The following is a 277,268-nucleotide window of genomic DNA, read 5'->3' as shown; positions in this document are numbered from 1 at the left end:
ACCCACCAGGGTGAGTTCAAGCTGTCCATCGAACGCAACAGGCCCAGGCCCCGGAGGCTTTTAGAGGCCCACGAAAATGTCTGTCTGCCTTCCTCTCTCCCTCCCTCTCTCCCTCTCTCCCTCCCCTCCTCCCTTCTTCCCTTCCTTCCTTTCTTTCTCTTTCTCTCTTTCTTCTCTTCTTTCCCTTCCCTCCCTTCCCTCCCTCCCCTCCCTCCCTCTCTCTCTCTCTTTCTTTCTTTCTTCCTTTGTTAGAGTCTTGCTCTGTTACCCGGGTTGCAGTGCGATGGCACAATCTCGGCTCACTGCAACCTCTGCCTCCCAGGTTCAAGCAATTCTTCTGCCTCAGCCTCCCAAGTAGCTGAGATTACAGGTGCCCACCACCATGCCTGGCTAATTTTTTTCTTTTTTTTGAGACGGAGTCTTGCTCTGTCGCCCAGGCTGGAGTGCAGTGGCGCAATGTCGGCTCACTGCAAACTCCGCCTCCCGGGTTCACGCCATTCTCCTGCCTCAGCCTCTCCCATTAGCTGGGACTACAGGCGCCCACCACCACGCCCAGCTAATTTTTTTTGTATTTTTAGTAGAGACGGGGTTTCACCGTGGTCTCGATCTCCTGACCTCGTGATCCGCCCGCCTCGGCCTCCCAAAGTGCTGGGATTACAAGCGTGAGCCACCGCGCCCGGCCGAATGCCTGGCTAATTTTTGTATTTTTTGCTGGAGATGGGGTTTCACCATGTTGGTCAGGCTGGTCTCAAACCCCTGACCTCAGATGATCCACCTGCTTCGGCCTCTCAAAGTGCTGGTATGACAGGCGTGAACCACTATACCTGGCCGAAAATGATTTTATTTCTTTTAAAATCAGGGCCAGGGCACGGTGTGGCTCACACCTGTAACCCTAACACTTTGGGAGGCCGAGGGGGAAAGATCACTTGAGCCCAGGAGTTTGAGACCAGCCTGGGCAATACAGCGAGACCTCGTCTCAAAAACAAAACAAAACAAAAACAAAAACAAAAAAAACAAAGAGCCAGGCATGGTGGCAGACACCTGTATTCCAGCTACTGGAGAGGCTCAGACAGGAGGATGGTTTGAGCCCAAGAGGTTGAGGCTGCAGTGAGCCAAGTTGCAACACTGCGCTGCAGGATGGGAGACAGAGTGAGACCCTGTCTCAGGAAGAAAAAAAAAATTAAATCAGAAGAAAAACGATGAATAATAATTGTTTTCCAATGAACAATAATAATAATGAATTAAGGCCGGGCACAGTGGCTCACACCTGTAATCCCAGCACTTTGGGAGGCTGGGGGGGCGGATCATGAGGTCAGGAGTTCAAGACCAGCCTGGCCAACATGGTGAAACCCCATCTCTACTAAAAATACAAAAATTAGCCGGGTGTAATGGTGGGCGCCTGTAAATCCCAGCTACTAGGGAGGTTGAGGCAGGAGAATCGCTTGAACCCGGGAGGCGGAAGTTGCAGTGAGCCGAGATCGCACCACTGCACTCCAGCCTGGGTGACAGCAAGACTCTGTCTCAAATAATAATAATAATAAATTAATAATAACAATTCTAGCCTCAATTATACTTTTTTTTTTTAATAGAGGGAAGGACTCAGGATGGCAAAAGTGCCTTGGTCCCAGAAAGCCCTACAGGGCAGTCCTGCCAGGGAAGGAGCGGGTGCTCTCTGCTGAAGCCCCTAGCAGAGGCTGGGCCTCTGGGTCTCCCAGCAGGTGGCAGGGGCGTGAGAAGGGGAGGCCCCTTTCCAGAGGCCAGGGACGGCCCCAAGGGCTGCCTGGGAGGAACCGGGTCATGTGACCCCCTGGAGCCACCCCTTGAAGCTTGGTCTCAGGTTTTCTATTTGCTTCAGACTCTTGTTAGTCCCCCCAGCTCCTGCTCTGTCAGGCCTGGCCTCCTTATCACCCTGGCTGTCTGGGTGGGGGCATGGCCCCCTCGTAACCTCAGCTACCCGCAGGGCACGGCAGAACACCAGGTCCCCGGCCGGTCTGTGGCCTCTCTGTAATCACGCATAAGGTCTGCATACTGGGCAGAGACAGACAAGAAATTCACCAGCCACTCCTCACTCCTGTCCTGACCCTGAACCTGACCCTGTCAGGGAGACCTGGGCTGAGAGGGGATACAGAAGTGGGCACAGGTGCCTGCAGCTAGGGCTGAGTCAGGGCAGGCCCAGGAGCACAGGAGGAATCCAGGGGACAGAGCAAACTGGAGAAGGGGCGAGAAGCATGTGCCCTGCACCTGGCCAGGCCCGGCGGCGGCAGGAGCTGCTTCTCCCTTCCTTCCTTCTCTTCCTCCTCCTCCTTTTTTTTTTTTTTGAGATGGAGTTTCACTCTTGTTGCCCAGGCTGGAGTGCAATGGCATGATTTCAGCTCACCGCAGCCTCTGCCTCCCAGGTTCAAGCAAATCTCCTGCCTCAGTCTCCTGAGCAGCTGGGATTACAGGCATGTGCCACCATGACCGGCTAATTTTGTATTTTTAGTAGAGACACGGTTTCTCCATGTTGGTCAGGCTGGTCTCGAAGTCCTGACCTCAGGTGATCCACCTGCCTCGGCCTCCCAAAGTGCTGGGATTACAGGCATGAGCCACCACGCCCGGCCTCTCCTCCTCCTCCTTCTCCTTCTTCTCCTTATTCGTTATTATTATTTTGAGACAAGGTCTTGCTCTGTGCCCCAGGATGGAGTGCAGCAGCACAGTCATTACTCACTGCAGCCTCCACATTCTGGGCTCAGGAGATCCTCCCACCTCAGCCTCCCAAGTAGCTGGGACTACAGGCGCCTGCCACCACGCCAGGCTAATTTTTTTTATTTTTATTTTGAGACGGAGTCTCGCTCTGTTGCCCAGGCTGGAGTGCAGTGGTGCCATCTCAGCTCACTGCAAGCTCCGCCTCGTGGGTTCACGCCATTCTCCTGCCTCAGCCTCCCGAGTAGCTGGGACTACAGGCGCCCGCCACCACGCCCGGCTAATTTTTTTGTATTTTTAATAGAGATGGGGGGTGTTTCACCGTGTTCGCCAGGATGGTCTCGATCTCCTGACCTCGTGATCTGCCCGCCTCAGCCTCCCAAAGTGCTGGGATTACAGGCGTGAGCCACCGTGCCCGGCCGACCCTGAGCTTTATTTTCTCTGGGAAGGCTCCATTGCCCTCCATGTCTGGCCTCCCGAGCCCCCTCTGCCCACCTCCCTCCAGCTGCACTGGCCACCTCCTCGCTGCTGCTTGGACACCGTTTTCTCCCTGTGACCTCAGGGCCTGTGCCCGGGATGTCCCTCAGCCAGGAGCCATTCCTCCCACTCTCAGGCCCCTGTTTCTCCCCCTTGCGCCGGTGGGGCTTGCCTGGCTCTGGGAGGGGAGCCCCAGGCCCAGCCTGGCCACCCCACACCTCCAGCATCCAACTGGGGCCTGGCACACAGTAGGTGCTCCATAAATGCACAGGCTGAGTTGGGGGGTTCCCCATCTTACAGGTGAGGAAACTGAGGCTCCGAAGAGGGCGGCCTGACAGGCGTCTGGGAGCCCGACCCAGGCGAAGGTATTTCCTCCTGGCCCAGGGCGCCGTGGGGTCCTGGGGCAGCTGGTGGGGCCGCCAAAGGGTGGCCGTGTGTGTGGCGGTGGCAGCTGGGGCTCTGGCCGTGGGGGAGGGTGGGCGGGAGGCAGCAGCTGGTGGCTGGCCCTGGGCCAGCTGGAGCCTGTGCAGAGGGAGGGCGCTGGGTCAGCTCACGTCGCCTCTGGGTCCCCTTCTGAGTCCCCCTTAGCCTCTCTCGGTTGGTCTCCATCTCTGTCTTTGTCTCTCTGTCTCTGTCTCTTTGTGACTGTTTCTCTGTCTTCTTTCTCTGTTTCTCTGTGTCAGCCTCCCTGTCTCTGTCTCTTTCTCTTCTCCCGTCTCTGTCTCTCTTTTTGTCTCTGTCTCTGTTTCTTTCTGTCTCTGTGTATCTCTTTCTGTCCCTCTGTCTCTGTCAGTCTCTCTGTGTCTGTGTGTGTCTGTCTCTTTCTGTCTCTCTCTCTGTCTCCGTCTCTCTCGTTGTCTCTCCCTGTTTCTGTCTCTTTGTCTCTTTCTGTCTCTCTCTGCCTGTCTCTCTGCCTCTCTGTCTCTTTGTTTCTCTGCTTGTCTCTGTCTCGGTCTCTCTCTGCCTCTCTGTATCTCTATCTGTCTATCTCTTTGTCTCTGTTTCTGTTCCTCTCTGTCTCTTTCTCTGCTTCTCTGTCTCTCTCTCTTTCTGTTCCTATCTCTTGTCTTTCTCTCTGTCTCTCTCTTTCTCTCTGTCTCGCTGTCTCCCTCTGTCTCTGTCTGTCTCTCCTTCCCCTTCACACTGGGGCCTCCCCTGACTGGCCCGGACAGGGGCTGGTCACATTTCTGCACCCTCTCTTCCAGACCTCCCGCTCCACCCCACTCCCTGCTGCCTGCACCCCTGAGTCAGCCAGCGCCTCTGTGCTGGCATGAAGGTCTCTACCCACCAGAAGGCGCCCGGGACCCTCTCACGGGCTGGGGACCCTGTGCGAATCGCTTCCCTGTGACCCTCCGTTTCCCCACATGCAGGGTGTTTGCAGAGCCCTCTCAGAGTGGAGCTCTGGGGAACCACAGGGCAGACATCTCAGCTCCTTGGGGCGCCCAACCAGATGGGGAAGGAGAATTTCGAAGGAATCGCCTTACAGGCATTTGAAACTGCAGGCAGAGGCCAGAGGAATCCCGGGTGGAGAAGCAGGAAGGGTAAGGGTCCTGAGAGTCCCTCCCTGGGCCACCCCCAGCCACATTCCCAGGTCACACAGGGAACCTGGCCCAGTTGCCCGCACCCACTGGTCCTGGGGAGGGCAGCTGGGAGGGGCTGTGTGTGCACTAGGGGGGTGGAGCTGGGACACCCCCAAGGACTCTGCCTTCCGGGATCCACACCCCTGATCCCCCCGCCAGCACATCCACCCCACCAACCCTGGCAGACAACAGAATTCATCACTGTAGAAACATCCTCTGGGGCTGGGGCTTAATCAGTTCCTGATTTGCATTTTTGCATATTAATGACAGCAGAGCTGCTAATTTTGGCACATGATTTTAAAGATGCAGTAGCTCTGAAACTACGGAGGCGGTGAGGGGGTGAGGACCTGGGCCTTCCTCACCTGGCCTGGGGGGTGCTGGCCGTCAGGTTACTGGTTACAGGGTCTCTGCCCTGGGAGCTGCCCCTGCTTCTGGGAGCTGCAGGGACCCTTGGGGATTATGGGGTCCCTGCCTCTGGGGCTCACAGGAATCACGGAGTCTCTGCCACTCTCTTTCTTTCCTTCCCTTCCTTCCCTCCCTTCCCTCCCTTCTCTCTCTCTCTTTCTTTCTTTCACTCTTGTTGCCCAAGCTGGAGTGCAATGGCCCAATCTCAGCTCACTGCAACCTCCGCCTCCAGGGTTCAAGTGATTCTTCTGCCTCAGCCTCCCAAGTATCTGCGATTACAGGTGTGCGCCACCACGCCCAGCTAATTTTTGTTTGTTTGTTTGTTTTTTGAGACGGAGTTTTGCTCAGTTGCCCAGGCTGGAGTGCAATGGCACGATCTCGGCTCACTGCAAGCTCCGCCTCCCGGGTTCACGCCATTCTCCTGCCTCAGCCTCCCGAGTAGCTGGGACTACAGGCGCCCGCCACCACGCCCGGCCAATTTTTTGTATTTTTAGTAGAGACTGGGTTTCACCATGTTGGCCAGGCTGGTATCGAACTCCCAACCTCAGAGATCCGCCCACCTCGGCCTCCCAAAGTGCTGTGATTACAGGCATGAGCCACCGCGCCTGGCCCACTCTTTTCTTTTGAGGCAGGATCTTGCTCTGTTGCCCAAGCTGGAGTGCAGTGGTGCAATCACAGCTCACTGCAGCCTCCACCTCCTGGCTCAAGTGATCCTCCCACCTCCCACGTGGCTCGGACCACAGGCGTGTACCACCACACTTGCCTAATTATTTAAAATTTTGAGTTTGGGTGCCGTGGCTCACGCCTGTAATCCCAACACTTTGAGAGGCAGAGGCTGGTGGATCACTTGAGGTCAGGAGTTGGAGACCAGCCTGACCAACATAGGGGAACCCCCTCTCTACTAAAAATACAAAAATTAGCTGGGCATGGTGGCACGTGCCTATAATCCCAGCTACTCGGGAGGCTGAGGCAGGGAGAATTGCTTGAACCCAGGAAGCAGAGGTTGCAATGGGCCAAGATTGCTACTGCACTCCAGTCTGGGCAACAGAGTGAAACTCCATCTCAAAAATAAATAAATAAATACATTTTTGCAGGACAGGGGTCTTGCTATGTTTCTCAGGCTGGTCTCGAACTCCTGGGCTTAAATGAGCCTCCTGCCTCAGCCACCTAAAATGCTGGGATTACAGGGTGAGCCATCATGCCCTGTCTTTGCCACTCTTGCATTTGGGCATCAACGCTGGCATTGGCCAGGGGAACTGGGATTCTGGAATTTTCTCCAATTGGCTCCATCCTGAGAATCCAATATTTGGAAAGCTGTGAATTCAAGTTCGGAGTATCTTAAAACCTTTGGATTTTACCCATCGAGGTTGAGGATAGTAAGAATATTTACCGGTGAAGAATATCATTTTTAAAAAAATCAAAACAAACCTTTGTGTTCTCTGTCCTAGGTAGACCCTAAATCCTGCCCTTGTCCTCACCTCCTGCGCTCAGATGGGCAACCTGGGACCTTCGCCTCCAAACCCCACCCCACAATCCCGCCCAGGCTCAGGACGCAGTTCCCTTCGCCCCCACCGCGCCCTCCCCGGGCCCTCTGCACCTGCCGCGTCTCGTACCCGGCCTGCTCTTCTTCACCATTGGTGCCTTTTCCTTCAACCCCACCTCCCCAGGGAAGCCCTCCTGGTTACTTCACCACACCTGTGTCTTCAGTTACTCTCCCTCTCCCTGGGAGGTGGGGAAACCGAGGCGCAGAGCGGCGAGGCTGGTGCTCACGGCCCCCCGGGGTCCTCCCCAGACCCCTCCCTTCCCTGTGGTCTGGGGGTGCATGGGGTGGGGCGCGGGGGCCTCGCTGGTCCTGGGGTTCAGTCGGGCGCGCGTGCTGCCACCTGGTGGCCACTGGGGCAAGGCCGCGGGTCCCCCCCTCCCGGGCGTCGGGGCCCCCATCGCACGGAGCCCACCCTGCGCTGGCGGAGGTGGCTCAGGAAAGCCGCGGCCCCCGCTCGGGACGCCAGGGGTGGGAGACACGGAGCTTCGCCAGACTCCCGCAAACTGGGGCGCGTCATGGGAAGAATGGAGGGAGCTGGATGATGAGGAAGTGGGGGTCCTGCGGGCTGCCTTCCCTGGGACTTCTGGTGTTGGCCCGGTCCCGTCCCCTTCTTACCCCTGCGTGACGCCCAGACCGAGGGAGGTGGAACTGGGACCCCCTTCCAGGGACAGAGCTGCAGCGGGGCTGGCGTCCACCAGGGCGCGCCCGCAGCCCAGAAACCCGCGGGCGCTCCCCACGTGCGCGCTCACACGTGCATCCGCGGCTCCCCCAGTGCCTCGCGGCTCGGGCTTTTTTTTTTTTTTTTTTTGAGACGGAGTCTCGCTCTGTCGCCAGGCTGGAGTGCAGTGGCGCGATCTCAGCTCACGGCAACCTCCGCCTCCCTGGTTCAAACGATTCTCCTGCCTCAGCCTCCAGAGTAGCTGGGACTACAGGCACGTGCCACCACGCCCAGCTAATTGTTGTATTTTTAGTAGAGATGGGGTTTCACCATGTTGGTCAGGCTGGTCTCAAACTCCTGGCCTTGTGATTCGCCCACCTCGGCCTCCCAAGGAGCTGGGATGACAGGCATGAGCCACTGCGCCCTGCGGGCTCAGGCATTTTGACCCGATGCACACGTGCTCCTGTGTGGTTGGTGTGTTTCTGCATGAACAGTGTTCACGTAGATTCAGGTGTGCCACACGTGATGTATACGGGGCATGTTTATGCGCGTTCTCGCATGCTCATGTGCATTCTAGCATGTGCGCTCACTCCTATACACAGGTTTGCACGCGTGTGCTGGCATGTCCGTGTGGGTGCACACAGAGGCTGTGACGTTTGCTCATTGCTACTAGCTCAGGTGTGTTTGCACTTGATCAGTCATGTTTATACATGTGCACGCATGGGCACGTATGTGCCAGGAATGTTCGTTCACACATACACCTTCTCATGTGCAGCCTGCTGTATCTGCACATGTGTGTCCTGGTAAACGCGTGTGTTTGCGTGTTCTGGTGTGCTTGCGCATGTTCGCATATGTACATTTGTGTGTGTGCATGTGGGTGCACTCACAGCCACAGCCCATGCTCGGGTCCCTGAGTGCGATGGACCCTTATGGACTGGGTCCCGCAGGACACCCCTGAGTCAGGCCCCACACACCCCAGGGCCCTCCCGCAGCTCCGCTGCCCCAAACCCCCTGACCCTGTGAGCCGATCCCTGCAGCCAAAGGGTCCAGGTCGCCGCCAGTCGGCCTCTCCCTGGTCTGCCCCAACCGCAGCTCTCCACTCTATCTCCCCCACTTCAGTGGCTGCAGCCTCCTGCACCCGCACCCTCTTCCTGCTGTGGTGGCTTCTGGGTCCGGTCCCCAGTCAGCCCCAGCTGCTGCCTGTGCCCGCAAGAGATGCAGAGCTCTTAGGAGGCAGGGCCGTGTCTGGGGACCATGGCTGCACCCTGATCTCTGGTATCCAGCCGGCACGCAGTAACCAGGTCAGCAGCCTAACCGTCCTTCAGCCGTACCCAGCAGCTCCCGTCACTATGGGAAATCCATGCTCAGCTCCCACAAACCCAGCCGTCACCAGCTGGCCTCAGCCGGAGGTTCCCCCGTCACAGAGCCTGCCAAGCAGAGACCCTCCTGACACTCACTCACCCCTTCCTCTCCACTGGGGGGCTGGATGAGCGGGCCGCCTCCCTCCTCTTTACCATTCCGTCTCCACCTGGCAAACTCCTATTCATCCTGCGGGGCCCTGGAACACGGGCCCCACTTCTAGGATACCTACCCCAGTCCTGGGGGGGTGAATGGACCAGAGGCTACCTTGGAGAGCAGACCAGGTGCCAGCTCCCAGGCTCCCAGCTCTCCTGGGTGAACTTGGGTGGTGGCAGCTGCGTCTCACTTCCAAGCCAAGCCTGTAGACAGGAGCCCAATGGCGGTTCGTCAATGGCAGACCGCCAGGGAGGGGTGAATGCTGGTTCCCAGTCTTCACCAGGCTGTGTCACCATAGCCGACCAGCTGCCCAGGAGGCCCTGATGTGAGGACTGTACCCACTGCTGGTGCCTCCCTCTCTCCCTCCCTCCCTCCCTCTCTGTCTCTCCCTCCCCTCTGTCCCTCCCTCCTTTCCTTCATCCCTCCCTCCCTCTGTCCCTCTGTCACTCCCTGGCCCTGGCCACCCCCACAGCCCCCAGGGGCCATCTCCTTGGCAACAGTGGCCACAAGGTCGTCTGCTGGATCAATCTCCTCTCACCCCTGCAGCCCTGACCCCGGACCCGGAAGGTGACAAGGAAGTGGGGTCAGGCCTGGCCTCCCATGAAGGACCCAGTGTGTGTAGGACAGAGGGGTCCCTCGGGCTGGAGCAGGGGTGGTGGGACTCAGATAGGGTGAGCCGGTCCTCGTTGGGAGGGTCAGCAGGGCCAAAGGTCCGGCGAGCCCTGGGCCACACACTGACTGTGACCCTCCCTGGGCCTCAGTTTCCCTTGAGGCACAGCCTCTCTGATGTCCGGACTCTGGGTCCAGTCCAGGCCAGTCCATTGAAGAACCCAGTGCATGGGAGACACAGTCCCTGGGCTGACGGTGAGGAAGGACAATGCTGCCCTCATCCCAATTTACACGCCCAGAAGACACTGGCCTCAGGCCACTGGGCCAGGCAGTGGTCAGGGCTGGGACCAACCAGAAAAGAAGTCACCATTACCAGCCGGGCGCGGTGGCTCACGCTTGTAATCCCAGCACTTTGGGAGGCCGAGGCAGGCGGATCACGAGGTCAGGAGATCGAGACCACGGTGAAACCCCGTCTCTACTAAAAATACAAAAAATTAGCCGGGCGTGGTGGCGGGCACCTGTAGTCCCAGCTACTAGGGAGGCTGAGGCAGGAGAATGGCGTGAACCCGGGAGGCGGAGCTTGCAGTGAGCTGAGATCGCGCCACTGCACTCCAGCCTGGGCGACAGAGTGAGACTCCGTCTCTAAATAAATAAATAAATAAATAAATAATAAAGAAGTCACCACTATAGCTCCTGGGCAGTCCACCACTGCTGCTTCTAGAAGATTCCACCATTGCCATTTCTGGAAGCTTCCATCTTTGCCTCTCTGAGCAGCTCCGCATTCCAGCCACCAGGGCAGAAGGAAGAAGGTGCCCTGGCCTTAGGTTTTTCCCTTTGGGGAACAGGTGGGCAGGCTAGGCAGGGAGAGTACCCTCCAAGCACACAGTAGAAGCTGGCTCCCCCTCCTCGGTGGGGCGCTGGGGACACCTCCTCAGGGCGGCACAGCCAGGGTGGGGCCACCAGGGGCCCCGCTGCAGGTCGGGGTGAGCCGGCCCGGGAGGACTTGCATGCTAAAGGCGTTTGTATGGATTCTGGGACAGGAGGGGAGGCAGGGCCTTGGGGGGCCAGAGGCGGGAGAGGTGGGATCGCCTGCAGAACCTGGCTCAGGCTGCTCTTCGTGTCCCAAGCCTCAGTTTCCCCATCCAGGCAATGGGGGAAGACGCAGATAGGGAATAGGTTTACCCTCGGCCTCCGAGGACCCCGTTTTCCGGCTGCGGCACAGCAGCGCAGAGGGGTCAGGCTGCCTGCCTAGGGCCACACAGCCTGGAGGTGAGGGCCGGCCGGGGGGCGCAGACGCGCAAAGCCTGTCCCAACCTCATGGCCCCCTCCCCGCCGGCCCTGGCGGGGCTGCTGGCCCTTTAAGAGCCTCGTTTTGGCGCCGCCTCGGGGTAATCGATCGCAGCCTTGGAAACGCGATTAGATTATCCCGGCTGGGAACGGCAGCCTGGCGGGGGCCGCGCGGGGGAAGCGCGCCGCTTCTTGTAAACGGCTCCCCGAAGGGCGCTGAGCCAGGGGCCTGGGGGGTTGGGGGCTCGTTCCCGGTGGGGGGGCGTCCCCGTGCGGAGCGGCCCAGCGCTCCCTGGGACGGGGGATGGGTAACTGGGGCCCCCATTTTGTGTTTTGGGTTTGGAAATTGAGGCGCAGAGGGGTGCGCCTTTCTGCGAGGCCGCATACCCAGGAAGACCGGTTTATTTGTTCAGCTGCATTTATTGAGCGCCTAGTGTGTGCCGCGCATGCGCGGGGCCCATTAATCCTATTAGCGTTTCACATAAAAATAGAGTCACGGATGATGATGATGGTGCTAATGAATATCTGCGCTCCTGACTCGCTCCTGCTGTGCCTCCAAGCCTTTATGCGCGTTGTCTCTGATCCTCACCCCAACACTTAGAGTGGCAGAGGCCTTGGTCTCATTATACAGATGGGGAAACTGAGGCCGGAGCTCAAACAAGCCAGAGGGGCCGAACCGGGACAGGCGGGCCCCCGGCTCGCTCCTGGGGAGCCTCCCTAGTAGGGTCACTGTAGAAGGAAGGGAAGGGATGGGTTGTGGGGGGAGTTGGGGACCAGCCCCTCCATCCACTGTGACCCCTTCTGCACCTGCCAAGGCCTCTGGTAGGTGCCTGAGCTGAAGCAGATGTACCCTTGAGTGTGGGAGGAAAGGATGGGCCAGCGGATGGGTGGGGGCAGGAGGAGGCCCCTCCACCACCAACTTTTTTTTTTTTTGAGACGGAGTCTCGCTCTGTCGCCCAGGCTGGAGTGCAGTGGCGCAATCTCGGCTCACGGCAAGCTCCGCCTCCCGGGTTCACGCCATTCTCCTGCCTCAGCCTCTCCCAGTAGCTGGGACTACAGGCGCCCACCACCACGCCCGGCTAATTTTTTGTATTTTTTTAGTAGAGACGGGGTTTCATCGTGGTCTCGATCTCCTGACCTCGTGATCCACCTGCCTCGGCCTCCCAAAGTGCTGGGATTACAAGCGTGAGCCACCGCGCCTGGCCCACCACCAACTTCTGAAGCCTCAGCAGAAAGGCCCCTGGCCCATGAGCACGAGTTGGGGGGCTGGTGGGCAGTGGACAGGACCAGCTTCCCTTCCACTCCGCGGCCGTTTGCTCCCACATGTGACCCCGTGCCCACGGGGGGCTGGAGGGTGGGCAAGCATGCATTCATTGAACACCTACTGTGTGCCAGGCCCTGAACCGTCCCCCTGCCAATTGTAGCATAGTAGGAGCTGGTTCCAGTGCCCACCCACATTCACCCCGATGCACCCCCAGAGACTCAGTTGAACGGTCCCATAGTCAACGTTTGTTGATTGACCAAATGACAGTATTTTGCAATAGCAGTAGATTAAATACAAACCACTTAGACTGGACTTCATTTGGGTCTCAATGACCCTCCCTGCCCCATCGTCCCTGAAAACCTCTATCCTTCCATCGTCCCTAACATTATGGAGCACCGACTGTATGCCCCAGCTACCTTCTTCATCCTCTCAGCAGCCTGAGGCAGGAAATATGACTGGCCTAGTCTACAGAGGGGGAAACTGAGGATCTGGGCGGTGGAGGACCTTGTCTGAGGCTGCAGAGCCCAGAAGATGAGATTGTAAACCCAGACCCAACTGTGTCTTCTTTTTTTTCTCAGAGTCTTGGTGTGTTGCCCAGGCTGGAGTGGGCCTGGGCATGATCTCAGCTCTCTGCAACCTCCATCTCCTTGGTTCAAGCAGTTCTCCTGCCTCAGCCTCCTGAGTAGCTGGGACTACAGGCACCCGCCTCCACACCTGGCTAGTTTTTGTATTTTTAGTAGAGAGGGGGGGTTTCACCATGTTGGCCAGGCTTGTCTCGAACTCCTGACCTCAGGTGATCCGCCCGCCTCAGCCTCCCAAAGTGCTGGGATGACAGGCGTGAGCCACCGCTCCCAGCCAGGCCCATCTGTGTCTGAACCTCAGGTTGCCTCCTAGGAGAGGGGCCTGGGCTTGTATTTCTGACGCTCTAAATGGGAGGAAACTGAGGCACAGAGCTTTCATGAGGAGACAGGAGGCCAAGACTCACCCTCCACGTTGCAGGCAGGAGAGGATGTGGCTGGCTTGGGCTACAACCACACAGTACCGCCTGGGACCACTTCAGCAGGGACGAGCTGGGTGAGGACCCCGCCATGGCGGGGAGGACAGGAGAGGAGGGAGCTCAGAGAGGAATGTCAGGGAGGTCACACTTAGTGGTCGAGGCAGGTGATTCCTTCTGCTGGAGAGGGTTGCCAGGGTGTCTCAGCCTCTGGGAAGGGCCAGAGCAGGGATGGGGGGCCCACTATGTCCCCCCAGAGTCTCCCCTGTAGCCCCCCAATGCCGGACATCCAGAAGGGCGAGCCTGTGTCTCTCTCCTCTGTCTCTTTATCTCTCTTTCCATCTCCGCCACTGTCTCCCTCTCTCTCTTTCCTTCTCTCCATCTCCATCTCTTTCTGTCTCTCTCCATGTCTCTGTCTCTTACTCTTTCTTCATATTTGCCTCTCTCTCCATCCCTGTCTCCATCTCTGTCTCTCTCTGTGTCTCTATTCCATCTCTGCCACTGTCTCTCCCTCTCTCCCTTTGTGTCTCTCTCCATCTTCATCTCTCTCCATCTCTGTCTCTCTGTGTCTCTCTCTTCCATCTCTACCACTGTCTCTGTCTCTCTCTCCCTTTGTGTCTCTCTCCATCTTCATCTCTCTCCATCTCTGTCTCTCTGTGTCTCCTCTTCCATCTCTGCCACTGTCTCTGTCTCTCTCTCCCTTTGTGTCTCTCTCCATCTTCATCTCTCTCCATCTCTGTCTCTCTGTGTCTTTCTTCCATTCTACCTGTTCTGTTCTTCTCCTTTGTGTCTCTTCATCTTCATCTCTCTCATCTCTGTCTCTCTGTGTCTCTCTCTTCCATCTCTGCCACTGTCTCTGTCTCTCTCTCCCTTTGTGTCTCTCTCCATCTTCATCTTTTTCCATCTCTTCCGTCTCCCTATCTCCATGTCTCTGTCTCTTACTCTTTCTTCATCTCTATCTCTTTGACCCTCTCTCCTCGTCCCCTAGTCCCTCTCTCGGTCTCTGTCTCTCCCTTTGTCTCTCCATCTCTCTCCGTGCTCCCATCTCTGTCTCTGGCCCTCTCCTCCCTCTGACTCTGGAGCCACATCTCTCCCCTTCCCAGCTCCCTGGCCCCGTCCCCACCCGCCCCAGGAGCCCTCAGCCATGGTCTCTCCAAGTGCCCCCTCTCCTGCCGGGAAGGGCCTCATGGGGCCCCGGTGGGCCTTGGTGCTGGAGAGATAGAGACTTGAGAAGCTCCTGGGTGCCCCAACTCCACCCTGTCCCCTGACCAGAGCCGGCCGCTGCCCTCTCTGAGCCCTGCCCTGCCCTTGAAATCTGAGAGGGTCGGTGTCTGGCTCGGTGCCCCCATCCTAGGACCCCGTAAGAGCCAAGTACCCATGGCGGGTGGACACCCTAGAGCTGGGAGAAGAGAATAAATGAGCCAATCAGGACCAGCCCCTCAGGCCTCACCTCACTTCTGCCAGATCCCCACAGAGACCTCCCCATCTTCTGGGGAAACTGAGGCACAGGCAGGGTGCAGGTGCCGGAGGAGGGCTAAAGGCGGCTAAAGGCTCCCGCGCCCGGGCGTCCCTCTCGTTGTCTGCAGGGTGTGGCGATGCCTCAGGCCAGGGGCTGGGGCTGGGATCACCTCCCCCATGGCTCCCCCCGCCCCCCACCGGTGCTCCCATGCTGGTTCCTGGTCCTTTTTCCAGCCCTGATGAAGGCAGGGGCAGGAAGGGGCTCGGCCTGCACGTCTGGGCCAGGAGCATCGTCATGAGCATGAAGGGGGCAGGCGCCTGGTCAGGGTCACTTCCTGCTGGACAGACGGGGAAACTGAGGCCAGGGTCTGTAGGGGGCTTTGGTCCTATCCACTCCTCAACGAACTTCCCTAAAGCCAACTCCATGCCCGACCGAGCCGTGATCCCGCCAGGCCCTGCCCTGCCCTCCCAGGCTTCAGGGCAAAGAAGGAGGTTCATTCTGGCCGGGCGCGGTGGCTCACGCCTGTAATCCCAGCACTTTGGGAGGCCGAAGCGGGCGGATCACGAGGTCACGAGATAGAGACCATCCTGGCGAACACGGTGAAACCCCGTCTCTACTGAAAATAGAAAAAAGTAGCCGGGCGAGGTGGCGGGCGCCTGTAGTCCCAGCTACTCGGGAGGCTGAGGCAGGAGAATGGCATGAACCCGGGAAGTGGAGCTTGCAGTGAGCTGGGATCGCGCCACTGCACTCAAAAAAAAAAAAAAAAAAAGCAAAGAAGGTGCATTCAACAAAAGGGTCCCTAAATACAGCAGCATAGCCCAGGGTGGGGCCAGTGGGCAGAGAAGCGACCCCCCCAGGGCAGCTGCCAAGGGCCCAGCACAGGCTGGGGTCAGGGAGGGCTTCCTGGAGGAGGTGACACTTGAGCTGCGGCCTGAGGTGAGCAGGACCTCAGACAGTGGACAGCACTCCTGGTACAGGGAGGAGGAGGACAGCACCCTGAGGCCGGAACCAGACTGTGGAGAAGCAGGACCGGACACTGGAGCTGGAGGCTGGGCCACGCAGGGTCCCGTGGGCTGCATTGAGGACGTGGGTCTTTTTCTGGGGAACACTGGGGAGCCACAGGAGGCTGTTGTGAACAGAGTCATGTTTCCTTGCTTCTTTTTCCCTTTTTTTTTTTTTTTTTTTTTTTTTTAGAGAGATAGGGTCTTGCAAATTAGCCGGGCGTAGTGGCGCGGGCCTGTAATCCCACCTACTAAGGAAGCTGAGGCAGGAGAATCACTTCAACCTGGGAAGTGGAGGTTGCAGTGAGCTGAGATCACGCCATTGCACTCCAGCCTGGGCAACAGAGAAAGACTCAGTCTAAAAAAACATTAAAAAAAGAGAGAGAGAGAGAGATGGGGTCTTGCTATGTTGCCCAGACTGGTCTTGAACTCCTGGACTCAAGTGATCGTCCTGTCTTGGCCTCCCAAAGCTCTGGGCACTCTTGTCACCCAGGCTGGAGTGCAATGGTGCAGTCTTGGCTCACTACATCCTCTGCCTCCCAGGTTCAAGCAATTCTCCTGCCTCAGCCTCTTGAGTAGCTGGGATTACAGGCATGCACCACCACGCCTGGCTAATTTTTGTATTTTTAGTAGAGATGGGGTTTCACTATGTTGGTCAGGCTGGTCTTGAACTCCTGACCTCAGGTGATCCTCCTACCTCAGCCTCCCAAAGTGCTGGGAATACAGGCGTGAACCACTGCACCCGGGCCTAAAGTCATGTTTTTTAAGCCACCAGCGCTGGTGGCTTCCAGGGAAGGGCTGTTGGAGGCAGATGGGGAGGCTGGAAGGCTGAGTTGAGGCTGAGTCAAGGCCACGCAGATGATCTCTGCTGGGAGATTGTGTCAGCGATAGAGAGACAGGGAGAGACAGGCAACGTTTGCCTTCCTGCCCAGTTCTGTGACCCAGGGGGCAGCCGGACAGCTGGGCAGGGGTCTGGGGACCAAAGGGTGCAGGGCAGTGGCCGTGGCCCTGCTGGCCCCACCGCAGCAGTAATTAAGGGCTCCCGGCGTCCCCGCGGCGTGATGTATGTGCACCTTAACTAATCATTTATTAGGTCACTGATGGTTCGTCAATATTAATTCATTTATTTAAACAACTCAGCTCCGTAATGAAGATGTAGTCTAAGAGGGGAGGCCAGTTGGTGGCGGGGCCAGGAATGCAGAAAGGGGGCTCAGATTTGGGTCTTAGGGTAGTGTCAAGAAGCGTCAGCTGGGCACGGTGGCACATGCCTGTAATCCCAGCACTTTGGGAGGTTGAGGCGGGAGCAGGACTTGAGCCCAGGAGTTTGAGAACAGTCTGTGCAACATTGAGACCCCATCTCTACAAAAAAATTAAATACAGGCCAGGCGCGGTGACTTACTCCTATAATCCCAGCACTTTGGGAGGCCCGGGTGGGTGGATCACATGAAGCCAGGAGTTCGAGACCAGCCTGGTCAGCATGGTGAAACCCCATTTCTACTAAAAATACAAAAATTAGCCGGGTGTGGTTGGCATGCACCTGTAATCCCAGCTACTCAGGAGGCTGAGGCAGGAGAATCACTTGAACCCAGGAGGCGGAGGTTGCAGTGAGCCGAGATCACACCACTGCACTCCAGCCTGGGTGATAGAGCGAGACTCTGTCTCAAAAATTAAAAAATAAAATAAAATAAATTAAAAATACAAAATTTTTTTTTAGCTGGGTGCAGTAGTGTGTGCCTGTAGCCCCAGCTACTGGGGAGGCTGAGGTGGGAGGATCACTTGAGCCTAGGAGGTTGAGGCTGCAGTGAGCTATGATTGCACCACTGCACTCCAGCCTGAGCCACACAGCAAGACCCTGTCTCAAAAAAACAAATAAAAATCATGCTTGTCATCTCAGCACTTTGGGAGGCCGAGGTGGGCAGATCACCTGAGGTTAGGAGTTTGAGACCAGCCTGGCCACCATGGTGAAACCCTGTCTCTACTAAAACTACAAAAAGTTAGCTGGGCATGGAGGTGGGCTACTCGGGAGGCTGAGGCAGGAGAATCGCTTGAACCCGGGAGGCGGAGGTTGCAGTGAGCCGAGATCGTGCCACTGCACTCCAGTCTGGGCAACAGAGTGGGACTCTGTCTCAAAAAAATAAAAAATAAAAATAAAAATAATAAATACATAATCAGATGACACCCCTACCCTGCTCAAGAACTGTCCATGGCTCCCCAGTACCCTGAAGAGAAAACTCACACTCATCCGACCCTGGGTGACCTCTGCGGCTCCGTCTTCACTCACTCTCCCCTCACTCTCCACTCGCTGTCTCCCTTTGCCCATTGCTACTGCTGGAACCTTCCCAGCTCCTTCCTGCCACAGGGACTCTGCCCTTGCTGTGCCCTCACCTGGGAGCTGCCGTCCTGCGTCTCCTCCTGGCTCCTTCACTTCCTGTGGTCTCAGCATCAGTGTCATCTCCCGGAAGCACCTTCTCCCATCTCCCCGGTCCCAGGGCCCCCACACCTCCCTGTCACTCATGATCCTGTTGGATTTCCCTCCGAGATCTTCTTGGTGATTTACGGGTTTAGCTGTTTATCATCTGTTTTTCCTCCAGCTTCACCTTGGTCTGTCCCAGAGAGTAGATGGCACTCAGCAGCCGCTGCCCCTCCACAGCAGACATTTCTGGGGCCCCGTATTTTGGCTCCTCGGCCCCCGTTGCAGGTTCCCTGCAGGCACTGGGTGCCACCTCCGGGTCTCCGGGTTTTTTGTTTCGTGTTTGTTTTGAGACAGAGTCTCGCTCTGTCACCCAGGCTGGAGTGTAGTGGTGCAATCATGGCTCACTACAACCTCAACCTCCCTGCCTCAAGCGATCCCCCTGCCTCAACCTCCCGAGTAGCTGGGACCACAGGCGCCCTCCTCCGCGCCTGGCTAATTCTTTGTATTTTTAGTAGAGACGGGGTTTCACCGTGTTAGCCAGGATGGTCTTGATCTCCTGATCTCGTGATCCACCCTCCTCGGTCTCCCAAAGTGCTGGGATTACAGGTGTGAGCCACCGCGCCCGGCCAATTTATTTTATTTTTAATAGAGGTGGGGTTCCACCACGTTGGCCAGGCTGGTCTCAGATTCCTGACCTCAGGTGATCTGCCTGCCTTGGCCTCCCGAAGTGCTGGGAGCCACCGCGCCCAGCCACTGCCCATTTTATAGATGAGGAAACGGAGGGGCAGCAGTTAGCAGGCTTGCCCAGCAGGCACTAATAATAATAATAATAATGATAATAATATTAGGCGGGGTGTGGTGGCCCACGCCTGTAATCCCAGCACTTTGAGAGGCTGAGTTGGGTGGATCACTTGAGGTCAGGAGTTTGAGACCAGCCTGGTCAACATGGTGAAACCCTGTCTCTACTAAAAATACAAAAATTAGCCAGGAGGGATGGTGCACACCTGTAATCCCAGCTACTCGGGAGGCTGAGGCAGGAGAATCACTTGAACCTGGGAGGCAGAGGTTGCAGTGAGCTGAGATCGCACCACTGCACTCCAGCCTGGGTGACAGAGGGAGACTCCGTCTCAATAATAATAGTAATATTAAGAATGAGGCTGGGTGTGAGGGCTCACGCCTGTAATCCCAGCACTTTGGGGGGCTGAGGCAGGAGGATCGCCTGAGCCCAGGAGTTCGAGACCAGCCTGGACAACACAGGGAAACCCCTTGTCTCTACGAACAATACAATAAATTAGCCGGGCGCGCACCTGAACTCCCAGCTACTCTGAGGTGGGAGGATCGCCTGAGCCTAGGAGGTTGAGGCTGCGGTGAGCTATGACTGCACCACTGCACTCCAGCCTGGGCCACCGGAGTGAGACCCTGTCTCAAAATAATAATAATGATAACGGTAAAACCCGTTCTACATGGTTGTCATGAGAACTGTGTCAGCTGTTCGTTCATTCGTTCATTCGGACACCCAAGTGTCTGAACCTCTTTGTGCTCAGACTCCACCCGGGAGGATTTGGGACCTGAGTGGGTGCGTCCCGGGCATGGTCTGGACAGAGCTGGACACCGGCATTTCCGGCTCTGTGTGGTCAGGGTGGGATCAGAGGGAGAGACCTGAGATTGGGGAATAGGGGCAGAGGGGCTGAGGGCTGGGCCTGTGGGGACGGGAGGGCTGCAGGGACTGGGGCTTGGAGGATGAGTTGGGGACATTGGCTAAGGGAAGCAGGAAGGGACCCCTGGCAGAGACCAGCACGTGCAAAGGCTCGGAGATGTGAAGGGGCAGCCCTGGAGACTCCTCCGGGCTGGAGTGCAGCGGCGCCGTCTCAGCTCACCGCAGCCTCCACCTCCCGGACTCAGCCTCCCGAGTAGCTGGAACTACAGGTGCCACCATAGCAGGGTAATATCTCCATTTTTTTTGTAGAGATGGGGTCTCACTATGTTGCCCAGGCTGGTCTTGAGCTCCCGGCCTCAAGTGATAGTCCCCCCTCAGTCTCCCAAAGTGCCAGTTAGGGATGCTGAGCTCGGGAGGGCACTGGGGAGCCATACAGGGTCTCAAGCAGGGGGAGGGATGTGCCCCAACTGGCCTTCAAGAGTGATCGCTGCACTCTGAGTACAAGCGGGAGCATTCGAAGTTCCATTAGCAAGCCCCGGTTTGGCAAGCACGGATTGAGCACCTACTGTGTGCCAGTCTTTGGCCTCGGCCTTAGAGGCGAGATCACACGAAGGCTCGTGGGCACGCAGTTGGGGGTCAGCCCCACAGGCCAGTCCAGGCTTTCAAATCAGGGACCCCCCCTGCCCTGTCTGCACTGGTGGAAACTGCTGAAGCCATCAGGAGCTGGGAGCCGGCTCTCAGTGGCCTGATCATGTGCGATGGGCCAGTGCGGGTTCCATCCCAGGCTGGACACCGGTCAGTCCCCGGAGGACGTATCGCCGAGTCTGGGGGTGGCCCTGGCGCACGTGCAGAACCTCTCAGCCACTCTGATGGTGCTTAAGGCGGGCGGTCAGGGCATTAAAGTTAACTTCCTCTTAAACAGACTTAATTAGTGTTCTCCAGTCCCACATAAATTAATCGTGGCCGGCCACGGAGGCTGAAACGCCCGATCGATGGGGCGGCTCGGCGACGGCCAGGAATTCTCCGTCTCATCCGTCACGACAGCACCAGCTGATAACGGCTCACGGCTTTATCTTCTCCAACCCGGCATGGCCAGCCGGGGGAAGGCGGCCAGAGGGGTCTGGGTGGGTGCTGGCTGCTCTCCGAGCCTCAGTTTCCACTTCTACAGGATGGGATCATGCTCCCACAATAGCAGATTGGCAAAGGGGCTGGAAAACAGCTAATAATAACAGCTTGGCCAGGCGCAGTGGTTCACACCTGTAATTCCAGCACTGTGGGAGGCTGAGGTGGGAGGATCTCTTGAGCCCCGGAGTTGGAGACCAGCCTGGGCAACAGAGCAAAACCCTGCTGCACAAAAAGATTAAAAAATATTGGCCGGACGTGGTGGCTTACACCTGTAATCCCGGCACTTTGGGAGGTCAAGGCAGGCAGATTACAAGGTCAGAAGTTTGAGACCAGACTGACCAACATGGTGAAACCCTACCTCTACTAAAAATACAAAAATTAGCTGGGTGTGGTGGCGCGTGCCTGTAATCTCAGCTACTCAGGAGGCTGACGCAGGAGAATCGCTTGAACCCAGGAGGCGGAGGTTGCAGCGAACCAAGATCATGCCATTGCACTTCAGCCTGGGTGACAGAGTGAGACTCCATCTAAAAGTAAATAAATAAATAAAAACCAAAAAATATTTACCCAAACGTGGTGGTACATGCCTGTAGTCCCAGCTACTCAGGAGGCTAAGGTGGGAGGATCACCTGAGGCCAGGAGTTTGAGAACAGCCTGGACAACATAGCAAGATCCCACCTCTACAAAAAAATTAAAAAATAATTAGCAGAATATGGTGGTGCATGCCTGTAGTCCTAGCTACTCTGGAGGCTGAGGTGGGAGGACTGCTTGAGCCCAGGAGATAGTGACTGCAGTGAGCCGTGATCACAACACTGCACTCTGGCCTGGGCGACAGAGTGAGACTGTGTCTCAAAAATGAAACAAACAAACAACGAAAATAGTGCAGCAACCACCGCATTGGGTCATGTGGCTGACCCCAGTGCTAAGCATCATCTAATTTATTTTAATTAATTCATTAATGATTTATTTATTTGAGACGAGTTTCACTCTTGTTGCCCAGGCTGGAGTGCAATGGTGCGATCTCAGCTCACCACAACCTCCGCCTCCCGGGTTCAAGCAATGCTCCTGCCTGAGCCTCCTGAGTAGCTGCAACTACAGGCGTGAGCCACCGTGCCCAGCTAATTTTTATATTTTTTGGTAGAGACGAGGTTTCACCATGTTGTCCAGGCTGGTCTCCAACTCTCTTGACCTTAAGTGATCCGTCCACCTCGGCCTCCCAAAGTACTGGGATTCCAGGCGGGAGCCACCGCGCCTGGCCAGTGTCATCTCCTTTAATCCCCACAAGAGGCCTGCAGAGCCCTCCATTCTTCTCCCCTTGTCCAGCATTGAGCGACCCCTGTGAGGTCCCACCACCGGCAAATGGCTTTGTCTGGATTTGAATCCAGTAAGGAGCCCCAGAACCTCAGCCTCAAGGGTCTGGCATTTTGTGGATAAGGACTGCAGTGGTAGAGACTGCATAGCTGCTGTATCTCACCCGGGACGCAGGAGAGGCTGAGGCCCCCCTGGAAGGCTCTGCACCCCAGTCTTCAGGCATCCATGGGCTTGAAGGTGGGGCTAGAGGGGATTCCAGGAGGTGCCAGGTGCAGGCAGTTCACGGGGGACCCCTCCGGATGAGCCCAGCCAGGCTGATGTTCATGCCCCCGGGATCTGGAGGTCCTCACTCTGAGTGGGACCGAAACCTACATTCGCGACTGTCTACACAAAGGTATTGCGAATCCCTGCTGCCCACCAACCCCTGGGGTGGGGGCTGCGGGGGCTGTGGGCATGGTGGTCATCACAGTGGACGTGACCTCTTTTCGTGGAAGAGAAAAATGAATGTCTAATGAGAAAACCACAGAGGGGGCCGGGTGTGGTGGCTTATGCCTGCAATCCCAGCACTTTGGAAGGCCGAGGTGGGTGGATCACCTGAGGTCAGGAATTCGAGACCAGCCTGCCCAACGTGGCAAAACTCTGTCTCTACTAAAAATACAAAAAATTAGCTGGGCGTGGTGGTGGGCACCAGTAATCCCAGCTACTTGGGAGGCTGAGGCAGGAGAACCACTTGAACCTGGGAGGCGGAGGTTGGTTGCAGTGAGCTGAGATTGTACCACTGCACTCCAGCCTGGGTGACATGGTGAAACCCCGTCTCTACTAAAAATACAAAAATTAGCCGGTCGTGGTGGTAGGCGTCTGTAATCCCAGGTACTTGGGAGGCTGAGGCAGGAGAATCGCTTGAACCCGGGAGGCTGAGGTTGCAGTGACCTGAGATTGTGCCACGGCACTCCAGCCTGGGTGACAGAGCCAGACTCTGTCTCAAAAAACACAAACAAAACAAAAGAAAACGTGATCAGAAAAGCCCCCAAACCTGGAACCACTCCGGAGCTGGGAGAGCCGAACGGGTGGGATGGGTAGGGCGTGGCCGCATCTGAGCGCAACTGACGAGGGGGCGTGGCCAAATGAGTGAGGCTTTTGTGGAGGGGCGGGGCCAAACGCTCTAACTGCGTGTGGGCGTCGTCTATAGGGGCAGGCTTTCCCAGGGGGCGTGGCCTGCGTGCGACAGGGCCAAGGTGGGGCACAGGCAGGGTCTGCCCTCTTTGAGGACCAGGCCTAAAGCAGCAAAGAGCCATCCACCCAAGGAGTCGTTGAGACCCCGTAGACCTTTGCTAGGCATGATGACCTCCAGCCCTGTGGGACCAGAATGGGTTGGGAGAGGGAGACCTGGGGCTGAGGAGGCCCCCGAGGGTACCTCGGAAGCTCTGCCTGAGGGTCGGGGAGGGCTCCTGAAGGAGGTGGCTTTGAGGATAGACAGAGGACAGCTAGGTGACAAGACAGAGGGGGTGCATGTGCAAAGGCCTTGAGACACCAGCAGAATAAAAGCCAGTTTGCCTGGAGCAGGGTGCATGGTGCGTGGAAGAGCCTGGGAGACCAGGTGGAGACGGGGACAGGGTGGGGATTTGTGCTTTCCTGAGAAGTGGAGGAGCCATGGGGGCTTCTGGCAGGTGGAGATGAGCAACGATGCAGTTCGTATAAAAATATAAAAATTAGGGCAGGGCTCAGTGGCTCACACCTATAATTCCAGCACTTTGGGAGGCCGAGGCAGGTGGATCACCTGAGGTTAGGGGTTTGAGACCCGCCTGGCCAACATGGCGAAACCCTGTCTCTACTAAAAATACAAAAAATAAGCCAGGCGTGGTGGCAGGTGGCTGTAATCCCACCTGCTCGGGAGGCTGAGGCAGGAGAATCGCTTGAACCTGGGAGGCAGATGTTGCAGTGAGCCAAGATCACACCATTGTACTCCAGCCTGGGCGACAGAGCCAGACTCTGTCTCAAAAAAAAAAAAAAAAAAAAAGTCATTGCTTGGACTACCTGGAGGGCAGGAGGGGAGACAAGAGGAGGCCTGGAAGCGACATCCAGGCTGGAGGCAAGGGGTGCTGAAGACTGCGGAGGGCTGCAGAGGTGGGGAGAAGTCGCTAGATTAGGAACAGATTTTTTTTTGTTGTTGTTGTTTGTTTTTGAGATAGGGTCTCACTCTGTCTCCCAGGCTGGAGTGCAGTGGCACAAACGCAGCTCACTGTGCCAGCCTCAACCTCCTGGGCCCAAGCGATCCTCCCACCTCAGCCTCCAGAGGAGGTGGGACCACAGGTACACGCCGCCAGGTCTGATTTTTTTTTTTTTTTTTTTTTTGAGACAGAGCCTCATTCTATTGCCCAGGCTGGACTGCAATGGCACGATCTTGGCTCACTGCAACCTCTGCCTCCCAAGTTCAAGTGATTCTCCTGCCTCAGCCTCCTCAGTAGCTGGGATTACAGGCATGCGCCACCATGCCCGGCTATTTTTTTTTTTTTTTTAGACGGAGTCTGGCTCTGTCACCAGGCTGGAGTGCAATGGCATGATCTCAGCTAACTGAGACCTCTGTTTCCAGGGTTCAAGCGATTCTCCTGCCTCAGCCTCCCAAGTAGCTGGGACTACAGGCGTACACCACCACGCCCAGCTAATTTTTTGTATCTTTAGTAGAGACGGGGTTTCACCATGTTGGCCAGGCTGGTCTGGAACTCCTGACCTTGTGATCCACCTGCCTCAGCCTCCCAAAGTGTTGGTACTACAGGCGTGAGCCACCATGCCCAGCCTAATTTTTGTGTTTTTAGTAGAGACTAGGTTTCACCATGTTTGCCAGGATGGTCTCGAACTTCTGACCTCATGATCAGCCTGACTCGGCCTCCTAAAGTGTTGGGATTACAGGTGTGAGCCACCGCGCCCGACCTAATTTTTTATTTTTTGTTAGAGACGGGGGTCTCTCTGTGTTGCCCAGGCTGATCTCAATCCCCTGGCCTCAAGCGATCCTCCCACCTCAGCCTCCCAACGTGCTGGGATTACAGGCGTGAGCCACTGCGCCCGACAGACAGTTGGCATTTCTTTCTGGAGCTGCCTGGTAGGAAGGAGGAGGTTGGCAGTTTGAGGACAGTTTTGCATGAGTTTGGAAATTGGTGGTCTGGGGTAGGCTGAGGCCGGATTCTCTGTAAGCCTTCTAGAGGCAGCCGGACCAGAGTTCAGACCCTCTGTGGGCCTTGGGCAAGCTGCTTGGCTTCTCAGAGCCTCAGTTTCCCCATCTGTGAGACAGGTGATTTGCAGCGAGGGTGAAATGGGGTGGAGTTCCAAAGCAGCAAGTCAGGGGCTGGGTGGCAAGAACGAAATATACTCCGTGTCAAAGGAACCACTGCCGCAGTCCACACCCCCGCCCTGCTAGACCCTCAGCTCCTGCAGGGAGAGGCCGGCTGACTTCGTTGTGTCGCTTCTCCAGAGCCTGGATGTGGAAGGGAGGGAGGGAGGTCGCAAATGTCACCTTCCCTCTAGGGGACCCGGGGCCACGCCCCCTGAGAAAGCCGGCCACACGCAGACCACGCCCAAACGCAGGCCACGCCCATACATGCCACGCCCCCAACTAAAAGCCACGCCCACGTGTCCCGCCCCTCGTCAGTTGCCCCCACGTGAGGCCACGCCGCACCCACTGGGTTCCCCTCCCTGAACTCACGCGAATGACCCGAGCAGGTCTTCTTGTCTTTGCGCCTCAGTTTCTCCAACACTGAAGTGGCCACAGCTGATTTTCGTGCCCCTGTCTGAGCTGGGAACAGACCCTCACCAGCTAGGAGGAAGTCTTGGTCCCCAGCCCGGCCCCCATCTCCGCGCCGCCTTGCACTCCCCAGGGACGGGGAGCTGACCCCCTCCCAGAGCCCTGGAGTGGAGGTTTGATGCCTGTCAGGCTGGGGCCCGGGGATGGGTCTGGGGGAGGCACTTCTGAGAAAAGGTGGAAACGGTTCTCAGAAACCCCGAGACCCTGAGGGACTCTTTTCCTTCTCAGAAATGCTCCCCCCGCCCCAGACTCGGGAAGACGTCTGTTAGAGAAAGCTGGGCTGGCTGTGGGCAAGGGGCTTGGACTGGTGCCTGTGGAGTCCCTGCCCCAGGCTGCTGGGAATGTCCCCCTTCTCCAGCTGTGACCTCCACCCCAGGCCAGTGTTTCCTGCCACCTGCCTGTCCCCAAGGGGTCCCCATGTTCCCCGCCTGCTGCCGTCCACCTGCCGTGTCCTCTGTCCCTCCCCACACGGGGCAGGGGGGCCACTGTGACCTGAAGCCCGTCCTTCCCACCAGCTTGGCCATGCTGGACACAGGGGCCTCCCCAGAGTGGATCATCCCCGAAACAGACTCAGCTGCCCTCAGCCCAGGAACACACCCCACCCCACTCCCGAATTTGCAGCCCTGGGGCAGGCTATGGACTCACCAGCTGATGGCGGCCCCTGATGGGGGTCTCAGCCAGGGCCCTGCCGGGAAGAGAGAGACTCGTCCTCAGTCAGTTGTTAACCCACCTGTGCCCCTCACTTGTCCCAGGTGCCCATGAGAAGGAAGGGGGCATGGGCAGCTGATGGCCAAAATGCAGGTGAGCCCCAGAGTCAGGGAGGGACACAAACCATGATCTGCACCTGCCCCGAAAATCCAGGCAGTCCTTCCGGAAGGAGCCGGAGCCTCTGCGTGTGGAGACGGGTGGGAGGTCCCCAGCCTGGTGCCCGGCTGCCCCTGTGCCTAGGGTGTCCCAGTTCAGAGGTCCCCGCTGTCCCCCCTTTGGAGGCTCCCATAGGGTAACCCCCCCATGAATGCCCTGCAACTGTCTCCCCTCCCCTCGTGTCCCCCCTCCTTTTGAAATCACTAATGGGTTACCTCCTCTAGCCTGCAAATTTCCCAGGTTCCAAACTGATTCTTCCAATATAGCATTCTGACCAGGCGCAGTGGCTCATGCCTGTAATCCCAGCACTTTGGGAGGCCGAGACGGGCGGATCATGTGAAGTCAGGAGTTTGAGACTAGCCTGGCCTTTATGCTGAAACCCCATCTCTGCTAAAAATACAAAATTTTGAGACAAGGTCTCACTCTGTTGCCCAGGCTGGAGTGCAATGTCACGATCTTGGCTCGCTGCAACCTCCGCGTACCAGGTTCAAGAGATTCTCCTGCCTCAGCCTCCCAAGTAGCTGAGATTACAGGCATGAGCCACCACACCCGGCTAATTTGGCATTTTTAGCAGAGATGGGGTTTCAGCATGTTGTCCAGGCGAGTCTCAAACTCCTGACTTTGGACGATCCGCCCGCCTCGGCCTCCCAAAGTGCTGGTATTACAGGCGTGAGCCACCGCACCTGGTCAGAATGCCTTATTGGAAGAATCTTTCTTTCTTTCTTTCTTTCTTTCTTTCTTTCTTTCTTTCTTTCTTTCTTTCTTTCTTCCTTTCTTTCTCTCTCTTTCTTTCTTTCTTTCTTTCTTTCTTTCTTTCTTTCTTTCTTTCTTTCTTTCTTCTTTCTTTCTTTCCTTTTTTTTTTTTGAGTTGGAGTCTCGCTCTTGTCGCCCAGGCTGGAGTGCAGTGGCGCGATCTCAGCTCACTGCAACCTCTGCATCCCAGGTTCAAGCGATTCTCCTGCCTCAGCCTCCTGAGTAGCTGGGATTACAGGAGCCCACAACCACACCCGGCTAATTTTTGTATTTTTAGTAGAGACGGGGTTTTACCATGTTGGCCAGGCTGGTCTGGAACTCCTGACTTCAAATGATCCGCCCACCTTGGCCTTCCAAAATGCTGGGATTACAGGTGTGAGACACCGGGCCGGGCGAGAAGAATCAATTTTCAGAAGGTGGGTGTGTCAGACAGACGCAAGCAGAGTCCTGTTCTCCAGGTGGGGGTGCAGGCTGGGTGCCTGCCCTGCAGCTGCTGTAATCAATGACCTCAAATTTATTGGCTCGAAACTTCGCAGATTTATGCTCTCGTGGTTCAGGAGATCAGAAATCCTAAAATCAAGGCATGGGCAGAGCTGGTCCCTCCTGGAGGCTCCAGGGGAGAACCCATTTCCTGCCTTTCCCAGGGTCTAGAGGTGCCCGCATCCCTCATCTTAGGGCCCTTTCTCCCCCTTCACAGCCACAGCACCGCCTTTTCCAGTCTCTCTCTGACTCCCCAGGCGGGGGTGCAGTGGCACGATCTCAGCTCACTGCAACCTCTGCCTCCCACCCAGAGGACACTTCCCTACACAACCCCCCCATTCCTGACCCTACCTTGGAGCTGGGAGATGTTTACAGCCTCTGAGGCTGCCAGGAACACTGCAAACCCCCAGAGATTAGATGATCTCCTACATACTCCAATGACTTACTCATTCAGCAAGCATTTGTGAAGTGCCTGCTGTCTACCAGGCTGATCTGGCTGGTCCAGCTTCATGGATTTGCAGTGCAGTGGTTCAGGGTTTCATGTTTGGCTTAATGCTCTGCTGTCTGTCACCATCTTGATGCTTTTGCTAATTTGATCTTTAAACTTGTGTGTTTTTTTGTTTGTTTGTTTTTTTGACAGAGTCTCACTCTGTCACCCAGGCTGGAGTGCAGTGGTGCAGTGGTGTGATCTCGGCTTACTGCAATCTCTGCCTCCCAGGTTCAAGTGATTCTCCTGCCTCAGCCTCCTAAGTAGCTGGGATTACAGGTGTGCGCCACCACACCGGGCTAATTTTTTTTGTATTTTTAGTAGAGATGGGGTTTCACCATGTTGGCCAGGCTGGCCTCAAACTCCTGACCTCGTGATCTACCCACCTTGGCCACGCCCGGCCTGAACTTGTGTTTTATAAGTGAAGTCCAGTGGAACAGTGGAGTGTGCCTGTGAGCAGGGGGAGATCCTCAAAATGTGTGTGCTTAGCTATTCCACGTTGGTCTGTTTACACCTAGCGGTCACTATGCCCAGGGGCACAGAGTTCCAGGGTCCCACAGCTCATGAGAGTTCAGCGAGACCCAAAACGAGTACCAGGTGAGTGTGTGAGAGAGTTGGTAGAATAGGCATGCACGAAGAGGTAAAATAAAAGCTGGGCATGGTGGCTCATACCTATAATCCCAGCACTTTGGGAGGCCAAGGTGGGAGGATTGCTTGAGCCCAGGAGCTCAAGGCTAGCCTGGAAAACATAGCAAGACCCCATCTCTAAAAAATAAGAAAATGAACAAACAATAAGCCGAGCATGGTGGCACATGCCTGCAGTCCCAGCGACTCTGAAGACTGATGCTGGAGGGTTGCTTGAGCCCAGGAGGTTGAGGTGGCTGTGAGCGATGATTGCACCACTGCATTCCCACCTTGGCAACAGAGTGAGACCCCATCTCTAAAAAAAAGAAAAGAAAAGAAAAAGTGAAATAAAAACAGGTTAGTTTTGTTCAGTGTTTCAGTTGTTCTGGTCAGAACCAAACACATATGCTCATGCAATCTACAAAACACAAATGGCCTAATTTAGGTCATTCTGTAGACAAGTCACATGCTCTTAAAGAACCATAGCCAATATTTTCAGACCAAATGATGAAACTGTTTCAATAGTTGTATTTAAACCTGGCATTACGTAGCATAAAGATGAATGGTCAAATCCACAATAATAAATTAAATTTTAAAAATTTTAGGCTTAAAAATATTTAAAAATTTTTTAAAATTTAAAAATTTGGCTGGCATCCCAGTACTTTGGGAGGCTGAGGCAGGCAGATCACGAGGTCAGGAGATCCAGACCATCCTGGCTATCATGGTGAAACCCTGGCTCTACTAAAAATACAAAAAAAATTAGCTGGGCGTGGTGGCGGGTTCCTGTAGTCCCAGCTACTTGGGAGGCTGAGGCAGAAGAATGGCGTGAAGCCTGGGGGGTGGAGCCTGCAGTGAGCCAAGATCGCGCCACTGCACTCCAGCCTGGGCGACAGCAAGACTCTGTCTCAAAAATAAATAAATAAATAAATAAATAAATAAATAAATAAAAATTTAAAAAATTTTAGGTGGCTCGTGCCTTTGGGATCCCACCACTTTGGGAGTTCGACGTGAAAGGATCATGTGAGCCCAGGAGTATGAGACCATCCTGGCTAACATAGTGAGACCCCATCTCTACAAAACAATGAAAAGATTAGTCAAGTGTGGTGGATATGGCTTGGCTGTGTCCCCACCCAAATCTTATCTTGCATTGTAGCTCCCACAATTCCCACATGTCATGGGAGGATCCCTGTGGGAGGTGATTGGATTATGGGGGCGGGTCTTTCCTGTGCTGTTCTTGTGATAGTGAATGAGTCTCACGAGATCTGATGGTTTAAAAATGGGTGTTTCCCTGCACAAGCTCTCTCTTTGCCTGCTGCCATCCATGTAAGGCATGACTTGCTCCTCCTTGCCTTCTGTCACGATTGTGAGGCCTCCTTAGCCATGTGGAAGTGTGAGTCCATTAAACCTCTTTTTCTTTTTCTTTTTTTTTTTTTGAGACAGAGTCTCTCTCTGTTGCCAAGGGTGGAGTGCAGTGGCGCAACCTCGGCTCACTGCAAGCTCTGCCTCCTGGGTTCACCCCATTCTCCTGCCTCAGTCTCCCGAGTAGCTGGGACTACAGGTGCCCACCACCACACCCAGCTAATTTTTTTGTATTTTTAGTACAGACGGGGTTTCACCGTGTTACCCAGGATGGTCTCGATCTCCTGACCTTGTGATCTGCCTGCCTTGGCCTCCCAAAGTGCTGGGATTAGTGAAGACAGGCTAATACAGTGGTGGTGCATGCCTGTGGTGCCAGTTACTTGGGAGGATCACTTAAGCCCAGGAAGTCAAGGCTTCATCAAGCTGTGATTGCACCACTGCACTCCAGTCTGGGCGATAGTGAGACCCTGTCTAAAAAATATATAAAATAAAATGTAGAATGATGTGGAATAGCAAATTGAAGAAAATTATGACAAGTTGAGAGAGACTGTAGAAGAAAGAAAAAAATTTTATGTGTTAGCACCTTGAATGATTTTTTTTCTTGCTTTTTTTTTTTCTTTCTTTCTTTTTCTGAGACAGAGTCTCACTCTGTCACTTAGGCTGGAGTGCAGTGGTGCAATCTCAGCTCACTGCAACCTCCGCCTCCTGGGTTCAAGTGATTCTCCTGCCTCAGCCTCCCAAGTAGCTGGGACTACAGGTGTGGGCAACCATGCCCCGCTAATTTTTGTAATTTTAGTAGAGATGGGGTTTCACCATATTAGTCAGGCTGGATGGTCTTGAACTCCTAACCTCGGGTGATCTACCAGCCGTGGCCTCCCAAATTACAGGCATGAGCCACCATACCTGGCCAGCCTGTTTTTATAAATAAAGCTTTATTGACACACAGCCACAGCCACTCACTTATATATTGTCTGTGGTGGTTTCACTGCCACCGCAGAGCTGAGCAGTCCTGACAGAATGTCCAATTCAAAAAGCCAAAAACATTGGCTACCTGGTCCTTTATAGAAAGTTAGCAGAGGGCCGGGTGCTGTGGCTCACGCCTGTAATCCCAGCACTTTGGGAGGCCGAGGCAGGCGGATCATGGGGTCAGGAGATCGAGACCATCCTGGCTAACACAGTAAAACCCGTCTCTACTAAAAATGCAAAAAAATTAGCCGGGCGCACTGGTGGGCGCCTGCAGTCTGAGCTACTCGGGAGGCTGAGGCAGGAGAATGGCGTGAACCCGGGAGGCGGAGCTTGCGGTGAACCGAGATAGCACCACTGCACTCCAGCCTTGACGAAAGAGCTAGACTCCGTCTCAAAAAAAAAAAAAAAAGAAAGAAAGAAAAAAGAAAGTTTGCAGAGCCTGGTCTTGAGGGTAGAGTCCAGAGGTGAGGCTGGGAGAAGGTGAGGGCTGCGGGAACATGGCAGAGCGGGCGTATTCCAGGGAGACTCAGGGGTGAGACTCGAGGATGCTGGAGAAAGTAGCCATTGGGGCGGGGTGGGAAGGAGAGCGGCAACTCTCCTGGGAGATGGGATGGATGGTGGGGCCGTGGGTGAGATGAGGTCATGGAGAGAGGGCAGACCAAGGCCCCAGTGTACCCTGGGGGAGCCTATGGCTGTCTTCAGAGCAGCCCCCGAAGTATCAGTGCTCACAGCAACTTGAGGGTACAGCCTAGAAGGCCCCATGCCTCAAAATTCTTAGAGTCTGAGGAGTTCAAGAGGCTCACATCAGGTTCGGGAAGCTCTCTAGGGCGGCCACCAAGCTGGGCTGAGGGATGGGCAAAGGCGGCTAAGGCCTAAGTCGGTGGAGGTTGGTCAGACACAGTGGCTCACACCTGTAATCCCAGCACTTTGGGAGGCTGAGGCAGGAGGATTGCTTGAACTCAGGAGTTCGAGATCAGCCTGGGCAACATAGTGAGACCCCCCTACAACTTATACAAAAAATTCAAAAATTAGGGCCGGGCACGGTGCTCATGCCAGTAATCCCAGCACTTTGGGAGGTCAAGGTTGGTGGATCACCTGAGGTCAGGAGTTCAAGACCAGCCTGACCAACATGGTGAAACCTTGTCTCTACTAAAAATACAAAATTATCCAGGCCTGATGGCTCATGCCTGTAATCTCAGCTGCTTGGGAGGCTGAAGCAAGAGAATCCCTTGAACCCAGGAGGTGGAGATTGCAGTGAGCCGAGATCATGTCATTGCACTCCAGCCTGGGCAACAAGAGTGAAACTCCATCTCAAAAAACAAAACAAAGCAAACAAAAAAAATTCAAAAATTAACTGGGTGTAGAGACACACACCTGTAGTCCCAGCTACTTTGGAGGCTGAGGTGGGAGGATTGTTTGAGCCCAGGAGGTTGAGGCTGCAGTCAGCTATGATGGTGCCACTTCACTCCAGCCTGGGTGACAGAGCAAGACCCTGTCTCAAGAAATAAAAGAGAAGGAAATTGGTGGAGGACGTTCCATGCCAAGGAGCCCATGAGCCACGGCTGGTGGTGCATGTGGAGCATTTGAAGTCACCACCAGGTGCCCCTGCAGTGGGAGGGGAGGCCGGCTTCGGTCCAGCTCAGACAGAGCTTCAGATGCCTGTCAAGGGATGGGGGGCTTTGTTGGGAACCCCATGGGGCCCCCTGGGCCTGCACGTGTCACCCCAGTCCCAAATATGCTCCCACCTCTGGGGCCAGGCCACTGAACGCCCTTCAGGACACTGTCCAGGGGCCAGAGTCACTGTCTGCTGACCCGGCACCCAAGTCTTCCACCTCAGACCCTCCCGGCCCTCCGGTTCTCCCTCTGGCTGGCCCTGGGTCCTCCCTGGCACGGACCTGGTCTTCTGAGGATGCCCCGGAAGATGCACCACGGATAAGGCCATGCGATCAATAGGTCCATTGGCCGCCGGGGGGGGTCGGAAGCGTGGCTCATCCGGGCGCCTGCTGTCCCCTCCCCACCCTCCAGGAAGGCGGATAAGGCCCGGGGACCCTCTTAAGGGACGCCAGGCACCCGCCTGCCGCCCGGCACTCCTATCTCCCATAGAAGGACCCAGTTCCTGAATTGCCCCATGGGCCGCGCCGCAGGCCTGCACCGAAGCTCTTAATAGCCTGGGCCTAATGTTTTATTGTTGGTTTTAAAAGTGTAATTAGTTCAAGTGTAAACAGAAAAAACCTGCTTAATTAAGAATTTTTAAACAGGGGCATAAAGCGGGAGCGGGAGCATTGACGAACCCCAAGCTGCTTCATAAAATCGATCGGAAGAGGCTCCGAGTGGAGGGCCGGGCGGGGCGGGCGCCGCCGGGGCCTGGGAGCCTCCCCTGGATGCCATTTGCCGCCCGGGTGAGGGCCCCGGGGACCTGCTGGTTTACGATCGGGGTCTCGGGACCGGTGCCTAATGATTTTTATGCATTAATGGAGATGACAGTTGGCCAAGCAGGCTGTTTAAGAAGCCTTTATGGGTGGCTGGCAGCCCGGTCCTGTGACCCTGGGCTGTCTCGGGGGTGAGAAACCCCGCCGGGATGGAGGCCTTGGCACTCCCACCCTCCTGGGGTCGGCTCACTGGGCGGGCTCTGGGTGTTGCCCCCTCTCCACGTGGCACCCGCCAAGGGAGTCTCGGTGTCACAATGTCACCTCCCGGCCGATCCGGCCTGTCTCGGAGTCAGGACTTGAATTTCCTTCGAACTGCAAGGGGCTCTGCCTTCTACTCGGGCCGGGGCGGCCCTGACAGTGGGGCTGGGGGCGTGGGCTGTGCCATGTGCCTGGCACGGGGCCTCGTGCCGGAATGAACCAGAGCCCAGGGTATGCTCAGCCTGGCCCCAGCTGCTGGGGAGGGGAGGGTGGGGCCCTGACCCTTCACCAGGAGGTGGGGAAGGCCCCAGGCGGGGCTTAGGGGCACCCTGGGTTTGGAGATTTGGCTGCTCTAAACGTCGAGAGCCTAGTGGCCCTTGGCACCCATGCCCCTGGAGGGCAAGGGCTGGGGGTCTTGGGAGGCCACAGGCGAGCCCAGGTAGGGGCTCTGCTCCGGCCTCAGTACCCTGGTCTGTGACAGGTCTGGGGGTTCCTGCCCTTGTGACCCCCCAAGGATGCAAACACGGAAGGGGTCTCAGAAGGCACCAGCATGCGGAAGCTGGTGGGGTCCTGCTCTCCGCCCGAGCCTCACAGAGCTGTGGCTTGCTGATCCCAGTCACTTCCCACCCCCATGCCGACCCCTGTATGGAGATGGGGGACAGGAGCTGGCCTGGACTTTGGTCCTTGCCTGCCAGGAGGAGCCCAGGCTCTCTTGTGGCTGAAACTCGGCCCCATTTGACAGGCGTGGCCACTGAGGCCGGCCCAGGCCCCACAGGGGCCCAGGTGTCGGATCCGACTGTGCCCGGCTTCAAGGCTCCAGCCTGGACCTGCCAGGGAGCCAGGGAGGGCCCAGGCTTGAGGCCCCAGATGGATGCTCCGTTTCCGGAACAAAGAGGTGTCAAGACCCACTGTGTGCTGGGGGTCCCAGCCCCCTGGCCCTGGAACCTGGGGCAGGAAGGATGCTCCATGCACCCCTTTCAGGGGGTCAGAGGCTGAGATGGTGCCTGGGGCAGACCCGTGGGTTGGGGTGGGGGCGCCCAGATCTTGACCCCCATCCGTATTCCCAAGGGGCAGAGACGGGACTCCTCCTGGCCCCCGCTGCCGGCCCGCAGGTGTTGGGGTCTCTGGGCTGGGTCTCCTGTCATTGTGGCTGCTGCGGGGGGAGAGGAGGCCACCCCGATCCCCACCTGCTCCAGCCGCAGCAACCAAGGCTGATCAATAGCCCAGGCGGCCGCTGGGGCTTCTCTCCTCTCGCTGTGGGGTGGGGGCTGGGTGCGGGGCCAGCCAGAGCTGGGGCCAGAGGTGCAGACCGGCCGGCGCGTCTGCAGCCCACGGGGTCTCCTCTCCCACCTCTCTTCTGTAGGTGTCTCTCCCCGGTGTCCCTGGCTCCTGCACGCTGTCCGTCTCTATCTGTCCGTCTCTCTCTATCTGTCCGTGTCTCTCTATGTCTCTGTGGGTCTCTGTCTCTCCCTCTTTGTTTCCATTTCTTCTGTCTCTGTCTCTGTGTCTTTTTGTCTCTCTGTTTCTGCCTCTCTCTGATTGTGTCTCTTTCTGTCTCTCTATCTCTGTCTTTGTCTGTCTGTCTCTCTCTGCCTCTATCTTTCTCTCTGTCTCTCTGTCTCTGCCTCTCTCTGACTGTGTCTCTCTGTCTCTCTGTCTCTATCTCTTCTCTGTCTCTCTCTGCCTCTATCTATCTCTGTTTGTGTCTCCCTGTCTCTATCTCTCCCTGTCTCTATCTTTCTCTCTGTCTCTCTGTCTCTATCTCATTCTCTGTCTCTCTGTCTCCCTCTCTCCTCCTCCCTCTCCCTCTTTGCTCCCCCATCTCCATCACAGAACCCAAAGCAGGACCTGAGATCTCCCCCAGAAGGTGCCCTAGGGAGCCCCCATCCCAGCTGAGGACGGGCAGAGTCAGGATCACCCCGGTGGCTCCCGGCCCCCGCCCGGCCCTGGCTGAGTCTGTGGACAACCGAGGGTTTGTTCAAGTTTGAACCTTCCCAACACATCAGAGGCCTCAGATTTCCCTGGAGAATCCGATTTGGGCCACTCCGACGCTGCAGCCGCGTCTGTATTCCGGGCGGGTCCCGGCCCCACAGACTTCCCGCCATGGCCCACTTCCTGGCACGGGTTGGTTGGCCCCTCAGCGGCTGTGAGGTGGGGTCCCTCGCCAGTGGGCAGATGAAAGCAGTCTCCCCTCCTTTCCCCAGCCCCCCGGCCGGAATCCACAGCCTCAGGTGGTGGAAAGGGCACTGCGCAGGGTGGGGAGGGGGGGGTCACACCTTCCCAGGTTGGAGTCTCCCTCACAGCGGGACCCTGGAGCCTCAGGGCTCTCGTCTGCAATACGGGGGGTGAGTTTTAGGAAACACCATTTCCTGGAGACAGGCAAGGGCCCCTTAACAGCCAGGACACTTGTGGTACAAGAACTAGGAAACTGCGCTGGGCACGGTCGCTCACACCTGTCATCCCAGCGCTTTGGGAGGCCTAGGTGGGTGGATCACCTGAGGTCAGCAGTTCGAGACCAGCCTGTTCAAGACCAACCTGGCCAACACGGTGAAACCCCGTCTCTACTAAAAATACAAAAATTAGCTGGGCGTGGTGGTGTGCGCCTGTAATTCCAGCTACTCAGGAGGCTGAGGCAGGAGAATCGCTTGAACCTGGGAGACGGAGTTTGCAGTGAGCCGAGACCGCACCACTGCACCCCAGCCTGGGCAACAGAGCAAGACTTCATCTCAAAAAAAAAAACAAACAAACAGAAAACAAACAAAATAACCAGGAAACTGTACTTAAATGGCAAGAACAATTGAGTGAACGTGGGGTGGAAGTTCAAATCCAGCTATAGTATCAGTATTTTCCAAAATGTCTACAATTTTAACACGTTACCTTGGGCCAGGCACAGTGGCCGTCATCTATAATCCCAGCGACTCAGGAGGTTGAAGCAGGAGGATGGCTTGAGTCTGGAGGTTGAGGCTGCAGTGAGTTGAGATCACGCCACTGCATTCCAGCCTGGGTGACAGACGGAGACCCTGACTCTAAAGAAAAGAAAAGAAAAAAGACACCACAGGCCAGGCACGGTGGCTCACGCCTATAATCACAGCACTTTGGGAAGCCAAGGTGGGAGAATTGCTTAAGCTCAGTAGTTCGAGACCACCCTGGCCAACACAGCAAGGCCCCATCTCTAGAAGTTTTTTTTTTTTTGAGATGGAGTCTCATTCTGTCACCCAGGCTGGAGCGCATTGGCACGATCTCGGCTCACTGCAACCTCCGCCTCCCAGGTTCAAGCAATTCTCCTGCCTCAGCCTCCCGAGTAGCTGGGATTAAAGGTGCTCGCCACCACGCCCGGCTAATTTCTGTATTTTTAGTAGAGACGGGGTTTCACCATATTGGCCAGGCTGGTCTCAAACTCCTGACCTCCGCCTCCCAAAGTGCTGGGATTACAGGCATGAGCCACTGCACCCGGCCGAAAATTTTTTTTTAAAAAGAAAAGGCACAACAATGATCATCCTTGGACATGAATCTCTTACACTCTGCAGTTTTTCTTCAGGACAAATTAATCCTGGAGTTGCTTGTCAAGAGACCATAAAACAAATAGTTAGGCTTTTGATATTTTATCAAATTATCTCTGAAACTTCATAAAATACATATCCTTCCATTGTACATCAGCCTGTTCATTTACTCTCATCCATGCCAATAATGGGAGTTGTTATATATATATAATATTATATATAATTATGTATATTATATTTATAGATATTTATATTACATATAATTATGTATATTATTATATATATTATATTATATATAAAATTATTATTATATAATACATATTATATAATAATATATATTATTTTATATATTATTATATAATACATATAATATTATATATTATACATATTATATAATAATATATAATATTATATACAATTAATATAATATATAATATATAATTTATATAAAAATATAATACATATATTTAAAATTATATAGTTTATATATATTATAATATATGACATATATATTTAAATATAAATATATATATATTTAAATATATTTAAATATATTTTAAATATATTTAAATATATTTTAAATATATTTAAATATTTATATATAAATATATATATTTAAATATATATAAATATATATAAATTTAAATATATATATATCTATATTTTGAGATGGAGTCTCACTCTGTCACCCAGGCTGGAGTGCAGTGGCGCGATCTCGGCTCACTGCAAGCTCCGCCTCCCAGGTCCACACCATTCTCCTGCCTCAGCCTCCCGAGTAGCTGGGACTACAGGCGCCCGCCACCATGCCCGGCTAATTGTTTGTATTTTTAATAGAGATGGGGTTTCACCGTGTTAGCCAGGATGGTCTTGATCTCCTGACCTCGTGATCCACTCGCCTCGGCCTTCCACCCTCCTCAGTCTCTCAAAGTGCTGGGATTACAGGCGTGAGCCACCGTGCCCGGCCCCAGGAGTTGTTATATTTTAAAAATCAAGGTATATCATCTGGCAAGTCTACTTCTAGATATGTGTCCAAAATAGTTGAAAAGAGGTGTTTAAACAAACACATGGCTGGGCACGGTGGCTCACACCTGTAATCCCAGCACTTTGGGAGGCTGAGGTGGGCGGATCACAAGGTCAGGAGATTGAGACCATCCAGGCTAACATGGTGAAACCCCATCTGTACTAAAAATACAAAAATTAGCCAGGCATGGTGGCGGGTGCCTGTAGTCCCAGCTACTCGGGAGGCTGAGGCAGAATGGCATGAACCTGGGAGGTGGAGCTTGCAGTGAGCCAAGATCATGCCACTGCACTCCAGCCTGGGCGACAGAGCGAGACTCCATCTCAAATTAAATAAATATACATAAATATATTTGTTTGTAAATATCAATGTATTAATAAATAATATCAATATATCAATAAATGGTTGGTGGATGAGTGGATAGGTGGATGGATGGAAGAGATAGATTGGTGGAACAGTGGGTAGGGAGTGTATGGATGAATGGTTGGATGGGTGTATGGATGAATGATCACAGGAATAGATGGATGAATGGGTGTACAGATGAATGGAAGGATGGATGGACAGATGAATGGATGGATGAATTTATGGAAGGTGTATTATAATAGATGATGGATGTATAGATGGACAAATTGATGATAGGTGGATAGATGAATGAATGGATGGATAGGTGAATGGATGAGTCTACAGATGGATGATGAATGTAAGGTGGAAGTACGGACGGACAGATCAATGGACAGATGGATGGATAGTGAATGTATGGTGGAAGTATGGATGGACAGATCAATGGACAGATGGATGGGTAGACAGTTGGGTAATAGTGGATGGATGGATGGTGTGTTAGTCTGTTTGTGTTGCTACAAAGGTATGTCTAAGTCTGGGTAATTAATTTTTTTAAAAAGAGGCTAGTTTTTTTAAAAAGAGGCTTATTTGGCTCATAGTTCTGTTTTTTTCTTTAAGATGGAGTCTCGCTATGTCCCCCAGGCCGGAGTGCACTGGTGCAATCTCAGCTCACTGCAAGCTCCACCTCCCGGGTTCATGCCATTCTCCTGCCTCAGCCTCTCCAGCAGCTGGGACTACAGGCACCCGCCACCGCACCCAGCTAATTTTTTTGTATTTTTAGTAGAGATGGGGTTTCACTGTGTTAGCCAGGATGGTCTCGACCTCCTGACCTCATGATCCGCCCGCCTCAGCCTCCAAAGTGCTGGGATTACAGGCGTGAGCCACCAAGCCTGGCCTTGGCTCATAGTTCTGCATGCTGTACAAGAAGGATGGCACCAATATCTTCTTCTGATGAGGGTTTCAGGAAGCTTCCACTCAAGGCAGGAAGCCTCCCTGTGCAGATCACACGGTGAGAGAGAGAAGGAAGATGCCAGGCGCTTTTCAACAATGAGTTCTTGCAGGAAATGGGAGTGAGAACTCAATCCTGTGAGAATGGCACAAAGCCATTAATGATGAATCCACCCCCACCATGCAAACACCTCCCACCAGACCCCACCTTCAATGTTGGGGATCAAATTTCAACATGAGACTTGGGACCAAAAAATAATATCCAAACCATAGCAGATGGATGAGTGGGTGGGTGGATAAATGGAGGGAGGGAGGGAGGAAGGGATGAATGGGTGGATGGACGACGGAATGGATGGATGGATAGGTGGATGGATGGATGGATGGATGAATGGGTGGGTAGGTAGATAGGTGGATGGGTGGATGGGTAGATGGGTGGATGGGTAGATAAGTGGATGGATGGGTGGGTAGATGAGTGGGTGGGTGGATGGATGGATGGATGGATGGATGAGTCAATAGGTGGATGGGTGGATGGATGGATGGATGGATGGATGGATGGATGGATGGATGGATGGTTGGGTCAATAAATGGGTGGATGGATGAATAGAGAAATGGATGGGTCAATGGATGGATGGGCAGGTGCATGTGTAGATGGATGGATGGGTGGGTGGATGGATGGATAGATGGGTGGATGGATGGATGGATAGATGGATGGATGGATGGATGGATGGATGGATGATGCATGGATGGATGGATGAATGGATGTGTGAATGGATGGATGAATGGATGGATGAGTGGGTGGGTGGGTGGATAGATGGATGGATGGGCAGGTGCATGTGTGGTTGGATGGATGGATGGATGAATGGGTGGATGAATGGGTGGATGGATGGATGAGTGGATGGGTGCATGGATAAGGATACACATGGATGGGTGAGGAGATGAATAGACAGGTAGGTGGGCAATTGTCCCTATGAGTCCCGCATCAATGGGGATGCATGCCATCCCTTCCAAGGGCCTCTTGGCTCACAGGTGTTGCACTTACAGGATTGAATGCAGCCATCTGCCACTCCCTGGGTCCCAGTCTCCCTGCACAGACTCACCCTGGGGGACAGGACACAGAGTCCGAGTTGCTGCCCCCTCCCATGCTAGACTGCAAGCCTCCTCCCCAGCAAGAGCAGATCCAGGAGCCACAAATACGGTGGAGGATGCAAAACGGTAATTAATCTGTGGCGGGAGGGGCGGTGTTAATACCTTAAAGACACGGGGACACTGGCAGCTCCTACCAATTAGTGACCTAACCCTGCCAGTGTGCTCTCCGCGGTGTGGCCGAGTTGATTACTCTAATTAATTTTGCATCGACCCACACGGATCTGCTGGGAGAGGGCTGATCGGCATGGGAGACAGACGCTGCCAACCCACAGCATCCCCCTCACTGCCCAGTCCACAAGGTCAAACGCCATCCCACCTGGCCTCCCAGGCCCTGGGAAGGTGGGGTCGCTCCCAACTCGCCAGGACACACACCAAGACCTGCCTCCCTCCCATCCTCGAGAAGCAGAGGGGGGCTGGCTGTGGTGGCTCATGCCTGTAATCCAGCACTTTGGGAGGCCGAGGTGGATGGATCACCTGAGGTCAGGAGTTCAAGACCAGCCTGGCCAACATGGTGAAACTCCGTCTCTACTAAAAAATACAAAAAATTAGCTGGGCGTGGTGACAGGCACCTGTCATCCCAGCTACTTGGGAGGCTGAGGCAGGAGAATCACTTGAACCTGGGAGGCGGAGGTTGCAGTGAGCCGAGATTGCGCCATTGCACTCCATTGCAATCCATCCAGGTGACAGAGCGAGACTCTGGAAAAAAAAAAAGAAAAAAGAAAAGCAGAGGCGGGTACAGTTGGATAACCCACGCTCACTCCCGCCTCGGTGTCCTTGTCCAGCAGTGGCAGGGAAGGCCGGCAGCAGAGCGTCTTCCAGGGCCAACAGACACCCCTGAATTGGTCTTGATGTCATTCCAACTTGAGAATGAACAGCAGTGATGGACCAGGTGTGGTGGTTCATACCTGTGATCCCAGCACTTTGGGAAGTCCAAGGTGGGAGGATCGCTGGAGCCCAGAAGTCGAGGCTGCAGTGAGCCGTGATTGCATCACTGCACTGCAGCCTGGACAATAGAGCAAGACCCTGTCTCAAAAAAAAAAAAAAAAAAAAAAGACAATAGCAGCGATGGAGGCGCCAGATGGGAGAGAATGGAGGCGGCATGAAATAGATGCGTACAGTTCTTGAGGCTTCCCTGTCTTGGCTTCTACCGCAGCCCAGGCTCACCGTACCCCATGCACGGGGGAGCTGCCCTACATCCCAAGGTGTATTAATTTCCTATTCCTGCCATAACAAATTACCACAAACGTAGTGGCACTAAGACAACACAAATGGCCCAGGCGCGGTGGCTCATGCCTGTAATCCCAGCACTTTGGGAGGCTGAGATGGGTGGATCACTTGAGGTCAGGAGTTCAAGACCAGCCTGGCCAACACAGTGAAACCTCTTCTACTAAAAATACAAAAAAAAAAAAATTAGCCAGGTGTAGTGGTGGGTGCCTGTAATCCCAGCTACTCAGGAGGCTGAGGCAGGAGAATCGCTTGAACCCAGGAAGCACAGGTTGCAGTGAGCCAGGATCACACCACTACATTCCAGCCTGGGCGACAGAGCGAGACTCTGTCTCAAACAAACACAAACAAACAAACAAACAAACAAAACGAATATATTATCTTACAATTCTGGAAGTCAGAATTCTGCAGTAGGCCTTACTGAGCTAAAATCAAGGTGTGGGCAGCACTGGGTCCTCCCAGAGATTCCGGGGAGAACCCGTTTCCCACACGCCTCAGCTGGGGCCCCTTCCTCCACCTCCACAGCCAGCAGCACAGCCTCCTCCAGTCTCTGACTGTCATCTTCCTGCCTCCTTTCAGGAGGACCCTGTGATGACATTGGGGCCCCAGATAACCCAGGATCATCTCCCATTCCAAGTTCCTTAACCCAATCCCACCTGCAAAGTCCCTTTGGCCATTCGAGGTGACAGGTGACATATCCGCAGGTCCTGGAGGTTAGGACGTAGACTTTGGGGAGGGGAGTTACTAGTCTGCTGACCACACAGGAGTACTTCCTGAGGCAAGTGATCCCCAACTCATGTTCAGAGCTGGATACAGCCGCACCTGAATGCAATGTTAATTTTATTATTATTTTAGTTTAGTTTTTTATTTTATTTTATTTTATTTTATTTTACTTTACTTTATTTTATTTTATGTTTGAGACAGGCTCTCACTCTGTTGCCCAGGCTGGAGTGCAGTGGTGTGATCTCGGCTCACTACAACTTCTGCCTCCTGGGTTCAAGTGATTCTCCTGCCTCAGCCTCCTGAGTAGCTGGGATTACAGGCACCCGCCAACATGCCCAGCTAATTTTTGTATTTTTAGTAGAGACAGGGTTTCACCATGTTGGTCAAGCTGGTCTTGAACTCCTGACCTCAGGTGATCCGCCTGCCTAGGCCTCCCAAAGTGCTGGCGTTACAGGCATGAGCCACTGCGCCTGGCCCTGAATGCACTGTTTAACTTGAACTAACCCATCCAGAGACAACAGCCTGGGGACCAAGAGTCTCTCCCGGCTTTTCCCAACACCCCAGTTCCCCGCCCTGTTTTCTCCATTAGCAGATGAATGATGAGGACTACAGTGTTAAGTTTAGATCAGCAGACAAGATTTTGTTGTTTACAGCTAGATGCATGTTTATATATACATACACTTTTGCAATCCCCATCCAAAACCAAGATCTGAAACATTTTCTTTACCCCAGAAGGCCCCCTTTTTCCCCCCTACCAGTCTCCACCCCCTGGGGTAATCATGTCCGGACTTCCATCGTTAGAACTGGTCGGCCAGGCGTGGTGACTCACGCTTGTGATCCCAGTACTAGGGAGGCCCAGACGGGCAGATCACCTGAGGTCATAAGTTCTAGATAAGCCTGGCCGACATGGTGAAACCCCGTCTCCACTAAAAATACAAATATTAGCTGGGTGTGGTGGTGCACGCCTGTAATCCCAGCTACTTGGGAGGCTGAGGCAGGAGAATCGCTTGAACCCAGGAGGCAGAGGTTGCAGTGAGCCGAGATCACACCACTGCACTCCAGCCTGGGCAACAGAGCGAGACTCCATCTCAAAAAAAAAAAAAAAAAAAAAGAACTGGTTGTAACATCTGCTCTGGAAATTCATCGGAATGGAATTTACGCGTGTTCAGTTGTGTCTGCTCCTTTCATTTAAGAATACGTCTGAGAGATTCGTCCGTGATGCTGGATGTTTCCATGCTCATAGTTATTTATTGTTCTGTGCATTCTGTTACATGAATATACTACCGCTGGGCCTACCTTGAGCAAATCTGCTATGAACAATCTTTTTTTTTTTTGAGACAACATCTCACTCTGTTGCCCAGGCTGGAGCGCAGTGGCACAATCCTGACTCACTGCAGCCTCGACCTTCTGGGCTCAAGCCATCCTCCTGCCTCAGTCTCCCAAGTAGTTGGGTCTACAGGGATGCACCACCATGCTTGGCTAATTTAAAAAAATTTTTTTGTAGAGACAGGATCTCGCTCTGTTGTCCAGGTTGGTCTGGATCTCCTGAGCACACATGATCTCCTGAGGAGATCTCGCTGCAAAAAATTGTATCTGCAAAAAATTATAACAATTAGCTGGGTAGCCAGGCGCCATGGCTCACGCCTGTAATCCCAGCACTTTGGGAGGCCAAGGCGGGTGGATCTCGAGGTCAGGAGATCAAGACCATCCTGGCTAACACGCTGAAACCCTGTCTCTACTGAAAATACAAAAAAAAATTAGCCGGGCGTGGTGGCGGGCGCCTGCAGTCCCAGCTACTCTGGAGGCTGAGGCAGGAGAATGGCATGAACCCGGGAGGTGCAGCTCGCAGTGAGCTGAGATCGCGCCACTGCACCCCAGCCTGGGCGACAGAGCGAGACTCTGTCTCAAAAAAAAAAAAAAAATTGTCAATTATATTTCAATAAAACTGAGGTCGGGGGAAGAAAAATACAAAACAATTGAAGGACAAAAAGGAACGTGGAAGAAATAGACAGACATCCCAACTGCCGGGTGAAATGGCCAAATAATGTTAAAATGTCAATTTCCTCTATGTGAATCCATACATCTTTATTTCAATACCAATCAAAATTCCAATCTGACTTTTATTCAGAGCGAAGGAGAACCGAACACAATTATTTTAAAATTCATATGAAAGAATATACATTTCAGACTTACCAGGAATTTTTTTTTAAGAAAAGAGTAGAGGAAGGGCATTTGTTATTGTTAAGAAGCTGAAACGTATTGTAAAATGACAATAATTATAAAGTTACAATATCATTTACCTAAAAACTAATCAAAGTGTATATTAATTTAGAGTGGAATTGAAGCGTCTTTCCCTTTTTGGCGGGGAAGGCTGTGGTTGGCATAACTGGGTACCATTAAGAATATAATAGGCTAGGTGCAGTGGCTCACTCCTGTAATCCCAGCACTTTAGGAGGCTGAGGCAGGTGGATCACTTGAGGTCAGGAGTTCAAGACCAGCCAGACCAACATGGTGAAACCCTATCTCTATTAAAAAATTAGCCAGGCATGGTGGCGGGTGCCTGTAATCCTAGCTACTCGGGAGGCTGAGGCAGGAGAATTGCTTGAACACGGGAGGCAGAGGTTGCAGTGAGCTGAGATCGCGCCATTGCACTCCAGCCTGGGCAACAGAGCAAGACTGTCTCAAAAAAACAAAAAACAAAAAAAGAGTATAATAAAGAAGCTGGGGACAGTGGTGCACACCTGTAACTCCAGCTACTCAGGAGGCTGAGACAAGAGGATCCATAGAGCCAGGGAGTTCAAGGCTGCAGTGAGCTGAGATCGCACCATTGTACTCCAGCCTGGGCAACAGAGCAAGACCCTGTCTTCACAAAAAAGTAGAGACTCTGTCTCAAAAAAAAAAAAAAGAAAAAAAAATATATAAAATAATGTGGCTTGTGTATTCCATTATGTCAAAGAAAATCTATTTCTCAGAATCTAAAATCTCTCTCACAACTGTAAAAAGATATTTATATAATGGTCATTGCAGTATTCTTTGACTAGTTTTTTTTAAAAAATTGGCAATAATCTAAATGTCTGTATTAATCAGGGTCCCTGCTATGGTAAATTGATTGCAAAACTTGTCTCAATTCTTCATGCTGTCTGGGCACAGTGGCTCAAGCCTGTAATCCCAGCACTTTGGGAGGCCAAGGCAGGTGGATAACTTGAGGCCAGGAGTTCGAGACCAGCCTGGTGAACAAGGCAAAACCCTGCCCGTACTAAAAATGCAAAAATTAGCCAGGCATGGTGGCATGTGGCTATAGTTAGTTCCAGCTACTCAGGAGGCTGAGGCAGGAGAATGGCATGAACCTGGGAGGCAGAGGTTGCAGTGAGCCAAGATCGAGCCATTGTACTCCAGCCTGGGCAACAGAGCAAGACTCCGTCTCAAAAAAAAAAAAAGTTTAATAAAGAGGGTTCTTTTTTTTTTTTTTTAGACTGAGTTTTGCTCTTGTCGCCCAGGCTGGAGTGCAATGGTGAGATCTTGGCCCACTGCAACCTCCACCTCCCAGGTTCAAGCGATTCTCCTGCCTCAGCCTCCCAAGTATCTGGGATTACAGGTGCCCACCACCATACCCGGCTAATTTTTTTGTATTTTTAGTGGGGACGGGGTTTCACCATGTTAGCCAGGCTGGTCTTGAACTCCTGACCTCAGATGATCGGCCCACCTCGGCCTCCCAAAGTGCAGGGATTACAGGCGTGAGTCACCGCGCCTGGCTGAAGGCTGCATTTTTAAAAAGAGGTGGGTTCTTGCTGTGTTGCCCAGGCTGGAGTGCAGTGGCACCATCATAGCTTACTTTAGCTTCGACCTCCTGGGCTCAAGTGATCCTCCTGCCTCAGCCTCCTGAGTAGCTGGGACTACAGGAGCCACCACCACACCCAGCTCGTGTTTTTATTTTTTTAATTTAATTTTATTTATATATTTATTTTTGAGATGGAGCCTGGCTCTGTCACCCAGGCTGGGGTGCAATGGCAGGATCTCAGCTCACTACAAACTCCTCCTCCCTGGTTCAAGCGATTCTCCTGCCCCAGCCTCCCCAGTAGCTGGGATTACAGGCATGCACCACCACGCCCAGCTAATTTCATATTTTTAGTAGAGACAAGGTTTCACCATGTTGGCCAGGCTGGTCTTGAACTCCTGACCTCAGGTGATCCGCCCGCCTCAGCCTCCCAAAGTGCTGGGATTACAGGTGTGAGACACCGTGCTCGGCTCCTATTTATTTATCTTGTTGAAACAGGGTCTCACTATGTTGGCCAGGCTAGTCTTGAACTCCTGGGTTCAAGCCATCCTCCTGCCTCAGCCTCCCAAAGTGCTGGGATCACAGGTGTGAGCCACCACATCTGTTCCTATAAAGAAGATTTTTTTAAAAAGGGCTGGGTGTGGTGGCTCACGCCTGTAATCCCAGCACTTTGAGAGGTCCAGGCGGGCGGATCACGAGGTCAGGAGTTTGAGACCAGCCTGACCCACATGGTGAAACTCCATCTCTACTAAAAATACAAAAATTAGCTGGGTGTGGTGGCGGGCACCTGTAATCCCAGCTACTCAGGAGGCTGAGGCAGGAGAATCGCTTGAACACAGGAGGTGGAGGTTGCAGAGAGCCGAGATTGTGCCACTGCACTCCAGCCTGGGCGACAGAGCGAGACTCTGTCTCAAAAAAATAAATAAAAATACATAAATAAATCTGAAAAACATGTAGAGGCCTTGAGAAACAAGACGAAAGGTACAGAATGGCTGGGCTAGGAACATTTGGGAGCCATGAACATCGGAGACTGAAGGGGTTCAGGGAGACAGCGGCCACGGGAACTTCTCCTCCCACTCTCCAATGTCCTACAAGAATTGTTTGTTGGTCAAACCCAGCTGGAAACCAGGCAGCAAGGAAATCCCACGGGTCAGCCTCCCTAGGCACAGAGCAGGGCCCTGGGGAGAAAATGGAATTTAACCAGCTCAGTGTTTATCAATACAAGAATGGTTACATTCTCAACAGGGCATCAGCATGTGCACATGGGGTATATAAAGCCGTTAACAGTCCAGGCATAGAGGCTCACACCTGCAATTCCAGCACTTGAAGAGGCTGAGGTGGGAGGATCCCTTGTGTCAGGAGTTAGAGATAAGCCTGGGCAACACAGTAAGACCCTGTCTCTACAAAAAGTACAAAAATTACCTGGGCATGGTAGTGTGTGCCTATAATCCCAGATACTCCAAGGAGGCTGAGTTGGGAGGATGGCTTGAGCCCAGGAGTTTGAGACCAGACTGGGCAACATAGCAAGATCCCATCTCAAATTTTTTTTGTTTTTTTTTTAAGATGAAATCTTGCTCTGTCGTCCAGGCTGGAGTGCAGTGACGCCATCTCAGCTCACTGCAACCTCCACCTCCTGTGTTCAAGCGATTCTCCTGCCTCAGCCTCCTGAGTAGCTGGGATTACAGGTGCCCACTGCCACGCCTCGCTAATTTTTGTACTTTTTTGTAGAGACGGGGTTTCACCATGTTGGCCAAGCTGGTCTCAAACTCTTGACCTCACGTAATCCACCTGCCTTACCCTCCCAAAGTGCTGGGATTACAGGCATGAGCCACTGCACCCAGCCTCTATGAAAATTTTTAGGCCAGACGTGGTGGCTCATGCCCGTAGTCCCAGCACTTTGGGAGGCTGAGGTGGGTGGATCACCTGAGGTCAGGAGTTTGAGACCAGCCTGGCCAACATGGCGAAACCCCGTCTCTACTAAAAATATGAAAATTAGCCAGACGTGGTGGCACATTCCTGTAATCCCAGCTACTCAGGAGGCTGAGGCAGGAGAATCGCTTGAACCCGGGAGGCGGAGGTTGCAGTGAGCCAAGATCACGCCATTGCATTCCAGCCTGGGTGACAGAGTGAAACTCCGTCTCAAAAAAAAAAAAAAAAAAAGAATTAGCCGGGCGTGGTGGTGGGTACCTGTAGTCCCAGCTACTCGGGAGGCTGAGGCAGGAGAATTGCTTGAGCCCGGGAGATGGAAGTTACAGTGAGCTGAGACCGTGCCATTGCACTCCAGCCTGGGCAACAAGAGAGAGACTGTTTCAAAAAAACAAAAAAAAAAGAACTGAAATTAATTACCGATGATGACATTTTCTTCATTTTACTTTTTAATATTTTCTAATTAGTTTTTCAGTCAGAAAGCAAGAACTGCCAACCATGTACGGCAGGTCACAGATAATATGCAAAGCCATTTCTGTGAACGTCTTTAATATTTATGTACAATTATTTTGCACATATGTCCATGTTTACAGGCAAGACACTTCCAAAGCTTTCTCTCTGGAACAGTGAGATTGATAATTTTTTGTTGTGGTGGTTGATGGTCTCCATTTTACTACAATTTTACCACCCAAGACATGCATTGTTTGTGTAATAAAAAATAATAACTAGATTTATTTTTCTACCTCCTTGACTTCCCCTGTGGCCTCTCTCAAATTTGCCCGACAACCTTTCCCAACACCCATGATAATTGATCCTTAATCAAATATTCAAATGGGTGCTTCAAGGAAAGGCACGGTGATTTGGCAATTTTGATGATAAATAATATTTCTTTGCTTTGTCCCCCCGACACTGCTTCTCCCTCCCTAGTCCCCCTCTTCTTGCAGCCCAACCCCGACGTCGTCCCCCCGCCCCACTAGAATCTCGCAAATATCTTTTGGTTTTAAGAGTTCCCTGGGGAAGCCTTGTTCTAAATGAGGTGTAAAAATCTAAGCGGCACAAAAAAAAAATAGCACGAGGTTGGAATCAATATTCTCTTCACAGCTCCATCGATTAACAACCATATTCTTCATTTATTAATTATGAAGGGGGATTTCAGAGCCTCCGTCTCCTTCTTTCCTGGTGACATGGCAGCTTCCCCTCCTCCCTGCCTCCCCCAGGTCTGGGGCCTGTGGTACCCAGGGCTCAGCATCCCCAGGGCCAGGGGAGGAGGGAGGGAGGTGGGCGTTCTGCCCCCACCGGCAGGTCCAGCCAGGAGCAGAGAGCTCTGTCTGGCTTTGGAATCTGCCTCAACTCAAAGGAGTCTAGTTCTCCGTTCCCGTGCTGGCTTTGCCGTCTGTCTCCTTAGAAGATAAGTTCCATGGCCAGGTGTGGTGGCTCACGCCTGTCATCGCAGCACTTTGGGAGGCCGAGGTGGGCGGATCACCTGAGGTCAAGAGTTTGAGACCAGCCTGGCCAACATGGTGAAACCTCGTCTCTGCTAAAAATACAAAAAATTAGTCAGGTGTGGTGGTGTGCGCCTGCAATCCCAGCTACTCGGGAGGCTGAGGCAGGAGAATTGCTTGAACCCAGGAAGGCAGAGGTTGCAGTGAGCCGAGATCGTGCCACTGCACTCCAGCCTGGGCAACAGAGTAAGATTCTGTCTCAAAAAAAAAAAGGAGATAAGCTCCACGTGGGACCTTGTTTGCTTTCCCCTGCTGTATTTCTGACCCTGGGCGCATGTGCTCTATGAAACTGTGCTGAGTGCTGCTCTATTTCTGACCCTGGACACACATGCTCAGTAAAGCTGTGCTGAGCAAGTGAACCATGAGCATGGTGGTGGAGTGCGGCACCTGGCGGCCCTGGATCCAGCTTTCCTAACCTTGTGGACCTCAGTTTTCTCATCTGTAAAATGGCACCTCCATCAAATGAGGCCATACCTTGTGTCAGCCTTTGTTTGAGCTGAATGCCCTTGTTTATATTGGGGGGGATGTCTTTGATCTGGGAAGTCACTGGGTCAGGACCCAGGTCAGATTCACCTTTGTCCCCAGAGCACAGCATCAGGATGGCCCAGAAATGATCACTGAAAGTGCCTGTGGGTGGACAAATGGATGGGTGGGAGGTTGGATGGGATAGATGCATGAGTGAGTGTGTGGGTGGGGGATGAACGGATGTATGGGAGGGCAGATGAGTGAATGGGTATGTAAGTGGATAAATGTGTGAATGAATCAGTCAATGAGTCTGAGTGTAGTTGGATGGGTGACTAGAGGAATTGAGTGAATGGATGTATGGATAGATGGGTACATGGGTGTGTGGATGGGTGGAAGGGTGAGTGGATAGGTAGAACAATGAATGGGTGGATGGCAAAATAAAAGATAAACAATGAATGAGTGGATGAATAGATGGGTAAATGGTCTGGTGAATGGATTGGTGGGTGGCTGGTTGGCTAGGTGGGTGAGTGGATCGATATATGAGTGAATATATGTGTGATGTGTGGGAGAATAGACAAATGGTTAGATGGATGGGTGGATGGATGGCTAGAAAGACAAACGAATGTATGAGTGGATGGGAGGATAAATGGGTGGATGGATGGGAGGATGGATGGATGAGTGGATGGATGGATAGGTGGGTGGATGGATGAGAGGGTGGATGGGTGGATGGATAGATAGGTGAGTGGTGGATGTGTGTATATATGAATGGATAAGATAGATGGGTGGAGGATGGACAGATGGGTAGATGGATAGGAGGATGGATGGGTGCAGGAGGATGAATGGGTGGTTGGATGGGTGGATGGATGGATAGGTGGGTGGATGGATGAATGTATAAATGGATAGGATAGATGAATGGATGGGTGGATAAATGGGTGGATGGATGAGAGGATGGATGGGTGTAGGGACGAATGGGTGGATGGGAGGATGGATGGGAAAATGAGTGGGTGGATGGATGAATGAATGGATGAGAGGATGGAGGATAAATGGGTGGGAGGATGAATAGACAAATAGATGAATGGGTGGGAGGATGGAGGGTTGGGTGAGTGAGTGGATGGATGGATAGATGGGTGGAGGATGGATGGATGGATGGAAAGATGGATGGATGGATGGATAGATGGGTGGGAGGATGGATGGATGGAAAGATGGATGGATGATGGATGGATAGATGGAAAGATGGATGGATGGATGGATAGATGGAAAGATGGATGGATGGGTGGATGGATGGATGGGAGAATGAATGGGTGTGAGAGGATGGATGGATGGATAGGAGGATGGATGGATGCACAGGTGGATGGATGGATGGATGGATTCATGGTAGATGGAGGATGGATGAGTGAGGGAGAATGGATGGATGATAAATGGTGAGTGTCTTGATGGAGGGGCAGGTGGGTGGGTTGGTGGGTGGATGGTGGGTGAGTGGGTGGGGGGGGGGATGGTGGGTGAGTGGGTGGGTGGTGGGTGGATTGTGGGTGAGCAGGTGGGTGGATGGTGGGTGAGTGGGTGGGTTGGTGGGTGGATGGTGGGTGAATGGGTGGGTGGTGGATGGGTGGATGGTGGGTGAGTGGGTGGGTTGGTGGGTGGATGGTGGGTGAGTGGGTGGGTTGGTGGATGGTGGGTGAGTGGGTGGGTGGATGGTGGGTGAGTGGGTGGGTTGGTGGGTGGATGGTGGGTGAATGGGTGCGTTGGTGGATGGGTGGATGGTGGGTGAGTGGGTGGGTTGGTGGGTGGATGGTGGGTGAGTGGGTGGGTGGATGGTGGGTGAGTGGGGGGTTGGTGGGTGGATTGTGGGTGAGCAGGTGGGTGGATGGTGGGTGAGTGGGGGGTGGTGGGTGGATGGTGGGTGATGGGTGGGTTGGTGGTGGGTGGATGGTGGGTGAGTGGGTGGGTTGGTGGGGGGGGGGGGGGGGGGGGGGGGGGGTGGTGGGTGGGTGGATGGTGGGTGGGTGGTTGGTGGGTGGATGGTGGGTGGGTGGGTGGGTGGTGGGTGGGGGGGGGGGGGGGGGGGGGGGGGGGGGGGGGGGGGGGGGGGGGGGGGGGGGGGGGGGGGGGGGGGGGGGTGGGTGGGGGGGGGGGTGGGGGGGGGGGGGGTGGTGGGTGAGTGGGTGGGTTGGTGGGTGGATGGTGGGTGAGTGGGTGGGTTGGTGGGTGGATGGTGGGTGAGTGGGTGGGTAGAGGTGAGTGGACACAGGGCCTCAGCGGGATTATTTTGCACTGGTTCCCAGTGCAGCACTTAAGCTTTCTGGAGCTCCCTTTCCAAGTATTCGTTGTACCTGTAGGAGGACACGTAGTCCAGCTCAGTTCTCTGTAAAGGACAGTGGGGTGCAGTGGGGAGGGGGAGGGGAGGCCCATAAGAGGGTCTCATCAGTTCTCCAGCTGGGGACTGGAGCTGGGATCAAGTGGTGGGCGGAGGAGCGGTGCTGGGGGGAAGAGCAGAATTCCGGGCCTGAAGGGACTCCAGGTTAAGCAGGAAGCCCAGCCACCCAGTCTGGCCCCCTCTCCACCACTCTGACGGACTCTCTAACAGCCGAGCCGGCCGCTCCCCTGCCTGCCCACCACCACCCTCCAGGGCTCCCGACGCCCCTGCCCATCCCCCCGCCCCTCCCCCACTCCAAGCCCTCCCAGCCTCTCCCCTCCCCCGGCCGTGTCTGTACCCCGCCCCCCTGCTCTCCGTGGGGGCCCGGGAGGAGAGGGCGCGGCTCCGTGCGGGGTGCCGGGGCGCAGAGCCCGCGGCGGGAGCTGTCAGCGCCAATCGTGGGGAGGGGGCTCCTCCGCCCCAGGTCGATGGGAACGGGGGCCCAGGCTGCGGTTTACACTGAATCCACAAAAATCACCGAAGCTTGAAAAGTGCTCAATAAGCCATCGATCGCTCTCTGCTGATCGGTGCCGCCGCCGCAGCGGGGCTGGGGGGAAAGGCGGGGCGAGCAGACCCAGGCTCCCTGCCTGTGCCCCACACGGGACCGCGTCCCGGCATCTGCCCCCCACCCACGCGAGGCTGCAGCCCCAGGGCCTGGGCAAGAGGTCTCCATCCCGCGTGCAGGCCCGGGCTCCAGGCCTGACCACGCTGAGGGGCAGGGAGGGAGGGGGGTAGAAAGAACGCCGCCTCCTCCGCCCTCCCAATGCTCTCTGTGGCCCCGGGACTGCAAAATTCTTCCCCAGGCCGGGCGCGGTGGCTCACGCCTGTCATCCCAGCACTTTGGGAGGCCGAGGAGGGTGGGTCACCTGAAGTCAGGAGTTCCGGATCAGCCTGGCCAACATGGTGAAACCCTGGCTCTACTAAAAATACAAAAATTAGCCTGGCGTGGTGGTGTGCACCTGTAATCCCAGCTACTCCCCTCAGGGAGGCTGAGGCAGGAGAATCCCTGGAACCTGGGAGGCAGAGGTTGCAGTGAGCCAAGATCGAGATACTGCACTCCAGCCTGGGCAACAGAGTGAAACTCCACCTAAAAAAAAAAAAAAAAAAAAAAAAATCCTTCCACAGATACTTCCAGAGATACGGAATTAAGACAACTCCTGGCTCATTCACTGCGACTGCTGTGTGACCTTGAGTGTGTTTCTTAACCTCTCTGTGCCTCCATCACCGGATCTGTAAGATGGATATGGTAGCATGCACCCTGCCTGCAATTCATGGTTTCTTAGGGTCTCACTCATGAATCGCCTCTTGATTTTTGGGGACTTCTTTCCTTCTCAGCTGGGGAAGGCGTTTTCCTGCCTGAAAAACCTCTTCCCCAGTGCAAGGCTTGGAGGCTGGACACAGTTTGGGGCATTCAGGGAACTGCCAGCACCAGTGGCCACGTATTCGGAAGGAGGTGAGTGGGAAGAGGTGAGGCCATGGGGTAGGTAGCCAGTGGCCAGGGGCAGCGTTTGTTCTTAATTCTGGAGGTAGCAGGGAGCCATGGAGGATTTCGAGCAGAGGTGTGACCTGAATCGAGTCGCTCCTTCCCCAGAGCTGAGGCTCTGTCCTGGGGTGGCCTCCGTGCTGACCTCACCTCCTCTTCCTCTCCCCCCATGGCCCACTGGTCACCACTCCCAGCCCTTCTCCCTCTGAAGTCTCTCCCATTGACCCCACACTGGCTCTCTAGGGACCTCCCAAGTCCAGATCTGAACTCGGCCCTCCCCCACTCTAAGCCCTCCCAAAGCTCCCTGTGGCTAACCCAAGCCCTTGGCCCAATGCTGTACCCACTCCATGAGCGAGCTCTCCCACTGCAAGTCCAGCCACGCGCCGCCCAGCCCGCCAGGCCCACTTCCCACCGCAGCACCCCCTGGCTGTTGTCACACTCGCCCGCATCCCACGCAGCCTTTGTCCAGCAGTTCCTCTGGCCTGGAGGTCGTTCCCCACCCTGCATGCTGGCGAAAGCACCCCTCATCCTTCAAGCCCCTTTTCCAGGAGCCCTCCCAGGTAGCATCCCCAAGAGACAGCCCCAGCTGCAGGCCTCCTCCAAGCTCTGTCTGCGTCCTCTCTCCCAGCCCAGCCTGGGGTGCCTTCTGGCTGTGGGCACCTTCTGCCCGTTTTGTAGAAGGCAGAAGAACGAGGCCTTGGTAGCAGGGGCTGGGGTTGGACGAGCCCAAGAGACACAAAGCCAGAACCTTCCTCCAACTGCCTGGAAAACTGAGGCCCCACTGGTAGATCTTGCCTCCCACAGCTCCCTCTGGCCTTTCAGCGCAGACCCCAACTCACACCCAGAAGGACCCCCCCACACCAGGTCCCAAGGGGAGAGAGAGAAGAGAAAAAAACAGAGAGAAAAGGCAAGTGGGATCAGGGCCTCCCTCCACTACCCATTTCACAAGACCCCCCCCTTCTTTCTGGAGGCCCCCACTCTGAGAGTCTCAGCACCCCCACCTGGGTCCCCCATCTGACCTGTGCAGGAGCAGGGGCCTCCCCCACCCCCTCCCTCACCCTCTCCCCAAAGGTCAGGGAGCAAATTTCATTCCCATGTATCTCTCACACCTCGATGATTAATAATTGAAGAAAATGTATTTCTTTGGGGGCCCACGATAGATCAGAAATAACTACAGAATTCATATGCTACCAGAGGCGCAACTCCCGTGGGAAGACAGAGCCAGGAGAGGGGCGCGGGCTTCCGAGGGCCCAGAAGCTGACGGCGCTGCAGAATGATTTCAAAACCACCCTAACAGAATCACCCGTGGAGGACGTTCTCTGCACCGGGAAGGCACTGTGGTGAGGCTTTGGAAGCCAATGACCTCACCACCTCCATTTTACAGATAGGGAACCGAGGCACAGACCAGGGAAGTGGCTTGCTCGTGGTCACACAGCTGGGATTCAAGCAAAGACCGTCCCCCACACCCCTTTATCCCGTCCTCCCGTCACCAGTGTCTTGCTTCCTGCACCCAGGGTTGCACAAGGGCATAGAGGCCGGGGCATGGGAAGCTCTCAGTCCTGCATCCTGGCAGCCTGTGGCCTGCTCATCACACACCCGTCATCCCCACTCACCCAGCATGTCCTGAAATTTTTTTTTTTTTTTTTTGAGACAGAGTCTCACTCTGTTGCCCAGGCTGGAGTGTAGTGGTGTGATCTCAGCTCACTGTAACATCTGCCTCCTGGGTTCAAGCAATCCTCCTGCCTCAGCCTCCTGAATAGCTGGGACTACAGGCATCCGCCACCAAGCCCGGCTAATATTTGTATTTTTAGTAGAGATGGGGTTTCACCATGTTGGCCAGGCTAGTCTCGAACTCCTGACCTCAGGTGATCCACCCGCCTCGGCCTCCCCAAGTGCTGGGATTACAGCCGTGAGCCACCATGCCCAGCCATGTCCTGAAAATCTTGAGGCATCTAAGTTCCAATGCCTTTGCCCAGTCTCGTTTAATCCTCACAACCACCCCTGCTCACACAGGAGACCAAAGCTCAGAGAGGTGAAGCCACCTGCCCGGGGTCCCACGACACAGGGAGGCAAATTCAGGTGTGTCCTTCTTATGAGTGGGGCTCCCTCCAGGACCCCGCCTGGCATTGCCCCTCTCACTGGCTTTTTTTTTTTTTTTTTTTTTTTGAGACAGTCTTGCTCTGTCGCCTAGGCCGGAGAGCAGTGGTGTATTCTTGGCTCACTGCAGCCTCCACCTCACAGGTTCAAGTGATTCTCCTGCCTCAGGCTCCTGAGTAGCTGGGATTACAGGTGTCCCCCACTATGCCCAGCTAATTTTTTTTTTTTTTTGTATTTTTAGTAGAGACGGGGTTTTGCCATGTTGGCCAGGCTGGTCTCGAACTCCTGATCTCAAGTGATCTGCCCGCCTCGGCCTCCCAAACAGCTGGGATTACAGGCGTAAACCACCATGCCCGGCCCTATTGGCATCTTGAGGCTCAGCCCCGTGTGGCGTGGGACGGGTGATGCTTGACCGCATATGTGGCCTGCCCCAGGATCTACTTGATGGAAATTGAAGAGCTCAGAAAACACTGCGGTGCATCCAAGTTCAGAGATGTACCAGCCGCACTAGCCAATGGGTGGAGGTGCCCAAGTGTCCATCACCAGACAGACGGATCCACAAAACTCAGCCACCAAAAGGAATGAGGCTCTGACCCAGGCCACAGCATGGATGAAACTTGAGAACATCACACTCAGAGATGCCAGACACAGAAGGACAAATCCTGTGTCACTCCACGCATAAAAGTGCCCTAGAGTCATCAGATCCAGAGATAGAAAGTAACATGGGGGCTGGGCATGGTGGCTCACGTCTGTAATCCCAGCGCTTTGGGAAGCTGAGTTGGGAGGATGGCTTGAACCCAGGAGTTTGAGATCAACCTAGGCAACGTGGCAAGAGCCCGTCTCTACAGAACATACAAAAATTAGCCAAGCGTGGTTGCACCTGTAATCCTAGTGGGTCCGGAATTGGTGGGTTCTTGGTCTCACTGACTTCAAGAATGAAGCCGTGGACCCTCGCGGTGAGTGTTACAGCTCTTAAGGTGGCGCGTCTGGAGTTTGTTCCTTCTGATGTTCGGATGTGTTCGGAGTTTCTTACTTCTAGTGGGTTCGTGGTCTCGCTGGCTCCAGGAGTGAAGCTGCAGACCTTCGCGGTGAGTGTTACAGCTCATAAAAGCAGTGTGGACCCAAAGAGTGAGCAGTAGCAAGATTTATTGCAAAGAGCGAAAGAACAAAACTTCCACAGCGTGGAAGGGGACCCGAGGGTGTTGCCACTGCTGGCTCGGGCAGCCTGCTTTTATTCTCTTATCTGGCCCCACCCACATCCTGCTGATTGGTAGAGCCGAGTGGTCTGTTTTGACAGGGCGCTGATTGGTGCGTTTACAATCCCTGAGCTAGACGCAAAGGTTCTCCACGTCCCCATCAGATTAGCTAGATATAGAACGTCGACACAAAGATTCTCCAAGGCCCCACCAGAGTAGCTAGATACAGAGTGTCGATTGGTGCACTCACAAACCCTGAGCTGAACACAGGGTGCTGATTGGTGTATTTACAATCCCTGAACTAGATATAAAGGTTCTCCACGTCCCCACGAGACTCAGGAGCCCAGCTGGCTTCACCCAGTGGATCCTGCACCGGGGCTGCAGGTGGAGCTGCCTGCCAGTCCTGCACCGTGCGCCTGCACTCCTTGGCCCTTGGGTGGTCGATGGGACTGGGCACCGTGGAGCAGGGGGCGGTGCTCATCGGGGAGGCTCGGGCTGCACAGGAGCCCATGGAGGGGGTGGGAGGCTCAGGCATGGCGGGCTGCAGGTCCCGAGCCCTGCCCCACGGGAAGGCAGCTAAGGCCCGGCGAGAAATCGAGCGTAGCGCCGGTGGGCTGGCACTGCTGGGGTACCCAGTACACCCTCCGCAGCCGCTGGCCCGGGTGCTAAGCCCCTCATTGCCTGGGGCCGGCAGGGACGGCCGGCTGCTCCGAGTGCTGGGTCCGCCAAGCCCACGCCCACCCGGAACTCCAGCTGACCCGCAAGCGCCACGTGCAGCCCTGTTTCCCGCTCGCGCCTCTCCCTCCACACCTCCCTGCAAGCTGAGGGAGCCGGCTCTGGTCTCGGCCAGCCCAGAAAGGGGCTCCCACAGTGCAGTAGTGGGCTGAAGGGCTCCTCAAGCACTGCCAAAGTGGGAGCCCAGGCAGAGGAGGCCCCGAGAGTGAGTCAAGGCTGAGGACTGCCAGCAGGCTGTCACCTCTCACTAGCACTTTAGAAGGCTGAGGCAGGAGGATCGCTTGAACCCGGAAGGCAGAGGTTGCAGTGGGCCAAGATTGTGCCACTGCACTCCAGACTGGGCAACAAAGTGAGACTCTGTCTCAAAAAAAAAAAAAAAAAAAAAAAAGCTTGAGATGGGAAACTTTATTTATATATGTTTTAACACCGTTTAAAAAAATTTTGGGCCGGGCGCGGTGGCTCACACCTGTAATCCCAGCACTCTGGGGGGCCGAGGTGGGTAGATCACCTGAAGTCAGGAGTTTGAGACCAGCCTGACCAGCATGGTGAAATCCCATCTCTACTAAAAATACAAAAATTAGCCTGGCGTGGTGGCGTGTGCCTGTAATGTAAGCTACTCAGGAGGCTGAGACAGGAGAATTGCTTGAACCTGGGAGACGGAGGTTGCAGTGAGCCGAGATTGTGCCACTGCACTCCAGCCTATGTGACAGAGCAAGACTTTGTCTCAATAAATAAAATAAAAAATAAAATAAAAAAATAAAATAAATTTTCAGAAAGGGATGAAGTTCTGACCCAGACCACAGCATGGATGCACCTTGAGGACGTCACACTCAGTGAGAGATGCCAGACACAAAAGGACGCACAGCGTGTGATCCTGTTTCTATGAAATGTCCAGGACAGGCCCATCCACAGAGACAGGAGGGGATGGGTGGGGGTCAGAAACTCTAGATGCTTTTTCACTCAGGTGTACGTGCCGGGGGGCCTTTATTATTCACATGCTCATCCTCCGCTTATTTCAATGTGTTACCCTTGCCTAGTGCTGCTCTTCTGCTGTGTTCCAGAACAAAACGTACTGGGCATAGCCTTGCTACCCAAGCGAAGGGGATTGAGAAACAGCGGTGGCCTCTTCCTTGGGCGGAATGCTGGGTGGTCATCAAAGGTGATGGGGGAGGAGACATTTAAATGACATGGGGAGATGCCCGTGAGATGACAGGAAAGACACAGACCACGTGAGAGTCAGAGGCCAGGTGAGTCCATTTTGGTAAAACCCCTGTCTGTTGCTGTTTTAAGAGACAGGGTCGGCCGGGCTTGGTGGCTCACGCCTGGAATCCCAGCACTTCGGGAGGTGGAGGCGGGTGGATCACCTGAGGCCAGGAGTTCAAGACCAGCCTGATCAACACGGTGAAACCCCGTCTCTACAAAAAATACAAAAGTAGCCAAGCATGGTGGCACATGCCTGTAATCCCAGCTACTCGGGAATTGCTTGAACCCAGGAGACAGAGGTTGCAGTGAGCCAAGATGGTGCCATTGCACTGCAGCCTAGGCAACAAGAGCAAAACCCTGTCTCAAAAAAAAAAAAAAAAAAAAAAGAGAGAGAGGGTCTTGCTCTGTCACCCAGGCTGGCGTGCAGTGATGCAGTCATAGTTCACTGAAGCCTCCAACTCCTGGGCTCAAGAGATCCTCCTGCCTCAGCCTTCCAAAGTAATGGGACCATGGCTGGGCACGGTAGCTCACGCCTGTAATCCCAGCACTTTGAGAGGCCAAGGTGGGCGGATCACCTGAGGTCAGGAGTTCGACACCAGCCTGACCAACATGGTGAAACCTCATCTCTACTAAAAATACAAAATTAGCCAGGTGTGGTGGTGCATGCCTGTAATCCCAGCTACTTGTGAGGCTGAGGCAGGAGAATTGCTTGAACCCAGTAGGCGGAGGTTGCAGTGAGCCAAGATGGTGCCATTGTATTCCAGCCTGGGCAACAAGAGCGAAACTCCATCTCAAAAAAAAAAAAAAAAAAAAAAAAGAAAGAAAGAAAGAAAAGAAAAAGTAATGGGACCACAGGAACGCACCACCCTGGCTATTTTTTTAATTTTTATTTTTGTAGAGATGAGATCTTGCCATGTTGCTCAGGTAGGTCGCAAACTCCTGGCCTCAAGCGATCCTCCAACTTCAGCCTCCCAAAGTGCTGTGTTTATAGACGTGAGCCACGGCGCCCAGCCTCCTAGAGCTTTAGGAGGGAGTATGGCCCTGCCCACGCCTTGATTTCAAATTTCAGGCCTCTAGACTGTAGAAAAATACATCTGTGGGGTTTTTTGTTTTGTTTTTAGAGACAGGGTCTCATTCTGTCACCCAGGCTGGAGTGCAGTGGTGTGATGTCAGCTCACTGCAGCCTTGACCTCCTAGGCTCAAGTGATCCTCGTACCTCAGCCTCCCAAATAATTGGGACCAAAGGCACCAGCACACCTGGCTAATTTTTGTATTTTTTGTGGAGATCGGAGTCTTGCTATGTTGCCCAGGCTGGTCTCCAACTCCTGGCCTCAAATAATCCTCCTGCTTCGGCCTCCCAAATCATTGGGACCAAAGGCACCACCACGCCTGGCAAATTTTTGTAGATATAGGGGGGTCTCGCTATGTCGTCCAGGCTGGTCTCCAACTCTAGGCCTCAAGAGATCCTCCCGCTTAGGTCTCCCGCAGCGCTGGGATCACAGCCCTCCAGCCCCGAGGTAGCGGGTGGTGGGAATGGGATTGGAAGCCGGACAGTGGGGCCCCTGCGGCCACCTCCAGGATGCAGCGGACCCCGATGAAGCCCCGGCCTGGGTGCTGGGGGAGGCTCCCCGGCGGGTCCAGCAGGCGGGAGGCGATGCTGCCGACGCTATTGTTACCATTACTTCTACGGAGAGATGGGGCGGGGCGGGAGCACCGGGCCCCTCCCGGAAGCCCTTCCTGAGCTTATTCAGCGCCTGGGGCCGCGACGATCGATGACCGCTGGGCGCCGGCCGAGCCCCCTCCGGGCCGCGCGGGGGCGCATGCGCGGGGCCGCGGGATTGATCGGCGGCGCTCGGGCCTCCGCGCACCCGCCCGGCCCCGCCCCCCCCGGCGCGTTGCCCGGCAACCGCGGCCCGGCGCGCTCCCATTGGCCGGCGGCGGCCCGGGCCCCGGCCGCGCGTGGTCACTTGGTCAGCGCGGGCTCGGCGTGGCCGGGGGCCTGGCTCTGGGTGCGGGTCGATGCCGCCTCGTATCTGACCTTTCCCGGCGCGGGGAGGGGGCCCGAGAGGATGGAGAGAGCTGGACCATCTTGGAAGAAAACTTTATTGACCCGTCTCTTATCTTGGGGACGCACGGTTCCCGCGGCAGGGGGGGCGAGTGTACGGCTGGGTGGGGGCAGGGGCGGCCAGGACCCCCCTTCCCTGCCATGCACGGACCCCCTGCCCACCGCCCCGGCCATCTCCCCGGGCGGGCTGCTCTCCATTCCCTAGACATGAAAATCGAGGCTCACAAGGGCCAGGGGATTAACCAAGGCGCACAGGGTTTATGGGGTGCAAGGGGCCTGCAGCCCAGAAAGTGTGGCTCGGGGGCTTCAGGCTCTCTCTGCCACGCCGTGCTGACACCTGCACCCTTCAAGCAAAGCTAAAACATCTTCCGGCGTTGCTGGGTCCTACAGCCTCGGAGCCCACCACCCCATAAGGAGGGACCGTTCCTTAAATTTAAATGCGATGTCGAACAGCCACGAAAAAGGACGAAATCGTGTCCTTTACAGCAACGTGCGTGCAGCTGGAGGCCGTTATCCTAAGCGAATGAACGCAGGAACAGAAAACCAAGTGCCCATGTTCTCGCTTATCAGTGGAGGCTAAACATTGGGTACTCGTGGACGCGAGGATGGGAATACAGACCCTGAGGACTTGTAAACCGGGGAATGGGGGGGACAGGGGCTGAGAAACTCCTGGGTACCATGCTTAGCACCTGGGTGACGACGGGATCGGTCGTACCCCAAACCTCAGCATCACACCATATACCCATGGAACGAACCCGCTTATGTACTCTGAATCTAAAAGTAAAAAGATGAAATTTCAAAATAGTAATAGGAAGGGGCCAAGCGCGGTGGCTCACGCCTGTAATCCCACCACTTTGGGAGGTCAAGGCAGGTGGATTCCTTGAGGTCAGGAGTTCCAGACCAGCCTGGCCAACTTGGAGAAACCCCGTCTCTACTAAAAGTACAAAAATTAGCCGGGCATGGTGGTGAATGCCTGTAGTCCCAGCTACTCGGGAGGCTGAGGCAGGAGAATCGCTTAAACCCGGGAGACGGAGGTTGCAGTGAGCTGAGATGGCGCCACTGCACTCCTGCCTGAGCGACAGAGCAATACGCTGCCTAAAAAAATTAATTAAAAATAATAATAATAGGCCAGGTGTGGTGTGGCTCATGCCTGTAATCCCAGCACTTTAGGAGGCCGAGACAGGAATATCGCTTGAGCTCAAGAGCTCCAGACTAGCCTGGACAACAGAGCGAGACCCCATCTCTAAAAAATAATATATATTTTTTTGAGATGGAGTTTAGCTTTGTCGCCCAGGCTGGAGTGCAGTGGTGCAATCTTGGCTCACTGCAACCTCCATATCCTGGGTTCAAGCGATTCTCCTGCCTCAGCCTCCCGAGTAGCTGGGATTACAGGCACACACCACCATGTCCCGCTAACTTTTGTATTTTTAGTAGAGATGGGGTTTGGCCATATTGGCCAGGCTGGTTTCAAACTCCTGGCCTCAAGTGATCTTCCAACCTCAGCCTCCCAAAGTGCTGCAATTACAGGAGTAAGCCACTGCACCCAGCCTAAAAAAAAAATAATTTAAAAACAATAAATGCAGTGTTGAAATTAAAGGGCTTAGGACCAGTGTGAGATCTTCATGTCCAAACGAAACTCCCATTACACAGAGGCCCTGCGAGGGGAAGCCCCAAGTCAAGGTTACAGACTTGAGAAAAGCTCATGGTTATTTTAAAGGGGATGTGGGTAGTGCCCTAAACATTCCAATTTAGTAAAGAAAAAAAAAATCGCAAATCCCCCAACAACCCCTTGGGCTCATTCAAATGAACACCTGGACTTTGTCAAAAAAAGGTTTATTGTCAGAATAAAGATGCTGCTTATGAAATGTTAGGATTCCCTAAGCGGACCGAGATTTCTTCTTTCCTTAAGGGTGAAAAACAAGATTGGCTTATTTGACACACCTGCGAATTTTTTTTTTTTTTTTTTTTTGAGATGGAGTCTTGCTCTGTTGTCCAGACTGGAGTGCAGTGGTGCGATCTCTGCTCACAGCAACCTCCACCTCCCGTGTACAAGCGATTCTCCTGCCTCAACCTCCTGAGTAGCTGGGATTACAGGCACACGCCACCACGCCTGGCTAATTTTTGTATTTTTAGTAGAGACAGGGTTTTGCCATGTCAGTCAGTATGGTCTGGAACTCCTGACCTCGTGATCCGCCCACTTTGGCCTCCCAAAGTGCTGGGATTATAGGCGTGAACCACTGCCCCTGGCCGTGAATGTTTTAATATTTAGCACGCATGATGCTTTTGATATACGTGCCATGCCAAGTCCAGGGCTCAGAGATTTGTTTAAAGGTCTCCATTAATCCCACATCTACCCCAAATCGCTGTGGTTTTAAAGAAGAAAACCTTCTATGCAACTCCATAACCACCTTAAAGGAAATACAAAAGGAGAAAATCTCTGGTCGTAGCCTTCTCCGCCTCCTAAACTCAGCCCTGGCCACTTTGCTTAGGCCTCCCAGCTTCTGTGTCCTGCACGTAAGCCTCGGTCTTCACACAGTCCCCGATATCTGCATTTATTTCATATTTTTCCCATAACGTTCCACCTGACGTCTCCATCTCCTTCCTCTGCCGCTGCGTTTCTAACTCCTAACAGCTGAGGAAGGTTGCATTGACCGGCGGATTGTGGGGAGGGGGGGGGATTTTTGAAAGCAGATCCTGGAATTCAATTTTTATTTTAACCTGGTTATTGAACGGGGAGGGAGAGGGAGGCGGAGGTTGGCCGATTCGTGTGCAAGATGAAAAAGCTGGATTTTCACAAAGGTTGTGCTGTTTGGAAATGGCTGTTTAGGTTTTTAACGTAGGAATAGTTCAACGACAGCCCTACGAGAGTGTGCGCGAGTGTGCGTGGCTCCATGTGGCTTCGTGTGTGTGTGTAAGTGAGCTGCAGGGTGTGTGGACAAGTGTGTTGTGTGAATGTGCATGTGTGTGTTCGTGTTTGTATGTGTGCATGTGTGTTCGTGTGTGCTCCTGTGTGTTCCTGTGCGTGCATGCTGTGTTCGTGCATGTACATGTGTGGGTTCGTGTGTGTGCATGTGTGGGTTCGTATGTGTGCACACGCACATGTGCGTATGTGTGCATGTGTGTTTTTCTGCCTGTGTTTGTATGTGTGCATGTGTGTTCGTGCGTGTGCATGTGTTTGTGTGTGCATGTGTGTGTTCATGTGTGTTTGTGTGTGTGCATGCGTGTGAGAGGGTGCACTCAGTGACTGTCTTTGTACACGTGTGAATGTGGGTGTGAATGTGTAAGTGCTTTGTGTGAGCACGTGGGGGGAAGGAAGCAGAGGCACGCCAGCGTGACTGTATTGTTAGAGTGTTGTGGGGTACATATGTGTATCTGAACTCGTGAGGGTGTGCAAGGGATAAGTGTGTGTTGTGTGTGTATATGTGTATGTGTGTGCGTGTGTGTGTGCAGGTATGTACATATTAGTGTGTGCGCATCAGTGCATACCTACGTGTGTGTTGCTGTGTGCAAATGTGCGGCCATTTGAGGGTGGGAGTGCGCCTGTGTGAGTAGGGACCTCGGACAGCGTGCCTGTGCATTTGTGTGTGAGCGTGTGTGTTGATGTGTTTTTGCAGGCATGCACCGGTGTAAGAGTGTGTATCAGTACACATCTATGAGCATGTCAGTGTGTGTGAGTGGCAGAAGGTACACGGGTGCGTACGTGCGTGTGTATACCTGTTCGTGTACCTGGCAGTGTGTGGGCACGTGCGGGTGTGAGGGTGTGTGTGCCTGTGCACAACAGTTTCTGCGCCTGTGACCACCCCGACCCCGTGCTCAGCCCCCTGACCCTCTCCTGCTGTTCTCACTGCGGGGAAACGGGTCCACCCCCACCACTGACCCCAGCTCATCTCAGGCCTCCCGTCCACAGCCACTTCCTCAGGAGCCCTCCTGGACCCGCCAGCCCGGGTCTGACCCCGGTATCAGCCCGAGGCGCCTCATCTTGAACGGAGGAGCCGCTGGTTCCACTCATGCATTTATTTCATAAATGTTGGCCTCCTGGGAGCTCCATAACGGCAGAGACCTGTCCGTCTTGAGCAGGGGTCCCTCCCCAGAGCCTGGGATTGAAGAAGAGAATCCAGCGGTCCTGGCTGCGCCGTGAGATCATCAAACATTGGCCGGGGCTGCACACGGGAGGCCCTCGGGGGTGCAGCGTGGAAGCCCCCTGGACAGATGGAGAAGCTGAGGCCCCGACAACAGGTCCCCCGCGTCCTCCCTGGCCCTGTGTTGATGGGCGGCAGCTGTGTCCAGGCACGCTGTCCCCATTGGACATGGCCGGACGCATGGATTTCCGAAGCCATCTCTCCATCTGGCAGCTTTTATTAACCCAATTCCAGGGATCGAGTGATTGACGTGTTTGCTTATCGGCTCCTCCTGTCTCTCCAGGGACGGGTGCCGAGGCGCCCCCACCCCGCCTCCATCGGCCCAGGGGGAGAGGGGACACCAGATCCCCGCCACAGCCCCGACACCAACACACACTCACACACACGCTCACAGTGACTCCCACTTAGGGGCTCTTGGTGGCTGGGTCAATTCTAGTGGATCTTTGGAGAACGTGACCGGCCAATGTCTAACAAAATTTAAAATGTGAACTCAGGCCAGGAGTGGTGGCTCACGCCTGTAATCCCAGCAATTTGGGAGGCCGAGGCAGGCAGATCACCTGAGGTCAGGAGTTCGAGACCAGCCTGGCCAACATGGTGAAACCCTATCTCTACTAAAAATACAAAAATTAGCTGGGTGTGGTGGCGGGTGCCTGTAATCCAAGGTACTCCAGAGGCTGAGGCAGGAGGATCCCTTGAACCTGGGAGGCGGAGGTTGCAGTGAGCCGAGATCTCGCCACTGCACTCCAGCCTGGGCAACAAGAGCAAAACTCCGTCTCAAAAGAAAAAAAAAAAAAAAAAGAAAAAAAAAATTAGCCAGATGTGGTGGTGAGCACCTGTGGTCCCAGCTATGGAGGAGGCTGAGGTGGGAGGATTGCTTGACTCTGGGAGTTTGAGGCTGCGGTGTGCTGAAACTGCGCAACTGCACTCCAGCCTGGGAGACAGACCAAGACTCTGTCTCAAAAAAAATAAAAAAATAAAACCAGACACGGTGGCTCACGCCTGTAAATCCCAGCACTTTGGGAGGCTGAGGCAGGTGGATCACCTGAGGTCAGGAGTTTGATACCAGCCTTGCCAACATGGTGAAACCCTGTTTCTACTAAAAATATAAAAATTAGCTGGGTGTGGTGGCAGGCGCCTGTAATCCCAGCTACTCAGGAGGCTCAGACAGGAGAATCGCTTGAACCCAGGAGACGGGGTTGCAGTGAGCCAAGATCACACCATTGCACTCCAGCCTGGGCAACAAGCATGAAACTCTGTCTTAAAAAAAAAAAAAAAAAAAAAAAAAAAAAAAAAAGCTGGGTGCAATTGTTCATACCTGTAATCCTAGCACTTCGGGAGGCTGAGGTGGGCAGATCACGAGGTCAGGAGTTTGAGACCAGCCTGGCCAACATAGTGAAACCCCGTTTCTACTAAAAATACAAAAATTAGCTGGGTGTGGTGGCGGGCGCCTGTAATCCCAGCTACTTGGGAGGCTGAGGCAGGAGAATGGCGTGAACCTGGGAGGCAGAGGTTGCAGTGAGCCGAGATTGTGCCATTACACTCCAGCTCTGGGTGACAGAGCAAGACTCCGTCTCAGGAAAAACAAACAAACAAAAAAAACCTTTCTAGATATATTCATTGAAAAGGCTAGGTGCCCCCAAATGAGTTGGCAACTTGTGTCCACACAAAACCCTGCACGCGAAATCTGATGGCAGTTTTATTCATAGCTGGCCAAATCTGGAAGCAACCAAGCTTCCCTTGAGCAGGTGAACGCATCAGTGGGCTGTGGTGTATTCAGACAGTGGAAGATCATTCAGTGCTAAAGGAACGGCATGTCCAGCCTTGGAAAATATGAAAAGGAGGGTAGGAGTGGGGAGGGATGAAAAACTACCCACTGAGGCCGGGCGTGGTGGCTCACACCTGTCATCCCAGCACTTTTGGTGGCCAAGATGGGCGGATCACTTGAGGCCAGGAGCTCCAGACCAGCCTGGCCAAGATGGTGAAAGCCCGTCTCTACTAAAAATACAAAAATTAACCAGGTATGGTGGCGGACGCCTGTAATCCCAGCTACTTGGGAGGCTGAGGCAGGAGAATCGCTTGGACCCAGGAGGTGGAGGTTGCAGTGAGCCGAGATTGCACCACTGCACTCCAGCCTGGGTAACAGAGGGAGACTTGTCTTTAAAAAAAAAAAAAAAAAAAAAAAAAAAAGCTACATGCTGAACAGTGAGTAGAGACTGGTCACATTAAGTCAGAGTATGTCTCTAAGTATACACAGATACTTTTTTTTTTTTTTCCTTGAGACAGAGTCTTGCTCTGTCACCCAGGCTGGAGTGCAGTGGCACAATCTCGGCTCATTGTAACCTCCGCCTCCCGGGTTCAAGCAATTCTCCTGTCTCAGCCTCCCAAGTAGCTGGGATTACAGGTGTCCACCACTACACCCAGCTAATTTTTGTATTTTTAGTAGAGATGGGGTTTCACTATGTTGGCGAGGCTGGTCTCGAATTCCTGACCTCAGATGATCCACCTGCCCACCCCCCAGGGATTACAGGCGTGAGCCACCGTGCCCGGCCACGGATACTCTTCATGGTGCATCATGAGGCCCTAGGACAGATAATGAAGATTTCCATGTCCAAGGGCACAGGGTGGCACAGGAAGGGTTGAGGTGGGCATTTTTTTGCTGTTTCCATGTAAGTTTTGTTTCTCCCACATATATATTACTTGCTCAAAAACAGATTGAAAATGCGACAAAAATTACAGATGCCTATTTTGTAAATCAGCTTTTCTGAAGTTCGCAGGACAGGGGACCCCCATCCCACAGCCCAACTCCTCTGTGGATGGCTCTGATCTGACTTCCCCAGGGACCCAGGGCTTTTCTCCCGTGATCCCTGCCCCTGGCCTCCAGTTCCTGCAACTCACTAGCTCTGAGCTGGTAGGAGAAAGTGGCTTGTGTCTACAGAGCCTAGTTCTTCTATAAAGTGAAAACAAGCAGCATCGACAAGCATAACCGCCGGGCGCAGTGGCTCATGCCTGTAATCCCAGCACTTAGGGAGGCCGAGGCGGGCAGATCACCTGAGATCGGGAGTTTGAGACCAGCCTGACCAACATGGAGAAACCCCGTCTCTACTAAAAATACAAAATTAGCCAGGCATGGTGGCACATGCCTGTAATCTCAGCTACTCCGGAGGCTGAGGCAGGAGAATTGCTTGAACCCGGGAGGCGGAGGTTGCTGTAAGCTGAGGTCGCATCATTGCACTCCAGCCTGGGTAACAAGAGTGAAACTCCATCACACACACAAAAAAAAATCCACTCCAGGCTGGACATGGTGGAGGGCACCTGTAGTCCCAGCTACTCAGGAGGCCGAGGCAAGAGGATCTCTTGAACCCAGGAGGTCGAGGCTGCAGTGAGCCAAGTCTCCTGTCTCAGCCTCCCGAGTAGCTGGGATTACAGGTGTCCTCCACCACTACACTCCACCGTGGACAACAGAGTGAGACCCTGCCTCAAAAAAAGAAAAAAAACAATGCAGTCCTACCCCTTGCCTGGCTGCCCCTGACTCTTAAGGGGATGGTGGTGCCCCCCGCCAGGCCCACAGACCCTGCCGACCCAGCCCCTCCTGACCTCCGTGCTCTTCTAACCCCCAAGCCTTTGCTCTCCCTACTTCTCTTCACTGAGCGAACTCCTGCACCTCCTACGCCTTTCGGGGCAAAGGTGCCCTTCTCAGCTCAGGCTCCCAGACCCGCTCTCAGCCATGGTTTAAAGTCTGCCACTGGCCGGGCACGGTGGCTCATGCCTGTAATCCCAGCACTTTGGGAGGCCAAGGTGGCGGACCACTTGAGGCCAGGACTTCAAGACCAGCCTGGGCAATATAAGATTCGCTGAGCATGGTGGTGCAAGCCTGTAGTCCCAGCTACCTGGGAGCTGAGTGGGGAGGATGGCTTGAGCCCAGGAGTTCGAGGCTGCAGTGAGCTATGATTGCACCACTGCCTTCCAGCCTGGGTAACACAGCAAGACCCTGTCTCTAAAAAAATAAAGTCAGCCACCACCCTCACACCACTGTGAGCCTCTCCCATCACCACCGGGCCCTCCATGGCCAGCTGCAGGCCTGGCGTCAGCGGCTGCAGGAAAAGCTCAGTGGAGCGATTCCACATCTAGGGCTCGGCTTGTAAAATTAAAATAAGTGGAGACCCCACCCCAACTCCCAGCCACACGCAGGCAGTAGGAACCCGGGAGATGGGGCGAGCGCCGAAGGGTTATTAGCAGATGCCTCGAGCCCCCTCAAGCCCCGCAGAGTGGGGGAGGATAGCGGAGGCCCTTTTAAGGACCCAGCGTCACCGTCCTTTCTCGGCCGGCCGGGCACCCACCCACCTGAGTGAGCCTGGAGCAGCCCATTAAGCGATTTTTTTCCTCCACTTACAGTTGGCAGCATCGACAAGCATGCTCAATATCTGACGAGGTGCTGGCCTTGGAAGAGAGCGAGCCGCCTCGATAAAATATTCCCTCTTGTCAGCGCCTCCTCCCGCACCCAGCCCAGAGCTTCGCGTTTGATCCCCTCCCCTAATGAGCTCGGTTTTCTCCCCTCTAGGCGGATGAGGCGCTCCCCCCAGCCTCACCCACCCAGCCTTTCAAGTTCAGCTGGGCTGAGATTCAAGGTGGGGGCGGCGGTGGTGGAAGGAAAACCATTTCCAGGTTCCGATGGGGTCACCTCCCACAGGAAGTCCTCCCAGAATTTCTGCAGCTCAGATGGTCTCGTGTATTTGTGGGGAGGGGGCTGGGGTACAGAGAGAGAGCGGGACCTAGATATGGGGGGTCATACAACAGTGTCCAGATGCCACGATTGTCATCTGTCCATTCATTCCACAAAGGCTTTGGGGGTGCAGAGCTGGGCACAGGTGCTCCCAGCTGAGGACTGTGCCAACGTGAGGGGCTGGGCAGGATGGGGCAGGGGTCCAGGAGGCGGCAGAGCTGCAGAGACCCTCAAGAGGGGACGATGACAGCCTGAGGAACGGACAGACACAGAGTTGGCCTGCCTGGAGGTGGGGGAGACAGTCTGAACCCCATCCGGGGAGGTGCCGGGGAGGAGCCGGCAGGTGGCAGGGTTGGGAGAAGCCCCCTTCCCAGACCAGAGACCCTCCAGTCCGGCTTCAGCACCAAGAACAGCTCCCTGCCTCTTCCTCTCTGGCGCTCCAGAGGGACCCCCATTTGTCAGACATCCCCCAGTCGTCGCCCAGATGGACCAGCTTCTTCCTGCCAAGGCCTTCGGAGCCTCCCAGGACCTCCCTGGGCTGTAGTATTTTCAATAAAATAGGAATCGTGCCACAACCTCAGGGGGTGGGCACGCACAGACATCAATGTTGTTTGTAGACGGTGAGTCACGGGACACTGGCCGATTTTTCTCAGCATCTCCAACATTGCAAAGTCTACCCATGGAAGGGGCTTGGGGCCAGGCACGGTGGCTCACATCTGTAATCCCAGCACTTTGGGAGGCCGAGGCGGGAGGATCACTTGAGGTCAGGAGTTTAAGACCAACCTGGCTGATATAGTGAGACCCTGTCTCTGCAAAAATTTAAAAATTAGCTGGGTGTGGTGGTGAATGCCTGTAGTCCCAGCTACTCAGGAAGCTGAGGTGGGAGGATCGCTTGAGCCTGGGAGGTCGAGGCTGAAGTGAGCCAAGATTGTGTCACTGCACTCCGGCCTGGGCGACTGAGCCAGATCCTGTCTTTAAGAAGGAACTCAGGAAGAGTTGGGGGGAATGAGCCAATAAATCATTTCAAAATTTAAAATCAGATCCAAGCCCCTAGTTTTATTAAAATGGAACCTGAGGCCTGAGAAGAATTGTGCGCCTCCCACCAGCCAGATTCCAGAATCCTCTCTCCAGGATGAAGGGCCTCATGGCTAAGAGGAGGCCGGGAGGGAAGGGGGCCTCCCAGGAAGACTTCCACCCACCAAAAGGAGCCCCAGTCAGGCGCGGTGGCTCACGCCTGTAATTCCAGCACTTTGGGAGTCCAAGGCGGGCGGATCACCTGAGGTCGGGAATTCGAAACTAGCGTGGCCAACATGGAGAAACCCCGTCTCTACTAAAAATACAAAAACTTAGCTGGACGTGGTCACAGGCGCCTGTAATCCCAGCTACTCTGGAGGCTGAGGCAGGAGAATCACTTGAACCTGGGAGGCGGAGGTTGTGGTGAGCCGAGATCGCGCCATTGCACTCCAGCCTGGGTAACAAGAGTGAAACTTTGTCTCAAAAAAAAAAAAGGAGCCCCATCCGTTCTCCAAATTATAATGGTGCACTGTGCAGGGTGCTGCTGAGGTCCTGGAGGGGAGCCAGAGCTCCCAGGAAGCCCCCCCAGGGTCAGGGGAGACAAGGGACCCAGGACTGGACCAGAGGGAGATACCTGAGGCTAGGGGAAGAGGAAGCAAAGGCCCTGCGGTAGAGTGGGCATCGGAGCTGGGTTCTGCAGGTAGAGTAGCAGTTTCTTAGCGAGAGATAGGAGAACATGGCCCATGTGGACAGAGTCGAGAGGGGCTGACACCTGGGCTCCGTTTGGGGGATGCCACCTCCTCAGAGGGGACTGTAACGGTGGATCTGGAAGGCCCAGGCTTGGAGCCAGGCTGGTGAGCTGGGCTCACAGCCCAAGGTTTGCTGGGGCCTCAGCCAGGACTAGGAGCAGGTGGTGGCAGTTGGAGGTGGGCTGGAGGAGCCGGGCCTGCCCAGAGGGACCCAGGCACCCATGGGGCGGGCGGCGAGGGAGGCAGAAAGCAAAGCCTCACCAACCCCCCCCACCCCACTCACCAGACATCAAACCCAGCCTCCCCACCTTGCGAGGTTATTAATTTTTCAGAGAAGAAAATGCTTTTTGTATTTTTTCCAGGCAAAATATTGATAATGGGCTTAATGTGGCCTTCCTGCTTTTGTGTGTTGGAAGAGAGAGCTTTTCTGTCCTGGCCGCTGCAGAGGCTGTTCGCCCCCCTCCAGCCCCCGCCTCCATCGGCAGACCCCACGCGCTTGGCCGCTGAAGCCCAGGCAGGGAGTGGGGGCGCATTTTGATCGCCACCGAGCGGGTTGGTGCAGCCCCCTCCCCACCTCGAGCCCCCCTACCTCCGCCTGCACAAAGCCGGACGCCTGCCCGCCCCACTGTGGGTCGATGCGCCCTGCCAGGGGAGCTGGTGTTTCCCGCGGCTCCAGGCTGATACATCTTTGACTTGTTTGAAATTCTGCTTCCTTTCTCTCATGGCAATGGAGAGGCAGGAAAGCAGGGGCCTCTGTGCATTCACTCCTTCATTCATTCATTCACTCACTCACCCAGCCTCCAGTCACCATGCACCTATTGTGCCCCAGGGTCTGTGCTGGGTGCTGGGGCCACAGGCCAGGACACATTGGGCCCCTGCCTCCTTAAAGTTCATAGTCCAGGAGAGAGAAGAATAGGTACAAAGCCAAAAACTTCCAGGAGAAAATATGGCATTACAGACGGTGATGAGAACCTTGTAACATAGACACAGGAGGCCGGGTGCAGTGGCTCACACCTGTAATCCCAGCACTTTGGGAGGCCAAAGCGGGCAGATCATGAGGTCAGGAGTTCGAGACCAGCCTAACCAACATGGCAAAACCCAGTCTCTACTAAAAATACAAAAATTAGCCGGGCATGGTGGCAGGCACCTATAATCCCAGCTACGCAGGAGGCTGAGGCAGGAGAATTGCTTGAACTCAGGAGGCAGAGGTTGCAGTGAGCTGAGATCGTGCCACTGCACTCCAGCCTGAGTGACAGAGTGAGACTCGGTCTTACAAAAAAAAAAAATCAGACACAGGAGAAACTGTGACACAGGGCAGAGCCGATGGAGGCTGGGGTCTCAGGGAGGGATTCCCTGAGGCAGTGACCTCAGCTGAGACCTACAGAATGAGGATGAGGCCGGGTGTGGTGGCTCATGCCTGTGAGCCTGGCACTTTGGGAGGCCGAGGTGGGAGGATCACTTGAGGCCAGGAGTTTGAGACCAGCCTGGACAACATTGTGAGACCCTTTCTGTATAAAAAATAGCCAGGCATGGTGGTGTGTGCCCGTGGTCCCAGCCACGCAGGAGGCCGAAGTGGGAGGATTGCCTGAGCCCAGAAGGTCGAGGCTGCAGTGAGCTATGATGACACCACTGCACTCCAGCCTGGGCAACATAGCGAGATGGTGTCTCTACAAAAATTTTTAAAATTAGGCCAGGCGCGGTGGTTCACACCTGTAATCCCAGCACTTTGGGAGGCCGAGGCAGGCAGATCATGAGGTCAGGAGATTGAGACCATCCTGGCTAACACAGTGAAACCCTGTCTCTACTAAAAATACAAAAAATTAGCTGGGTGTGGTGGTGGGCGCCTGTAGTCCCAGCTACTCGGGAGGCTAAGGCAGGAGAATGGTGGGAACTCAGGAGGCGGAGCTTGTAGTGAGCCGAGATTGCGCCACTGCACGCCAGCCTGGGTGACAGAGCGAGACTCCGTCTCAAAAAAAAAAAAAAAGAGGGATAAGAGGCCTCGGTGAGATGGGGCAGCAAGGACGTGCCCTTCCCGGGGCGGAACAGCCTGTGCGAAGGCCCAGAGGCGTTGAGGTAGCAGAACCTGCCCATTCAGTGGTTTTCAGACCTGAACGTGCAGCAGGACCCCCGGGGGCCCCACTGAAGCCCAGACTCCCGCTCCCTCCCACATCCAGAGGCCCCCTACATTGGCAGGCCCTCATTCAGAGCAGCTGGGGTTGGAGAATTTGCACTTCTGACAAGTTCTCAGGTCACACTGATGCTGCTGGCCCGGGGCCCTCACTCTGAGAACCACAGACTCAGGGGCTTTGTGAGATGAAGACACCAGCCAATCCTCGACCCCAAGGAGCAGGCAAAGGGTGGGGGCCAGAGCCGGACAACCCCAGAGCCCTCACTTACCCTCTGGGTTCTCTAGGAGAATTCACTTGAAACTCCGGGCCTTGGTTTCCCCATCTGGAAAGCAGGTGCTTGATAAGTTTCCTGGCTTCCTGTGGCTGGTGAAGGCACGAACCAAGACAACACAGGTAGGGTGGTTAATGCAGAGCCTGGCACACAGCAAGTGTTTAATAAATGTAAGCACTGACTGTAAGCGTGGACGAAGGCTGTGTATGGGATTGATGAAGGGGCAAGAGGTCTTTACCGGGCTGGTGGCTGGTGAAAATACAGAAGCTGGCTGGGCGTGGTGGCTCACACCTGCCACGTGAACACTCTGGGAGGTCACAGCAGGAGAATCACTTGAGCCCAGGAGTTTGAGACCAGCCTGGGCAATATAGCCAGATCCCCCATCTCTACAAAAAATAAAAATTTGCCAGGCGCAGTGGCTCACGCTTGTAATCCCAGCACTTTGATAGGACGAGGCGGGCGGATTACTTGACTCGAGGAGTTCGAGACCAGCCTGGCCAACGTGGTGAAATCCTGTCTCTACTAAAAATACAAAAGTTAGTTGGGCGTGGTGGCATGTGCCTGTAATCCCAGCTACTCTGGAGGCTGAGGCAGGAAAATTGCTGGAACCCGGGAGGTGGAGGTTGCAGTGAGCCGAGATTTCACCACTGCACTCCGGCCTGGGTGACAGAGCAAGACTCTGTCTCAGAAACAAAAACAAAAGCAAAGACCGGGCGCCGTGGCTCACGCCTGTAATCCCGGCACTTTGGGAGGCCGAGGAGGGCGGATCACAAGGTCAGGAGATTGAGACCATCCTGGCTAACATGGTGAAACCCTGTCTCTACTAAAAATACAAAAAAATTAGCCGGGTGTGGTGGCGGGCGCCTGTAGTCCCAGCTACTCGGGAGGCTGAGGCAGGAGAATGGCGGGAACCTGGGAGGCGGAGCTTGCAGTGAGCCGAGATCACGCCACTGCACTCCAGCCTGGGCGACAGAGCGAGACTCCGTCTCAGAAAAAAAAAAAAAAAAAAAAAACAATTAGCCAGGTATGGTGGTATGTGCCTGGGAAGATTGCTTGAGCCCAGGATGTCAAGGCTGCAGTGAGCTATGATGGCATTGCTGCACTCCAGGCTGGGTGACAGAGCAAGACCCTGTCTCTAAATAAATAATGCAGAAACCAAGGGCATGGCACCCATGAATCTCTTAGCTGCAGCTGCATAACAAATCACTCCAAGTTTCCCAGCTTACAGCAACACGCAGGCACTGTCTCACGGCTTCCGTGGCTCAGGACTGGCTTGACTGGGTCCTCTTCCCAGCGTCTCCCACGGTTCCAATCAAGGTGCTGGCTGGGTTGAGCTGCTTCCTGAAGTTGAAAGTCCTTGACCAAGCTCCTGCGGTTGTCGGCGGAATGCAAGTCCTTGCGGTTGTGGGACTGAAGTCCCCGATTTGTTTTATTTTGGTAGAGAAGGGGTCTCACTATGTTGCCCGGGCTGGTGTCAAACTCCTGGGCTCATTTGATCCTCCCACCTCAACCCTGTTTTCTTGCTGACTGTCAGAGGTCACCCACCCACCGTTCCCTGCCTGGCCTCTTCCAGGGACCAGGAAAGAAGATTCTCAGTTTGCTAAATGGAGGCTTTTATTTTTTTTGAGACAGAGTCTCACTCTGTTGCCCTGGCTGGAGTGCAGTGGCGCGATCTCGGCTCACTGCAAGCTCCGCCTCCGGGGTTTATGCCGTTCTCCTGCCTCAGCCTCCCGAGTAGCTGGGACTACAGGCACATTTTTAGTAGAGACGGGGTTTCACCGTGTTAGCCAGGATGGTCTCGATCTCCTGACCTCGTGATCTGCCCGCCTCGGCCTCCCAAAGTGCTAGGATTACAGGCATGAGCCACCGCGCCCGGCCAATGGGGCCACTTTCTATCAACCACACCTGGCTCGGGCATGCACCCACCCTCCCCCATGCATACAGGCCCACATCCGTGCCTTCAAATGGCCACAAAAGTGTGCGTGGCCATAGACATACATACTTGCAGTGTTTCTCTTCTTTTTTTTTTTTTTTTTTTTTTTTGAGATGGAGTCTCCCTGTGTCACCCAGGCTAGAGCGCAATGGCACAATCTCGGCTCACTGCAACCTCCGCCTCCTGGGTTCAAGTGATTCTCCTGCCTCAGCCTCCTGAGTAGCTGGGATTACAGGTGCATGCCACCACACCTAGCTAATTTTTGTACTTTTAGTAGAGACAGGGTTTCACCATGTTGGTCAGGCTGGTCTCAAACCCCTGACCTCGTGATCTGCCCACCTCAGCCTCCCAAAGTGCTGGGATGACAGGCATGAGCCACCATAACCGGCCAGTGTTTCTCTTTTTGCATTGCCCACTGGGAAGCTCAGAGCCAAAATTACGGCCTGTGTGCAGCAAGGGTTCAGAACCACCTATTGTGACTTCTCTTCCAGTGACATCTCTCGACCTTGGTTGTAATTCATTTTCTCTGGCTGCCTTGTCTGTTTGCAATTCCTTCCTCCCCAGTCTTTCTGGGCCCACAGAGGCTGACAATGCTAGCGGCTTCTGTCTGCTCAGCATCTGAGTGCAGTTCGAAGGACCTTACAAGAATTTTCTCATTTTATGCTCTCAAGAAATCTCCTCCTACAGAGGAGGGATCTGCCGCACAGAGAGGTCGTGAGAGCTACCCCAAGGACACCAGCTGGGAGATGGGAGAGCCGGGTTGAGAACCTGGGCTCAATCCCCAGCGGGCAGATTTTTTTTTTCTTTTTAGACGGAGTCTCACTCTGTGGCCAGGCTGGAGTGCAGTGGTGCAATCTCGGTTGACTGCAACCTCCAACTCCCTGGTTCAAGCGATTCTCCTGCCTCAGTATCTCGAGTAGCTGGGATTACAGGCATGCACCACCACCCCCAGCTAATTTTTGTATTTTTAGTAGAGATGCGGTTTCACCACGTTGGCCAGGATGGTCTCGAACTCCTGACCTTGTGATCCACCAGTGGGCAGATTTGAGAGCCGGGCTACACACTGACATGTTCTACACGCAGGGTGACCAAGCCCGGCGAATCCACCAGCAGGGGACTGTGGGGTCACAACCTCCTCCCTGGGGTCTCAGCCCAAGCTTTGAACGTGGGCTGCCACTGGCATAAATAATCGTTTACAAGCCAGGCACGGTGGCTCACGCCTGTCATCTCAGCCCTGTGGGAGGCCGAGGCGGGTGGATCATGAGGTCAGGAGTTCAAGACCAGCCTGCCCAAGATGGTGAAACCCTGTCTCCACTAAAAATACAACAATTAGCCGGGTGTGGTGGGCGCCTATAATCCCAGCTACTCGGGAGGCTGAGGCAGGAGAATTGCTTGAACCCAGGAGGCGGAGGTTGCAGTGAGCCGAGATTGCACCACTGCACTCCAGCCTGGGCGACTGAGCAAGACTCTGTCCCCCCCAAAAAAAAAAAAATCGTTCACAAATGCGCTCCACCACACATTGATCCCCCGCGAGAGAAAGTGCTGCTTCAGGGAATTCTCCCTCGAGTGGCGTCCACCAGCCGACCCAGCTGCACCCGACGAAGTCCACACACCAGGCCTGTCCAGGAGCCCCCTTCGGCCACCGGACAAGGGTCTGGCTGGGCCCCACAGCCCTCCGAGATCTGAGTCCCGTGCTCCGGATTCCATTGAACAGAACTCTCGTGCACGTTTCCCCACGGCGTGTCCCCCAGCCGGAGCTGGGTGACGGGGACATCATCCCAAACTCTGTGCCCTCCAGGGGCTCCCAGGCTTGGAAAGGGAGACAATAGAAAAAGCAGCCCGCCATGCTGGGAGCAGGGGGCGCACAGTAGGTCCGCAGCACGGGAACAGGAGGACGGATTTTACAGGACCGGGCAGGGGTACAGCAGGGCCCTGTTGGCCATGCCGACCTCTGACTCCTGGCTCCCCGCCGGAGCCACCTCTTCGCAGCTTCGCGCAGGCCCGGGATGTTCCTTCCCCACCTGGGTTTTCCTCGGGCCGCCCTCCGCGTAGAACAGCTGACATGGATGAGCGCTGACCATGTACCAGGGCCCCGGCCAAGCATGCGACTTAAACCTATTCAATATGTCAACGTGGTCCCTATTTTACAGATGGGGAAACTGAGGCACGGCGCGTGACAGGGCCTGTCAGCAGGGGAAGGGATGCCAGCTGAACTCGGGAGCTCTGGCCTGTCCCGTGGTGAGCCCCACGGCCTGAGTCCACATCCCAGTTCTGCACTTGTTAACGTTCAGGGAGCTGCGGCCTCAGTGTGCTCACTCACAAAATGGGAACGAGTGTCCCCGCTTAGGCAGCAGGGAATGGAAAGGATGGAAGGGACAGAAGGGGACATGAACAGAGGCCCCCATTCTGACCATTGTTTTTTTATTTTTATTTTTTTTTTGAGACAGAGTCTCGCTCTGTCACCCAGGCTGGAGTGCAGTGGCACCATCTCGGCTCACTGCAAGCTCGGCCTCCCGGATTCACGCTATTCTCCTGCCTCAGCCTCCCAAGTAGCTGGGATTACAGGAGCCCGCCACCACACCCAGATAATTTTTGCTTTTTTTTTTTTTTTTGGAGACAGAGTCTCACTGTTGCCCAGGCTGGAGTGTAGTGGCACAATCTCGGCTCACTGCAACCTCCAACTCCTGGGTTCAAGCAAGTCTCCTGCCTCAGCCTCCCGAGTAGCTGGGACTACAGGCGCCCGCCACCATGCCCGGCTACTTTTTTGTATTTTTAGTAGAGACGGGGTTTCACTGTGTTAGCCAGGATGGTCTCAATCTCCTCGTGATCCACCCGCCTTGGCCTCCCAAAGTGCTGGGATTACAGGCGTGAGCCACGGCGCCTGGCCTAATTTTTGCATTTTTAAGGAGAGACGGGGTTTCGCCATGTTGGCCAGGCTGGTCTCAAACTCCTGACCTCAGGTGATCAGCCCACCTCAGCCTCCCAAAGTGCTGGGATTACAGGCGTGAGCCACCACACCTGGCCTGACGATTCTTAAAGAAGCAGAATCCAGGCCCCTACCCCAGCCTGGCCCCACACCAGCTGGCTCCCAGGAGGCCCTGGCTCTGCCTCCAGCACCCCATTCACTCCTGTCCTGCAGCCCTAGCATTTCCACCCACAGAGAGGAATCAGAAAACAGCCCCAGCCCCAGGAAGGTCGAAGGCACAGAAAACCAGGGCTGGTACCCACAGGGAAACCGGAACGAACCCATAAAACTGAGGCTGGTGAACCCCAGGCCGCCTAACTCCAACTGCACGGGAGCCCCAGCACCACCTCCCCCAGAATCCGCCCCTCAGGCCTCAGTTTGCGCACCTGTGAAGTGGGGCCTGCACCGCCCAGCTCAAGGGACTATGAGGGAATCTGCGAGGAAGGGGACAAAGCAGCCTCCCTTCGCTTTGTGCAAACCTCTCCTCCTCGCCCCGGCCTCCTCCTGGCCTCCAGAGCAGAGCTGGCCCTACGGCTCCAGCTCCCCCAGGATCGATGGGAGGATCAATTCCAGCAGCAGCACCAGACTGTGGCGGGGAGGGGGGCTCCTCTGGGAAGCCTCCAGTTCCCCTCCTCCCTCCCCTCCTCCCTCCCCCTCCTCCCTTTTCTCACCCTCCTCCCATCCCCCCTCTGCTTCCTCCCCCTCCTCCTCTTCCTCCCCCTCCTCCCTCCTCCTCTTCCCCCTCCTCCCCCTCCCTCCTCCTCTTCCCCCTCCTCCCCCTCCCTCTTCCCCTCTCCTCCCCCTCCCTCCTCCCCCCTCCTCCCCCTCCCTCCCCCCCTCCCTCCTCCTCTTGCCCCCTCCTGCCCCTTCCTCCTCCTCTTTCCCCCTCCAGCTACTGTCCTCTGAGCCTGGCCCAGGGTGCCTTGCCCCTCCCCCACCGGTCCACCCTGGCTGTTTATGGGGTGGGCAGAGCCTGGTGGCCGCCCTTGTCACAGCCTTTCCTGAGCGCTGTCAGATGTCCTCAAGGGTGCACTGTGTGTGTTTTATCCCCATTCCACAGATGGGGAAAGTGAGGCTCCAGAAGGGTCCCTGATGTGAGAAACGAAGGTGGGGCTGGGATTTGAGTCTGGAACCCACCCTCAACCCCAAGGGGGTGAAGCCCCGGACACTACACAGGCACTTTGGGAATGAGGCACCCTTGGCGGATGGACTGGGCGGGCTGAGGTCAGAGGCCACCTGCCCCGCCAAGCAGCCCCGTGGAGATCACCCAGTAGCGCGCAGGAGCCGGGGCTCCCACCTGTGAACCGGGGACACCACCCGTGGAGATGCAGAGCTGGCTGGACACGAGCCATTTCCATCTTTTATTCCCCTCTGAGAGCTGGGGGGGGGGTCTTTGGTTTTTCTCCAGGGAATGAGAGGCGCCCTCTCTGGGGAGCAAGAGCCTTGGATCTGCCTCAGTTTCCTCATCCGTAAAAGCAAGGGGTCAACAGGAGGACCCCATCCCTCCCCAACCCCCTCCTCTTCTTGCCTGCGCTATGACCCCTAGGGAGCCCCTGCCCCCCAGGCCGGGCAGCCCCCAGGGACCCTCCTACTGGGGCCTGCCACGGGGAGGACGATGCTTCCCACTTTCTGTGGAGCCCCCCAACTCTCACCTCCAGGCAGAGGTGGGGTGATGAGGGGCTGGAGGAGGCTCCCCCCTCCAATTCCATCGCTGGGAAATGCCACCTTCTCACCTCCTGGCGCCCAGGGAGTTCAGTAAGAACAGAAACGTTTGGTTTGGTTTTGCTTAAAGCGAGCAGGAGGGAGAGCGCGAAGTCCAGGCTCCTGCCCAGCCCAAGTGTGGGGATTTATCACGGAGGCGATTACTGAGCGGAACTGCAGGCGGCTCTGCTAGGAGGGTCCCGTGCTTGTTAGGGAGGTGGGAGAAACAGCAATTACAGCTGTTAGCACCGAGGGGAGGGAGGGAGGAGGAGGAAGGAGAAATGGAGGAAGCAGAGGAGAGGGGAGCAGGGAGAAGGAAGAGGGAAGAGTGGATGGGGGAGGGAGAGGAGGCTGGGAGGGAGGAGGGGAGGGCTGGAAGGAGGAGGGGGAGTAGAAGGAAGGAAAAGGAGGAGCCAGGAGGGAGACAGGAATGGGAGGAGGGGGGAAGAGGGAGAGGAGGAGGGGGAAGGGGGAAGGCGAGTAGAGGAGGGGGTAGGAGGAGTGGGAAGAATGGGGAAGGATGGGGAGGAGGGAGAAGGGGGAGTAGAGGGGGGAAGGATGGGGAGGGAGGGGAGAGGAGGGGAGAGGACAAGTGGGAAGAATGGGGAAGGATGGGGAGGAGGGGGAGGAAGGGGGAAGAGGGAGAGGAGGAGGATGGAGGAGGAGTGGGGAGGAAGGGGAGGATGGGGGAGGAGGGAGAGGAGGAAGGGGATGGAGGAGTGGGGAGGAAGAGGGAGGACTGAGGAGGAGAGGGATGGAGGAGGAGGGGGAGGAAGGGGGAGGATGGGGAAGGACAGGAGGAGGGGGATGGGGAGGAGGAAGAGGAGGAGGGGGATGGAGGAGGAGGGGAGGATGGAGGAGGGGGGAGGAGGAGGAGGGGGATGGAGGAGGAGGGGGAGGATGGAGGAGGACGGGGGAGGAGGATCCTCACCCTTCAAGAGCATCAAGTTTTCCTTCCCAGTGGGAGAAGCTGAGGCCCAGAGAGAAGTCTCTGCTCTGACACCCCACAAGCGCTTTCCCAACCAACAGGCCCCTCTGGGTCTCCCTCTATGCCCTGCCCAGGGCCCCACAGGGCTGGCTCTGCTTCCTGCTGGCTCGCTGCAGGCCTGGAGCTGGGAGGTGGGGAGGTGATGGCCAGTGCAGGAGGCGGCTGGCCTCTTCCCCTGTCCGCTGCCTCTAATGATTAACCAGTTCGGCTGGAGTGAGGAGCGGACGCTGGGTGCCGGTTCCTCAAATGCCCTCCCCCACGCCTTTGGCCGGCTCATGGGCCAGAACGGGGAACCCCTCCAGCTCAGGCTGAAGAGCTCCCCCAACTGCCGCCGGGTCCAGGGGGTCCTGCACTCCCTGGGATCGCCTGAAGAGCTGGGTCGGAGGGGGACCCTGGCACAGGGAATGATCCGCGTTTCTACCCAGGAACTCAGCTGAGACTCCCTGCGTGGCCAACCCTCTCCAGAGACTGGCTCCACCGCCAGCCAGACTGGATGCTGAGGGTGTCCACACAGCACGCACACACTGGGACTCAGCGTGTTGGGACTCAGCTCCAGGCCACCCAGTCCCTCGGGCCTGAGGTCAGCTCGCCAGCTGGTGGCCTGAGGCAGATCTCAGGACCTCCCTGTGCCTCAGTTTCCTCATCTGAAAAACGGGAATAATTAGAGTTGCTTCCTCAAAGTACACCCGCCCCTAGCTCCCTGCAGATACAATGGGGATGGGGCGGGAGATAGAGTGGGGACCGGCAGGACGCACCCCTCCCCCAGGGAATTGGGGACACCATCCCCACCCCTGGGGAGCCCGGAAGGAGGCTGCTGATTGAACAAAGGGAGAAACAAGCTTTCTTCTAGCACAAGGTGACTCACCTGCTGGCCCAGGGACAAAGCTCCCCCAGCCACCCCCCACCGCCTGCCACACACACACACACACACACACACACACACACACACACACACGCCGCACAGCACGGACAGGGGGTGAGTCATTCTACCCCACCACGTCTGTGATGGCCTCCCTGGGTGTGTACTAACCTGGGGGGAGGGGGGATTATTCTAAGGGCTGCCTGGGACCCTCCCTGTTGGCCTCACAGCCAAGGAGAGAATGCCCAATCCCCCCCTTAGCCTGGCATTCAAGGCCTGGCTTTGAACACATCCCCCCCACACACACACACACCCCAGCTTCATTCAGTTTTATCTCATTGACTCATTCAACAAACATTCCCTAATGAAGTCCTGTGAGGGCCCCGAAACTGGGCTAATGCCAGATGCCTCCCCAGCCCCACTGCCTCCTCCTCAGATGACAAAGAGTCTTTTCGTCCTTCCATTGGCCTACCTGACTTGGACTCCTACACATCCTACAAAACCCAACCTCAGGGCTCCTCCTGCAGGAAGGAAGGACTGCCACCTCCCCAGTCCTGATCTCAGGGGGATGGGGATGACTTTTCCCCTCCCTAACTATGGGAGCCCCAGCGGGAGGGACAGGGGCTGAGGCCGCAGCTCTAGGGTGGTGGGGGCAGGGGAGCAGGAGTGATCTGAGAAGTTTGTTAAATCCAGGGAATGGCCTGGTTCCCCTCCCCCATCCCCGGTCTGCAGATTCTGCCTAAGGAGGTGCAAATTCCTTCCCCTTTCCCCAATCCCCAGTCCAACACCCCCTCCCCACCCAGAGGTCCAGGAAGCGAGACAGATCCAAAGACAGAGGCAAGGACAGGGGCGTTGGTCGGTCTTGCGGGGAGGGGGTGCCCTACCCTCCCCACTTCCTGACCCAGCAGAAAGGGCCCGGGCGTGTCCAGATAAACCGCGCCTTAATCGAGGCGCCATTCCTGCCCGGAACAGGCCAGGCCCAGGTGAGGCTCAGAGCCAGATGCGCCCAGCCTAACCCACCTGTGGACGCCCCTCGGACCCTCCCGGGGTGGGGTCCTCACTCACCACCAGGACCTCTGTCTCTGCATCTGCGAAGTGGGCGCCCCCAGGGCTGTCCTCCCGCCACCCGCCTGTCGTCTCGTCTCGGCTTTCAGAGTGCAGAGTGGACACTCCCAGGTGTCCAAACCGGCGAGCTCGGGTCCCGCAGAACCGGCGGCTCTAGAGACGCCCTGAGGGGCAGCCCCGCCGCAGCCTTGCTCGGGTCCCCTAGCCCGGGGCCTCCGCAAACCAACCCACCGCTGGCCGCCGAGCCCCGCTCCAGGATCCTCCGGCTGCCTCCATCCCAGAGGAGTGCGCAGAGAATTAAATCTAGATATTTACATGTTTAATGGTCAAAGGAGCCTGTCTTCCGGCAGGGCAGGGAGGGCGCTCAGGTGGTTTAACTCAGCGCCGGGATCCCGCTCAGCTGCGGGGACCGCGAACCCCGCCTCGGGGCCGACGATTGGGCCCCTCCGGAGCGCGGCGCCCAACACGGGTTTCGTTGCGTCGGGGAAGTCGGTGGCCTGCAGCGCCCCAGCCCCAGGCTGTCAGCCGAGTCCGGGAGTGGGGCGTTCTCCAGGCCCCCAACCCCTGATCCAGGCCGTTCCCCTCCCGCGCACCCTCCGGGGGGGCTGCAACCCGCGCCCCTCGCCGCCAAGCCCCATTTTCCCAAACTGCAAACTGCAGCAAACGAACTGGTTCTCTCCTGAGCGCACGCTGCGGGGAGACGATTCCAACAGCGTCCAGTGAGGAGGGGTCCAGGCCTGGGAGAGGGGGCGCGTTCCTGTCCCCAGACCCCTCCCGCTGCGCCTCAGCCCCCAGCCTGGCTCTCTGACCTGTATTGGTCGGGCCCGGCACAGAGGAAGCAAAGCAGGCGGAGGCCGCGGGAGGAGAGCAGCCTGACCTCTCGCCTGAGCCCGGGCCCTTCCCCTCCCCTCCGGCACCCTCGGATGCCCTCGCCCCAGCGTGTTACTTTCTAGATGGGGAAACTGAGGCGCGGCCAGGGCGATGCGGCTGAAGTCCCGCGCCCGGCCGTCTCCCGCGCCTGCCGGACAGAGCCCCAAGAAGGGGGCATGGAATTCCCTCCTCTGATGTGTCCCAGAACTCCGGGACGACGGAGGCCAAGCTGCTGAGGGAGGGGACGAGGACGCGGGGCCCCAGGGACCACCCCCTCCGCTCCCCGGCCAGCCGCGGCCGCCCAGCCTCGGTGCCCCGGCGCAAACAAGCGCGGTGTTTGCCGAGCGCGAGGCGGCCGGCGCGGCCCGAGAGCGATGAGGATTCGATGGAGCCGCTCGCCGCGGCGGGGGCAACGGAGCCCGGGCGGGCGCGGGAATCGATCGGGCACAGCTGTCGCCTAAGAGCCCGCGGGAGCATCCACCCGCGGGCCAGAGCTGCCCGGGCGCCCCGCAACTGCGGGCAGGAAATCCGGGACGTCGGGCCCGCCAGGGGCGAAACCCCAAAGTCGCGACACCCGGGGTGGGGAGGTCAGGACGTCCCCACGGCCAACGTGGAACCTTCGGGAGCTGTGCGCTCAGCCCCGCCGGGACCCCCGCCAGGCCGAAAAAGCCCAGAGTCTCCCCCCAAATCTAAATAAAATCCCCGGACCCCGCCTGAACGAAGGCGGCTGGAGTCCAGAGGGAGAACTCCTGCCACACACTAGGCGCCGGCGGCCGGGATTTGGGGCGCCCGCAGGTTTCGGGGGCCGGGAGTGGGAGCAGGGCGGATCTAGGGCTGGGCTGGGCTTGGGTGGGGCGGGCATTCATTGCCATGGTTTAGTAAAAGCTCGCTTTAATAAAAGCAGGGAGGGGTGCGCAGAGCCCGGACACTTTCATTTCGGTGGGAGACAAATCCAATCAGAAAGTCAGTTGGGGGCGCACTGTGGAGGGTTCTGGGGGAGCCCCAGGAAAGGAACACTTGAGGTATCTAACTCTGCCTTTGATATTTTTAGCTGCAATGGGAGAGTCAGTAACAACAGGGAAGGCGGTGTGTCCAAAAATGGGGGAGATGTGGAGGATTAAAGAGGGGGTTCAAGCTTAGGGGGTCGGTTTAGGGAGGCTGAAGCCGTGGAGAGTGCGCACCCCTGGGGCTTGGGTGGAGCCCCCCAATCCTCCCCTCCACCCGCGGGACTCACCAAGCCCTGAGGTTGGCAGGACCAGAGGCTGCCCTTTTTGACTCCTCCCAGACGCAGGCCAGGCACAGAGAGGGTGGGCGTTGGTCTGACGCAGCCCAGCACCTGCTGAGGTCCCCCTCCCCAACTCCCAGACACAGACTCGGGCTCTGGGAGTCCAACTTTAATTTTCCTGGAGGAGATACTGAGGCCAGAGAGCTTCCTCGAGGTGGCTGAGGTCCCTGTGGGGCGGGGAAGGGGGACTTCTTGTCCCGATCCAGCCCACCCCTCCCCCTGCCCACAATTTGCCTAATGACCCAGGATCGATCTGGGCCTGGGCAGCCGGCCTACCCCGGCCGGCTCAATTCTATTTTACTAATTACTAAAAGGCCGCTGCTGGTAGAGAGAAGCAAGCTGGGGGCTCCAGGGGGCCACACTCCCTCTCTTGGGGCCAGCAAAATTCTGTTCAATCTCCCAGCTGGACCACAGCCTCTACAGGGAGTGAGATCCCCATCCCTGGGGGAGTCCAAGTCTCTATCAGCCGAAGGGAGGGGTGGGGGCTTCGCAGACCTGGATAGGGTTAGGTCCACCAGGCTGGGCTGCCCCTTTCAAGTCTAGGGAGCTTTGGAAGGGGCCTGTGGCCACCTTAGGGTGTCCTGAGGCAGCAGAGGGGAGAGGCCCCCTTCCTCTCCGAGTCCCTGACCCTCCTCTTCTCTTTCAAAATGGATGCTTTCCCTGCTAGAAAAGCCACACACGCTTGCTATTAAAATGAACACGATAATCAAGCTGTAAAAAATATATTTAAAAGGAAGCCTGCAAAATCCCAACTCCCTAGGAGCTCCCCCACATTGGCATTTGGGGGAACTTCCTTCCACCTTGGTATCCTCCCACCCAACCCACCCACAGAGACCCCCAGCCCCCACCTGGTCTGCACTTCCTTGAGCCTGGGATGCTTGCGTTTTATGGCGGCTGATTGATTTTTAGATCCCACGATTATTTTTAATTATCTGTGATTGTTGGAGGATGAGATCGAGGAGCGCAGGCTGGGGCTCTGTGCAGCCACTCCCCCCCCCACCCCCCGAGATTCAGCATCTGCACGAGGAGTGGGGTACGCGACTGTTCTGACCTGCCCCTCTCTTCCCGCCTGGAAGATGGGTGTAACTATGTAAACTCCAGAAATTATACCTGAACCCTGGAACTGGAAAGTTTAGGGACCGACACTTCAGGGGGCGGGAGTTAGCACTTGGGCAGATGTACGAATGAACGGGGGAACTTTAGGGCCACGACCACCCCCACCTTGGGCCAGAGACACCCAGAAAAATTGTGATTTGACTTCCCCCTCTCTGGGGCTGAGAGAGGAGAGTATGCCTGGTAAATCGCAGGCACTTACTGATGCTGAGCCCTAACAGTGAGTACTAACAGGGGTCCCCTTCAGCCCTATCCCCTCCCCCCAGGACTTGGATCAGGCCACCTCAGGCTGGGGGCCCAGATCGTTCAGGCCCCCTCTCTCTCTGGCTGTTGTGGTCAGCACAGACTCACCTCCTGCCCCCAGCTGGGCAGGCTGGAGGGCACCCCCTCCCACACCAGAGAAGGGGAAACTGAGGCACAGAAAGGGCCCTATTCCAGAACCAAACCTAGACTTGGTTCAGAAAATCGCATCTCCAATGTGTAGCCACGTCTACAGGGGCCAGGGCATCTGGATGCAGGTGCAAAACTGGGGCTGGCCTTTGCCCAAAAGGTTTGCACCAAAGGGGAAGTGACAGCCTGACTGTGTCCTCCCCTCTTCCTTGAGCTTTGAGCCCTGATGCAACCCACCGAGATGGGGGTAACTGGGGGCTCCCGTGAACCGAATGCCTGACCCATCCCTTTCCTCTTCTAGAAAGTGCACAAGCGTTACCCCGGGGGGGGGGGGGCAGAGGCAATGGGGAAGCAGGAAGGGGCTGAGGCTGGTTTTTGGACTCTGCGCCCCAGCCTCTGGCTTACAAGACAGGACATCCTCTAGGTTCTGGTCTGGCCCCTCCAGATCCCCAGCCCTGACCTTCCCCCACCGGAGGAATCCAGTCCCCTGGGGGTCTCTCTGATTGTGGGAGCCCTTCCCCAACCTATCACAGTTCCCAGGGGCCCCTGGAGCTCACCTGTCTCCAGGTGGTGAGAAAAAGGAGACCCCTGCCTCCCCCCACATTGAAGAGAAGCCCCAGGGACAAAGAGGAATTTGCGCCAGGGACGTCTCAGAAGACAGGGCATCCAGCCTCAGCCTCTGTGGGCTGAAGGGTGACAGGGGCTCTTAGTGGTCACCCCCAGGCTCCAGTGCCTCCGGCGGCTGCACCGTAAAAAGGCCCTGTAATTAGAAGGGGCCTTTGGCAACCCTGAGGCCAGGCAGCCCATTGTACAGTTGGGGAAACGGAGGCCCAGGCGCCCACACATGGGCAGATGCTGACCCCTGGGGCGCACGGAGGCCCTGATCTAGCCTGAGGACCTCCCTTTTCCCCCACTTCCCCCACAAAGAGGTTGTGGGAAGGGGGCTGTGACTCCGTAGGTATGAGTGGGAGTCGGGGGGAGCTGAGCTTGCAGTGGGGATCTAGCTCCTGGGGGTCTGTAGGGAAGGGGGGGACACGTGCATTACAGGCGACCGTCCAGCCACACTCCCAGAAACTCCCTGGAGATGGACTTGGGGGCGCCAGGCAGGAAAGCCCCATATGGGACTCTAGAGAGAATCACACAGAGAGGCGAAATCGGAGACTCAGGGTCGAGGTCCCCAGCCCCACCTGGGCAGAGTCTGTCCTCGGACCCCCGCCCGCTGTCCCCCGGGTACGGCCTGCCCCGGGGGGGCGCGGGCGGGCGCAGTGGCCAGGGACGCCGAAGCCCCAAGTCTGGCCGACTTCGGCCTGCGTGGTGCTCGAGGGGGCCGGGGCGGGCAGAGAGCGAGGCTGCGGGAGGCAGCGGTGGCGGGAGCGGGTGGGCGGGGGCGCTGACGTCAGACCCGGGCCCGGGCGCCGGCGGCCGCTCCCCTGCCACATCCTGGTGGCCGCGCTCGCAGCCGGGCCGGGCCGTGCGCCGCGCAACCGGGCAGCCTCGCGCGCAGCCACCGGGGAGCGGGCGGGAGTCATGCAGCGGCCTTGAGCACGAGGGGCCGGCGCTGAGGAGCGCGCGCGGCGGGAGGGCGGCCGAGCATGGAGCTGAGCCTGGAGAGCCTGGGGGGCCTGCACAGCGTGGCCCACGCGCAGGCAGGCGAGCTGCTGAGCCCGGGCCACGCGCGCTCGGCGGCGGCGCAGCACCGCGGCCTGGTGGCGCCCGGGCGCCCGGGCCTGGTGGCCGGCATGGCGAGCCTGCTGGACGGCGGCGGCGGCGGCGGCGGGAGCGCCGGGGGCGCGGGCGGCGCGGGCAGCGCGGGCGGCGCGGGCGGCGGCGCGGACTTCCGCGGGGAACTGGCGGGCCCGCTGCACCCGGCAATGGGCATGGCCTGCGAGGCGCCGGGCCTGGGCGGCACCTACACGACGCTCACGCCCCTGCAGCACCTGCCGCCGCTTGCGGCAGTGGCCGATAAGTTCCACCAGCACGCGGCGGCCGCGGCCGTGGCCGGGGCGCACGGCGGCCATCCCCACGCGCACCCGCACCCGGCGGCCGCGCCGCCCCCGCCACCCCCGCCGCAGCGTCTGGCGGCTAGCGTGAGCGGCAGCTTCACCCTCATGCGCGACGAGCGGGCGGCGCTCGCCTCCGTGGGCCACCTCTACGGACCCTACGGCAAGGAGTTGCCCGCCATGGGGTCGCCGCTGTCGCCGCTGCCCAACGCGCTGCCGCCCGCGCTGCACGGCGCCCCGCAGCCCCCGCCGCCGCCGCCACCCCCGCCGCTGGCTGCCTACGGCGCGCCAGGCCACCTGGCTGGGGACAAGCTGCTGCCGCCCGCCGCCTTCGAGCCGCACGCCGCGCTGCTGGGACGCGCGGAGGACGCACTGGCCCGCGGGCTGCCCGGAGGCGGCGGCGGCACAGGCTGCGGCGGAGCGGGCAGCGGGAGCGCTGCGGGGCTGCTGGCGCCGCTGGGCGGGCTGGCGGCGGCCGGGGCGCACGGGCCGCACGGGGGAGGCGGCGGCCCCGGCGGGAGCGGCGGCGGCCCCAGCGCGGGCGCAGCGGCCGAGGAGATCAACACCAAGGAGGTGGCGCAGCGCATCACGGCGGAGCTGAAGCGCTACAGCATCCCGCAGGCAATCTTCGCGCAGCGGATCCTGTGTCGCTCTCAGGGCACGCTCTCCGACCTGCTGCGCAACCCCAAGCCGTGGAGCAAGCTCAAATCCGGCCGCGAGACCTTCCGCAGAATGTGGAAGTGGCTGCAGGAGCCAGAGTTCCAGCGCATGTCGGCGCTGCGCTTGGCAGGTAGGAGCGTGGCGCGCACGGCCAGACCCTGGGGGCGCCGGCTCTGGACTCCCGAGCACCTAGCAGGGCGGCGGCCTGATGCCCGGGGCCAGCGCCCCAAGCCCCGCCCGTGCGCCCCAGCAGCCCGGGAGCCCCTATCAGAAAGCTAGACAGCGATCCGCGCCGCTGCCTGTTTGTACCGTTGCCAAAAGGGAGAAAGGGATTGTGCCGCCTCCCCACCCCCGGTCGCCGCTTCTGCCCCTTTCGGGAGCGCGTAGGGGTTCTCTAGTCCTTGTTAGACTGCTGAGAGGCTCCGAGCCTCTCCCCAAGCCGCCCTCAGGAAAGCTCATTGTGTGTGTGTGTGTGTGTGTGTGTTTGTGTGTGTGTGCGTGTGTGTGAGCGCGCGCCTGTTGGGGGGAGCTGTGTCCCCGAACGAGCTGCTGTTGTCCGCTAAGGTGCCACTCCCCTCCTCCAGAATGGGTGGAGAGGGGCTGTTGAGCCCCCAGCCCCCGGCCACAGAGCTCCGAGACGTTGCGGTGGGCGCCCGCAGCTCAGCAGCAGAGGCCGAGCCGGCGCTCATCCCCCTCCCCGCCCCAGCGCGCGCTTCTTTGTAGTTCGGCCCCGCGATCGATACCCCCTCCCTCTCCCCTCCGGCCGCTGGCAAAGGTCACCCGAGAATGGCGGGGGAGGGGCGGCCCGGGGGACCCTCGGCCCGCGCCGCCCGGAGGCCTTCACACCCCGACCCGGCGCCCGCCCCGCGCAGTTTGGTCGTGGCTCGGGTGCGCGCGCGCCCCTGCCCGCCTGGCTTTGGGGTTTTGTGTCTCATGTCCACTTCTCTCCTCTCTCGGTGGGAACACTGGTATCTCTATGCTTTTCTCTTGCTCTCCGTTTTGCTCTTGTTCCTGCTCATTTTCTCTTCTCCCTGTCAGTCTCTCTGCCTCTGTCTCTGCCTCATACTCAGCCACCGGCCCCCTGGGGACCCTCCTCCCTCCTCCCTCCCAGCTGACAACAGATAAGTCCACACCTGCCCTCTGACAGGCAACCCGGCCAGGCCCCCATTTCCTAGGTGGGGCTGTAGGGGTGCAGGAGGGCCCCTGGCCTCGGTGGGGTTTTCTTTCCCTGGTGGTGCTGGGGAGGGGGCTGTCCACCCGGGCCACAGGGACAATAGCCGCGGCGGCTGGCGCCTGATCGATCGCTTCTCCGAGCACAAGGGCGAGAAAGGCGGGGGCTCTGGGAGGCGCCCCACTAGCAAAGAGGCAGAGGGGGTTGCGGCTGTGCCCCCAGGCAGCCCGTTCAGGCAGGGGGGGCTGGGGAAAGAGAGGACAGCGGGGGGTCCTGTGCTGTTCCTTCCTAGCAAGCCATTCCCTCCCTCCAGCCCAGGAGGACCAGACAACCCCCTGGGAGCCTGGACCCACCGGCCGGCCTCAGTTTCCCCCTTCTGCAGAGCAAGCAAGGTGACTAGCTGGCACCTCTTATGGGATTCTTAGATTTTTCTGCTTTGGGGCACGGGAAAATAAATAGTCTTTCGCGTGTGGCAGGGTAACCTTGTGCTCAGGGAGGTCGCATGAACCTGGACGGTTTCAGTCTGTCCTGCTTCCCTCCCCATGACACATACAGCGGCACTCGTGTGCTCACCACAGACAGGCGGTCATATCCGCACACAGCCACGGCCCTCGAGGTGCAGTGCGAGGCCTCAGGTGGCAGAGGGCACAACCCTGGCAGCTCTATTTATTTATTGAGACGGAGTTTCACTCTTGTCGCCCAGGCTGTAGTGTAGTGGTGCGCTCTCGGCTCACTGCAGCCTCTGCCTCCCAGGTTCAAGGGATTCTTCCGCCTTAGCCTCCTGAATAGCTGGGATTACAGATGCCCTCCACGCCTGGCTATTTTTTTTTTTTTTGTATTTTTAGTAGAGATGGGGTTTCACCATGTTGGCCAGGCTGGTCTCAAACTCCTGAGCTCAGGTGATCCGCCCGCCTCTGCCTCCCAAAGTGCTGGGATTACACAGGCTTAAGCCACCCTGCCGGGCCTAGCTCTGACGTTTAAACACCCAGTGGTTGCCATCACACCAGTAAGGCAGGGACAGTTTCTATATCCCGATACCCACCACCTCCTGCCTCCTCTCTAGCACATATTTGGGGGACATTGTGGCCACCGTGGGTGCACCCGGAGTCCACACCACTCTCCATTTTTCCCGCTGTCACGTTATGTAACTAACGACCCATTAACAGTACTGGAATTGCAGATTTGGGGGCCACAGAAAACATCAGCCAGAGCGTCACAGAAGGGTAAACCGCAGGCGAGAATTCCCATGGGGCGCGGGCTCCCCACAGCCGGGTCAGCAGCACCCAGCACCCGCCCTGAGTGGACACCGCCTGCTTCTCCTGCACCCGACCCTGCACCCAGGTCGGTGTTCCCTTCTGCCGGCCCCACCGCCATCCAGGCCTCCGCCGTCCCCTTTCCGCCACGGTGAGAGTTGCAGATGGGGAAACAGGCTGCGTTTGTACCTCGCCTTCCTGACTTGTGACAATGACAGACAGTCTCAGCTCTGGGAGTCTGGGTTTCCCGTCGAGGAAGGGAGAGTTAGAACAGTCGCCGTCTCCGGGGTGCGTGGGGGAACCGGAGGGGTGAGCGCAGCTCCTGGCACCCCGGACCCTCCCGCAGGGCGCTGGGGTGTTGAGGATGATAAACCCGGACCACCCTGCCCGCCTCCTCTCTGCCGGGTCCGCTGCCCACGCCGTGGCCCCGCCGCGCGGCCCCGCAAAGCCCCGTGGCCGCGGGGTTCACGCCGTCAACCTTGCGCACCTGTCGCGTCTCAGGTGCCCTGAGGGCCGCATGTACACCACCGGACTCCGCCTGGGACGTAAGAGGGGCGGGGGCGAGGGCCGCGGGGTCATTAGGCTCCGGCCCAGGCCTTTAGTTCCGGTCGCTGCGCAAATGAAAAGCGGTTAAGTGGCGGCAAATCGCGGCGGTAAATCGCGGCGGTTAGGGGGAGATGGCCGGATGCGTCCCCATCTCCACCTAACACGGCGACGGCGACGCCCCAACGCTGGTGCTCGGAAAGGGAACTCTGCCCCCCACCGCCCCCGCACCATTTCGACCCCGCAGCAGAGGACTCGCCGCCCTTTCCACTCAGGCATCCCCATCCCGCTCCGCGAGCACCGCGGGCCTCCCCAGGCCACCTCCAAGGAGAACTTTGCGCCCCGGGTCTCCCGTCGCGCTTGCCCGGCTCGGGGCCGCCACGCGTTTCCGCAAGTGCCGAGTGTCCCGCCGGGCGCCGGGGCCAGGAGAGAGACGGGGACAGGGAGAGAGAAAGACCCGCAGGTGCAGACGGAGAGGGAGGGAGAGAAGGGGAGATGGAGACAGAGGGAGGGGGAGAGGGGGAGATGGAGAGAGAGGGAGGGGTCGCGAGACAAAACCAGAGAGTGGGGAGGGAGAGACCGGGAGCGGGAGAAACAGATGCGGAGGAGAGAAAAAGAAGCCCAGAAAGGAACAGAGGTGAAGGAGACACGAAAAGAGAGGCAGAGAGACAAAAAAGAGAGAGAGAGAGAGAGGCAGAGATGGGAGAGGAACTCTGGGTGCTGGAGGCTGCCTCTGTGCCCACCCCCGCCCTCCCACAGCCCCCTCCTCTTCCCCATGGGGTAGGATTGGGGAGGAGGAATGGGTGGCTTCCTTGTTTCACCAAAGCACGCAAGAAATCCCACTGCAGACCTCGGAGTCCGGGCCCCACTGCCTGTTCTGCGTGCCTTAGTTTACCCATCTGTAAAATGTGCGTGTGGTGGGCCGAATTCCGGGTCTGACATTGTCAGATTCTGGACCCCGTCGTCTGGGAGTCCTGCAGCCCCCAAGCCCATTCCCATGGGGCTGGGAGCCTCACCCTACCCCCACCCCAAGGTCCTCTGAGTCCCGCACTTCGGAGCTGCCTCCTGGTCAAAGCCCTCCCCTGGCGCCGTCTCCAACAGTACTTATGGGAGAGGGGCTGGGGGAGGGGCGGGCGGGCTCCTCGGCGGGGGTGGGGGCGGTCGATGAATTCGAATTACCGTCTCTAATTCATCACCGTCTCCGGGTCGATAGCTTCGGCCGTCTTCAAATATTGTTTAAATTGCAACTCCGGAGGAAAAGTATTTTTTTGTAACTGATCAGAAAAAAGCTATGTATATAGATAATACAAAGTTAGATGGAGGTGGTTGAAAGAAGGGCCTCATCTCCTCCTGTGGGCACCACGCGGAGGCAGGAGCCCAGGATCCTGAGGGATGCTGGAGCCCAGCATGGGGGAAACTGAGGCAGGGAGAACCCCCCACCCCCAGGTGGATGGGATGCTTTGCCCTTAAGCAGAACAAATTGTCCTAGGGACAAAAACCAGAGCTGTGTATGGAGTTGCATGCTGAGGGCACCTGGTGCAGGAATTGGGCACCTCTGTTTGGTGGTGGGTGAGCAGGGGGAATGCCAGGTACTGGGGACCTGAGGGGATGGCCATGGAAAGGAAAAAGAGGCAGAACCTCTTCCCCACCCAGGGTCACACAGGCCTTCCCTCCCCCACTTCTCCCCCCTACCCGCTGCCACCATCAAGGGCTGAGGTTGAAATGGGCGAGGAAATCTGGGAGTCCCCCTCAAAGGGACAGGTGCCCACCCCCCACAAGCACTCTGGAACCCCCACCCCAACTCTGGATGAAGGGGAGGGATGAGCAGGGAGAGGAGGAGGAGGAGGAGAGGGAAGGGAGGGAAGGAAGGGGAAGAGAGGAGAGAGGTAAAGACCCCTGTGCCTTTTGCAAAAACCCCACTTTCCACTGCAAGGGGTCCACGCCTCTTACGGACACCCCCAAAAAGATGCCCCACGCCACGAGACAGTAGAGATAACCAAGGTCGGGGGCTTGGAGACCCGGGCCTCCCCTGGGCTCTGTCCCTGGCTGATCCCTGGCAAAAGGGCTTGAGCCTCAGTTTTCTTATCTGAGAAACGGGCAGAATGAAATGACGCCTAGGAGAGGGGGTATGAGGTGCTGGAGGGGCTCAGGGGTCTGAAGGGGACACCGTAGGTTTCCACAGGGATGCACGGAGTGTGGATAGACGCAGACCGTGCCCAGGGCCATGAGAACCAGACCCATGTGGGGCTGTGCGTGAGACCCAGGTGACTCTGGTGCACCCTCCCACAAAACTTCAGGGCTGGGGAGGAGCAGCCCTAGCTAAGGAGCTGGGCCAGGATCAGGCATCAGGCTCCCGCCTCCCGTGCAGAGGGGGAGGGAGATGGGGAGGGGTGCCACTGAGTGCCCACAGCCCTCCCCCTCCTCCTCAGCTCACCTGCCCGGATGACATTTTGAACCCAATGCAGCTCCCATGCCCACCCTACAGACCAGCAAGCTGAGGCCGAAGAGAAGGGCGCTTGCCAGAGCGCCGCACTGCTTCTGCTGTGGAGCCAGCTTCCGCCAGGAGGGGCCATGACAGGACCAGGGTGTGGGGGTTTCAGCTCCCCCGACCCCGCTGAGTCTGGTGGGCCTAACGCTAGGCTGGGGATGCCCAGGCTCCCTGATCTCCAGCAGAGATGGGGGAGCATTCCAGGAAGGTGATGCTTCGGGAGGAAGGCTTGGAGGTGTACTGAGGTCATGGACCACAGAGAAGGGACCAGAGGGGGGTGGTACTTTCCACATTCTCAGCCACTTGGCCGATCCTCAGGTGGGGCCAGGTGACCGACCGGTTGCGCCTCCCCACCTCACAGGAGCCACATCCTTTAAGGGCCGTGAGGCCTTCGCTGCGCTTCCCCCTGTCCCCTGCCCCCGTCCCCCAGCTCCTCCAAGTATGATGCTGTTGTGGGCATGTGAGTCCTCTTCCCTGGGAGACCACCAGAGACTCCCAGAGAGGATGGGGGGGGCCAGGTCCCAGCCTCATCAGGTCCAGCTCAGAGCCCCCAGGACCATCCCCACTTTTGCTTTTGCCAGAAGACCTCCCCCTCCCAACGCCAGCCTCAGCCCCAATAATTCCTTTCTGTAGCCTGGGAGACAGGGACACTCGCCCCCACATCACAGAGGAGTCTGGGGGAGTCTCTTGAGTGGTGAGGGGCTGGAGCTGGCCTTTGGCTCTGAAGTCCTCTTAGCCTGAAGTCCTAGAACTAATCACGAAACATTCATTCTTCTCCCTGAGTCTCCCTCGCATTCTGTGCTGCTTCTCCAACAACCATTACCACTGTAGTCTAAACCCCTACGATGCTCTCCTCCCCCTCCCCTTCCCCCTCCCCCTCCTCCCCCTCCCCCTCCCCCTCCTCCTCCCCCACCTCCCCCTCCTCCCCCACCTCCCCCTCCCCCTCCTCCCCCTCCTCCCCCTCCTCCCCCTCCCCCTCCTCCCCTCCCCTCCCCCCTCCCCCTCCCCCTCCCCCTCCCCCTCCCCTCCCCCTCCCCCTCCCCCTCCTCCTCCTCTCCCTCTCCCCCTCCTCCCCCTCCCCCTCCTCCCCCCCCTCCTCCCCCTCCTCCTCCTCCTTCATCATGGCCTCCCAGCTCCATTCCCACTCTTTTTTTTTTTAGAGATGGAGTTTTGCTCTTGTCGTCCAGGCTGGAGTGCAGTGGCGCAACCTTGGCTCACTTCAACCTCTGCCTCCCAGGTTCAAGTGATTCTCCTGCCTCAGCCTCCCAAGTAGCTGGGATTACAGGCACCTGCCACCACGCCCAGCTAATTTTTGTGTTTTTAGTAGAGACCGGGTTTCACCATGTTGGCCAGGCTGGTCTCAACCTCCTGACCTCAGATGATCCGCCCACCTCGGCCACCCAAAGTCCTGGGATGACAGGCATGAGCCACCACGCCCAGCCCACTCCTCCTTCTCGCTGCCATCGCCCCCACATCCTAAGGGAGCTTTGCATGGCCACTTTGGAGCTCGTTTGGCCCGGGTTGGCACCCTGCCCTGTGGCTCCCCAGAGCCCTAAGGTATAAATGTGGTTTCCTGTGGTGGCCTACAGTGCCTGACCCTGGCCTCCCGCGTGGATGTGGGAGGGGACTTCTGGCTGGTGGGACCAGCAGGGACAAAGGCTGGGAGGTGGGAAAGTCCTGAGCGGCTGTTAGGAGGGAGGCTGAGCCTTTGGAAGTCGCCGGCAGGCAGGTAGCCCGGCTTAACCGGGAGAGCTGGCGCTGGTTGGAATCAAGTTCTTAATTAAATATGGGCCCTGATCAATAGGGAGGGAAGCACTGGTGGGGTAGGGGAGAGGCTGAACCAGGAGCCAGGAGACCCACCTGACCTTGGGCAGCCTTGGGACACCTACGGCCTCAGTCCCCCCCCTGCCAAGTAGGTGCTAATGCGAGAAGGGCTGAGAAACCAGCACCCCTCCCGAGTCCCGAGTCCCGAGTGTGGGCAGATGTGGGGGGCGATGGGGGACCCCTCCGAGCTACCAAGTCATGAGCGCAGAGCCACAGAGTCCCAGCAGAGAGAAACAAAGACTCAAAGATGCGCCTGGCACAGGCTGCTGGAGAGGCGTGCCCGGGTCACAGGTGTAGACGCACCCAGGGACACGTGTGTAGACGCCTCCGTTCACACTGGGACGAATGCAGACTGACCCAGGACCCCCATCCGCCCTCCGGCAGAGTCTTGAGCCAGCAACTCCCCAAAGTGGGGTGCGGGCACCTCTGGAAGAAGCCCCATCTCCCCCTGGACGCAGGGGCTGCGCCATCCGGAGACCCTCGTGCTGGCTGCTGGGGGTCCTTCGGGCCTTCCGTGCGCCCCCAGCTGCCCCCGCCAGCCCTCCAGCCCTCCTGCCCTCCTGCCCTCCTCTCTGGGAGTCGGGAGAGAAGCTGCTGGGCTCTCCTCCCTGGAGCTGGGGCTTTGGGAAGGTCGAGCCGACCCTCAGGGAGTGGGATGCGCGAGTGGGGGACGCTAGTTGCGGGGCAGCAGGGGTCCACGCATTTCCAAGCGCCCTTTCCCGTCCACGGACCTGCTGGGGGGATGACTGTGCCTCAGTTTCCATCACCCAGCAAACGCCGTCCCGCAGCACCCGGGAAGCTGCGGAGTCGGGCTGGGGCCGCCGCGTTGCGCACGTCGGTCCTTGGCGGATGTGTGGTTCCCTAGCGCGCCCGGCCCTCAACAGCCTGACAGGACCTGGACGCACGTGCCCTGGCGCCAGGAGATCCGGGACCCGGGACCACGCGCCCGCGGCCTTGGAGCCTCAGGGTCACTGGTGCGGGCTCCGCAGGAAAGCGCAGCCCCCAGCAGGCGCCCAGCATCCCACCCCCGCATCCCACCCCAGGGGAAACCGCGCTGCACCAGGCGCCAGTGGCTTTCCTCTCTGTCAGTCGCCCCAGAACCGCGGCCGGCCGTCCCGGGTAAGCTCCGCTCCAGCGCAACGGGAGGACAAGACACGTTCCCCCTCCCCTCCTCCACCTCCCTTGTCTTTGCTCCCTGGTTCCCTAAAATATTCTACATTCTTTTGGCCCGGCGGGGAGGCTCACGCCTGTAGTCCCAGCACTTTGGGAGGCCAAGGCAAGAGGATCTCTTGAGGCCAGGAGTTCCAGACCAGCCTGGGCAATAGGGAGACCCCATCTCTACAAAAATGTTTTTAAATTAGCCGGATGTGGCCGGGCACGGTGGCTCACGCCTCTAATCTCAGCACCTTGGGAGGCCGAGGTGGGTGGATCATCTGAGGCCAGGAGTTCGAGACCAGCCTGGCCAACATGGCGAAACCCCATGTCTACTAAAAATACAAAAATTAGCCTGGCGTGGTGGCACATGCCTGTAATCCCAGCTACTCCGGAGGCTGCGGCAGGAGAATCGCTTGAACCCAGGAGGCAGAGGTTGCAGTGAGCCGAGATTGCACCATTGCACTCCAGCAGCCTGGGTGACAGAGCGAAACTCCATCTCAAAAAAAAAAATATATTAGCCCATGTGGTGGTGTACACCTGTGGCCCCGGCTACTCACGAGGCTGAGCCGGGAGGACCTCTTGAGCAACGGAGGTCGAAGTTGCAGTGAGACGTGACTGTGTCAGTTCATTCCAGCCTGGGCAACACGGGCAGACCCTGTCTGAAAAAATGATAAACAAATAAGTAAATCTACATGATTTTACAACAGTTAACGCATTCGCCAGATTCCGAATGTAAATGCAAGACGTGGGGGCTTCCATTGCCCTCCCTTCTGCAAATCACAGTTTGTATTTCTCCTTCTTGGGAAAGGCTGCGTTCCAGGGATAAATTCTTCTTATTTCCCTTTTTTGTTTTTTTAACAGAAAGGGGAGCTTCAGCTGCTCTGTGATTCTTCCCCCCAGCTCAGATCCGTGAAGTGCGCATCCTGGTCATTTTTGCCGGCCGCCTAGTACTCTCTGACGCGGCGGTGGTGTCAGGCTTTCCTGAACCGCTTCCCCGCCCCGCTGACATTTAGGCTGTTTCCAGTCGTTCGCGGTCACCATAGCGGCTGCAATGAATACGTCCGGGGCGGATCATTTTACGAGTGTGAGTTTATCTGTGGATTAATTTCCCAATAATTGAAACGCTGGGTCAGCCTCCCCAGCCCCTTTCTGGGTGGCCGCTTCAGCCGCTTCTTATCACTGAGTCCTTTCCTGTCATCTTTTTCAAATCCATTTCCCACTGCAGGCGCTGTGTCTCTGCAACATTTTTTTTTTTTTAATCAACGCCTTGTGCGTGTTTGTGTTTGCCCACTCGCTTTGCTCCTGTTTGAGGGTGCCTAAATGGGGTGGGTCTCTGTGGCTGAATGTCCGAGGGTGAGAGGTGCCCCCGACACCCCCATGCCCCCACCCCATGGCGGCCCAGCCTCCAGATGGAGCCACGAAGGAGGGACAGCCTGAGAGTCCAAGTGGAAACGCGTTTCCCGGTTAAGTCTTTGAAGGCTCAGAACTAATTTGAAAATGCAGTCATTAAAATCCCATCAGGGGAGGCTGGCGGGGAAAGCTGGAGGCAGAGGGGTGGGGACAAGAGGGAGGCGGGCGGGGACCTCCCAAGGCTGGGCGCCTGCCAAGGCCAAGGTGGGCTCCGAGGTCGCGTGAGATGTGGGCAGGGCAGGCATGGGGAGGGTAAGCCACCCAGAGTGGAGGGGTAGTGGGAAAAGAGTGGGGCCAGATGAGGGGCCGGGGAGGCCTCTGGGGGTCCACGCCTGGGGCATGACTCAGCCCCGTCTCCTTGGAGAAGGTTCCACTGCCTCCCACCTACGGGAATCAATTTTCCAGCTCCCCCAGGGGTGCAGGGTGTAGACAGAGGGTGTAGGTATGTGATCCGGGCCCCCCACAGTAACTGGACATGTGACCTTGGGTAAGTCACCCACTGACTTGGGTCTTGAGAGGCCATGGGTGGGATGTGCAGGGGGACAAGACACCACCATAGGGGGCCATCAGTACAACCCACATCTGGGGCCGGGAAGCTGGTGGCGGGGGCAGGACGCGTCGCCATGGAAACCGGTTATCATCCCAGCGGGAGACTGGGCTCCATGTTGAATTATCTGCTCCATGAAGCCAGAGCTGAGCGCTAGAGGTGGCTGAGGGAGGGGATATCGGGCTCCAGGACACGGGGTGGGGGCAGGCACACGGCGGGGTAGACTCACGTGGCTTGGTGGTTTGGGGCACTGTACAGACTGTCGGGCACAGAGGAACAGGGGACGGTCACTTGAATCGCCCATTGCTGCATCCTGGGCATCTTCTTCTTCTTTGGGCATTGCCCAGCTGGTCTCCATCTCCTCTAGTTGCTCTTTGATCTCCTCCCTGGACCTTGGGGACCCCCAGGAGCCTCCATGTCCCTCTCCTCCTGGTGCCACCCTGGCTTGTGCCTCTCCTGCTGTGCTGCCCCCAGCACTGCCGGCATCTACTGGGCTTCAGGGACCCTCCCTGCAGCTGTCCCGAAGCCTGGGCCTGGTCTTCTGGTCCATCCTCCCTCCCAGCCAGCTGTGTATCCACTCGGAGGCCTCACAGAGCCCAGTGGAGCCCGCGCCCCCCTCCAGTACCCACCCAAAGGCGTCCTCCCTCCCCCTTTCCTGGACTCAGAGCGGAGCTGGCCTCCTCGTTGGGGAACAGAGTCCCAGGCAGCCGCAGCTTCACGCTGCCCTGTGACTGTGAGCGGAGGCCAGCTCCTGGAGCTGCCTCTCTCTGGCCTCACGCGGTAGTTGCTCCCTGAATGGTGAATGGATGAGTCGGTTGCAGGTCCGCGCTTCGGCGTTCATTCCTTCATGACTCTCGGGGCTGCGGCCCGGTGGGGACACAGGGGTCTGGGTCACTGTGTCCACTTGATAAACCAGGAAGCTGATGTCCAGAGAGGCCAGGGTGCACGTTCAAGGCCACTCGGCCCACAGAGCCCACCCGCGTCCCCGTGGCTGCAGTGGTGAGGGGAGCAGGGGGAGGCAGAGAGGAGCCACCCTGGGGCTGGGCGGACATGGATGCGTATCCCACACTGCAGGCCTCTGCGGGGTGACACCCACACTCACCCCAAGACCCTGCACACCCCACAGCTCTCACGTCTCACGTCCACACCGCGAGCCTGCTGCATCCCACATACGGATGTCACACCGAGATCCGTTGCCTCATCCACCGCCCGTCCAGGGCCCCACAGGCTGACTCCTGTTTTCCCGCCCAGAACAGGATCAGCTTTCCTAACAGTCATGGGTTTCTTAGCTTCTCACTTCGGTGGGGTTTGGATGTGCAGGGCTGCCGACCCCCATCGTGGTTAAGCGCCTGTGCAGGCAGCACCCCCCCACACACAGTACCTCGCTCAGACTTCACTCTCCACCCCGCCTGGACATTTGGGCAGCCTCAGGCAGCCCCACGCGGGCACACCCGATGGTGGACGGAGGCTGGCACCCTCAGCCCGCACACGGCCAACATCAGGCGCGTGCAGAGGCACCCACGGGCCCGCCTCCAGGGGCGAGGCGGATGCTGCATCCTGAAGGCTCCCCCGTTGCAAGCCCAGCCCCTCCAAAGGCCTCTGGATGAAGGGGAGGATGAAGGGGGAGAGGAGGAAGAGGAGGGGGAGAGGGAAGGTAGGGAAGTGAGGGAAGGAAGGGGAAGAGGGGAGGGAGGTAAAGAGAGGGAGGGAAGGAAAGGGAGGAAAATAAGAGCAGAGACGGGAGAGAGAGGGAGGGTGAGTGGAAAAGGAGGGGTGAGGAGGAGGAGAGGGGCTGGTCCCCTGTTGGAGGGTGATGGGGGTTGACAGATGGGCCCCAGCTTGGGCTGCAGCAATGAGTGAATTCAGGGCCCCTGCTCAGCTACCAGCCTCCTGCTGAGGGCACTCGGGCAGCCCCACTGTCCCGCCCGGCACGCCAGGGCAGTGGCTGCTGGTCTTCCTCAGCAGGGTCTTGCAGTCGGGGCTGAGCCCCCCCCATGCTCCACCACCCTCATGTGGGACAACCCAGGAACGTGTTAGCCACTGCACAGTCACTCAGCCACTGCCTATATCTCCACTCTGTGCTGGGCCACAGAAAGATCTCAGGCCCCACGAGGCTAAAAGGAGGAACAGTGGCCCCTGGGAGTCCCAGAGGAGGGGCCCCGGGCTCCGCTGCGGGGGAAGGGAGGGACTTCCTGGGGAGAGGCCATTGCTCCTGGGCGTTGAGGAATGTGTAGGAGTTCTCTGGCTGGAGTAACCCAACTTTCTACTCTTGGCCCCAGTTTCTCCATTTCTCCCCTCTCCAGGAAGATCCTGAGAGAAAACCTGAGGCTCAAGGTCTTCCTTGAGGGAGGGGGAAACTTTATGGTTGGAAGGCAAGTGTCGCCCAGAGCCAGCTCCTCTCCCTCTCAGGGACCCCCAGATGGCAGCTGGGAGCCTCTTGTTAGCCCTGCCGTGTTCATTCAGGACTTTTCTGGCTAGACCCTTCCCCACAGCCCAACCATGATCAAGACTAATCTTACAGTTGGGGAAACTGAAGCTAAGATGGTCCAACACCAGGCAGGGCCCAAGAGGGCAGCAGGTCAGACCACCCTCTCGGGCCCCGGGGTAGTCGGCTGTCCCCAGCAACTTTTAGAAAGGCAGGAAGTGGGACAGAGCTGGTGTGTGGGGGCCAAATCCCAGGGGGTCTGCAGGAAATGCCTTCATCCGGGACTTGAGGATCTCCCGCTGTCCAGCCCCCTTCCCCAGCCATGAGACACAGCCTACAACCCCGGCCCTTTCCTGGGTTGGGGCAGGGACGGCTGCCCTCTGCTGGACCCAGCGGGAACAGCAGGGAGAACTGAGCGAAGGGGCGGCCACGCTCCCGGGACCTCCCCGCCCAGAGATTTCCTGATCCCACCTGCCCAGAAAATAAAACGACCGCCTTGTTGATGCTGGGGCATCAACATGGAGGCGGCAGGGCAGGCCCAGGATGGTGCCCTGCGGCGGGAGGCTGGACGCTACGGTAAAGCCACCATGACTGCGTTTGCCGGGCTCCCTGTGCATGGGCTCAGATGTGGGCGTGGGGTCTCCGTCTCTTCTATTTGATCTTTGATCTCCTCCCAGGGCCCCGGGGATCCCCAGGAACCAGCCCCAGATCCTCCTCATCCTTAGATTCCAAAAAGACTGATAACCGTTGGGGAGACGGGATGGGTAGGGTACCTGGAGTTCTCAGATCAGAGCCTCTCGGGGGTCATTGCTCCTGGAATCAGGGCCTCAGTCTGCAGGGTCCTGGAGGAGGTGCAGGGCTGGCTGCAAGAAGTGGGCATCCTGTCAGGACCCAAACCCTCACTCAGTGGGGCCCCTGGACAGAGCGGGTGAATTGTTGTAAAAAGAAGAAGGGGTGTGGCCGGGGTGACAGGGAGAGTTGTGGGATTAGACAAGGGGTGTTGGGGTAGCCTCGCAGGGAAGGAGATACCTGAGCAGAGACTAGAAGGAGCTGAGGAGGGCGGGAGGGGACTTGGGGAGGAGCAACCAGGAAGACAGAACCGTCGTGCAAAGGCCCCAGGCTGGACCCTGCCAGGGAGGCGGAGCTGAGTGAGTGAGGCCAGGGCGGGAGGCCGGACAGAGAGGTGGCTGGTGGTGGATGGGGTGAGGGAAGGGCCTGGAAAAGCTCAGGAGCCCAGGGAGGACTGGCCTGCACCGGGACATGCCTGAAGGGGGCGCAGTGTCTTTACAAAGGAAGGGACTGAGGCCTCCAAGGGAATGAGACTCGCCTGGGGTCCCAGAGCAAGCCTGAGAGCCTGGCCCCACCCCACTCCTCCTCCAGCTTGGTAGCCAAGGTCTGTGTTGGGGGCCACTCTCTATCCCCCCAACTACAGGTCGGGAGCCGCTGGTGATGGAACCAGGGGCTGAGTATCCAGTGCTGGCCACATACTAGGAGAATCCCAGGATGGGGTTCAGCAGTGCTGATGAGGATAATGAAGGAAATCAGGGGGAGGTGAAGAAAACAGAGGAAGGGGGTGAGTAAAGAAAGGTCATAGAGGAGGTGTGGGGAGGTGGAAGGTGGAGGTGATGGAGGTGGAGGTGATGGGGGTGGAAGGTGAAGGTGATGGAGGAGGTGGTGGAGGTGGAGGTGGTGGAGGTGGAGGTGGAGATGGTGGAGGTGGAGGTGATGGGAATAGAGGTGATGGAGGAAGTGGTGAAGGTAGAGGTGGAGGTGGTGGATGTGGAGGTGATGGGGGTAGAGGTGATGGAGGTGGTGGTGGAGGTAGAGGTGGAGGTGCTGGAGGTGGAGGTGGAGGTGATGGAGGTGATAGAGGTGGAAGTGATGGATGTAGGGGTGATGAGGGCGGAGGTGGAGGTGGAGGTGGTGGAGGTAGAGGTGATGGAGGTAGAGGTGGTGGAGGTGGAGGTGGTGGAGGTGATGGAGGTAGGGGTGATGGGGTGGAAGTGGAGGTGGTGGAGGTGGAGGAGGTGGAGGTGATGGAGGTAGGGGTGATGGAGGTGGAGGTGGTGGAGGTGGAGGAGGTGGAGGTGATGGAGGTAGGGGTGATGGAGGTGGAGGTGGTGGAGGTGGAGGTGGTGGAGGTGGTGGAGGAGGTGGAGGTGATGGAGGTAGGGGTGACTGAGGTAGGGGCGATGGAGGTAGGGGTGATGGGGTGGAAGTGGAGGTGGTGGAGGTGGAGGAGGTGGTGGTGATGGAGGTAGGGGTGATGGGGTGGAAGTGGAGGTGGTGGAGGTGATGGAGATGGAGGTGGTGGAGGTAGGGGTGATGGGGGTGGAGGTGATGGGGCTGGTGGAGGTAAAGGTGATGGAGGTGGAGATTGAGGTGATGATGGAAGTGATGGAGATGGAGGTGGAGGAGGTGGAGGTGGAGATGGTGGAGGAGGTGGAGGAGGTGCTGGAGTTGAGGGTGGTGGAGGTGGAGGAGGTGGAGGTGGTGGAGGTGGAGGAGGTGATGGAGGTGGAGATGGAGGTGATGATGGAAGTGATGGAGGTGGAGGAGGTGGAGGTGAAGAAGGTGGAGGAGGTGGAGGTGGAGGAGGTGGTGGACGTGAGGGTGGTGGAGGTGGAGGAGGTGGCGGAGGTGGCGGAGGTGATGGTGGAGGGGGTGAAGGTGATGGAGGTGGAGGAGGTGGAGTTGGTGGAGGTGGAGGTGGAGGATGTGGAGGTGCTGGAGGTGGAGGTGGAGGTAATGGAGGTAGAAGTGGAGGTGATGGTGGTGGAGAAGGTGGAGGTAGAAGTGCTGGAAGTGGAGATAATGGAGTTGGAGATAGTGGAGATTATGGTGGAGGTGGAGGTGGAAGAGATGGAGGTGGTGGAGGTGATGGTGGAGGTGGAGGTGGTGGAGGAGGTAGAGGTGCTGGAGGAGGTGGAGGTGGTGGAAGTGATGGAGGTGGAGGTAGAGGTGCTGGAGGTGGAGGTAACGGAGGTGGAGGTGGTGGTGGAGGTGGAGGTGGTAGATGAGGAGGTGGTGGAGGTGAGGGAGGTGGAGGTGGTGGAGGTGAAGGTGGAGGAGGTAGAGGTAGAGGTGCTGGAGGTGGAGGTAATGGAGGTGGAAGTGGAGGTGGAGGTGATGGTGGAGGTGGTGGAGGTGGTGGAAGTGGAGGTGGAGGTGGAGGTGATGGAGGAGGAGGTGCTGGAGGTGGAGGTGGTGGAAGTGGAGGTGGAGGTGGAGGTGATGGAGGAGGAGGTGCTGGAGGTGGTGGAAGTGGAGGTGGAGGTGGAGGTGATGGAGGAGGAGGTGCTGGAGGTGGAGGTGGTGGAAGTGGAGGTGGAGGTGATGGAGGAGGAGATGCTGGAGGTGGAGGTGGTGGAAGTGGAGGTGGAGGTGATGGAGGAGGAGGTGCTGGAGGTGGAGGTGATGGAGATGGAGGTGGAGGTCGTGGAGGTGGAGGTGGTGAAGGAAAAGGTGCTGGAGGTGGAGGTGGTGCTGGAGGAGGTGGAGGTGATGGAGGAGGAGGTGCTGGAGGTGGAGGTGATGGAGGTGGAGGTGGAGGTGGTGAAGGAAGAGGTGATGGAGGAGGAGGTGCTGGAGGTGGAGATGATGGAGGTGGAGGTGGTGCAGGAAGAGGTGATGGAGGAGGAGGTGGAGGTGCTGGAGATTGTGGTGGAGGAGGAGGTGCTGGAGTTGGAGGTGATATGGAGGGTGTGAAGGGATAGGACTGACATTGGTGGTGCAGGAGTGACAGTGGAGGAGAGGACAGAGGTGGAGGCCGCATTGGAGGCTGGTGGAGGTCGAGTGGCAGAGGTGGCAATGGTGGGCCCTGGCAGCATGAGGCTGGTGGTTGGTACCAGGGCCAAGTCCAGGGCTTCACCCCCGTCCCCACTCTGAGCCCTTCTCTCCAAGCCTCAGTTTTCACTTCTGCACAAGGGGTCCATAACCACCATGGCCTCTGGGGTTGGCACAGGGGTGGTCTTTAGGACTAGCGTGGGGGTGAACCTGATGTCGGGTGGGGTGCTGGCAGGGGTCAGGTGGCGATGGTGATGGGTAGGGGACGCACGGAGGGGGCGTCCAAGAGGCCCCCCTACTCCAACTCACACCTCTGTCGGCGGCCGTGGGGGATGGGAGCGATGACAAAGCTGCTCGCGGTAAACAACTCCGACTGGATCGATCTGGGCTGTGAGGAGCTGTAATTAGATTGAACGCCGGGAAGGGGGGCAGCAGAGCCTCTTTTTGCTGCGATCGACAAAACGAGAAGTTTTTTCAGACTCTGCCTGGCCCGGCCCCTCCCCCAGCCTCTGCCTCTGGGGTCCCCATTAAGCACCAGATTGAAGCCTGGGAGGTGGGGTGGGAAAGGGACTGTATGCATCCTACGTCCCTCCCCCATCTAGGCCAGTGGACTCTGTTTTCTGGGCTGCCCTATTGGGACTGGCTGGGCAAGCTTGAGGGTGGCTCACATTTCTCTGAGTAAATTAGGAGAAAACCTCTTGCCTTGTAGAATTATTATAAGGATTGAGGCTGGGTACTGTGATTCATGCCTGTAACCCCAGCACTTTGGGAAGCTGAAGCTAGAGGATTGTTTGAACCCAGGAGTTAGAGACCAGCCTGGACAACACAGTGAGACCACATTTCTACAAACAAAAATATATATATATATATGTTTGTGTGTTTTTTTGTTTGTTTTTTTTTTTTTAAATTAGCCCGATGTGGTGGTGTGCACCCATGGTCCCACCTACTTGGGAGGCTGAGGTGGAAGGATTGCCTGAGCCCAGGAGTTCAAGGCTGCAGTGAGTCGTGATTGCACCACTGCACTCCAGCCTGGGCGACAGAGCAAGACCCTGTCTCAAAACAAAACAAGAATTATTGTTAAGAATTGAGTGACCAGATACATGTAAAGCTGTTGACACAAACATCTTGTGAGCTTTCTGAGGAGCATTTGTATTTCTGTCCCTACTGTAAATGTAGGATAAATTTGTGAGTAAATTGCTAACTGAATGAATGAATGAGTGAGTGAATGAACATTACAACAGGTGAGCGAGAAGGGCCTCCCTTGGAATTTCAAGGCCCCAGTTGAGTATTGACTCAGCTTTCCCTTTGGAAGAATGGAGGACTGGGTCCTCTCCTATAATCCTCACAGGGTGGCCGAGTGCCAAAGAGGTGAGAGGTCAATTCAGTTTTTTGCATTTCCTTCCATGTTTCTTTATGCAGATAAAATATAAACATAGGTTCTTGTCTCTCCTTTCACACATAAAAGGCTCCCTGGTACACCGTTCACCCTTCAGGTTTTCCTTTGCCATCTTTCCAGATTCATACCCATACCCTCCCTCTCTGTCAGTCTCTCAATATAATTACAAATACAGTCTGTTGCCTAAATTAACATTTAGTAATTAACATTATTATGCTTTTGGCAAACATTGTCCACAGCTGAGCCATGTAGAGTACTAGGACTGCATTTACTTTCCTGTACAACTCTTTGGTTTTCCAGGAGTTGATAGCTGCCAAACAAAAATTCTTCCCATGCTCCCCAACAAAATTTAAAACCAACTCAATAGGACTTTCCACACGTATTAGGTCATCTCTGATCTGGGTGGGGCTGCCCTCCATACCCTGGGTCCTTTTGTCTAGCTGTCTTCCAGGGTCCTCCTCATCCTCATTTGGAGGACCCCTTTTCTCTTTCAGCTAGGTTGGATCACATTTTCTGAATCCCACACCATCCTTTTTTGATTTACCTCCTCGTTTGAATGGAACACATCCTCCAGTAGCTTTCTGAGAAAGGGTATGTGGGAAGTCAAGTTTTGGAGTCCTCGAACATCTGATTATATCTTTATTGCACCTTTATGTTTGGTCTTTTGGTATTTAGCAATTCTAGCTGAAAATAACTTTTCCTTGGAATTTTGAAAGCCTTTCTCTGTTGCTTGCTAGTTTTTGCACACCCAAAGCTGCTTGGATTCTTGATCCTTCGCACGACATCTGGCTTTCCTCTAGACGCTTTTTAGGATTTTCTCTTTATTCTTGGTGCTCTGAAATTTCACAATGAGCCTTGACTGTCTTTTTCATTCATCGAGCTGGGGACTTGATGTCCCACCCCCATTTTTTTAGAGCTGGGGTCTCGCTCTGTCATCCAGGCTGGAGTGCAGTATCATGATCATAACTCACTGCAGCCTTGACCTCCTGGGCTCAAATGATCCTCCTACCTCAGCATCCTGAATAACTGGGACCACAGGTGTGAGTCACCATGCCTGGCTAATTTTAAATTTTTTGTAGCAATGGGGTCTCGCTATATTGTCCAGGCTGCTCTCAACCTCTTGGGCTCAAGTGATCCTCCCACCTCGGCTTCCCAAAGTGCTGGGATTAGAGGCATGAGCCACTTCATCCAGCCTATTTATTTATTTATTTATTTTTGAGACGGAGTCTTGCTCTGTGCTTAGGCTGGAGTGAGTGGTGTGATCTCGGTTCACACCTCTGCTTACTGGGTTCAAGCGACTCTCCTGCCTCAGCCTCCCCAGTAGCTGGGATTACAAGTGCCTGCCACCACACTCAGCTAATTTTTTTTTGTATTTTTCGTAGAGACAGGGTTTCATCATGTTGGCCAGGCTGGTCTCGAACTCCTGACCTCAAGTGATCCACCTACCTCAGCCTTCCAAAGTGCTGGGATTACAGGAATGAGCCACCATGCCCAGTGGGCCTATTTATTTTTAAAAATCATTTTAAGAGAGAGTCTTACTCTGTCACCCAGGCTGGAGTGCAGTGGTGAGACCATGCTCACTGTACCCTTGAACCCCCAGCCTCAAGTGATCCTCCTGCCTCAGCCTCCCAAAATGCTGAGATTACAGGCATGAGCCACTGCACCTGACCACCTTTAAACTGGAAACTCATCTTTCAACACTAGATGTTTTTTCATTATTTGATCATCTCTTCCTCTATTTTTGAACTGTCTCTTGATCAGGTGACAACCCTGCTTCATCTTAATTCATCCTCTAACTTTTTATTCTCTTTCATTTCCCATCTTTGCAGCTGCTTGTGTTCCATTTTCTGGGATATCTGCTTAACTTTTTTTTTTTTTGAGATGGAGTTTCGCTCTTGTTGCCCAGGCTGAAATGCAAAGGCACAATCTTGGCTCACCACAACCTCTGCCTCCCAGGTTCAAGCAATTCTCCTGCCTCAGCCTCCTGAGTAGCTGGGATTACAGGCATGCACCACCATGCCCAGCTAATTTTTTTTTTTTTTTTTTTAGTAGAGACGGTTTCACCATGTTAGCCAGAATGGTCTCGATCTCCTGACCTTGTGATCCGCCTGCCTCAGCCTCCCAAAGTGCTGGGATTACAGGCGTGAGCCACTGCGCCCGGCCAATATCTGCTTAACTTTATCTTCCAGCCTTTACATGGAATTATTTTACTCTGGCTGTTATATATTCACAGTTCAAGAGCATTTCCTCACTCTCTAATGGTCGCTTTTACTTAACAGCATCCTGTACTTGTTTCATGGATACGATATTTTTCTCTTACCCCTCTGGGAATATTAATTATAGCTTTGCCCGCCTTGTCAGTTCCTTCTGAGTTTATTCCTCCCCCACCAAACCATTTTTCTCCATTGTTCCCCCCCCGCCCCGCTTTTTCATGTTAGACGCTTTCCTAAAATGTGCAGTAACCCACAGGCATCACTTGCATTTAATCGTAAAACCTGAAACCGCAGTTAGAAGCCCCACACATTCCAGGTCACAGGGAGTGAAGTGTGTGTCAGCTCACACCCTAGACGGGTGAACCTGTTGTCCCCGAGACATGAGTCACGGCAGAGGGAACATTCATTTATTTCTGTGGATGTGTATGGACATTGATCTAGCATGTCATGTTCCAGGCTGTTCTGCAACCGAAAGAAAAGCTCTCTGTGCCATCCCAGTAGGCCACCACGGCGGGCACAGAGAAGAGACTGGGAGCAGAGACCCACTAGTACAACCTGCACCACCGGCCACTTCTGGGGGTCACAGAGTAGCTGGAACTCCGGGATGGAGACAAGGGCAGGACAGCCTCTCCAGCACCATAGTCCCAGTCTGGATGCAGGAGAGAAATTGAGATTCTGATGGAGTTTCAAGCTGATGCCACAAATGAGCCCATCTGACTTGTGGCCCAGCTCCTAGGTGGGGAAGGCTGTGTTTTGTACCCACTGACACCCACTGCATTGATGGGAGGGGTCCACTTTGCTGCTGGAGCAGGAAGAGCAGGACTCGGCTTCAGCCCTGCTGCATCACCCCGTGCCTTTGCTTTTCTCCCCTTTGCAAGTGTCTGGTCTGCAGGCCATGGGGCAGCCTCCTTCAGCCCTCTCCCTGATCTGTGCGGGCTGACCAAGAGGAAGGGTGACCTGCTCAGCTGGGTGAGGAAGAGGTGGTCCCTGCACTCTCCCCTCCTCCTCCAAAGTCTTCTTCCTTAGATGTTCTGTGCTCCAGAGGGTTCACTGGATGCTCGAGGGAGGCCAAGTCTGGGTGGTCTCAGCCTGTGGATAAGGACAGGGGCAGGAGGCAGGGCTTCAGATGTCAGAATTGGGCTGTGGACTCACAGGGTCCCTAAGGGTATCAGGCCTTACAGGAGTGTCGCTGCTGTTCATTCATAGAGCTTGGTTGTCAGAGTCAGTTGCCATGGCACACACCTGTAATCCCAGTGCTTTGGGAGGCTGAGGCTAGAGGATCACTTGAGGCCAGGAGTTCGAGACCAGGCTGGGCAACATAGCAAGACTTCCGCTCCCAAAAAAAAAGAAAAGAAAGAAAGGAAAGGCCCTGGGTGGCTCATCAATTCTGGGGAAGGCTTCTGGGTTTTGTGACGCACCCCAGGACCTAGTAATTAACCAGTTATTTCACCCAAGTCTCCACTGAGCCACAAACTCACATGTGCAGTTTCCATGTCATTTCCCCAACACCCCCAGGTTGGGGGTGCAGAAAGGAGAAGAGAAAGTTACCAATATCAATTTCTGTGGTCTTTTAGGTCGGGAGCGTTTGAGGGGAGGACGGGGTTTTGCGGGGTATGAGGCTTGGGGGGTGCCTGAGTGGGCTCCATGGAGAAGGGGGCTGGAGGGGGTGGTAGCCGTGCCTGCAGAGGGGCACTCACACTGTGTCCCCTTCTTTGTCCTCCTCCCACCCCCACCGCATCTGCTTTCCCTGCCTGTCCTCGCCTTCCATTCTGTCTCCACCGCCCTCTGGGTGCATCCTGGACTTGCCTGTTGTCTCCCTGTTGACCTTGCTGTTTCCCTGTCTCTGTCTCTGTCTCCGTGCGTCCCTGTGTTCCCGGCTGTCTCCCCCTCCGCCTCTCCCTGCATTCTTGTTGCTTCTGGGCTCTCCCTGGGTCCTTATGTGCATCCGCCTTTCCCCAACGCGTCCCTTCTCGCCTCCTCCTCATCCTTCCGGCGGCGTGCGCCGCCTGCCTCTCCCCGGCCGGCCACACGGCGGCGCTGTGTCCCGCTCGCCCGCCCGCCCGCAGCCTGCAAGCGCAAGGAACAGGAGCAGCAGAAGGAGCGCGCGCTGCAGCCCAAGAAGCAGCGCCTGGTGTTCACCGACCTGCAGCGACGCACGCTGATCGCCATCTTCAAGGAGAATAAGCGGCCGTCCAAGGAGATGCAGGTCACCATCTCGCAGCAGCTCGGCTTGGAGCTCAACACCGTCAGCAACTTCTTCATGAACGCGCGGCGCCGCTGCATGAACCGCTGGGCTGAGGAGCCCAGCACGGCCCCCGGGGGCCCCGCCGGCGCCACGGCCACTTTCTCCAAGGCCTGAGGCGCCCCGGCCCCGCGCCCTCCCTGCCTCCACGGCCTGGGCGCTGTGTCCCCACGTCTCCTCCCCCCATCCTGCCGGCCCGGAGACCCGCCCCCAGGGGGCACCTGGAGGGGGTGCTATCCGGGCCCCCCACACCCGGGGAGGGGGAAGCAGCACACCCCCCAGCCCAAGTGCACAAAAAGGGCCCCCCTCCTCCCTCCATGCCCACTCCCTCCAGGCCAAAGGAAGCCCTCCAGCCCCCTGGAGGGGAGGGAGTGACAGAAAGGGGTTTCCCAGCCCCCTCTCCATTCAGGACGCCCAGAGGGCCTCGAGAAAAACCGGGGCTCACTGTGTTGTCCCCTAAAGCGGGTCAAGAAGCACATACTAGAAATATAAACCGGGTATTTAAAAAAGGAATTTTAAAGAATAACCCCTCCTCCGTCAGATCCCCTGCCCCACCGAGGGAGGTAGGAGAAACCTTCCTTCCTCCCCACCCGCCCCGGCCCCCTCCCCAGAGACCTCAGCCTTTTCCAAAGTCGCCAAAAACCCACATCAAGCCGGATCCTTACGGCCCCCCCACCCTCCCCAAAACCAACCCCACCCGCTGGCAGGACGGCCCCTGCGGCCGAGAACTGAGCTGCCCCTCTCAGCGGCCAGGATTCCTCGTGCCAAGAATCGCCTGCCTTAAAGTCTGGGGAGGGGCCTGCGGCGGGCGCCCAGCACCCACGGGCGAGCACCCTTCCCACCCCATCCCAGGCCGCAGAGGACGGGGGAGCTCCCACATGCGGGTAAATTCCAGACGCTCCCGCCCCGCCCCGTCTGTTGAGTTCACTTTACCTTTAGGCACCTTCGTGGAGCGCAGGGAAGGACGCAGCTCCGGACACGGGAGACCACGCCCAGGCTCTCAGGAGAAGGGGACCCGGACGGAGAAGGCGCCGCTGGGGCCGCCCGGAGGAGCCCCTCTGCACGGGCCCGACGAGACGCTTCCTGCGTGGAAGCGTGGAACCTTCTGGAATTCACCGCCCCCCTTTCCGCCCGCGTCGGGGGCTGAACTGGGCTTGCAGGGGGCAGCGGGGTTGAACCTGGTGTTGGTTTCCACTCTCGCCAGAGAGAGAAGACGCCGAAGAAGGTGGAATCCGCTTGCTCCATTTTTTGCCAAAAAAATTTACAAATGGGAAGGGTCGGAAATGAAGATGAGCGCCCCCCGCCACCTCGCGCCCTCCCCTGCTCCTCTCATCTGGTCTGGGTGACCTCCGATGCTGGCCGGCCGCGGGATCCCAGGAGCCCGCCTCCTCCGGGGGTTCAAGATCCGAGGCCGGAAGGAACCCCCTCCCTTAAATCCCCCCACCCATCGGCTGCCTCCCAGGGAGGAGGCGGCCCGCCCACCCCCCTTGAAAATGCAAAAGACATTTCTAGTGAAATGCCCCTCCCCTCCCCCAGGTAAAGGCTACCTCACTCAAGCTCATGTCTGTGATTGGAAAATCACGCCTGATACCAAAGATTTCTCCCAAGGATTTGTGCTGGATGACAGGATTCCCTGGCCTGGGACCCGGCTCGGGGCCCCGCCTGCCGGGTGCCACCCCTTCCCGAACCTGAGAGCGAAAGAGAGAGAGAGAGAGAGAGACCGGGAGAGAGGGAGGGAGAGGATCGTGAGGTCGATGAGTGCCTTCTTCTTGAACCAAACACGTGTATGGAGTGTTCTCTTGTCCTTATCGACTTGCTCTGCTCCCAGCTTTCCAAGCGACCGGATCTGAGTGATGCTTCTAGAACATTTGGGTGTTGGGGGGTTCCTAATAGTAGAAAGGGTCCCCATTCCTGCTCAGCACCCCACCTCTCCCCCCCCCACAGACACACATGCAGACACACACATGCAGACAACACGCAAACACACACATGCAGGCACTCACATGCAGACACATGCGCACACACCCGCAAAGACACGCAGGCACACACGCACACATGCAGAGACACGCATGCAGGCGCACACACGCAGACACACACATGCAGATACACATGCACACAACACTGGCTCCTGTTTTTCTGTGGTGTCACTGGGTGCCAGCAACTCAGTATCTCCCACCTCCCACTAAAACCGGGGCCTCAATTTCTCTCCCGTCCTCACCCCTAAGTTCCTGATGGATGAACCTAAACTGTCCTGTCCACTCCAGGCCGGACTGACGTAGCCCTATGGGCCCAGCAGGTCCGGGGCCCACGTTTTAATTTCTTCTTAAAAAGCTTTAGGTCTTGCCGGGCGCGGTGGCTCACGCCTGTAACCCCAGCATTTTGGGAGGCCGAGGCGGGTGGATCACAAGGTCAGCAGTTCGAGACCAGCCTGACCAACATGGTGAAACCCTGTCTCTACTAAAAATACAAAAAAATTAGCTGGGCGTGGTGGCGGGCACCTGTAATCCCAGCTACTTGGGAGGCTGAGGCAGGAGAATCTCTTGCAACTGGAAGGCAGAGGTTGCAGTGAGCCGAGATTGTGCCACTACACTCTAGCCTGGGCAACGAGAGCAAAACTCCATCTCAAAAAAAAAAAAAGCTTTAGGTCCAAGAAGATGCAGCCTATTCAACATACCACATTATTTGTCTTTATACCAAGGTAGCCTATAGTATACAATGTTTTAAATTTCTTTTTTAGAAACAGGGTTTTGCTCTGTTACCCAGGCTGGAGTGCAGTAGTGCAATCGTAGCTCACTGCAGCCTCGACCACCTGGGCTCAAGTGATCCTCCTGCCTCAGCCTCCCAGTAGCTGGGGCCACAAGCACGCACCACCATGCCCAGTTAATTTTTTAAGGGATTTCTTGTAGAGATGGGGGTCTCGCTATGTTGCCCAGGCTGGTCTCGAACTCCTGGCCCCAAGGGGTCCTCCTGCCTCGGCCTCCAAAAGTGCTAGGATTACAGGTAGATAGACATTTAGTGGAGGAAGAGGCTCTCAAAGGCAATAAAATGCTTCTGATCCAAGAGAATCACGCTGCAGCCCTGGCCCAGTGAGCTTCTTAGAAAATCAATGCCTGGGCCTCAGGCACGGGCCTGCGGGGAGCTGGGTCTCCTAGATGCCCTCTGCTTGGCCTTCAAGGCCCCAAGGGTAAGACGGTAGGGGGCCTCCAGTTTTGTCCTCTGCTGGAAATTTAGGACTTGGCTTGGGATCGTTCTGGTTGTGGAACGTTTTAGCTATGCTGAACTGCGGTCAGATCGGGTCAAGCCTCTTGGTCACAGAAGTGGCCCAGCAGCACTTTGAGAGGCTGAGACAGGAGGATTGCTTGAGGCCAGGAGTTTGGGACCAGCCTGGGCAACACAGCAAGACCCCACCTCTACAAAATAAATAAATAAAGTGGCCCAGGACTCCTGGATCCTTTTCAGATATCTTCATATCTCTCTCTCTCTCTCTCTCTCACACACACACACACACACACACACACACATCTGTTTCCGGACCCCACCCCAAACTTGGCCAGACCCCCACAGAAGGCTCTATCCCCGACCTGCCCCCCCTGCCCCTCGGGCCCTCTCCTGCCGCCCCTCCATGCCCACTTGGCTGTCACATACCAAAGAGCATCCGTTAGGCCGGGCGCGGTGGCTCACGCTTGTAATCCCAGCACTTTGGGAGGCCGAGGTTGGTGGATCACGAGGTCAGGAGATCGAGACCACGGTGAAACCCCATCTCTACTAAAAATACAAAAAATTAGCCGGGCGTGGTGGCGGGCGCCTGTAGTCCCAGCTACTCGGAGAGGCTGAGGCAGGAGAATGGCGTGAACCCAGGAGGCGGAGCTTGCAGTGAGCTGAGATCGCGCCACTGCACTCCAGCCTGGGCGACAGAGCGAGACTCCATCTCAAAAAAAAAAAAACAAAAAAAACAAAGAGCATCCGTTCTCCATGCAGGGAACAACACCTCCAGCACAATTCCTTCGAGCCTTTGACAATTTTCTCTGAAATACCTCAAAATATTTAATGTATAGTTTATGTGATTAAAAAAAATCCTTAGCTAGTTTTTGGAATACGTGACTTGAAGCTTTATACCGTTAAATTATAATTCTGCAGACGATGGCATGTCGTTTCTTTGACGAGTTCTGTGGGAGACGCATTGAATGTCAGGGCTGGAGACCAGAGGGAAAGTCAGAGGCAGCGTGATCGCGAGAGAGACTGCGGCAGAAAGGACCAGTGGCGTTTACAGATTTCTTATTTAAACGAGTCCTTTGGAAAGACAGGGAGAGAGAGAGAGAGAGAGCGAGAGCAAGAGAGAGAGAGGGAGAGAGAAAGGGAGAGAGAGAGGCAGAGGTACACTTTTCTGTTCTCTGGCTTGTTCTGTTTCTTGTTTTCTGGAGTCATGTCTTATAAGAGTATTTATTATTCTCTGTGTTCTGTGTTCAAATGTAATTTAAGAAAAAAAAAGGAAGAAAAACGCAAAAAAAAAAAAAGACAAAATGGAATTTGAGTTGGTGCATGACTAATGTACTCTTTCTTGACGCTAATTGTAATAAAGTGGTCGGGGTGGGGGGCGGGGGGCGTGGCCCGGTTCCGTGTCGCATCTGTGTGTCTGGTGCCTGATTGGTGCTGTTCGGTGGTTTTTCGTTACTGTTTCTTTCCTCCTTTCTAAGGAACTGTGTACAGCCGGGACAGGCGGATGGGGCCCCAGGTAGAGGGGGCGGGAGCAGAGCCTCAGTACCCAGGTCTCCTCCACCTCCCAGCCCCGAGATGCCACCTGCCTGCCCCAGCCAGGCGGGAGCCATCGAGCGCCCCCCGCCCAGTTCCCGGTTCTTGGGGGAGCTCCGGTGTCACTGACATCTTAGACCACCCCAACCCCCCATCACCCAGTTGGTTTCACTTTAGCATGAACTCCCAAGTGTCTTGTTCAGAGGAGAGAGACAATCAGCCTATTCTTGTCTTGTCGCCCAGGGTGGTGGGGGACAGGGGTGCGCCCCAACTTCCTGAGATCTGAAGGACCCTCCTGAGGGCCCCAACAGCAGGCACCAGCACCCCCCCACCTCCACCCAGACAGCCTCGGCCTCCCTCCCTGGGCTGGGCATGAGTCCACCTTTCTGTCCAGCCCAGGAGGCAGGGGGTGTACACCTGCAGAGACCCCTCCCTCCCAGCCCACTTTGGGAGCCTAGAGAACAGAGGACTCCCCCAAATCATCAAAGGGGACTCTGGGACAATGTCTTCTGCCTCTGACTCCTCTTGTGCCATGAGGCCATGTCCCTGAGCCATCCCCAGATAGCCCCTGGAGGTGGAAAGGGGCACAGATGTGCCGGCTTGGGAACAGAGGCTGGAGGAGAGGGCGGCAGGGGAGAGATGAGAGGGGCCGCTTTCGGGGACAGACCCCAGTAGGGGGGGCGGGGTAGCTAAACGGGGTGCTTCTCACCCCATAAAGCAGAAAGCCCTGGTCTGGAGGGCTGGGCCTGGGGCTGAGGGCTCAGCCGACCTCAAATCTGAAACGATGACGGGGCCAGGATGCTCCTTGCACCAGCCGGAGCTTGGGCCATTTCACATTCTCTGCCCCAAGCGGTTTAAGCAAAATCAGGCCAGTAGACTCCTGGGGTTCCTCCCAATGGCCGTGGGGGCTGGTTTTGGTGGAATGAGCTCAGCCGGGGGTGAGGGAAGAGCCAGGAGGCCCTGCGGCCTTGAGTGTTTTGAATAGACTGGAACTGAGGGCTGCTTTCAGGGCAGACACCACTTGGACCCTCCAAAGTCCCCTCCCCTCCAGGGACAGGGGGAGAGAAGCCCTTTTCCACCTTCACCCCCGGGCGACAGGCTTGAAAGTTAAAAAAAAAAAAAAAAAAAAAAAAAAATCTCATTGTTAACCATTGCTGTGCTGGGTTTGTTGATTTGTTTTTCTTCAATAAATTATTTTCTAGTCACTCACCTGGGCGTGTGTGTTGGCCGACGGGTCGGGCACAGATAGGGGGCGGGAATGGAACTCGTCCACCTCGAGGCCGGGGAGGGAGGACCGGAGTGCAGGGAAGATGGACTTTGCTTCCACCCAGCTCGTCCCTCTCTGCTCTGAGTCCCGTCTTCTTCCTGGGCCAGTGGCCTGCTCTGAGCCTCCACCACCCACACAACTCCACCACCCACAGGGAATGGTTAAGAATCAGAAAGAGGCCAGGTGCGGTGGCTCACGCCTGTAATCCCAGCACTTTGGGAGGCCGAGGCGGGCGGATCACGAGGTCAGGAGATGGAGACCATCCTGGCCAACACGGTGAAACCCCCTCTCTACTAAAAATACAAAAAATTAGCCAGGCTTGGTGGTGGGCGCCTGTAGTCCCAGCTACGCGGGAGACTGAGGCAGGAGAGTGCCGTGACCGGGAGGTGGAGCTTGCACTGAGCCGAGATGGCGCCACTGCACTCCAGCCTGGGTGACAGAGTGAGACTCCGTGTCAAAAAAAAAAAAAAAAAAAGTCAGAAAGAAAAGCTTGGCATCTTTGAAAGAAAAGTTTGGCATCTTTGAGTCAACCAAGCCCCAAGATGCAAACCTTGTCAGGACCTGCTTCTGTGACATCACTGCTCATTGCTTTCTGGGGTCTAAAGTGAACGGAGGCCCCAGTGAATGAAGGTGTATTTGAATGGGAGAAACCAGGGCTTCCCGATAGAAGAAGCAGCTAGATGGTACCAGAACGGGAATTTATAAACTTTCTTGGGAGGGGCCAGCTGTCAGGCAGTGGGGGAGCCACAGCTTTTAATAAGCAACTTTTGAGAGCAATGAAGCTTTACCCACATTATCTTACCCCAGTATGAAGAAAAGTTTTCCCTGCAAATACCCGGCTGGACCACGAGAGGTCAGTGCTTTGATTTTAAAAACCAGGAAGGAATATTCCATCACAAAAAACGTGTGGGGAAAGAGTGAGCCTGAATTAGCGCTGGGGTCAGATGGACCCTGGTTTATTAGAAAAAGAAAAGCATGAGAGCCCTTGTCTTTAGAGGAAGGTCCCCTGCATGCTGGTTGACTTGCAGCAGATCTGGCTGGCGCTGCTTCTTCCCCAGCAAGGACTTCTTCCTGAGGTGCCAATGTGACTCCTCTGGGCTCGAAGTTGCCTCTTCATCGATGGGTCTAGGGATTCAGACGCTGTGTCACTGCTGACCCCTGGTCCCCTCCGCAGATGGCAATGACTGCTCCTCTGGGGGCAAGGATGGCTGCTCCTCCCCAGGCACCAGCAGCCACTCCATGGATGATGATGACTGCTTCTCGGCGGGCCAGGGCTCCACCTCCATAGGCTGCTCGCTCGTGGACGTGGAAGATTCTTCCACACTTGGTGGCCGAGTCTCCACCTGAGATTTGTGGGTCTTGTCTGGAAGTGGCGCCGTCCCCTCCTTGGGGGTGTGGGACTCCTTTTGCCAGCTCTTCCAGAACGGTGTGGAAGGCTTCAAAAATGCTGACTTCTCCTCCGAGGAGTCTGGCTGGCTCTCCAACGTCAGCTGGCCTGAAAGCAATGACTGGCTCCCCAGAGGCTGTGGCTGGCTCTCAGATGACGACGGCTGGCTTTCTCTGTGCAACGGTGGTTTCTCCTGAAGAGAATGTGACCTCTCCTTGGTCAACAGCAACTTCTCAGGAGAAGGTGGCCTCTGCTTGGGTGACAGTGGCCTCTCCTGTACCCTTGGCAATTGCTCTTGGAAAGACCCAGATAGCCTGTTGGTGCTGGTGAGCACATATTTGGGGAGGGCACGTTGGTTTTCTGAACGAAGAGCGGATTGTCTATCCATAGAAAATGATGAGCTAGGTGTAGGGAGGCGCTGTACTTCCCGGGAGGACATCGGCCCCTGTGGCTGGCACTTCTTCCTCCCCAGGAAGGACTTCTTCCTGAGGTGCCAATGTGACTCCTTTGGGCTCGAAGATGCCTCTTCATCAGATGGGTCTAGGAATTCAGATGCTATGTCACTGCTGACCCCTGGTCCCCTCCGCAGAATTGTGCCCTGAGTGATGAGGTCTGCGTATCCCTCATGGTGGGAGAAAGCATAGCTGGAACGCCGGGCACGAGACTCCCAGTATACATGAGGCAGGGGCTCCACGGTGAAAATGTCCTCGCTGGGGCCCTCCTCCACCTTCTCCTCCTGAAAAGCAAAGGGGAGAGCAGGGGAATCAGACTCCTATGCTTGGCTGATGGCTCTCAGGTCCCCAAGTAGGAGAGGCAGGATTCAAAGCCCTTGAGCACTGTTGATTGGCTAGGTTCTTCCCTACCCAAGTTGAGCCAATCAGAGTCCTCAACTCCCAGTGTTGAGTTCTAAGGAGGACTCTAGTCCTTTGTTTTCAAGACCCACTAATTGGCCTTGCCCTGGAAACTAACCCTGGATCAGCCAATCAGAGTTATTCCCTGGGACTTAACTCTGGACCATCCAATCAGAGTCCTTCCCTGGGACTTAACCCTGGCTCAGCCAATCAGAGTCCTTCCCTGAGACAACTCTGGACCAGCCACCAGGTGCCTTGGCTGCCCTTTGGTGGCAAATCCAGGAGAGGTGAGCCTGGGACAGCCAGGTGTCCAGCCTATGCAGTAAAGGTGGCAGGAGCTGGGCAGGGAGAACAGAGATGGCAGGGCAGGTACACCATTCCAGTGAATTCTGGGGCCCATCTCGGCTGCAACCTGCTTTTCCATGCATATTTTGGTTACATGGGCTAGTAAGTCCCCCTCTCTTTTTTTTGAGGTGGGGTCTTGCTCTGTTGCCCGGATAGGAGTACAGTGGCAAAAATCGTAGCTCACTGCAGCCTCAACCTCCCAGGCTCAAGCAAGCCACCTGCTTCGGCCTCTCAAAGTGCTGGGATTACAGGTGTGAGCTGCTGCGCCTGGCCTTGAGCACATGTCCTCAAGGTGCATCCACGCTGTGGTCTGTGTCAGAGCCTCACTCCTTCTCACGGCTCAGGCGTGTTTCATCGCACGGATGGAGCATGCTGTGTTGACCCACTCATCTGTCAACGGACTCTTATTTCTAACTTCCTCCTTTTGCCTAAACCATTTCATGGTTGTTTCCGTCATCTCAACCCCCAAGCCCTAGATCGTTCACGGTAGAATCTGATGGTGTCAGCCGGGCACAGTGTGCCTCATGCCTGAAATCCCAACATGTTATGAGGCCAAGGCAGGAGGATTGCGTGAGCCCAGGAGTTTGAACCAGCCTGGGCACCATAAGGAGACTCCATCTCTAGAAAATAACTACAAAATTAGCTGGGCGTGGTGGTGCATGCTCGTGGTCTCAGCTACTTGGAAGGCTGAGGTGGGAAGATCCTTTGAGCTCGGAAGGTCGAGGCTGCAGTGAGCCGAGATTGTGCCACTGCACTCCAGCCTGGGTGACAGCACAAGACCCTTCTCAAAAAGTAAAAATAAATAAATAAATAAAACCTTAAGAACCCGATGGCATCAGCACTGGAACCTAGGGCGGCCTTTGGGTGCTTTCTGCTGCGTTGTCTGGGGAGTGAGGTCTCCCTTCTTGGGAAATCGGGCCCCGTGGGCACTGGGTGTGTGTCCGGGGCTCCGCACCCACCCTTCCCCACAGCCCAGTGTCTTGGAGGGCCGAGAGGGGCCGGGACACCTTGCAGTCCCTACGCCCTGCATGGCTCCCCAACCAGGGTCCTGGAATGTACCAGGTGAGGACCCCAGGCCCAGGCCCACCTCACCTTGGCGCGTAGCTCCTTCAGGGCTGGGAAGATGACTCGGAGGGCCAGGACAGGGAAGGTGTTTATGGACACGCTCAGCAGGACCACCAGCAGGATGGAGGGAGAGGACAGCACGCTGAGGTCGGCGTCTGGGGACAGGGCAGGGTCACAGCAGAGCCTGCTCGGAGGCTGCGCCGCCTTCCCTGCCCCCTGCTCCGAGGATGCCCCCAGGCTATGGAGCGCCTTGGTGCCTTTGTGCCTGGTTCATAAAGGAGCCCCTTCCCCAGGACACTTTGCCGGACGACTGTCATGAGCAACCTGCAACCTCTTCCATCGGGCCCCCCTCTGCACCACGACCACCCGTCCCACTTCCCCAGGGAGGCTCACACAGAAACGGGAAGGTCTTGGGGGATACTCTGAAGAGCCAGAAGCTCTGGGTGGTGGTAGTCATGACAGCGTAGAAACCAAGGCTGAGGAGGATGGTCGCCACGCACAGGGCGGTCCAGTACTTGATGATAAGAATGACCTGGACAGGCAGCGTGGGGTCAATCTGGGGCCCAGCAGGGCGTGCACCAGGACACCAGCCCCTGGGGTCCAGGAAGGGCACCTGGCAATGCCCCCAAAGCAGGGGTCCCCAGGGGAGGCCTCCACAGGCCATGTCCAAGGCCCCGGGGAGGTGAGGACCTTGCCCACCTCCATGGTGATGGACAGCAGGCAGGACAGGGCCACCACGACCGCAAAGGACTGGTGGTCGCTGAAGCTGGCGGGTCCCGCCGTGTCGTGGCTGATCCAGAGCGTCATGAAGAAGTTGACCAGAGAGGTGGTCATGCCATGGGCAATGGCTTGGACGAAGACCCAGTAGTTGAAGAGCTCGTCCTTCTGCCCTGCCACGTACAGCTCCGGCTTCTCCAGGCTCTGCTCTGCGCTCACGTCCTTGGGGCAAGGGGAAGCTCTTGGGATCAGGTGGCAGGGGACCCCCACCAGAGATCAGGACCTCCTCAGGCAGGTCAGTAGGGTGGCCACTCTCTGTGTGGCTCTTTAAGTGAATTAAAGTAAGGCCAGGCACGGTGGCACATGCCTGTAATCTCAGCACTTTAGGAGGTCAAGGTGGGAGGATCGCTTAAGGCCAGGAGTTTGAGACCAGCCTGGACAACACAGTGAGACCCCCCCATCTCTAAAAAAAACCTTTTAAAGTAGCCTGGTGTGGCGGTGGCACCCGTAATCCCATCTACTTGGGAGGCTGAGGCAGGAGGATCATTTGAGCCCAGGAGTGGAGGCTGCAGTGAGCTGTGACCGCACCACTGCACTCCAGCCTGGGTGAGAGAATGGGACCTTGTCTACGGAATAAAATAAAATGAAATGGAAAGAGCTCTGGAGGTTGGTCCCTTGGCCACATGAATGCACTAGGTGCTGCTGAGCTGTGCGCATGAGTCTGGCTGAGACAGGGCAGTTTACGTGATTTGTATTCCACCACGGTTAAAGGTGTCAGCAAGGCCAGGCACGGTGGCTCACGCCTGTAATCCCAGCACTGGGGGAAATGAGGTGGGAGGATCACCTGAGGTCAGGAGTTCAAGACCAGCCTGGCCAACATGGTGAAATCCTGTCTCTACTAAAAATAAAAAAATTAGCCGGGCACGGTGGTGCACGCCTGTAATCCCAGCTACTCAGGAGGCTGAGGCAGAAGAATCGCTTGAACCCCGGAGGCAGAGGTTGCAGTGAGCTGAGATCGTGCCACTGCACTCCAGCCTGGGCGACGACAGAACGAGACCCTGTCTCAAAAAAAAAAAAAAGATTCCAGCAAACATGAAATGAGATGTAAAATCCGGTCCCTGGGTCACACAAGCCGCAACACAAGCGTTCCTCCCTGGGCACATGCGGCTGCTGGCTTCTGTGCTGGATTGCATAGCTGTGGGACACTTCCATCACCTGGAACGTTCCACGTGACCCACCCTCCCAACCCCAGATCACGTAGCCAGGGCCTCTTGGAGCTGGGGGATGACAAACCTAGCAGAGTCATCTGCTCTGATCCCCTCTCCCCATTGCATGGATGGGTAGACAGAGGCACGGGGGCTCCAGCACGGGGTGGGGGCTCCCACACACAGGAGGATCTGGATGACCCCAGGATGGGTGTAGGCTCCGGTGGGAGAAGGTCAATGGCAGTGGGCAGGGAGAGGTACTGGACTGCACCCCCTGAGCCCCACCCCATGGCCTGAAGGTCTCCCAGGCTCCCCCTCCCTGCCCCAAGGAGCGGAGGAGAGGAGGCGAGGCTGAGCAGAGACCTGGAAGGAGGACCCAGCCTTGCCCTGCTCACCTGCTCAAAGAGCCCAATGTAGAGAACTGGCAGGGTGCTGTACAGGAGGTTGAAAAGAGCCAGGAACCATCCTTCGTACAGGGGCTGAGCCGGGGGAGAAGGGCAAGGAGAACAAGTCAGCCTCCAGGCGCCCAAGGAGCCTGCCTAGCAGGCACCCAGGGAGGGTTCTGGGTGAGGTAGAAAGTCGAGTTACACTCAAGGTTGGGGCTGGGACTGGGGTGGGGTGAAGTGCGGCCTGATAAAGGCGGCAAGATAAAGAGAGGGAGAAAACCATGATCAAATTCCCTCATAATGGCACCTCTGAGTTTTTGTTTTAATTGGATGGCATCAAAAAAGGATACAGGCTGGGCACGGTGGCTCACATCTGTAATCTCAGCACTTTGGAAGGCCGCGGCGGGCAGATCACTTGAGACCAGCAGTTCAAGACCAGCCTGGCCAACACAGTGAAACCCCGTCTCTACTAAAAATATAAAAGTTAGCTGGGCGTGGTGGTGGGCGCCTGTAATCCCAGCTACTTGGGAGGCTGAGACAGGAGAATCGCTTGAACCCAGGAGACGGAGGTTGCAGTGAGCCGAGATCACACCATTGCACTCCAGCCTGGGCAACAACAGTGAAACTCTGTCTAAAAAAAAAAAGGCTGAGTGCGATTGCTCATGCCTGTAATCCCAGCACTTTGGGAGGCTGAGGCAGGCAGATCACGAGGTCAGGAGTTCGAGACCAGACTGGCCAACATGGCAAAACCCTGTCTCTACTAAAAATACAAAAATTAGCCAGGCGTGATGGTGCACACCTGTAATCCCAGCCACTAGGGAGGTGGAGGCAGGAGAATCACTTGAACCTGGGAGGCGGAGGCTGTAGTGAGCCAAGATCCTGCCATTGCACTCCAACCTGGGTGACAGAGTGAGACTCTGTCTCAAAACAAAACAAAACAAAACAAATATCCTGGAAGGTGTTGGGTACAGAGCTAGACAGGGACCATTACCTCCCTTCACCTGGACTCTAGGTCTGTACTAACGCAGCCTTGCCATGCGGCCTCAGGCAAGCGCTGTCCACCGAGGATCCCAGGGTTCTCAGTGTGTCCATTGCTGCTCCTGGCAGCTATGGGAGGGGCACGGCATCCCCAGAGGCCCTGGTCATGGGGCAGCCAGGGTGGGGGATGCACCTGGCCGGTGAAGCCGTTGTAGCACGCGAACCAGACCTGCACCATCATGCTGGCCATGGTCTTGTAGAAGGAGTAGCGCAGGAACTTGCAGATCCGTACGTAGGACCAGCGGCCGTGCACCAGCAGGAGGCGCTGCAGGAAGCAGAACTGGCCAAGCACGAAGTCGCTGTTCTGAACTGCCTGCATGCCCTCCTGGCCCGCCAGCCCCACGCCCACGTCCGCGGCTGCGGGGCACAAGCAGCTGGTCAGCCCCCCCGCACGCCCCCCATCCCGCCCGCCCCAGGCCCCCCCACCGTTCTGCCCCTTATCAGCCCCCCCAACCTGCTTCAAGTCCCCCCAGTCCCACCGCCGCCCGCATCAGCCACCCCCCACCTGCCCCAGGTCTCTCCAGTACCACCACCGCCTCCATCAGCCGCCCCCCACTCGTCCTAGGCACCCCCAGCCCCGCCGCTGCCACCTACTCTTGATCATGTTGATGTCGTTGGCGCCGTCCCCGATGGCCAGGGTCACCACCTGGTGGTACTTCTTGACCAGGGCCACGATCAGGGCCTTCTGCTTGGGCGTCACGCGGCAGCAGATGACCGCCTGGCACTTGGACGCCAGGTCCACGAAGGCGCGCTCCTGCAGCACCTCGGAGCTACGGCGGGCTCCGGAGTCCTGGGCCGGCGGCGCGGCCAGCGGGAGCCCGAACCTCCGGCACAGCAGGGACAGGCGCCTGGCGTAGAGGAAATCCCTCCTGGACTGGCCGGGCTCCTGCCACGCCTCGTCCATGTTCACGTTCTGCACCAGGGCGCGCGGCTCCTTCCGCAGGGACACCAGCAGCTTGTCCTGCCCGGCAGGGAGGGGGCTGTGCCAGGCGCCGTGGCCTCCAGTCCAGACTGGACCCTGCCCGGCCCTCGGCCTCACCAGCAGCCCCCACCCCGAGCCCGCCGCCCCTCCAGGCCCCTCCCTGGCGCCGGGACCCCGCCGTCCACCCTGAGTGACACTGACCAGGAAATCTCCGTTAATGACCAATGCCAGCTTGACCTGCGACAGGGACTTCTTGGTTAGAAGGTTGTTACTGTTTTCCCAGTAGGTCTCCAGGATGCGGCTGCGGGGCGCAGGGGTCAGCGAGGCAGGGGAGGGGGCGGGCTTCTCCCCACTTTCCCGGGGGCTCCACTGCCCCTCCCACCCCTTCCACTGCCCACTCCCCCACCCCTGCCCCTCCTCCTCCCCCTTTCCCTCTTCCTCCCCTCCCCTTCCCTCCCCCCTCCCCTTCCCTCCTCCCTTCCCCTCCACTCCGTCTCCCCTCCCACCTCCCTCCACTGCCCCTCCCCTCCCCCTCCGCTACCCCTCATCATCCTCCTCCACTGCCCACTCCCCCACCGCTGCCCTTCCCCCTCCCCTCCCTTTCTCTTTCCCTGTGGCTCCACTGCCCACTCCCCTACCCCTGCCCCTCCCCCTCCCCTCTCCCCATCCCTCCTCCCCTCCCCTTTCCTCCTCCCCTCCCTCTCCCCTCCTCCTCCCTCCACTGCCCCTCCCCTTCCCCTCCACTGCCCCCATCCTTCCCCTCCACTGCCCACTCCCCCACCTCTGCCCCTCCCCCTTCCCAATCTCCTCCCCTCTGCCTCCTCTCTGCCTCCACTGCCCCCTCCCCCACCCATGCCCTTCCCCTCCCTTCCTTCTCCTCTCCCCCTCCACTGCCCACTCCCCCCCGCTGCTCCCCCTTCCCCTTCCCTCCCCACTCCCCTTCCCTCCTCCCCTCCGCCTTCCCTCCCCTCCCTCTCCCCTCCCCGTCCCTCCACTGCCCCTCCCCTCCTCCCCACTGCCCCTCATCCTTCCCCTCCACTACCCACTCCCTCACCCCTGCACCTCCCCCTCCCCTCCCTTCCCTCTCCCCTACCTTCCCCCTCCACTGCCCACTTCCCCACCCCTGCCCCTCCCCCTCTCCCTCACCTTCCCTCCCTCTCCCCTCCCCTCTCCCTCCTCTGCTCATCCCCCTCCTCTGCCTCTGCCCCTCTCCCTCCATTGCCCCTCCCCACTCCCCTTGCTCACCCCCCGCAACTCCCCACTTCTTACCTAATCTCCTTCTCCTCCAGAATGAGCATATTCTCTGACAGCAGCTCGCAGGCAAAGCCGACGTTCACAGCCGTCTCTGCAAACCAGACCTGCTCAGCGCCTCTGCGACCCGCCCTGCACTGGCTGCCTGGGGGCCACGCCCACTGTGCCCAGTGAACCTGGCCTGACCAATGACAGCCACATGCCCCACCCCCTGGCTATGGTGATTGGTTCAGAGAAGGGCTTGTAACCCAGGCTCGCCAATGAGAGCCAGCCCTGAGATTTTGGCTGCAGCTCTGGCTGCCCAGAGATGTGTCTGAGGCCAGGATCATCAGGCACATGTGCCTAGGATCCATGGTGCCTTCAGGAACCCACAAAATGTCTTAATATCTTTTTAAATCAGAAGGGAAATGATTGAATATGTTTCCCTGGGCTGGCTCCTGGCCAACAGAGGGCACCCTGAAAATCACTTTTTTTTTTTTTGTCAAGGGCTCACTCTGTCACCCAGGCTGGATGGCAGTGGCACGATCACGGCTCACTGCAGCCTCAACCTCCTGGGCATAAGAGAGCCTCCTGCCTCAGTCTCTGGAGTAGCTGAGACCACAGGCATGCGCCAGTGCGCCCCTCAGAGAGTTGCAGCTTTTTTTTTTTTTTTGAGACAGAGTCTCACTCTGGCTCCCAGGCTGGAGTGTAATGGCGTGATCTTGGCTCACTGCAACCTCCGCCTCCCAGGTTCATGCGATTCTCCTGCCTCAGCCTCCTGAGTAGCTGGGATTACAGATGCGCACCACCACACCCGGCCAGGCCCATTTGTGTATTTTTAGTAGAGACAGGGTTAGACCATGTTGGCCCTGCTGGTCTCGAACTTCTGGCCTCAAGTGATCCACCCGCCTCGGCCTCCCAAAGTGCTGGGATGACAGGCATGAGTCTTCAAACTTCAAACTTCCCCATGCTGCAGCGGCTCAGCCACCCAGAGCCGCCCGGGACTCACCCTGCTTGTCCCCGGTGAGCACCCATATTTTGATGTTGCTCTTCTTGAGACATTTGATGGTTTCAGGGACGCCGTCCTGGAGTCTGTCCTCAATGGCTGTGGCTCCCAGCAGCTGGTGGGGGAGCGGGGCAGGGCGGGGAAGATGCTGAGCAGCCGCCCAGCTCCCTGGCAGGGGCAGGAGAGTCCCAGGGCCCCCTTGGGTGCCCCCGCTGCCCACCCACCTTGAGGTTCTGCTCCATCTCGTTGTACACCTGTTGCAGGGCCTGCGCCCGGTTCTGCAGCAGGAGGCTGGCCTCCTGGTGGCGCTGCTGCCAGTCCTCGTAAATGTCCTCAGCCACCTCCCTGTAGGCCAGGCACAGTGTCCGCAGGGTCTCCTGGGCAAAGGCCTGGGGGCCGGGCAGATGGAAGCTGTCACCATCCTGAAGCCGACATCCCTGCCGGGCTCTGGAGCCTGGCCCCCCCAACCAAAAGCCTGTTGCCTCCCCTTCCAACAGCAGCCAGAAGGGGTTCAGAAAACTGGTCTGCGGCTGGGTGCAGTGGCTCATGCCTGTGATCCCAGCACGTTGGGAAGCTGAGGCAGGTGGATCATTTGAGGCCAGGAGTTCGAGACCAGGTTGGCCAACATGGTGAAACCCTGTCTCTACTAAAAACACAAAGATTAGCCAGGCTTGGTGGTGGGCGCCTGTAGTCCCAGCTACTTGAGAGGCTGAGGCAAGAGAATTGATTGAACCCAGGAGGCGGACGTTGCAGTGAGCCGAGATCATACCACTGCACACCAGCCTGGGCGATAAAGTGAGACTCCATCTCAAAAAAAGAAAGAAAGAAAGAAAGAAAAAACAACAGAAAGAAAATGGGGAAGAGGGCTGGGTGCGGTGGCTCATGCCTGTAATCCCAACACTTTCGGAGGCCGAGGCAGGCGGATCACTTGAGGCCAGGAGTTTGAGACCAGCTTGACCAACATGGTGAAACCGCGTCTCCACTCAAAACACATAAAAAATTAGCCAGGTGTGGTGGCACACGCCTGGAATCCCAGCTACTCAGGAGGCTGAGGTGGGAGGATCCCTTGAACCTGGGAGGCCGATGTTGCAGTGAGCTGAGATCACCCCCTTGCACTCCAGCCTGAGTATCAGAGCAAGATTCCGTTTCAAAAAAAAAAAAAGAAAACTGAGCCGCCCCTGCTCCCCACCTGCTCTGCCTCAGACACCCGCTCCCACCCCCAGACTCTCAGCTCTCTTTTGCCTCCAGACCTTCTCGGAGGACTGTTTCCCTGCCAGGAACACCTTCCCTATGCTTTGCACAGCCAATTCTTTTTTTTTCGGGAGCGGGGGATAGGGTCTCACTTTGTCACCCAGGCTGGAGTGCAGTGGCTCGATCATAGCTCACTGCAGCCTCGAACTCCTGGGCTCAAGCAATTCTCCTGTCTCTACCTTCCAAATAGCTGGGATCATAGGTGCATGGCATCACACCCGGCTAATTTCTTTGTATATATATATATATTTTAAATACAGGTGGTCTCACCATGTTGCCTGGGCTGGTCTCGAACTCCAGAGCACAAGCAAGCTGCACACCTGAGCCTCAAAACGCTGAGATTACAGGCAGAAGCCACCACACCTGGCCTAGATGGTGAATTCTGACTATCGCTCAAGACCTTCTATGCAGTCCACCCACCCGGAACCTTCCCCAGCCGAGGCTCCCCCAGTCCCAGGCCCCTCCCTCTGACCCCTCAACTTTGGGATCTCTGAGCCCCTTCCTTGGGCCCCTCACTTCTCAAGGGCCGGACCCAGGGTTGGGGCCTCTAGGGGCTGGGAGGAAACTGGGCAGGCCCAGAGAGCAGGCACCCCAAGGGTGGCCTGAGGGTCAAGGGGGTCCCCAAGGAAGGTGCCCTTACGGCTTCTTACCCCCCGACCCTGCCCTCAGCTTTCTGCTCCAAGGGGTGGCCTTAGGTCTCAAATTTATTTACTTATTTTTATTTATTTATTTATTTATTTTTTGAGATGGAGTGTCACTCTGTTGCACAGGCTGGAGTGCAGTAGCGTGCTTTCGGCTCACTGCAACCTCTGCCTCCCAGGTTCAAGCGATTCTCCTGCCTCAGCCTCCTGAGTGGCTGGGACTACAGGCCTGCACCACCACACCTGGCTAATTTTTTTGTATTTTTGGTAGAGACGGGGTTTCACCAGGTTGTTCAGGCTGGCCTCGAACTCCTGACCTCAAATGATCTGCCCGCCTCCCAAAGCACTGGGATTACAGGCATGAGCCATCGCGCCGGCCTGTAGAGACGGGTCTCGCCCTGTCGCCCAGGCTGGAGTGCAGTGGTGCGATCACAGCTTGCTGTAGCCTCCACCTCCTGGGCTCAAGCGATCCTCCTGCCTCAGGCTCCCAAAGTGCTGGGACCACGGGCGCGCGCCACCATGTCTAATTTCACTTTTATTGTTGATTGGGCATGGGTCCAAGAGTTTGGGCTTGACACAGCAGAGGAGCTTCACAGACATCGGCAGCCTCCCACAGGCCTTGACACTTCTTTGGGCCTCAATTTACCCATCCATTCCCTGGGGTGGCTGAGCTAAGCCGACCTGCTGAGCTCCTGGGCTCTAGGTCATTATTGTGACTGCACTTCCAGTTCAGAGTTCCCCCACATCCTGGCAGAGTAGGGGACACAGGACATCTTCCCACACGCACCCTGCTGCCCTGTGCTCCATGCTGCTGGGGCCCCAGCAGAACCTGTGAGGAGCCCCCGGGCTGGGCACAGAATCCTCTGGCCCTGTAGGATCAGGGCTGGACCGGGGGAGGCAGCCTGGGGTGATGACAGCCCCATGTTGGCAGGGGGTGGGGCAGGAAAGGCCCCCTGTGTGGGGAGATTGTGGCTGAGTCATGAGGACATCAAAAGCTTCTGAATGACAAAGGTGCAGGGAAGACCCTCCGAGCAGAGGGAACAGCATGTGCAAAGGTTCCAAGGCATCACCTGAGCATGGGGAAGTCACAAGCCACAAACTGGGGTCCTGGGGAGTCCGTTGGTGAGGCCAAAGAGAGACCAAGCTGGAGAGGTCAGCAGGGGACAGAAAAAGCCTCAAATCCTGGGCCGAGGAGTTCGGGCTTCACCCAGAGTGGAAAGCTTTGGAGTAGACAGAGCTGAGTGTGTCCTGGCAGCTGGACCAGCTCAACCACGTGGTGGTCTTGTGCAAATGGAAAAATACACCCTCAGCCGGGCACGGTGGCTCACACCTGTCATCCCAACACTTTGAGAGGCCGAGGCGGGTGGATCACCTGAGGTCAGGAGTTGGAGACCAGCCTGGCAACATGGTGAAACCCCATCTCTACTAAAAATACAAAATTGGCCGGGCGTGGTGGTGGGCGCCGGTAGTCTCAGCTACTTGAGAGGCTGAGGCAGAAGGATAGCTTGAGCCTGGGAGGCAGAGGTTGCAGTGAGCCAAGATTGCGCCATTGCACTCCAGCCTGGGCAACAGCGCAAGACTCCCTCTCAAAAAAGAAAAGGAAGGCTGGGCGCGATGGCTCATGCCTGTAATCCCAGCACTTTGGGAGGCCAAGAGGGGCAGATCCCCTGAGGTCAGGAGTTCAAGACCAGCCTGGCCCACATGGCGAAAACCCATCTCTACTAAAAATATTAAAATTAGCTGAGTGCACTGGCGTGTGCCTGTAATTCCAGCTCCTTGGGAGACTGAGGCAGGAGAATCACCTGAACCCGGGAGGCGGAGGTTGCAGTGAGCCAAGACCGTGCCACTGCACTCCAGCCTGGGCGATAGAGCAAGACTCTGTCTCAAAGAAAAGAAAAGAAAGACAAGACAAGAGAAGACAAAGAAAAAGATGCTCTCTCTCCGGGGGGCTACACTTTGGAGTTCAGCTGCCTCCCAGACTGTGTGCGTGTTGTGTGTTGCCGGGGGAGTGTGTTTTGTACAGTGCACAACATACCTAACTGTACATGGCCATCCCAGGTACCTGCAGCCATCCATTTCTCTGTACAGTCTCCTCCCCTGCCTCCTCCTCCTCCTGTCCCTACACACACACACACACACACACACACACACACACACACACACACACAAGCCAGCCCTCCTCCCTGCAGGGACTCACAGCCAAGGCCTCCTCTGTGGCAAATTCCATTGCCCCTCTCCTGTGCAAGCGTTCAAAGATGACCGTGTCGGCGCCCTTGGTGTACAGGCAGATGGTGCCCTCTGGCTTTCGGACTGTGGGGAAACAGGCCCTGCTGCTGCCCATAGAGGCTCCCCGTCTGCCCGCCCCGCCTCGGGGGGCCCAGGGCTTGGGCAGCGGGGCTCACCCAGCACCGACATCCGTTTGCGCATGCTGTTGAAGTCCATTATGGCCAGGACCTGGTAGACCCGCTCCTCCCCCAGCTCCACGATCGTGATGGTGTCCTGGGTGCGGGACAGGAACACGTAGCCGAAGTTCCGGGCCGCGGTGACCAGCGCCTCCTCGTCGGGGGAGGCCGCCTGGTACAACAGCTGGTCTGGTGGGGAGGGGGGCCGTTTTGGGGTCACATGGTGGAGCCCATCTCCATCTCTACAGTGCAGGGAGGAGATGGGTATCGCCAGGGCTACACCTTTATTGATGGTGGCCGGGGAACCCCGCCTGTACAACCTCTCAGCCCAATGCATGGAGGTGAGCACTTGAGACTAGACGAGCTTCCCGATCAACAACAGATCCTCGGGCTGCAGCCGCAGGCCTGGACATCCTTTAGCCCTGATGATGACACGCCCGCCCTCCCATCACGATACTGGGCAACACTGTCTGGGCTCCAGGCCCGGACGCCCTCGAGGTGTGGCTGGGGTCACCGGCCTCAGCGCCCCCTAAGCCAGGTGAAAGGAGCCCTGGAAGGTGGGCTGGGTGAGCTGTGGGGCTGGGGACGCTGCCATGCCCCGGGGGCTGAGCGGCCTCAGAGATGGGGAGGGGGGTGGGCGCGCCTGGGCACTCACGGTGGCTCTCCCGCACCATCACCGTGTGGCAGATGGCCAGCAGGCGCCAGAACTCCCGCACAGCCTCGTCCCTGTTGCTTCGCACGAGGTGCAGCAGGGCCCCGTTGTGGAAGAGCAGCTTCCCGTCGGCGAACTTGTTCCAGAGGTAGGGGTTCTCCTGGGGGTGGCGGGGGCACGGGCCGGCTGTGGGCAGGCCACTCCCTGTGCCCCATCCCCCTCACCGTCCCACGCTGCAGGGCAGGCAGGCTCACCTTAGGTCCGGTCGTGGCCTCTGAATCCGGCCCTGGGGAAAGACACAGCCTCATGCTTCAGCTCCCAGAGGCCTCCCATTCGGGATCCCACAGCCCCTGACCCCTAGTCTCAGGCTTCCGGGGGCCACCGAATGCAGCCACACAAGCCAGGCCTGCGGCCCTGGAACTGACACCCTGAGCAATCTTGGGGCGAAAGCTGACCCCAGTTTCCACCATCTGCAGAAAGCAGGGAAGAGGGGAGCATCCCCGTCCTGTCTCCCAGGGACCCCAAAAGGACAGCCTGGAGCGGGATGCGGCCCCGTCCGTGGGACACATTTCGTTTCCTCCTCCTGGGGTGAGTTTTTGTTTTTATTTATTTGTTTATTTTTAAGACAGAGTCCTGCTCTGTCGCCCAGGCTGGAGTGCAGTGGCATAAGCTCAGCTCACTGCAACCTCAGCCTCCTGGGTTCAAGCGATTCTCCTGTCTCAGCCTCCTGAGTAGCTGGGATTACAGGCTCATGTCACCACACCCGGCTCATTTTTGTATTTTTTAGTAGAGATGGCATTTCACCATGTTGGCCAGGCTGGTCTCAAACTCCTGACCTCAGGTGATCCGCCCACCTCGGCCTCCCAAAGTGCTGGGATTACAGGTGTAGCCACCGCACCTGGCCACGTTTTATTCTTTATTGTTCTTACAGATGGGGTCCTACTCTGTGGCCCAGGCTGGAGTGCAGTGGTGCGATCACAGCTCACTGCAGCCTCAACCTCCCAGGCTCAAGGCATCTTCCCTCTTCAGCCTTCCAAGTTGCTGCGGCAACAGGTGCATGCCAGCCCTTTGTGGTTTTTTTTTTTGAGATGGAGTCTCTATCACCCAGGCTGCTGGAGTGCAGTGGCATGACCTTGGCTCACTGCAACCTCCACCTCTGGGTTCAAGCAGTTCTCCTGCCTCAGCGTCCTAAGTAGCTGGGATCACAGGTGTGCACCACCATGCCCGGCTAATTCTTGTTATTTTTAGTAGAGACGGGGTTTTGCCACGTTGGCCAGGCTGCTCTCGAACTCCTGACTTCAGGTGATCCACCTGCCTCAACCTCGGGCCCATTTTTCTATAGCTAAACTTGTACCATTTCTTGGGGACTTCTAACTACACTAAATTATGACCCAGTCCAAACCACGTGCCCTGGTTATAAATTAGACCCGGGGCTGTCAAACTACACCCCACCACATCATCAATTTTTGTACGGCCTGTGAGCTAAGAATTGTTTTTGGATTTTTAATGGTCAGGAAAAAAAATGACTAGAATAATACTATTTTGTGGCCAGGCGCGGTGGCTCACGCCTGCAATCCCAGCACTTTGGGGGGCCGAGACGGGCGGATCACGAGGTCGGGAACTCAAAACCATCTTGGCTAACACAGTGAAACCCCGTCTCTACTAAAAATACAAAAAAATTAGCCAGGCATGGTGGCGGGCGCCTGTAGTCCCAGCTACTCGGGAGGCTAGAGGCAGGAGAATGGCGTGAACCCAGGAGGCGGAGCTTGCACTAAGCCGAGCCGAGATCGCGCCACTGCACTCCAGCCTGAGCGACAGAGCGAGACTGTCTCAAAAAAAAAAAAAAAAAAAAAAAAACTATTTTGTGATCTGGGAAATACTCAGAAATTCGAATTTCAGCATCCACAAATAAAGGCTTGTGAAAGTCAAAAGAAGAGTAGTGGCTGGGTGTGGTGCCTCTCATCTGTAATTCCAGTGCTTTGGGAAGCGGAGGCAGGCGGATCGCTTAAGCCCAGGAGTTCAAGACCAGCCTGGGCAACGTAGGGATACCCTCTCTTGACAAAAAATACAAAAATAAGCTGGGTATGGTGGCACGCTCCTGTAGTCCTGGCTACTTGGGAAGCTGAAGTGGGAGGATGGCTTGAGCCCAGGAATTCGAGGCTGCAATAAGCTATGATTGCACCACTGCACTCCAGCCTGGGCGACAGAGCAAGACCCCATCTCAAAAAAAAAAAAGTACTGTTTAAAAGTTTGGCTAGGTGTGGTGGCTCATGCCTGCAATGCCAATATTTTGGAGGCTGAGGCAGGCGGATCACCTGAGGTCAGGAGTTCGAGACCAGCCTGGGCAACATGGTGAAACCCTGTCTCTACTGAAAAAAAATACAAAAATTAGCCAGGCGGGGTGGCACGCAACTGTAATCCCAGCTACTTGGGAGGCTGAGGCAGGAGAATCAACCCGGGAGGCGGAGGTTTCAGTGAGCCAAGATCGCGCCATTGCACTCCAGCCTGGGCAACGAGAGCAAAACTCCATCTCAAAGAGAAAAAAAAAAAAAAAAAATTTGCTGGCCCCCTCCAAAGGAAACCACGCCATCTGGCTACGGTTCCCTGGTTCGGGTTCGGGCGGGGGTGCCGGGCATCGGGCCAGACATGGCTCTGGTCCTCGGGCACCCTGAGCCCCTTGAAGATGGAGGACCCAGCCGGGAGCTCAGGTGTTGGGGCCGCACCGTAGACGCGGCCGTTGATGCAGCACTTGTTGAAGGTCAAGATGTTCTGCGTGAGTGTGCCCGTCTTGTCCGAGAAGATGTATTCCACCTGGCCCAGGTGGTCATTCAGGCTGGTGCTGCGGGCCTTGGCGGGCACGTCCTGCGGCTTGTAGTACATCTGCACGTCCCAGTCGATGAAGATGCTGTTCCCCAGGTAGATGAACTCGGACCTGCAGAGGCACTCGGCGTCACAGTCAGCCCCGCCTGCTGTGTGCCATCCCCCATGCCTCCCCGTTCCGCGTTTGCACCGGGGGCGCGGCCAGCAGGGACTCACAGGATGAACATGGACATCGGGACGGTGACGCTGAGCAGGATGAGGAAGCCCCAGAAGATGAAGAAGGACTCTGCGGCCACGCTGCTCCCGTGCAGCCCCGAGAGGTAGTAGTGGTGGTCTTTGAATTCTTTGACCGAGAAACCGAAGCTGAAGGCCAACACCAGGCAGACAAACACCACGGAGATGAAGATCTGGAAGGCGGACGCGACAGGGTGGGTGAGGGGGTGGGGGTCCCCCACTCTGCCATCAGGATGGGGTGAACACAAAGATAAGGCTGGGGCTGGGCACCATGGCTCACGCCTGTAATCTCAGCACTTCGGGAAGCTAAGGCAGGCGGATGGCTTGAGGTCAGGAGTTCAAGACCAGCCTGGGCAACAAAGTGAGACCTCATCTCGATGAAAAACTTAAAAAATAAATTAGTCAGGCATGGTGGCGCACACCTGTAGTCTCAGCTGCTCAGGACGCTGAGGCCAGAGGATCGCTTGAGCCTAGGAGGCTGCAGTGAGCTATCATGGCGCCACTGCACTCCATCCTGGGCAATAGAGTGAGATAGAAAAACATTTATTTATATTTTTTAATTTTTTTTTTTTTGAGACAGAGTCTCACTCTCTCTCCCAGTCTGGAGTGCAGTGGCGCGATCTTGGCTCACTGCAAGCTCTGCCTCCTGGGTTCACGCCATTCTCCTGCCTCAGCCTCCCGAGTACCTGGGACTACAGGCGCCCCCCACCATGCCCGGCTAATTTTTTGTATTTTTAGTAGAGAGGGGGTTTCACCATGTTGCCCAGGATGGTCTCGATCTCCTGACCTCGTGATCCGCCCCCCTCAGCCTCCCAAAGTGCCAGGATTACAGGTGTGAGCCACTGCACCCGGCCGAAAGACATTTATTTATTTTTATTTTTATTTATTTATTTATTTGAGACAGAGTCTTGCTCTGTTGCCCAGGCTGGAGTGCAATAGTGCAATCTCAGCTCAGTGTAACCTCCACCTCCGGGGTTCAAGTGATTCTCCTGCCTCAGCCTCCCAAGTAGCTGGGATTACAGGCATGAGCCACCATGCCCAGCTAATTTTCGATTTTCTGTAGAGACGGGGTTTCACCATGTTGTTCAGCTGGTCTCGAACTCCCAACCTCAGGTGATCCACCCACCTCGGCCCCAGAACGTGCTGGGATTACAGGCATGAGCCATCTCACCCAGCCTAAAAAAATATTTATTTTGGCCGGGCATGGTGGCTCATGCCTGTAATCCTAGCACTTTGGGAGGCTGAGGAGGGCGAATTGCTTGAGCTCAGGAGTTGGAGACCAGCCTGGGCAACATGGTGAAACCCCGTCTCTACTAAAATACAAAAAAATTAGACAGGCGTGGCGGCGTGCACCTATAGTCCCAGCTACTCGAGAGGCTGAGGCAGGAGAATTGCTTGAACCCAGGAGGCAGAGGTTGCAGTGAACCAAGATCGTGCCACTGCACTCCGACCTGGGTGACAGGGCGAGACTCCGTATCTAAAAAATAAATAAATAAATCATTATTATTATTTTATAAAACTATTTTTAAAAATTACTTTAATGAAAGATTTTTCTGGCCCAAAGACCTGCCCACAAGATCAGGCTGCACATTTTGCAGAAGAAGGAAACTGAGGCCTGGAAGATGACATCCCTGACCCTGCCCTCCTCTGTGTTCCTGGGGCAGGGGTACTTGTTGGCAGCTCACCACAACCACCAGCTTGTTCATCAGGAGGTCCAGCTTGGTTCTCTTCAAATGGATCTTGCCACAGTTCTTCATAATTTTTGTGTCAAAACCTGCAGGGTTTGCAACATGTATCCATCTATCCACCTATCCACCCACCCACCCAACCATCACCCACCCACCCACTCATCCACCCACCCACCCATCCACCCACCCACCCACCCATCCACCCACCCACCCATCACTCATCCACCCACCCACCCACCCACCCATCCACTCATGCACCCACCCACCACTCACCCATCCACCCACCCACCCACTCATCCACCCACTCACCCACCCACCCATCACCCACTCATCTACCCATTCATTCATACACCCACCACCCACCTACCATTCATCCATTCATCCATCCATTCACTCACCCATCCAAGCACCCATAGATCCATCCCCCTACCCATCTACCCATCTATTTGTCTATCCATCCATGCACTCATCCTTTCACACATCCATCCACCCACCCACCCACCCATCCCCACATCCATCCACCCACCACCCACCACCCATCATCATCCATCCATCACTCATCCCCACATATCCATCCACCCACCCACCCACCCATCCCCACATCCATCCACCATGCCCCCATCGGTACAGCTCCCACTCCAGGACCCTGGAGCGGCCATACCAGCATAAATGACCAGTCCATAGCAGGTGTCTGTGTTACGAATCCTGCAGCCTCGCAGGAGGAGGTTGCCAATGTCCAGGGAGTATTTCTTGTCATTCCATTCCAGGCACCCCACAAAGTGGTGCATCCGGCTGTTGGGCGCCTCACACACCACTGTGCCTGTGGGCGGCCAGGTGGTCAGTGGGTCAGTGGGCTCAGGCCCTCTTCCCCAGGTTCCCTGCGCCGGGTGCAGGTGAGAACATTCCGGCCACCCTCATGAGCCCCAGGGCCCCAAACTTGCCCTATAGGACCCCAGCACAGGGCTGCCTCAGGAAGGCTCCAAAGTCTTCCTGTCCCTGCCTGGCCTCAGGGACTTTGGGCAGGCTGTTCCTTCCATGGAGACTCACACTTCCCTGATCCTCCAGCCAGATCAGCCCCTCCTAGCTCCTAGCTCCCTCCCTCGTGGTTCTGATCCCAGCATGTGATAAGATGTTTATTGGTGCAAAGCTATTGTTAGTGTCTGTGAGCTCCATGAGAACTGGTGCCAGCCTCCTCTCAAGCTACACTCTGACCCCAGGGCACGGCCCAGCACCTGCACATGGTAGGTGCTCAGTAAATGTGTCAAGGGGGAAGAGGAGAAGGGACACCTGATCGATGAGCCTCCTTTTGGGTGCCAGAGCCTGTCCACCACCACCACCCCCCCCCATTCACCAACACCCTGCAATGGCCTCACTTCCGTTGGAGAAAACAGGTTCAGACTACACAGACTGGCCCGGGGCAGCATTCAGTGAGGGTTAAAATGACCATGGGGCATGGGTTGGGACCCCAGAAGGGAGAGGGGCCACAGGGTTCCTGAAGGGTCCTCACCTGCCTCCCCATCACGTCTTAGGGATGGGGAGCCTGACTCCATCCTGGATGTAGGAATTGGAGACACCCATGGCGGGATGGCCAGAGGGCAGAGAACCATAGGGCAAGCCCACACCTCAGGCCACCTCTGTGAACCTCAGTCTCTTCCTCTGAAAAATGGGTCCATGCCCAGTGAGAATGCTGGGGCAGATGGACAAGGCCAGGGCCCACAAAAGCCTCCTTGCTCAGCCCGGGAGGAAAGGCTAGAGGAAGAGTCACTGCCTGTCTGATTCTGTGTCCCGATGGTGTTAAATAAGAGAGCCAGCCGGGCGCGGTGGCTACGCCTGTCATCCCAGCAATTTCAGAGGCTGAGGCGGGTGGATCACCTGAGGTCAGGAGTTCGAGACCAGCCTCACCAACATGGTGAAACCCTGTCTCTACTAAAAATACAAAAAAATTAGCTGGGCGTGGTGGTGGGCGCCTGGGATCCCAGCTGCTTCGGAGGCTAGGGCAGGAGAATCGCTTGAACCCGGGAGGCGGAGGTTGCAGTGAACCAAGACTGTGCCACTGCACTCCAGCCTGGGCGACAAGAGCAAGACTCTGTCTCAAAAAAGAGGGAAACTTTAGCCGAGTTCTGGGACTGTCACGGAAGTTAGAGAGGATGGGTGTGGCCCCCTCCACCAGGGCTAAGCCTTTCCCCAGATATCACAGACAGATGGGGAAAAACTGTTTGGGTGTGAGGAGCAAGGAAAAGATTCTGTCCTCAAACCAATTAGAGTGACTCTCCTTCGCAATAAGACAAGAAAACCAAACAAAACTGTACCCCCGGGCTGGGCTGCAGCAAAGAGTAACTGTTCCCACATCACCTGTGAAACATCTCCAGGTGGAAAATAAGAAACAGTCACGCAGGCCGGGCGCAGTGGCTCATACCTGTCATCCTAGAACTTTGGGAGGCCGAGGTGGGTGGATCACCTGAGGTGAGGAGTTCGAGACCAGCCTGACCAATATGATGAAACCCCATCTCTACTAAAAATACAAAAATTAGCTGGGCGTGGTGGTGTGCACCTGTAATCCCAGCTACTCGGGAGGCTGAGGCAGGAGAATCGCTTGAACCTGGGAGGTGGAGGTTGCAGTGAACCAAGATCGCACCACTGCACTCCAGCCTGGGAGACAAAAGCGAAACGCCGTCTCAAAAAAAAAAAAAAAAGAAAAGAAAAGAAAAAGAAACAGCCAAGCAGTAGAGGGGGTCAGCATTCTGTTCTTAGAGGCCTTCCTGCCACAGGAATTGCCAGCCCACGCACACAGGTGCCTTTTCAATTAAACAACCAAATGTGACTGTGTTATGGTTAAATTTTACACTTAATAGAATGTAGCACTTTATTTTTGGTTTTGACACAGGGGTCTCAGTCTGCTGCCCAGGCTGAGCGCAGTGATGTGATCACAGCTCACTGCAGCCTCAGCCTCCCTGAGCTCAAGCGAGCCTCCCACCTCAGCCTCCCAAGTAGCTGGGACCACCGGCACGTGCCACCACGCCCAGCTACTTGTTTTATTTTTTGCAGAGATGGGATCTCGCTGTGTTGCCCAGGCTGGTCTTGAATTCCTGGGCTCAAGTGACTCTCCTGCCTCAGCCTCCCAAAGTGCTGAGATTCCAGGCATGAGCCACTGGGCCTGGCCAGCACATTTTTTTAAAAAAAAAACAGAAATAACAACAACAAAATACCCTAACATTTAACTTTTACAGATTCGGGGGACGTGACTCCCTGCTCAATGCCTCTCACCTTGAAAGGACGCCATCTTCTTTGTAGTGGTCAGTTCTTTGTGGGTGACCATCAGGGCCTGTCTGAACTTCAAGTTGGTCTCCCTGGTGACGAGGAGAGGAGGGAGGTGAAAAGAGGTGAAAATGGAGGGGACGGATGCTTCGAGGAGCCCCCAGACCCCTTCTGGAGTCACTCAAACATTTTCACTGAGCACCTACTAGTTCGCCAGCTGCCAGTCGGATGGCTGAGTCCCAGAGAGGGAGAAAGCCTTGCCCAAGGCCACACAGCATGTTTGCCAAAGTGCTGAGGCCAGGGCCTAGGGCCTCCTGCTCGTATGCACCCAATGGAAACAATGCGGACGGTGGGCATCTTCCTCCCCTCAGTGCCTGGCAGCATCCACCCCCCAGACACTCTTGGGGTGAGTGACCAAAGTCTCTGAGCGACCTTGGCTGGCCGCCTCCTTGGTGACCGGGGAAGGGGGCTTCTCCGGGCCATGCGCCCCACCCCCCAGGGTCCCCAGCGATGCCACAGCTCCTCACCCATCAATGTCCACCGTCTCCACATAGCACAGGCTGCTGGGCTCCGTGCTGGCCAGCAAGAGCACGTCGGCCTGGGGTGGAGTGGGGGGAAGCGTCGCAAGAGGGGATGCAAGACAAGTTGGGGGCGCGGCCACCCTCCCCACCCTGGGAGGGGCGCTCTCGGTGCAGGGGCGCGTAGTTCTGGGACCTCGGGGTCAACCCCAGCTCACTGGGACGATGTTGTCTTTGCGGAGACAGACCACATCCCCCACGCACAGATCCTGCCATTTCTTCCGCTTGAAGCTGAGGGGAGAGGGGGTTGCGAAGGAGGTCCCTCCCTCTGCCGACCCTCCCCACACCGGGAGAGCAGAGGCACGGGATGATGTGGGGCCCGCAGCTGCAGTCCCCACCTCCAGGCCTTTACCCCCTCAGGAAGCCTTCCCCGGCCTCCCACCCCACTCCCCGAGGGTCCACGCTCCCACCCGGTGATCTCCAGGGTCCTGCACCCATGTCCTCTTCAGACTGTCCTTGTCCTCCCCATCGCCCGAGCCCCGAGCTCTGCAAGGGTTCGCCATCAGGGCCTCGGCCTCTGTCCTCATCCCGGCCACACGCCTAATGAATGCAGGCCTGGTTCCTGTCGGACTCAACCAGCTGGGAGATCGGGGAGCGTGGAAGGTGATGGACACTTGCCGAGGCCGATGACCCTGCTGGGCTGGAGCCCCCCATGTCCCCGTGGATCCCCAGCTGCAGCCCCAGCCTCACCTCTTCCCCATTAGAATCTGGCAAGGTCTGTTGTTGATGGCTCTGTCACTCTTGTGCCTCCCCTGGGCCAGGAGGGAAAGGATCAGAAAGACCATCCAGCCTCTCCTGCCCCCGCCCGGGCCGCTGCCGCGTCGCAGCCCAGCAGTGCCCGTGCCTGCCCGCAACACAGGGTCCCTGTCCACTGGCCCCATGCCACGTTGCATCTGCCCAGGGATCCCGGGCATGGGGGCCGCTGGACCCACTGCTGCTGGCGGGGAGAAGACAGGCGAGCTGCCCACCACCTAGTGTGCCTGCCAGACCACTACCCCACCAAAGCTCAACGGCCCCAAAACCACGCAGCTGACAGAGCCAACGCCACCGGCAGCACCTGCCCAATGTGGGTGCCGGCAGATAAGGACAATGTAGCCCAACAGCTGAGGCTCCCAGGCCCGTGTTCCCCTAACGCTCCAGGAAGCCCAGCCCTCCTCCCGCTCTCGCCCAGGGCTCAAGAGACGCCCCCCATTCGGCCCCTGCTCCCTCCCCCAGGCAGCTGCGTCCAACAGCACTCACGATGTCGTCCACCAGGTCCCGGGCGGCACGGATGAAGAGGAGGCAGACCATGGGGGCACCGAGCGAGAACCAGGGCAGCGTGGAGATGTCGGGAATGCTCTGATGTGGAGGCGGCCGCAGGAAGGGTCACACCAGCCCACTCCCCCGTCCCCTGCCCTTCCACCGAGCCAACCCAGCCCCGCACTTGACACCATGTGACGCATATGCTGGCCACCTTGGCCGGAGTCCAGCCATCACCCGCACCCCGCAGCCCTCGGGACAAACCCCCCGGCATCCCTCCACCTGCCTGGAACTTCTCCCACACGCCTCGTCTCCCCAGCAAACTCCTCTTCTCCCATCCAAGCCCAGCTCCCACATTGCCTCCTCCAGGGAGCCTTCACCAGCCCCAAGCTTGGCCGCCACTGCTCCCCCTCCCTCCCGTGTCCCTGCTTCCCCAGGTCACCCTGCAGGTGTGAGCTCCACCATCCCCCACCCTGGTGCCCGGCCAGTGGCCTGCACACAGTAGGTACTCCATTAATGCTGAATGACTCGACGGATAAAAGGAGAACCTCTCTATCCAGAACAGAAATGAGATGTCAGGTGAGAGTGGGTGCTCTGAAAACAGCACCGCTGGCTGGCTGCTGGCCCCATGCTGGCCTGGACCACCCAGGTACCAGGAAGTGGCTCTGTAGGTCCCAAGAACATGCTCTGGGGCTCCTCCTTCCCCCTCGCCTCTGAGGTCAGCTAGGAGGGCGGGGGCCAGGGGAGCTGCGTGGCCAAGGCCGTCTAGGCTGGGGAACAGCTATGCCTCCCAACGCCCAGCCCTGCCCAGCAGGAACCAACGGGGTGTGGAGAGGGTGCTCGTCATCAGACCTGGAGGGTCCGTCCATCCACCTTCGTCATTCAACGTGTATTGATTGCCTTTTGTGTGCCAGGCCCTGGGCAGGGTAGTAGGGACTCAGCACTGAGGGTCCCAGTCTGTGGGGAGTCTGTGGGGAGTGGGACGTGAACCCACCCATCACATAGACGAATACATCGATGCTGCCAGGTGGCTGGGGGGACTTCCTGGAGGAGGCGACGCGCCTCACCTGCAGGATGATGATGAGGAGGAAGTACAGGTTGGACACTCGGTGGAACTGCTCGTACAGGTTCAGCGGCAGGAACGAGAAGAAGCTGTACTTGGCTGTGCGGACGACATTGGTCTGGAACGAGAGCCGCGGGCCGCCTGGCAGGGGGTGCCATCCAGGCCAGGGGATGGGGGTGCCCAAGGCCAGACCTGCCCCACTTGGCCTTGCCCAGCATCCTCTGGGCTGTGGGACACCTCATTAAGCACCTACTGAGCCAGCGGTTACTGAGCACCTGCTGAATGCAAGGCCTCAGGCCAACATTTACTGAGCACCTGCTGAATGCAAAGCTTCAAGCCAGCATTATTAATAAATGAAAGACCTCAAGCCAGCATTTACTGAGCACCTGCTGAATGCAAAACCTGGAGCCTGGGTTAATTAGCTATTGAATGCAAAGTCTTGAAGCCACCTTTTACAGGGTACCTGTGGAATGCAAGGCCTCAGGGCAGCATTTACTGAGCACCTGCAGAATGCAAGGCCTCAGGGCAGCATTTACTGAGCACCTGCTGAATGCAAGTCCCCAGGGCAGCATTTACTGGGCACCTGCGGAATGCAAGGCCTCAGGGCAGCATTTACTGAGCACCTGCGGAATGTAAGGCCTCAGGGCAGCATTTACTGAGCACCTGCAGAATGCAAGGCCTCAGAGCAGCATTTACTGAGCACCTGCTGAATGTAAGGTCTCAGGGCAGCATTTACTGAGCACCTGCGGAATGCAAGGCCTCAGGGCAGCATTTACCGAGCACCTGCTGAATGCAAAGCCTCAGAGCAGCATTTACTGAGCACCTGCGGAATGCAAGGCCCCAGGGCAGCATTTACCGAGCACCTGCGGAATGCAAGGCCTCAGGGCAGCATTTACTGAGCACCTGCTGAATGCAAGGCCTCGGGGCAGCATTTACTGAGCACCTGCGGAATACAAGGCCTCAGGGCAGAATTTACTGAGCACCTGCTGAATGTAAGGCCTCGGGGCAGCATTTACTGAGCACCTGCGGAATGCAAGGCCTCAGGGCAGCATTTACTGAGCACCTGCTGAATGTAAGCCTCAGGGCAGCATTTATGAGCACCTGCGGAATGCAAAGCCTCAGGGCAGCATTTACTGAGCACCTGCTGAATGTAAGGCCTCAGGGCAGCATTTACTGAGCACCTGCTGAATGCAAGGCCTCAGGGCAGCATTTACTGAGCACCTGCGGAATGCAAGCCCTCAGGGCAGCATTTACTGAGCACCTGCGGAATGCAAGCCCTCAGGGCAGCATTTACTGAGCACCTGCTGAATGCAAGGCCTCAGGGCAGCATTTACTGAGCACCCGCTCAGTAATGCAAAAGCCTGCAGCCAGCATTAATTGAGCTTCTACTGAGTGCAAAGACTCATTGAGCTGTGACCAAAGCAAGACACCCAAGAGGATTTCAGGTAGGGCCCCGATGGACACATTGTACTTTCAGGTTGGGTATTAACTGACCCTCACGTGCACTGGGACAGGGCAAATGAGATGCACAGAACTCTTGTGCCAAACCAGTGATTTGGTTAGGACAGGCGCTTTTGTCCTCGAGAGGAAAATAAAAATATTGGCCGGACATGGTGGCTCACCCCTGTAATCCCAGCATTTCAGGAGGTCGAGGCGGGTGGATCACTTGAAGTCAGGAGTTCCAGACCAGCCTGGCCAAAATGATGAAACCCCATCTCTACTAAAGATGCAAAAAAGTAGCCGGGTGTGGTGGTGGGTGCCTGTAGTCCCAGCTACTCGGGAGTCTCAGGCAGGAGAATCGCTTGAACCCGGGAGGCAGAGGTTGCAGTGAGCCGAGATCTTGCCACTGCACTCCAGCCTGGGCGACACAGTGAGATTCCATCTCAAAACAGAAAAAAGAAAAAAAGAGGCCGAGCGCAGTGGCTCACACCTGTAATCCCAGTACTTTGGGAGGCCGAGGTGGGTGGATCACCTGAGGTCAGGAGTTCGAGACCAGCCTGGCCAACATGGTGAAACTTCGTCTCTACTAAAAATACAAAAATTAGCCAGGCGTGGTTGTGCACGCCTGTAATCCCAGCTACTTGGGAAGCTGAGGCAGGAGAATTGCTTGAGCCCCGGAGGTGGAGGTTGCAGTGAGCAGAGATCTCGCCACTGCACTCCAGCCTGGTCGACAGAGGGAGACTCTGTCTCAAAAAAAAAGAGAAAAAGAAAAAGAAAAAAGAAAACTATCGAGCAAATACAAGCAGAGGCAGGACTCAGGAGGTGCAAAAAATAGATTCCCCAGGGGTACCAGGCAGCTCCTCTGGGGGCCGGGGAGGTGCGGGAGGGGCCGCCCACCTTGTATTTCTTCCTCCGCCAGCACAGGAACACCTTCTCCTTGAACTGTGCGTTGTAGGTGCGGTTGTTAGCCTGGACCTCCCAAGTGAATGCTGCAGCGAGACAGCCGGGCGTCACTGGAGATTGAGGCCCAGGACAAACACCCCTAATGACCGCCTGCAGGAGGGCTAATGGGGCCCGCGGGACCCAGGCGCCGGGGAGGCCCGAGATGTCGGAGCCCGTAAACAGACAGTCGGGCAGCAGGCCCCACCTGGGGACCTACCAGATCCCTGCCCATAGTTGGCGCCGGCACAAGTGGATTCCAAGAGTGGCCACCCACGCCCCCCGGCCACGGGCCAGTCCTGAGACGCAGAGAACAGGCCCTGGGAGACCCATTCAGGCCTATACATTTTTTTTTTTTTTTTTTTTTTTTGAGACGGAGTCTGGCTCTGTCGCCCAGGCTGCAGTGCAGTGGCGCAATCTCGGTTCACTGCAAGCTCCACCTCCCCGGTTCACACCATTCTCCTGCCTCAGCCTCCTGAGTAGCTGGGGCTACAGGTGCCCGCCACCACGCCCGGCTAATTTTTTGTATTTTTTAGTAGACATGGGGTTTCACTGTGTTAGCTAGGATGGTCTCGATCTCCTGACCTCGTGATCCACCGCCTTGGCCTCCCAAAGTGCTGGGATTACAGACATGAGCCACCATGCCTGGCCCAGGCCTATACATCTTACAGAGGGGGGTAAACTGAGGCTCGGTGATGGGCTCTCGGGTGTCCAAGGCCATACATCCAGCTGGCGGCCCAGATCTTTCTGGGCATGCAGCCCCCAAATCCTGAGCCAAATCCCCCAAACCCAGTCAGTACTAGGGTTGGAGACTACTAGAAACCAAATGAGAATCCTAGGCAAGGCCTGACGTGCAGGTCTGGGGGACCCCAGCCTGTCTCAGCCTCAGCCTCAGCCCTGCACTTTTTTTTTTTTTTTTTGAGATGGAGGCTCGCTCTGTCACCCAGGCTGGAGTGCAGTAGCACAATCTCAGCTCACTGCAACCTCCACCTCCTGGGTTCAAGTGATTCTCCTGTCTCAGCCTCCCCAGTAGCTGTAATTACAGGCATGCGCCACCACACCCAGCTAATTTTCGTATATTTAGTAGAAACGGGGTTTCTCCATGTTGCCCAGGCTTTCGAACCCCTGACCTCAAGTGATCCACCCGCCTCAGCCTGCCAAAGTGCTGGGATTATAGGCGAGACCCACCACGCCTTGCCAGCCCTGAACTTCGTAATCCCTCCCACCTGCACCGCCCCCTCTGCCCAGGATCAGCACCTGAGTTCCTGTCCTCATCTTGGAGATCTTCTCTCTGGCCGAGGCTGCCCATGCTGGTTGGGCTGTGGGAGAGAGGGGCGCCGGGTCACAGCAGTGGCCCCAGCCCTGGCTGGGCACCACTCCGTCTTCAAGGAGCTCACAGCCTAGGGGCCAGCCCTCTCAAATGCTACCTCCCACACTCATCTGCAGCCTCCCCTCCAGGCTCTGAATGTCCAGCCATAGGCTGTGTGTCTCGCCTTGGACACCCTGAGACCCAGGGGACCCCAAGATGATCCTCAAACCTGCAAAAGCCCATCTGCCAGTGTCCCCCACCAGCCACCCTGGTCACCTCCCACCAGTACAGCCTAGAAGGACTCTGCCGCCAGCCATGCCAGCTTCTGGCCATGCCAGCCTCCGGCCACTGCTCCCCACACCTCGCTTTTCCTGGAAGGACCACTCTCACCTCCTCCTGGTTTCGCTGACGGCCTCCTGCCCCTCTCCCCATGTGGCACCAGCTTAGGGGCTCAGTCGTCTGTTCACTGACTGAATGGGACCCCCGGGCTATATGTTACATCTCAAAACACAGCATGAGGGTCAGGCATGGCCACCCGCCTCCTCACCCCTCCGGCTGGGCAGCAAACTCTGATGGGGGCAATGCAGGCAGACGGCACATTGTCGGAAGATCCTGGAATCTTCTCCACTAGCAGGTTCAGGAATGTGGGTCTAGCTCTAGCCCTGCACCGGCGGCCCTGGTTTGGCCCCCTATGAGGCAAACCACCCCTAGACGCCAGCAATTGGCCCCCCACCTGCCAGCTCTCTAGCAGCGCCCTCTCCACCAAGCCCCTGCCCCTGTGTTCCGGCCGCCCGGTGCACCCATCCTCACCCTTCCAGTCTCTGTTCATACTTCCCAGCCCGGCCAGCCTGGGCCTTGTGCCTCCTCTGGGGTGCCCCTCTGCCTGGGGAGTCCCCCATCCCAGCTCTGATCACCTTCTCACCTCCGCGGATGCCAGCAGGACCTGAGACTTCCTGAGTCACGTCTGAGTCACCCGTGTCGCCAGGTCCTGGTGGGGCAGGGCTTGGCTCAGGGCCAGCTCTGGTGCTCCTGGGAGTCTGAGAGGAGCCAGTGCCCATTCACCACATGAGGAAAACGGAGGTTCAGGGCCAAGAGGGGTTTAGGCTGTGGGACGGGGGAGAGGTGGGGGAGACCCCCGTGGGGGCAGACTGGGGGTTGGAGAGTTGGAGAGAATGCTCAAATGGCCAGAATCCACTCAAAGTGTATCTGGGGGCAGAAACAGACACGGACACAGCGCTGGCTTCCTGCTCCCTCACTAACCGGGACGCCCCATTACTCGGAAGCCCCCCACCCCGTCTTCCCGCAGCCGCAGAGGCACAGGGACCGCCCTGGACAGGGCTCCAGAGTCCAGGGCTGTCTGCACCCGCCCCGGGGCCCCAACCGCGCGAACCTCTAGGGGCGCCCTCTCCACCCCCGCCACCACGACCCCAGCTCTCAGCCCGGGTGGAGCCCAGAGAGGGTGCGCGGGCTCCCGGGGACGCACAACAGTGGGAGCACCCGCCGCTCACCTGCGCAGGACAGGCAGGGAGGGGCAGGCCGCGGGCGTCCAGGGCGGCGGACGTGGTGGAACCGTTAGCCCGGTGCCAACGGTCCTGAAACGGGTGACGGGGTCTCGGGGCGGGGCCTCGGGGCCCGGCCAAGGCGAAGGTGGAGCCAGTTCGGAGCCCGGAAGGGGGCCGAGGGCGGGGCCTGGAGGGGTGGGTGGGGCCAAGGCGAAGAAGGGGCGGGGCCTCGAGGGTGGGGTCGAGCGGAGCACGGCCGAGCAGGATCCGGGCCAGGCCTCAGGGACATGGTCACGGCAGAAGGGCGGGCCGAGCAGAGCCTCGCAGAACAGGCCAGGATAGAAGACGCTCGGGAGCGGTGCCTGGGTCTGGGGAGGGGCCGGGACTTTGGGGAAGGGGCTAGAAGGAAGGCGAGGCCAAGCGGGGTCTCGCTGAGCAGAGTCAGAGTAGGGGCGGGGCCAGGACTCAGGGGCTTGGCCAAAGCGGGAGGCGGGGTTGAGCACGGCCTTGCGGAGCAGTGTTATGGTAGGGGCGGGGGCTGCGATCCGGAGCCGTTACAAAGGAGGAAGGCGGGGCCGAACGGGGGTGTCGCTGAGCAGAGTCAGAGTAGGGGCGGGGCCAGGACCCGGGGCTTGGCCAAAGAGGGAGGCGGGGCCGCGCAAAGCAGGGTTTAGGTAGGGGCGGGGCCAGGATCCAGGGGCGTGGCCAAAGAGGGAGGCGGGGTTGAGCATGGCCTTGCAAAGCAAGCTCGAGGTAGGGGCGGGGCTAGGATCGGGGGCGTGACAAAGGAGGAAGGCGGGGCCGCGCAGAGCAGGGTCAGGGTAGGAGGGCGCTCAGGTTGGGTCCAGGACAGAAGGCAGGGCCTTGGGAGGGCCTTAGGGAGCAGTGCCAGTGCAGGGGCGGAGCCTGAAAGGGAACAGGGTGTCAGGGCACGGCCGGGCCGGGCTTGGTCAGGCTGGAATGGGCCTTGCAGACCTGACGGGGCTGAGGCTGGTGGGGCCAGCGTGGCAGAGAGCAGGAGGAAGGACCACAGGTAACGGCCGGTGTGTAAGTCGTGTCTGATCCGTGTCCTGTGTTCGTTCATTCATCCCATACACGTTCAACGAGCGCAGATGCAGGGCTGAGCACCAGGCTGGGGAGAGGCGGTTATAGCCATTGAGACCACTCTAAGGCCAGGAGGAAGCCCGCAGGGTTCTGTCCAGCAGGTGGCAAGGGCTCAGGGATCCTTAATGAAGAATTGGCAGGGGTGAGTTCAGCGACAAGGCTACGGCGGGTCCAGGCCAGAGATAGGGCCGGGAGCCAGGGTCAGAAAGTGTGTGCGGAGGGGCTGCTGAAGATGAAATGCCCCCAAGAGTGAGGCTACCTGGGGTGAGGGCCCAAAGGGAGAGGCAAACATGGGTGGAGGGGGATAGGGAGGCCACCTCCCCCATCGAAGTGGCAACCACCTGAGGGCTCTCGGTGATCACAAACCCTCTTTCTTTGGAAGCCCAAACTGGAAGACTGCTTGGCCCTGGAGGCTGCCAGGGAACCTCTCTTTTTTTAGACAGAGTTTCACTTTGTCACCCGGGCTGGAGTGCAGTGGTGTGATCAGAGCTCACTGCAGCCTCCACCTCCTGGGCTCAAGCGATCCTCCTGCCTCAGCCGCCAGAGTAGCTGGGACCACAAGCAGGCAGGCAGGCCACTGTGTTTAACTTCTCTCCTTTCATTCCTTCAACACTTCCCCTGCGCTTGCTTGCTCAGTGGTTATGAAAAAGACCCGGGGCTGGGGGTTTGAACACACCGTTCTCATAAACTGTAGAAGAGACCTGGTTGGGTGCAGCTGTGAGGACCAGATTCCCCCACCCCAGCCTTCGCAGGGGGCACCATCCGGGGGCAGGAGCTTGCCCAAGGCACTTGTGCAAAGGCCCTGAAGCCTCCAGTGGCAACAGGTGGCTTCACAAGCTGAAGGGAGTCCCTGGGGGCTGAAGCCAGGGCAGGCCAGCCTTGGGACCCCCCGTGGGCTGTGTCCTGAGGCACCATGTGCATTCTGGGAAGGGGGAGGCTGACATCACATGGGAATGCACAGAAACAGCGAATACACACCTGCGCCATTTATTTAGAACACAAAGCCGGGCACAGTGGCTCACGCCTGTAATCCCAACACTTTGGGAGGCCGAGGCAGGTGGATCACTTGACGTCAGGAGTTCGAGACCAGCTTGGCCAACGTGGTGAAACTCCATCTCTACTAAAAATACAAAATTAGCCAGGTGTGATGGCACGGCTATAATCCTAGCTACTCAGCAGACAGAGGTTGCAGCAAGCTGAGATTGGGTGACAAAGCGAGACTGTGTCTCAAAAATAAAGAAAACTCCTTTACAGAAGAGGTGGGGAGAGTCACCTAGTCACAGGAACAGCCCTCGAGGGTGGAGGGCCCTGGAGGGATGCAGAACCCAGAACTGGGAAGGTAACCCTTCTACCTCTGCAGCCTTGGGACGGAGTCCTCTGGGGAGGGCCCCCACGTCCTCATCCCGGGCCCTGCGCCCTTGGCCTTGCCCTTCAGCAGAAGCCTGAGACCAGGGTGGCAGGAAACCCCCTCCAGGCAACCTGCCCCCAGCTGCTGGGTCCTGTCCCACGAGGCTCGTCACTTTTTCTACTTGAGGTCAATAAAAAGTGGGGCCCACCCCTGGGCCTCCCATTCCCAAGTGGGGTCCCGATGCAACCAAGGTTGCCTGAGATGTCTGTGCACCACACGATGTGTGGCATTTCCTGGTAAGGGCCGGAACAGCTTTTCGTGTCTGCACTCCATCCTTTGACGGGCAACACGCAGCAGCTCCCAGTCTCTTTAACCCCCTCTCACCATCTGTGTGCAGTCCCTATCTCTGGGCAAGGCAGAGAGGGATGCCAGCTCTGTGCGCAGGGCCCAGCTCCACACAGGACTGGGGACACCACCCACTGTCCAAGAGGCACTAGAAGCTACAGGATGGTGGCCCATGATCTGGGGCTGGAACTGGGACCCCACAGCAGGTGTGGCCCAGCCCAGGGGGAGCCAGCACTGGGCGAGCTTTTGTGAGGGAAAGTTTCACTGCTGTTTTCTCTGTGTTGATGGGAAGAGAATCAGTCCTGGCTGCAGGGACAGTGGCCTCCCTGGGGTACATGCAGAGGGCTCACCAAGTACCAAAACCAAGACCACCACAAAATCTAAAATCCATACAAACATTTATTCTGTCCCTGCCTGGAGGTGAGGGGGAAGGGGTCCGGAGAGCCCCGCAGAGGAGGACGGGGCTCTGGCGGGAAGACAGTGTCCGGAGGCCAGTGGGCTCCCTCCGGACGACGGACCCTGGGACTAATGAGGGGCCGCCTGGGTTCTCAGAGGTCACGGAGTGCAGGGGTCGGGCGGCGAGTGGTGGAAGCCGGCGCCCCGAAGACAGGCCAGCCCCTGGAGCACAGAGGCCGGTCCAGCCCACGCTGGGCTGAGTGCGGCCCTGGCCCCCACTGGGGTCTGTCCCACCCCCACCCCCCAGGAGGGAAGGCAGCAGGCCCGCTCTTCCCGGTGGGAAAGATGCTGTGCAAGTCATCAGGTTTAAATTAAAAATAATAAAAATAACAATACAAAATAAAAAAAGACTGTCTCAAACAAACCCGGGACAAGCCCGCCCCTCGACCCATGTGAGGAGCAGAGGTGCCGGCCACCACCTGGGGAGGAAGGCCTGGCAGGAGGGGCAGGAGGGGCTGCAGGCCGGGTGGGGGCGGACTCTGTCCTGGTCTCCGTCAGCAGCAGTTTCTAGAGACGCCAGAGGGCTGGGGGGGCAGAGGGTGGGGACGGGCGGAGGGGTGCGGCAGGACGTGAGCAGGGGTAGGCTGGGCTGGGCTGGGCGTTCTCTGGCCGCCAGCTCCTCCCGCTGCTCTGGGCTGCCTCGGCCAGGTGGACGGGTTACCAGAGATTTATTGCACTGTTTTGGAAGAGGCCTGGGGCTAAGGACCAGTGGGGCGGCAGGAGAGGCGGGTGGGAGGCGGGCAGGCGTCATCGCTTGGTCTTGGCGTCTTCTCGAACCTTCCAGATCACCAGGTGCATGCAGGCGCCGGCATCCTCGCTGGAACTGTGCCCATCCACTGCGGGGCAGATGCGGTGAGCACGTGGCCCCTGTGCAGGGACGGCCCCAGGGCAGGTACCGGCACTCACCATTGTCCTGGATGATCTGTCTGAGGTAGTCGGCCATGAGGTTCCGCAGGGACCGCTTGTAGGGGAGGCCCAGGCGGTGGGGGAAGAGCACAGACGTGTCCACCACGGTGCTGTGGATGACCTGCGGGCAGCGGCAGAGGTCAGCGCACGTGGGGCCTGCGCAGGTCCTGCTGGAGAACCGCGCGGGACCCGGGCCGGCAGGGCACCTTCAGGGCCAGGAGGTCGCTCTCCAGGCTGTGTCCAATGAGGATGGTGTCAGCGCTGAACATGCTCAGCAGAACGGCCTGGACGTCACGCAGCGTGACGCTTGTGTCAGCAAGGTCAGCCTCCGTCACCCCCGAAAACCTAGGGGAGTGGGCAGGAGGGGCACCAGGGCTCAGCCTGGAAGCACTGGCTGGTGGGGCGGGGAGGGTGGGTCCCTGGGGAGAGGCAGTGGGGAGGGCTCCCGGCTCCCAGAGGGCACTGGCCACACCTGGTGTTGTAGTCCACGATCTCGTTGTCGGGCTTCACGAAGGTGTCATAAACCACATGCACGTCCGTGTCGACCACCGTGACGCGCGTCAGCTCCAGGCCATACGTGGTGTAGGACTGCGGGTGAGGGATGTGCCTCAGATGTGCTCCAGGCACCGGCCTCCCTCCCTCCCCTCTCCTGCCCCCTTTCGGGTCTCCAGAACCCCGCAAGGCAGAGGCAGTGGCCAGAGACTCTGTGGGACTTCTAGGAGAGGCCAAGTGGGGTGTCACCTCAGCAACCCCCTTTCCCAAAGCCCTCCTGCCTCCCATTCACAGGCAGAGCCAGGGCCCAGTGCCCGGTGCGCTTGGCTCTACTGGGAAGTATGGGGTGTTGGTCCAGGGCAGGAGCCACAGGCACCGGTGCTGTGAGAGAAACCCTGAGCACTGGCTGGTGAGCCAGGCCCACATGGGGCCATATGGGGCAGCTGCACCAGGCCAGGTCCTCCCCCATCCTAAACCGGAGGCTGGGCAGAGAACGGCCTCACCATCTCGCAGTCCAGGGCGTAGATCCCCGGGTGGGCGTCTCCTGAGAGCTCTTTCTCAAAGGTCTTCACGAAGCCCTCAAGGCGCTCCTTCCGGCCATCCTGCACATGTTGCTGGGGGGTGAAGAAGGCAGGTGAGGGCGGCTTCGGGGTGCAGTGGGGGCGGGGGTGGCAGCAGCACATCTCTGAGCCCTTCGGGACCGTCCTATCCATCCATCACGCCTGTTCACTGGTTGGGACCCTGGTGAGCAGGTGGGGAAGGGGGCTTGCCAAGAAGACACAGGGAGGACGGCTTCCCAGGATGGGAAGTGGCCAGGGACAGGGCCTGGGGCCTATGGGTGCTACGTTCTCTGGGTAACACAAGAAAGGCTGCCCGGGGGCCCAGACCCTGAGCCCAGGACTGTGCTGTGTCCAGGGACCCCACACCAACGACGGGGAGGCAGAAGTCTGTTGAGAACAGGCAGAGGGGACCAGGACGCCAGGGCTCTCACCTTTGCGACCTGGCAGCCGACAGAGCCGGCGGCAGCTGAGCAGCACATGTACTGGGTCTCCCAGCCTCCGGCCACTGTAGGGGACACAGACACACAGTCAGGGCCCGGCCAGGCCCACTCCACAGTCCCCAGGGCACTGACCACCTGCATCTGCCGAGCCCTACTAGGGAGTGAGGACTGAGGACGGGAGGCCTCAGCCTCTTGGCAGAGCTGGAAGCAGACCAGGCTCCGGCAATAGTCTGGCAGCCAAGACGCCCAGGCCTGGATCCAGGGAGACCAACGCACTCTGCAGAGGCCTCTCGGGCAGCGCTGCCTCGGGCAGGACCCTCCAGGTACCCCCGAGGCGATCGCTTTAGGGGCCGCCACAAGGCTGTGCAAGGCTGGCCATGTGTCCTGAGCATGGCTGCGTGGTTGCCTGGGGGATTGAATGGAACCACCAGGCCAAGGGTGGGACAAGCCCCTCCGCTCCTGGGGCCAGCAGCCTCCACATTTCCATGGACCAAGGGCACAGGAAGGCAGGGACACAGGGCCTTTCAGGTGGTGGCATTTGAACACTGTCATGGGAAAGCTCGTCTTACTTTTGCATAAAGAACAGGTGGAGAGAAAATGAGGCCAAGGGCTAGTCCCGGCTCTGCCATGGATGGTGCAGCCCAGGGACCCTGGGTGGGATGGAGGGCCTGGGTAAAGCCTTACCCCGGTTCCGGCGCAGCCGTCCCCAGTGGTAGTAACACTCCTCATCCCGGACGCAGCGGCCTGAAGAGGACACGAGGTACTCGGTGCCACAGCGGCAGCAGGTCCTGCAGGAAGCTGTGGGTGGGGACCCGGGTGGAAGCTGAGGCTCACGCTGGGGCCCGCGTGCCCGGCCTTGCCCACATCCTGCACCTGCCCGCCTAGGCCATCGCAGGCCAGCGACTCACAGTCCTTGGGCCTCTTCTCCTCAGCTGTGAAGATGATTGCGCCCCCGGGCCGCTCTGGGTGCGGGAAGGGGTAGCCGTTCTCCTTGAGCTGGTCCTGGGTAAGCAGGTACTCCCTGAGGCGGCTGTACAGGGCAGCCCCTGTGGACAGGCACGGTGGTCAGCCCCTGCCTGGGACGGCCCACGGGGCGGTGGACACCACCGGGAAAGGCGGCTGGGCCGGCAGGGGCCCACAAAGCACCACGGCAGAGCAGGGGTGGGGCCTTACCTTTCAGGTCCTCCACCCGGGGGCTGCTTGGACGGCTGAGCGAGAAGCTGGTCTTGGCGGCCAGCCTGCCTCCCAGCACCACCTCGTGGGACACAACCCTGCGGCCGCTGGTCTCTGGAAGGGGGGGGGGGAGGAGGGTGTTAACTAGCTGGCTCAGACCCCCACCCCGCCTGCTCTCCCACCCACCCTGCACTCCTCAGACCTCTGCCTCAACTCCCCCTTCCTGGGACAGCGCCCCACTGACCCCGGGTTCCAGCCTGACCCGAACAGGAGAGGCAGACATGTGGTGGGCCGGGGACGCAGGGCAGCCCCCAGCTCTGCAGGCCCCAGAGCTGCACAGAGGCCCCACGGCCGAAGTCTTCGTCCCCTCCCCTAAAGCGAAGGGAGAAGGGCTGGGAGAACAGCACGGGGGATCTAATGGCTTTCGAGGGCTTTGAGCCTCCATGGGCCACCCAGCCTGCGATGCCAACCCCGGGCCCCTCCGAGTGCTAATGGAGGCGGGGACAGGGGTGGGGGCCGGTGATAGCTTAATGCAGCCTGGAGAGGCTGCAATGAAACGCCCAGGTCTCCGCTTTCTTCCTCCGCAGAGCTTAATGCATGGAGCTCGCCCAGCCCTGGGCCTCCTGCTTTGAAGGGGCTGCGGCGGCTCCATTAGCAGGTGGCCCCTCGGCTCGGCTCAGAGACCCGACTCAGCAGAGGAAGGTGGCTGACAGAGAGGACGCCAGGGCCTGGCCCGTCCTACACAGAAGCCTGGGAACCAGGCAGCAGGCAGCCCCCTCACAGCACCCGCGCTTTCCTTTTGTCTGAGACTGTGGCTGAGCTCAGGGCTGTGAAGGTCCCAGCAAGGGTCCCAGCCCAGCTGCCACCCCAAGAGCAACCCTGAGCCTCCCCCACCCACTGGGACTCACTGCTGAGGCCGGGCACGGCGCTGGGGGCCAGGCCCCTGAGCTTCTTGAGGGTGTTCACGGCCACATTCAGGTAGATGTTCTTGCTGGGGCTGCGGTCATAGGCCACCTTCTCCTCGTTCAGTGCCTGGGGGACACGTGGTGCCCAGCTGAGGCCATGCCTGCCTGGTGCCGGGGAGCCCCAGTGGTGGGGTCGCCATGGGATCGGGGACTTGCATCTCTCCCCGGCAGCTCCGGGTCGCAGCTGCGGCTGAGAGGCCGGGGGATGTCTGGGGACCACCCTGGACCCCTAGTCCCCACCCGGCCGGCCAGACAGGAACTCCAGGACCTCACCTTCTCTATGGCCTCCTGGTTGGAGGTACAGAACTTGAGACACTCCTCGATGAACAGGTTGAGATAGCGCTGGCGGATGACAGTGGGGACTTTGCCCCCAAACTCTTTGGGGATAATGGGTTTCTTTAAACTCTAGAGGGAAGGCAAAAGCAGCCGTGGGTGAGGGCCTCTGCAAGGCCTCCAGCGGGAAACGCAGACGTGTTGAGGCTGTGACCGTGGCTGGAGGCAACAGTGAGGTGCGCTGTGACAGATCAGCCTGGCTCCAGTAGGGACAGACACTCCAAGGCAAGACAGGAGCGGCAGGGGAAACTGAGGGCAGGGGGAACTAAGGGCGTGGGAAACTGAGGCCATGGGGGCACATGGGAACTTGCTGTACTTTCTGCTCAATTTTCCTAGAAACCTAAAGTTGCTCAAAAAACATAAAGTCTATTAATTAAAAACAAAATAAGACCAGGTGTGGTGGCTCACGCCTATAATCCCAGCACTTTGGGAGGCTGAGGCAGGAGGATCACTTGAGGCCAAGAGTTCAAGATCAGCCTGGACAACATGGCAAAACCCTGTCTCTACAAAATAAAAAACAAAATTATTAGCTGGAGTGTGATGACACCAGTTTGTGGTCCCAGCTACTCAGGAGGCTGAGGTGGAAAGATCGCTTGAGCCCAGGAGGTCGAGGCTGCAGTGAGCCATGATTGCGCCCCTGCACTCTAGCCTGGGCAACAGAGACGCTGTCTCTAAAGGAAAAAAAAAAAAAAATACCAACCGACAAAAAAACAAGACAAAAAAAAACCCACCAGGGTGGCCGGGCGCAGTGACTCACACCTGTAATCCCAGCACTTTGGGAGGCCGAGGCGGGTGAATCACGAGGACAGAAGATCGAGACCATCCTGGCTAACACAGTGAAACCCCGTCTCTACTAAAAATACAAAAACTTAGCCAGGCGTAGTGGCGGGCGCCTGTAGTCCCAGCTACTCAGGAGGCTGAGGCCGGAAAATGGCGTGAACCCAGGAGGCAGAGCTTGCAGTGAGCCGAGATCGCACCACTGCACTCCAGCCTGAGGGACAAAGCAAGACTCCTGTCTCAAAAACAAACAAACAAAAACCACCAGGGCATGGGGAGGGAAGGTGAAGGCTGTACTGCAGTGTGGAGCACGAAGGCCCGCGGGGCAGGGGCGAGGCTGGCCCTCTGCAGGTCCCATGTGGCCGGAAGGGGCCGGGCCATCATGAGGCCGGGCCTCAGGGCGTGGTCTTGGGGGTGGTGGTCCTGGCCGAGATGGGAGGGGCTACCTGTAAGGATGGACTGTGGGCAATTCGCTTAGGGGTGATGGTGGTGGTAGTCTTGGACGCCATCCCCGACAATGTGCGTGTTTTCAGCTGCTGGCCGCCCGGCTCGGGGCCGTTGGAGGGCTGGCTGCCGCTGGCCACAAGGGTCCTCTTGACACCTGTGGGGGCTGGCGGGGCACAGGAGGTGTGGGCGCAGGGTGAGTGGCTGCCCATCACCACGTGGCGGAGCACCAGGCAGCCGCGGCCGCTCAGCGCCAGCAGCACGTGCATCTCTGCGTGCAGGGGGCCGGGCCGGGGCGAGAGGCGAGGGCTGCGCAATGACATCAGGCTCTAGCTGCCTTCAGGGAAGTCCATCGAGGCTGAGGACACAGGTCAGGCTGTGAAGGCCGCTCAGGACAAGTCACCGGTGGGGCAGTCCAGGCCTCTGCCACGTGTTCTGACCCCAAGCCCAAGGCATCGATGTCTGAGGGAAAGGCCCTGGCTCCCGGACAGAGGACCGGAGGGGTCTGGGTGCCCCCAACCTGCTCATTGTGACCAGCGGCTAGCCCTGCCCTGAGGCCTCTTGTGTTCTGCCTCGCCCTTTGATGAAGTCACAAACCAGAGGGAGGCGGCCAGGCCTGCAGGGGCTGTTTTGGAGGGCTGGCCATGCGGGCAGCTGCAACCTGGGCATGTATGTCTGTGTGGCGGGGGGGGGCTTCTGGACTGGGGGCTCGGTACCGACCCAGGAAGGGGAGCTGTGAGCGGGGACATCTGGCCCTAGTCTCAGAGCAACATCCCTCGAAATGCCATCTGGCCCCGGAAGGTGCAAGGGAGGCAGGCTGAGTCTGCTCATGCTACCGTGGGCCGCCCAGGAAGGAAGCAGGCTGCCCGCCAGGCTGGCATGCGCCTTTTGCAGTGGAGGGTTTACTCTTCAGGAACAGACAGAGACCCTCCAGGCTCCCTCGGCTGCACACTGGGGGCGAGCACAGGCAGCCACAGGCGTCTTCCAAGCCACATGAGCCCGCCCTGCAGCACTGCCAGCACTTGGGACGCCAGACTCTCTTCAGGCGGCGGGCCCCGAGGGCGCTGTGACAGCTCAGCACCCACTACGGATCAGCGACAGGACAACCCCAGTGCAGAGACACAGACGGGAAGCGTGTGGGGGTCCTGGCATAGGCCCAGTTCAATGATTTCCCCTCCCTGGGGCTAAGGTCTCAGCCGTGAAGGGCTCTAGGGAGGGGAGGTCAGAGTGGCCTGGAGAGCTCTCCCTAAGGAGGGGCCTCAGTCCAGGTCCAGCACGGGAGGGCCGTGGGGTCCGTGGGATCTGCAGGGGAATCGCCGGGGCTGGCCCTAAGGCTCTCCGGCCAGCGCCAGGAGCTCCAAACCAGCAGGCTGCTCAGGGTGCTCCTCAGACAGCAGCCATGCCCTCCCAGGGAGCTTGCCAGACACACAGACCTTTCCCAGCCTCCAGACCAGAACCTGCATTTTTTTAGGAGCTTTCTGGGGCACCCTCATCTGTGACCTGCCTCCAGGGACACTTTCTCACTCTACAGACAACACTGATGTGAAGATGCAGGAGACAGGACAATCCCCCATGAAGGGTCCTGTCCACCCACCACTGAGGCCTGGCCCGACTTTCTACAAGACTGCTGGGGGGAAGTGCCTGTCGGAGTAAAGGAAACACAGCCCCACTCCTGGGAAGACAGTGCTCATTTCCATCAGAGGCCATGCCCCCACTCACACGCCAGGCAGAAAGCCACACCTGCAGGAGCCTGCTCCCCACCCAATGCCAGGCACCCCGACATGGCTCCCCATTCCCTGGAACCACAGGCTCAGGCCCTGGTTCAGCCCAGTCTCCAACAGGCTGTTGGACTCCTAGTAACCCCAAGCTGGGTCAGGGAAGGAAGGTGCTGGGCCAGGCAGGCCTCTTGCACCCCTCAACAGTCCCCATTTCACAGGCAGGCTGAGGGCCCCAAGGAGGGGGCCCAAGGTCACCCCATGAGCAAGCACCATGTGGTTCGGGTGAGCTCAGAGACCTCAGGGTGCCACTCTCCTGCCCACATGCCCACGGCTCCCCGGCACAGGCCTCCTGGGCCAGGACTCACCTGCAGCCAGGCGGGGGTTGGGGATGTGGGCGATCCTCCTCTTCTCGCCAGGGGCGGAAATGTGGACGGAGGGCGACTTCTCCGCCAGCCTGGGGGGGGGCTGCAGCAAGCTCGCCGATGCCCTCTGCGCCTGCTGGGCCCGCAGGTAGCACACCTCCTGCGCCGTCGGGGGCCGGGCCGGGGGCACCGCGGGACTCCTCCTCGGGGGCTCCGCCTGTGTTACCACAAATGCTAAGGCCTGGCAGCACAGCGGGGGCACCTGGAGCAGGCGGCCCCGGGCAGGCTTGGGAGAGCGTGGCTGCAACTCAGGGGCCGGAGGCACCACCTCCCTGGCTGCCTTCTGAGCTGCTGGGCACACTGGGGGGAAGCAGCACGGGGCAGTGGTCCTCAATGCCATGTGGCTCCAGGCTCCCCACTCCCAGTGTCTCCCGGTGCCCAGGCTGTGTCCTCAGCCCTGATAAGGCATGGGTGAGCAAGACTACCCTGATCAGACTGGCACTGCAATCCAATCCCACTATGCCTAATCTTCCTCAAAGCCCCTCCTCTGGGGAGTCTCTGGGACTGGATCAACTGGGACTCTCCTGGCTGCTGACCCCGGGGCCAGGCTCTCTGTTTTTCCCGTACTACCTCGCCACATCTGCACAGTGGCCTGACAAGTACTACTGTCTCCGGGCTACAGAGGACACCGGGGCTCAGAGCTGGACAACTGGCCCAGGCCCAGGCCGCACACAGCACAGCAGGCAGTCTGCCGCACTCTGCGGGAGGTCACCCTGGGGCTGCTGACCTGCTCTGGCCCCCGCCCCAGCACCGTGGGCAATCTAAGAGGAAGGGGCAGGGGCCAGTTCTCTCTGGGACTTGGGCAGTGTCAAAGATAAGGTGTCTTCAAAAAGCTCATGGAAAACGTGCGTTGTGACGAAACTTGCATGGCTTTCAAGTTTTTTGCCCCAAAATAAACTGATACTAACTTGTCATAACATGTCTGAACCAGACAGAGTTTGAGGCACTAAAAAAAAGTAAGACATCAGTTAGAACAGAGCCCCAGTCAGAGCGACAGGAGTTCTGCTAAAATTGAAGCAAATGTTAAGCATCAAATTTATGGTGAAACTTGGGTGGAAGAAAGAATGGAGAAATCACTGATGCTTTACAAAAAGCATCACAGATTTACAGGAACGTCCCAAAGAAATCAGAAGTTTATGAATGGATAACTCACTTTATTTTATTTATTCATCTATCTTTTTGAGACAGAGTCTTGCCTTGTCGCCCAGGCTAGAGCGCAATGGCATGATCTTGGCTCACTGAATCCTCCGCCTCCCGGGTTCAAGCAATTCTCCTGCCTCAGCCTCCCGAGTAGCTGGAATTACAGGTGCGTGCCACCGCGCCCGGCTAATATATTTTTTTTTTTTGTATTTTTTTTTTTTTTTTTTTTTTTTTTTTTTAGTAGAGACGTGGTTTCACAGTGTTAGCCAGGATGGTCTCAATCTCCTGAACTCGTGATCCGCCCGCCTCGGCCTCCCAAAGTGCTGGGATTACAGGCTTGGGCCACTGCGCCCGGCCTCCGGCTAATTTTTTGAATCTTTAGTAGAGACGGGGTTTCACCATGTTGGCCAGGCTGGTCTCGAACTCCTGACCTCGTGATCCGCCCACCTCTGGGCACAGTGGCTCACGCCTGTAATCCCAGCATTTTGGGAGGCTGAGGTAGGCAGATCACAAGACCAGCCTGGCCAACATGGTGAAACCCTGTCCCTTCTAAAGATACAAAAATTAGCCTGGTGTGGTGATGGGCACCTGTAATCCCAGGTACTCGGGAGGCTGAGGCAGGAAAATCACTTAAGCCCGGGAGGCGGAGGTTGCAGTGAGCGGAGATCGTGCCACTGCACTCCAGACTGGGTAACAGAGCGAGACTCCGTCACAAAAAAAAAAAACAAAAACACACAAACAAACAAAAATAACGGAGGGATGAAGCTGGGTGCAGTGGCTCACACCTGTAATCCCAACACTGGGAAGCTGAGGCAGGAGGATCACTTGAGGTCAGGAGTTGGAAGACCAGCCTGGGTGACAAAACAAGACGCCCCTTTTTTTATAATTTTTTTTTTTTTTTGAGACAGTCTTGCTCTGTCACCCAGGCTGGAGTGCAGTGGAGCAATCTTGGCTCATTGTAACCTCTGCCTCCCGAGTTCAAGTGATTCTCCTGCCTCAGCCTCCCTAGTAGCTGGTATTACAGGCACCCGCCACCACGCCCAGCTAATTTTTGTATCTTTAGTACAGACGGGCTTTTGCCATGCTGGCCAGGCTGGTCTCGAACTCCTGACCTCAGGTGATCCACCCGCCTTGGCCTCCCAAAGTGCTGGGATTACAGGCGTGAGCCACCGAGCCAGGCCAACCTCGTCCTTAAAAAAAAAAAAAAAAAGGCTCCTGCTGGCCTGGCCTCTGCAGACCTTACCTCCTGGCCTTGCTTGGAAAGGTGGGAGATCCTCCTCTTCTGCCCAGGGAACAGAGTGGTCAGACCCGAAAGCCCCTTCTCCTCGCTCTTCTCTCCCTTGGGGGGCTAAGACACATGTGCGTCCGTCAGCACAGGACGGCCCTCGCTGCCAACGCCAACACACCCCAACCTCAAACTGCCCCCCGCAAGTGAGGAATGGAACAGTCCAACCCCCAGGCACAGCAGCTGAGGGCTCAGGGTCACCAGTCCAGGGCTCAGGGCCAACAATCCCTGGGCTTTGTGTGGGTGCAGTCGGGGGGGTGGGGAGGTGGGCAGGTGTCACACGTTCTGCAGATGCCCAAGGCTACCTCTCCTGTGCACCCAGGGCCCTGGCTTGGAGACCCCAGGGCTGCAGAATGAAAGCACACTGGGAAAGCGAGGCCACCTTGGGCCGCACCAGCTGCTGTGCAGGCTGAGCACCTGAGCTCGGTCTGTGTGGAGTGAGCTCCCCCTGGTGGCCAATGTGGGGACACGGGGCCAGGAGACCCAGGGGTCCAGGGCTGGCCCAGGAGAGCAAGAGCTCCCCACGCTGGGGGTAGGGAGGAGGGAGGGGAGGAGAGAGGGGCAGGAGGGGATGAGGAGCGGGCGAGGAGAGGAGACAGAGGAGCTGGAAGAGAAAAGACAGATGGGGGGAAGGGAGGAGGGGAGAAGAGAGGGGGAAGGGAGGAAAGGGAAGGGGAGGGGAGAGGGGCTAGAAGGGTGTGCCGGAGGTGGGTTCCCGGGTTGGGTAGGTGGGCCAATATCCCCCTGCCAGTCAGTGGGAACAGACCGTGTGCACGTGACCACAGGAGCCTGGCTGGTGGCCACGGGCCAGTGACCTCTGGGTGGGTGAGGGGCAACAGGGCCGCCCGGGCTCTCCTGAGTTCCTGAGATTTCAAGGGGCTCAGGGGCCAGCACTGAGGAGCTGCCTCCACCCCATGCCTCCAAGCCAACTGGAAACCACTCCAGATAGAACGTCCCTCACCAGGCCCTCGGCTCTGCCTCCGCCCGAGCCCAGCCCGAGCACCCGCGCCCTCACCTGCCGGGCCAGCCGGCCTCTGTCCTCTGTCTTGACGCTGGTGGACTCGTTGAAGATCCGCAGGCACTCCTCCATGGGGTCGGAGTCAAAGTCCACCTCCTTCTCCAAGGCCGAGTAGTCCACATCCGCCCCCGCACTGGAGGACGACGAGGAGGAGGAGGATGGGGCGGGGGAGGGGGGCGGGGAGGCCTTGAGCCGCTTGGGCGGCCCCTGCGCCTCCGGGAAGCCCAGGCTGGAGTCTGAGTCGGAGTCGGAGTCCGAGCTAAGGCTGGGGAGGGCAGAGGGCCCCACGCTTGGCACCCCCGGCCCCGCGGCCTCGTCCTCACTCTCGTCCCCAAAGAGGTCGGCGTGGCTCAGGGCCCGCTTCTGCAGCTTGGGGGCGTCCTGGGAGGCGCCCTCGTCCAGTGAGCGGGCTTTCCGCTGCACCAGCCTCCCCGACGGGGCCTTGGTGCTCTTCCTGTCGGGGAGCTGGAGGGGGCGGGGTGGGCCTCTGCCGGCCGCTGGTCGGGAGTCCCCGCTTGTGGGGCTCGGCCGCCGCGCTGGCCGGTCAGGCCTCCCTTTCCCTGAGCTGGCCACAGGAGTGGCCGAAGATGGCTTCTTCTTGGTCCCTTCCGGCCGCTCTGCCTTGTGCCGGGGGCTGCTGGCCTGCGGGCCCTTCTTGTCCGCACGGGGCTTCTCTGCAGGCCGCCCTCGGCCCTTGTCCTTGGTCTTGTCCTTCCTCTGGGCCCCGTCTTTGCAGCTGGGGGCAGGTGGGGCCCCACTTTTTTTCTTCTTGGGTTTTCCCTCCTTGGGGCAGCCCCCATCCTGTGAGGACTGGACCTGGGCTGGGGAGGCGGGCTTGGCTGGGGGCGGCTGGAGGTCCCCCACATCGCACTGCACGGCCGTCTCCTTGGTCTCCCGCAGGCCGCCCCCCTCGGCCTCCAGGCCCTCTTTGGAGGGTGGCTGCCCAGTGGCCTTGCTCTCAGGGTCGGCCCTGGCCTTGGGGGTGCTGGCCGTGGTGGGTTCATTACCTGGGACCGTGGCGGCCTCATCTTCTGAGTCTGAGAACCTTGCATCGCAACTGCCAAAGGGATCACAGAGCTTCTTGGGAGCAGGTGTGTAGGGCTCGCTGCCGCGGGAGCCCCGGGGCCGCTTGGTGGCCCGCTCATCCCGGGAGCTGGCCCTGCTGAGGTGCCGGGCCGAGTAGTTGGAGAGAGGGTCATACTCCAGGTCTGTGGGTGGCCTGGAGTTGTCCACCACGTACTTGCCACTGGGAACGGGGCGGCTGTGCCGCCGGGGCTGGCTCACAGCCTTGGGGACGTATTCCAGGGCACTGCCACCCCCTCCGCCTCTGCCCTGACCCCTGTCCAGGGACACCAGCGAGTACTTGCTGCCCGGCTCGGCAGGGGCGGCCAGTGGGGTGGGCTGGTAGCCGGCATCAGGGCTTAACAGGCCGTGGCTGCCGGGGCTGTAGTCGAAGGCCAGTGGGAAGGCATCCTCGTCCAGGCCCACCGTGGGGCTGGCGTTCGGGCCGCGAGGTGCCAGGGCGGGGGCCTCAGCGGAGCGGTGCTCACGGGCGGTCTCCAGCAGCTCCCGGTAGCGCCGCTGCTCCAGCTCCACCTCACTGCGCACGGCCTCGATGGCCTGGTTGACCAGCTCCAACTCCAGCACATCCGGGTGCGGCTCCTCCCCCAGGCCGAGAGTGCCATTCTCCCTCTGCGCAGGGGGCTTGGGCAGCTCAGGGTTGTAGGGGTCGTAACCCAGCCCTGAAGGGAACAGACAGCACAGCTGTGACCAGCCTGCCAGAGAGGAGCCCGCAGCGTGGGGGCAGCCCCGGCCTCAAACTGCAGGGAAGGGAAGAGACCCGCCTCCGAAACCCACCGCGCACTGGCGCCCGCCAAGGCTCTGGGGTGCCCAGCTGGGTACAGGCCATGGCGCCTTCTCAGGCCCTGTGCCGGGCCCCGCCCTGCCCTGACCAATGGGCGCTCGACGGGCCTGGGCTGTGTGACACACAGCTCCATGGGTCCTGGAGGCTCCCTCACACGGCTCATGGAATGAGCACAATGACCATGGCGGGGTGGACACTCGACAGGCTGGAACTCCCCGGGGCAGGCAGGTGTGGAGCTCCCAGCATTCAGAGTGCTGAGCTGAGGCAGGCCTGGGCTGGGCCGACAACCACAGCCTGACGGTGGACACAGGAGAGCCCTTCCTCAGCCAACACGGCCCCACCCAGCCAGCAGTGTGCCTGCGGTGGTGTGGTGGCGTGTGCCTGCGGTGTGCCTGCGGTGTGGCTGTGGTGTGGCTGTGGTGTGGCTCTGGTGTGCCTGCGGTGTGGCTGCGGTGTGCCTGCGGTGTGGCTCTGGTGTGCCTGCGGTGTGGCTGCGGTGTGGCTGCGGTGTGCCTGCGGTGTGGCTGCGGTGTGCCTGCGGTGTGGCTGCGGTGTGCCTGCGGTGTGCCTGCGGTGTGCCTGCGGTGTGCCTGCGGTGTGGCTGCGGTGTGCCTGCGGTGTGCCTGCGGTGTGGCTGCGGTGTGCCTGCGGTGTGCCTGCGGTGTGCCTGCGGTGTGCCTGCGGTGTGCTGCGGTGTGGCTGCGGTGTGCCTGCGGTGTGGCTGTGGTGTGCCTGTGGTGTGCCTGCGGTGTGGCGGCCATGTGCCATGTGTCCGGCGGGGGTGAGCTCAGGGCTCTGTCCCACAGGCTTTCCTGCCTATAGGAACATTCACTGGGCTGTACCTGTCCTGCAGAAACAGAGGTCACAGAAGTGGCCATGGCTGAGCAGGGCCAGGGGGATGGGAACATGCCCAGTTGATGGGCCACCCTGCAAAATCCACAGTAAGATTTTTTTTTTTTTTTTTTTTTGAGACAGTCTCTCTGCCACCCAAGCTGGAGTGTAGTGGTGCAACCTTGGCTCACCGCAGCCTCTATCTCCCGAATTCAAGCAACTCTCCTGCCTCAGCCTCCCAAGTAGCTGGGATTACAGGCATGTGCCATCACACCCAGCTAATTTTTGTATTTTTAGTAGATAGAGTTTCACTATGTTGGCCAGTCTTGAACTCCTGACCTCAAGTGATCGATCCACTGCACCTGGCCTACTTTAAATAAATTTTTTAATTTTAAAATTTTTTGTAGCTGGGCGCGGTGGCTCACGTCTGTAATCCCAACATTTTGGGAGGCCAAGGCGGGCGGATCACCTGAGGTCGGGAGTTCGAGACCAACCAGACCAACATGGAGAAACCCCATCTCTACTAAAAATACAAAAGTAGCCGGGTGTGGTGGCGTGCGCCTGTAATCCCAGCTACTCAGGGGGCTGAGGCAGGAGAATCACTTGAACCTGGGAGGCAGAGGTTTCGGTGAGCCGAGATCACACCATTGCACTCCAGCCTGGGCGACAAGAGTGAAACCCTTGTAGAGGTGGGGTCTCGCCATGTCAGCCAGGCTGGCTTTGAACTCCTAGACTCAAGCAATCCTCCCACCTCAGCCTCCAAGATAGCTGGGACTATCGCCAGAGCTGCTGTGCCTGGCTTGAAGCACACAGCTGAACTGTCTTCCCAGGGGGCAGCTGGGAACATGTGACTCATATGTTATTTACATGGTTCCAGGACACATTCTAGCAGACCCTCACAACCTCAGTGCCACCAATGTCAGCACAGAAGTCAGAACCACAGGAGCCTCCCGTGGGGACAGGCTGAAGGAGTCTAAAGAAAACACAAGCAAGTGGAGCCCAATATTCCAGCGAAGGAATAAAAACCAAGTTCAAATACTTCCTCCAGAAACTTACAAGATGACCATCAGAAATTCGACTGAGCACAGCCAGGCACAGTGGCTCACGCTGATCACCTCAGCACCTTGGGAGGCCGAGGCAGGAGGATATTGCTTGAGCTCAGGAGTTTAAGACCAGCCTGGATGACACAGATCCCATCTCTTAAAAAAATACTTAAAACTAAGCTGAGCACGGTGACACGCACCTGTGGTCCTAGCTGTGTGGGAGGCTGAAGTGGGAGAATCACTCGAGCCCAGGGGCTTGAGGCTGCAGTGAGCCAGGACTGTGCCTCTGCACTCTGGCCTTGGCAACAAAGCAAGACCCCAACTCTTAAAAAAAAAATAAATAAATAAATTTCCACCGAATGTAATTCCATAACATCTCTAAAGGTCTCTAAAGGTCAATAGGTCTGATCCTCTGGAGTTGGCAGGAAACGGCGCCAAAGACCCCTGCGTCCTAATTCCTGGAACCTGTAGATGCTATATCCCCTTAGATGGCAAATGAGGCTCTAGATGGGGTGAAATCTCCCTTGCCCGTCACTGAGGGGGCCATGCACAGGCCGAGATCTCGCAGAACAGTTTCGCAACCATCCCATGCAGCTTCAACACCACACCTTCAGACTCAGAATCCTCAGAACCCATGCCACAGACAGACCGCACAGGGCGGAGGTACAGATGCGTCCGCTGCGGACTTCACTGCAAAAACACAACAACAAATAACGCAGGAGATGACCTAGAAGCCTAAACGCAGGTCACCTGGGGTTAAGGGGGAGTCGTGCGCCCTGCAGGGACCTCCAAGTCACACTGCTACGGGGAAGAAGAGTGGCAAGGAATGCTGCACACTCTCGCCTTTGAAAAGCAGCTCCACAAACCCAGCGAGATCAAAGATTCCAACAAAGGCGCAGCCGGGCCCACACCAAGCCCACAGTCCCACGGGGTACAGCAAATGCAATTTGGCCTTCATTTATGCTGCACCCAACGCCGACTACCAAGAGGGACGTGAACGCTGACACACGTCCCTGATAGGCTGATAAGGAGCCGTGACACCATGTAGCAAAAGGCAACGGCCCCACGGGAACCTGCCCGCGCCAAGACGCCGCTTGGCTCTGACTTGATTCTGACTGAACGTGCAGCTTGTCTGAAGGTCCTGCCTGCCCTTCGGCCCACCTGGAGATCGACTCCCACAGGGTGCTAAGACCTCCGTGCAAAGAAATGGCTGGACACAGCCAAGGGGAGGGAGGCATAAGACCTCCCACTGTGGGCGGCGCGGAGAACAGCAACAGAACTGGAGGCTCCCCCTATGGCCCCCACACACACCCCCTCAAACCCCAGCAGGCATAGGAAAGAAATGGCTGGTTTCGGCCGGGCGTGGTGGCTCACACCTGTAATCCCAGCACTTCGAGAGGCCGAGGCGGGCGGATCACCTGAGGTCAGGAGTTTGAGACCAGCCTGACCAACAAGGAGAAACCCCATCTCTACTAAAAATACAAAACAATTACCCAGCCGTGGTGACCCATGCCTGTAATCCCAGCTACTCGGGAGGCTGAGGCAAGAGAATCGCTCGAACCTGGGAGGCGGAGGTTGCAGTGAGCCGAGACTGAGCCATTGCACTCTATCCTGGGCAATAAGAGCAAAACTCCATCTCAAAAAAAAAAAAAAAGAAAAAGAAAAAAAGAAATGGCTGGTTTCCCAAGCTGCTCCCCTGAGACACACCCGCCAGCAGAACAAGCGCCTCCCCAAGCAAGTCCCCCATCCTAATCCCTGGGACCTGTGGCCAGGCCACCTCACTCAGCCAGAGACTGCAGGTGCGACTTGAACGAAGGACCCTGAGGGTGGGTGAACATCCTGTGTTATCCGGGGACCCAGTGTCCTCACAGGGTCCTTTAAAGAGGGAGGCAGGAGGGTGAGAGTCAGAGAGACTGAAGAGGCTGTGCTGTGGGTTTGAAGGGGAGGAAGGGCCCTGAGCCGAGGGATGCAGGGTCCTCCAGATGCTGGGAAAGGCTGGCACTGACTCTCCCCTGGAGCCTCCGGGAGGCCCAGCCCTGCCCACAGCTTGACCTGAGCCCAGCGAGGCTGACTTTGGACTTCCCAGCCCAGCGCTGAGAGTGTGCTGCTTTAAGGCCCACGGGGAACGAATGCAGCTCACTCGGTGATGAAAGCGCAGTGGAAAACGGCTGCCTGTTGCCTGTGCCTGTGAAGGCGGAAGGCCCTCCTGTTCCCGGGAACCCTGCAGGGACAGCTGGAGGCCGGGACCTGGAGGCTGCAGAGGAGGTGGGAGGAGGGCTGGTCACGGGCAGCTGCCGCCTTTCCCTTGAAATCACATCAGTGTTGTACCCATCTTTAAAATTACATTTAGGGGCCGGGCGCAGTGGCTCATGCCTGTCATCCCAGCACTTTGGGAGACCAAGGCGGGTGGATCACCAGGTCAGGAGTTCGAGACCATCCTGGCCAACATGGTGAAACCCCACCTCTACTAAAAATACAAAATTAGCCAGGCATGGTGGCGGGCACCTGTAATCCCAGCTACTCAGGAGGCTGAGGCAAGAGAATCGCTTGAACCCAGGAGGCAGAGGTTGCAGTGAGCCAGGATCACACCACTGCACTCCAGCCTGGCGACAGAGCAAGACTCTGTCACAAACAAACAAAAAAATTACATTTAGTGCCAGGCTCACTGGCTCATGCCTGTAATCCCATCACTTTGGAAGGCCAAGATGAGCAGATTGCTTGAGTTCAAGACCAGCCTAGGCAACATGGCGAGACCCCATCTCTACAAAAAATATAAAAAATGAGCTGGGTGTGGTGGTTGGGTGCCTGTGGTCCCAGCTACTTGGGAGGCTAAGGTGGGAGGATCTCTTGAGCCTAGGAGGTCAAGGCTTCAGTGAGCTGTGAACACACCACCACATTCCAGCCTGGGCAACAGAGCAAGATCCTGTCTCTAAAACAAATAAAATTAAGTAGCATTTAGACAGGAAGAAGGATCCGTGTGTCTGTTTTGGACCACCCGGAACTCCGCAGGACGGTGTGCAGGGCCACGAGGTACGGGCAGGCAGAGGAACATCACACAGAAGCCACAGGCTCTTCTTTGCCTGTGCCAGGCCACAGCCAAGGCCTTTCCAGGAAACGTCACCCCACGTGTCCAGCAGGCACAGAGGGGCCCATTCTGGCACCATCTCACAGCCAAGGACCCTGGGAGTCAGCGAGGGCACCCAACTAGGATCAGCAACTGTGGCTGCCGGTTCCTCTGCACGGGGAGGGACGGCTCCCAGGCCAGGAGGATGCTCCTGGCAGGGAAACGGCCGGCTGGGGCTGGGTATCAGCCCTCACCCAGGGGGAGGGCTGCGGAGGCCAGCAGCACGCTCAAGGGCGCCCTCCCGGCCCACTTCACTGGGGGAGGCTCCGGCTCCTCCCTGACCCAGCCGGCTGCAGAGCATGCCACGCTGCCACCCGCAGAGCATGCCACCCTGCCACCCGCAGAGCATGCCACCCTGCCACCCGCCTGGTGAACAGGGCAACTAGTGCCAGCCTTCCCCGAGCCCCGGAAGTCCCGACTGCCCAGTGACGTGGAGGGGCCAGGCCAAGGCCACTGTGGAGTGAGCTGCAGAGATTCATGGAGGGGAGGTGACAGAGCACAATTACTGAGGAGGAGCAAGGCCGTGTCAGGGAGACATTGGTCTCCCCTCCCAAGGCTCCAGCTAACGGGGGTGCAGAGAGGAAGAGGAGCCCGCCTAACGGGAAGGCTCTCCTCCCCAGGCAGGAGTGGGCAGCAGTGAGACTGGGCCCCAGGAGGGCAGGCGGGGGTGGAGGGGACTGAGGCATCTCTAAGCAGCTAAGGATAAGGGACTCCACTCAGGAGCTTCCACCTCCTTTCCCTGGACCCCAGGGCTCTAAGACATAGCCTGCAAGATCAACCCAGCCCAGGGGAGCCAAGAGTCATGGGCAATACACACACCAGCCAGCAGATACCCTCAAGCCCTTCCCAAAGGAAGGAAATTCAGACCTCCAGACACTGTGGACTCCGAGAGGAGAGACCATTTCCCCAAAAGGTGCTTTTGGAAGGTCTTGGAAGGAATAGCACCTGCCTCCCAGGAATGGAGCCAGGTCCCCGAGCAGAGGGCAGGACCGGGGGACAGGTGATAAGGGTCCAGTCTGGGGGACGTGGGCTTGTCTTTCTAACTAGAAGCCTGTGTGAGTACTTGTTTTGTTGTTTTGTGGAGGCAGGCATTGCCCAGGCTGGAGTGCAGTGGTGCCATAATAGCTCACTGAAGCTTTGCCTCCCCGGCTCAAGCAATCCTCCCGCCTCAGCCTCGCAAGTAGCTGGGACCACCTGCGTGCACCACCACATCCAGCAAATTCTTTTCTTTTTTTGGTAGAGCCAGGGGTCTCGCTGTAATTGCCCAGGCTGGTCTCAAACTTCTAAGCTCAAGCGGTCCTCTCGCCTCGGCCTCCCAAAGCACTGCTTGTCTTTTAAGGGCTGTGAAACCTGCCCCAGGCTTCAGCCAACAGATGGGAAAGAGCAGGGGCACCTGGAGGCCGGAGGGCACACTCCGCAGAGGGGGTTTCAGCATTTTCACTCCCGGGTGGACGCTGCTACCACCTCCACAAAGGCTGCACCAAAAAGAAAGCAGGCACGCTAGGCGGGTCCGAGAAGACTGACGTCAGGATCTGGACCAAGGCCTCTCCTCCCTCTGGTCACTGGGCTCCCCCACCCTGCAGCCTGTGACCCGCTGGTGCTGGAGGGCAGCGTCCTGGCCTGGGCGCTCCAGACAGCTCTAGAAGTTTCACACAGGAAGCTGCCTGGGGCTCGGCCATGGCTGCCTGCAGCTCAGAACAGGGGGCACGGCGTGCTGAGCCCCTGAAAGGACACCTGAAGCTGGTACGCACCACTGCCTCCCTGGGCCGCCCTGTCCCACCATGCCTCAGAGGGCTGGGTCTGGGTACCTGTCAGGACTAGAAAGGCCCCAGGGTGGCATCTGCATGCTGCTAGGTGCCCTGGGAGCCCACCCAGGGGGTCACATCTAAACGCCGAGTCTGGGCCAGGCACGGTGGCTCACACCTGTAATCCCAGCACTTTGGGAGGCGGAGGCAGGAGGATCACCGAGGTCAGGAGTTTGAAACCAGCCTGGCCAACATGGTGAAACTCCATCTCTACTAAAAAATACAAAAAAAATGTAGCCAGGCCTGGTGGCAGGCGCCTGTAATCCCAGCTATTCGGGAAGCTGAGGCAGGAGAATCATCTGAACCTGGGAAGTGGAGGTTGCAGTGAGCCGAGATCGCACCACTGCACTCCAACCTGGGCGACAGAGCTATACATGCATACACACATACATACATACATATATACATAAATGAATGCCGACTCTGGAAGTGGGAGGGGCCCGTCCAGGCCCCGTCCCACAGCCGGGAATTAATTTGCATAGGAGCAGGTGGGCTCCTTCCTGGATGTGGCCCAGGTCAATCTGTTTCTGGGAAACGTGGTGAATTGGTTGACAGGAAAAGCCTCCCTCCAGAGGCCTGGGAGCTGCCCCTTCCTCCCTGCTTCACCCCAGGGCCAGGACTGGGAGGTACCACCCAGCCCCAGTGGTCCTGAGAGGCCACAACCCCTGGCTAGCTATCTTCCCCAGCCTCTCCAGCCAGGGCTCAGCCCAGGGCGCCGCAGCCCAGCCTTGTCCCGGCCTGGGGGAGAGCCCACTCCCTCACCACCCATCCTGACCACATCTCCTGAGACCAGTGCCCTGCGGCCCCAGGACGGGCTGGATGACAAAGATGGTGTTTCTTCCCAGGGTTCTAGGTCTGGGGTATGGGACCAGCACTATCTGCCCAAGGCCATCTCTTGGCCCCCAAACCTTCCCTTGGCCCAGAAACCCCTCACCCTGGGCGTCCACTCTCCTCTCTGCTCCCACAGTCCCCGCCCCACCACACTCAATCCACCCACACAGCTGTCCTGTCCCCAGCATTGGGGAGAACCTGGCATGAGCTCCAACCCCACACGGAGACTGGAATGCAGCGAAAATGACAAGACCGTGGAGCATGAAGACCCCAACCTGAACTTCCAGAACGTTCTCTCGTGAGACCCGTCCAAGCTCCTGTCTTCTCTCAGCCCATTTCAAAGATGAGGACACCCAGTGCCAGCAAGAGCCGGCAGCTCCCAGCCCTGCAAGGAGCCCCAGGCCCCTCCCACCCAGACAGGGAGACTCAGTGGCTCTAAAGAACCCAGCAGGCTGGCTGGACGCGATGGCTCATGCCTGTAATCCCAGTATTTTAGGAGGCCGAGACGGGTGGATCACCTGAGGTCAGGAGTTCGAGACCGCCTGAACAATAAGGGGAAACCCCGTCTCTACTAAGAAACCACAAATTAGCCGGGCATGGTGACAGGCACCTGTAGTCTCAGCTACTTGGGAGGCTGAGACAGGAGAATCACTTGAACCCGGGCGGCGGAGACTGCAGTGATCCAAGATTATGCCATTGCACTCCAGCCTGGGCGACAGAGCAAGACTCTGTCTCAAAAAAAAAAAAAAAAAAAAAGAACCCGGCAGGCCCAGCCCCCTGCTCCGGAGACCGTTCGGCGGGCCCGCAGGGCTCTCACCGCAACCAGGCATCAGCAGGACCGGCCCCTCCAGCCGAGGCGGTGGGACCCACATGCTGGCCCAGAACAGGCCAGGCAGAGACCCTAGAAGGAAACAGTCCCTCCCGCCTGGGGCTTAGCCAGACAAAAAAGATAAGCCGGACACTGCAGCATGACAGATAAACAAGCCTACCCCCAACCTAGCCCCCAGGGGAGCCATCTGGGCGGCCTGAGGCTTTGAAGGTGGAGACAGGAGAGGACATTCCCAAAACAGCCACAGCGGCAGAGGACGCACGGGGCTGACCCTCGTGAAGCGCAAGGCAGGGGCTGGTTGCGTCCACAGGAGCGCCCACCCCATAACAGACCCTCTGGGAAGAGCACCCCTGAAGTCCACCTCCTGTGGACGGCAGAGTAACCATAAGGTCCCCACAAATGGCCATACGTCCACTCTGGGGGTCCCTGCTCCTGGGGCCTCCCCTCCAGCCCTCACGGCGGGACGTCCTCCAGCCCCATTCCTGGACATGCGGGCGCCCGGGGCCCTCTACGCACAGCCCACTGGACAGATAGGAACCCGCTGCTCAGAGGCAAAGGGACCAGCACTCTGCACCCAGAGGAGGTCCCACAGCTCCTGGACCACACAGGGCAGAAACAGGGTCACCTGGAGAGGGCTTCGAGGAGAAGTCCAGCCAATGCTGGGGGCCTGGACCTCCACCACCCAGCAGCTTCCAAGACCCTCTCTGAAATCCAAGGTGGCCCAGCTCTGCCCCACCCCCCACACCAGGCTCCGCCCAGGTCTCAGAGCTTGCTGTGGAGGCTGGGCTGTGCCTGCAGCAGCAGCGCCTGGGGTCCACCCCACCACCCCCAGGGTCCTCCTCCACCCCCAGGGCTGAGATCCGAGCCTCCCCTCTGCTCCAAGGCACGGCCCTCCCCACCTCGACAGTGCAGTGTGCAGTGCCAGGACTGCCCAGCAGGTGGAGCCACAAGGCAGGGTCCAGGGGAGAAAAAGAAAAAGGTCCCGGCCTGACCCGGGACCACCAGCTCTGCTCTCTGGGGCGTCCTGGGCATTTACTCACCTCATGGGGCGGCCGTCCCCACACGCCATGACTGGACGTGCTGCTGTCCCAAGGCTTACAGCTTGAGGCTAGGGGACAGGGATGGTAACCAGGACAGAGGTCGCTGCCTTTCCAAAACAATGTAGAAACAGGCTGGGCGCAATAGCTCACACCTGTAATCCCAGCACTTTGGGAGGCGGAGCCCGAGGCCGAGGCAGGTGGATGAATTGAGGTGAGGAGTTTGAGACCAGCCTGGCCAACATGGGGAAACCCCATCCCTACTAAAACTACAAAAAATTAGCCGGGTGTGGGGATGCCTGTAATCCCAGCTACTCAGGAGGCTGAGGCAGGAGAATTGCTTGAACCCGGAAGGTGGAGTCTGCAGTGAGCTGAGATGGCACCACCGCACTCCAGCCTGGGCAACAAGAACAAAACTCCATCTCAAAAGAAAAAAAAAAACCCAGCTGGGCGCTGTGGCTCACACCTGTAATCCCAGCACTTTGGGAGGTCGAGGCAGGCAGATCACCTGAGGTCGGGAGTTCGAGACCAGCCTGAGCAACATGCAGAAACCCTGTCTCTACTTAAAAAAATACAAAATTAGCCAGGTGTGGTGGCGCATGCCTGTAATCCCAGGTAATCCCATGCCTGGGCACAGTAGCTCACGCCTGTAATCCCAGCTACTCGAGAGGCTGAGGCAGGAGAATCATTTGAACCCGGGAGGCGGAGGTTGCGGTGAGCCGAGATCGTGACATTGCTCTCCAGCCTGGGTGACAGGGCAAGACTCCTTTTCAAAAAAAAAAAAAAAAAAAAAAAAAAAAACTGAAACAGAAGGGTACAAACGGCAAAGGACAAGAACCGGCGGGGAGGGTCCAGCGGGGCCTTCTCCCCCTGTGCCTCTCCATCCCTGCCAAGAGCGCACCTTGGCTGTGAGCCACTTTCATGGTCCACACAGAGCAAGTTAAGAGTCCAGCTCTCAGCCGCGCATGGTAACTCACGCCTGTAACGCCAGCACTTGGGAGGCCAAGGCAGGTGAATCTCGAGCCCAGGAGTTCGAGACCAGCCTGGGCAACATGGTGAAACCCTGTGTCTACTAAAAATACAAAAATTAGCAGCTGGGCACGGTGGCTCACGCCTGTAATCCCAGCACTTTGGAAAGCCGAGGCAGGCGGACTGCCTGAGCTCAGGAGTTTGAGACCAGCCTGGGCAACACGGTGAAACTCTTTTCTCTACTAAAATACAAAAAATTAGCCGGGCATGGCGGCGTGCTCCTGTAATCCCAGCTACTCGGGAGGCTGAGGCAAGAATATCACTTGAACCCAGCAGTGAAGGTTGCAGTGAGCCGAGATCACGCCACTGCACTCCAGCCAGGGCGACAGAGTGAGACTCTGTCTCAAAAAACAAACAAAAAAAGAGTCCAGCTCGCAGCTCCTCCTCATCCCAGGGCCTTTTCTGTCCCCAAAGCACATTTCCTAGTGGGTGTTTCCGGGGCTCCTGTGCTCCCTGTCGGGCACAGAGGACTAAAAGCATCCAGGAGCCCTGCAGCCTCTTCCAGGGGCTCACAGAGAAGCTGGAATGGGCACCTCCGCGGGGCGCTGCCCCTCAGCCAGGGGTTCACAGGCTGTTCCGAGGATGGGTGCTTCGGCGCCTAAGGAGGAACCCACACACCAGGGTGACGCAAGCACGAGCTGTTTTTGTTACTTGGTGACCTGTGTGCAAGTGCTGGGGGGACAGGGTGCTGGTTGGCAAGGTGGGCCAACCCCAGCCCCATCATTCATTCCTCCAGCACATGTTCTCTGAAGACCTGCCCAGGACCTCAGAGAGAGCATGCAGCCTGCAGAGCGCAAAGGGCAGGGCCCTCCCTCCCTGTCTCGTCCACTCCCCCAAAGTCCACTTCCTCCAGGCAGCCCTCCAAAGTCCTCCCTGCAGAAGCAGCAGTGCCTGGCACGGCGCCTGGGATACAGAGGTGGAAGGCATGGTGGAGCCCTCACCTCACTCCACCTCCTCGGCTGGGGTGCACGGGGCGGTGGCCAACTCTGGCCTGCCCAGGCCCACTTCCATGGCTTCCAGATCCTGTCTCCCTAGGGCCTGCTCCTGAGGCAATGTTGGCTCCCTTTTGGTCTCTGAGGGCCTCTGAGCCACTGTGAGAGGAGGAGGGAGTCCTCAGAAAAAAGGACTGTGACTCGTGACCGTTAACAGGGTGGGGATGGACCTGTCGCCAAGACAAATGGACAGGCTGGGAAGCCACAGGGCGGGGATACACCTGGAGTGCACGCCAGGCCCATACCCCCAAGCACACGCTCTCTGCCACCTTCCTGGCCCTGCCCCCTGCCCCCTGCCCCCTGCCAGTCCTCTGAGCACCCCAGCCTTGATGGAGCTGGCCCAGGGCAGGTGTCTGCAGAGATCTGAGGAAGGAAGGAAGGAAGGAAGGAAGGAAAGTGGGAAGGGGAAGGGAACACTGAGCCAGAGGCGCGGGCCCCTCCACACCTGCAGCACATCGACTCTCCAGACATGAGTCTCTGTGCAAACAGGAAGAGACTCCAGAAAGCTGAGAATCACAGACTGCCCAACCACAGGAGCACTCCCAGCCTGGGGACAGATGAGAGCATATCAATAGTGAGCCCCCGTCGGCTGCAAGCTCCCACGCAGCCCCAAGCCCAGAGCGTGAGAACATCCCAGGTTTTCAGCGGGCTGTCTCCATCCCCAGAGCCCACAGCCTTAACCCCACTTCCAGCCACAGGCAAACTCCTATTCATCCTCCAAAACCCAACCCAGTAATCCTGTGCTTGGAAACACTCGCCCCACCCCCCCCGGAACTCTGAGTGACACCCGGGCCCACCCCACGTCACCCCTCCACTCCCCGCAACTCCAAGTGACAGCTGCCCTCCTTCCTGGACCCGGGCCCACCCGTCACCCCCTCCGCTTCTGCTTCCCGAGTCCCCTCAGCCTGGCCCCACAGACACTGAGTCCAGATGGACCTAGAAAGGGCCTTGGAGAGCACCAGGACCAGCTGCTGGCTTTACAGAGAACACTGAAGTCCTGTGGTGTGTGTGTCCAGGCTCAGCCCACAGCTCGTCCCGAGTCCTCCCCCAACCACTCCTTTCCTGAGGCCGGAAGCAGGGGCAGGTCCCAGAACCCCAGGCTCCAGGCATGTAGCCTGTCATGGGACGGGAGGCGCTCCGTCCTGGCAGCCGTTCCCAAAAACCTCTTGGAGCCTAAGGAAGGGACCGCCCCGAAACAGCCAGTGCACATGCGGCTCCTCCAAGGGTCCCAGAGGACTCGGCTGTTAGAGGAGGAAGAGGAATGGTGACGCGAGAGGCCCCCGTGAGGCTCAGGGACCCCCAGGACTGCCCTGACAGGCTCCTGGCTCCCTGGGACCCGGGCGTCTCCTTCTACCCTGTTTATTTCCTTTTCAGGTTTGTGCTTTTTGTTCTGCAACAGATCACACCAACAGAATCTACCCACCGCGTGCACAGCGTAAGGAACAAGCCACGGCCCTGAGCAGCCAGCGCTCCCCGGAAACCTGCCTGCTCCTCTCTAGGGACTGCTTTGCAGAAGGGATTCTGAGGGTGGGGAGGAGGGCGGAGGAGGACAGCACTTCCTAGTCAAAGTGAGGCCTGCTACGGCACAGCCCGCACGACGCTTCCCGTCACACTCAGAGGCCACAACCCCATTGTGCAGAAGAGCTCACGGAGGCCGAGGGAGGTTCGGGAGGCAGCAGGCTCAAGGGGGTACCGCCCAGCAGGAGGCGGCCGGGGCCTTCCTAGCGAGCTCTGCCCCACAGAAAGCCAAGCAAGATGCCTTCATTCCGGGCTGTGGTCTCCGGAGGGACAGAGGCCGGCCACTGGCACCTGAGCCTCAAGTCTGCAGTCCCTGAAGGAGACGGTAAAGCTGCAGAGGGCTCTGGGGGGAAAGCGGGGGGCGGCTCAGGCACCGCAAGAGTCCCCAGAACCCCTCCCAGCAGGCGCGTTTGTCCCTGCTGACCCCAGCCCCAGCGAGCTCTACCTCTCCCATCTCAGGCTCTGGGGGCAGGGACAGTGCTTCTCAGGGCCTCTGCCTCTCCCTACAGGCAGACCGCCAGCTCAGCCATCCCTCTCGAAAACACAAAAACAGGTCCAGCACAGTGGCTCACGCCTGTAATCCCAGCACTTTGGGAGGCTGAGGCCGGTGGATCACCTGAGGCCAGGAGTTCGAGACCAGCCTGGCCAACATGGTGAAACCCAGTCTCTACTAAAAATACAAAAATTAGCCAGGTGTGGTAGCAGGTGCCTGTAATCCAAGCTACTTGGGATGCTGAGGCAGGAGAATCACTTGAATCCAGGAGGCGGAGGTTACAGGGAGCTAAGATGGAGCCACTGCACTCCAACAGCCTAGACGACAGAGCCAGATTCTGTTGCAAAAAAGAAAAAAAAAGAAAACACAAAAACAGGCTGGGCCACCAGACCAGCATCCTCATCCTCGGGACTACTGCCCCAAGCTAGATAGATCTCTGTCTGTGGGGCTGTCCCGGGCACTGAAGGGTGCTGAGCAGCGTCCCCGGCCTCTGCTCTCTCTGTGCCTGCACTCCCAAACTGGCAACCAAAACATCTCCAGACATCTCCTAACATTCCCAGGGTTCAGAACTGCCCTGTCGGGATCAGTCACTGCTCTACTGAAGACCTAAGCAAAGAATCCTAAAACATGAATACCAAAACCAGCCTCGACTGGCACGGCCCACGCCTGGAGGCAGCTCCGGAAGTCAGGTGAGGACCTCAGAACCTTGGGAAAAGCCCCCCCCAAAGAAATAGAATCCAACCTCATCTGTGAGGCAGGGTCCCAGCCATGGCTCAAGCACAGCAAGCTCAGGGCCCCTGGTGTGGGGTCTGGAGGGGGCCCGGCAAGCGGCCTGGTGCCGGACTCGGCAGAGGAAGCCACACTTCTCCTGTGGCTCTTCCGTACTCTCCCAAGTGTCTAAAACAAACATTTCCCCAGGCCAGAAAACAGTACCTTCAAAAGTAAAGTGCCCAGAGACCTGTGGCAACACGGACAGGCCCCCAGGCCCTGGGAACCCGGCGCTTTTCCCCTTGCCATCCACCTGGGGGAGAGCTGCCAGCGCAATCCTGCCGGCATCTGCAAGAAGGCGGCTGCTCTGGAAACCCCAGGCCCCTTTCCTCTAACCCCCCCACACAGGACCATCAACAGCCACGGGGCAGCAGAGCCACCCACTCTGTGGTAGGAGTGTGGGCTGGGGGCTCCTCCTCCTCGAGGCCAGGGCAAAGCTTCAGCCCCTAGCCAGGAGGGTCCCAGCTCCCCAGGGCCCAGAGCCACAGCTGGACTCGCAGGCTCCCTGGCGAGGGCTAAAAAAAAGAAATGGCCTCAGCACCACCGCTGGTTGTCACCATTGGGGTCGGGGAAGCCCAGAGATGCCGCTCAACGTCCTACAATGCGAAGGACGGCCCACCAGACAACAGTCTGCCCCCCAATGTCCCTAGCACCGACCGTCCCCCCAGCAAGCTCCATAGCTGCCACTCCAGGCCAGGCAGGCGGCCCCGCTGGCCCTACTGCCCACCTGCCACCCGCTGGTAAAATCACCCCCGGGGCCTCATACGCCCTGGTCAGGCCTGGGGAACCAAAGGACAATACCGCTGGCTGCGGGGCTTCTCCCCTAGAGTCCATTCCCTCCTGGACGCGGCTCACTGCGGATGAAAAGTCAGACCGAGGAAAGCACGCACTGTCAGGCCTCTGAAGGTGGCACAGGTGGTCAGACGGCGCCTTCACTGCCCAACGGAAAGCCGGCTGTCTCCCATCCACCAGAAGGAGGCAGCACAGGACGCAGCCAGCGAGAGCTCCCAACCCTCCTGCGAGGCCAGAGGAGATGAAGGCAAACCGCCCTCTGCAGCGAGGCGCCATTCTTGGCCTCCTCCTCCCTTCTCGCCTGACTCGGGGCCTCAGAGTTTCCCAGGAGAGCCGGCAAGCCCTGACACATCAGTAGGGTCCTGGGGCTCACCTGCCTAGCAGGGGGAGGGGAGGCTGTCACCGTCACCAGAGAGCCAGGCCTGCTTCAGGCCCATCCTTGGAAGGTTTCAAGTTCCCTTCTGTGCCCAGCCCACAGGGGCTGGCAGCAGAAACGGCAGAGGAGGCAGGCAGGGCCCCAGCCCACCCACATCCAACCCAGCACCCCCAGTCATCAGCCACGCGTACACAGGTGAGCAGCTTCCCGGTGCTGGGCCTCAGTTCCCTCATCTGTAAACTGGGAAGAGCCACTGCTACTGCTGTTTGGGGGTCACAGGCAGAGTCCGCCCAGTACTGCTGTGGTAGTGGCCAAGTCCAGAGGTAGGGAGCCCAGAGCCCATGCGGGGGGGCCGCATCTGAAGAGCCAGAAGGAGAAGGGCTCCTGCCTAACCCGACTCTGCTGGAAGGCTCAGGAGATACTGGGTACACGGTGGGTGGGTTCAGGAGATACTGGGTACACGGTGGGTGGGTTCAGGAGATACTGGGTACACGGTGGCTGGGCTTCAGGGCTCCCCATGTACTTGGGGCTGCTCCCTGAGCGCCTCTACCCCAGGACCCCTGCCCTCTACAGATGCAGTTCTGGAGAGTCGCCTGGAGCGCCAGCGGGGACGCCGCCAACGGCCCCACCCAGAACCACTGGCACCAGGCTGCCAGATCCTGAACCCGACTGCGGGATCCCCGAGGGCAGGAGCTGTGCGCCCCACACACACGTCTGCTGCTCACCCAGCAGTATAGGATGGCCCCTTCCCCACGCCTGGGACTGTCCTGCTGAGGCTTGAGTCAGCCTGTGGCGCAGCACCAGCATCCCCTCAACGTGGTGCCCTCAGCCTCTGCCTCCCTCGGGAGAAGCATCATCTGGGAGCACGTTCCTGCCGGAGCCGTGAAGCCCTGAGCTGGGGCCCACCACACCTCTGGAGAGCCCTGGACTTTCCTGCAATCCTCCCCGGAAGGGTTCCCTCTCCTGGAAGACAGCGTCCTGCCTCTCAGTAGGACACAGATGCCCTGAGATGCCGCAGGGAGTGCGGGGCATTGGGCAGGGGCCTGGGCTCTGAGGTCAGATGGGAGGAAGGTGGGATCTAGCCCTGCCCGCTCCACACAGATAACCGAGGCCCCTCACCTACCACCAGGCTGCAGCCAAGGCCCAGGCAGCAGAGAGCGGCCACTCGGGGGAGAGCAATGCTCATTCCCAACTCACAAGGCTGGGATAGCACGTGCCCCTCTAGGCCAGGGCTGCACGTCCCTGCGTCCCGGGGCTACATGATGACCGCTGTAAGGGCTGCAGGACCATCCCTCCAAGCCACCCTGGGCAGGTCCAGCCGGGTCTGCAATGGCTGAGCAGCCCAGCACGGTGCTTCCCGCCTGTCATCCCAGCACTTCGCGAGGCTGAGGAGAGAGGATCGCTCGAGTCCAGGAGGTCAAGACCAGCATGGGCAACAAAGTGAGACCCCGTCTCGGCAAAAAGTTTAAACATTAGCGAGGTGTGATGTCACACGCCTGTGGTCTCAGCTACTCAGGAGGCTGAGCCAGGTGGATCCCTTGAGCCCAGGAGGTCGAGGCTGCAGTGAGCTGTGATCGCACCACTGCACTCCAGCCTGGGTGACAAAGTAAGACCCTGTCTCAAAAATTAATTAATTAAATAAAATGGCTGAGCAGGTCCAGGGGTAAGAGCCCAGAAGGAAACCTGAGTCCTTCAGCCATGCTGCTCGAGGTCGCCAATGACCCACTGAGCCTGTGACCCAGGGCCCAGGAGCACCAGCCATCTTCCTGTTCCCGTCGCAGCTCCGCCAAGCCTCCCAACCCTGCCTTGGTGCCCTCACCAGATACCCTCTCCTTCTCCCAGAGGCCCTGGAGGTTCCAGACCCACCCTGGCCAGGTGGTAGTATGGACAAAACACGTTCCTTGATAAGCCTCCGTTTCCCCACCGGCAGCAAATGGCTCACAGGGTCACCATGCAGCGCGTGTCCAGCACACAGCTGGCCCCACAGGTGCTCCAGGGCTAGCTGAGGGCTTTTCACCTGAACCTCTGTCCACTCTCAATCCTGGGAGGCCAGCGTTCCTGTCTATCTCCTCTCTGGAGGCTGCTGCCCTGTCCACCCTGAAATCCCCTTGAGAGGACATGGCAAAGGCTAGATCACACCAGCCTCTTCAAACCCCATAGAAAACTGGGCGTGTGTAAATCTGGAGGGGTGGACATGGGACGTGCATTCTCCCGTCCTCAGAGGGCAGCCTGATGAGCATGTCACGGAGGAGGACACAGAGGGTCAGAGAAAGCTCACGGCAAGGAAGATGGATCCTGCCTTTTACGGGGGAGGCAGTCTTCTACCAGACAGTTAACAAGAAGCCCTACCACCCCACCAGAGATGGGAAAAGGAGTTCATTCTCACCAGCAAAAGGGAAATGCAGACATACCATGGTAAGAGGCAGGCAGCTGCATTTTTCCCATAGGAACGCGGGGCAGACAGAAGACTACGTCACCAAAGGGACCCTCAAAAATGAGCCTTTCGGCAACAAATGGGCCATTTGGGATGCAGACAGATATCAAAAGCCTGACTTGCGCCGGGTGCAGTGGCTCACACCTGTAACCCCAGCACTTTGGGAGGCCGAAGCAGGAGGACTGCTCGAGGCCAAGAGTTTGAGACAAGCCTGGACAACATAGCAAGACCCTATCTCCACAAAAAAATACAAGTTAGCCAGGCGTGGTGGCACACGCCGCCCATAGTCCCAGCTACTCAGGAGGTTCAGGCAGGAGGATCCCTTGAGCCCAGGAGGTCGAGGCCTCAAAGAGCTGCGATCGCACCACTGCACTCCACCCTGGACTACAAAGCGAGACCCTGTCTCTAAAAATACGGTGAAAATGAGCATCGTGAGTCGGGTGTCACAGCCTCCGAGAAGCCTCTCCCACGCACTGCCTTCTTCACCAACTCCCAGCCCCCGCCAAAGCCGGCTGCGTGCTCCCAGGACATCACGACCTATGCTGAGGGATCTGTAGGCACAGCTGTCGGCAGGTCCCTGAGAGCACAGCCAGCATCGTAAGCAGCCCTGAATTCCCCGCCTCAAGCACAGCAAAGCCGCTGGGCGGTGGGGAGCTGACAAATGATTGCTTGCATCTGTCCACCTGCAAACAACCGCCCACAGGTGCAGGTGTCCTAAGCACACTTATCAGGGAAATCAGAAAAAAATGCTACCTTTTCTGGCAAAACAGGAAAATAAGCCTATTCTTAAAGCCTAGAGAAGATGTTTCTCTTTTGCAGGAAAAGGTTCTGAGCTGAGACTGTTTCATGGTTAAAGTAAAAACAATGCTTGAAACTCACGCCCAATGAGGAAATCTGGGACGAAAGAAGTCAGGGGCTGGGGGAAGCAGAGAGCCACTATCAAAGGACACAGGTAACAGGGGAGTCTGAATGACATCACACTCGATAACCCTCCCTCCATGACTTTCCTTGCGATGTCCCTCTTTTTCTCCAATCCAAATCCCACATCTCCTCCAAGAAACACTGCCATGACGATGAAAACCACCATGACGCTTGAGGTGGAGTCCACCAACGTCCTCTGTCCGACCAAAAGCATGGAATTCCTCGGAGCCCACTCGAGTAAGCTTTGACTTCCTCCCTGCCAGTCATGCTGGACACAGGGCTCGACAAACACAGGAGACGATCCTCCGACCAACCTGACTCAACGACTGGAGACTGAGGTGGCCGCTGCCAGAGGCGCGGCAGGAGGAAACGTCATGGAAATAAACAAGGGCGGCCACAAGCATATGGGGTCCAGGAAGCGGCGGGCGCGAATCAGGAGCAGGAGGAGTCCAGGGCCTGCCTAGCGCCGGCCGCGCCCGTCTCCCGAGCCCCCTCGTGTCAGGCCCGGTGCCTGGTACTCAACATGCGCTCGCACTTCGCCCTCTAGACAGCCCTGGCAGGACGCGTCCTCCTAGTTGACATTTCACACTCGTGAAGACGAAGGCTTAGGAACATCTAGTGCTTTGCACCGGGTCCCAGGGTGGATGGTCCCGGTCCCGACTGGGGAAACCGTCGCCCGCGAACGTGTGGGGAGGGGGCTGGGCCGAGAACGGGGACCCCGGGCGGGACCAGAGGTGGGGTCCAGACCCGGGCAGGGGAGCCGAGCCCAAGGCAAGCAGGCGGGCGGCATTACCTGCTGCGGGGGGCGCCTCTCCGCCGTCACCGGGTGCGCCGGGGACCCGGGCCCCGCGGTGCCGGAAGTGGCAGTAGGGCCGCCGGCAGGGCCCCCCGGGCGCCCCAGACCAATAGGGGCAGTCAATGGCCCGGAAGAAGCCAGTGGAGCGTAGCATGGTCCGTCCCGCGGCGGGGCCCCGGCCCGGAGCCGCCCGGGCCCCAGGGCCCCCTCACTGGCGCCGCGGTCGCCGCCGCCCGCGCCTCACGGACCCCGCCGCCGCCATCTTGCTCCGAGGCCCCCGGAGGCCCTCGGGACGCCGCCGCAAGGGACCCCGGGAGGGGCTGCCCGCAGCGCGCCTGCTCAGAAACGCCTGCTCCTGCGCGACCGAGGCTGTTGGCGGACCCCTGGGCCGGGACAGACGGCCGCGGGAGGAAGTAAGGAGGGCGGGGGCTGCCCTGCCTGCGGTCTCCGGGAGCCTCGCCAGCGCCGCCGCTTGACCTTCGGCGGCTGTAGCGGCGCCATCTTGAGCCCCAGGCCCCTGCGGCGCCAGGGCTGTCCACGGCGCGCCTGACCAAGAAAGCCCCGCGGGGCCCGCTATTACTCATTTGCATATCATTTCCATTCGTTAGCATGTCACCTTAAAGCGCCCTCTGCTGGACGAGGAGAGTTCTGCGGGGAGGTGGCCTTAAACCTGGGCCAGGTGAAACCCACGGGTGAATTACTCCGTTCACACTCTAAAAATCCTCTCGCCCTGGTATACAGCTGGCTCTCAGGAAACGCCTTAATCTCCCCAACCGAGGTAGTCAGTCTAATGACCAGGTCCACGTTCACTCATTTGTTCAACAAATATTGAGCGCCTACTGTATACGGGGCTAGATGGTGCATTTTAACAGACAAACGAGGAACAAGGCTGGGATGGGGCAACTCTGTAGTCTGGTGGAGTAGGCCCACGTCTTAACGGGAAGTTTAACCTGGTGCATTATGGTGGGATTGTAAAATAGTGCCACTGCTATGTAAAACAAAAAACCCGAAAAGTTTGTTTTTAAGAGTCAGGGTCTTGCTCTGTCACCCAGGCTGGAGTGCAGTGGTGCGATCACGGCTCACTGCAGCCTCGACTTGCCTGGCTCAGGTGATTCTCCCACCTCAGCCTCCCGAGTAGCTAAAACCACAGGTGCGCACCATCATGCCTGGCTAATTTTTTGTATTTTGTGTAGAGACGGAAAAAGTTCAACAGAGTTACCCTATTAGCAACTCTATTCCTGGGTATACACCGAAAAAGAATAGAGAGCAAAGCCTTAGGTCGGGCACAGTGGCTCATGTCTGTAATCCCAACACTCTGGGAGGCTGAGGCGTGTGGATCACTTGGGCCCAGGATTTCAAAACCAGCTTGGCCAACATGGCAAAACCCTGTCCTAGTAAAAATACAAAAATTAGCTGGGCGCGATGGCTCATGCCTGTAATCTCAGCTCTTTGGGAGGCCGAGGAGGGAAGATCAACCAAGGTCAGGAGTTTGAGACCAGCCTGGCCAAGATGGCAAAACCACGCCTCTATTAAAAATACAAAAATTAGCTGGGCATGGTGGCGGGCGCCTGTAGTCCCAACTACTTGGGAGGCTGAGGCAGGAGAATCACTTGAACCTGGGAAGTGGAGGTTGCAGTGAGCCAAGATCGCACCACTGCACTCCAGCCTGGGTGACAGAGTGAGACTCCGTCTCAAATAACAACAATAATACAATGGTTAAGATGACAAATTTTATGTTATGTGCCTGTGATTTTACCACAATTTAAATGACGGGATGCAATGATGGGGGGATGTGGGTTGGGATGGGTCATGGGCAACTCTGCAGAGGACCTGATATAATCTCAAAGCTGTCCCATCACAGGCAGTGGAGGCGTAGACTCCCTGTCGTGGCTCCTGATGATGCGTAGGAAATGAAGTCTCATTTGTGCGATTGCTCCATCCATGCCAGCTGGTCTTGGTCATTCATTCATCAAATAGTTACTGAGCACCTACTGTGTGCCACACAATGCTAGAAACATTCATAAGCAGAGCAGAGAACCCCACTCTGTTGGAGGTGGTGGTGTAGGCAGGGAGGCAGATAGTGAACACAGGGATAAGTGAGACAGCCTGAGGCCAGGTGGAAGGTGCTTTGAGAACAGAAACAGGAGAAGAGCCTGGACTGGGCACAGGGCTGGTCTGGGTGATTCTATGGGGAAGGCGGGATTTGTACGGTTTTAAAGAAAATTAGGGGCCGGGCATGGTGCCTCTCGCCTGTAATCCCAGCACTTTGGGAGGCTGAGGCAGGCAGATCACTTGAAGTCAGGAGTTCAAGACCAGCCTGGCTAACATGGTGAAACCCCGTCTCTACTAAAAATACAAAAATTAACTGGGTATGGTGGCACATGCCTGTAGTCCCAGCCACTCTGGAGGCTGAGGCAGGAGAATCCCTTGAACCTGGGAGGCGGAGGTTGCAGTGAGCCAAGATTGCACCACTGCACTCCAGCCTGGGTGACAGAGCGAGACGGTGTCTCGGAAAAATAAAAAATAAAAAATAAATAAATAAACAAAAGATGATGAGGGAGCCAAGCAGGTTTCGGAGGAAAGGCATTCCAGGCAGAGGGCACAGGCCACGGGGCAAGACTGCGTCTGGTGCGTTGAAGGAACAGTGAGGAGGCCAGTGTGGCTGCAGCAGGGTGAGGAGGGGGAGAGAGGGAGGAGGGAAGAGCAAGGAGAGGACAGGGCAGGTCGTGCAGAACCCTATGGGCCTCAGGGAGGACTTGGGCTTTGACTGTGAGGGCAGTGGGAGCCATGGAGGGTTGCGGGCAGAGGAGGAACCAGACTTGCCCCAGGTGCTCACGGATGCCCTCTGGTGGCCGTGGGGAGGACAAACCGTGAGGGCACCGGGAGATCACGGCGAGGGTGATTGCACTGGTTCAGGTGAGTCGTGAGGAGGCTAGACCGTCGCGGTGGAGGCCCTTACAGCAGGGAAAGGCGGCCAGATTCTGGATCTATTTCGAAGGTAGAGCCCAGGGAGGTTTCAGATGGGCCAGATGTGGGTGGTGAGACACACGGTGGGGTCCAGGGTGACTCCCCAAGGATTTTGGCCTTGCAGGATGGAACTGCCCTCGACTGAGCCAGGGGGCATGGCAAGGGCCGCCTGCGGGCGGGAGGGACGCCCAGGAGGGTCGGGGTCCCAAAGGCACCAAAAGGATGGTGCTGTTTCTGGGCACGTGTGTGTGTTGCGGGTGGGGGGATGTAATTTAAAAGCCTAATACGAGTGTGTCCGTCAGAGACAGGGGTGAGGCTGCGAGTGTAGACCCCATATTCTAGACATTTTGCTCCAGAGGGGCAGAAAACCAGGCAGGAGCTGGAGGGGTGCTAGAGTCCCGGAGGTGATGTTTGTGGGGCGTCCGGTAGAATGGGAGGATGGGTCTGGCAGGATTGGGGGGTGCACGAGGGAGGCTGCCCTGGAGTAAAGCCGGGAACTTGCCGCCCAGGTTGGGGAGGGGTCTGGCATGAGCCGGCGCCGGCTGCGCGATACCAGAGGCCGACCACCCCCTACCCCGGGGCGGGCAGCAGGCGAAGCCCCAGGGCTCAGGTGTGTAGGAGTGGCCTGCCCGGCCCCATCCCAGCCCCGCCGGCCTCCAGGCTCTGGGAAGCGCTGGGGTCCAGAGTGGTTTTTTCCTGGGGAGGGCTTCAAAGCTTTCACCGGCCCCTCTTCCCAATTCCCACTAGGGGAGCTGGCATACAGTAGGCGCTCAACACAGGAGCACAGGAGCCTGGGAGGCGGCCGGAGGACCCCCCGTGGAGGAGCCTGTCCCGCGCCTGCGAGCAGCCCCTGGGGCGCAGGCTCCCCCATCCCCTGCGGCACCGGAAGGGGCGGGCGGCGGACGCCCCCGGGCGCCGTGTCACCGTGCCTCTGTTGCCAGGCAACGGGGCGGGCGGGAAGCTGGGCGGGGGGCGCAGCTGCGCCAGGCGTGGGTGACACCCGGTGGGCACAGCGTGCACTGCTGCAGGCAGCCCCCTCCGCAGGGCTTAGGGCTAGGGGCAGGGCATTTTGTGTCTCAGCCAGAGGGGCCTTCTGGCCAAGACCCTCTTCACTAGCCCGCTGCCTCAGTTTCCCCACGAGGTAGATGAACTTGGGACCACACTCGTGGGTGGGACAGAGGGGTTCAGAGCGTGCCCACAGGCTGGGGACTGCCACGGGAGAGACCACACACACGCTGGAGTAGGGTTTAAAAAGGGGCTTGTTTTAATTAATTAAATACAAGGATGAGGCCAGGCAGGGTGGGGGAGGGGCGCCACCCATGGAAAGCACACGCCCCTTGGGGCCACCTCCCCTGCAAACGGCTGGAACCAGGTCCCTCCCAGTGATCAGCGACTCCTGGGAGAGTGGAGGGGTGGTAGCAGGTCTCTCCAAGCCCCTGGACACTGGAGAGGGGCCCAGTTAGAGAGTTCTGGAACCCACAGCCCTACCCGCCCCTGCTCCAGACAGGCCCCTGCCAGGGCTGGGGCCAACCAAGACTCACAAAGGAAAACGGGGCCCCAGTCCCCCACCCACCCCCACAGACTAAGGCATCTCACTAGCGCTGCCAGAAGAGGTTTGAGGCTAGGGACAGAGAACACAGAGAGCAGAGGGCTGGACGGGGCAGAGCCTCCGAGCCCAGCTCCAGAAGGGCGTCCCCTGCCTCCCTCCCCCCAGGATCCCAGGCACCCATCCCTGGATCCTGCCAGGTCGGGGCTGGGTCCAGGTGCACACCAGTGCCATCTAAAGCCCCCCTGTCCCCACGCGAGAGGCAGGACGGTTCTGGAACAAAAGGGGGTACCAAAAACCTCCTGCAGCCAACAGTGGGGGGATCCACCTTTCTGGGTCTGACATGGAACCTGGGACCCTTCTCATTCCAGGCTGGGGGTCCTCAATACCACCCAAGAGAAAATGCAACCCAGGCCACAGCAGGATGACCCCTGGCAAGGACACAAAGGTGGCCCCCGAGGGACAAGTCCCCACCCCACCCAAGTTCAGCTCAGAGACCCCCCCATACACACTCATACCCCCTGAGGATGCCGGACCACCCAACAGGGGCCCAGAAAAAAAGAATCCGTGCCTGAAAAAATATTCTACCCGGTGCAAAAAAAACGAGCTACCCCAGGAGGCTGCACAGCCAGCCCTCTGCTTCCAGTCCACGAGGCAAGACCACGACCACGGGCCAGGGCCCACCTCTTCCAAGCACCCAGGAGAAGGAGGGGAGGACGGGGAAGCAGGACTGGGCCAGGTTGCAGCCCAGGCCCGGAAGAGCCTGCAACCCCGGCGGGCATGAGCTCTACGGCCCCACCTGCAGGCCAGGGAGGGCAGCGCAGCCCAACAGCCACAGGCGTCGCTAAGGGAGAGTTGATTGTCACGTGATACCGCAAAGGCCAAAGTCAGCAAGGCAGGGACTGGAGGGCCAGGACCGGTGCCAGCCTCCCCTGCAGCCTCTCTCACCCACCCACCCAGAGAGGGGGAGCTAGGGCCCCCACACCCGAGGACAGAGGAAAATAAATAAGCCAGCATTCCCTTCTGACCCCGATATCCGCCTCCCACCTCCCGACCCCACTGAGTCTAATGTTCTTTGGAAGAACCCAGAGGTCCCCTCCCTCCCCATCCCAGGTCTCAGAAGCAACACCTGGAACCCCTCCGGGCATCCTAACGCCGCCCCGCTCCTGGCTCTACCCCCGAGGTCTGGGGGGCCGGGCAGCCCCTACCGTGGGCAGAACCTGTGGACACCTGAGATTGAGTACCCGAATGGGGGGCGGCTGGGCTGCACCCCCGTTTCCCTGAACTACTCCCATGGCTTTCGGTGGGGTGGGGTGGGGAAAGGCAGGGGCCATGTCAACCCCCGACTCCTCTATGGCTGTCTGCACACTTCATCCCAACCTGCAGGGATGGGGCAGGGGGTGCCTTCCCCGGGCCAGCTCCCAGAAGTCCACTCCACCCCCCCAAACCCCACCCCAGGAGTGGGGCAGCAAGGGGTGGTGGAGAAGAGAGGGGAGGACCTCCTAGCTGCCCTGGGGGGCCCCGTTGCACAGATGGGAAGAAAGTTAGTATCATGGCTATTTACAGATACAAGCCCCCGTCACCCATCCTGAGAGCCACCTCTGAGGTCAGGCAGACCCAGGTCCAGTCTCAGGCTCCCTCCTCACTCTCTGGAGGGGGGCAGGGGCGTCTTCAGGGTTTGCCCATGGCTGGAAGGGGCCCAGGCTCCCCGTGGGTCCTCACTACACCCCTAGATGGCAGAAGCATCCTGACGGTCAGGGTGGGCTGCACGAGGGCCCTACAGGCCTGCGGGGGCTGGGCTGGGCGCGGGGCTGGGCGCGGGGCTCCCAGCCAGGCTGCAAGGCAGCGAGTCGCTGGGGGAGGTACTGCGGGCACCAGGGCGCCGGAGCAGGTCTGGGTGGAAGCCGGGGTGGCGGCGGGCGTGCTTGGCCAGGTGGTCACTGCGGGTGAAGCGCTTGGAACACAGAGGGCAGGAGAAGCGCTTCTCGCCCGTGTGCGTCCGGTGGTGGCGGGCCAGCTCGTCGGAGCGGGCGAACTTCTTGTCACAGCCCTGCCAGTCACAAGCAAAAGGGCGTTCCCCTGGACAGAGAGACAGAAACAGCGGTCAGCGGTGGGGGGCAAATGACAGACACATTCCAGCAAATCCCAAAGGGTGGCGGGCATTTGTCCCGTGCCGTTTTAGAGGCTGAGTTCTGAGTGTGAATTTAAAACATGGAAAAGCACAAAGAATACAACCCTTACCCACCCTCTGGTGGCCCCACACGAGACCCTAATAAATAATCCTCTTATTTCCTACCAGCTCTTAGGACTCTCCCGCGAGCCCAGAATCTGTTAACCATAAGTAACCCCCACAGACCCCCAAGGCTGAAGCTCCCCAGGCCCTCGCAGCCTCTGGCCCCAGGCGGGACCCTGGCAGGGATTAGCAAAGGACAGACACTGGGAGCAGTGTCTGTCCCAGGCACAGGCGCGCACAGAAGGCATGCTCGGCTTTCGGAGCACAAGGGTCAGGCTGTCCCTGCCCCTCCCGAGGAGCATTCGGGGCCTCTCGTCTGCGCATGATCCCCTGCTTTTCCAAATGACCACCTGGGATGCAAAGGCTGGGTTAAGGGGGTACAATCATGGCAACTTCCCTAATCCTCCTGGCCCCTCCACGAGCAGGGGGACATGGGAGGAACCCGCAGGCACAGTCAGTCTGGGCCCCGATCTCGCGGTGTGGTTAGATGGAAGACAGGCAGGAAAGCTCACAGGGAGGGGAGGGGGCGGGGTCTCCCGGGAAGGGGCGGGGCCCGACGGGCTGTACTCGCCCCTCCCCCGCGAGACAGATGGCGCTGGGCAGGGGCGGGCCACCACCCGGCCACTTCCTCCACAGTCCCCTCCCACCGCCAAGGCCGGGCCTCGCCCATCCTACCCCTAACCAGCAGTCGCCATCCGAGCCTGCCTGTGCGCCTCCACTCGGTGTGGGTCGTTGCTCTAGAACTGTGCCGCCCGACCCCCTTCCTTTAGCCGGGGTCTCACGCCCACAGCATGTGGCATCGCGATGTCCGCGTCTCCCTAGCAGATAGGGGTCTCCAACGACTGGGGAGGGGCAGGTCAGTCCACCTCCACCCAGGGCCCGGAGCAGGTCAAAGGGCCCTGCATCCCCGAAGTTCCCACCCTTTCGGGCCCCTGCACCAGGTACCCGGGACCCTGGCGTTCCCGGACGTTATTCCCGTGACACCCCAGGGTTTTACAGGGCGGGTTGTGTGGATGGAGACTGGATGCGCGTGCCCCTCGTGGCACTGGTTGGAGCCCTGAGTAGCAAGAGAGACGTCAGAACCAACTCCCCTGAGTGACCTCAAAGCCTATTCTCAAGGAAGCCACAGCAGGGCCAGGGAGGCCAGGAGGGTGGTCACCCGGTGGGTTACAAACTGGGCGGCCCACACCCAGCACTGGAGGTTGCTCTGACCCTAGGAGCACTCCCACCAGTCAGTGAAGAACTGCTGCCAGCCAGGGGCCTGGAAGGACCCACAGCAGGGACCATGGGGAGGGATACACAGCCGGCGGGAGGGGCACGGCCATGCTCGGGGTGACCCGGTGACATCTCTGCTCTAAGATCAGGGGCTGCCCTGGGGAGCCCAGCTGAGGAGGGGGAGGGGAAGGTGGAGGGGTCTGCCCGCTGAGGGGCACCAGCGATCACCCGTGACCCAAGGTGGAAGAAAAAACCTTCCCTTCTCCTCATCTCATCCTTCCTCCCTGCCACACCCCCACACCCTCAGCAAAACAAGACCGCAGACAGAGACCAGCAGCCCCTCCCCAAGAGGTTGTGAATCCAGGCAGCTGGAGAGGGGGAGAGACCAACTGTCACCAAGACCAACAGTAGCCTCAAATCCCTGGGGCTGCCTGCTCCACACCCCAAGTCTCCCCCAAGCAACCCAGGATGCAGCTGGGGTCGGGGGTCCCCCCAGCTGGGGGCCGTCTACAACCCAAGCAAGAGGCGCAAGGCAGCCCTGGAAAGGACCCCACTCCCATCTCAACCACTGGGCCCTGACAGCTCCCAAGGGCCTCAGTCTGGGGAGGGGGTCTGGCTGGGGGAGCGCGGCCGGAGCAGACCACGGGATTGCGGCGCGCGCCCCTCCAGGGAACATGCCGCCGTGTCGCCATCTTGCACGGCACAGGCGGGGAGGCGGCAGGAGGGAAGGGGGAACATCCCACGGCTGGGTGCCGCGCACTCAGTTGGTTCACTTCCCCTTTCAGGGCGGCGGGGCTGGTCCCCACGCCCTCTCCCCTAGTTCCACTTTGCAAGGAGGAGCAGGTTGCCAGGGGGCCGAGCGGGGCAGGGGCGCGCAGCCGCTGGGAACACAGCTGCCGCACGTAGCTCGGCGGCGGCGGCGGCGGCGGGGACATCCGCAGCCCCAGCCGGCCCCGCTCACGTGGGCCCACTCCCGCCGGGGCCAGGGGGCCCGGGCCAGGGTCGCCCCGCCGGCCTGGGTGCCTGCCAGCCCCGCCCCGCGCTCGGAGACTGGGGCGCGCACATGCGCACGTGGGTGGCGGGGCAGGGGTTGCACGGGCTACCCACCCCCGCTGCTCTGGGCGAAGCCCGTCTTTGAAATGCCAGGCCCTGCCACTCACACAATCCGCTCGCAGAGAAGAGGGTGGGGTGAACTTGTGGGGGCCCAGAGTGCGCTGGCTCCTAGCCGGCCGGGCCCCCAGGTGCACAGCCACCCCGCTGCTCGGCGCTACCTGGCCGCGACGCAGCGCCCGGAGGATGCGGTGGGTGGGGACGACGCGGGAGGGCAGTGTGGGCGGGGCCGCGATGGACTTGACCCTCTGACTCAGGCTGGGCCCGGGTGAGCTCAGGACAGCCTCGGAAACAGGCAGGCTCAGAAAAATGGAGTCCAGGAAGTCCTGGAAACCTGGCCCGGCCCCGTCTGAGCCCGCACAGGAGGAGCCTGGAGACGGGACTGCGGGACTGTGCCAAAGGCCCTGGTTCCGACAGGGAAGCCTCACCTCCTGAGCTTGTCTGGGGGGCCTTGGGGTGGGGAGGGGGGCTGTGGCCGGCCGCCTGCCGGGGCACTCACGTCCACCTAACAGGTGGGGTCGGGTCTGTAGGGGAGGGCACAGGTGGGGAAGACCAGCCCCAGCCGCAAAGCAAGCACCCCAGGACAGCCAGGAAAGGCTGGGGTTGGGGAGGCCTCTTACCCACCCAGGGAGGGCAGGAGCTCCTGAAGTGATCCTTGAGCAGGTTCTATAGAACCTATAGGCAGCTGCTTCTGGGAGCTGCTGCAGAAAGGGAGGAACACTGGTGGTGAGGCCCTGCCAGCCTGGGGGTGGGGTCTCGAATACTATCTGGGCCATAGCAACCCCCACACCCACTCTGCCCCCAGCTCCCCTGACTTCCGAAAGCCAAAGCTTCCTTCCTCCCCCATCCCCACTCCTCCAGGAGACTTCCCTTTTCCAAACCCTCTGCTGTTCCCGCCAAACACGCAGGCATGCATACCCGCCCTTGTGTCAATCCCGTACCTCCCCACGTGCCACCTGCCAGCCAAATCCCATCGCCTTCGGGATCTGTCCAGACCTCACCCTGCCCCTCCCAGCTCACGCCTGGACTAGTGCAGTAGTCTAGCAGCTCCCGCCTGGGCCACCCAGACTGCGTTTGGCTTTCCTGAGTTCTGCCCTGGCCTAGGGTCAAAACTGATGGCTGATCCTGCCCGGAGCTTCTCTGAGCAGCAATGCCCCTCACAGTGGCCTGGTGCCCCCCAAGCACCCTTGGTCAGCTTCTCTGTCCTTGTACCAGGCTTCCAAAAACGCGTGCATCTTGTGGGTATAATATCTGCACCCCTGCACTCCAATGGGAGCTGAAGGCAGGCACTTCATTGACGGCTGGGTCCCCAGCAATGCCCAGCACAGGCCTGGTATAGCAGGTGCTTAATGCATATCTGTGGAACGGGAGAATGCAGGCCTAGGGGATCAGGCTCTGGCTCCAACAAGAGCGAGGGCAGATAACTGCTCAGCATCTTGAATACTCCTGTCCTCCCCACCCCGCCGCCGAACTATCACTACTCCCTTCTACATAAAAGGAGGCCCACCTGAGGCCCAACCCAGGCCAGGACCTCCTGACCTCCTGCACCAGACTCTGGGCACCTGGGGTTTGGCAGGGAGGACAACCCCCTCAAGGACCCTGGTGCCTGTGTAACCTCTGTTCCAGAAATGGTCTAAGCCAGGGCCAGGACGGTGCCCCCGCCCCCACAGCTCGCCCTGCTGGTATCATCTGCCTCCTCCCCACCGATCTGGGCTGCTTTTATCAGAGAGCCTGGGTGGGGGGGTGGTTATCACCCCCCACAACCCTGGGGGAGCCCTCCCCATCCCACTAGCTGGGGCACCTGCAGGCAGTTTCAGCTGCTCTCTGCACTCTGCAGGCTGGAGAGGCGGCGGGTGGGGGAGGGCAGTCCCTGGCCCCCTACCCCCACCCCTGTGGCCTGGCACTGCCCCACCCCAGCCCTCCCCAGATAAGCTGCCAGTTCTCCCAAGCTCTGCCCACCAGCACTGCCATCCCAACCCTACAGGAGCGCATAGTTCTGCCTGGGGGTGGAGGGGAGAATGAGGTGGGGCATGGCTGCTTCCCCCTCTGGGCCTCAGTTTCCCCACCCACCTGTCCTCCTGGGGCCCTCTTCAGCAAAGGATCAGAAACCTGGCAGGCACTCAGACACTCCTCTGCACACCTCGTCCTGAGGAGTCTCCCTCCAACCCAGTGCACAGACCAGCACGCCTGGCTCCCTCCCACATCTCGTCCTGCCCTCCTCAACCCCTCTCTGATCCTAATCCCTTCTCCATAAACGGATTTGCCTCTGTAAAACCCAGCCTGCCTCACTGCCGCCCCCAGCGTCCCCACCCCCGGGATTAAGTACAGGGATTCACCTTGCTGAAGTGCCCCCTCCCCACCTCAAGTCCCTACCTCCACAGCAGACCCCAGAGCCAGCACGCCCTTCCTCTCCCATTCCCTGCCCCACCCAGCCCAGTGGGCCTCAGGCTGCCTCCTCCAGGAAGCGCTTTCCGTCATCACTAGCATCCCTGTGCCCCCCCCCACCCCGCCCCCCGCCACCACGGACACAGTTCCCTAAGTCCTGGGGCGCAGGGACTAGGATGCTCGGCGCTGGCCTGCAGCAGGGGCTCACCAAGACCTCTCAGATGCAAATAAACGGGACTTCAGAGTGGGATACAACTGGAGCTGACCCTGCAGCCCCCTGGGGGGGCACCTGACAAGGTCTGGGGACATTTGTGATTGTCACGACTGGGGAGGGGGTGCTCCTGGCATGGAGTGGTAGAGGCTGGGGACACTGCATAGCCCCCTGCAGTGCCCAGCACAGCCCCTCCCCAGAAAACCATCAAGCCCCAAATGTCTCAGTAAGTGCGGAGGGGAGAAGCCGTGGGTGAGAAGACCCCTTCCAGGTCTGAGCCCCTCTCCTGGGGAGGGCCTCGGCAAACCCTCAGGAGGCGCCGGCTGACAGTGTGCCGGGCACTGGCAAGCCGGGGGCGGGGGGGGCCCCCTCCGGGGATGCAGGGGGTTTGGAGAGCAGGGAGCCGACAGCCAGCCTCTCCTCCCGCCCCCGCCCCAACTCGCTGGCTCGCTCACTCTCCGTAACCATAGCAACGGCGTCAACATCACCCACAGCTTCCAAAGTCCTTCCCCGCCCCACGCAGGGGAGAGAGAGCTGAGAGCCGGCCGGGCTAGGATAGGGGCTGTGGGCCAGACCCAGGGGATGGGAGGTGCAGCCCTGCCGCCTGCTGCCCCCATGAAGAACATCCCACTGCTCCCCTGGCCTCTCCGCTCCCAGGGCCAAATGTGGCCGAAATCATGGGAGCGCCACGCTTTGCACAGGTGGGGCTCCTCCAGTGTGCCTCAGTTGGTTTATCTGTAAAAATGGGGCCAGGCCACGACTGGTGTTCCAGTTCCTCCTTTACAGAGGAGAAGCACCCCAGGCAGGGGTGGGTGGGGGCGGAACTCGTTCTCAGTGGCCCCCGGGACAGCCCTGCGGCCGCCGGTGCCTCGGGTTCGTCTGCGGATCTTTCCCAGCCTCCACTCCATTCAGGGACAGCCCTGCAATGGGGCTCCCTCCCAAAAAAACACACGGCCTTCCTGTCCCCCAAAACCAGCTTAACGGCAGCCATTCCCTCCCTCCTCCGGGGGCTGAAAAAACCAGACCACCTTCCACTAAAAGAGGCCGTTTACACAGACCCCTTGGTGGTCCTGCGGGCTGGGGAGGCCCGGAAGAGGAGCCTGGAAAGCCACAAGTATCCACGCCCTTTGGAAACCGAATCCAAGGTGCCTGGGCCTGGGACTGCCCTCCCAGTCCCCAAATAGTTACTGTAAAGGGGGCTTTGGAATGGGACGTCAGCAGGCTCCCAAGGGGTGGGGGAGGGTGCCAGGAGATCCACCCTGCCCTCCCCCACCGCAGAGGGTAGACGGTGGCGCGTCATCAGCACATCTGCATCCACCCCTGGGGATGCCCGACTGGGCACCCCCCGGCCTCAGTTCCTTACTGCAATCCCGGGATAACAATACTGCCTTCTCAGGACTCCAAACCCATCCCTCCCCTCCCTGCTGGCTTAGGGACCGCTGCCCCAATACCCGGGGGCCTATGGAAGCGCCTCTTGGGTGCCACTCTGGGAGGTGGCCATCACGTCCACTTAACCCAGAAACTCAGAAAACCCAAATGGAGCTCTCGAGCCACGCCATCTGGCAAGCGAAGAATGACCTGGGTAGGCAGGTGGGAGTCGCTTTCCCAACAGGCTCCCACTTCAGCCCCTTGTGTGTTCAGATCGGCCAACTCACCCCCAACAAGCCAGGGCACTCCTGGACCCCTGCCCACCGCCCGGAGAGGCGCCTCCCTTTCTGTTCCCAACGCTGCCTCGCCATCTTCACAGACCCCCAATGTCCCTCCCCGCGGAGATACACGGACCCCATTGCCCTCAAAAAGAGGTAACACCCTGGGACCCCTCCGCCGAAGATGTGTGGCTCCTCGCAGAAAACGCAGACCCCACCCAAGTCCTGTCTTGACGCCCTCGGTTCCCGTCTGTGTCTCAAGGTGGGCAGAACCTCCAGGCCCCTGGGACCAGGACAGGGACTGCGCGAGGGGTGAAAAGAGTGGAGAACAGAGAGGGGGCGGCCTGCAGGCTACACACCACCGCCCCCACCCGCCCTCCTGCTCTCCAGCCTCAGGCGTCCCAGCGCGGCTCCCCACACCCCAAGGATGGACCCTCAATTCTTCCACAAGGCATTCGCGGCCCCTGCTCATCTCAGCCCACCACTCTGGACAGCCCACTTTCCTCCGGCCGCTCCACGTGTCCCTACAATCCGAGCCCACGGACCAAGCCCCTTGGAGTGTCCCGCTGCCCAAAGCGGCCCCCGCTACGGCTATGAAATAGAGGCAGCATCGCACTCTTGATAGAGATGAGAAAATTGAGACCCAGATCAGGTAGAGGTCCTCTGTTTGGTGGCAAGGCCAGAATGCCAAGCCCAAGGGCAGCCCCACAGCTTTCCCCCAGCCCCCCACCCTCCCCGGAAGGGACAAGCACCTCTAATGCCCAAACCCCGGCCAGCCATTAAGGCCCACCGTCCCCTGTTCCCCAGTCCAAACTCCCAGTCCAGAAAGTGGAACCCTAGGAGGAGACGGAGTGAAAAAATATAGCCAGGCCCACCAGGCTCCCGGTTCCCCTCGCCGCCCCGGGGACTGCGCTAGGAGGGGCGTTGGTGTAGCCGGAGCGCTCCCCGCTCCAACCATGAGCACCTTCCCGAATCGCCCGCCAGATAGGGGTGAAAAAACACGCCGGGCAAATACACGTAGTGTGGACCCAAGCCCCTCGAGGGTCCTCCTATAAAGTCCCCCGGCCCCAGACTCAGGCCCCAACCCGCGCTCCTAGCCTCGCACTCCCACTCGTTAAAATACAGAGAACGCAGAGAAAACGTGCCGGGCTCCCCCCATCCTGGCCCCACGCCAGGTGCTCTGCCGACCTCTGGGGAGAATCCGCGCGGCCACCCCGGCGGCGGCGACGCAGTTCCTCCTCCATTTTCACAGATAAGGAAACTGAGGCTGGGGGAAGGGGAGGACCCAGAACCCCAGAGCCGGATGCTCCAACCACAGCGCCCACCGCCCAGAGCAGAACGCAAAAGAAAAAAAAAAAAAAAAAAAAAAAACGGAACAAGACCCAGAGAGAGAGAGAGAGGTGGTCTGCCCAGGAGTCTCAATCCCGCCCGCAGACCTCGCTGGGCCCCCGGAGCCCCCGCCACTGCTGCCGGGGCGGCCATCCGCTCGCCGCCCGACCGCGTGGCCGCCACGCCCCCCGCGCGCGCCCCACCCACCGAGGCCCCGCCCTGCCGGCCGGCGCGGCGGCGGCCCGGGCGCGCCCCCCTCCCCGCCCCCCACGCGCCACGCAGTTTCGGGGTCCTGGCGGGGGAGGGGTCTCAGGCGGCCGCCCCCGCGCGGGCCGGAATCGCGGCTGCACTCACCTGTGTGCGTCCGCAGGTGCGACTTTAGGTGCGAGGACTTGTAGTAGGCTTTGGCGCAGTCCGGGAAGGGACAGCGGTGGCTCTTGGCGGCGGCGGAGGGCGCGGCGCCGGGGGCGCGGCCCGAGGACGGGGACGAGGCGGCTGAGGAGGAGGAGGCGGGCGAGGCGCCCCCCGTGGCAGCTCCGGGCCCGCCGCGCAGGTCGGCCAGGATGCTGGCGGCCAGCAGGTGGGGCGCCGCGGCGGCGCCGGGGCCCGGGCCAGAGGCGGCGGGGGGCGGCGGGGGTGGCCCCGGGATCCCGGGCGAGGCGGCCTCGCGGCGCGCCGCGCGCACATCCAGGCTGGCGGCGGGGCCCGCGCCCTCGGGGCCGGGCCGCCCGCGGTGCACCACGGCGCCCGAAGAGATCGCCATGAGCACGTCGGCGGCGAAGTAATCCACGCACGCCACGGCCGCCGACATGCCGGGCAAGGGCGCGCGGCGCGGCAGGCGGAGCGGAGGCGGCAGGAGCGGCGTCCGTCCGGCCGGCGGCGGCTGCTCGAGTGCGGGAGGAGGAGGAGGAGGAGGAGGCCCGGCGCGCGCCGCCGCCGCCGCCCGCGCTCGGCCTGCCCCGCCCCGCCTGACGCGCCCTGACGCACCGGAGCCCGCGGGGGCGGCCACAGCCCGCCCCGCCCGGAGGACGCCCCCTCGGGGCGCTGCAGCCACGCCCCCCGCCCGGCGCGCCCTCCACCACTCTCGGAGCCGCGCGCGGCCGCCGGGGGCGGGGCTCGGGCCGGAGGAACCCGCCCCCTGGCGCGCCCACTCCGGCCTCCGCGAGCGCTCAGCGTCTTAGGCCCGGAGCGCGCCCTCCCCGCGCTGGAGTGCAAGGCCGGGGATCCCGGCCCCCTCCCGGCGCGCCCCACTCCAGCGCGCGCTCCCGTACCCTTTCCCGGAGCACCACCCCCTCAAGCCGGGGCGGGAGGCCGAGGACCCCGCCCCCTCTCCGACACGCCCCTCCCTCCAAGAGCGCGCCCCGCCCCATCCCGGCACGCCCCTCCCTCCCAGAGCGCGCCCCGCCTCCTCGCTGGCGAGCCCACCCCACGCCGGGGCGCGCGGCCGGCGGGAGCCCGCCCCCCACCCGGATGCTTCCCCCCAGCCCCCGGGCGCGCCCCCGTTCGCGATGGAGGAGGGCTCCGATCCCCACGTGGCCGGGGTTGGGGGGGTGCGGAAGCGGCCGGCCCCGCCCCCAGGCCACGTGCGCGACCCTTCCCCCCTCTTCTCCCGGCCTGGGGCCCTGTTTTGACCCCGTACTCAGGCATCTGCTCGTCCTCTTCTCTGGGGTTCCCCCTCGCCGCTCACAGAGCCCCTCGGAGCCTCCCGGCCGAGACACCCGGTATCCCGCATCCGCGGCGGGGCCCGGGAGGGTGGGGCAAGCCTGCGTTCGTTCCTCTTTTTGCACCCAGTTCCGGAGCTACTAGAGCGCGCCCCACTGGGGGTGGGGAGGGCCGGTTGGGTCCCAGAGGGTCGGAATAGTGGGACGGGAAGAGGGGGCCAAACGCAAAGGGCTGGGCTGGGCTGGGGGCGCCTGAGCGAGTCAGAGGTTCCCCGCCCTGCTGGGACACGGGGGTCCGGGGCTTCTCTTTGCATTCCCAGGCATCGATTCTTGGGGTTCGGACGGGAAAACTGAGGCCAGGTATTGGGGCCTCCCGGCCGCGAAGACGTCCAGGCCAAGTTATTAAATATTGGCGGGGACACCAGGGACGGGGATGGCCCAGTTCGCAGGCCTAAGGCGGCGGGGGCACAGAAACTGGGCGGTCCCCTTCAGTCCCGACTGCGCTCCCGCCCCTTGCCAGCTCCCGCGGGGCGGCGGGGACTGCGCGGTGGCTGGAGCGGCCTCCAGGGGGCGGAGCTGCTTTGGCCTGCGGCGACCTCCTGCTCTGGGTTGGGCATGGACAGAGGCCCTGACCCGATTCGGGGCTTCTCTAGCCCCGTCCCCCGCCCACCTGCAACCCCAGCTGACGCCCTGAGGCTGACCACTGTCCCCTGGGTCGCCCGCACTGCGCCTGGGCTCAACCATGCTTGGTTAAGCCAGCTGAGCCTTCCCTGGGCCCCAGTAAGCCCACTCCACGTGGCTGGACAGAGCGGAGCTGAGAGAGAGGAGGTTCAGCGAGTGTGGGAGGGCACAGGGTGCCCTGCACACACTTGCCCCTCTCCTAGGCCTGGGCTCCAGAGCTCTCTCTGCACCCCTACCATTCGGTGGGTGCTGGGGGTCGGCGTTCCTGCTCATGCTGGGCCTCTGTTGTCTTTGAACTTCTAGGACGGTGGGCCACCTGGGCAGGTCCCCCAGGCCTCCACCATCCCAGCAGCCCCCAGGGTCCTGGGACCCCCGCATTGGCTTGTGGACAGGTGTGTCTTGAGACCTCAGGGTCCACACCCAAGCATGCGTCTTCCACTGATGTTTCCTGGGCTTAGAGCAGAACCAACCAGCCCTGCCCTCAAGGGGCTTACAGTTGTGACTGGGAGGCTAACGATGGGATGGGCAGGGGTGAGCAGCCTCCAGGGGTGGGCCATGGGTCCAGGCTGCCCTCTCTGGGCCACATGGCCCCAGGCAGGACCTTCACTGTGAGACTCCACTGTCTGCCCACTCCAGCCATTATCAGGGTTTCAAGTGAGTGGCCTCATCTGCCGGTCATGCCAGCCACTGCACAGGCAGGAGCCCCCAGGTGGGGGGCACACAGCCCACACCCCACCCATGAGGCTTCTAGTCACACCCCTGAGCCCCAGGAACACTCAGGCAACCCATGACCCCTGTGGTGAACATGGACAAACCGCCAGCAGCGCCTGGCACAGGGCTCTGTCCTCTCTTCCTTACTCTCCTCTCTGACCCTGTAAGTTCTCCACCGGGCGCGGTGGCTCACACCTGGAATGCCAGCACTTTGAGAGGCCAGGGTAGGAGGATCACTTGAAGCTATGAGTTCAAGACCAGCCAGGGCAACATAATGAGACCCCCCCACCAACTCTCCACATTAAAAAATTAGCTGCAGGCCGGGCGCAGTGGCTCACGCCTGTAATCCCAGCACTTTGGGAGGCCGAGGCGGGCAGATCACCTGAGGTCAGGAGTTTGAGACCAGCCTGGCCAACGTGGTGAAACCCCGTCTCTACTAAAAATACAAGAAAAAATTAGCCGGGCCAGGGGGTGGGCGCCTGTAATCCCAGGTATTCAGAAGGCTGAGGCAGGAGAATCACTTGAATCTGGGAGGTGGAGGTTGCAGTGAGTTGAGATTGAGCATTGTAATTCAACCTGGGCGACAAGAGCAAAAACTCCATCTCAAAAAAAAAAAATTAGCTGGAGGCCAGGCATGGTGGCTCACGCCTGTAATCACAGCACTTTGGGAGGCCGAGGCAGGCGGATGACCTGAGGTCAAGAGTTCGAGACCAGCCTGACCAACATGAAGAAACCCCGTCTCTACTAGAAATACAAAAAAAATTAGCAGGGCCTGGTGGTGCGTGCCTGTAATCCCAGCTACTCAGGAGGCTGGGATAGGAGAACCGCTTGAACCCAGGAGGCGGAGGTTGCAGTGAGCCAAGATCGTGCCACTGCACTCCAGCATGAGTGACAAGAGAGAAACTCTGTCTCAAAAAAAAAAAAAAAAAAATTAGCTGGGCGCAGTGGCCCCAGGCCTGTAGTCCCAGCTACTTAGGAGGCTAAGGTGGAAGGGTCGCTTGAGCCCGGGAGGTCAAGGCTGCAGTGAGCTGTGATTGCACCACTGCACTCCAGCCTGGGTGACAGAGCAGGACCCTGTCTCAAAAAAAAAAAAAAAAAAAAAGGAGTTGTCATTCCCATTCTACAGATGAAAAAATCAAGACTGGGAGAGGACCGAGAACAGCTGACACCTGCTCACAGCTAAGAGGCAGCAGACAGTTTGGGGCATCCATAACTCAGCCCCTTCTTTCTTCAAACCTGTTCCTTACCTGCAAATGGGGGGTCACGTCTACCCTTCCCTGACAGTACCCAAGAGGTTCGGGGGGACAGCTCCTCCCAGCCCCACAGATGGGGCTCCCAAGCCTGAATGGCTATGGAGCAAAGCTCAGCAGGGGACAGACAGCACCCAGGTGTTGCTCGGGGTGGTTCTCTAGCAGGGCAGGAAGAACACAGCAACGGGACTCTCAGAGGGGCCACGAAGCCAGGAACTGGGGCCCTGCCTCATAGAGGGCAAAGAACACAGTCTCCCAGAGGACAGATGAGGGCAGAGGTTACATAACCAGGGGTGTACCCACAACATGGATACCCCAAGGTAGGTGAGGACCAAAAACAAGGGTGCAGGGCCGGGTGCAGTGGCTCACGCCTATAACCCCAACACTTTAGAGGGCCGAGATGGGAGGACTGCTTGAGCCCAGGGGTTCAAGACCAGCCTGGGCAATATAGTGAGACCTCTGTCTGCACACAAAAAAATTCAAAACTTAACCCAGGCATGGTAGTGCACGCCTGTAGTCCCAGCTCTTCGGGAGGCCGAGGCGGGAGGATTGCTTGCGGCCCAGAGGTCAAGGCTGCAGTGAGCTGTGATACACCCCAGCCAGGGCAACAGAGCGAGATCCTGTCTCTAAAAGTAATGATAGATTGTCTGGGTGTGGTGGCTCATGCCTGTAATCTCAGCACTTTGGAGGCTAAGGCGGGTGTATCACCTGAGGTCAGGAGTTCAAGAACAGCCTGGTAGACATGGTGAAACCCTGTCTCTACTAACAGTACAAAAATTAGCCAGGCGTGGTGGGGGGCCGCCTGTAATCCCAGCTACTCGGGAGGCTGAGGCAGGAGAATTGCTTGAACTGGGGAGGCGGAGGTTACAGTGAGCCAAGATTATACTACTGCACTCCAGCCTGAGTGACAGCAAGATCCCTCTCAAATAAATAAAAACAATAATGAATAACAAAGGTGCAGCAGAAGGGGGTAATGTCTAAGGACGTGTGTGTGTGTGTGTGTGTGTGTGCGTGCATGCACTGGAACTGCCACATCCTCTTAAGACAGTCGGCTCTTTGTGATAGTTTTTATAGTACTTTTCTGTAGTACTCAGACATTTTTTTTTCCCATGTGTATTTGCTACATGCCTCTAAACGTCAACAGGCATCTAAGCAATGCAACGATGGGCCATTTGTCCCTTCATTTTTAGGCTTTTCTGTATGAAAATTCATCTTCTAAATAAAACCTCCCCCCACCCCCTGCCCAGTGTGGGCTGGACTGAGGGACTCGCTGCTGCAGAACAGGGCAGGGACAGATGATGGCGATGGGCCCCGGGAGATCCAGGTACCCCACCTGCACCAGGGGGCCGAGGTCAACATCATGGGTGAAGTCGTGGGGGTCTCGGCCACCCATGCTAGGATGTGAGGAGAAAGGGGCCGCCAGTGGAGTGTCCTGCCCCAAACCCTGCCACCTCAGTGTGACCTCAGGAAGACAGGCAAACCCAGATTAGGGGACCTTTTTTGATTTTTTTTTTTTTAAACAGTCTCACTGTCGCCCAGGCTGGAGTGCAGTGACGTGATCTCGGCTCACTGCAGCCTCTGCCTCCCAAGTTTCAGCGATTCTCCTGCCTCAGCCTCCTGAGTAGCTGGGATTACAGGCGCCCGCCACCACGCCGGGCTTTTTTTTTTTTTTTTTTTGAGATAGAGTTTCGCTCTTGTTGTCCAGGCTGGAGTAAATGGCACAATCTCGGCTCACTGCAACCTCTCCCTCCTGGGTTCAAGCAATTTTCCAGCCTCGGCTTCTCGAGTAGCTGCGATTACGAGTGTATACCACCACGCCCAGCTAATTTTTGTACTTTTACTAGAGACGGGGTTTCATCATGTTGACCAGGCTGGTCTTGAACCCCTGACCTCAGGTGATCCACCCACCTTGGCCTCCCAAAGTGCTGGGATTACAGGTGTGAGCCACCGCGCCTGGCCAATCAGGGGACGTTTTACAGAACACCTGAGCAGGCCTCCTCAAGACCGTCAGAGTCATTAAAGACAAGGAAAGCCTGAAGAACCATGATAGACATTTAAGAGACTCGAGACATAAGGATGAAATGCCATGTGGGACCCTGGATGGGGGCCGGGCCAGGAAAGGAAAAGACTTTTGGGGAAAACAGGAAGCTGGAACAGAGAGCCCAGGGTTTCACTGTCAGAGCTATACCCATGTTAATTTCCTGGCTTTGGCCAGGCGTGATGACTCACGCCCGTAATCCCAGCACTTTGAGAGGCTGAGACAGGTGGATCACTTGAGGTCAGGAGTTCGAAACCAGCCTTGCCAACATGGTGAAACCCCATCTCTACTAAAAATACAAAAAAAATTCGCCAGGTGTGGTGGTGGGCGCCTGTAATCCCAGCTACTCAGGAGGCTGAGGCAGGAAAATCACTTGATCCCTGGAGGTGGAGGTTGCAGTGAGCCGAGATCACACCACTGCACTCCAGCCTGTGTGAAAGAGTGAAACTCCAGCTCAATAAAAAAAGAAAACGTTCTGGCTTTGACGGGGTGTTACCACAAGGGAAGCCGGTGAAGGGTTGATGGGATTCTCTGCACCACCCGTGCAGCTCTTCTGTAGACCTCAAACTATTCCAAAATAAAAAATGTTTTATTATTGTCTTTAAGATGAGATTTCACTGTTGCCCAGGCTGGAGTGCAGTGGAGCAATCATAGCTCACTGTAGCCTCTACCTCCTGGGCTCAAGTGATCCTGACACCTCAGCTTCCCAAGTAACTGGGACCGCAGGTGCATGCTGCCATGCCCGGCTAATTTTTTAAAATTTTATTTTCTAGAGATAGGGTTTTACTTTTGCTGCCCAGGCTGGTCTCCAACTTCTGGGCTCAAACAATCCTCCTGCTTTGGCCTCCGAAAGTGCTAGGACTACAGGCGTGAGCCACCACACCAAGCCCAAGATAAAAACTTACTTTTTTTTTTTTGAGACGGGAGTCTCCCTCTGTCGCCAGGCTGGAGTGCAGTGGCGCAACCTCGGCTCACTGCAGCCTCTGACTCTGGTTCAAGTGATTCTCCTGCCTCAGCCTCCTGAGTAGCTGGGATTACAGGTACGTGCCACCAGACCTGGCTAATTTTGTATTTTTAGTAGAGACGGGGTTTCTCCATGTTAGCCAGGCTGATCTCAAACTGCTGACCTCATGATCTGCCCGCCTCGGCCTCCCAAAGTGCTGGGATTACAGGCGTGAGCCACCACACCCGGCCGAAACTTACTTTTTAAACAAATATGAAAAGTGGGCCGGGCACGGTGGCTCACGCTTGTAATCCTAGCACTTTGGGAGGCCGCGGCGGGCGGATCAGGAGGTCAGGAGATCGAGACCACGGTGAAACCCTGTCTCTACTAAAAATACAAAAAAATTAGCCGGGCGTGGTGGCGGGCGCCTGTAGTCCCAGCTACTCGGAGAGGCTGAGGTAGGAGAATGGCGTGAACCCGGGAGGCGGAGCTTGCAGTGAGCGGAGATCGCGCCACTGCACTCCAGCCTGTGCGACAGAGCGAGACTCCGTCTCAAAAAAAAAAAGAAAAAAAAAGAAAAGTGGATGTGGGGGTGACTGGACTGAATAACGACAGTGGCAGCGCGGCAGCAGCTCGCATTTGCAGCACTGCTTGGAGTTGAAGTCCACTCCTAGAAAAGCACCCAAGAAATACTCCTAAGGACCAGGGACAGTGGCTCATGACTGTAACCCCAGCACTTTGGAAGGCCAAGGCGGGAGAATCGCTTAAGGCCAGGAGTTTGGGACCAGCCTGGGCAACAAAGCAAGACTGCATTTCTACACAAAATACAATTAGCCAGGCTGGGCGCGGTGGCTCACGCTTGTAATCCCAGCACTCTGGGAGGCCGAGGCGGGAGGATCATGAGGTCAGGAGATCGAGACCACGGTGAAACCCCGTCTCTACTAAAAATACAAAAAAATTAGCCGGGCGTGGTGGCGGGCGCCTGTAGTCCCAGCTACTCGGAGAGGCTGAGGCAGGAGAATTGCTTGAACCCGGGAGGCGGAGCTTGCAGTGAGCCGAGATTGTGCCACTGCACTCCAGCCTGGGCCACAGAGCGAGACTCCGTCTCAAAAAAAAAAAAAAAAAAAAACAATTAGCCAAGTGTGGTAACGTGTGCCTGTGGTCCCAGGTAATTGGGAGGCTGAGGTGGGAGGATCACTCGAGCCTGGGAGGTTGGGGCTGCAGGGAGCCATGATCACACCACTACACTCCAGCCCGGGTAACAGGGTGACAGTCTGACTCAAAAGAAAGAAAAAAAGAAAGATTCCTGATTCCTGGCGTGGCATGGTGGCTCACGCCTGTAATCCTAGCACTTTGGGAGGCAGAGGCGGGCAGGTCACCTGAGGTCAGGAGTTTCAGACCAGATTTGCCAACATGGTGAAACCCCGTCTCTACTAAAAATACAAAAATTAACCAGGCGTGGTGGCGCGCGCCTGTAATCCCAGCTACTGGGGAGGCTGAGGCAGGAGAATCACTTGAACCCAGGAGGAGGAGATTGCGGTGAGCCGAGATTGCACCACTGCACCCCAGCCTGGGCCACAGAGTGAGACTCTGTCTCAAAACAAGAAAAAAGAAAGATCCATAAGGAAGAGTGCATAGGGCTGTGTACTGTACTGCTGGTAACAGAAAAAACAGAGAACGGGCCCCAGTGTCAGTGGCGGGGTCGCAGAGACCCTGTGGCTGCTGGAGAATCAGGCAGAACCGTCAGTCCTGCCGCGGAGCCTCACGGATGGGGTGGGAAAAGCAAGCTTCACGGTAAAGCCTGTGCCCCAGATATGGCCTTAATTCTCTGGGTGTTGTCACCTGTACCCACAAGCTGTTTATTCACGGCTGACTTTTGCCAATCTGTGGAAGCCACCTCTGGGCAGGCCTGCAGGGACCCGGGGCCGTAGCAGGAGGGAGCGGACGGGTTGCGGAGGTGGCCATGAGGCCTGCAGACGCACTCAGCGGTCTCTGCCACCCATCTGAGTATCTGACAGTGTGACCCTGACCTCTCCCGATGATCCTGATTGTCAACAAAATCCTGAAGTCCCCACCCCCCAGGGACTGGCATTCCTGCAGGACACTGTGGTCTGGTGATAAGGCCTTTATTTACATTACTGCACGCGTTGCATTACGTGACCAAAACACCGACCCCCAAAGCCGCTCAGGGTGTATTTCTGTGTGACGGCGTTAAATCACTTCCCATGGTCCAGTCCGGGGGGCCACCACGCACGGTGGGGGCGGGGGGGCAGCTGCAAGCTTCTGGGGGACACAGGACAAGGTTCTACCAGCCAGGTGGGAAGGTGGGGCAGCGGCTGCCACCCTCCAACCAGAGGACACAGCAAGGTCACCCTGCTGGCCGACTGCAAGGAAGCCCCCGCGTGGGGTCCTGCAGGGAGCATATCTGGGGTCCACGGCCTCCATGCTAGGAGCTGCTGCAGGGACACCAAGGCCTCCTCCATCCTGCACAGGGTGGGCAGCAGGGGCAGGATCCAGTTGGCATTTCCTTTCCTGTGCGAATCCCTGGCCCCCTGCACCCCCAGCCCCTCCTCAGCAGGACTGCAGGGCCAGGGCCGGGGATTTTATCTGCACGGAGCCGGGAGTGGACCCCCAGGCCCCCCACTTCCTTGGCCTCCCAAAGATGATGAAAAGCTTCCGTAAGAGCTTTCCTCCTTGAACAGGGTCGGACAGGTGGTGGTGTTTTTTTGTTTTGTTTTAAGATGGAGCCTCACTCTGTTGCCCAGGCTGGAGTGCAATGGCATGATCTCGGCTCACTGCAACCTCCACCCCCTGGGTTCAAGCGATTCTCCTACCTCAGCCTCCCAAGTAGCTGGGATTACAGGCACATGCCACCATGCCGTCTAATTTTTGTACCTTTTTAGTAGAGACAGGGTTTCACCATGTTGGTCAGGCTGGTCTCGACCTCCTGACCTCAGGTCACCCACGGCCTCAGTCTCCCAAAGTGCTGGGATTACAGGCATGGGCCACCACACCCGGCCTAGTGGTGGGGTTTCAGGGCACTCTGCTAACAGCCACAGGCTTCACATAAAGCACCCCGCCTGGGCCCGATCCCTCTGTGAGGCTGTGGGGAAGGGCTGGTCCCAGAGGTGCACTCTCATCCCCCACAGACACACACGGTACTTGTTCTGAGCTCTGCTTCCGGCTGGGTGCAGGGGGGAGAACAGGCCCTGGTCTGGAGGGAGACCTCGCTGTCTGGCCAGGCAGATCTGTGTCCCGGGACCTTATTTCTGAGCCACCTGTGCTGTCGTGGCTGGGAGACGCCGAGTGCCAAGGGAGCACAGGCCTGGCCAGGGTCTCGGCTACTTCTCTCAGTGGGGAAGCAGGGACAGTGACCCCAGCGGCCCAGAGTCGTTGTGAAGATCGACCAGGGGCTCGTGCAAGCTGGCCCTGCGCTCCCACCTTGATCCTGACACCCGGACTCAGAAGTGGACAGGCAGGTACCTGCCATAGGGGAGGAAAGAGGAGGCGCCTGCTCCCAGAGGCCCCACCTCAGGTCACGGCCACCACAGGCCAAGAGGACAGAATCAGAGCCAAGCAGGGATGGTCTCCATCCTCTTCCAGGGGGCCCTCAGGTCATGCGGAACAGAGCCAGCGGGGTGGGTCCCACCAGCTTGGCATTAATGGGACGACAGATGAACGCAGCCACAGCATTGAAAGAGCTTAGTCAGCCGCCCACACACACATACTGGGACCCCATGAATCCCAGTCGGGGCTGACAGGCCACTGGACCCCTGGGGAGCAGCTTGAGGGTGCACTGCCCTGGGCACCACCCCAGACCTGACCCACTGGAAGGGCCTAGCCCACATCTCAGGCAAGCCTCTGCCACACCCACAGACATGCTCCAGCCGCTGGCCCTGGGCAGGGTCTGCCCTCCCCCCCGGGCTCCAGGTACCAGAGTGGGCCTAGGCCACAGGGTCACCTGGCTGGTGTCTGTCCCATCACCCAGGGCCTCGTGCTGGGGTGTACCAGGGGCAGGTGACACAGGGTAGACCAGAGACTCAGCCCCCAGGCACCCTACCCAGGAGAATGCTGCTGCAGGGCTGGAACAAGTGTGTCCTGGAAAATCCACAAAATGGAGAATGGGAAGTTGGCCCTACTCCCAGGTGGCCTGGCCCCAGGCCATACCAAGTGGGAGGTGGGGAGAGCGTGCGTCCTGGAATACAGTGCTGGCCTCCCCTGTCACCACCCCGGCGGGGTCCTCCCGGGTCCCAAGAGCAGGGGGTGGTGGGGAGAGGCTGAGAGTGGAAGTTGGCCTGAGGGCCTGCAGCCTGAAGGCCCGGACTCAGTTTACGCCATGTGAGAGGGACAGGCAGAGGGAACACAGACGTATACGCTGAAGGCGTCTGGGAGCCCTACCGAAGCCTCGGCGCCGAGTTCGCAGCAGTTTGAGAATGGGGCTGCCTGAAATCAAGGCCAGCATCGCGCACAGTGAATATCCACAGCCCGCAGGGAGGGAGGGGCGGCCCCAAATACTTAGATTTCCAAAATCCTCTTCACCACAGTGTCTTGTGGAACTAGTACCACATGGATCAGTTGAAGTCGTCAACTATTTTAAGATGAGAATTTTATCTCGGTTTGATCTATAAACCTAAGAATCTAAGCAATCTCAATGTTTTCAAAGAAGATCACGGTGGGAGAACCAGATGAACTTGCCTGCTGTTCAGGAGAAAAAAGAAACCTGCAAAATAATGCAAGGAAGCGGGGCCTCCGGACATTAGGTCATGAAGACAATGGGGTTCTGGAAAACTGGGATAAGAGTCTAGGGACAGACCCAAATCTACTTGCCATAAAGACAGCACTTCAGGACGGGCGCGGTGGCTCACGCTTGTAATCCCAGCACTTTGGGAGGCCGAGGCAGGCGGATCACGAGGTCAGGAGATCGAGACCACGGTGATACCCTGTCTCTACTAAAAAAAAAAAAAAAATACAGAAAATGAGCCTGGCGTGGTGACGGGCGCCTGTAGTTCCAGCTACTCGGAGAGGCTGAGGCAGGAGAATGGTGTGAACCCGGGAGGCGGAGCTTGCAGTGAGCCGAGATTGCGCCACTGCACTCCAGCCTGGGCGACAGAGCGAGACTCCTTCTCAAAAAAAAAAAAAAAGAAAAAAAGACAGCACTTCAGTGGGGAAAAGAATGCTTTTTTGGGAAATAAAGTTGGGACAATTTGTGGAAAAAAAGTTTTGCTTCCTACCTTACTCCTTACCAGGAATACTTTCTAAAATTAGACATAAACATTTAAACATATGGCAAAAAAAAAAAAAAACAACAACCCACTACATTTCTAGAAGAAAATCTCAAATATTTTTATAATCTTACAGTGGAGAAGATATTCCTGAGATGACACAAAAAATGCAGGAGCCGTAAAGAGAAAAAAAAACTAATGACCAGTAACAATTTTAGATGCCTGGCTTAAAGAAAAAAATACACACAAAGTCAAAGACTAATGACAGATTAAAAAAAAGAAACACTTCTACTAGACAGAAAGCGAATTTCCTTAATCTGTAAAGTGCACCCAGAAACCACCACCACCCACCCAACAGAAAAATGAGCCAAGAAGATAAAATACAAATGGCTTTTAAATAGTCAAACGTTTATAATAAACATATTGTCCAATCTCGAAATGATTATCAGTGATAACAATGATCAACGTAAAACAGATGTGACAGGAGCATCACGATGTTCGATTATACTTACAGGAAACACAAAGGTACAGTGAAATACTATCTCACGCCTACCAGGTGTGCAAAATCCAGCTTGGGCAAGGGTGTCACCGGCCCCCTCTTATGCTGGTGGGGCAGGACAATTTGGTACCACTCCTTTAGGGGCCTAAATACAGCCCTCGCACTTCTGCACCAAGGAATTTACCTAAGAAAATAGTCCGACTTGGGCAAAAAAGGGTTTGTACAAGGAATAGTCAAGCTAGCATTGTTCGTTATAAAAGACAGCAAAACCCTAAATTTCCACAGGAAAGGGGATAAATTCTGGTGCTATAAAACTCCGTTTCCGGATGAATCCCACCTGTATCTGAATGCATGGGGCGCTCTCCAAGCTACGTTAAGTATAAGGGCCCCAAGTAAAGTAACTGACCTTTTGCAGAAACGCACGTAGATGTTCCTGCATAGACTTTCTTTGTAGACACGTAAGAAACGGGTTTCTCTGTGCCCCAGGGGAGGAGAATTGGGCCTTGGAGGTTAGGACTGGGAAAAACAAATCAAGTCTTCACCAAATACCCTTTCAGGCTCCTTGAATTTTCTACTCTGTGCACCTGAACACACTTTTGTTCTCTTGCAAGCAGTTGCTTTGCACTGGAGGCAATGAGGACACGGCGGAGTCCCAGCTCGCAGGGAGCTCAGGTTCTGACGGCGTCACAAGACAACACGCTCTGGACGAGCGCAGCGCCCAGGGGTCAGCGGCAGCAGCGAGCAGCGGGCACGGGATGCAGGGAGGTTCTTCGGCAGGCATGAAAGTCAGACGTGTTCCGAAACGTGAGCCGCGCTGGGGGGGGCACGGCGCACGACCGGGGACAGGAGGACACTGCAGTCGCAAAGCCCAGGCCGTGTAAAGGCCCAGTGGTCAGCCAGGAGCCCAGGCGTCCCCTACTCTAGCGAGGTTTCCTTCCGAACGTCCCGTAGCACCGCTTACCATGGAACGGCGGTTGGTGCCTCGCAGCCCCGCCCCCGCGGCGGCTCCCACGCGCCCACGAGAAACTCGAGGCCGAGAGAAGGCGTGAGAGCGGCCGGAAAGGGGCAGGGCCGAGCCGGACGGGTACCTGGCTGAGTCCCAGCGGCCGCCACTTACCACCGAGGCCGCCTCTTTTGTCCACAGCCCTGACGCCAGCCACCACCGCCACCGTCTCCACTTCCGTACGCACGCCGCCACTTCCGCTTCCGTCCGTGCTGCGGCCCCGCACGTGACGCGGCGCCATTCTCGCACCCGGACTGAAGCACCGCCCCCTCTTAAAGGGGCCGCGGACTAGAGCTAGCTAGAGGCAGCTTGGGGTCCCGGCCTCGCCACCGCCTGGTCGCGCGACAGAGGCTGAACCCTGCCCAACCCTAAGGTGGACAACAGGCCACCGGTTCCCGAGTCCTCCCGGTCCTAAGGCTTCTGCCCTTGAGATCGTAGGAACTCTTCTCGTGATCCCAGCTCCAGGGTCGGCTCCCTCTTCCAGGGGAGAGCCTCAGGGCCCAAGCACCTGCCACCGCCCTCTGCTGGACCCCAGCTTCGCCATCTACAAAGGAAGCGGCCTGCCCGAGCTCTGGGGTCGTCAAGCGCGGCACCTCAGGACCCAGAGTGCGCTGTCCTGGCCCCTCTGCAGTAGGACTGACGGGAAGCTGTCGAGGGGGCAGTCCCACGATGGCAGCAGGGTCCCACGTCTGGCGTCCTCATCGCGCCCACCCGGCAGGACTCACCAGCCTCCGCAGGAGGCAGGCAGGGGTCCTGGACTCAAATGCTGCCCCCACCCATCATCACCCAGGCAACCAGCTCCCTAAGGGCTCCCCGGACTAGACGGAGACCCACCCCGCTTCCGCAGGGAGTAAAACCCATAAGGGGGTCCGTGCCGATCTCTCCTAGGGACTCAGGGACGAAATCTGGGAACCCCGGCCCCCTTTCGAGCTTGCTGAGCCCTGGAGAGAGTGAGCAGAGCCATGAAAGGAAGGAGAGCAGCCCTAAAATTTTAAATCTTTAATTTCCGTTTTCACGTATTTTCTTCTTGCTTCCAAAAGGAGAGGAGTGCGTAGCTCTGTTGCCTGTACATGGTCCACAGCCCCTGGGTCGGGGCAGGGTCCCCTGGGCCGCCCGGGGGTCCACATGCAGCCCCTGGGGGGCCGGCGCGGGGTGAGGTCCGGGGGCCGCCTTATTGCTGAAGTCCGGCCGGTTGGGGCCGCCGCTAGGCGCGCTGGCTGGGCAGCTCCTGGGAGATGAAGCGACGCAGGCGCTCCAAGTACTGACTGTAGAGCTCGATGTCGTTGTGCCCGGCGCCCTCCACCCACAGCGGCTCCACCGCCTTGGGGCAGCGCTCGTACAGCGCCAGCCCGTGCGAGAAGTCGATCACCTCGTCCTCCGTGCCGTGGATGATGAGCACGGGCGACGTGATCTTGGACACCTTCTCGATGCTGCGGGAGGGGTGTGGAGCGGGTGAGACCTCGCGCCCTGCCCGGGCCCCGCCCCGCCCCCGCCCCCACCCGGGCCGCTCACTTGGGGAAGGCGTCGAAGCAGTAGGTCTTCTTGGTGTCGGGGAAGGCGACGCGCATGCCCGAGGTGAGCGGCGAGTGCAGCACCACTGCGGCACACTCGTAGCGCGAGGCCAGGTCCACGGTGGGCACCGTGCCGATGCTCTGCCCATACAGGATGATGCTGTCCGGGCTGATGCCGTACCTGGCGGCGCCGGAGCAGGGTCAGCCGCGGCCTCCGACGCGCGCGCACCCTTCCCGCCGGCGGGCGTCCCAGGGCCCAGCTCCGGATGCGACCCTCCAGTCTCCCCACTCAGCCAAGTCAGTGGGTCAGGCCCTGGCTCCAGACCGGTCCGGAGGGCCACCCCCAGCCCCCCAACACCGCGGCGGTGGGCGAAGCCAGCGGCCCCGCCCCGTTCCCTGGCACTGCCGTTCACTGGCGTTTCCTAGCTAGGATCTGCAGGGATCCCGCCTACGGAGTGCCCCTGGAGCGGAGGTAGGGGAAGGAGGCCCTGGCGCCTCTCCTCCTCCTGGTCACCTCTAGGTGCACACTGGGAACTGTGTGCCCCCCACATCCTGAATGCTTCACGCCTTCCTGCCAGGGTTAGAAAGCCATTCCTGGTGCACTGGCCAGGACAGTGGACACTCTTCCTCCCTGCAGCCCTTGCCCACCCCCTTGGCCATGAGGAATTCAGGCAGCTGTGTCCCCAAATGTCTCCACCCAATTTTGGACTCTCGGAGTCCCCACGCCCAATGAGATGCCAGTGCAACCCAGGTCAGCATCAAAGGTGGTGGCTGCGGAGGTGGCACCCCCTCCCACCAGCACCTTCCCTTGGGAGTGGACAAGTCTTCGGCCACCTCAGCACCACCAGCTCCCACCCAGGGCCACCCCCACCCCCAGGTCACTGGTGTGCGGCCCCTGACCCAGCTGATCCAGCACCAGTTACGAGGCCTCCTCCTGCCCAGTCCCAACCATGTGGGACCCACCTGCCACCCTGCCCATGCCGGGACCCCACAACTCTCCTCCCACACGTGGCTCCAGGCTCTGATCCCAGGCAGACGCCCTCTTGCAAGGCAGGAGCATGGGCAGGCGTGCATCCCCTCTGCCTGGCATTCGGACTCCACCAGCAGGGCTGTCCCCATCCCTGGCCTGGAATCCCAGCCTCCTGGCAGCACTCCACAGCTCACCACTCACCCATGCCCCAAAGGATGCTGCCTGGCTTGTGCCTGTGGCCCCAGCTCTGCCTCAGCCTCCCTGGCCTGCTCCGTCGCAGCCATGGTCAGTAGTGTGCTGAGCCAGCCCAGCCCTGTCACCTGCTACAGGCAGGAGCCCCCAGCTGCCACCTGGCTGTCACCACTCAAACAAACAGGACACATCCCCAGTGGAGGCCCTGGGCACGCTCTGGCCTCCCCCTCACAGCTCCGGGCCTAGGTTCCTGCAGGACAAAGTGGCAGCAGGACAGATGGCCGAGCAGACAGAGCTCAGAGCTGGCCATGGCAGGTGTGACTCTGCCAGTGGCCCGCAGTAGAGACAGGAGGGGCCAAAGAAGTCGCATGAAGTGGTGGTTGGTGTCAGTGCCCCACACGGCCAGGAGGCCCCCAGAGCCAGGGTGGCGCCAGGGGACCAGCTCCCAGGCCCACAGCAGGGACTGCCTGCGATATCACCAAGGCAACGAGGACCCCACCTCCCCAGGGCCTCTGACTTCTCAGAGCTGTGCCTGGTCCTTGCGGAAGCAGGTCAGACCAGTGGGCTGGGCAGGGCCAGGAAGAGACAGCCCCAGTGGATGGCGAGCAGGAAAGGCCACCAGAGGCCCACCCGGGTCTCCTCGTCCAAAGCAGCACTGGCCTGGGTGGTGCTCAAACACCGGTGAAGGGCCCAGGCAAGCACAGGGCTGGGGACCTGGATGACTAGGAGCGCTGGATCTGGAATCGAGGCTGGCCCAGACCTCGGGTGTGTGCTGGGGGTCTGCACCTGACCCTGCAGGTGCAAGCTCCACAGCCACAGGGCCTCATGGGCCAGGCCTCGGGACCTGGATGCAGCAGCCTCACCACACTTGGCCCCAAGCGCTGCCTCGGCCGACAGGCTCCCAGCCACACGTGCACAGACCCCCAGACACCACCCACTCCCTCCCGCCGGGTGGCATCCACGCCCCTGTGACAAGCTCAGCCCCTTCCCGTCCTCAGGCCAGGGGTTCCCAGGGAGCCTGGCTCCACAGGCCAGGGTGTGGGAGGACCTCCTGGCCACACCTCAGCCATGTGGAGGCGGCACCCACACACCCAAGCTCACCTGTCCAGCTCTCTGGCCCTGTGCATCCACTGTGGCTCCCCTCCTACAGGGCCGTCCACCTTCCTCCCAGGGAAGCCCGCCCCCCAGCCCCCGGCCTGGTCCCCTCTTGGGTGTGCCCAGGCTGAGCTGCCCCCAGGGTCGCCCTCACCTGGTGCGCAGGGCCTGCCAGGCGGCGTCGATGTCGGCATAGAGGTTCCTCTCGGAAGGCCTGCCCGAGCTGGCACCGTAGCCAGAGTAGTCGTAGGAGAAGATGTTGCAGTGCAGGCGGGAGCCCAGGCCAATGTAGAAGCTGCTCATCTGGCCCAGGTCCACGGCGTTGCCGTGCGAGAAGAGGACCGTGTACCTGGGACAGGCCAAGAAGGGCCGTTCACATCCTCACTCCCAGCGCCCAGCTGCAGGGCTGGAGGATGCGTGCTGACAGCCCACCCCGGTGGCCAGCCATGCCCAGTGCCTCATTTACTGCCCTCCCAAGGGCGCCCGAAGCCAGTGAATGGAGAGGGGAGGCTACAACAGCACAGCTCCAACTCCGAGGGTTCCCCATGGGGAGAGGACAGGACAGCTGGCAGGGGGACAGGCAGCCTGGGCTGCACAGAGGCCAGCCGGGGAGCCGCAGGATTCCCATCTGTGAAGCGGGACACTGGGACCATCAGTCACATCCTCTCTCAGGGCAGACTCGCATTGTGTGCTCAGATGCTGCAGGCTTCGCTGCCCTTCCTCCTGAAGAGCCTGGACCCCCAGGGATGGAGCGCACAGGCCCACCTTTCAGGACCTTCCCAGGGGAGCCCATGCTGCTGCTGGCAGGGCTATCTGCCCTCCCCCTCACAGAATGGTGCCCTCACTGTTGGGGGACAACTAGACCCCACTCCTGCCCCCCACAAGCAAATGCAGCCAATCTCTGCTCATACTCACGCAGCCCCTCCTGACCCACCACCCTGCCCAAGCCCCAAGGCTGTGCTGCAAGGCCTGTCTGCTTCCCAGCATGGGAGCTGCCCCAGGCGGTGCCAGGAGCAGGTGGCCAGGCTGGCCCTGCCATGCACTGCTTCCTCCAGTTCCCCCAGGCCCCCGCCCAGCCCAGCCGGAAGGTAAAGGCTTGCCCTCTGGACTCAGATCTGGTCAGAACCCCACCTGGCAAGAAGGCGGATGTACCCGCAGGCCAGGGTGGCCCCTGTGCCCCACCTCTCGCCCAGCAGGCAACCACCAGGCGCTGGGTCGTTGGAGTCGCCCGGCCTGCCCACCCATGCCAGCTGGGGATGGCCTCCCTGAGCCTGGTGTCCTTGTCTGCGAGAGAAAATTGCCACAGGGACCAGGCCGGTCTGGCCAGGGACACCACCCTTGCTGGCTGGCTGGCCCTTCACGGCAGGCTCGGGCCCTCGGGGGCGCCACCAACCACACCGAGCACCCCAGGCAGAAACGGGAGCCCCAAGAACAGGGTGACCCAGCCCAGGTGCGGCCACAGCTGCTCACCTGGCGCCAGGCACGCAGCGAACATACATGCAGGAGACGCGGTTGCCACGGGCGCTCTTGGTGGGGAAGACCTCGATGGTGTCCAGCTCGCGCTGGCTGTACTGGAAGTCGGCGCGCTCTGTCAGGTGCAGCTTCCAGCGCCCGGGTGCGCCCGAGGAGGCCCGCAGGGTCCCCAAGGGGGCGGCCCCGGCCCCACCAGGCCCCGGCTCGGGCTCAGGCACCAGGGAGTAGGTGGCCTCTGGCGGCAGGAAGGCGAGCTTGGCAGCGATGCGGCCGGGGCAGGGCGGGCAGCAGAAGAGGCAGCAGAGCTCACTCAGCGACAGCCCGTTCATGGCGGGCGCCACCCGGGCCGGGCCTCCACCGGGGCCCCCGCCAACAACGCTGCCCGGCCTGGCCCGGCAGGGGAGGGGCAGGGGTGCTCCGAGTCACGGGCAGGGGGGAGGGCGCCCCCCCAGCTACCGCCCCAGACGGCAGCCCCGTTAGGAGGCCAGGGCCCAGCCCCATCGCGGTCCAAGCTGAGCCCCAGGGAGCCTCGCAACCACAGGTCTCCATGTCGTGCCGTGGGAAGCCCTGCGGGGGAACAATGACATATGGGGTCCTTTGGGGGTGCCACAGTCCAGCTGGGCACCCCCGGGAGGCGGGGCATCCACCCGTGCCAGGGGGGCGGCATGGGCCTGGGGCCTGTCAGTCCCCATCCCCTCGGCCCTCCCCACGGCCTGTCAGGCACTGCACCCTACAGCTCAGGGGACCCCAATTCAGCCCCCTCTCCACAGGAGGAAGGAACCCCCACCTTCCCTGAGCTGGCGATCACCACCTCTTGCCACGTGAGCACAGCCATGGCGTGCGGGGCATGAGGGGATATGACCCCAGCCCCGCCCACCCCCCCGAAACACCTGGCTCCAGCACCAGGGAAACCCCATGCACCAGGACTCAGTCCGCACTGCTGCCCACTCCCTCCCCCGGCCCATCTCTGCCACCCTACGGGTGACGGGCCGCTGAGGCAAGGACAGAGCTCGGACTGAAGGAACCCACGAGTGACCTGAACAGGCCCCACCACGTGAGCGCGCACAGGCGCCGGGCCCCACCGGCCTGCAATGTCTGGAGACGGAGGAAATATAACAAACAAAGGCTCCAGAAACAAAGGCAGGATACATCCCAGGCTCCTAGGGCCCCAAGAGCAGCGACAATGGCTCTTCTCTGTGCTGGGGCCAGGCCTGCTGAGGGCCAGGGGAGGTGGGCTGGGGTCAGGGAGTCCTTCTCCACCCGACTTAGGGTTCTGTGTCCTTGGGTGAGTCACTTGCCCTCCTGAGGCCTCAGCGTTCTCGTCTATAAGCGCAGACACCACATACCCCACAGGAAGTCAAGTGAGGGGGGAGGGGAGCGCAGGTGCCTGATTCAGAGTGGAAACTCGGACCTTCTTCCTTGCTGCAGAACGTCATGAAGCACGTTAAGTCGACAACAACTAAGTTGCTGAAGCAACCACAATAGTGTAAGGAGCTGCCAACAGACAGACGTGAAGAAAACACAAAGGTCTGAGACGTCTGTCTACCAACCACGCTTCTCCTTCAGACTGGAGCGACGAGGGAGACACGCTCACAACTCAATTTCAGCAGCAGAACACCCTGGAATGCTCGGCTTTTGGGTCACAGCATGAGAAAACCGTGGGGCCAAGAAGATGAGGCTCAAAGGCAGATGTGGACACAGATGGACATGCAGGCGGCTGCAGGCGCCACAGACACGGCTCGTGGGGACACCCTCACTACCAAGGAGCAGCCTCAGGCCCAGAAACACACCTGCTCCCTCGGGACCTGATCTGAGACCCACGTTCCTGTGAGCCGGACTCATGGGCACACGAGGAGGAGAGGAGAGAGCTCTGAAAGCCAGGGTGGGACGAGGATGGCATCCCAGTGCCCCCAGACTCCCAGGCGGGAGGCAAATAGCACATGCAAGCACTTTTCAGGGGGGAGGTGGACTGTCAGGCTGGTTCTGCTTCTCAGATGAAGGCGAGTTTCCCCCTTGGGGACACCTGTCAATGTCTGGAGACAGTTTTGGGTGTCACCACTGGGGACTGGGTGGAGGCTGCTTAGCACCCTGCAGTGCCCAGGACAGACCCACCCCAAAGAATGATCAGGCCCAACATCCACATCCACAGCGTCGAGGTTGATGTCAGCTTTTCAACATATTCTCAAAGAGGTCCAGGTCCTACCGGTGCTGCCCCGCTGGTGCTGGGGACTTGGAGGGCCCTGCAGTTTAGGTGGCATCATGAAGCTGGGTCCTGAGAGCCCAGTGGGCAGTAGCAGGCCCCTGGAGACCCCGGAGACGAAGGGACACACTGAGGTGGCCAGGGCCCCACTAACCACGCCAAAAACAAAGATGTTATCCTTGATACCTCCTTCCATCCACTGGATCTGAGCCAGTCTATCACCAGCCCGGTGGCTCTGCCTGTCTCCCATCAGCCACCGCCCGGTCCCTGCCTCCATCACCTTTCACCAGAGCCATAGCAACAGCCTCCCTCCTTGCTGATCACCTGCTCCAGGACATTCTCCACCAGCAGCCAAACAATCTTTCACGACGCAAATGCAATGGAGCCACTTCCCTCTTGGGGTGCCCTGGGGGCCTCCCATTATTCCCTGGATAGAGATCAAAGCCCTCCCCACAGCCTGTCAGGTCCACATTCCGGCTCAGGCCGACCTCTCCAGACTCACTCTTCTCACACCCTGCCACCCCTGGCTGCCCCAAGACAAGCCACATTGCCCCTTCCTGCCTCTGCTCCTCTGCCGGGAACTCCCTTCCCCAACCTCACTAGACAGCCTTGCCCATCCCAACCACCCTTTGCACCTCACTGCCAACGCTCTCAGAGTCCTCGAAGCTGGGACGGGACCCCTTACACGCTCTTTCCACAGCTTGTATTTTTCGCACGTTCGGCCAGATCTCCCCCCACCTCCAAACCAAAAACTCCATAAGAGCAGGACCATGACCTGCCACTCACTAAAGGAATGGGCACGTGGTAGGCAGCAAAGAATTAAGGAGGAAGCACAGGAGGAAAAGAATCCCCAAGCTCCGCCAGCTTTGACAGCGAAGGGCAAGTCTAGTCTCCTCTCCAGCCACAGGTACCTGGAACCTCCCTAGTGTCACTAATGGGCGTGGACTGAGGAGTGCAAACCCAGACGCCTCACTCACTGGGCACACACCCTTGACGCCCTGAATCCCACCAATCCCGTTCCCACGCACTTAACTGGACACCCCTCTGCAAGCTAGAGGTGTTCTGAGGACCAGCAAGCAACCGAGCAGCCAAAATACAGGAAGATGACCTACATATGGGAGACGGCGACTGCACCTCATTCAACCAGTCAGGGTGGGAAACCCGCCTGGGGGGAGGCACGGCCATATCAGAGGGCAGACAAACGGGCCAGGTGACAGGGGATGGGACAGAGGGACAAGCAGGGGCAAAACCCCAGAGGTGACATAGCAGGCTCCTGGCTAGAGCAGACCCTAGGAGCAAGAAGTGAGAAGAAGGGTCCCAAGAGAGAGCCTGGGACGGGTGAGGTCGCGCCGCCGAGAGTTTGCACTTCATCGTGGGAGAAATGGCGGGGCCACGAAGAAGTCCCGAGCAAACGACGGACAACATAGGAGAAGGGTGCATCCCGGAGAACGGACGTGAGCGGAGGCCGGGAAGCCTGCCCAGGAGTCAGGGCGGCAGGAGGAAGCCTGACAAGGGAAACAGCGACTGGGAGCTGCTTGGGAAGCAGGGCTCGGGAGGGCCCCTGGGAGCTGCCATGGGGGGCCAGAGGACGAAGAGTTTGTCGGGCTGGGGGCAGTTTCGGGGCAAAAGAGCGGAATCCGCGGCTCGGACGGGCGCTCCCCGAAGGCAGGGGCCAAGTCCGCAGGAGGGTGGGAGCGCAACCCACGCCAGAGGGCTGAATGGATGGGGACAGGGCTTTCCCAATCACAGACGTTCACCCGCGGTCCGCGCCCCTGCTCTGGGCTCCTCGGGCAGGACCCGCGGCAGCCCTGGGACTGCAGGGGTCTCGGGGACGTCCAACCGGGCTGCCAGGCCCTCGAGGCCCGGCCCGGGTCCCCAAACGGCCGCTGCCGGGACCGAGGCCACCCCGCGCGGCCGCGCCCGCCCCCGCCCCTGCCCGGCACTCACCACCCCGGCCCGCGCCCCCGGGCCCCAGGGCCGCGCTCCATGGCTCCCGGCCGCCCGCCCGTGCGTCCGTCTGTCCCTCCGCGCCCCGGCCCGGCCTCCTGCACCGCCACCGCCGCAGCTCCCCCGCGGGCGGAAGTGAGCCTCGTTCTCGCTACCGCCCCGGAAGTGACGCGAAACGCGCGGGGGGTCTGCAGGCACAGAGAGACCGCGCGACTAGCGTCCTGGGGGCGGGGCCTGCCTTCGGGGGCGGGGCTGATATGTCGAGGGGCGTGGTCTGCTGGTCTGTGGGCGGGGCAAACTTAGGTTTCATTCGCTTGGGGAGCCGGAATAGGTTGAGGCCAGTAAAGTTCTCGCCTGGAAAACAAAATCTACAGGGATGCCAAAAAAACTCAGACATCAACATTTAGAAATGTTTTAAAATATTTTTCTTTATGAGATGGAGTATCGCTCTGTCGCCCAGGCTGGAGTACAATGGCACGATCTCAGCTCACTGCAACCTCTGCCTCCTGGGTTCAAGCAATTATCCTGCCTCAGCCTCCCGAGTAGCTGGCGCCCACCACCATGCCCAGCTAATTTTTGTATTTTCAGTAGAGACGGGGTTTCCCCATGTTGGCCAGTCTGGCCTCGAACTCCTGACCCCAGGATCCTCCTGCCTCAGCCTCCCAAAGTGCTGGGATTACAGGCATGAGCCACCGCGCCCGGCCTCTTTTTTTCAACATGGAGTCTACTCTGTCACCCAGGCTGGTGCCATCCTAGCTCACTGCAGCCTCGACCTCCCAGGATCAAGCGAACCTCCCACTTCAGCTTCCTGAGTAGCTAGGACTGTAGGCACAAGCTACCATGACTAGCTTATTTAAAGTCTTTATATATTGCTCATCAGAAATTCTTTTGTATTAGTTTTTAAAATATTACGTTAGGCCGGGCACGGTGACTCACGCCTGTAATCCCAGCACTTTGGGAGGCTGAAGCAGGTGGATCACCTGAAGTCAGGAGTTTGAGACCAAGCCTGACCAACGTGGGGAAACCCTGTCTCTACTAAAAATACAAATATTAGCCGGGAATGGTGGCACGCACCTGTAGTCCCAGCTACTCTGGAGGCTGAGGCAGGAGAATCTCTTGAACCCGGGAGGCGAAGTTTGCAGTAAGCCAAGATCACGCCACTGCACTCCAGCCCAGGTGACAGAGCAAGAAGACTCTGTCTCAAAATAAATAAATAAATAAATAAATAAAACAAACTATGGTCACTCGACTGCATTCCAGCCTGGGCGAGAGAGCAAGATCCTGTCTCTTAAAAAAATTTCATTATGGGTGGGGCGCGGTGGCGCACGCCTATAATCCCAGCGCTTTGGGAGGCCGAGGCAGGCGGATCACGAGGTCAAGAGATCGAGATCATCCTGGCTAACACGGTGAAACCCCATCTCTACTAAAAATACAAAAATTAGCTGGGCATGGTGGTGGGTGCGTATAGTCCCAGCTGCTCAGGAGGCTGAAGCAGGAGAATGATGTGAACCCAGGGAGCGGAGCTTGCAGTGAGCCAAGATTGCGCCACTGCATTGCAGACTGGGCAAAGAGTGCAACTCCGTCTCAAAAAAAAAAAAAAAGATTGCATTATGGCAGGGCCCGGTGGCTCACGCCTGTAATCTCAGCACTTTGGGAGAACGAGGCAGGCAGATCACCTGAAGTTAGGAGTTCGAGAGATCAGCCTGGCCAACATGGTGAAATCCTGTCTCTACTAAAAATACAGAAATTAGACCACCCTGGCCAACATGGTGAAACCCCATCTCTACTAAAAATACAAAAATTAGCCGGCTGTCGTGGTACGCACCTGTAATCCCAGCTACTCCATGCCACTGCACTCCAGCCTGGGCGACAGAGCAAGACCCTGTCTCAGAAAAAAAAAAAAAAAAAAAAAAAGCCAGGCGTGCTGGCTCACGCTTGTAATCCCAGCACTTTGGGAGGCCGAGGCGGGCGGATCACGAGGTCAGGAAATCGAGACCATGGTGAAACCCCATCTCTATTAAAAATATAAAAAAATTAGCCGGGCATGGTGGCAGGCGCCTGTAGTCCCAGCTACTCGGAGAGGCTGAGGCAGGAGAATGGCGTGAACCCGGGAGGCGGAGCTTGCAGTGAGCCGAGATCGCGCCACTGCACTCCAGCCTGGGCGACAGAGTGAGACTCTGTTTCAAAAAAAAAAAAAAAACAGAAAAAAAAAAAAAAGTAAAGGAAAGAAAATGGAAGAAGGTTACTGGAGAATCTCAGAGCGTGGTCAGGGCAGGCCTTCCAAGGAGGTGACAGGGACAGGGGCAGAAAGGGCTGCAGACACACCAAAGGGGCCCAGCCTGGAAGTGTGAGTGTGAATTGGTGGGAAGCCTTGCTTTTCAGGCCTTCTCTTGCATGTGCCTTTCCCCCAGCTTTCCTGCCTTTTCCAGCTCAAAATGCTCCTCCAGCCTGCAGGCAACCGCAGCCCCCGCTGTGTCCCAGGGACTCTCATCTTAGCTCCACTGTACTGAGATAAGCCTGAGGCTCCTGGGCCAATCCTGCCCCCAGGGCCTCATTCCTCAAATTCAGGACAGAGCTGCCAGGGAAGGATTCAAGCTCAAAAGACTAGAGACTTAGAGATAGCCCAGGGTTTCTCTGCCTCATTTTCTTTCCTTTTTTTTTTTTGTTGTTGTTATTGTTGTTGCTTTGAGACAGTCTTATTCTGTCACCCAGGCTGGAGTGCAGTGGCGCGATAGCTCACTGCAACCTCCACCTCCCAGATTCAAGCGATTCTTCTGCCTCAGCCTCCCGAGCAGCTGGGATAACAGGCACCCGCCACCGCACCCGGCTAATTTTTGTATTTTTAGTAGAGATGGGTTTTCGCCATGTTGGCCAGGCTGGTCTCGAACTCCTGACCTCAACTGATCTGCCAGCCTCGGCCTCCCAAAGTGCTGGGATTACAGGCGTGAACCACCGCACCTGCCTCATTTTCTGATTTTCCGGTGTTATTGGACCTCTGACTCCCCTGCCCAGAGCTCAGCTGCCTGGATCTCCCTGGGGCTGTCAAGAGCTGCCTCAGCGTCCCCCTGCCTCTGCTGTCCCCCTCGAGGCTCCCAGCCTCTGCTGAGGTTCTCCTGAGGTCCAAAGGTCAAAACAAGCCCAGGCTTCTTCCTAGGTCCTTGTGAATTCTTTGAGCACTGGGGCCAGAAGAGGCCTGTCCCCAGCCTCCTTCCCCCCTCCCATCTTCCCTGCAGCCCTTTCCCACCATGAGCTAGGCAGGACCAGGGCTGGACCGCACCAGAAAGCCCAGCTCCACCTGTAACGACAGCCCCCACAGGGACACTGGGAGACAACATCCAAGGGGAGGAGGGTAAGCCCGCAGGGTGGCCCACCAATCCAAGGCCACCTGGTGAAAGGTAAACGCACGCTGTAAACACTCAAAAGTCTCAGAAGGACACCCATCCCTTCCTCCTCCCCAGAGACTCTTTGTGATTGAGCCTCTGTCCCAATTGTCCCAGAAAATAGTGGGTGCTGTGGCTCATGTCTGCAACCCCAGCATTTTGGGAGGCCGAGGTGGGAGGATTCCTTGAGGCCAGGAGTTCAAGGCTGCAGTGAGGTGTGATTGCACCACTGCACTCCAGCCTGGATGACAGAGGGAGATGCTGACTCTAAAAAATAAAAATGAGGGCTGGACATGGTGGCTCACGCCTGTGATCTCAGCACTTTGGAGGCTGAGGCTGGAGGATCACTTGAAGTCAGGAGTTAAAGACCGGCCTGGCCAACATGGTGAAACCCCATCTTTTTTTCGTTGTTGTTTCTTTTTTGAAATGGAGTCTCTCTCTGTCGCCCAGGCTGAAGTGCAGGGGCGCGATCTTGGCTCACTGCAACCTCCGTCTCCCGGGTTCAAGCAATTCTCTGCCTCAGCCTCCCGAGTAGCTGGGATTATAGGCGCCTATCACCATATCCGGCTAATTTTTGTATTCTTAGTAGAGATGGGGTTTCACCATCTTGGCCAAGCTGGTCTTGAACTCCTGACCTCGTGATCCACTCGCCTTGGCCTCCCAAAATGCTGGGATTACAGCGTGAGCCACCGTGCCTGGCTGAGGAAACCCCATCTCTACTAAAAATACAAAAATGATCTGGGCATGTGGCAGATGCCTGTAATCCCAGCTACTCTGGAGGCTGAGGGAGGAGGCTCACTTGAACCCAGGAGGCAGACATTGCAGTGAATCGAGATTGTGCCACTGCACTTCAGCCAGGGCGACAAACTCAGACTTGGTCTGAAAAAAAAATAAAATAAAAAAATAAAAATGAAAATGAGGCCAGGTGCAGAGGTTCACGCCTGTAATCCCAGCACTTTGAGAGGCCGAACCGAGTGGATCACTTGAGGTTAGAAGTTCAAGATCAGGCTGGTCAACATGGAGAAACCCCATTTCTACTAAAAATACAAAAATTAGCTGGGCATGGTGGTTCAAGACTGTAACCCCAGCTACTCAGGAGGCCGAGGCAAGAGAATTGCTTGAGCCGGGGAGGCAGAGGTTGCAGTGAGCCGAGATCGGGCAGCTGCACTCCAGCCTGGGCGATAGAGAAAGACTCTGACTTCAAAAAAAATAAAATAATGCCGGGCGCGGTGGCTCACGCTTGTAATCCCAGCACTTTGGGAGGCCGAGGCGGGCGGATCACGAGGTCAGGAGATCGAGACCACGGTGAAACCCCGTCTCTACTAAAAATACAAAAAAAAATTAGCCAGGCGTGGTGGCGGGCACCTGTAGTCCCAGCTACTTGGAGAGGCTGAGGCAGGAGAATGGCGTGAACCCGGGAGGCGGAGCTTGCAGTGAGCCGAGATCGCGCCACTGCACTCCAGCCTGGGCGACAGAGCGAGACTCCGTCTGAAAGAAATAAAAATAAATAAATAAATAAAATAATACAAAATAAGTCCGGGCGCCGTGGCTCACGCCTGTAATCCTAGAACTTTGGGAGGCTGAGGCGGGCAGATCACGAGGTCAGGAGATCGAGACCATCCTGGCTAACATGGTAAAACCCTGTCTCTACTAAAAATACAAAAAATTAGCCAGGCACGGTGGCGGGCGCCTGTAGTCCCAGCTACTCGGGAGGCTGAGGCAGGAGAATGGCATGAACCTGGGAGGCAGAGCTTGCAGTCAGCTGAGATTGCGCCACTGCACTCCAGCCTGGGCGACAGAGCAAGACTCCATCTCAAAAATAAAAATAAAAATAAATAAATAAAAATGAAAAAAATCATACATTGAAAATGGAGGGAGCCACTAGTCCCTCTTGCCCTTCATGGTCTGCCCCAGCCATGCTGGCCTGACCAGGAGTGCTCCTGCCTCAAGGCCTTTGCAGGTACTATGGCTCCTGCCTGGAGTGCCCTTCCCCAGATTGCCCCATGGCTTCCTCCTCCGGCATCCTCTGGCTCTACAGGAAGGCCACAACATCCAAGAGCTCCCGCTAAGCACCCCAGCTAAATCCCAACCACATACACACACCTCTACCCCATTACCTCTATCCCGTCCCCCGGCTTATTTCCACCGCAATACTTACCACTCTCAGATTCTTTTTTTTTTTTTTTTTTTTTGAGACAAGAGTCTCACTCTGTCCCCCAGGCTGGAGTGCAATCCCCATTCACTGCAACCTCCGCCTCCCAGGTTCAAGTGACTCTCCTGCCTCAGCCTCCCGAGTAGCTGGGACCAAAGGCGTGCACCACCATGCCCAGCTAATTTTTGTATTTTTTGTAGAGGTAGGATTTCATCATGGTGGCCAGGCTGGTCTCAAACTCTCAGGCTCAAGCAATCCTCCCATCTCAGCCTTTCAAAGCGCTAAGATTACAGGCATGAGCCACCATGCCTGGCAATTGTTGGGTTTTATTTTGTTTTGTTTTGTTTTTTGAAGCAAAGTTTCGCTCTTGCTGCACAGGCTGGAGTGCAATGGCATGATCTCGGCTCACTGCAACCTCTGCCTCCCGGGTTCAAGTGATTCTCCTGGGTTCAAACGATTCTCCTGCCTCAGCCTCCCGAGTAGCTGGGATCACAGGCATGTGCCACCACATTCAGTTAATTTTGTATTTTCAGTAGAGATGGGGTTTCACCATGTTGGTCAGGCTGGTCTTGAACTCCCAACCTCAGGTGATCCACCCACCTCGGCCCCCCAAAGTGGTGGGATTACAGGGGTGAGCCACCGCGCCTGCCCAATTTTTTTTTAGTAGTTTTATTTATGTTTATAGGGAATACATCTGCAAGAGGTGGTGGTTACTCTTTTTTTTTTTCTTGAGAGGGAGTCTCACTCTGTCACCCAGACTGGAGTGCAGTGGTACAATCTCTACTCACTGCAAGCTCTGCCTCCCAGGTTCACGCCATTCTCCTGCCTCAGCCTTCCGAGTAGCTGGGACTACAGGCGCCCGCCACCACGTCCGGCTAATTTTTTATATTTTTAGTAGAGATGGGGTTTCACCGTGTTAGCCAGGATGGTCTCAATCTCCTGACCTCGTGATCCGCCCACCTCGGCCTCCCAAAGTGCTGGGATTACAGGCGTGAGCCACCATGCCAGGCCTTTTTTTTTTTTTTTTTTTGAGACGGAGTTTTGCTCTTATTGCCCAGGCTAGAGTGCAGTGGTGCAATCTCAGCTCACTGCAACCTCCACCTTCTGGTTTCAAGTGATTCTCCTGCCTCAGCCTCCCAAGTCGCTGGGATTACAGGCCCCTGCCACCACCACCAGCTAATTTTTTTTGTATTTTTAGTAGAGATGGGGTTTTACCACGTTCATCAGGCTGGTATCGAACTGCTGACCTCGTGATCCACACACCTCAGCCTCCCAAAGTGCTGGGATTGCAGACATGAGCCACCATGCCCAGCTAATTTTTGATTTTTTTTTTTTTTTTTTTTTGAGACGAAGTTTCGCTCTTGTTGCCCAGGCTGGAGCACCATGGCGCAATCTCAGCTCACTGCAACCCCCGCCTCCCGGGTTCAAGCAGTTCTCCCGCCTGAGCCTTCCAAGTACCTTGGATTACAGGCGACTGCCACCACACCCGGCTAATTTTTCTATATTTAGTAGAGATGAGGTTTCATCATGTTGACCAGGCTGGTCTTGAACTTTTGACCTCAAGTGATCCACCCGCCTCAGCCTCCCAAAGTGCTGGGATTACTGCGCCCTGCCACATATGCTATCTGTTTTGAGAATCCTCTCATGCAAAGCAAGGGGCCCCAGGAGCTGACCCGCCATCTCCATGCTCAGTCACCTCTTGACGGACATGTAGGGTGTTTTCGGCTTTGGCTGCAACAATAATGGCACATGGGAGGTTTCACACTCATGGACAGGACCCTGTAGGGAGGATCCCTGGAAGAGGAGGTCCCACGAGAAGGTCCATGCTGCTGTGTTCAGAAAGCAATCCTGGGTCTCCCCCTGAGAAAACCCCCCAAAGAGGGACCGAGATAGATGATGTGGGAGAACAAGGCACTGGATGACTTTTTTTTTTTTTTTTTTTTTGAGTAGGAGTCTCACTCTGTCATCCAGGCTGGAGTGCAGTGATGCAATCTCAACTTACTGCAAACTCCGCCTCCTGAGTTCAAGCAATTCTCCTGCCTCAGCCGCTCGAGTAGCTGGGATTACAGGTGCCCGCCACCACGCCTGGCTAATTTTTGTATTTTTAGTAGACACAAGGTTTCACCATGTTGGCCAGGATGGTCTCGAACTCCTGACCTCGTGATCCGCCTGCCTCAGCCTCCCAAAGTGCTGGGATTACAGTTGTGAGCCACTGTGCTCAGCCTGGTTGACTCTTTCATCTTCTTCAAACTTTGATGTGGTTTCTGAGTTTGTTTTTGTTTTGTTTCACAAAGCACACATATTTCACAGTGATGATCAACCAGAAGCAGAAATAAAACTAGATTTCTTATTTTTTTATTTTTTATTTTTTTCGAGACGGAGTCTTGCTCTGTTGCCTGGGCTGGAGTGCAGTGGCACGATCTTGGCTCACTGCAAGCTCTGCCTCCCGGGTTCATGCCATTCTCCTGCCTCAGCCTCCCAAGTAGCTGGGACTACAGGCCCCCGCCACCACGCCTGGCTAATTTTTTTGTATTTTTAGTAGAGACGGGGTTTCACCATGTTAGCCAGGATGGTCTCGATCTCCTGACCTCGTGATCCGCCCACCTCGGCCTCCCAAAGTGCTGGGATTACAGGCGTGAGCCACCGCGCCCGGCCATAATTATTGTATTTTTAGTAGAGACAGGGTTTCACCATGTTGGGCAGGCTGGTCTAGAACTCCTGACCTCCAGTGATGTGGCCCTCTTGGCCTCCCAAAGTGCTGAGATGACAGGCGTGAGCCACAGCACCTGGCCTAAAACTAGATTTCTTTTTTTTTTTTTTTTTGAGACGGAGTCTTGCTCTGTCACCCAGACTGGAGTGCAGTGGCACGAGCTGGGCTCACAGCAAGCTCCGCCTCCCAGGCTAAAACTAGATTTCTAGGCCGGGCGCGGTGGCTCACGCTTGTAATCCCAGCACTTTGGGAGGCCGAGGCGGGCAGATCACGAGGTCAGGAGATCGAGACCATGGTGAAACTCCGTCTCTACTAAAAATACAAAAAATTAGCCGGGCGTGGTGGCGGGCGCCTGTAGTCCCAGCTACTCGGAGAGGCTGAGGCAGGAGAATGGCGTGAACCCGGGAGGCGGAGCTTGCAGTGAGCCGAGATTGCGCCACTGCACTCCAGCCTGGGCGACAGAGCGAGACTCCGTCTCGAAAAAAAAAAAAAATAAAAAAAAATAAAACTAGATTTCTAAATAAGCTTTGTGATTAAATATTAATATTTATACTTTTCAGCATATACTTACAAGAATGGGGCTGGGCGTGGTGGCTCATACCTGTACTTCCAGCACTTTGAGAGTCCGAGGCCGGCAGATCACGAGGTCAAGAGTTCGAGACCATCCTGGTCAACATCGTGAAACCCCATCTCTACTAAAAATACAAAAAGTAGCTGAGTGTGGTGGTGTGCACCTGTAGACCCAGCTACTCAGCAGGCTGAGGCAGGAGAATCGCTTGGACCCGGGAGGTGGAGGTTGCAGTGAGCCGAGATTGTCCCAATGCACTCTAGCCTGGGCGACAGAACGAGACTCCGTCTCAAAAAAATAATGGAAAGCAGGGATTTTGATAGATATCTGCATGCCTATGTCGGTAGTACCTTGATTCCCAACAGCCACAAGGTAGAAGCAGTCCCAGTGGCTATGGACAGATGACTGGGTGAACACAGCATGGCCTGTGCACACGCTGGAATATGAGGCAGCCATGAAAAGGAGCGAGGCTCTCACTCAGGCCACAAAGCGGATGCAGTTTGAGGATGTTACACTCAGCAGGAGGCGCTGGACACAAAAGGACACATCTTGTGTGATCCAATCCTAGGAGGTCCCTCGAGTCCTCAGATTCACAGAGACACAAAGTAGGATGGGGGCTGCCAGGAGCTGGGGAGGGGAATGGGGAGTGAGCGTTTCATGCGGGCAGAATTTCAGTTTGCAAAGATGAGAAAGTTCTGGAGGTGATGGTGGTGATGGTGGCACAACCGTGTGAATGAGTTTAACACCTCTGAACTGTGCAATTAAAATGGTTAAGACGGTCGGCTTTATATTATGCATGTTTTACCACAACCAAATAAATCAATGTTCATAAAACCAGGGAGTTAGAAGAGCGCTTTGGTTAGCGCCAGCTTCACAGGCAGAGGCCTCAGGGGTCCGCTGGGCGCCCACACTCAGACAAATCTAGGCATGATATAATGCTCTGTGGTTGCTGTCTTAAAATTCCTAAAAATTGGCTGGGTGCGGTGGCTCACACCTGTAATCCCATCACTTTGGGAGGCCCAGGCGGGCGGATCAGCTGAGGTCAGGAGTTCGAGACCAGCCTGACCAACATGGTGAAACTTCGTCTCTACTGAAAAAACAAAAATTAGCTGGGCGTGGTGGCGCATGCCTGTAGATCCAGCTACTTGGGAAGCTGAGGCAGGAGAATTTGCTTGAACGCAGGAGGCGGAGGTTGCAGTAAGCTAAGATCGTGCCACTGCACTCCAGCCTGGGCGAGAGAGCAAGACTCTGTCTCTTAAAAAAAAAAAAAAAAAGGCCAGGCTGTGGTGGCTCACGCCTGTAATCCCAGAACTTTGGGAGGCCGAGGCAGGCGGATCACCTGAGGTCGGGAGTTTGAGACCAGCCTGACCAACATGGAGAAACCCCATCTCTACTAAAAATACAAAATTAGCCGGGCGTGGTGGCACATGCCTGTAATCCCAGCTACTTGGGAGGCTGAGGCAGGAGAATCGCTTGAACCCAGGAGGCAGAGGTTGTGGTGAGCCGAGATAGCGCCATTGTATTCCAGACTGGGCAACAAGAGCAAAAAAAAAAAACTCTGTCTTAGAAAAAAAAAAAATTTCTAAACATTTTTAAACAAAGGGCCCTGTATTGTCATTCTGAGCTTCGCCTCAAAGATTCTGTAGCCAGGCTTGTTTTGGGGAAAGGATGGGGAGGCCTCCTTCCAGGGTCAGGGGCGTTGGGCGCTGCGGAGGGATATCCACCCCTCCCAGAGAGGAGAGAGTGCGACCCGCTCAGGAAGTGGGTTCCTGACATGACAAGGAAGGAAGTTGGGGGGGGCATCTTAAAATAGCATCACCCAACCACCCGGTCAGAGGTGCGGGGAGAGGGCAGGGCCAGGGCAGGGGACCCTCCTAGCGACCTTCCCTGCAGGCACCCAGCGCCATCCCCCTCGAGACAACCAGACCCAGCACCCTCTGCTCCTCCCAGCCCACCAGGAATTGGGTTATTTAACTTATTTATTTATTTCTTTATTTTCTTTTTCTTTTGAGATGGAGTCTCACTCTGTCACCCAGGCTGGAGTGCAGTGGTGCGATCTCAGCTCACTGCAACCTCCGCCACCTGGGTTCAAGCGACTCTTCTGCCACAGCCTCCCGAGTAGCTGGGATAACAGGCACCCGCCACCGCACCCGGCTAATTTTTGTATTTTCAGTAGACATGGGATTTCACCATATTGGCCAGTCTGGTCTCAACTCTTGACCTCAAGTGATCCACCCACCTTGGCCTCCCAAAGTGCTGGGATTACAGGCGTGAGCCACCGCGCCCGGCCTATATATATATATTTTTGAGATGGAGTCTTGCTCCCTCGCCCAGGCTGGGGTGCAGAGGCGCAATCTTAGCTCACTGCAACCTCCGCCTTCCAGGTTCAAGCGATTCTCCTGCCTCAGCCTCCCAAGTAGCTAGGATTACAGGTGCCCGCCAACCAACCTGGCTAATTTTTGTATTTTTAATAGAGACAGGATTTCACCATGGTGGCCAGGCTGATCTCAAACTCCTGACCTCAGGTGATCCACCCACCTAGGCCTCCCAAAGTGCTGGGATTACAGATGTGAGCCACCTCACCCGGCCATAATTGCCTCTTAAAGAGAAACAAGTCAGATTGGATTTGAGCGCACCCTCAGGACGTCATTTGAACCTAATAATCTCTTTAAAAAGTCCTGTCTTGGCGGGGGCCAAGCACAGTGGCTCAAGCCTGTAATCCAAACACTTTGAGAGGCCAAGGCAGGAGGATCACTGGTGCCCAGGAGTTTGAAACTAGTGTGGGCAACAGAGTGAGACCCCATCTCTACCAAAAAAAAATTTTTTTGGTTAGCCAGGTGTCGGGCCACATGCCTGTGGTCTGAGCTACTCAGGAGCCCAATGTGGGAGGATCGCCTGAGCCCAGGAGTTTGAGGCTGTGGTGAGCCGTGATCAGCTCCCACTGCACTCCAGCCTGGGCCACAGAGAGAGAATTCCTATCTCCATGCTGAGTGCCTTAGGTCACGCCTATAATCCCAGCAGTTTGGCAGGCAGAGTGGGAGGATCACTTGAGCCTTACGAGTTCAAGACCAACCTGGGGCTGGGCGCAGTGACTCACGCCCATAATCCCAGCACTTTGGTAGGCCCAGGCGGGCGGATCACGAGGTTAGGAGATCAAGACCATCCCGGCTAACACAGTGAAACCCCGTCTCTACTAAAAATACAAAAAATTAGCCGGGCGTGGTGGCGGGCGCCTGTAGTCCCAGGTGCTCGGGAGACTGAGACAGGAGAATGGTGTGAACCTGGGAGGCAGAGCTTGCAGTGAGCCGAGATCGCACCACCACACTCCAGCCTGGGCGACAGAGCGAGACTCTGTCTCAAAAAGCAAACAAACAAAAATTAGCCAGGCATGGTGTCAGGAAGCTGAGGCAGGAGAATGGTGTGAACGCAGGAGGCAGAGCTTGCAGTGAGCCGAGATTGCGACGCTGCACTCTAGCCTAGGCGACAAAGCAAGACTCCGTCTCAAAAAAAAAGACCAACCTGGGCAACTAAGAGAGACCTCTGTCCCTGCAAAAAAAAAAAAAAAAATTTTTTTTTGAGACGGAGTCTGGCACTGTCACCCAGGCTAGAATGCATTGGCGTGATCTCGGGGTTCACGTGATTCTCCTGCCTCAGCCTCCCGAGGAGCTGGGATTACAGGTGTCCACCACCACACCTGGCTAATTTTTTGTATTTTTAGTAGAGATGGGGTTTCACCGTGTTAGCCAGGGTGGTCTCGATCTCCCGACCTCGTGATCCACCTGCCTTGGCCTCCCAAAGTGCTGGGATTACAGGCGTGAGCCACCGCGCCTGGGCGACAGACTCCATTTTTGACCCCAGTGTTAGCACAGAGCTTTTTAACTTCCGCACTGCTGATCAGGGAGTGTGATTGTTCTCTGTTGCCAGCACTGTCTCCCGCCCACCCAAGCCGAGTGTGGTGGGTGTGGACCTTCTGGGAAAGGGTGTAAACACGTGCTTAGATCCAGCCGGAAGCCCCGTGACTGGGGCACAGCTGCCTTTGGTCGGTAGGTGGCAACCGTGTCTGCTTGATCTTGGGAGGGTCCGGGAGGCTGGTGCAGGGCTCCCAGCAGAGGCGGGGGCGATCCCACTTGCCTTGCCGGGATGACAGCAACAAGTGCTGCCCACGTGCGTGTTGGACAATAGGGATACCGCAGAGAACGAAAGTCCAGCCCGGGCAGCACAGCAAGACCTCAACTCTACAAAAATTCCAACCACAACAAAAATTAGCCGGGCGTGACAGGACACACCTGTGGTCCCAGCTACATGGGAGGCTGAGGTGGGAGGATCGCTTGAGCCCGGGAGTCAGAGGCCGCAGTGAGCTATGACTGCACAACTGCACTCCAGCCTGGGTGGCAGAGGCAGATCTTGTCTCAAAAAAACAAAAAACAAAAAACACACCAAAGCCAGGCACGGTGGCTCATGCCTGTAATCCTAACACTTTAGGTGGCTGAGGCGGGAGGATCACCTGAGGTCAGGAGTTCCAGACCAGCCTGGCCATCATGGCGAACTCCCATCTCTACTAAAAATCCAAAAATTAGCCGGGCATGGTGGCAGGCGCCTGTAATTGCAACTACTCAGGAGGCTGAGGCACAAGAATCGCTTGAACCCGGGAGGCGGAGGTTGCAGTGAACCGAGATGGCATCAGTGCACTCCAGCTTGGGAGACAGAGTGAGATTCCATCTCAAAAACAAAACAAAAAACACCAAAACATCTTGCCCCGGTGGAGCTGAAATAAGTGAGACATCCTTGGCCGGGCGCGGTGGCTCACGCCTATAATTCCAGCACTGTGGGAGGCCGAGGTGGGCGGATCATGAGGTCAGGAGATGGAGACCATCCTGGCTAACATGGTGAAATCCCGTTTCTACTAAAACTATAAAAAATTAGCCAGGCGTGGTGGCAGGCGCCTGTAGTCCCAGCTATTCGGGAGACTGAGGCAGGAGAATCACTTGAACCCGGGAGGCGGAGGTTGCACTGAGCCAAGATTATGCCACTGCACTCCAGCCTGGGTGATAGAGCGAGACTCTGTCTCAAAACAAACAAACAAACAAATCAGAAAGTTAATGGGATGCTGACGCAAAGAAACAGAAGCTGAACAAGGTGGTGACAGGGAAGTTGATGTTGATTTTGGCCTGAGCCATGTGGAAACAGACAGAGGGTCTTGAGGGGAACTCTTCTCCTTTTTTGGATGGATTCCTGTTTTGTTTTGTTTTGTTTTGTTTTGTTTTTTGAGACGGAGTCTTGCTCTGTCGCCCAGGCTGGAGTGCAGTGGCGAAATCTCGGCTCACTGCAAGCTCCGCCTCCTGGGTTCACGCCATTCTCCTGCCTCAGCCTCTCCGAGTAGCTGGGACTACAGGCGCCCGCCACCACGCCCGGCTAATTTTTTGTATTTTTAGTAGAGACGGGGTTTCACCGTGGTCTCGATCTTCTGACCTCGTGATCCGCCTGCCTCGGCCTCCCAAAGCGCTGGGATTACAAGCGTGAGCCACCGCGCCCGGCCTTGTTTTATTTTTTTAACTTTATTAATTGTTTCCTGTTTTCATCACACTTTGTCTAAAACTATTTCTTTTTTGTTTTTGAGACAGAGTTTTGCTCTTGTTGCCCAGGCTGGAGTACAGTGGCACAATCTTGGCTCACTGCATCCTCTGCCTCCCAGGTTCAAGTGATTCTCCTGCCTCAGCCTCCCGAGTAGCTGGGACTACAGGTGCCCGCCACCATGCCCGGCTAATTTTTTGTATTTTTAGTAGAGACAGGGTTTTTCCACGTTAGCCAGGCTGGTCTCGAACTCCTGATCTCATGATCCGCCTGCCTTGGTCTCCCAAAGTGCTGGGATTACAGACGTGAGCCACCACGCCCTGCCTAAAATATTTTTTTTATAATTAAAAACATTGTTTCTTAGCCAGACCCTGTGGCTCATGCCTATAATCTTAGGACTTTGATTTTTTGTTTTTGCTTTTGTCTTTGAGATGGAGTTTCCCTCGTTGCCCAGGCTGGAGTGCAATGGCGCGATCTTGGCTCACTGCAACCTCTCCTCCCGGGTTCAAGCAATTCTCCTGCCTCAGCCTCCTGAGTAGCTGGGACTACAGGCATGCACCACCACACCTGGCTGATTTTTCATATTTCTAGTACAGATGGGGTTTCACCATGTTAGTCACGTTGGTCTTGAACTCCTGACCTCAGGTGATCCACCCGCCTCAGCCTCCCGAGGTGTTGGCATTACAGGCGTGAGCCACCACGCTGGCTTTCTTTCTTTCTTTTTTTTTTTCTGAGACGGAGTCTCACTCTGTCACCCAGGCTGGTGTGCAGTGGCACCATCTCCGCTCACTGAAAGCTCTGCCTTCCGGGTTCACGCCATTCTCCTGCCTCAGCCTCCTGAGTAGCTGGGACTACAGGTGCCCGCCACCACGCCCTGCTAATTTTTTGTATTTTTTTTAGTAGAAACGGAGTTTCACCGTGTTAGCCAGGATGGTCTCCATCTCCTGACCTCATGATCCACCTGCCTTGGCTTTCCAAAGTGATGGGATTACAGGTGTGAGCCACCGCGCCCGGCCTCTGTACTTTTTTTCTATTGGCTGGGGTTGGGTCGCACAGTCTAAACTAATTTTGGTTGGCTAAACATTTGATTTTTTTTAGATAGGGTGGGTATGTAAAAGAAAGGGGAGGCCGGGCATGGTGGCTCACGCCTGTAATCGCAGCACTTTGGGAGCCCGAGGTGGGCGGATCACAAGGTCAGGAGATCGAGACCATCCTGGCTAACACGGTGAAACCCCGTCTCTACTAAAAATACAAAAAGTTAGCTGGGCGTGGTGGCGGGCACCTGTAGTCCCAGCTACTCGGGAGGCTGAGGCAGGAGAATGGCGTGAACCCCGGAGGCGAAGCTTGCAGTGAGCGGAGATCCCGCCACTGCACTCCAGCCTTGGCAACAGAGCCAGACTCCGTCTCAAAAAAAAAAAAAAAGAAAAAGAAAAAGAAAGTGGAGAGAATGGGGAAAGGGGGTGTCTGTGATGAGCTAGAAAGTTAGTCTTTTTTTAAAATAAGGAAAGGAATGTAAGCTGATGCTGATAATGCTTGGTATTGAGGCGTGTCTAGGCATTTAACAAAGGCAAAAAGGAAAAAGGAGAAAAAGGAGGGAAAGGAGGGGTGCTATGAATTAAAGCATAAAAGATTGATCAGACTATTTGAAGAGAAACCCCATTATATCCCACAACTAGAACCCCTGGCCTGAAGTGATCCACCCGCCTCAGCCTCCCAAAGTGCTGGGATTACAGGCGTGAGTCACCACTCCCGGTCTTATTTTTATTTTATTTTATTTTATTTTATTTACTTTTTTAGAGTCTCACTCTGTCATACAGGCTGGAGTGCAGTGGCACAATCTCAGCTCACTGCAACCTCCACCTCACGGGTTCAAGCTGTTCTCCTGCCTCAGCCTCCTGAGTAGCTGAGATTACAGGCAAGCGCCACCATATCCGGCTAATTCTTGTATTTTTGGTAGAGATGGGGTTTCACCATGTTGGTCAGGCTGGTCTCAAACTCCTGACCTTGTGATCCGCCCAGCCTCCCAAAGTACTGGGATTACAGGCATAAGCCACCATGCCTGGCCTATTTTTTTTTCTCTTTTTTTTTTTTAGACAGAGTCTTGCTCTGTTGCCCAGGCTGGAGTGCAGTGGCGCAATCTCAGCTTACTGCAAGCTCCACCTCCTGGGTTCACCCCATTGTTCTGCCTCAGCCTCCCGAGTAGCTGGGACTACAGGCGCCCGCCACCACTCCCAGCTAACTTTCTGTGTGTTTAGTAGAGACGGGGTTTCACCGTGTTAGCCAGGCTGGTCTCGAACTCCTGGCCTCAGGAAATCTGCCCACCTCAGCCTCGCAAAGTGCTGGGATTACAGGCGTGAGCCACCGCGCCCTGCCCAGGCCTCTTTTTTTAAAGACAGGACCTCCCTCTGTTGCCCAGGCTGGAGTGCAGTAATGCTGATCAAAGCCAACTGCAGTCTTTTTTTTTTTTTTTTTTTTTTTTTGAGACGGAGTCTCGCTCTGTCCCCCAGGCTGGAGTGCAGTGGCGCGATCTCGGCTCGCTGCAAGCTCCGCCTCCTGGGTTCACGCCATTCTCCTGCCTCAGCCTCTCCGAGTAGCTGGGACTACAGGCGCCCGCCACCACGCCCGGCTAATTTTTTTTGTATTTTTAGTAGAGACGGGGTTTCACCGTGGTCTCGATCTCCTGACCTGGTGATCCGCCCGCCTCGGCCTCCCAAAGTGCTGGGATTACAAGCGTGAGCCACCGCGCCCGGCCTCCAACTGCAGTCTTGACCTCTTGGGTTCAAGTGATCCTGCCACCTCAGCCTCCCGAGTAGCTGGGACCACAGGTGCACACCACACCTTGTTATTAAAATTTTTGTGTAGAGACAAGGTCTCACTATGTTGCCCAGGCTGGTCTTAAATTCCTGGGCTCAAGCGATCCTTCCACCTTGGCCTCCCAAAGTGCTGGGATTACAGGCTTGAGCCCCTGAGCTTGGTCCTGGTCATTTCTTGACTGCCTGTCGCTTGTGGCCACCCAGCCCGCCAGTGGCTGACTTAGGCTTCTGGCTGATTCTCTGCGGCCACTAAGCCCACACTTGGGGAACCGACTCCGTGATTTTGCAACATTTTGATGCTGGACCCTGACCCGTTACTGAGTCGGGAGGGTCACGTTGTTTGTTTTTTCTTTTGAGACGGTCTGGCTGTCACCCAGGCTGGAGTGAAGTGGCACTGGTGTGATCTGAGCTCACTGCAACCTCTGCCTCCTGGGCTCAAGCCATCCTTCTGCCGCAGCCTCCAGGCATGTAGCTGAGACTACAGGCGCCACCACACCTAGCTATGTTGTTTTTTTTTTTTTTTAAAGAAAGAGACAAGGTCTCCCTATGTTGCCCAGGGCAATCTCAAATTCCTAGACTCAAGCAATCCCTCCGCCTCGGCCTCCCGAAGTCCTGGGATTACAGGTGTGAGCCAGCACACCGGCTGTGGGTCACATTACTTTTGAAAAGTTCTGGATAAAGAACAATGTCGGCCGGGCGCGGTGGCTCAAGCCTGTAATCCCAGCACTTTGGGAGGCCGAGGCGGGCGGATCACGAGGTCAGGAGATCGAGACCATCCTGGCTAACAGGGTGAAACCCCGTCTCTACTAAAAATACAAAAAATTAGCCGGGCGTGTTGGCGGGCGCCTGTAGTCCCAGCTACTCGGGAGGCTGAGGCAGGAGAATGGCGTGAACCCGGGAGGCGGAGCTTGCAGTGAGCCGAGATCGCGCCACTGCACTCCAACCTGGGGGCAGAGCAAGACTCCGTCTCAAAAAAAAAAAAAAAAAAAAGAACAATGTCAATTAAAAAAGGGGTCCCATCAGTAGAGGCTGAAATCATGACTGAAACTAGCTTAAGCCCCAAAGCAAAACAAAAACCCGAGAGAAGGCTGGGCATGGGGGCTCTCGCTGTAATCCCAGCATTTTGGGAGGCTGAGGCGGGTAGATCACCAGAGGTCAGGAGTTTGAGACCAGCCTGGCCAACATGGTGTACTAAAAATACAAAAATTAGCAAGCTGGAGCGCAGTGGCACAATCATAGCTCACTTCAGCCTTGACCTTCTGGACTCCAGTGATCCTCCCACCTCAGCCTCCTGAGTAGCTGTCCTAGCTGTCCCAGTTACTCAGTGCCCCACCAGACCCAGCAATTCTTTTTTTTTTTTTTGCAGAGATGGCGGTGTGTGTCTCAAATTCCTGACGTCAGGCAAACCTCATGTGTCAGCCTCCCAAAGTGCTGGAATTACAGGCATGAGCCACCATGCCTGGCCTAGATTCATTTTTTTAGATGCAGAAAATCTGGGCTTTGGATTTAATGACTTACCAAATAAAGGCTGTCTTTTTTTTTTTTTTTAAACAAATCAGCAAAACAGGGGTTCTTGGCTAGTTTGCATGAAGCATCCAGTGATGGAGAGATGTGTATTTAAGCTAAAAAAAGAAAAAGTGAAACTCACAGCAGTCTGAGTTTTTATTCAGAAAAGTAAAAAAGAAAGCAACTGAGAGCGAAATAGTTTCCTGGAATGCTGTTGTTTTTTTGTTTGTTTTTTTTTAGATGGAGTCTCACTCTTGTCGCCCAGGCAACAGAGTGCAATGGTGCGATCTCAGCTCACTGCAACCTTCATCTCCTGGGTTCAAGTGATTCTTCTGCCTCAGCCTCCCCAGTAGCTGGGATTATAAGCCCCTGCCACCAGGCCTGGCTAATTTTTGTATTTTTAGTAAAGACAGGGTTTCGCCATGTTGGCCAGGCTGGTCTTGAACTCCTGACCTCAGGTGATCCACCCACCTTGGCCTCTCAAAGTGCTGGGATTACAGGCATGACCCACTGCACCCGACCTTGAAATGCACTTTCTTTGAAACACCACGTCCTCCCCTTTCTCACCATAAACTCCCTCACACTCTGCAAGTTTACCTAACTGTATGTGTCTATCTAATTATGTGATTACCTAAAAGTTCCAGGAGCAGGCTGGGCACGGTGGCTCACGCCTGTAATCCCAGCAGTTTGGGAGGCCGAGGCGGGTGGATCACCTGAGGTCAGGAGTTCCAGACCAGCCTGACCAACATGGAGAAACCCCGTCTCTACTAAAAATACAAAATTAGCCGGGCATGGTGGCGCGTGCCTGTAATCCCAGCTATTCGGGAGGCTGAGGCAGGAGAATCACTTAAACCTGGGAGGCGGAGGTTGCGGTGAGCCGAGATTGTGCTGCTGCACTCCAGCCTGGGCAACAACAGCGAGACTGTCTCAAGAAAAAAAAGAAAAAAGAAAGAAAGTTCCAGGAGCTACTCTGGAGACAGACCAAGCACCGAGACCCACCTGCAAAATCCCAGAGATTTCCTCAAGGCAGCCTGCAACCCGGCCCTTATTAGGATGAGGCCAGCCTGCGCTTTTAAGTCACCAAAATTCACGAACACACAGAGCTTATACTCAGCACCTCCCCTGCACACCCACCATTCCCAGTTCCCCTTTTTTAGCTCCTCACCCCAGCCTCAAGTTTGAAGGGGTTTCTGGAGGCCTAAACCAGCTGCTTCCCCCCTGCGAACTCTAAAAATGAAGTCACCTCCCTTTCACTGCACTTTTTCCTCCTTACTGGTTCGGCAAGACTGGCATCTGAGCCTGAGCTGGTTACAGCCAGGCGCTGTCAAGTTGTTGGGGGAGGGGATGACAAATTCCATCCTGTTGAGAACCACTTGGTTAAACCTGTCCAACTGGAAGGAGTAACAAACTGCTCATAAAATGTGCATGTTTTGGTGAAACCCCTTCTCGACTAAAAGTACAAAAACTAGCCAGAAATCGCTTGAACTCGGGAGGTGGAGGTTGCAGTGAGCGTAGCACTGCACTCCAGCCTGGGTGACAGAGTGAGACTCCGTCTCAGAAAAAAAAAAGTGTGCTTGTTTGGCCCAGGAGATGCAAGAGGTCTTCTTCACCTATGGTACTGATGAGAAAACTCAAACCTGAAAGGGGCCCAGGCCAGAGTGCAGTAACAGGCAGAACTGGAAGCTGGCCCCATCCCGGACTCAGGGGACGGGTGTCATGTCCCCCCCTCTGCCTCATCCTCCCCACTCTGCTAACTTTCCAAAGATCCCCCGGGTTCCGAGTTTTCCCTGGCCGCTTGATGGGATTCGAACCCGTAAACTCAGCGCTCGCCCAGCGCAGCGGCCCCGCCTCGCCCCCCGGCGGTCATGTGAGCGCAGTGCCGGCGGGGGTCGGGGCGAGGCGGTGGCGCGCAGTGCCTGCTAGGAATTGTAGTCCTTGCCCCACCTTTGCCTCGCGCCGATCCCGCCCCTGGAACTACGCTCCCGTCGTGCTCCGCGGCGCCAGGCGGAGACGAGGCGGGGTGGTCCGAGACGGTTGCTAAGACTTGGAGAAGCGCTGCGCTCGCGCCCGGATCCCTCAGGTAAGCGCGCGGCTCCGAGGTCTCGGGTTCTCCAGCCTCAGACTTCCCCAGAGGGGGAGGAGGGGCTGACATGGGGGGTCTCGGCAGTGAGGGGCGCCGGCCGTTCGTGGGGAGAAAATGGGCGGCCCGGGCCAGCCTCACGCGCGTCTCGGGCGGGCCGGTGGGCGACGCGGGGAGGCGGCGCGAATGCGCGTGCGCGCGGCGGTGGCCTGGGGGGAGCCTCTGGACCGCGCTCCCCCGGGCCCAGGCCTTTCTGCGCATGCGCGCCCCTATGGCCCGGCAGGAGACCCCGTACGCTCCAGCTGCTTCCGGTGGCCCTTCCCCAGGTCATGTCTGCCAGTCCCCTGCCTCCGGACCGCGCGCTCGCGGGTTTCCGGAGTCTTCGAGTCCTTCCTCCCCAGTTCTGGTTTGCCTTTATGGGGAGATTCCCCTAGTCCTTGGTACATCCCCATAATTGACCATCGTTCCTCATCGTTACCTACAGTATGAGTTTTTCAGGATTTTCCATCACAGGCCCCCAGTTATCTCCCACACCCTACCCCGAGGGCCGAGGTTCCCCGCTGTCTTGCAGAGAAGGCCTCCTTGTAGGGTGGCCGGAAACAGGATCGACTCTGTGGAAACAAGGACGGCTGGGTGCAGTTCCTCACCCTGTAACCCTAGCACTTTGGGAGGCCAAGGCGGGTGGATCACCTGAGGTCCGGAGTTCGAGACCAGCCTGGCCAACATGGTGAAACTCCATCTCTGCCAAAAATACAAAAATTAGCCGGGTGTGGTGTCACACGCCTGTAAAACCAGCTACTCGGGAGGCCAAGGCAGGAGAATCTCTTGAACCTGGGAGGCGGAGGTTGCAGTGAGCCAAGATGGCACCATTGTACTCCAGCCTGAGCAACCTAGCAAGACTCACTCTCCAAAAAAAAAAAAGATTTTTTTTTTTTTTTTTAAATTAGCCAGGCATAGTAACATACGACACATGTCTGTGGTCCTAGCTACTTGGGAGGCTGAGGCAGGAGGATTGCTTGAGCCCAGGATGTTGAGGCTACAGTGAACTGTGATGGCACTATTGCATTCCAGCCTGGGCAACAGAGCAAGACCCTGTCTCAAAATAAATAAATAAAATATATATGTGTAGCGCCGGGTGCGGTGGCTCACGCTTGTAATCCCAGCACTTTGGGAGGCCGAGGCGGGCGGATCACGAGGTCAGGAGATCAAGACCATCCTGGCTAACATGATGAAACCCCGTCTCTACTAAAAATACAAAAAAAAAAAAAGCCTGGCGTGGTGGCAGGCGCCTGTGGTCCCGGCTACTCCCAAAGGAGGCTGAGGCAGGAAAATGGTGTGAACTCAGGAGGCGGAGCTTGCAGTGAGCCAGGATCGTGCCACTGCACTCCAGCCTGGGCGACAGAGTGAGACTCTGTCTCAAAAAAAAATGTGTGTGTGTGTGTGTGTGTGTGTGTGTGTGTAGAAACAAGCCCCAGGCTGGGTGCGGTGGCTCACGCCTGTAATCCCAGAACTTTGGGAGGCCAAGGCAGGTGTATCACACGGTCAGGAGTTCGAGACCAGCCTGGCCAATATGGTGACATCCCACCTCTACAAAAAATATAAAAAATTAGCCGGGCGTAGTGGTGCACATCTGTTGTCCCAGCTGCTTGGGAGGCTGAGGCAGAATTGCTTGAACCAGGGAGGTGGAGGTTGCAGTGAGCCAAGATCGCGCCACTGCCCTCCAGCCTGGGGGACAGAGTGAGACTCTGTACGAAAAAAAAAAAAAAAAGCCCCCACACAGACTATTGGTGTGTCCTGGAACTGAGCATTAGCTGTTCCCTCTCCGCGTTCCCTTGCCTACTTCCCCAGCCTTCCAGGCTGGGCGGTGGGTCACTGCCTCCGAGGAGCCCTCCTGGATTCTGCTGAAGATGGTCAGGCCCTTCCATCCCCCCCATTTTCTCTTATGCGCCTGACAGCCCTGCCTTTAAAAAAAGGCAGAGCAGGAATTCCCATTTCACAGGGGTGGAAGCCGAGGCTTGGAGGAGTCAGGACTGGTGCCTGAGCTCTCGCTCAGGCAGTGACCGCGCCTGGCTTGATGCGTCTAGGGCAGGTTGGGGACTAGGTGTGTTTTCTGGGCGGACACACCCAGGTCCTGGCATGGACCTTGGCCTCCTCATCTGTGGGATTAGATAAAGGCCTCCCAGCCTCCAGCTCACCAGGGTTGTCACTACGCGGGGCCCAACTCACCTGCCTGGAGCTTTGCCAGTTCCCATCCCAGCCCAGGCTGGCAGCCATGTTCCGCTGGAACCGGGGCCGCCTGCCCTCCTGAGGGGTCCCAGTGGTCGCCTGCCTTCTGGGTGGGTGTGGTAGGGGGAGGGTCAGGTGGCCCCCCACTGTTGGGGGGCAGTCGCTGCGGGAGTGAGTCGTCCCCCCTGGGCCATAGCGGGTGGGTAGGAGCTGCTCTGGCAGTTGAGGCCACCCTGGCCTGGGACAGTCAATCAGCCTGAACACTGCGCCTGTTCCGGGATTTTGACCTGCCCTCCAAGGGCACGGCGGGCCCAGCCTGCAGTGTCCCGGCAGCTGCCTCCTCTCTGGGTCGTTTGTGTTTCATCAGACAGAGGTTGTACTCTTGGAGGGACAAGCGAGGCTGTGTTTGTCTTTTACCCTGGAGACAGTGGAGTGTTTGTGGCCCAGCCGGGCCACGCGGGCCTCTCGGTACTGGTCGCGCGTGCTGTGCGTTTTGGGAGGGCCCAGCGAGTCGGCTGCTATGGGCCCCACCTGGCACAGGGCCTCGGGCAGCGGCAGCACCGGCACCTGGCGCTGCCTCCGCGCTTTCTGCTCCTAGCTCCCGCTGCGCCTCTGGTTCTGTGCTTTGTTGAATGCGTGAGCCTCGGGCAGCGCTGGGGCCGCTTCAGCGTGACCTCCAAGGCCACTGGCCCGGAGTTCCACTGGCTGCTGGTCCTCCATCTGTGGGGCGCCCCGGCGGCTGAGGCGTGAACCGGGCAGTGCATCTCCAGTAGCACCCACAGCTGCGCGGCTGCGAAATGATCCAGCGACACATCCCTGTCTGCGGGAGGAGCCGTCCATACCAGCGGGGATGTGTAGTCCAGGCGGGCGGTGGTGTTCAGGATCATCCAGAGTCATTTTAAGATCATCTGCGGCTTAGCCCCAGCACCATCTGAGGCAGTACTGTCTGCTAGAAATACCTGTGAGCACACAGGTAGTAAGGTTTTTAGGCTTTTATTATTATTTATTTATTTGAAAAAAGGAACAGGGTCTCTCCATCTCGCCCAGGTTGGTCTCAAACTCCTGTGCTTAAGTGACCCTCTTGCCTTGGCCTCCTGCGTAGCTGGGACTACATGTGCACACCACCGTGCCCAACTAATTTATACTTTGAAGAAATGTGGGCTGGGCACGGTGGCTCACACCTGTAATCTCAGCACTTTGGGAGGCTGAGGCAGGTGGATCACCTGAGGTCAGGAATTCCGAGACCAGCCTGGCCAACATGGTGGAACCTCGTCTCTACTGCAAATACAAAGATTAGCCAGGTGTGGTGGCACGTGCCTGTATTCCCAGCTGCTGGGGGGCTGAGGCAGGAGGATTGCTTGAACTTGGGAAGTGGAGGTTGCAGTGAGCTGAGATCATGCCACTGCACTCCAGCCTGGGCAACAGAGTGAGACTGCATCTGAAAAAAAAATGTGGGCTGGGCGTGGTGGCTCACGCCTGTAATCCAACCTCAGGCCTGCAGTGCGAGTCTGTGGGGGCAGATGCAGGTGGGGGAGGGCTGGCCAGCTGAGACTGTGGTTTGGGGGTGTTCAGGTGGGGCGGATGCCAGAGATGTGGGAGCCAGAAGCGCCGTCCCCCAGGGCTCTGTGAGCAGTCCCTGCAGGCTGGCTGTCCCCACACCTGCCTCTCTGCTGTGCTGTCTGCCCGCCTAGGGCAGGCTCCCCTCTTTTTTTTTTTTTTTTTTTTGAGACGGAGTCTTGCTCTGTCACCCAGGCTGGAGTGCAGTGGCGCAATCTCGGCTCAGTGCAAGCTCCGCCTCCCGGGTTCACGCCATTCTCCTGCCTCAGCCTCCCGAGCAGCTGGGACTACAGGTGCCCGCCACCACGCCCGGCTGATTTTTTGTATTTTAGTAGAGACGGGATTTCACGGTGTTAGCCAGGATGGTCTTGATCTGACCTTGTGATCCGCCTGCCTCGGCCTCCCAAAGTGCTGGGATTACGGGCTTGAGCCACCACGCCCGGCCTAGGGCAGGCTCCCCTCTAATGGGGGGATCCTGAGAGCTGGGGGCCCCACCAGCCCTTCCTCTCCAGTGGAGTGGCCCTACTGTCTCCCGTCCTCACCTGTGCCAGCAGCAGGGATGGTAATGGCCCTACTGTCTCCCGTCCTCACCTGTGCCAGCAGCAGGGATGGTAATGGCCCTACTGTCTCCCGTCCTCACCTGTGCCAGCAGCAGGGATGGTAATGGCCCTACTGTCTCCTGTCCTCACCTGTACCAGTGGCAGGGATGTCTTCACCTGTGCCAGCGGCAGGGATGGTAACAGTGCTGGTGATGTCAGGCTGGGAGGTTTTCACCCGAGAGCCACCTTGGCACACTGCCTGGCAGTCAGGGATGTTAGCAGGAGCCCCGGGGGTGATCCCAGCTCTTCCTGCAGCCCCACTCCAGCCAGGGCCTCCTCTGTGACTGAGTAGGCAGGGACACCCCAGTGGCTGCCTGCTCTACCCAACAGCCAGGGCCCACCACGGCTGCAGGAATGTGGTCAAGGGACGGGAAGTCGGGCCCACCAGGGGAGGGGCTGCGCTCCAGGGCTTATATTTCGTGGCCTGTCTTCTGAGATCTTTCTTTTCCTAGCCCTTGGCTGACTAGGGGACGCGTGTTTACGAAACCACTGGAGGTGGATGTTCCGTGTCAGTGCCAGGCTGTGTGCCATTCTGGGAGGTGGCCCCGTGTCCCCCACACTTGCTTTCTGTCACTGCATAGCAGACTCCGTGCATCTGTGGGCTTAATACAACACCTGCCAGCTCCTGGTTCTGTGGGTCAAGGCCTGAATGTGATGTGGCTGGGTCCTCTGTGTGGGGTCTCACCGGGCTGGAACCCAGGTGTCGGCCAGGGCTGTGTTGTCATCTGAAGGCTCAACAGGGGCAGCATCTGCTTCCAACTCATGCAGGTGTTGGCAGAATTCAGCACCTTGCGGCTGGGGGACCAAGGGTCCTGCTCAGTTCCTGGCCACACGGCCCTTCTGTCTGGAAGCCAGGTGCTGTGTGTCCATGGCTTGTGCTTCCAGGCTCTGGCTTCTGGAGATGCAGAGATCACATCAGTGATTGCCTGGGTTGCTGTGTGTGTTGTGGGGTGGTGAGACAAGTTTCCTCTTGGGGGTGATGGAATGTTCTGGAATTTTATAGTGGTGACGGTTGCATAACTCCAAGCGTACTAAGAGCCACTAAATAGGACACTTGATTGTTTTTGGTTTCTGAGTTTTTGGTTTTTTTTTTTGAGACGGAGTCTCACTCTGTCACCAGGCTGGAGTGCAGTGGCACGATCTCGGCTCACTGCAACCTCCGCCTCCCAGGTTCAAGCAATTCTCCTGCCTCAGCCTCCCGAGTAGCTGGGATTACAGGTGCATGCCACCATGCCCAGCTAATTTTTGTATTTTTAGTAGAGACAGGGTTTCACCATGTTGGTCTGGGTGGTCTCCATCTCAGCCTCATGATCTGCGCACCTCGGCCTACCAAAGTGCTGGGATTACAGGCTTAAGCCACCGCGCCTGGCTTTTTTGTTGTTTTTTGACAGAGTCTCGCTCTGTTACCAGGCTGGAGTGCAGTGGCGCGATCTCGGCTCAATGCAACCTGTGCCTCCCAGGTTCAACCTCTTGGGTTCTCCTGCAGGCCTCAGCCTCCCTAGTAGCTGGGCCTACAGGCGCCTGCCACCACGCCTGGCCAATTCTTCATATTTTTAGTAGAGATGGGGTTTCACGTGTTAGCCAGGATGGTCTTGATCTCCTGACCTTGTGATCCGCCTGCCTTGGCCTCCCAAAGTGCTGGGATTACAGGCGTGAGCCACCATGCGCGAGTTTTCATCTTTTTTTTGAGACAGCATCTTGCTGTCACCCAGGCTGGAGTACAGTGGCACGACTGTAGCTCACTGCAGGCTTCAATTTCCGACCTCCGGTGATCCTCCTGTTTCAGCTTCTCGAGTAGCTGAAACCACGGGTGTGCGCCACCACGCCCAGCTAATTTTTTGATATTTAGTAGAAATGGGGTGTTGTTATGTTGCCTAGGCTGGTCTTAAACTCCTGGGCTCAAGTGATCCTCCTACCTCGGCCCCCCATAGTGTTGGGATTACAGGCGTGAGCCACTGGTACCTAGCCATGAATTGCACTTTTGAAAATGACGTGTCTTGGCAGAGCGCAGTGATTCACACCTGTAATCTCACCACTTTGGGAGGCCGAAGCGGGTGGATCACGTGAGGTTAGGAGTTCGAGACCAGCCTGAACAACGTGGTGAAATCCCATCTCTACTAAAAATACACAAAAATTAGTCAGGCGTGGTGGCGCATGCCTGTAATCCTGGTTACTATGGAGGCTGAGGCATGAGAATCGCTTGAATCTGGGAGGCGGAGGTTGCAGTGAGCTGAGATTGTGCCACTGCACTCCAGCCTGGGCGACAGCGAGACTCCGTCTCAAAAAAAAAAACAAAAAAAGAAAATGACCTGTCTTCTGGTAGGTGAATTATATCTTCGTTTTTAAAAACCAATGGCTGTTTAAACTCTGTGCAAACCAGGGGTTAGCAGGACATGAGGGAGTGTAGCCCTGATGCCGTGACCTGGGCCGGAGCCCTCGGACTAGCCTCAGCTTTGGTGGCAGCACGCCCTGCCTTGTGGAGCTACGGCCTCCTAGGACGGACTCCCCGGCTCTCCCCCAGCCGCCCGCAGCCGCCAGATGATCCTCTGCTCCCGTCTCTGTCTCCCACAGTCGGCCTTGCTGAGGATGGAGCCCGCCCCGGGCCTCGTGGAGCAGCCCAAGTGCTTGGAGGCCGGGAGCCCGGAGCCTGAGCCGGCGCCGTGGCAGGCCCTCCCTGTCCTGTCCGAGAAGCAGTCAGGGGACGTGGAGCTGGTGCTGGCCTACGCCGCGCCCGTCCTGGACAAGCGCCAGACCTCACGCCTCCTGAAGGAGGTGTCGGCCCTGCACCCGCTCCCCGCCCAGCCTCACCTCAAGCGGGTGCGGCCCAGCCGAGATGCCGGCAGCCCCCACGCCCTGGAGCTGCTGCTTTGCCTGGCTGGGCCCGCCTCGGGCCCGCGCTCGCTGGCTGAGCTCCTGCCACGGCCGGCTGTGGACCCCCGCGGCCTGGGGCAGCCCTTCCTGGTGCCTGTGCCCGCTCGGCCGCCTCTGACCAGGGGCCAGTTCGAGGAGGCTCGGGCCCACTGGCCCACGTCCTTCCACGAGGACAAGCAGGTGACCAGCGCCCTGGCGGGGCGGCTCTTCTCCACGCAGGAGCGTGCCGCCATGCAGAGCCACATGGAGCGGGCGGTGTGGGCGGCCCGGCGGGCGGCGGCGCGGGGCTTGCGGGCCGTGGGCGCCGTGGTGGTGGACCCGGCCTCGGACCGCGTGCTGGCCACCGGCCACGACTGCAGCAGCGCGGACAACCCCCTCCTGCACGCCGTCATGGTGTGCGTGGACCTTGTGGCGCACGGCCAGGGCCGCGGCACCTACGACTTCAGACCCTTCCCCGCCTGCTCCTTCGCCCCGGCCGCTGCCCTCCAGGCCGTCCGCGCAGGCGCCGTGCGTAAACTGGACGCAGAAGAGGACGGCCTCCCATACGTGTGCACCGGCTATGACCTGTACGTGACCCGGGAGCCCTGCGCCATGTGCGCCATGGGCCTGGTGCACTCACGCATCCTGCGTGTCTTCTACGGCGCGTCCTCGCCCGACGGCGCCCTGGGCACCCGCTTCCGCATCCACGCACGGCCCGACCTCAACCACCGCTTCCAGGTGTTCCGCGGGGTGCTGGAGGAGCAGTGCCGCTGGCTGGACCCTGACACGTAGGCGCCGCCCTCCTGCCTCCGGACCCTTCCCGCTCCTGGCCTTGGGTCGCCCATCCTGGACTTCCGGGCCTCGATTTCTCCCGCGCAAGCTTGTCCTTGGATTTCAAGGACACATACCGCCTCCAGCGGAGACCACGGATGCTGCCTTCCGTGCGGATCGAGCTTTCCTGGACTTGGTCATTGGGGCGACCCCCGTGCCTGCGGTGCCCTTCTGTGGGGTGCCCTTGCTGCCTATGTGTCCCCTCTGTCTCGCGGGCCAGGAAACTGCTCTGATGGGAAAATAAAAAGCCCAAAACCAAGTGGGTGTCTGTTAGGAGGCGTGTGCCTTTGTGGCCAGGGTCCCCAGTGGGGCGGGGTCTGTACAGGGCCTGGTGGCTCAGCGGGAGGGGACCTGCTGAGCCACGTGTGGTCAGAGGCCTGGGCTGATTCCGGGGTAGAGCAAGGCCCCCAGCTGCTGCCTCCTTGCCCGCTTCTGGAGTCCTGATGGTTCCAGGCGTGCTTGGCCCAGGTGTGTGGACACTAGGCGTAGCCCACAGGCCACCGACCCGAAGGAAGGTCCCTGGGATTTAGTGTCCTTCACAAGTGGCAACAGGGGACCCCAAAGGGCTGATGCTAGTCGGCTGCAGCACAGTGAGGACTGGAGCCGTTTTTGCAGAACTTGGAGCAGGAACTGTGGGCCCACCCAGCAAGCGCCCATTGCCTGACCATGTGGGTGCAGCTCAGCCCCCAGACACACCTGCTCTGAGCCCCCAGCCCGTAGGGGAAGGGATACGGCAGGTGGGGGCTCTGCCTGGGGAGCTCATGCAGTGGACAGAGCACCACTGCTGGCCAGGAGCCCGCCAGGCCTGCTGCAGTGGGGGAGTCCGTGCATGGGGGTGGGACTGAGGTGGGCTGGAGGGTCCCTGATGTGGCCAGAGCCACAGCGTGGAGCCAGGAGGTGGGCGCTGCAGAGGCGTGCCCAGTTGAGTGGTGGAGGCAGCGGTTGGGACTCCTTCATGCTTAGGTGCTCAGCTCCTTCGCCTGAGGGGCAGGAAGTCAGGGAGGAGGGAGTGAGAGGTAGGAGGTGGGAGGCCGGCGGAGGGGGAAGATGTCCTGTCCCAAGAGCCAGGGATGCCCCACCCCACGGTGGCATGTCCCTGAACGTGTGTGGAGGGCTCGGTTCCTGGAAACCGCCTCACCTGGACTGTGGGTGGGAGGCAGCTCCTGGCCCCGTGCCCGCCCCCTGGGGCCTGTTCCCCTGCCAGGAGCTGGGATGGTTCAGACCGCACTGGTCTGTGATGCCTGATGGGCACCAGGCATGCCCCTGCTGGGCTGGTCCACCTCCCGATGGCAGGTCTGCCCCCGGATCACGGAAGCAGCTAGATCCACTCAGTCGTGGGTGGATGGCAGGCCGGGTGGGGCTGCTCTGGTGCGTGAGCTCATGGGGTTCCCTTTCAGAACGGCCAGGATGCCATGTGGATGTGATGGGGTCCTAGGCCCTGTAATGCTCACCTTGTGGCGCCCACCCCTTGTGGGCTGAAGCCGGGATTTGGGGGACGCAGGGGCCTAGGACAGTGGGGAAGGGGCATCCTGGCTGGAGCGGTGGGTGGGAGGGGCTGCAGTCAGCCCTGTCCCTTTTGCCAGCATGGGCGGTGTGCACTGGAGCCGAGGGGAGGGGACCTGTGGGGTAACACATTGGGTCGGGTCAGGCCTGTGGCTCCCGCTCAGCCTGCTGCTGTGCCCAGAGCACAGGGCACGATGAAGGGCTTTTCAGCCACGGTGGGTGGGTGGTTCGCGCTCTGCCCAGGGTGGCTCAGGGTTCCCTGACTGTGGTTGTCTTCCTTCCAGGCGGCTGCAGGTTTCAGCCTGCGCCGGTCGGTGAAACAGAGATGTCAGGTGAGTCCTGCCTGCCTGGGAGCCTCCAGCAGTGTGGGCGGGAGGGAGATGCCAGCAATTCCCACAGGAGCCCTCGGTCCTGGCCGTTGGCACACAGTGTCCTCCTGGCCCACCTGGCCTCTGACTCCTCGGGTCCCACAGCACAGCTGGAGTCACACCTCTGCTGGGGGCAAAGGACAGCAGAGCCGCCTGTGTATCCTCTCGGATGCCTCACTGACCCGAAGCACAGCCCAGCCGGGTGCCCCTGCTGTCACAGCTGCTCTTTCCTTATAGCAGCTGGCATGTTCTCATGCACCCCAGGGTCCCTCACCCACTCATTTACTGGCAGCCTTCCCCAGTGGGACGGAAGCCCCTGAGGATGGGGCCTCTTGCCGTCTGACTCACCATCTGGCCCTCGCAGGCGCCCAGGGACACTTCCTCAGGCAGTGCTGGCTGAGTGGAAGGTCCTGGGGGGCTCCCAGTGCCACACTGAGTCCCCCAAAGGCTGTGTTCCCATCCCGACCCCTGGAACCTGTCAGTGGGACCTCATTTGGGAATACGGCCTTTGCAGATGTGGGATGGAGTTAAGATGAGGTACTGGAGCAGGGCAAGCTCTCAGCCCAATGCCTGCTGTATTTATAAGAAGAGATGGGCCGGGTGTGGTGGCTCACGCTTGTAATCCCAGCACTTTGGGAGGCCGAGGCGGGCGGATCACGAGGTCAGGAGATCCAGACCACAGTGAAACCCCGTCGCTACTAAAAAAAAAAAAAAAAAAATACAAAAAAAAAAAAAATTAGCCAGGCGTGGTGGCGGGTGCCTGTAGTCCCAGCTACTCGGAGAGGCTGAGGCAGGAGAATGGCATGAACCCGGGAGGCGGAGCTTGCAGTGAGCCGAGATGGCGCCACTGCACTCCAGCCTGGGCGACAGAGCGAGACTCCGTCTCAAAAAAAAAAAAAAAAAAAAAAAAAAGAAGAGATGAGTCAGGCGCGGTGGCTCACGCCTGTAATCCCAGCACTTCGGGAGGCCGAGGTGGGCGGATCATGAGGTCAGGAGATTGAGACCAGCGTGGCCAACATAGTGAAACCCTGTCTCTACTAAAAATATTAGCTGGGCATGGTGGCACAGCACCTGTAGTCCCAGTTACTTGGGAGGCTGAGGCAGGAGAATCGCTTGAACCTGGGAGGCAGAGTTGTGGTGAGCCGAGATGGTGCCACTGCATTCCAGCCTGGGTGACAGAGAGAGACTTGATCTCAAAAAAAAAGAAAAAAAACATATGGAGAGACAGGAGGAGGCGTCGTGGAGATGGAGGCAGAGGCCAGAGCTATGTGGCCATGAGCCAAGGGCGCTGGGATCCCCCAGAAGCTGCCTGGGAGAGAGGCAGGAAGGCTTCCTTCTGGAGCCTGTGGAGGGAGCGTGTTCCTGAGACACCTTGATCTCAGATTTCTGGCCTCCAGGACTGTTAGCAGAGAAATACCTGTTGTGTTCTTTGTTTTGTTTTGAGACAGAGTGTGGGTCTGTCTCCCAGGCTGGAGTGCAGTGGTGTGACCATAGCTCACTGCAGCTTTAACTTCCCGGGTTCAAGCGATCCCCCTGCCTCAGCCTCCTGAGAAGCTGGGACCGCAGGCATGCACCACCACGCTTGGCTAGTTTTTGTATTTTTTGTAGGGCTGGGGTCTCGCTAGGTTGCTCAGGCTGATCTGGAACTCCTGGGCTCCAGCAACCCTCCTGCCTCAGCCTCCAGAAGTGCTGAGATCAGAGGTGGGAGCCCCCATGCCTGGGCAGTTTCTGTTGTTTTAAGCCTCCCAGTTGGTGGTGCTTTCTCACAGCAGCCATGGGTAACCGAAGCGTCCCCAGGCCAGTCCCCAGGCCACAGCCTCCCTGCAGGGTGCAGACTCGGTCCGGGTCCGCTGAGCCTGCATGTTGGCGTCCCCTGCCTGCTGGAGGGAGTGATGCTAAATGCAGCCTGCTGCGGCCACACCCACACTAAACATGGAGGAGGGCAATGAAGATTAGCATGGCCCTGCATAAAGGGTGACACGTAAATTAAAAAAAAAGTTTCGGCTGGGTGCAGTGGCTCACGCCTGTTATCCCAGGACTTTGGGAGGCAGAGGTGGGTGGATTATTTGAGGTCAGGAGTTCAAAACCAGCCTGGCCAACATGGTGAAACCTCATGTCTACTAAAAAGAAAAATCCAAAAATTATCCGGGCGTGGTGGTGGGCGCCTGTAATCTCAGCTACTTGGGAGGCTGAGGCAGAAGAATCACTTGAGCTTGGGAGGCAGAGGCTGCGGTGAGCCGAGATCGCACCACTGCCCTCCAGCCTGGGAGACAGAGCGAGACTCCGTCTCAAAAAAAAAAAAAAGTCATAAACTTAATTCCTTAAAACAAATCTCTTATCTGACAGTTCTGAAGACCAGAAATGCTAAAATCAAGCTGTAGGCCGTTTCCCGCCTTTCCCAGCATCTAGACGCGCCCGCATCCCTCCACTCAGGGCTCCTTTCTCCCCTTTCACAGCCTTAGCACAGCCTCTTCCCGTCTCTCTCTGACTCCCACCCTCCCGTCTCCTCTTGTGAGGCTGCCGTGAGGACACGGGGCCCCGGATCATCTAGACCCTCTCCTGTCTCAGAGTCCTGCCCTCAATCCCAACTGCAGAGTCCCTTCTGCCATGAGAGGCAACACAGCCGTCGGTCGAAGGGACGAGGTAGGGCCTCCTTCAAGAGACAAAGTCTGGTTCTGTCTGTGGGTTTTCTGTCCCTACAGAAAAGGAGAACAACTTCCCTCCGCTGCCCAAGTTCATCCCTCTGAAGCCCTGCTTCTACCAGAACTTCTCTGACGAGATCCCGGTAGAGCACCAGGTCCTGGTGAAGAGAATCTACCGGCTGTGGATGTGTGAGTGCACCTGGGGGCGGGAGGCGGGAGGCGGGAGGCAGGACTCCCCGAGGGAGGGAGCGGCATTCGGGCAGGGGCAGCCCGTCGGGGACCCACCGTCCACTGCAGCCATCCTGGGCCCAGTGGTCCCTGCGGTGAACGAGGCCGGTGTCCAGGCCCCAGTGTCTTGGCTTGCACCGTTCATTCTCGACGTGGGGTCACCAGGCTGGGGAGGCGGACAGCGGGTGCCCCATTGCTTGGCAGCATGCTTTCCCACAGCCACGCCCTCCTGTGCCAGCTCATCCGTCCTCCCTCTCTCTTCGCAGTTTATTGCGCCACCCTCGGCGTCAACCTCATTGCCTGCCTGGCCTGGTGGATCGGCGGTGGCTCGGGGACCAACTTTGGCCTGGCCTTCGTGTGGCTGCTCCTGTTCACGCCTTGCGGCTACGTGTGCTGGTTCCGGCCTGCCTACAAGGCCTTCCGGTGAGCAGAGCTGCCGGGGGCCGCCTGCACCCAGAGGGAACCAGGGCCCACTCTGCACCCCAGTCCCAGCCCAGCTGTGAGGAGCTGTCCCTTTCTCTGCCCAGTGTGAAAGACAGTTCACATCCGGGGGTGGCAAACTGTGGCCCACAAGCCAGAGCCAACTACTGTCTGTTTTGTTTTGCTTTCTAGTAATTTTGCCTGGGTGCAATGGCTCAGGCCTATAATCCCAGCACTTCGGGAGGCCAAGGCAGGCGGATCACCTGAGGTCAGGAGTTCAAGACCAGCCTGGCCAACATGGTGAAACCCTGTCTTTACTACAAATACAAAAATTAGCTAGGCGTGGTGGCGGGTGCCTATAATCCCAGCTACTCAGGAGGCTGAGGCAGGAGAATTGCTTGAACCCGGGAGGCAGAGGTTGCAGTGAGCCGAGATCTTGACACTGCACTCCAGCCTGGGTGACAGAGTGAGACTCCATCTCAAAAAAAAAAAAGGAATAAAATAGAGCCTCCGTTCTTGCCATCTCTGACTGGCCCGTTCCTCTCTGGGCACATCTGGGAGAAGCCAGGGCTGTGGTAACCATCGTCTTTTCTGTCCCTCCCCAGAGCCGACAGCTCCTTTAATTTCATGGCGTTTTTCTTCATCTTCGGGGCCCAGTTTGTCCTGACCGTCATCCAGGCAATCGGCTTCTCCGGCTGGGGCGCGTGGTAAGCCTCTCTCTGATGGGCGTTGTGGATGTGACGCGGCTCAGCTGCCATGTTGTGGGCCTGCTGGGAAGCCAGGCGGCCACCGGAGCGTGCTGGTCCAGGATTGTACGCGCTCTCCTAGGGAGGGGTCCAAGCTCGCCCCAGGAGCGCTCGCGTCCTCACCAGCACCCAGCCATGGTTTGGGATTGTAGGTGCTCTCCTAGGGAGGGGTCCGAGCTCGCCCCGGCAGCGCCCGTGTCCTCGCCAGCGCCCACATCCTCTCCAGTGCCCAGCCACGGTTTGGGATTGTAGGTGCTCTCCTAGGGAGGGGTCCGAGCTCGCCCCGGCAGCGCCCGTGTCCTTGCCAGTGCCCACGTCCTCTCCAGTGCCCAGCCACGGTTTGGGATTGTAGGTGCTCTCCTAGGGAGGGGTCCGAGCTCGCCCTGGCAGTGCCCGCGTCCTCGCCAGCACCCAGCCAGGCTTGTCTCCTGAGTGTCCATCACACCCCTGACCCCCAGGGTCTGGGAGCCAGTTCCTGGCTGCCGATGTTTCTGCACGGATCGCTGCAGGAGGAAGACCTGGACATCTGTAAAAACACACACACCGTTGCTGTTACCACACCTGAGAAACTCACAGTCACTCTAAGGCTGCCAGTGCCCAGGAGTGTTTGTGTTTGTGTCTTAACTTTCTGCCTTTTTTTTTTTCTTTTTTTTTGAGACAGAGTCTTGCTCTGTCACCCAGGCTGGGGTGCAGTGGTGCAATCTCAGCTCACTGCAACCTCCACCTCCTGGGTTCAAGCAATTCTCCTGCCTCAGCCTCCCGAGTAGCTGGGACTACAGGCGCCCGCCACCACACCTGGCTAATTTCTTTTGTATTTTAGTAGAGACGGGGTTTCACCGTGTTGCCCAGGCTGGTATCGAACTCGTGAGCTCAGGCAATCTGCCTTTCTCAGCCTCCCAAAGTGCTAGGATTACAGGTGTGAGCCAGTGCACCCGGCCCTTTTTTTAAATTATTATTATTATTATTTTTGAGATGGAGTCTCTCTCTGTCACTCAGGCTGGGGTGCAGTGACACAATCTCAGCTCACTGCAACCTTTGCCTACCGGGTTCAAGCAATTCTCCTGCCTCAGCCTCCCAAGTAGCTGGGACTACAGGTGTGTGCCACCACACCCAGCTAATTTTTGTATTTTTAGTAGAGATGAGGTTTCACCATGTGTTGGTCAGGCTGGTCTGAAACTCCTGACCTCGTGATCCACCTGCCTCTGCCTCCCAAAGTGCTGGGATTACAGGCGTGAGCCACCGTGCCTGGCCAAATTTGTGGCTTTTTAAATAGGCTTTTTATTTTGGAATAATTTGTAATTCACAGTTACAGAGAGTGACTGTTCTCGCCCACGTCCCCGACGTGTCTCCCTTGTCCTTGGCACGGCGGGAGCTCCCCACGGGTGACGCTGCTCACGGAGCCGTGGGTGCCCTTGGTTTCCTGAGCTCCCGTTAGCAAGCTCCTGTTCAGGGGTTCCTGCCCCACAAGACTGCGGTGCTCTCACGCCGGTGCACAAATCAGAATCCACATACGGTCCCGGGTTTCCCAGGATGGTGACTCCTCTCCCTTCAGGGCCCCTCGATCTGTGGGCCTCTCCCCTCCTGCACCTGCGCCTGGCACCAGGCCCTCCAGGGTGGCCGGGATCAGTGGTTTGTGCACCCCTCGGATGTGCTGCTGAAGCTGGTCTGTCACCCGCCACCCCAAGAGCCTGAGTGACATTGCCCCAGGGATCTGAGTTAGAGTCAGAGTGAGGGTGTCCCTGGGGCTCCCAGCTCTGCCAGCCTGTGGGGTGCTTCCCCTCCTGCAGAGGCTGTGGCTGCAGGTCAAGGCACTGCTCGTCATCCTCCAAGTCCTGCTGAGCCCCAGCTGCTGGCTCGGCTCCCACTGGCCCTTCCCTGGGCTCCCACTGGCCCTTCCCTGGGCTCCCACTGGCCCTTCCTTGGGCTCCGGTGCCTCCTGCGAGCCGCCTCCCCAGTGCCTCCCCAGCTCTCCCAGGCTGAGCTGAGTGGACAGGGCTGTACCCATGTTGGGTGGTCCTGAGATCCCGGCATGAGGTGAGTGCCCACATGTGACCCTCAGAGGCCTCCCTACCCCCTCGGCCCTCGCGCACATGCAGCAGCAGCGACTCGGTTCCCCTCATCGGAGCCTGGAGTCATCTCCCGCAGGTCACGGGAGAAGCTGGAGCATGCGGTCCCTGCCCGAGGTGGACAGAAGGTGGACGCTCTCGAGAAAGAAACCAGCAGTTCTTAGAGGAGAGCCCGGCCCCCCCGTAACGAGAGAAATCAAACCACAGCGCACGGCACCTTCATGTCCACCATTGGCTTAGCAAGGCCCCAGGCTCAGTGCGCTGCTGTGGGGTGAGGGGACAGCCCTGCACCCCCTGCCCCTGGCGGCTTCACCAGCGCCACCTCTGCACACACTCTGCACTGCTGTGGGGCGAGAGGGGACAGCCCCGCTCACCCTGCCCCGGGCAGCTTCACCAGCGCCACCTCCCCGGGGGTGACCCACACCCAAGGCCATGAGCCACGGCAGCATCTGTGGTTGCAGAGGACTGGAAACTCCAGAGAAATGACCCCTAGCGGGGCCTAGCTGTGTAGACAGTGAGGGTGGCCACGTGGCGGTAGCCATGCACCCAGGACATGGTGCAGCAGGGGGCCCCGGTGGACCCCGCCAGGAATTGGATGTCAGCGGGCGCCGCAGCCTCTGAGCAGAGCCTGCAGCCCGCTGACAGTGTGCCGGGCGCCTCCCTAGGCCTGACACTTGCAGGCGGGGGCGTGAGATGCCGGCCAGTGGGAAGCTGCGGGGGCGGTGGCAGGAGTCCTCAAATGCCTTTGCCACTTTTCGTAAATCTAAAATTACATCCAAACAGAGGTTTACTTTTTAAAAAAATAAAAGAGGCCAGGCACAGTGGCTGATGCCTGTAATCCCAGCGCTTTGGGAGACCAAGGCAGGAGAATCACTGCTTGAGGCCAGGAGTTCAGACCGGCCTGGGCAACATGGGGAGAAACCATCTCTCCAGAAAAAAAAAAAAAGAGAAAGGAATGATCCAAAGACCATGAAGCCTGTGATGCTGTAGAGGCTCCAAGCAGGTGAACACAGGACAGGCCAGCATCTTGCAGGGAAGCGGCAGGGGGCACTGCGTGTGCGTGCGTGTCACGCCATGTGCATGTGTGTGCGTAAGCTCCCTGGACACATCCGGGTGTGTGGGTCCTGTGGGCTGCCTGTGCGCCAGGGAGGGGAGTCAGCAGGAGAGGGACTACGTCGTGCCTGCCTTTAAGTTCCCTGAATTTTAAACCCTGTGGTTTTATCACCTGTTAAGACAAAAATCTCAAAATGACTGTGTTTTCTGCCTCCTGGGTCTGAAAGGCAGGTGCAATGCCCAGAGGCTGGTCCTGCACAGAGGGACCCAGGGTGTGCTGGCCTTCCCAGTGTCCCGCTGGTGGCCGATCTAAGCAGTGCTTTCCCTCGGTTTTTTTTTGTTTGTTTGTTTTTGTTTTTTGAGACAGAACCTTGCTCTGTCCCCCAGGCTGGAGTGCAGTGGCATGATCTTGGCTCACTGCAGCCTCCCGCCTCAGCCTCCCTAGTAGCTGGGATTACAGGCGTGTGCCCTCATGCGTGGCTAATTTTTGTATTTTTAGTAGAGACGGGGTTTCACCTTGTTAGGCTGGTCTCCGGTTCCTGGCCTCAAGTGATCCGCCCGCCTCGGCCCCACAAAGTGCTGGGGTGACAGGTGTGAGCCTCTGCGCCCGGCCTCCCGATTGTTTCTGATGGTCCCTCAGTGCCCCACGGGGTGATGGTGGCAGGTTTCCCATCCGCATTGCTCTCGGACGTGCGGATGTAGGTTTCAGCAGTTCCCATCATTAGACACAGTTGCCATGGGCTGGGTTCTTAGTAGCAGGCTCAATGGGGCAATGGGAATGAGCTTTTGAGTCTTTCCATGGCTGGTGCCCGCTGGGCTCACTGAGGGAAACTAATGGGGAGACACTCATCTCCGTCCCCTGCATGCGTGGCTCGCTGCTACTATGGTGAAGGGATAAGGTCGTATTCACGCGTCGCAGTTGGTGCCCACTGCACACACGGCTCACTGCTGCGATGGTGGAGGGATAAGGTCGTATTCACGCGTCGCAGTTGGTGCCCACTGCACACACGGCTCACTGCTGCGATGGTGGAGGGATAAGGTCGTATTCACGCGTCGCAGTTGGTGCCCACTGCACACACGGCTCACTGCTGCGATGGTGAAGGGATAAGGTCGTGTTCACGCGTCGAAGTTGGTGCCCACTGCACACACGGCTCACTGCTGCGATGGTGAAGGGATAAGGTCGTGTTCACGCGTCGAAGTTGGTGCCTCTCAGTGTCGCTGTATGTTTGCTGGCCACTTGGTGGTCCTTGTATAAGCTGTCCACTCCTTGTTGATTGGCCAGAGCTCTTTACATGGGGAGGACCGTGGGCCCTCATCTGGCAGGTGTGCAGGCACCCAGGCACTCTCTTGTCCCTTGCAGCGGCTGGCTGTCGGCAATCGGGTTCTTCCAGTACAGCCCGGGCGCTGCCGTGGTCATGCTGCTTCCGGCCATCATGTTCTCTGTGTCGGCTGCCATGATGGCCATCGTGATCATGAAGGTGAGTCCTCGGCTTTGGGACGACCAGCCCTTACTGGTTCTCCATGAACCTCATCACCCAGCTGTCCCAGGTGGGTGAACGTCGAGGAGCCGGGCCCTCTCCCCGTGGCGTCACGCAGGCCGCACTTCATCCCCAGCAGTGAGCTGGGATGACAGCAGGAGGCACTGTCACCAGGGACACTCCCAGAGACCCAGCGCCCGGGTTCCTATGGAGCCAGTCCTGTGGCCCCCTGGACCGGGATTCCAGACTCCAGAGGGAAGCAGGGGTTGTGTGTAAACCGCAGTGTTTGCAGGAACAGCTGAGGCCCCGGAGCTGTCCTGTCAGTGAGGGTGGGGCCCCTTGCAGGTTCCCGGTCACAGTTTCCATTGGAAGATAGCGGAAGTATTGAGCTGGGCTCATAACAGACATGTTCAGTTACAGCAAAACGCTTTTTTTTTTTTTTTGAGACAGTCTCGCTCTGTCGCCCAGGCTGGAGTGCAGTGGCGCGATCTCTGCTCACTGCAAGCTCCACTCTGGGGTTCACACCATTCTCCTGCCTCAGCATCCCGAGTAGCTGGGACTACAGGCGCCCGCCACCACGCCTGGCTAATTTGTTTTTGTATTTTTAGTAGAGACAGGGTTTCACCGTGTTAGCTAGGATGGTCTCTATCTCCTGACCTCGTGATCCACCCGCCTCGGCCTCCCAAAGTGCTGGGATTACAGGCGTGAGCCACCGTGCCCGGCCTATTTTTTTATATTTTAGTAGAGACAGGGTTTCACCATGTTGTTCAGGCTGGTCTCGAACTCCAGAGCTCAATCTGTCTGCATCAGCTTCCCAAAGTGCTGGGATTACAGGTGTGAGTCCCCGTGCCCAGCCGCCACACTCATTTTCTGTTTTCTGCCTCGCTGTCCTCTGTCCTTGCAGGTGCACAGGATCTACCGAGGGGCCGGCGGAAGCTTCCAGAAGGCACAGACGGAGTGGAACACGGGCACTTGGCGGAACCCACCGTCGAGGGAGGCCCAGTACAACAACTTCTCAGGCAACAGCCTGCCCGAGTACCCCACTGTGCCCAGCTACCCGGGCAGTGGCCAGTGGCCTTAGAGGGAGCCAGCCCTGCCCCTACCGCCCACCACCTCCTCCCCTTCATTCCTGCTGCTACCCCTGGTCCCGAGGGCTGGGAGTACCTGGGGCCCCGTTCCCCGAGCTGGGATGGTGGAAGCCGGTGGTGGCCACGGACCGCACCCCTCCTGCCAGGGCCACAGAACCGGTGTTCATCTCATCTGAGAGCGGAGTTCCTGGCAAGCACTCCCCAGCGGCCCTCGGCCTCTGCCGTCCACTGCACGGCTGATACGGCCTTGTCTTCAGGTCTCGAGGCCTGACTCCGGGGGACAGGTGGCAGCAGGTCGGCCACCCTCCCGTCCTCCCAGAGCTGCTGGCGCTGAGGCCAGAGCAGGTCTGATGGGGAGCCCCGTCTCACACCAGCCACCTGCTGTCGCCAGGACAGATGCCCTTGGCCGGAACTAAGAAGAGGCGTCGAGGCCAGTGTCCGGTCCCCTGCAGTGATAGAGGGCTTAGTGCCTAGCCGAGTCCTCACTGTCCCCAGCATCCCCTGATCTGTGCAGCTCCAGCCTCGCCCCCTCCCCACGTTCACCATACCTGGGGAGTTCCTGGCCAGGGATGTCCTGGGGCCACCCTCCCTGCCCCCAAAACAGGGATCCCTGGCAGGCTGTCTTCCCACGCCTCTGAGTTCAGAGTCGGGGACCCAGGCCAGGTCGGGAGCACAGCCGCTCCCCAAACCCAGCAAACCGGCAGAGAGCCGGTTTCCCAGCAGCTGGAGCCCTGCAGGAGCGGCCTTTTGTTTTTTTTTTGTTTTTTTGTTTTTTCCTTTTGAGAGAGTTTGACTCTGTTGCCCAGGCTGGAGTGCAGTGATGTGATCTTGGCTCACTGCCACCTCTGCCTCCTGTCCCATGTTCAAGCAGTTCTCCTGCCTCAGCCTCCCGAATAGCTGGGGTTACAGGTGCCTGCCACCACGCCCAGCTAATTTTTATCTTTTTAGTAGATGTGGGGGTTTCACCATGTTGGCCAGGCTGGTCTTGAACTCTTGACCTCAGGTGATCCGCCCGCCTGGGCCTCCCAAAGTGCTGGGATAATAGGTGTGAGCCACCGCGCCCAGCCTGGAGTGGCCTTTTATGAGAGGGGACCCGTCAAATCTGTGCCTTATGGAGGAGTCCGGCAGCGGCCACAATTGTCTTGTCCCCTCACTCCCCAACTCCCCCGGGAACACCTCCCCTAGGCAAGGCATTTTCACAGCACCATTCACAACGGTTGGGCCAAAAAGAAACTTTCCCTTCATCATTTCCTGCACTCACTGACCGCGACTTTAGACACCCCAGGCTGCCACCCCTCACCACACGTTCATCCCCAGGATGCTGTTACTGTAGGACGCCCGCTGCCCTGGAGCCGTCCCCGGGATGTGGGCCAGTCCCCTCGCTGGTGCGGAATGCCGCTGGGTGCCCGGAGGCGGCCGTGGTGTCTCGGTGGACGGCAGCCAGGATGGAGCACCCATGGGTTCCACGGCCGTGCTTCAGGGTCTTCAGGTCCTGCCCCCTTCCCCAGCCTCTCGGCTGCACTGATGCAGGCAAAGTCTCACCTGGCAGGCCCATCCCCCACCCCTCCCCCGCCGTGGGTGGCCCCTCGCAGCATCGTTGGGGTTTTGTTACGTGAAAATATCCTGGGAATAAATACATGTTTCTGCACTTAGACCCAGGGACCTGCTGCGTTTGTGCTGTGAGCATGTGTGGTTCCCCCAGGCCGTCTTCTCCCTTGAGGGACCCCTCAGCACATGACCTCTGGCAGGATGCAGCCCTGCAGCGCCTCCTCCCACCCAGGGCCCAGGTGCCCTGCAGCCAGGTGTGCCCAGGGCTGACCCTGCCTCCTGGCCAACATGGTGAAACCTGGCCTCTACTAAAAATACAAACATTAGCTGGGCACAGTGGCGCACGCCTGTAGTTCTAGCTATCAGGAGGCTGAGGCAGAAGAATCGCTTGAACCCAGGAGGCGGAGGTTGCAGTGAACCCAGATCGTGCCACTGCACTCCAGCCTGATGACAGAGTGAGACTCCGTCCCCACCACCCTCAAAAAAAGAGGAAACTTGCACAAATGGAAAGCCAGTGTCACTGGCCCTAAGTAAAAAGCAACCATCGGCCAGACGCGGTGGCTCACACCTGTAATCCCAGCACTTTGGGAGGCTGAGGTGGGCGGATCATCTAAGGTCAGGAGTTCAAGACCAGTCTGGCCAACATAGTGAAACTGTCTCTACTGAAAACACAAAAAATTAGCCAGACATGGTGGCACACGCCTGTAATCCCAGCTACTCAGGAGGCTTAGGCAGGAGAATTGCTTGAACCTGGGAGGCAGAGGTTGCAGTAAGCCGAGATTGCACCATTGCACTCCAGCCTGGGTGACAAAGCAAGACTGGAGAAAAAAAAAAAAGGGAGTTGCGGGGTGTGGTGGCTCACATCTGTAATACCAGCACTTTGGGAGGCTGAGGTGGGCAGATCACCTGAGGTCAGGAGTTCAAGACCAGCCTGGCCCGCATGGTGAAACCCCATCTCTACTAGAAATACAAAAATTAGCCAGGTGTGGTGGCAGGTGCCTGTAATCCCAGCTATTTGGGAGGCTGAGGCAGAAGAATCAGTTGAACCTGGGAGGCAGAGGTTGCTGTGAGCCAAGATCACACCACTGCACTGCAGCCTGGGTGACAGAGCAGGATTCTGTCTCAAAAAACAAACCCAAAAAACAACAAAAGAATAAACATTACATGTTAATATTTTTTTCAAATAGTTTTTTTTTTTTTTTTTGAGACGGAGTCTCGCTCTGTCACCCAGGCTGGAGTACAGTGGCACGATCTTGGCTCATTGCAAGCTCTGCTTCTCGGGTTCACGCCATTCTCCTGCTTCAGCCTCCCAAGTAGCTGGGACTACAGGCGCTGCCACCACGCCCAGCTCATTGTTTGTATTTTTAGTAGAGACAGGGTTTCACCGTGTTAGCCGGGATGGTCTCGATCTCTTGACCTTGTGATCCGCCCGCCTTGGCCTCCCAAAGTGCTGGGATTATAGGTGTGAGCCACCACGCCCGGCCTCAAATACATTTTTTAAACAGAAGGATGGGTGGCATACTTTTTTAAATGTGTGCAAATCTCTTGAACATCTGGCTTCATAGAGGACAAGATGGATGGCTCATCAGCTCTGTCGCAAAAGGGTGTTTTAGCCACAACAAAGATTGAGGGCAAATGGTCTATCTAGGATGTGAGCCCAGGAAGTCCTGAAGGGTTGTGGGGATGGGGAGTGGCCCATAGGGAGGCACGAACGGGGAGGTTACAGCTCCAGGCAGCTGGAGCTCAGTCCCTCTGAGGATCTGGCTCACGTTGTCATCTGGAGGTAAGGGAGCTGGGGTATTTATCCTCCGACTCCCCTGCAAATGGGATGGGGGCTGGGGAGGCTTAGTTCCGCCCTCAGGTGGAGAGTCATGGATGCCAGTCTGTGTGTGTTGTGCTTGTGTGTGTATCGTATGTGTGTATATGTGCATCTGTGTGTCTATGAGTGTGCTTTATTACAGATTAAATTAGGTCCTCCCCAATACCCATATGTTCACACCCTAAGCCCCAGGACCTCAGAATGTGACTTTACTTGGAAATAAGGTCATTGAGGATGAAATTATATAGTTAAGATGACTTCATTCTGGAGTAGGGTGGGCACTGATCCAGTGTGACTGGTGTTCTTTATAAAAAAACAGGAAATTTGAGCTGGGCCCAGTGGCTCTCACCTGTAACCCCAGCAATTTGGGAGGCCGAGGCAGGAGGATTGCTTGAGCCCAGGAGTTCAAGACCAGCCTCGGCAACATAGTGAGACCCTGTCTCTACAAAAAAAAAAATTAGCCAGGTATGGTGGCACGTGCCTGTAGTCCCAGCTACTCAGGAGGCTGAGGTGGGAGGATTGCTTGAGTTCAGGATATTGAGGCTGCAGTGAGCTGTTATGGCACCATTGCACTCCAGCCTGGGTGCCAGAGAGAAACCTTATCTCAAAAAAAAAAAAAAAAAAAAAAAAAAAGCCAGGTGCAGTGGCTCACGTCTGTAATCCCAGCACTTTGGCACACCGAGACGGGTGGATTATCTGAGTCAGGAGTTCAAAACCAGCCTGGCCAACATGGTGAAACTCTGTCTCTACTAAAAATACAAAAAAATAGCCAGGTGTGGTGATGCACACCTGTAATCCCAGCTACTTGGGAGGCTGAGGTGGGAGAATCGCTTGAACCGGGAGGTGTAGGTTGCAGTCAGCTGAAATCACACCACTGCACTTCAGCCTGGGTGACAGAGCAAGACAAAAAAAAAAGGAAAATTTGGGACACAGACACACACAGGAAGAACACCGTGGTGAAGCTTTTGCAAGTCAAGAACGCCGGTCACCGCCAGGAGAGGCCTGGGACAGAGTCCACTCGGGTTTAGAAGGATCCAGCGTCACCCACACCTTCGTCTGGGACTTGCAGCCCCAGAACCAAGAGAGAATAAACAGATGTTTGCGCTGCCCAGTCTGCGGTACCTGTCAAGGCAGCCCTAGCAAACCGATGCGTGTTTGCATGTGTGAATGCGTGTGTGCATTTACATGTTCAGGAGTGACAGGTGCTGCAGGGTATGGACGGGGACCGCGGCCTCTGCTGCGCGTCCTAAATATCACGCCCCTCTTTCTGCAAACTGTCGCCCCAATCACTGCCGCCGTCTTCCCTTCGGAGGTCGACCCCGCCGCCCTCCGCTCGGCCGCCAGAGGACGCCCTCGGACTCCTGTCGGACGGGCCCTGCCCTGGCTCCCGGGCTTCAGGTTCTAATAGAAACTCTCGCAGGGATAGGTCACGCCTGTAATCCCAGCCCTTTGGGAGGCTGAGGCAGGAGAATCGCTTGAACCCGGGAGGCAGAGGTTGCAGTGAGCTGAGAGCGCACCATTGCACTCCAGCCTGGGCGAGAAGAGTGAAACTCCTCAGAAAAAAAGAAAAGAAAAAAGAAACGGGGTGTGTCCGCCTCTAGACAAGGTGCAGCCGGCATGATGTGGCTCCTGAGTGGCCACGTCCCCTTCAGGGTCACAGGGGCAATCCAGGGAATGAGGAAAGGAAGACGGAACTGCAGGCATGGCTGGGGATCTGGCGGGCAGCTGGGGGCATCGTGTGCCCCCCGCCCATGGCTGCTGCCCCTGGTGGGGAGTCCCCGGGGTGGGCGTCACTAAAACAGTGACTGCGATGGCTTCATTGGGCTGGACCCTCCAGGCTCCCTCTCCACCCTTGCCACTGAGCTCCACGCCCGGACCAGGCCTGGGGGTGCTGCAGGGACAGATCCTCAACCCTCTGGCTTCAGCTTCCATCCCAGCGGGGTCCAGCTGGGGGCTTGCACCAGGGGGAAGGGGGCTGGGAGAGTGAGGGAGGAAGAGTGAGGGAGGGGGAGTGAGGCCGATTGTTCGTCCCTGGCCTCCTCCCTCTAGGGGGCAGCCTGTCCATGGGGGTCCGTCTCTGCAGCCCGTCCCCGACCTGTAAGGCCCCCGCTGTTGCCAACCCCAGGGGCTGTGTCATCCCGCGTTGCTGCCCCTCATCCTGCCTACGCCTCCATAAACCCCACTGCTAAATCCTTCTTCCACGTGAGGGAGCCATCGCCTTCCAACAGCAATTTAGGAGGGTGAGTGGGATATGTTTGGGATGTCTCAAGATTTCCCAGCGTGAACGCACAATCTCAAGCTGTGTGTGTGTGTGTGTGTGTGTGTGTGAGAGAGAGAGACAGAGACAGAGACAGAGAGTCTCACTCTGTCTCCCAGGCTGGAATGCAGTGGCACAATCTCGGCTCACTGCAACCTCCACCTCCCAGGTTCAAGCGATTCTCTTGCCTCAGCCTCCCAAGTAGCTGGGATTACAGGCATGCGCCACCACACCCAGCTAATTTTTATATTTTTATTAGAAGCTGGTTTTTGCTATGTTGGCCAGGCTGGTATCGAACTCCTGGCCTCAAGTGATCCACCCGCCTCAGCCTCCCAAAGTGCTGGGATTACAGGTGTGAGGCACCATGCCCAGTCCGCCAGTTGAGTCATTTCTAGTCTTCTGAGCCCCAGAAACTTGATGTTTGTTGTTTTATTTATTATTTTTGTTTTATTTATTTATTTATTTGAGATGGATTCTTGCTTTTTGCCCAGGCTGGAGTGCAGTGGTGCAATCTCGGCTCACTGCAACCTCTGCTTCCCAGGTTCAAGCGATTCTCCTGCCTCAGCCGCCAAAGTAGCCAGGACTACAGGCGCCCGCCACCACGCCCAGCTAATTTTTTTGTATTTTTAGTAGAGATTGGGTTTCACCATGTTGGCCAAGCTGGTCTCAAACCCCTGACCTCAGGTGATCTGCCTGCCTCAGCCTCCCAAAGTGCTGGGATTACAGGCGTGAGCCACGGCTCCCAGCCCCTTTTTTCTTTGGTATTAAAAAAAATTAATTTGTTTTTGCTTAATTTATTTCACCAGTCATATCACAAAGACATGTGTTGTTTAAAGCCACTGAGTTTGGTATAATTCGTTACGCAGCAGTAGCTGACTGATACAACAGGTGTTCCTGGATTACCTTCAGAAACCTGATAATAATATGTTCACTAACTAGGGCTGTATCAGGGTGCATGCCAGGGTGTTTGAAGGCATTTTAAAGAGGTTTATTTCCTGTCCTCAGGAGCTGCTGCCTAGTGGGGCAGACAGACCATAAATATCCATCATGGAAGGCAGAACACATAAGCACGTGCACGAAAGCTGTTCCAGAGGCTGGATTGGATTCATTTGGCCTGATGCATCATGGAGTCCTCTCAAAAGAGGTGGCCATCTGCCCGAGCTTTGCCAGGTCTGTTGGGCTAAGAGAAGCCAGACAAGGCTCAGATGGGTGGGGGTCAGGGTGGGTTGGAAAGGAACAAGTCGGTATGGGTGCAGAGGGGGTCCTGATGGATAGATGGGGCTGCGAAGTGGAACCAGCCATTGAGGCAGCCTCGAATGCTGTCCCCATTGTGGGGACTTTGAAAAGCCGCCCTCCTTTGAAACACAGAAGGGGCAAGGAGTAAATTTATATATATATATATATATATATAATATATATATATATATTTTTTGAGACTAAGTCTCGCCTGTCACCCAGACTGGAGTGCAGCAGCACCATCTTGGCTCACTGCAAGCTCCGTCTCCCGGGTTCACGCCATTCTCCTGCCTCGGCCTCCCGAGTACCTGGGACTACAGTTGCCTGCCACCACGCCCGGCTAATTTTTAGTAGAGACGGGGTTTCACTGTGTTAGCCAGGATGGTCTAGATCTCCTGACCTTGTGATCCACCCGCCTAGGCCTCCCAAACTGCTGGGATTACAGATGTGAGCCACCGTGCCCAGCCAATTTATATTTCTGGTAAGGGGTGGGAAGAAGGAGCTTTCTCAGGCTGGAGGGGAGAGAAGACAGATGAGCACAGACACTCCTGGCGGCGGCATGAGGGCTGGGTAGCAGGTGCAGGGCACGGCGGGGCTCTGCAGGGCAGTTGTGGTTGGTGAGGACCACTGGAGCAGGGCCTTGAAGGGTGTCACCCCTCACCGGGCTGCGCTTGGGCCATCCTCCAGTCTGCCAGGGACGAGCAGAGGGGAGAGACTGGGAGAGGAATCATTATTCGATGACCTCATTCAGCCCTAGGGATTTGGGGTGGCTAAGGTGGAATGGCAGTGGATTATATCTGACATGATGCAGGGTGTCTGGGCTCAGCTGGGCAGTTCTGCTCCCTGTGGTGGTGGGATCAGCAATCATTTAATGGCTTTCCCTGGCCAGGAATGTCTGAGGTAGCTCACTCACAGGGCTGGCAGGTGGCGCCTGCTCAGTGGTGCCATCACCCAGGGGCTTCCAGGTGGCTGCCTGACAAGATGGCAGCTGGGTTCCAAGCAGAAAAGATGCTGTTGAGGTTTCTTTTTTTTTTTTTTTGAGACGGAGTCTCACTCTGTCACCCAGGCTGGAGTGTAATAGCACAGTCTCGGCTCACTGCAACCTCCGCCTCCCAGGTTCAAGTGATTCTACTGCCTCAGCTTCCCGAGTAGCTGGGATTACAGGTGCCCGCCACCACGCCCGGCTAATTTTGTATTTTTAGTAGAGACGGGGTTTCACCATGTTGGCCAGGCTGGTCTCAAACTCCTGACCTCAGGTGATCCGCCCACCTTGGCCTCCCAAAGTGCTGGGATGACAGGTGTAAGCCACCGCACCCGGCCTACTGTTGAGCTCTTAAGCTGCCTCAGAAGTCTCAAGGCACCACTTCCACTGCCTTCTGTTGGTAAAACAGGTCACAGGACCAGCTACATTCAGGGGAGGGGAAATGAACTGTGTCCTTCCGTGGGAGGAGCAGCAAAGAATCTGTGACCGCCACACCCAGCTTCTGAACTTCTTCTTCTTTGTGTCTCAGTGTCTGTGGCATGCAGCATCCCTGTTGCCTGGGTCCAGGATGCCACCCTCCCACTGGGGTTGCAGCACCAAGGGGCTCGGCATTCCATGGAGCTGAGGGGAGGGGCTCTGCATGGGAGGCTCCCTGGGGGGAGCTCACGTCTTCCATGAAGCATCATGGTCGTTGCTACCCTGTCCTGCACCCTGTCCACTGTGGGCTGCCCTCTGTGGCTGGCCTTGGTGACAAGAGATGTCGGAGAGAAACTGGTCACCACCATGGGAGGAGTCCCCAGGCACCAGGGGCAAATGAACAGAGTGAATGCCAGGAGGACCATTTAGGTGCAATATGACCAAAAATAAGTTAAATCCAAGCGGGCTGCGTCATCAATAAGAACATCCCCCAGCCTCCATGAAACAGCCCAAAACCTGGAGCAAGACGGGTCCCTAGGGCTGAGCGATGCCATTCACAGCAGCGTTCCCAAATCCCCCCATGCAGGCACGCACACACTAACACACACAACACACAAACCAAAACACACCACACACAGGCACGCCAGAGGCACACAAATGCCAACCCCCCCACAGACCCACCGACGAACACTCACACACACACACCCCCCAGATGCACAGGTGCGCGCACACACCCACACACACAAAGACCCACAGACAGACATGCGCACACACATACATGTGCACACATGTACAGATACACATGACACAAATGCATTAACACACGGACCACACATACCAACATGCCACCTCACACAGACACGCCTAACACACAAACACACACTCATGCACACATGTACACGGACACACACACTGGAAAACAACAAACACACATATACAAAATGCAGGCCGGGCGTGGTGGCTCATGCCTGTAATCCCAACACTTTGGGAGGCCGAGGCAGGGGGATCACTTGAGCCTGGGAAGTGAAGGCTGCAGTGGGCTATGATTGAACCTCTGCACTCCAGCCTGGGTGACAGAGGGAGACCCTGTCTCAGAAAAACAAAACACAGGCCGGGTGCGGTGGCTCAAGCCTGTAATCCCAGCACTTTGGGAGGCCGAGGCGGGCGGATCACGAGGTCAGGAGATCGAGACCATCCTGGCTAACAGGGTGAAACCCCGTCTCTACTAAAAATACAAAAAATTAGCCGGGCGTGTTGGCGGGCGCCTGTAGTCCCAGCTACTCGGGAGGCTGAGGCAGGAGAATGGCGTGAACCCAGGAGGTGGAGCTTGCAGTGAGCTGAGATCACGCCACTGCACTCCAGCCTGGGCGACAGAGCAAGACTCCGTCTCAAAAAAAAAAAAACACAGACACACAAACATACACCCATCCACGGAGGTACACACAGACACACACAAACATCAACACATAGCATCCCACACAGACACACAAACACACAGCCATGTACCCCCAAAGGATGCTGCAGGATGAGCCTTCATTCTCTGGAACAGTGGAGAAAGTAGACAAAGGAGAGAAACTTCTCTCAGAGTCACCCATCCTCTGACTGGATCCCGTGCCCCTGTGAAGAGGCAGATCCCAGTGCCCCACACTTGGCTCCGGGGCCACCCACTGCCCCCAGGCTCTGTCCCTGCAGTTGGTGGGGGTGAGGGCAGACCCTGCTCTGTGCTGCTTCCTCACCCATCAAAACTTCCCGACTTCGCCCCGTTCCGTTGGCTGCGCTGTATCTGGGAACGCAGTGCTGCGCAGGCCCAGCCTCCCGGTTGGGCAGGGGTGCCGCTGCTGGCTGCAAAGACAGGTCTTCTTTTCCCCCAAGTCTGTGTTTATGCCCTACCAGAGACTGTTGGGTGCAATTCCCAGAAAGTTCTGGAATGATCTAAAATAAGGAAATAGAAAACAGTTGTAGAATCGGGCTGGGAGCAGTGGCTCATGCCTGTAAACCCAGCACTTTGGGAGGCCGAGGCAGGTGGATCACCTGAAGTCATGAATTGGAGACCAACCTGGCCAACATGGCAACATTGGAAGACATCACCAATTAATCAACGAATGATGTTTCTCCTGCCCTCCTTCCTCCTGTGCACAGGGTGGGCATCACCAATCAACCAGTGATGTTGGTTGACTGGGGAATGCTGCTGTTTGTCCTGCCTGCCTTCCTCTTGTGCACAGGGCAGACATCACCAATCAACCAATGATGCCCACACTGCTTCCCTCCCGTGCACACAGCAGACATCACCAATCAATCGAGCAGCACCAGGAGGAAACCAATTTGGCAGTTCAATCTGTCTTCAACTCTATCCTTTTATAGATAAGGTTGAGGCCCAGGGACCTGCTCAAGGGCAACTACAGGGCAGATCCCTCCTCCTCTTCCTGGGAATTAGCTTTGTCCTCTTGTTCCTGGAGCAAATTCAGGAAAATTGCATGGTCATGTACATTTTCAGCCCACGGCATGAGTCACTTGACCCCTGCTGTCCAGGGCTGGACCCGGAGATGATGGCCAGGACTGTCCCCTTGCAGGGAGGCCACTGAGGCTGGCAGGGCCAAGACTGGGCAGTGAGTCACTCCAGGTGGGAAAGCCCTTTGTCATTGGAGCTGCTCTGAACGCTGCCGCCAAGTCGCAGGCAGTTGTCACCTGCTCAGCGTCCCTCCCCTTCCCCGGCAACTACTCCTCCTGCTGTGGGGAACCTGGCCCACCTGACTCCTGTGTTCCCAAGGCACTGCCCCTCGTGGAACCTGGCCTTCTGGTCACCAGGACATTGCCTAAACCAGGCCTGGCCAGTCATCCGGGAGGGGCCAACGCCAGACAATAAGAGACTTTCCTGGGATTTTATAACGATCCTGGGAAAGAAGAGCTCTGTTTTATTTGGGGGTTGCTAAACTAAGCCACACCTGCCACCACGGATGGAAGAAACTTGGAGTGAAAGAATGAAGCCAAGGCACAGAGACGGAGAGACAAGGAGAGGGAGAGAGAGAGGGAAAGGCAAAGACAGAGAGAGATGTGGGGAGGGAGAGATAGACAGAGAGAGACAGATAGAGAGGTAGAGATAGAGACAGAGGGATATAGACAGGGAGAGAGATGGAGATAGAGGATGAAAGAGACGAGACACAGTTGGAGATAGAGGGAGAGATGCAGAGACAGAGAGAGAGAGGGAGAGATAGAGACAGAGCTAGGAAGGGAGAGAGAGACAGAGAGAGGTAGAGAAATGGAGAGACACAGAGACAGAGACAGAGACAGAGAGCTTGAGTGACAGAGAGACAGAGACAGAGAGATAGAGAGCAGAGGAAGAAAGAGGCAGAAAGACAAATAGAGACAGGGAAAGACAGGGACATAGACAGAAAGATGGTGAACACTCCAGCCTGGGCAATAGAGCAAGGTTCCATCTCAAAAAACAGAGAGACATAGAGACAGAGACAGGAAAAGACAGAGAGATAGAGACAGAGAGAGAGAGAAAGAGAGGGAGAGAGACATGAGGACAAGAAGAAAGGTCCACAGGCACTGAGCTTGAGTCGCCCCTGGTTGCAGCCATGCCTGAAGGCAGCTCTGTCCGACCAGTGAGTTCCACAGTCGAGCATCTGTGATGGGCTGCACCTGTGTGTTAGCACGTTACTGATAAGGCTCAGCTGCTGTAACAAATAGGCCTGCCTGGCATAGAGGCTCCAGCACAGTGGACATTTACTTCTTGCTCCAGGCCGGCAACCCAAGCAGCTCCACAGAACCCAGTCCACAGGTAACCTCAGGACTCACGGTCCCTCATCTGGGCTCCATGACCCCCTAGGGCCCCATGTGCTCCTCCTCCTGGGGTTGGAAGGGGAATGGAGGCCCAGGGTGGATGGCAGGAAGAAGACACACGGCTGGAGGCACCAGCCCTAGGCAGCCTCAGCAACAGGACCCAGCTTT

The 277,268-nt window shown here is 57.7% G+C and overlaps 8 protein-coding genes and 2 long non-coding RNA genes across 23 annotated transcripts; 4 read left to right on the top strand and 6 right to left on the bottom strand.

The window, feature by feature from the left end:
* The first annotated feature begins 89,474 nt into the window (after positions 1-89,474).
* On the top strand, positions 89,475-113,128 carry ONECUT3 (one cut homeobox 3). The gene is made up of 2 exons (XM_030795917.1): positions 89,475-90,672; positions 112,820-113,128. Exons 1-2 carry the CDS (start codon positions 89,475-89,477, stop codon positions 113,110-113,112), a joined length of 1,491 nt encoding a protein of 496 aa, XP_030651777.1. The 3' UTR covers positions 113,113-113,128.
* LOC115830867 lies at positions 111,147-112,275 on the bottom strand. Its single transcript, XR_004026375.1, has 2 exons — positions 111,933-112,275; positions 111,147-111,842 (listed from the first exon to the last, which is right to left on the bottom strand). It is a non-coding gene; the product is annotated as an uncharacterized LOC115830867 (long non-coding RNA).
* Positions 113,129-113,291: 163 nt separating the features above from the next.
* Positions 113,292-114,385, top strand: LOC115830864 (basic proline-rich protein-like). The gene has a single exon (XM_030795935.1). It carries the CDS (start codon positions 113,313-113,315, stop codon positions 114,339-114,341), a length of 1,029 nt encoding a protein of 342 aa, XP_030651795.1. The 5' UTR covers positions 113,292-113,312; the 3' UTR covers positions 114,342-114,385.
* A 2,336-nt stretch (positions 114,386-116,721) lies between these two features.
* On the bottom strand, positions 116,722-119,255 carry LOC115830868. Its single transcript, XR_004026376.1, has 3 exons — positions 118,955-119,255; positions 117,112-117,285; positions 116,722-116,760 (listed from the first exon to the last, which is right to left on the bottom strand). It is a non-coding gene; the product is annotated as an uncharacterized LOC115830868 (long non-coding RNA).
* Positions 119,256-119,734: 479 nt separating this feature from the next.
* ATP8B3 (ATPase phospholipid transporting 8B3) lies at positions 119,735-152,350 on the bottom strand. Of its 11 annotated transcripts, none has more exons than XM_030795887.1 (31): positions 152,259-152,350; positions 151,152-151,308; positions 150,183-151,082; positions 149,485-149,880; positions 148,623-148,684; positions 147,324-147,415; positions 144,991-145,104; positions 143,924-144,022; positions 143,375-143,436; positions 142,843-142,915; positions 142,634-142,704; positions 142,116-142,198; positions 139,513-139,671; positions 138,849-138,937; positions 137,146-137,336; positions 136,833-137,041; positions 134,364-134,395; positions 134,113-134,269; positions 133,458-133,646; positions 133,253-133,365; positions 129,388-129,552; positions 129,167-129,278; positions 128,197-128,272; positions 127,129-127,228; positions 126,600-126,966; positions 126,139-126,362; positions 124,977-125,060; positions 123,359-123,598; positions 123,053-123,191; positions 122,687-122,814; positions 119,735-121,134 (listed from the first exon to the last, which is right to left on the bottom strand). In XM_030795887.1, exons 4-31 carry the CDS (start codon positions 149,730-149,732, stop codon positions 120,157-120,159), a joined length of 4,656 nt encoding a protein of 1,551 aa, XP_030651747.1. In that variant the 5' UTR covers positions 149,733-149,880; positions 150,183-151,082; positions 151,152-151,308; positions 152,259-152,350; the 3' UTR covers positions 119,735-120,156. The 11 variants fall into 11 exon arrangements, with proteins under 11 accessions (XP_030651747.1, XP_030651739.1, XP_030651738.1 ...); XM_030795879.1 differs by having other exon boundaries at positions 119,934-121,134; positions 129,167-129,311; positions 149,065-149,880; XM_030795878.1 differs by having other exon boundaries at positions 119,934-121,134; positions 129,167-129,311; positions 148,623-149,175; positions 149,597-149,880.
* Positions 152,351-153,354: 1,004 nt separating this feature from the next.
* On the bottom strand, positions 153,355-187,080 carry REXO1 (RNA exonuclease 1 homolog). The gene is made up of 16 exons (XM_030795888.1): positions 186,583-187,080; positions 165,100-166,844; positions 164,043-164,147; positions 161,603-161,816; positions 159,522-159,685; positions 158,239-158,370; positions 157,909-158,032; positions 157,001-157,114; positions 156,736-156,873; positions 156,512-156,625; positions 155,819-155,892; positions 155,331-155,441; positions 154,808-154,923; positions 154,542-154,680; positions 154,336-154,456; positions 153,355-154,265 (listed from the first exon to the last, which is right to left on the bottom strand). The coding sequence occupies exons 1-16, from the start codon at positions 186,737-186,739 to the stop codon at positions 154,177-154,179; spliced, it is 3,657 nt and encodes a 1,218-aa protein (XP_030651748.1). The 5' UTR covers positions 186,740-187,080; the 3' UTR covers positions 153,355-154,176.
* A 3,713-nt stretch (positions 187,081-190,793) lies between these two features.
* KLF16 (Kruppel like factor 16) lies at positions 190,794-202,281 on the bottom strand. The gene is made up of 2 exons (XM_030795929.1): positions 201,582-202,281; positions 190,794-193,177 (listed from the first exon to the last, which is right to left on the bottom strand). Exons 1-2 carry the CDS (start codon positions 202,036-202,038, stop codon positions 192,876-192,878), a joined length of 759 nt encoding a protein of 252 aa, XP_030651789.1. The 5' UTR covers positions 202,039-202,281; the 3' UTR covers positions 190,794-192,875.
* Positions 202,282-216,219: 13,938 nt separating this feature from the next.
* On the bottom strand, positions 216,220-224,808 carry ABHD17A (abhydrolase domain containing 17A). Of its 2 annotated transcripts, XM_030795923.1 has the most exons (6): positions 224,624-224,808; positions 220,474-221,043; positions 220,135-220,287; positions 219,158-219,352; positions 216,748-216,927; positions 216,220-216,665 (listed from the first exon to the last, which is right to left on the bottom strand). In XM_030795923.1, the coding sequence occupies exons 2-6, from the start codon at positions 220,803-220,805 to the stop codon at positions 216,440-216,442; spliced, it is 1,086 nt and encodes a 361-aa protein (XP_030651783.1). In that variant the 5' UTR covers positions 220,806-221,043; positions 224,624-224,808; the 3' UTR covers positions 216,220-216,439. The 2 variants fall into 2 exon arrangements, with proteins under 2 accessions (XP_030651783.1, XP_030651782.1); XM_030795922.1 differs by lacking the exon at positions 220,135-220,287.
* Positions 224,809-245,319: 20,511 nt separating this feature from the next.
* Positions 245,320-253,725, top strand: ADAT3 (adenosine deaminase tRNA specific 3). Of its 2 annotated transcripts, none has more exons than XM_012503432.1 (2): positions 245,320-245,403; positions 252,357-253,725. In XM_012503432.1, the coding sequence occupies exon 2, from the start codon at positions 252,372-252,374 to the stop codon at positions 253,425-253,427; it is 1,056 nt and encodes a 351-aa protein (XP_012358886.1). In that variant the 5' UTR covers positions 245,320-245,403; positions 252,357-252,371; the 3' UTR covers positions 253,428-253,725. The 2 variants fall into 2 exon arrangements, with proteins under 2 accessions (XP_012358886.1, XP_030651780.1); XM_030795920.1 differs by lacking the exon at positions 245,320-245,403 and adding an exon at positions 248,270-248,602.
* SCAMP4 (secretory carrier membrane protein 4) lies at positions 245,323-266,716 on the top strand. Of its 2 annotated transcripts, none has more exons than XM_030795930.1 (7): positions 245,323-245,403; positions 255,254-255,301; positions 258,040-258,168; positions 258,474-258,630; positions 259,233-259,334; positions 263,853-263,970; positions 264,875-266,716. In XM_030795930.1, the coding sequence occupies exons 2-7, from the start codon at positions 255,295-255,297 to the stop codon at positions 265,049-265,051; spliced, it is 690 nt and encodes a 229-aa protein (XP_030651790.1). In that variant the 5' UTR covers positions 245,323-245,403; positions 255,254-255,294; the 3' UTR covers positions 265,052-266,716. The 2 variants fall into 2 exon arrangements, with proteins under 2 accessions (XP_030651790.1, XP_030651791.1); XM_030795931.1 differs by lacking the exon at positions 245,323-245,403 and adding an exon at positions 253,366-253,725 and having other exon boundaries at positions 264,875-265,287.
* The last annotated feature ends 10,552 nt before the right edge of the window (positions 266,717-277,268 follow it).

The sequence above is a fragment of the Nomascus leucogenys genome, chromosome 17, assembly GCF_006542625.1.
Source record: "Nomascus leucogenys isolate Asia chromosome 17, Asia_NLE_v1, whole genome shotgun sequence".
Lineage (NCBI taxonomy): Eukaryota > Metazoa > Chordata > Mammalia > Primates > Hylobatidae > Nomascus > Nomascus leucogenys.
Note: the sequence above shows the minus strand (reverse complement) of the source record. Positions and strands in the feature narration are given on the sequence as shown.

Bases quoted from the DNA above. Each gene is read 5' to 3' on its own strand.
- ONECUT3 (XM_030795917.1), top strand. From the start codon at position 89,475: ATGGAGCTGAGCCTGGAGAGCCTGGGGGGCCTGCACAGCGTGGCCCAC. The intron at 90,673-112,819 runs GTAGGAGCGTGG...GCCCGCCCGCAG, and splicing joins GTCGGCGCTGCGCTTGGCAG to CCTGCAAGCGCAAGGAACAG.
- LOC115830864 (XM_030795935.1), top strand. From the start codon at position 113,313: ATGCCCACTCCCTCCAGGCCAAAGGAAGCCCTCCAGCCCCCTGGAGGG.
- ATP8B3 (XM_030795887.1), bottom strand. From the start codon at position 149,732: ATGGGCACTGGCTCCTCTCAGACTCCCAGGAGCACCAGAGCTGGCCCT. The intron at 142,916-143,374 runs GTGAGGCTGGGG...CTCTCCCCTCAG, and splicing joins CAGATTCTAATGGGGAAGAG to CTTCAAGCGGAAGAAATGGC. The intron at 123,599-124,976 runs GTGAGCAGGGCA...CCTTGCCCCAAG, and splicing joins ACATTGGGCTCTTTGAGCAG to GACGTGAGCGCAGAGCAGAG.
- REXO1 (XM_030795888.1), bottom strand. From the start codon at position 186,739: ATGCTACGCTCCACTGGCTTCTTCCGGGCCATTGACTGCCCCTATTGG. The intron at 166,845-186,582 runs GTAATGCCGCCC...TGTTCCCTTCAG, and splicing joins AGAGGCGCCCCCCGCAGCAG to GGCTGGGTTACGACCCCTAC. The intron at 159,686-161,602 runs GTGAGTCCTGGC...GTGCCCCGCCAG, and splicing joins CAACCCCCGCCTGGCTGCAG to CCCCCACAGGTGTCAAGAGG.
- KLF16 (XM_030795929.1), bottom strand. From the start codon at position 202,038: ATGTCGGCGGCCGTGGCGTGCGTGGATTACTTCGCCGCCGACGTGCTC. The intron at 193,178-201,581 runs GTGAGTGCAGCC...CTCTCTGTCCAG, and splicing joins GCACCTGCGGACGCACACAG to GGGAACGCCCTTTTGCTTGT.
- ABHD17A (XM_030795923.1), bottom strand. From the start codon at position 220,805: ATGAACGGGCTGTCGCTGAGTGAGCTCTGCTGCCTCTTCTGCTGCCCG. The intron at 219,353-220,134 runs GTGGGGTTCTGA...GGCCTGTCCCAG, and splicing joins TACATCCGCCTTCTTGCCAG to GTACACGGTCCTCTTCTCGC. The intron at 216,666-216,747 runs GTGAGCGGCCCG...CCCCTCCCGCAG, and splicing joins TGCTTCGACGCCTTCCCCAA to CATCGAGAAGGTGTCCAAGA.
- ADAT3 (XM_012503432.1), top strand. From the start codon at position 252,372: ATGGAGCCCGCCCCGGGCCTCGTGGAGCAGCCCAAGTGCTTGGAGGCC.
- SCAMP4 (XM_030795930.1), top strand. The intron at 258,169-258,473 runs GTGAGTGCACCT...CTCTCTTCGCAG, and splicing joins AATCTACCGGCTGTGGATGT to TTTATTGCGCCACCCTCGGC. The intron at 263,971-264,874 runs GTGAGTCCTCGG...CTGTCCTTGCAG, and splicing joins TGGCCATCGTGATCATGAAG to GTGCACAGGATCTACCGAGG.